General features: G+C 41.7%; 8 protein-coding genes across 16 annotated transcripts in view; 5 read left to right on the top strand and 3 right to left on the bottom strand.

The window, feature by feature from the left end:
• The window catches only part of LOC309383980 (nuclear receptor subfamily 1 group D member 2-like), a 40,273-nt gene extending 25,367 nt beyond the window's left edge, over positions 1 to 14,906 (bottom strand). Inside the window, exon 1 of the mRNA XM_081937089.1 lies at positions 14,080 to 14,906. Within this exon, the coding sequence (XP_081793215.1) occupies positions 14,080 to 14,095 (16 nt within the window). The 5' untranslated portion in view covers positions 14,096 to 14,906. The remainder of the gene's footprint in view (positions 1 to 14,079) is intronic.
• A 46,229-nt stretch (positions 14,907 to 61,135) lies between these two features.
• On the top strand, positions 61,136 to 65,340 carry MFSD5 (major facilitator superfamily domain containing 5). The gene is made up of 2 exons (XM_081940762.1): positions 61,136 to 61,287; positions 63,394 to 65,340. Exon 2 carries the CDS (start codon positions 63,443 to 63,445, stop codon positions 64,799 to 64,801), a length of 1,359 nt encoding a protein of 452 aa, XP_081796888.1. The 5' UTR covers positions 61,136 to 61,287; positions 63,394 to 63,442; the 3' UTR covers positions 64,802 to 65,340.
• A 6,950-nt stretch (positions 65,341 to 72,290) lies between these two features.
• On the top strand, positions 72,291 to 129,345 carry ESPL1 (extra spindle pole bodies like 1, separase). The gene is made up of 31 exons (XM_081935831.1): positions 72,291 to 72,419; positions 74,461 to 74,550; positions 75,348 to 76,460; positions 76,971 to 77,075; positions 79,503 to 79,623; positions 89,258 to 89,388; positions 91,115 to 91,308; positions 94,114 to 94,356; positions 94,987 to 95,131; positions 97,376 to 97,532; positions 101,686 to 101,825; positions 104,315 to 104,449; positions 106,333 to 106,452; positions 107,484 to 107,655; positions 109,165 to 109,293; positions 110,629 to 110,785; positions 111,203 to 111,312; positions 112,824 to 113,974; positions 115,925 to 116,327; positions 117,639 to 117,791; positions 119,097 to 119,310; positions 120,322 to 120,509; positions 121,245 to 121,372; positions 121,465 to 121,587; positions 123,189 to 123,344; positions 123,608 to 123,781; positions 124,029 to 124,133; positions 126,657 to 126,766; positions 127,462 to 127,545; positions 128,342 to 128,500; positions 128,784 to 129,345. Exons 2-31 carry the CDS (start codon positions 74,470 to 74,472, stop codon positions 128,983 to 128,985), a joined length of 6,603 nt encoding a protein of 2,200 aa, XP_081791957.1. The 5' UTR covers positions 72,291 to 72,419; positions 74,461 to 74,469; the 3' UTR covers positions 128,986 to 129,345.
• A 1,836-nt stretch (positions 129,346 to 131,181) lies between these two features.
• On the top strand, positions 131,182 to 147,236 carry PFDN5 (prefoldin subunit 5). Its single transcript, XM_081935316.1, has 6 exons — positions 131,182 to 131,342; positions 138,923 to 139,025; positions 140,570 to 140,601; positions 143,740 to 143,814; positions 146,417 to 146,522; positions 146,634 to 147,236. Exons 1-6 carry the CDS (start codon positions 131,271 to 131,273, stop codon positions 146,711 to 146,713), a joined length of 468 nt encoding a protein of 155 aa, XP_081791442.1. The 5' UTR covers positions 131,182 to 131,270; the 3' UTR covers positions 146,714 to 147,236.
• A 1,499-nt stretch (positions 147,237 to 148,735) lies between these two features.
• Positions 148,736 to 166,274, bottom strand: LOC309382716 (uncharacterized protein). 3 transcript variants are annotated; one of them, XM_081934493.1, is made up of 3 exons: positions 165,476 to 166,274; positions 151,280 to 151,387; positions 148,736 to 150,742 (listed from the first exon to the last, which is right to left on the bottom strand). In XM_081934493.1, exons 2-3 carry the CDS (start codon positions 151,353 to 151,355, stop codon positions 149,916 to 149,918), a joined length of 903 nt encoding a protein of 300 aa, XP_081790619.1. In that variant the 5' UTR covers positions 151,356 to 151,387; positions 165,476 to 166,274; the 3' UTR covers positions 148,736 to 149,915. The 3 variants fall into 3 exon arrangements, with proteins under 3 accessions (XP_081790619.1, XP_081790618.1, XP_081790617.1); XM_081934492.1 differs by lacking the exon at positions 165,476 to 166,274 and adding an exon at positions 158,940 to 158,997; XM_081934491.1 differs by lacking the exon at positions 165,476 to 166,274 and adding an exon at positions 154,087 to 154,433.
• On the top strand, positions 159,132 to 181,191 carry ASB8 (ankyrin repeat and SOCS box containing 8). Of its 2 annotated transcripts, none has more exons than XM_081934495.1 (4): positions 159,132 to 159,273; positions 166,350 to 166,510; positions 176,093 to 176,197; positions 177,511 to 181,191. In XM_081934495.1, the coding sequence occupies exons 2-4, from the start codon at positions 166,394 to 166,396 to the stop codon at positions 178,138 to 178,140; spliced, it is 852 nt and encodes a 283-aa protein (XP_081790621.1). In that variant the 5' UTR covers positions 159,132 to 159,273; positions 166,350 to 166,393; the 3' UTR covers positions 178,141 to 181,191. The 2 variants fall into 2 exon arrangements, with proteins under 2 accessions (XP_081790621.1, XP_081790620.1); XM_081934494.1 differs by having other exon boundaries at positions 159,133 to 159,367.
• A 1,634-nt stretch (positions 181,192 to 182,825) lies between these two features.
• On the bottom strand, positions 182,826 to 230,931 carry PFKM (phosphofructokinase, muscle). 4 transcript variants are annotated; one of them, XM_081934488.1, is made up of 23 exons: positions 230,822 to 230,931; positions 220,430 to 220,528; positions 213,373 to 213,446; positions 210,187 to 210,264; positions 205,516 to 205,705; positions 204,527 to 204,692; positions 203,975 to 204,019; positions 203,107 to 203,215; positions 202,391 to 202,486; positions 201,115 to 201,207; positions 198,720 to 198,845; positions 197,476 to 197,540; positions 196,836 to 196,899; positions 195,318 to 195,464; positions 193,999 to 194,069; positions 193,264 to 193,351; positions 192,510 to 192,662; positions 190,842 to 191,006; positions 188,879 to 188,940; positions 186,362 to 186,473; positions 186,025 to 186,124; positions 184,678 to 184,783; positions 182,826 to 183,549 (listed from the first exon to the last, which is right to left on the bottom strand). In XM_081934488.1, the coding sequence occupies exons 2-23, from the start codon at positions 220,518 to 220,520 to the stop codon at positions 183,402 to 183,404; spliced, it is 2,349 nt and encodes a 782-aa protein (XP_081790614.1). In that variant the 5' UTR covers positions 220,521 to 220,528; positions 230,822 to 230,931; the 3' UTR covers positions 182,826 to 183,401. The 4 variants fall into 4 exon arrangements, with proteins under 4 accessions (XP_081790614.1, XP_081790615.1, XP_081790613.1 ...); XM_081934489.1 differs by lacking the exon at positions 230,822 to 230,931 and adding an exon at positions 230,045 to 230,293; XM_081934487.1 differs by lacking the exon at positions 230,822 to 230,931 and adding an exon at positions 229,223 to 229,366.
• A 109-nt stretch (positions 230,932 to 231,040) lies between these two features.
• On the top strand, positions 231,041 to 266,229 carry SENP1 (SUMO specific peptidase 1). 3 transcript variants are annotated; one of them, XM_081934486.1, is made up of 18 exons: positions 231,041 to 231,449; positions 233,120 to 233,168; positions 234,250 to 234,380; positions 235,195 to 235,279; positions 237,207 to 237,366; positions 241,165 to 241,324; positions 242,051 to 242,154; positions 242,234 to 242,481; positions 242,726 to 242,780; positions 244,814 to 244,852; positions 245,897 to 245,981; positions 246,817 to 246,957; positions 253,046 to 253,177; positions 254,430 to 254,633; positions 254,892 to 254,971; positions 263,200 to 263,284; positions 264,647 to 264,742; positions 264,985 to 266,229. In XM_081934486.1, the coding sequence occupies exons 2-18, from the start codon at positions 233,162 to 233,164 to the stop codon at positions 265,045 to 265,047; spliced, it is 1,875 nt and encodes a 624-aa protein (XP_081790612.1). In that variant the 5' UTR covers positions 231,041 to 231,449; positions 233,120 to 233,161; the 3' UTR covers positions 265,048 to 266,229. The 3 variants fall into 3 exon arrangements, 2 of the variants coding, with proteins under 2 accessions (XP_081790612.1, XP_081790611.1); XM_081934485.1 differs by having other exon boundaries at positions 231,043 to 231,529; XR_014173704.1 differs by lacking the exons at positions 264,647 to 264,742; positions 264,985 to 266,229 and adding an exon at positions 260,412 to 260,479 and having other exon boundaries at positions 231,041 to 231,529; positions 263,200 to 263,269.
• Positions 266,230 to 288,358: the final 22,129 nt, after the last annotated feature.

The raw sequence follows: 288,358 nt of genomic DNA, 5'->3' as shown, positions 1-288,358 counted from the left end.
CATTTTTCCAACTCTTCAGGCTAGTTAAAAAAGGACTAACAGTGTTGTCACCCAAGTACCAAAGGCAAATGCATTCTTTTTTACTTTACCTTACTTGGAACTAGGATAACACACACACACACACACACACACACACACCTGAAGAGAATTTCATTTTTTCCCCTCCTACTATAGTCCTTATTTCTTCCTTTACAGCAAGAGCCTTTAATGCAGCTAGCTTTATTCTTGCCCATCCCTCTCCTCTCATATGTTCAACCCGGCGCCACAAGTTTTCTCGCTACAGAAGAAATGGCTTGCCATCCAAACCTTCACAAATCCTGCTTCTTTATTACCCGGTCATGAGAAGTCCCATGTAAAGCAATATGTCAAGAATAATGACTCTTCCGCACAATTTAAGAAAGTAAAAATGAGGTTTTGGGCCTTATGAGAGAAAATTCTCCCAAGGGTGCAGCCAAGGCTTTGACATATAGAAGGCAAAAACATCAGGGCAGAAATCAGCACATCAGGATTTGTTATCTGTCAGTTATAACCAACCACCTGGAACTAAGTCAGGCAAGAAAAATCGGTATTTAGCTGGCGCCGAGTTTTTCCCTTGCTCATCCCATTCCCTCTGTCCCTAATCTAATATAGAAAAATGTGACGATTAGGGAGGTGACAATGTTGTCCTTGTAAGATGGAACCAAGACTACATACAAATGGTGCATGAGCCGAGAAGAGTCTCAGCTGAAGTGTGTCAGGAGACATCAACTCATTCAGATGTTTAAAGTATGTCTATACCCTCCATCAGTGGAACAGGGATGGGTGGCATAAAAGAGAGCAGCAGCTCATCTTTTTTGGCTTTAAATAGGTTAAACGAATCAGCGAACATCCATGAGCTTGCCAGAACTGTAGTCGCACTCCTAGAGTGCCTAGGAAATAAATGCAACATTAAAGATAACTTGTTTTCCTAGTGGGGCCAGATAACCCTTCAGTAACATAGATTAAATGAATCTAGGTTTCCAAAGATCCATTGTTTGCAGTATTGTTTATGTATTTTACTCTAAAGGTCAGATTAAAGCTCCAAACAAGAGCTATCCTTGTATCCAACCTTATTCTATAAAGTGCTGAGAAGTTGGAACACTTTAGAAAGAAGAGTTTTGTGGGAATTTGTTCCATACTATGCTTGAACACCTAGCCTAGTTTGTACTGGCAGCCCTGATTAGTCATGGATCGCCAGAATTGGAAGTATAAGGCTTTCCCAGGCCCACCTACAGAAGTCCCTACGGTCTTATGGCATGTGTAATATGTATGAACTGCTGCTACTATAGGACATCGTGGGAAAATCCATTCTCTGGCTTAGACATATTTGAGCTTCTTTGAAATTCTGAAGACAGAAGAATCCAGCTTGCTCCCAGTGCGAGCAGAGAGGTTGTTCAAGTTCACGGGTAAAAATTAACTAGCGGAAATGATGTAGGCAACCGTTTACTGCAAGTATCTTTGAATCATTTTTATTTGTTTTATTACATCATAGAATGCAAATAATCAAGTTGACTTTTGGTGGTTGGCTTCCAAAAAAGTTCAAGGTAAGAAATGGGACCAGAGAGACTGTGGCCAAGAACTCATACTTGGGCAAGATTCCCAGCAGATTCTAATAGTAAACACTTTATTACCTATTATTATACATAAATTGATGTAAGAAAAAACCACTGGACAGATTATTCTAGTTCAAGAAGTAGGTTTTGTTGAGCTACAACACTCTTACTCATCCTTGCCTTTAAGAGAAAGATAGAAAGAATTGGTCAGCAATATCTGGAAAAGCATACTGGTTGTCCTCAACTTATGACTACAATTGACCCTGAAATTTCTGCTGCTAAGCGAGGGAGTTGATAAGTGGATTTTTGCCCCACGTTACGATCTTTTGGGCGCAGTTGTTAAGCAGATCATGCAATTGTTAAGTGAATCGTGAGGTGGTTAAGCGAATCTAGCTTCCCCCATTGACTTTGCTTGTTGGAAGCCAGCTGGGAAAGTTACAAATGTGATCCTGGGACCCCAGAACAGTGCAACTCTCATAAACATATGCCAGGTGCCAAGAGCCCGAATTTCGATCATGTGACTACGGGGGATGCTGCAACAGCCATAAGTGTTAAAAACAGCCATAAATCATCTTCTTTTTCATTTCTGTAGTAATTTCAAAAGGTTGCTAAACCTCGATTGTGGTAAGTCAGGAACAACCTGTACATTCCCCATTGCTGTTCTAACTGAAACAGTCTTGCACCCGTCAATTAAATGTAGCCTTGCATTTCTAGTCCTTGTTACTCCACACAACCTCACTGCTTCTAAATTAAGCTCCAAGGATATCGCCTTTTCATACGACGACGCAGCATCATACGACACAGCAAGCGCTGTTTACTGATGAGCCCACACCAGAAAGAACAAAAAAGAGGAACGGGGTCATCCTCTCCTTTCTTTCCCTTCAGCTTCCCTAACACTCCAGAAAAGCTTTCGTTGATGCTTAAATGCTACCAAAGCCCAAAACGTTTCCTGCAAAGGTAAGCCACAAGCTGCTTTGCTCAAAGAAACTCCACACAGGTGGAAGGCCTCTGCCCAATCAGGGCTGGGTTGCCATATCTTGCCTGCTGCAATGCATTATAGCTTTGATCTCAGTCTCTCTGGCACCTGTGTAAGTGTTGTTGACGCCTGCAGTCAGCAAACTAGGTCAAAGTTACCCACAATGGGGAGAAAGGGCAGGGTGAGGGGGCAGCTCTAAGTTGGGAAGGAAAAGAGTATTTTTGATACGCAAAACCAGCTCTCTGTAAGAATCCAATGGGAATAAGAAATTAAAACAACCTTACACACTGTTGTTCACTTGAGAGTAGTAAGCATCAAGCTCATTTATTTACTTATTTATTTATTTATTTATTTATTTATTTATTTAAACTTATTAGTCGCCCCCTCTCCCCACAGGGACTCGGGGCGACGTACACAAGCAACAGTCAAACAGTGTCATACAGAGGAGGTAAAAAATAAATAAATAATTACAATACTGAAAAAGGTTAAAACCTCAATAACATTAATAGTTTAAAAACTAAAATTAACAATTAAAAATGACCTAGGGGTGGATAAGTTGTCGAGTTATGCCAGGCCGGCTAGCCGAAAGAGGTGGGTCTTCAGTTTACTGCGGAAGGAGCGGAGATCGGAGATTTGAAAAGGCGGTACACCAAAGAGTATTGTCTAATAAAGAACAAGCAACTCTTTTCCAATGTATAAAACCTATTTGCTCTTCTATGCTTGTTTGTCCAGAACTGATGCTAACTCACTACAAGTGTACAGATACGGTAGTCCTCAACTTATGACCACAATCGAGCCCCAAATTTCTGTTGCTAAATGACACATTTGTTGAATTTAGTGCCATTTTATGACTTTTCTTGCCACAGTTACTAAGTGAATCACTGCACTTATTAAATTACTAACACGGTTGCTAAGTCAATCTGGCTTCCCCATTGACTTTGCTTATCAAAAGGTGATCACATCACCCCGGGACACTGCAACCGTCATAAACAGTGGTCAGTTGCCAAGCATCTGAATTATGATCATGTGACCATGTGAAAAGCAGTCATAAGTCACTTTTTTCAGTGATATTGTAACTTTGAATGGCCACTAAACGAACTGTTGTAAGTCAACTAATCACAAGTTTGGCTTGGATACATATTTATATATAAGGAGAGCTTCCTTTCTTTCCCTTGAAGTTTCTCTCCCTCCCTTTTAAGGCTGTCGTCATGCCTCGAATGCATAAAAACTTTGTGTAGGTGGAGTTTTTCAATTTATTTATAAATCTGAACCCTGCATGTTCCCCAAGTGATGCTATTGATCACAGGCAAGCTGTATTTGGGGGTTGCCATTTTTGTGTAAGCATTGAACCCCATTTTATATTTGGGGAAAATGTCAGGACTATCTTTAAAAAAAAAAATCTGCCCATAGTGCCTTAAAATCCTTCTCATTTGAATCCAGTGAAGCTGTCAGAGCAGGATTCTGGGTTAGAAGACCGGAGACCAATTTCACAGAATGACCCAAAGGATCATCAAATCCAGCTGTGTTGATTTCTTGCCTATAAAAATGGCCCAAATATACATTGCTATCTAAAGAGACATGGCAACGAGACAGCTGGGTGATCAATACGATAGCACAGAAGTGCAAAGCAAGCTGTTATAACATTAACATCACTTAACAAGTGCCAGAAAAATATACCTAAAACAAATAAATAAAGAAGTGAGCTCCAACTTTTTTCAGTAGAGAACAATTATGAAAGACGGCAATCTCTTAGTTTTGTGGTTGCCATATTGTTTTATGTATATTTTTTCTGGCATTTTTTAATCTTTCCCTTTTGTCCCCTTCCCTTTCTTCCATTTATGTTAGTTTGTATTTTATTGTTTTGTTGAATTTTAACAAAGCTCTGTGAAAAAACCCTTAATATCACCAACTAATTCCTGACCCATAAATGGAATGTCTGTTGACATGATTTCTTTCATTCCATCACTCAACTGCTTGTTATCTTGTGTCCACCCTCCATCAAATTGAGAGGACACTTTTTCACCCCTTCAAGAAAATGTGCTGTGGATTAATCCAAGTAACATACAGATATGTAATCAGTGCTGAGGTTTTCAAATTATTAGATAAATCCCATAAAAGATTAGCTTTCGCAGAGCATAAGCAATTCTATATTCTTTTATACAACCTAATTCTGTGGGTCTGTGCTCTGTCTTAAAGGCAGAAAAGGTTCCTTCTGATGCTGTTATCACAATAGCAACATTGGGTGAGCATGCAGACCCCAGTTTCATTCCCTTTTCAATGCCTCTACTGATATCCCTGTCCTGATTCCCACTCCTCAAGATCCTAAGGGCTGGGGCTAGCCTTGAAAAGCAAGAGAGATGCATGAGTCACACCCACTCTTCTCTTTCATTGGCATGAGAGCCATGGTGGTGCAGTGGTTAGAATGCTGTATTGTAGGCTAACTCACTGCTCACTGGCAGTTCAATTCTGTCCAGCTCAAGTTAGACTCAGCCTTCCATCCATTCGGTAAAATGAAGATTTGGATTATTGGGGGCAATATGCTGACTCTGTTAGCTGCTTAAGAAAGGGCTATCTAGCACTCTGAAGCAGTATATAAACTTAAGTGTTATTGCAGTGATGGGAAACCTTTTAGGCACAGAGTGCCCAAACTGGAAGGTGCGCATATGCCCGCACCAGAGCACCAGAAACTCAATGACCAGCTAGTGGGTGCACATGTGCGGCTTGGAAATCCGACAACCAGCTGGCATGCGTGCCTTGGAAACCCAACAACCAGCTGGCATGCGTGCCTTGGAAACCCAACAACCAGCTGGCATGCGTGCCTTGGAAACCCAACAATCACCTGGCTGAGCTGGGGCGACAGTGCATGTGCCCATAGAGAGGGCTCTGTGTGTCATGCCATTACGGTGTAAGTGCTACACTTCTGCTGTCTTCCTAGTATTTGGCTTAGTAGAGGCCACCGTAAACTAGGCACTGGCTTGCTTAAGGGAAGGCAAAAAGAAAAGGAGGAATTTTTCTTGGGATAGATCATTTTGTATAGATTATAGAAAATGTACAAATCCCTAATTGACTGACCTTATTTTCCAACAATCCCTTTTGAGTAACAATCCGTGTATATCTTTCTAACAATACGAAGTTGGAGCTGCAACCAACACTTTCCCTGGGAATAGTGTGTGTGTGTGTGTGTGTGTGTGTGTGTCTTTGTAGCAGGGATGAAGTGGCTTACAGGTATCAAGATTCTCTCTTCCACATAACCATGAAATATGCTGGGACTCCATCTATCACTCCCTACCAACTGCAGTATCAGCTTCAGCAGTAAAATTAATGGCTGAGCAAAAATATCAATGCTCTTGACTGCCCAAATTCTGTGATTTACACAGAAGTCTAACAGTACGTGCAAACATAAGAGAGGGGGAGCATTTGGTATTTGTAGATGTATGTACTGTGATGTGATTTGTAGAACCACGAACTGAACGCCCAGTGCATATACTTCATTGTACTAGCTGAGACTATAGAACTCTGAGAGAACGTGTTATTTTGAGCATGCAGAGAGGTCAAGGATCTGCGGGGAAAGGAAAAGCACTGGTTAATTTTCTCCTTAAGAAGAAAGCTGTCCATGAAAACCACTGATCATTAGAAAATGAATGGATTCTGGAAAAACAGGAGAAGATTCCTGGTTTGTATACCCAAAATAAAATAGCCTATGGAAGAAAACGTCAAACAATATCAAAAGCAGAAAACAATGTTTTGAACACATCTAGGCTCCACGGACAGTTTCTACTGAAAACACAGAGAATTCTTCGAAATGTATGGAGATATATGTATTGGCACAATAGGGTATTCTGTGCCAAAGTTTTGGTGCAAAAGACATTCAGGCCAGAAAGCTAGAAATATTTATTTGGCACCTGGAAACAGTAACACCAGCATATGAATAATGCAGTTTATATAACATTATTGGTCTAATTGATTACTCTTTTAAACATAACTTCCTTGTTGAAAGGAAAAGACTCTCAAGGCTACAGATAAGAGCCTGGCAGTAACGGTGTGTGGAAAGAATGGTTTAATGAAACACAGGTTTCCTTTAATAGTTGCAATGGCTTCTGGCTAGCAGAAGGCCACATTTCACCATTCTATGGCTGAAAATATGTGCAGCTACTATATTCTCCAGACTTGTAGCCTGGAACCAAAATAATATTTTGAAGCATAACTCAGATACCATCTCTCTCCAAATATTTACAGCCCAAGCTTCATCCACTGAGATCTAATATCGATGAAGGGATTAACATTGTTTTAAATACATATTTACAGAACATACCTTATTCAGGTAGTCCTCGACTTACAACCATTCGTTTAGCACTGAAAAAAGTGAGTTACGACTATTTTTCACACTTGCAATCATGCAGTATCTTATAGTCACATGATCAAAATTCAGATGCTGGGCAATTAGTTCACATTTATGAAGGTTGCTGTGTCCTGGGGTGTGTGTGTGTGTGTGTGTGTCATGTGATCCACCTTTGGTGACCTTCTGACAAACAAAGTCAATGGGGAAGCCAGATTCACTTAACAATTGTGTTACTAACTGAACAACTGAAGTGATTCACTTAAAAATTGTGGCAAGAAAAGTTGTAAAATGGGATAAAATTCACTTAACATATCTCATTTAGCAACAGAAATTTTGAACTCAACTGTGTTCGAGGACTACCTGTATAAGGCACTTATAGCTTAAATGTCTGTAACTACAAGTGCAGAGCCAGCATGAAGAACAGAAAAAATGCTTTTAATTCCAGAATTTACAGAATGGTTGGCAAATGCCAACCCAAAGGAACAATCTGATCCTAGATCCAGCCGTTATTATGTGTTCAGCCCAAACACACACATAGGGTGATTTACGAGAGAAGCAAAAATTCTAGAATACACAGGCTTATTCATTTCCATATTCTACTCCTGTTGTGCCTCCTTCCAAGAAAAGGAGAAGCAAGCTTTGAAACGTTCATCTTCTGCAAGAACCAAAGGGAAGAGAAAGATTTGATTCTTTGCCTTTGAAATCCAACTTAAATCTGTTTGCAAACTGGTCTATTTACCAACCACTGCCATTGCAGTGTTTCTGTGCCTCTCGCTTCTGAGTCTATTGTTGAATTCCTTAAGCGGGAATTAATTTTGAGTGCTTCTTCATAGGACAGGCCATTTTCCAGCAGTACTAATATACAGGATGCTACACTAAGCACAGCATCCTTTGGGCAGCTTTGAAAGCCAACAGCTTCCATCCACTCCTGTGGGAGAAAAGGCAGCAACAACCATTTCTTTTACAATCGTTTAAGTTTTTTTTTTTCACTTGATGTGTCAGACAGTTCTCTAGGTTTGCCATATACTGTAGGTGCAAAAAGCAGAGGCAAACAAAACATCATTTACACAACATTTCCAAAGACAACCCAGAGCACAGTCCTAAGACTCCTGCAATTTAGATGGGGGTGCTGAATTAAGCAAGAGTTGAAGCAGCAAAATATGACACTTGAAGCCAAACTATCTGTTAGTCCCACCTGAAAGCCACTTCTAGAACACTGGAAACAGCCTGCCTTTCCTACTTGTTCTCATCGCCAGCACCTTTTAAAAATTTATTATGTATATCTCATCTTTATTATTTTAATGTAAACAACTCAAGGCAGTGCATATATCTAATCCTCCTTCCTTCTCCTATCTTCCCAACAACAACAACAGGGATAGGCAAGATGGACTGAGGGTGAGTGACAGTCCCAAGGTCACCCAGCTGGCTTTCATGGCTCTGATAACACTAGAACTCATGATCTCCCAGTTCCTAGCCCGATGCCTTAACCACTAGAGTAGTGATGGCAAACGTGTTTCTGCTCGGGTGCCAAAAGGGTGTGTGCGCGTGCGATAATGTACAAGTGCGTGCCCATATCCATAATGCAATGCCTCCCCCAGGGCACATGCGCGCACAACAACAACACCCCCGGTACCCACCCACCCCCATGCATGCGCACAGGCCTCACTGAAGCCTGACTTCCGGTAGCCCTGTTGGGCCATTTTTTGCTTTCCCCGGGGTTTAGGAAAGCCTCCTGAAGCTTGGGAAGGGTATGAAACACCCCAATGGGCCTACCAGAAGTTCATTGCCTAACTTCCGGTAGGCCCGTTGGGCCCATTTTTCACCACCCACAGGCTCCAGAGACTTTCCTGAAGCCTGGGGAGGGTAAAAACGACCTCCCTGCCCTCTGTAAGTCCGAAAATCAGCAGGCCAGCACGCACAAGTGCACTGGAGCTAACATAGGGTAACACCTCGCATGCCCTCAGATATGGCTCCGTGTGCCATAGGTTCGCCATCAGGCAAGCTGACTCTCTTCAGAAGCTCAGCCCATAGCTAGTAAGGGTGAAGCCCAAAACTGGGGCAGGAAGCATGGAAGGTTCCCTGTTTCTCCAACGAGAAAACAAAGCAGAGGAGAAACCTGCTAGAATCCACATTCCAACAGAGGGGGAAGCACACGAGCGAGTGAAAAGAATTACTTCCCAAAGCTGAAGACAACCAAAGTTTTTGTTCTCCCAAAATATCAACAGCTGCTTTGCAGCCAGTACTATGTTTGATAACGAAGATGGAGGGAAAAAAACCTTGTACAGAAGACATACAGATTTGTCCTGCTTGAGTTTTGCTTGCTGTTTCCTATCCCTAATGTAGATTTTTAGAGAATTTCACTGTCAAAAATATAGTTGGATGCCTTATCCTAGACTTACGTCTATCAAGACACAAACTTGCAATGTTATCCAATCCAAAATGTGTACCTAGTTCCCAATTCTGTTCAACTCTTGACCTATAATATCAAACACTGCTATCTTTGACATGCTTGACATGTGCTAACCTCACATTACCATATCATACTGAATTATAAAATACCCACCTAGTGACTGCATTATTTAGAAGGCCAGCAAACAGTTGAGTAGTTCAGTGTTCTCTGCCAACACAGCCATCATAAATGCCACAGGAACTAGCATGTATAAAAGAATTTCAACTGCCTAAGCTGCCTGAGAAGGTTGGACTCATCAAAGGATCACCTGCTCCCAGCTGGAATCTTCATTGCAGATTCTTCTCTGTCAACAGAGTGGCTTTCTAGTTCCTATGGACTGCTTCCTCCATCCCATTAGCCAGGATGACTAAGGTTTTTAATTCCAACACAAGGTATCTGACTAAGGAATACTGCCATAGAGGTTGGGATCCTTTATTTTACAGTATACAGAATTAGTTACCATATCTCAATTCCGAATCTTTGCTAATCGGGGCCAAAAATATCTAACTCTGAGAAACATCCTCCTGAATAACCTACAGAAAGCTGCAACCCATCACCAAGGTATGAAAAACATATGAAGAATGGTTGCAGGAACTAGGTATGGCTAGTCTAGTGAAAAGGCCTAGCGACATGATAGCAATATTCCAATATCTGAAGAGAGGATCAACCTATTTTCCAAAGCAGCAGAAGGCAAGACAAGAAATAATGGTTGTAAACTAATCAAAGAGAAAAGCAACCAGGAATTAAGGAGAAACTTCCCAACAGTGAGAACGCTTAACCAGTGGAACAGCTTGCCTTCAGACGTTTTGGGTGCTCCAACACTGAAGGCTTTCAAGAAGAGACTGGAAAACCACTTTTCTGAAATGGTATAGAGCAGAGGTGTCAAACTCAAGGCCTGAGGGCCGGATTCAGCCAATGCAATCAAGTTTGACACCCCTGGCATAGGGTCTCCTACTTAAGCAAGGGGTTGGACTAGAAGGTCTCCAAGGTTCCTTCCAACTCTATTCTGATTGAAGGTATATGGCCTTGCCCTGAATAGGGGTCATTTCCCAGGACTGCCTGGAATGGTGGCAAAATGGGAGTTCAGTTGACTGTATCAGGGAACAACTTAATCCTTCCAAGTCCTCTCTGACCATAAATATCTCCTATGACTTTCTTTTTTGGCTCAGCAGAAGGCTGTCTCATACCTAAGCCAGCCAGGGAAGAAAGGAATCTGAAGAGTAAACTCTGAACTTCCCCTGAGCTGTAGATGGATGTATCTGCCTTGAATAACCTTAGTCCTTATAAATAGAATCCACCAAAGACTGTTTTGGTAGGGAAAACATTCCTGACCTGTTCTGCCAGCCTTCAAAAGATTGCTCCTGGGCCCTGAGGGCAGATGTAACTATGTTTGGCCTCCTCTTTTCTCAGTGAATCATTTTGTGATTAACTGGAGGAATTCTCGGGCACGTGCAGGTGCCAGGCTTGTGTTGTTAGAGGATTGCACTCAGGATTAGTTGGTATAGAAACATATTTTCAGCCTCCACCTATGCCCTGAAGAAAATCTTTCAAATACAAAAGCTGACCCAGCTCAAGAAAAGGGAAGCCTGGCACCCATTCAGTTTCTAGGGATATTGCTGCTCTTACAAAATTCCTATTTGAGAACAGGGCCATCCCCAAAAGAATCAATATTGAATGACAGCCATCCAACAAAAAGCACACTAACAATGTGATCTGACTGAGATGTCACTACAATGGTACCTCGGTGCTCATCGTGAATTGGTTCTGGAGGTGCGATAAGCACTGAAAAGATGTGTGTCAAACAAATTTTTCCCATAAGGAATAATGTAATGAGTCACAAGGCAGCCGACACCAGCAAGTTGTAGCTTGAGTACAAAACAAACAATGAGTACCGGGCAAAATTTTCATGTCACAATGTGTTGCACACCAAATGTATGAGTTTCAAACAGTTCATTACCAAGGTATCATTGTACCTGGCAAAGGTCCCACATCGATGTGAAACCAGAAATTATCATAAATGGACCCCCTGGAATATCAAAGAACTTAAAGAGGTTACATATAGTAGCAGGGCAGAACAAATAACAAATTTCTGAACATTAGGAGTAAAGGATTGTGTTCCATTATTAGACTGGGTTCATACATCATGCCAAACCATGGCTTCTTTAACTGTGCTACTTAATCACCAAGTGGCTGGGAAGTTCACACACTTAAGTCAAAACCAAACAAACCAAAGTATAGCTTAGCGCAGTGTGCAAACTGGGTCACTCAGTGAAATCTCTTGCTCAATATTGTCAGCTCAGCACGCAATTACTGTTGCAGGAAACTCCAAAACTTCTGAGAACAATTTTTTCCCCAACCTTCCTGGAGGTGGAAGAAATTGGCTGCTAAAGCTTCCTCCAGTAAAAGTGGTGCTCTACTAGCAAGCCATGAACACAAACAATTGTCCTTTGTAGTGGATCAACTAAGATACAAGACCAAACACTGAAGATATCAAATCTCCTCTGAGAAGCAGTCTAGAGTCCTCACATCTGTCCCTACCTCCTGTTTTGGGGCAGCAGCTTGGCAATTCCTATTGCCAGCATCTCTCTCTATAGGGACACCTTGAATTTGAGAGAGACAAGTACTCCAACCAATGTATACAATCAAGGTTGGAGAGATAGAAGATAGAATACTAGTAAGTCACTGCATTCTAATGCTTTAAAAATTTCCCATATGGAACTGCAAAAGCAGCTTTAAGATATATGAAGCAGCTTCCATTCAACTCCCAGAATTCCCCAGCAAAAGCATGCTTGATGGAGAATTCTGGGAAGTGAAGTCCATATATATTAAAGTTGCCAAGGTTGGGAAACACTGGTCCAAAGGATCATTTACAAGGAGAGAGAAATACAGATATGCATCATACTGTGAAAAGAGAGCAGAGCTGAGAATGGCTACCCCAGTTCTGCACATTTCAAAACTTTACAGCAAATTTAAGAAACCCAGCAAGGAAGACATCCTTACATGGAAGTTAATTCAATCTAGGTTGGCATGCAATCTACATTAAACCAACAGATACACATACAAGGAACTAAGTTAAGTGAAAATAGAATAATATTTTACTCTTTGGAATAATATGCCAAATCTCCAGCAGCAAAAGATAAACGTCATCTGCATGAAACACCATATATATATATATATATATATATATATATATATATATATATATATATATATGTATGTATGTATGTATGTATGTATGTATGTATGTATGTATGTATGTATATGTATATATATATAAAATCTGTGTCTACCAACATTTGTATCTACAGCGTTCTGCTTCTGAAAAGTTAGCACCCAAATTGCTTTGCAGATCAATGAAGCTATGGTGCCTTTTAAAATCTTGCTTAAATTACCCTTGCTGCAGAAATTTAATCAAAATCTTCAGTGCAGTAACGATGGAAGCCTGTTTTTTTTTTAAATCAACATAATATCTAATTCTGCCCAGGCATTCCTTTCTCCCTTTTCTTTCCTCCGAGCTGGCTGGGTAATTCTGGGAATTGAAGTCCACCCATCTTCAAGTTGCCACGATTGAGAAACACTCTTCTGGATGGTTTGGACTACAATTCTCATGATATCTGAACTCAGCTTATGGGAGTTAAAATCCACACCTGCTGTAGGACATCAGATCATTTACCTCAGACATATCAAAAAGTGGAGGCTTTTTTGGATTAGCCCAGGAACCTAGTTTATCTGAAAACAGCGGCTTTCCTTGCCTCAACGCTTTCCCGGTTTTGCTTTTGACTATTGACTGCAAACTCTTCTCCCACATTCCACAACAGTCAAATCGCACTGACCCCACCTAACCTCTCCCGCATCCATACAAAAGGCGGGCTGTAGGGAGCCTTCCCTCCCCCCCGCTTCACCTCCCATTCTTCCAGCCGAGGATAACGCAAAAACAAGAAGCCGCTTTCCAGAATCATCCATCAAACATCGCTCGGGTTTGTTTACCGAGCAGCACAAATTGCAGCGGCAACCCATCTGACCCCGTTTCATTGTACACAAATCAAAGCGATTTGGAACAGCGATTCTCGGGGGGATGGTCTCCCCACCCCTCAAAGTCCCTGTCCCTCACTCAGTCCCAGTAGTGAAAGATCCGCAGTCTCTTAGAATTGCACTGCACCAATAAGTCCCCTCTTTCTTTCTTTGTATTGCATACATCTCCAATCGGCTGTTTTGTAGCCCCTTTTCCTCTTCCATAACCATTTCAGTACCAACAAAAACTGTTTTTTACCACCACCACCCCGGACTCCTCTTCTCCTTTAGCTTTTGCTGTGGATTCCCCAACCCAACCCAATCCGTCTTTTTTTTTTTTTTGAACCCGTTTCCATAGACGACCCAAGAAAGGCTAACAATCTAAAGCAGAATGCCAAAGAAGGCATTTCCCGGTGGCTGTTTGTTTTTTTTAAAGGAAAATGAATTAAAAACCCCAGACTTAGTCGCTCCTTCCGGTGTAGTGAGCTACAGTATAGTGGGCAAGCTAAGGAGTGGAAAACGTTAAAAAAGAACCCCACCCGCCCGTGATGGCATGAAAATACAAAAAAAAACCATTCAACACCGTAGCGAGCTTCTCGGCTACTTCATTTCCTCTCTTTCTCGACCTCCCTCGGTTCGTGCCCATCAGCCCACTTGCAATCCGGAGGGGAAGTGGGGGGGCGAGAGAGAGAGAAAGGAGAAATAAAATTGCAGCAGAAAACAAGAGGCTTACCGGAATTGTTATCCATGCTGGGTCTCTCTCTCTTCCGCCGTCCTCCCGTTATTATTAGTGCAAACCTTGCTTCTCGGGTTGCCCAAATACAATAATAATAATAAAAATAATAATAAAAATAAAAAAGAGGGGAGGTAGGGAATTGCCTCGGGGAGGGCAATGAAGAGTTGCGCGTTGGGATTCAATTGCTCGCTTTCGTAGGAAGCGCTGGGCTCTCCCAAATCGAGCCAAAAAAGAATAATAACTAGAAAGGGGGCGATCGGTAGCAAAAGCCGGCTGTGCGCGACGAGGGAATCCTCCCCACCGTCCCCCCTCTTCTCCTGCCGGTGTGTGTGTGTGTGTGTGTGGTTGTGTGTGTGTGTGTGTGTGTGTGTGTGTGTGTGTGTGTGTGTGAGAGAGAGAGAGAGAGAGAGAGAGAGAGAGAGAGAGAGAGAGAGAGAGAGAGAGAAGAGCGCGCGCGCGTGCTTGCCTACTCCTGAGCCACCGCGCTCTGCAAAATGGTTTGTGCTTCCAGGAGGCAGCGGTCGTGTTCTCCACTGCGACTTCCACGTGCTTTTTGGAAGCAAGGCTCGGCAAGAGGCTGAAGCCGAGCCGTCCCCTCTCCCTCCCTCCCCAACCCAGTTCCCTGAATTCGAGGCTATGTGGGTGAGCTTTCCTGCTGGGGGTTGGGTTGCGGGTGTTTTTTTTTTTCTCTCTCTTCCCCTTTGCTTATTCAACTCCCAAGATGAATCGCTGGCTCTTGTTTTCCAGCCAAGGCGAAGAGCGGGGGAGTTAGGATCTGGCGTACCTCAAGCGGCTGGCTCATGTGTAGCCTGCATGTGACAGAATCAAAGGCTTGCCCCACTGACACACATTCGGGCAGCCCAAGCGATGACATCAGCTCCGCGGCTCTGCACATGGGCAGGAAGGCGGAGCGGGAGGAGGGACGCGGCGGAGCTCGGGATAGGGGAAGAAATTCGCACATAAGCACCGGCCCGACACTGGTCCCAGGTCGGACGTGGTCGAAGGGCAAGGCTCAGGCTTTTTGCCAGTGTCGAAAATGGAACCGGGTGAAGCGGGGGCTCCGAGCGAGCGAGAACAAGTAAAACGGGCAGAGGTGAGGTGCACCGCTTTGCGACTTCTGCTAAGTGTGTGTAAGGGGCGCTGCAAAAAAAAGCAGAGATGCGCCTCTGTTATTACAGAAATTGCCAAAGAGCCATCAGTAAACAGCCCAACCAAAGAATCCCTAAGACCACCACCCCCCCACCCTCACACAGACAGGCAAGACATCAGAATATAAACTGATAGCAAATTAGTAGTGGCGGATTAAGGCTCACTGGTGCCCTAAGCATTGACAAATCTTGGTGCCCCTCTCCTTTGTACATACCCTACAAATCTTCATTAGTTTTTTTTCTTTCTCAACTTTGTGGTGCCCCCTTGGGGTTGGTGCCCTAAGCAGGTGCTTAGTCTGCTTAATGGTTAATACACCACTGCTTACTAGCACTTGATGATGTTACCTAGTTAGGGTAATGAAACATCTGCAAGAAAACAAGCAAGCTCAGAGCAATGCTGCTTCACAGTGCTTTACAGCCCTCTCTAAGTGGTTTACAGAATCAGCACATTGCCCCTAACAATCTGGGTCCTCATTTTACCCACCTCAGAAGGATGGAAGGCTGAGTCAACCTTGAGCATGGTGGGATTCAAACTGCCAGATTGCAGGCAGTGGGCAGTCAGCAGAAGTAGCCTGCAGTACTGCATTATAACCATTATGCATTATAACTGCGGCTCTCAGAGCGCACCAAGGACCCTGAGCTACAAATATTCTCCTTTATTGGTCTTCAATTACTTCATAAGAGGTTTTGGGTTTGCTCGCTTCCTCAGCCCCTTCCCCACCCCGAGTCTTATGAGAGTTGGCAGGCATACAAGTTTAATAAATTGTTACTTTATTGTGGTTGGTTGCACAGCTGGCCAGATGTTAAGACTCGATTTGGCATTTTTATCAACTGATCAAATCCTTCCCAAGAATCTGGGATAGGTAGATGCTTTATTAATTTGGAAGAAAGATACACATATTGAATTTGTTATGGTACAGCTGTTTGGTGTCCCTTTCTGCATATGTTAGGAAAAGAGATAATATTCTTCTATAATCTGCAAGTTTTGCCCTATGGACATATTCAGCTAAATTATGGAAAAAGAGTTGCACCTTCTCTGCTAAGCATGATTTGTGGTTATTTTCCAGAGAGGGGTTTAATTAAGCTAAAATTGCACACGCTTACCTGAATGTATGCTTCACTGCAACTAATTAGAGTCACTTTTGAGAAGATGCATGAAGAATTAATGGGAATTCCAGGCTTAAGAAAATTCCTTAGTTCTCTTAATTTCCCTGGGACTAAGGATGAATACCAACAGCTAAATTATCACATCTATTAAAGATGAACTGATGCACAAGAAAAAATTAAGTCATTCTTATGCTTATTCATCATAACCTGAAATGCTATTGAAAGGTATCTGTATGCCCTAGCTTTGCTAACATAAGGATGGGAAGTGGGAAGCTCTCATCCTAATTTCTAAATCCTAGACCACAATCCCTGTAATCACAGATAAAATCTGCCTAATCTTTCCTTTCAGGTTTGGGAAAAGAAAAGAGATGCCAAAAAAGGTTTCTTTTTGTCTCTGATCTCACTGTTCCTTTACTTCTACCATTCAGCTGTAATACATTAAGGAAGGGACCTTTAGCAAAAAAATGTTTCCTGTTATAATAAAAGGCAGACTGAAGAGTGATCATTTTAATAGCCCATGGGGCCTATTCCAAAAGAATTTGGGCATATTTAAATGCTTTCATGTTTAAATGCTCAGAATGGCACTCGGGCGGCACCTAGGAGTAGAGCCTTCTCTGTGATGGGCCCAACCCTCTGGAATGACCTCCCCCCCCCCCCCCCGATATCAGAACCACCACCGACTTCCGCTCCTTTCGACAAAAACTGAAGACTCACCTGTTCCGTTTAGCTGGCCTGGCCCATTTATAGTTTTATTCTACCTCCTGGCAGATATTTTAATTGGTTATTTTTAGGGTATTTAAATATTGCTTTTAACTACTTTACTGCAGATATGTACAGTTTCTTATTGCCTCCTCTTTGTGTTTGTATTTTCTATTTATTGATGTGTTTTTATTTGACTACACCGCCCCGAGTCCCTTTGGGGAGAGGGGGCGGTATAAAAATCTAAATAAAAGTAAAGTAAAGTAAAGTTCTCCACATAATCATTAGGAATAGAATCTAATGTTTCCTGTTAGTGAAATAAACTTGCTTTACATAAAACCAGCCAGATATACTATGGGTATGTATACAGTGGGGCAAAAAAGTATTTAGTCAACCACCAATTGTGCAAGTTCTCCCACTTAAAAAGATGAGAGAGGCCTGTAATTGGCATCATAGGTAGACCTCAACTGTGAGAGACAAAATGTAAAAAAAAAGACCAAACAATCACATTGGCTGATTTGGAAATAATTTATTTGCAAATTATGCTGGAAAATAAGTATTTGGTCACCTACAAACAAGCAAGATTTCTGGCTCTCACAGACCTGTACCTTCTTCTTTAGGAGGCTCCTCTGTCCTGCACTCATTACCTGTATCAATGGCACCCGTTCGAACTTGTCATCAGTATAAAAGACACCTGTCCACAACCTCAAACAGTCACACTCCAAACTCCACTATGGTGAAGACCAAAGAGCTGTCAAAGGACACCAGAAACGAAATTGTAGACCTGCACCAGGCTGGGAAGACTGAACCTGCAATAGGCAAGCAGCTTGGTGTGAACAAATCAATTGTGGGAGCAATAATTAGAAAATGGAAGACATACAAGACCACTGATAATCTCCCTCGATCTGGGGCTCCACGCAAGATCTCACCCCGTGGGCTCAAAATGATCCCAAGAACGGTGAGCAAAAATCCCAGGATCACACGGGGGGACCTAGTGAATGACCTGCAGAGAGCTGGGACCAACGTAACAAAGGCTACCATCAGTAACACACTACGCCGCCAGGGACTCAGATCCTGCAGTGCCAGACGTGTCCCCCTGCTTAAGTCAGTCCATGTCCGGGCCCATCTGAAGTTTGCTAGAGAGCATTTGAATGATCCAGAAGAGGATTGGGAGAATGTCATATGGTCAGATGAAACCAAAATAGAACTGTTTGGTAGAAACACAACTCGTCGTGTTTGGAGGAGAGAGAATGCTGAGTTGCATCCAAAGAACACCATACCTACTGTGAAGCACGGGGGTGGCAACATCATGCTTTGGGGCTGTTTTTCTGCAAAGGGACTAGGACGACTGATCTGTGTACAGGACAGAATGAATGGGGCCATGTATTGTGAGATTTTGAGTGCAAACCTCCTTCCATCAGCAAGGGCATTGAAGATGAAACGTGGCTGGGTCTTTTAACATGACAATGATTCCAAACATACTGCCCGGGCAATGAAGGAGTGGCTTCGTAAGAAGGTCCTGGAGTGGCCTAGCCAGTCTCCAGATCTCAACCCCATAGAAAACCTTTGGAGGGAGTTGAAAGTCCGTGTTGCCCAGCGACAGCCCCAAAACATCACTGCTTTAGAGGAGATCTGCATGGAGGAATGGGCCAACATACCAGCAACAGTGTGTGCCAACCTTGTGAAGACTTACAGAAAATGTTTGACCTCTGTCATTGCCAACAAAGGATATATAACGAAATATTGAGATGAACTTTTGATACTGACCAAATACTTATTTTCCAGCATAATTTGCAAATAAATTATTTCCAAATCAGCCAATGTGATTGTTTGGTCTTTTTTTTTACATTTTGTCTCTCACAGTTGAGGTCTACCTATGATGCCAATTACAGGCCTCTCTCATCTTTTTAAGTGGGAGAACTTGCACAATTGGTGGTTGACTAAATACTTTTTTGCCCCACTGTATATGTGTGTGCATATATGGGTATGTGTGTATGTATCTGTGTATGTATATATAGTCCTCGACTTATGATAATTGGGACCAGAATTTTCATTGTTTAGGTGGTTGTTAAGAGAGTTGCACTCAATTTTATGGCCTTTTTTGCTTTGGTTGTTAAGCAAATCACTACAGTTATTAAGTGAATTGTGTGGTCATTAAACCTGGCTTTCCCCATTGATTCGGCTTGTTGGAAGTCAGCTGGGAAGGTCGTAAATGGTAATCACATGACCTTGGGATGCTGCATGCCAGTTGCCAAGTATCCAAATTCTGATCACATGACCATGAGGATGCAACATTCATACTTACATACGTTTAAGTCACTTTTTTCTGTGCAATTATAACTTCAAATGGTTGCTAAATGAATGGTTATAAGTCAAGGACCACTATTTATACATACGTACATACATATAATATGACAGGCTAAATGTGTTCCTCATGAACAGATAGACTACAGGAAATTGTCTAGTTCCTTTTTTTTAGTCCACAGCACTTCACAAGATCATGCGACTGAAATTCAGTGGCTGAATATTGATTTTGAGCAGTGCAATTTTTCTTTTAATTAAATAAGGATGTAAATAGGTTTATAAGGTCTCTGTGGTCTAACATACTTATTTGATCTTATTTCCATCCCAAAAGCTGAAAATGTCAATCTGTTCACTCCAAGGAGATTGTGCATCTTCCCGCATTCCTTGGGAGTGCTGACCTAGGGTGTTTTTTTTTAAATCATGGTCTTGCCCGCAAAAAGATTATATGTTCTCTGTAGTCCAATATGTTCTTCTGCCAGTAAGCATCCCCATACTTATGGGAGACCCCCAAATGTATACCAGTAGAATAGAAATTGAGCAACATAGGCTAACTTTCTCATCAGGTAGCAGGAGACGTTTGTTTGTCTCCAAATCTATATATTTTTACATACATTTTGTATGACTAACACTCTCGCAGGAATGAATCTGGGAGATAACAAAGGACTAAAACCAAGAAATCATGATTAATAAAATTAAGCTCAAAACTACTAACACATGTGCCCTTGAAAAGCACTCAGAAGCTGCAATTAATTCAGAATGTAGCAGCAGCATGGGCAGTTTGGGGCATTTAATGATATACTCATACAACTGACTGCCAGCAGTTCGGCAGTTCGATCCTGACCAGCTCAAACTTGACTCAGCCTTCCATCAGTAATGGATTCCTAGTGGTTCGGCCCGGTTTAGCCGAACCGGAAGTGGTTTGGCGGCCTGAGTCACTGAAACCGGCAGCGACCCAGGCCTGCCACACCCCCAAACCGGCGCCGACATCTTGTTTTTTGTTCCTGCGCATACGCAGAACAATTTTAATTGCACTGTGTGCGCACGCAGAGCGTGCATCAAGTATACACACACATGAGCAAGCCGGCATTAGTGCTTGTCGGAATCCACCCTTCCTTCTATCCTTTTGAGGTTGGTAAAATGAGGACCCAGATTGTTGTGGGCAATATGGTGACTATGTTAACTGCTTAGAGAGATCTGTAAAGCACTGTGAAGCGGTATATAAGTCTAAGTGCTATTGCTATTCCATAAACCACGACTTCTAATGATCTTCTGAGTGCAATTCAAGATACTGTTTATCATCTACAAAACAAGGCATGCCTGAGATTTTTTAAAAAATCATTCCATTCTATAACCAATAAAAAGACAATCTCCAAACAATGCAGCCAATAGTTTGTTTAGCATTCCAGCCCAGGTGCCTGAATGAACAACCAGATCTTTAACACTGTACAAAGGACAACGGGACAGGGTTGTCCAAAACTAACGGGGGTGCTGTTCCAACGGGACAGGTATTTTGACAGACATGACTCCTACATCCTGCTTAATTGAAGGAATGCAGAACATGCCCACTTGATTGGCTTGTGTAGGACAAGCAGAAACAGAGACTAGCAGTTTCACAAATAACCTGATCCTGAGCCTTGGATTTTGTAGATAATAATCAACATCTTGTATTGAACTCAGAAAATCACTAGAAGCAGGCTTGGCTTATGGAGTAGTGATGTTATATGAGTGTTGTGAAATGCCCAAACTGCCTACTAATTACAGCTTCTGAATGCTCTTCAACATCACCCTATATATACAGTACATTATGGTAATTCAAACAGGAGATGAGAAATGTGAATTACTGTGATTTAGACTAGAGGATCCTGATCTAGAAACGGACACAAGTGGTACACAACATGAACCTGGGCAACGGCTCTTGCAGCTACAGCTGCCATTTGCTGTAAAATGTAAATCCAAGGAACAACACTCCATCAGATCCTTCAACCACTGACCACTGCAGCGTATTAAAAGGCCACCAATTCCAATGCAACACAGGGCATCTACAATAAAATCATTAGTAAAAGCACAAATAAAACCATAGGCCCCAGGAGAAAGATGATTCATTCTGTACACAATGTAACCCCAGGATCCACCACCCAATTTAACCCAAGGACTGCGGGAACAGCCAGATGTAAGTGCTCTCTTAATCATGGTCAGAATGGGGTCAGAACAATCTCAGCAGGGATATTGTTCCAGAGACCGAGCCTGCCACATATAAGGCATACTTCTTAGATCTCAATAAGGGACTGTTTAATGGATGGAACTTGGAGCATGTTCACTCTCCCAAATCAGACAGGATGAGCAGAAACTATGGAAGGTACTTTCTTAGATTTTAACAGCCCAATACCATTATGGTCTTTTGGGGTTATAATTGGTACCTTAAATTACTCAAATGGGGAATGCTGTAGCCAGTGTTGGGATTCAAGTAATTTAACAACCGGTTCTCTGCCCTAATGACCAGCTGGGTAGGCATGGCTCGGGCGTGTGGGTGTGGCCAACTCAACATCACTCAGGTCGAGGGGTGCTTCTGCTTAGCTGTTACAATGTAATAAGGGTTAACCAGAGAGGCAGTTTCTGTCAGCAGGGCAATAAAGATTAGGCTAGAAGCAACACCAGAATGTTTCCTTCCTGCCTTCCCTACAGGATTAGCCCTGTAAAATGGAAAAAAACAAAATGAGATTTCTTCCAACAACCTGTTCTCCAAACTGCTTAGAAAGTTAACAACGGTTCTCCCGAATAGGTACGAACTGGCTGAATCCCACCCTGGCTGTAGCCTACTAGTAATCAGTGCAACTCGTAAAGCAAATACGTTACATGGGCATCATGTGGCATCCCTGTAATCAATGGTCCCAACCTTTATGGCTTGGCGGTCCGGCAGGGGGAGGGGGAGAGGAACCAGCCCGCTGCTCAGGAAAGTCAAGCTGTGCGTGCACGTGTGTGTGCACCAGCCTGCCACCTGCAGAAATTGAGCTGCGCATATGTGTGCATGTGCTGGCCAGCCGCTCGCATGGACGTTCTGAATGGGCCACAGCCGAGTAGGCCACTGCCCGGAGATTGGGGACCCCTATCTATAATTGTCTGTGTCAACGCAATCTGGATCAACTGTAGCTTCCAAGTGGTTTCAAAAGCAACGCTTAGTAGGACATATTTATTTTATTTTATTATCATATTTAAGAACCATCCATCTCCCTCTCAGAGGGATTCTGGGCAGTGTACAATATTGGAGTAGTCCAGGAATGAGATGGTCAAAACATGAGCAACTCTCTGAAGGGATTCAGAAAAGAACAAAATAGGCACACAAGATGGATTTGTGCAAAAACCCTTTTAGCTTCAGCTACTACTTTGCAGAAGAAGCAGTCAATTCAAAAAGACCTTCACACTGTGTACTTACCCTCAAGAGAAAAGTGCAAACCTATTCATGACTAATATGGAAAATCACCAGCCCTTTAAAAACCCACAACCACTTAATTATGTTAAGATTGAACCCGAGTCTGTTTTTCCTCCTGCAGGCTTCCACAGCCTCTGGATACTGAAGAAGATCATGACATCACCACCTAGTCAGCCTGGAGTTGAGATGTACAATTTGGTATCACCATCATCATCATAACTGACCACAAATTGATAGATGACCTCATCCAGTGGCTTCCTATAGAAGCTAAACAGAGTATACAGCCCTGAAACTTCTCACAAATTAGGGGCCTCAGTTAATGCTTGAGCAATGGGAAAACATGTGGATGAAAGGTTTAAATTTTACATTAAATTAAAAGAAACATTTTATGATATACCATTGGAATTTAACACTAATTGTCAAGAAAATATAAAGATACCTCAAATGAATGTTGGAAATGTAAATGTAGAAGGAACTATATATCATTTATGGTGGACATATGACAAAGCAAAGAAATATTGGAGTAGGATTCACATCTTAATACATTAGATTCTTAAAGAGAATATAAAGATAAAACCAGAAACTTATTTTAGGCTTAATGGTTAAAGAACTAAAAAAAAAATGGAACCTTGAATGTTCTATGCACAAAAATGGCAGGATACTTTGATTCCCACAATGGATGAATGGGATGGAGATAGCAGAGATGGCTAAATTGACCGTGTTGATTAAAGAAAAAAAATACAATTAATTTTGTTTCTACTTGGAAACCGCTTTTGGACTTTGTGCTTGTGGTAGGGAAAAAAAAGGAAACTTTGATTTTGGGTTTTGCCAATTAGATAGTTTTTTTGTGATAGAAATGCTAGTATGTACTATTTTATAAAAGTAAAAAATCAAGGTCTGATTTTATTACCTTATTTTATACTCCAAAGGGAATTGGAAATCAATGTTTTTCTTTTCCTTTTCTCCTTTCCCATCATTTTTTTCTTTACTTTTTCGTTCTCTATTTCCCCATTATCTTTATTTTTCTTTGCATTTCTACATTTTATTTTTTTGGTCAACTAATAAACATATTTAACCATAAAAAATATAGGAGTCTCAGATTTGATTGCTTCTTCTGTCAATACCATCTGGATCTAATGACAGAGAAAGGAGGAGAACCACTGCCACACCTCCTGATGTCCACACTCCTAATTCCCTCAAGCAGGCTAGAAGAACACCATGCTGGATGTTGTTGAAGGCCACTGAGAGATCAAGTAGAATCAGGATAGCAATAGCACTTCACTTTACACTGTAAACTCTTTACAGAGTCAGCATATTACCCCCAACAATTTGGGTTCTCGTTTTACCATCCTCGGAAGGATGGAATTAACCTTGAGCCTGGTGAGATTTGAACTGCCAAATTGCAGGCAGCCGGCAGGCAGTAGAAATAACCTGCAGTACTGAACTCTAACCACTGCGCCACCGAGGCTCATAGTTGGTAGATAGTTGCACTACTTCTTCCTGCTCAGCTAGAGATAATTAATAAGCTCAACCAATTTTCTGTCAATACCATGTCTTGGCCTAAAACCTGACTGAAAGGACTCTAGGTAATCAGTATCCCCCAACACCTATTTCTGCAGTCCAGCAACCTTCTCAACCACCTTCCATAAAATAGGAAGGTTGAAGACTTGAAAATTGTCCAATATAAATGAGTCTAGACAAGGCTCCTGGAAGAGGGATGTGGCACTACCTCCTTCAGTGACAAAGACAATGGGAACACCCTCTCCCTCAACAAAGCAGGCATTCCCTGTTACATGTCATCTCCCAGGCAACCTTCACCAACAAGGAAGGCCATAGACCTAATAAACAGGTGACTGAGTTAACAGACCTGAGGATCCTGTCAACTTTCTCAGGAGGGAGTTACTGCCACCATTGTCTCTAGGCTGTTCCTTCTGCATTCCCCAAGGGATCCCCTTATGTTCAAGAGACAAGCATTTGAATATCCTTCAGTTCTTTCTGAGGCCTCCGAAACAGAATCACTTTTGGGTGTTTTCAAGCAAGGTTAACAAACAATTTTTTTGTGAATTTTGCCAGGAATTCCAATCTCATTAAACAACTGACATTATGGAGAGAGAGAAAAATAGCTCCCTGATCTATTTTGACAGGGACAGTACTTTTTTTAATAGTCTAGGAGACCTCTTTGTTCTCTCCTGGCCGCTATTAATATTCTAGTACACCTAGAGGACCAGTTAGTTTTTCTAGGGGTGAAACGGTGTGAGCCAGAAGTAATACATATCTAGGGCACAGAGAAAGACCCTGCTGAATATGAAACTAGGACAACAGCTATTAATAGGACTCCTTTTCTACTTTGAAAAACTGGGACAGTGCAGTGCACTATTGACACATTGCCAGAACAAAAGATTACAGAGTAAGGCAATGTGCATATCCAATTTTAGTGACTTGGAAGGTGACTTCTTGTCCTCAGCTAGGTGGACAGACCTAGCTGACCTTAACTGATCTTAAAAAGCAAAATAGAGCCAGACCTGGATAGTGCTTGGATAGGAAAGCTAGAGCTGTCGACTAGGTTAGAAATATTTTGTTTTTTAAATCATAGAAGAAAGCAGTGAAAATCTACTTTCTTGGTGTTTTTGCAGGGGAAAAATACGGACATGTCCATGAAGTTGCTAAGATTCAAGCCTGAATTAGGAGAAGATTTTTGTTTTGCCATGGAAATATTTGGATCAAAAGCTGCATCATAGAAGCACCAATCATTTGCATGGCTGAACATGCTGTTGGAAATGTCTGTACTTTCCCTCAAAAGACACTATGCAGTCTGTCATAACAGCCACAGGAATAGCAACATAAGGCAAAATGTCTTAGCAAAAGTTTTTTTCCTGAGTACTCTTCAGATCCCTGAAAGTTTTTCTCCACAGGTTGTATTGAAATGAGTAAAAGCTATATGGTAAAGAAACTCCTGTTAATTTCAAAGATTGGCGGTCAAAAGCAGAGGTAAAGGAGTGAGTTTCGTGGCTCTTAAAGGATGTTTGGCAAAGCAACGAAGGATAGATCTTTCTCTGCCAACTTGTCGTGCAAACCATGCACCAAACATCCAAAGAAATATGCATCCTTACAGGAAACGACCATCACCTTCCTTCCCTGCACGCAGGTTTCCTCCTGTGGCATCTGTCTGCTCTCAGGGAAGATAAGTTGCTGAACAACTTGGACCTTTTCATCTTCTCTTATGTCCTAGCCTGTCTTTTATTGGATCTGATAGGAGCATGCAATTGCTTCTAATACAGTAATAGAAAAGACTTATTACTTATGCCTCTGCATAAGTCTCTCTTCTGGGCATACCTCCTTCCCATCAATAGGAATGGTTGTATCAAAGAGAAAACGGGCTTTAGCACACAAATTGGCAGCGACTAAGTCTCTATGAGCTCAAGGTAGTCAGTTCTAGAACAATGACTCAGAAACATGGTCTGATTGCAAGAACTCATCAGGTTCTAGTAAACACCTGAACATATGTCTGATTTTAATTCAGGATTGGAAAAAAATTATTTACACCAGCTGTTTCCAGTCTTTCTCTTAGGGGGTATCAAACTTGATTTCATTGAGGGATTGACCCGGGGGTGGGGGCTGGCATAAGGCATGGCTAGGAGGGGGGCATGGCTAGCTTGACATCACTTATGTTGGGAGCGCCTGTAGTGGCCCAAGCACTGTCAGCAAAAATGGGCCCCCGAGTTGCATTTTTGGCTGCGACAGTCTCCTGCGACAACTTCCTACAACCCACTGCCAGGGAAAATGGAGTTTGGGAGGGCTGCCGTAAGCTCCATTTTCCCTGGCAGAGGCACTACGGGCTGGTCCTTTGCTGTCTCTAAGGCAGCCCCGCGGACTGGATCTGAGCAACCCGCGGGCCAGATCCAGCCCACGGGCCTTGAGTTTAACACCCTTGTCTTATGTGAACTACTACATTATAATTAAAGCTTGAGAGACCATCTCATAAGCTTGGCCCAAGCAGTGGGGCTTTCTAGTATATAGAACACATCCAGATAATATCTGTAGGACATAGAAGAGAATTATTATATATATTTTTACAGAATTACAAGTAGTCCTCGACTTAAGGACCACAATTAAGCCCCAATTTTCTGTGGCTAAGCAAGGCAGTTGTTAACTGACTTTTGTCCCATTCTAAGACTTTTCTTGCCACAGCCACTAAGTGAATCACTGCACTTATTAAGCTATTAAGACTTCTGTTGTTTCTTCGGCTCCGTGCATGGCATCGTCACCACCTCCCCACATAGTTTTGTAACATTCCCTGCTGCAGCTAATATATTAATTCATTCAGGAAAGAATTTTGCTTTGTGGAAAGAAACTCAACCACTGCAAAGGACCTCAGAGGAAAGAGAAAGAGGAGGGCTTGAAATACGGATAACGGCAATCCCTGGGTGAGCCCAGCCTCTCTTGGATGTTTGTGGCAGATTGCAGAAACTGCACTCTGCACAACATGGTCCAGAAATCTTGCCTTCCGACCCTCTTCAGGTGACCCAGATTCCAGCAGTAAAACTCTTCGTTTTGTCCTAAATAAAAAGAAGGCAGAGTTTTTCAGATACAAACAAAAGAGACGGTTGGGCAGCAAGAAGAGACTCTTCCTTGATGTTTCAAGCGAACCTGTCATCGTGACAAAAGCCCACTTTGTCTCAAGAGATGCCAAGAACATAATGACAAGGGGAAAAGATCATTCAAGCCTTATTCCTCTCACAGAGAGAGGGCACAGCTTGCTTCCCCGGCCTTTCTACTAGGAACGCTCTGCTCCAATTCTTGCTTTCCTCACTCCCTTCCCTCATTTTTTTTCTTTTTGTATTCTATCCAGTTCTAAGCCTGCACATGCACTTTGTTTTAGGATTACTTAGAAATGCCCAGTATACACCTTCTTTCCTGGCAGCCTGGCAACAGAGAAAGCACTCCCTTCTCTCATTTTTTCCACACAACTCTGTGAGGGAGGTTGATCTAAAAGCGTAAACAGCCGAAAGACACTGAGGGATCTTCCATTGGCTATTTCCAGGTGCCGACATCTCTATATAGGTCAGTGATGGCTAACCTTTTTGTCATCACGTGCCGAAAGTGCGCGTGTGCACACCCACACCCATAATGCAATGCAGGCACAACACCCCTGTGCCCTGCCCCCCTGCGCTCCCTCTGTCCCTCATGCATATGCGCGCAACATCCTGTGTCCCATTTTGGGCCTAGTAGGCCTCCCTGCAGCCTCCAGGGACCAAAAACGGGCTGCGAGGGGGGTTCCCCCCACGCATGCACATACAACCCCCCTGCCTTCACACACATCCACGCACATCTCCCGCATGCACCCCACCTCCTGTGCATACATGGCAGACCCAGGTGGCCGGCAGGAGGCACGCACGCATGCATGGTAGAGCTGAGTTCGGGCAACAGCTCGTGTGCCATAGGTTCGCCATCATGGATATAGGTAGCCCTCGACTTACAACATTTATGACCATTTGAAGTCACAACAGCACTGAAGAAGGTGACTTAGGACCATTTTTCATGCTTACAACTGTTGCAGCATCCCCATGGTCACGCGATCAAAATTCAGATGCTTGGCAACTGATTCATATTTATGACAGTTGCAATGTCCCAAGGCTCCATGATCATTTTTTGAGACCTTCTGACCAGCAAAATTAATAGGGAAAGCCAGATTCAGTTAGCAATTGTACTGTTTACTTAACAAGTGCAGTGATTCACTTAACAACTGTGGCAAGAATGGCCGTAAATTGGGGCAAAACTCATTTAACAAATGTCTTACTTAGCGACAAAAAATATGCGCTCAATTGTGGTCATACAGTAAGACAAGGACTATCTCTTCAGCTTTCTAGTTATTAATTACTCCCCTCTGTTCTATTTCACATTATTTCTCCATGCCTGCAGTCCATCAGCTGTCCATCTTTGTGGACAGAGATTTAGCACTCTTTTAACAGAGTTGGAAGGGACCTTGTAGGTCATCTAGTCTAACCCCCCTACCCAAGCAGGAGACCCTACACCATTTCTGAAAGATGGTGGTCCAGTCTGTTCTCGAAAGCTCCTGCAACGTCTGAAGGCTAGACTCTTTCAGAAGACCATTAGATCCATGTACAGAATCAGCCTGACCAGAGAAGTCACAGATGCGGTGCATGTCCACATCCACAACTTGTTGGTTGGGCAATTTGGCAAGTGGTTAAACATGCTGCTCCAAGCATCTACCCACACTTGCCCAGCCCTTCCCCACCCCACATTAGGGAAAGTGATTGCTGGTGGTTTTCTTGTCACCAGGCAAACTTCATGGGAGGGGGAACAAATGTGAGAGTCCACCAATCATTTTGCCTAACTCGGTCCTGCGTTAAAACAGAAACACAGCCCCAAGCACCAGTCTCATTACTGTAGATAGATAGGGTACAGCAATCAGGACAGCAAAATGTTTTGCCGGTGTATTTTTCTTGCAACTCAAGGATCAGACATAGTATAATTCAGCCACTTTGTCTGCAAACTCCACCTCGGAATCCAGGACACCTGGCCTAATTTCTGGACTTCCCATAGCCTGTTTTGGGGAAGGCTGATGCACATTTGTGCAGACCTCAATATTGCACATCCTTCTGTAGTACAGGTAGTCCTCGACTTACAATGAAAATTGAGCCCAAAATTTATGTTGCTAAATGAGAAATTTGTTAAGTGAGTCTTGCCCCATTTTACGACATTTCTTGTCACATTTGTTAAGTGAATCCCTACAGTTGTTAAACTAGTAACACTGTTGTTAAGTGAATCTGGCTTTCCCCTTGCCTTTGCTTGTCAGGTCACAAAAGGGGAATCACATGACCCTGGGACACTGCAGCCATCATAAATGTGAATCAGTTGTCAAGCATCTGAATGTAAATTACTTGACCATGGGGATGCTGCAATGGTCATAAGTGTGAAAAATGGTCATGTCATTTTTTTCAGTGCTGCTGTAACTTCGGATGGTCACTAAGTGAACTGTTGTAAATCGAGGACACCTATAGTACAATGGGTCCTAATACAAATTTTGCTCGGTGGTCTATTGTGTATTTTCATTTCACTGGTTTTGTTTTTAATAAAAGTATACGTTAGATATGTTCAGATATAGTTTCTACTGGGGATAAAGTTAGTGAAAATTTAGTGATGCAAAGAATTGGCTGCAAAAACACAATAATTTCCCCAGTAGAGATGTATGGCACACGGAAAAGCATTGCATTGTAAAGTATGTGGTCTGTTTCCTAACTCATACTAAGTAGATTTATATGAGTGGTGAAAGAGAAACTGCCTCTGGGATCATCTAAAATGCAATAGGGCGGATCCTTAACAACAGCGCTGTTCTATAGGTATTCTTGGAAGTAGATGGGCCTCATGCAGTAACTGTGCCCAGCGCCAGGGATCTAACAGAATAACACATCCCTCTCTTTTTAACAAATTGTATATTTCCACCTTCCACCCATCTCTCCTTTGGAGAAGACTAGATTTAGTTAGACCCCAATCTTGCCAGCAAGGCTCCATCTTAAGACTCATTTTCAAGGACAGGCTGAAATTATAGAATCTGGTTCTCTGCATAGACTTCCCATCCAAATAGAGTTTTCCAAATGAGAATAGTAGTGCTGTGTTTTGCAGGGACTTGCGTTCGTGGGTGTTTGTTGCTCAGCTTTTGAACACAGGAAAGACTATAATAAGCACATATTTACCATGCTCTGTTATCAAGTCTGCGCATGTTGATTGCTTTAGTAAACAAGCCATTCATGGCATCTAGTCAAGTGGAAAGAATTTTCTAAACCACCAGGTACAGAGGGTCACCTGTATGTCTCCACTGCCTTAGCAACTTTCCTCATTCCTCAAAGCAGGTAGGACTCCACAGCTGATGTGCCGGTTAGCATATAACCAAAACTGCTTCTGAGTAAGTGGTGAGCAAATTCGCCTCATCACTGAGTCAAACTATGCTCAAACCTAATCCGTGCCCTGCACAGACATGTTATGATCAATACATCCATGGGAATAACAAAGTTATATTAATCGCCGCCCACTCCAAAAACACCTCTGGACAGCTTACAAAACCTAAAACAGGTTGAAACAATAAAAAAAAAAAGAATTGTACTGTAGTGTAGTAAATAAAGGGATGCAGGGTTTCTGAGCAAAACTAGGCTTGTGTCATTAAACTATAAAGTCCCTGCAGTATATGGACCAAAGCCAGGTTTAGGATTTTGAAGAAGGTGAGGGGGGTGGGGTCTAGTATTCAGCAGATCTGAAGCCCAGTATTTGTCTTCCTTGCTCCTTCCTTTTCCTCGGTTTCCCATAAACCTCCCAAGGGCAGAGCTGAAGCTAAAGGTACCGTACAGACTTTTGGCTGTTTGGAACTTCAGTTCGACATCCTCAAGGAAGGGAGCGATTAACTGGAGATATTTAATTACTCTCAGGGGGATCTTGCTCTCTCTTCCCCACCAGCCCTTCTTCATTTGATCCCTCCCAAAACGGGAGAGCGGCTGCGATCGCACTTGGAAGAGGGGGGCGCAAAGACCCTCTTTCTTGAAAGTCTGAGTCTATAGTTAGTTCTGCTCACCGGATTCAGGAAGGACGGGCCGGTTGGGCAGGCGTAACTGTTGCCGCCGTTCCGGCCTTCTGGTTCCAACTTCAGGCAAAGCGGGGCGATTATGCTAATTCCGCGAGAAGCTGTTGGGCCGGATCCGCCAGGGCGCCGCGGGATTAAGGAGGCGAAGCCACATGCCGAAAGGGAGGGTGCAGCGTGACTTCTTTTGCCGCACGTGGCTAAAGGACGGGGAAGCCCGCGAGTAGCACCCGGGGTTTCAATGGGATAAGCGTTAAAGTCTGGTGTGTTCGGAAGGTATGGTACCAGGGTAACCTAAAAGTGTGTGGTTGGTTTTTTTTTTTTTTTTGTCTTAGTGTGATATGCAAACTATCCTAGAGGCCACTTTGTTATTATGCACATTCAGGCACAGAAATATTTCATCTTTTCTGTCCCTTTCCCTAGCTGAATAACAGAGTTGGAAGGCACCTTGGAGGTTTTCTAGTCCAATCCCCTGCTCAAGCAGGAAACCCCATACCATTTCAGACAAATGGTTGTCCAATCTCTTCTTTAAAACCTCCTGAGTTTTATGGAAGCAAGTAGTTAAAAATTTTTTTTAAAGCATTGCAACAGCTCAAATGAGGAAGATGATCATAGGCCAGCTAGTCAGTATCAACTCCTAGCCACTACATAGACCCGTGATGGCGAACCTATGGAATGTGTGCCACAGATGGCACGAGCCAATCAGCTCCACTGCACATGCACGCATGCCTCCCACTAGCTGGTTTTCAGGTCTCTGCTGGGAGATGCGCTCAGGGGTGGGGTGGGGGTCACATGCTCTTGCGTGCGGGGGTTGTCACGTGCATGCATGGGGGGCGTTTTGGTGCTAGCAGGCCTCCCTGAAGCCTCCTAGGACCAAAAATGAGGTGTGGGCGGGGCGCTACACCACTCCTTTTTGGTTCCAGGAGGCTTCAGGGAGGCCTGCTAGCACCAAAACGGGGGGGCGCGTGTGCATGCGCAGAGGGCAGGGGAGTGTGGAGGGTTATACATGTGCATGGGGCTGATTGGTTCATGCCATCTGTGGGGGGGACATTAGATAATGGGTGTCGGCACACGCACACATGCTATCACATGTGTGCATGCGCTTTTGGCACCCAAGGAAAAAATGGTTTGCCATCACTGACGTAGACTGTCTCCAGGTGGATCTGTCCCCAGCCTGCTCCTTCAGATCTTTCAATCATTATGACTGAAATCATCCACCTTGCTGTTTGTTAGGGTGGATTTGATGTAAATCAAGTCGATTTAAATCTCTAGTAAAAAGGGTTGATTTAAATCATAATTTTTAAAGAGCAACTGTCATCTCTGTCTCGCAGCAGCTCCTTTGACCCACTGTTGACTCACCGACAGTCCCATTCACTTTAATGGGATGACTGGTGATGGGACAGTGACACAACAAAGTGAGAGGCATGGCAGGCAGCAGGTGATTGGATGCTTGCTAACAGGCGCTGCCATGATGGATCTGAAATGACACGTGCTCTTTAATATTATGTTTATAAGCTGCTTAGAAGGTTTCACTTTCATTTTTACTGCTTGCCCTTGGTCCTCACATTTAGAGCCTGGTGGTACAGATGCATTTCTCTTCAAACAATCATACAGTTTGTAGTGCACATGATTTGCAAAACAGTGAGATAAAGGAATATTCCTGAACTTTGTTTTATGATTTATCTCATGGTTATTGTGAAATTGTATTAATGCAGTGCATGTTATCTCAGCTTTCAGAGCTTGGATTCATTGAATGAGTTTTCCAAAAATGTAAATATTGCAGAATTTACAGCCTCATGCTACAAAACTAAGTTCCATTTCATGCTGAATAAACTAAATTATTAATGTATCTTAAATAGAAAACTATCTTTAGATAGATTTTTACTCCAAAAGCATTTGATTAAAATAAATTTGACTAAAAAAATCTGATTTAAAATTTAAAAATCCATGTATGTATGTATGTATGTATGTATGTATGTATGTATGTATGTATGTATTGTGTCACAACCCCTGGTATGCCCAAATATGGGAGGGAACACTCTGCTTCCCTTTTCTGTCCTTCGGCTCACTCCAGGAGACCATCCAGGCAGAATACCATATTTTTAATGTTGCCTTTGTTACATTTGTGTTGTGTTTTTGCTGATAAATAAATAAAGGTAGACTAGTATAGATCTATTTCAAGCTATTTAGCTCTCATCAGCTAGCCATACCCTAAGGTGTGTGTGTGTGTGTGTGTGTGTGTGTGTATATATATATATATATATATATATATATATATATATATATATATATATATATATATATATATATATATATATATATATATATATATATATATATATATATATATATATATATATATATATATATATATATATATATATATATATATATATATATTTGTTTTCGTAGATTTTCACGGGTGTAGGTATGCTGGTTTTGTTGTATTCGGGTCTTTTCCCGTGTAAGGTTGAGATTGTCTTTGCAACGTTTCGGCAGGATCACACCTGCCATCTTCAAGCTGTGGGCTTAAAATGGGAACGGAGCTGCCGTCTTTCTGTAAGTCTTGGTGGGAGGGGATGGGGTGGTGGCTTTGTTTCAGTAAGTGGAATGATTGGTTGTGTGGTTGTATCATGATTGGTAGATTGGTGCTGATTGGTGCAGGTTGTGTGTGCATTGTTGTTTTGTATTTTAACGGCTTGGGTGGTGGGTGGTGTTCGTTTGTTGGCTAGGGCTGGTTTCCAGATGTTTGGTAGGCGGGAGGTATCATCACGTTTGTTCATGCTGTGGGGGTGTTTCTCTATTTCGATGGCTTCCATGATTATTCTCTTGTGGAGGTGTTCTGTTTTGGAGATTAACCTGGCTCCTTCAAAGTTGATTTCGTGTCCTGTAGCTTTAAGGTGCTGGAAAAGGGAAGAAGTTTTTTCTTTTTTTCTTACTGCATTTTTGTGTTCTGTGATGCGTGCATTTATTCTCCTGTTTGTTTGTCCTATGTATATTGCTGGGCAGATTTTGCATGGTATTTCGTAGACTCCTTGGTTTTCTAGCTGGATTTTGTCTTTGGGGTTTCTTAAGATGTTGGCTATTTTTTGGTCAGTGGTGAAGGCTGTCCTGATATTGTGCTTGTGGAGAATTTTGCTGATTTTATCTGTGGTGCCTTTGATGTAAGGGAGGAGGGCGATGCCATTTTCCTGTTCTGTATCTTGGTTTTTTGGGGGAGTCTCCTTTTGGATTAGGTTGGTGATTGTTTTTCTTTGGAATCCATTGGAGATTAATACATTTGTGAGTTTGTGTAATTCAGTTTTCAGGTGGTCTTTGTCGGCTAGGCGTTTGGTTCTGGAGATGAGGGACAACTTCCTCACACATCTCAACAACCTACACCCCAAAATACAATTCACCATGGAAATAGAAGCAAACAACCAACTTCCCTTTCTGGATGTCCTAATCTACAAAAAACCCAATGGCTCCCTAGGACACACCATCTACCAGAAAAAAACACACACAAACCGCTACTTAAATGCACAATCCCATCACCACCCTGCACAGATCAACTCTGTAGCCAAGACCCTCATCTCCAGTATTTGTTTTCGTAGATTTTCACGGGTGTAGGTATGCTGGTTTTGTTGTATTCGGGTCTTTTCCCGTGTAAGGTTGAGATTGTCTTTGCAACGTTTCGGCAGGATCACACCTGCCATCTTCAAGCTCCCAGCTTGAAGATGGCAGGTGTGATCCTGCCGAAACGTTGCAAAGACAATCTCAACCTTACACGGGAAAAGACCCGAATACAATAAAACCAGCATATATATATATATATATATATATATATATATATATATATATATATATATATATATATATATATATATATATATATATATATATATATATATATATATATATATATATATATATATATATATATATATATATATATATATATATATATATATATATATATATATATATATATATATATATATATATATATATATATATATATATATACATGTATGTATGTATGTATGTATGTATGTATGTATGTATGTATGTATGTATGTTTTAAAGCATAGATTTTTATCTACCCTGCTGCTGGCCATCTGTTCTTTACTGCAGAGTTCCTTTTTCAGTTTTGTGGACCAGTGGAGGAGGGGGCAGGGAATAGTTCTGGGCGAGTGGTGGGTAAGCTCATGCGCACAGCTCCATTTGTACAAGTGGTGAACACACGCGCCTACTGCTCACAGAAATGGTGCACACGAGCATAGACTCGTCCACTGCTCATATAAGTGGGGATGTGCGAGCATGCATGCGGGCTCACTCGCCACTTTGGGCAGCCCAGTTGTGAACAGCTCACAGCCCGGTAATGGCCCGTGGCCCAGGGAGTTGGTGACCCCCATGCTTCAATGCATGGACATAATATACCTAGAAGTCATTCACAAAATCTTTTCTCCCAGGCCACTGGCTAAATTGATCAGCTGATTGCTTATCTGAGTTCACACATCACACTAAACCACATTTGCTTAACCATGGTTTATTGGATAAACCACATTTCAGTATGTACATGAAAACTTGGTTTTATAAACCACAGGGCTGTATTTGTACCATCACATGCTATTTCAACTCCAAACCAGTAAAGGTGCGATGTAAGAAGTGAGGAAAACTGCACAATGGGAAGCAGGCCTAGCCAGGATTCATCTGTTCTCAAGTGGGAGGGTGGGGGGTATAGCCCATCCCACTTGGCATTCTAGGTAACAAGTGGCAGCATTTTGCCTTGTGTTTAATTCCTGGACTTGTGGCTTCACTCTTCTAAATTCTATTGCCTGCCACATCCCAGAGAGGGGTCCTCTCCATGAAAGCCTGAAGGGAAAGGATTGGTTTCAGCTCACAGGCTACATGAGATGTTGGATTGCTGCTTCTTCTGCATAGGAAAAAGAAATAATAACTAGTTTGTAGCAACCAACCTGAATTGGCTATTTAAGACTCTTGGCTGCTGGATTTACATATCATGCTAAGCTACAATGAGGTTTATTTGATTTTGGATTAGCATGTGATATAAATCCAGCCATTGTCATGAAACACATCAACAAAATCATTGTAAAGTATGATGCATGAAAATAAGCTCTTATTAACTTCTATAACTATTTGTATTTAAGGTTGTTTAATAGAGCTTTTCTCAAAGGTCAATGATGGTTAACCTTTTTGCCATCGCGTGCCAAAAGCGGGGAGAGCGCAGGGTGATTGTGCATGCACATTCCCACACCCATGATTCTATGCGCCCGCCCATGCTTCCCCACTTTTGGCACATGATGGCACAGTGGACCCATTTTTCGCCCTCCCTAGGCTCCAGATTCTTTCTAGGAGCCTGTGGAGGGCGAAAAAGGCCTTCCCCACCCCCCTGGAGGCCCTCCAGAGGCGGAAAATGGCCCGTTTGTCAACTTCCGGTCAGACCAGAAAACCTATTTTTCGCCCTCCCCAGGCTCCAGAGGCTTTCTAGGAGCCTGGGGAGGGCGAAAATGATCTTCCCTGCCCCCCCGGGGGCCCTCTGGAGGCCGGAAACTGCCCGTTTTCTGACTTCCGAGTTGCCCGTTGGGCCGTTTTTCTCCCTCCGGAGGCTTTAGGAGGCTTCCCTGAAGCCTCTGGAGGGCGAAAAACAGCCGAAAATCAGCTGACCAGCGCACTGGAGCTGACAGGGCAATGCCTCGCGTACACTCAGAAATGACTCCGTGTGCCATCTGTGGCACGCATGCCATAGGTTCTCCATCACAGTCCTAGGTGGTGTGTATAACAGTCCTTCCTCTATTTTTCCCCCACAGCAGGATAAAGATTGTGACTGACCAAAAGTCAGCCTGTGGACTTCCACCATTGCCACTCTTCCAATATTTGTTCTGGTATAAGTACAGCAGAATAACATGGATGAGCTTCTTGCCATTCAGATATGTAGACTCTGACTCTCATCATGCCTCAGAAATAATCTAGAATCCCACTGAATTGAGGTAGTGTATGCATTTCATAAAGGTAGGAAGCCAGCTGGCTAGCTATGATGAGAATAAAAGCCCATCCGAAGGACACTAGAATGAGGAAAGGCTATAACAAAGAGACTACTTCCACAATAACTAAGCTTGTCAAGTTTCAAATGCTCTAAATATTTCATAAATAATCAGAGCAATTTATAATTATTAAAATGGTCTTCATGGTAGCCCAATGTTTTCATTTCCCTGAAATGCAAGACTAACAGAAATACAGCCTGCTTCCGGGCACTGAAAGAGAAAATTTGAAAGAAAGGATTTCCTGGCTTATATCTATTTCAAAAATATGCACATGGAGTACTAAACATTAGTTATACAATACAAATGTGTGCAGTCGATATGTGTATATTATCTCTATCTACTTCTCTCAATTTTTCTTTTAATTTGAAAAGCTGCTGTGAGATAAAGTACAGCACCACCCTCCAGTATCCTGTTTATTTGTAGCAATGCTCTTGGCTCCAAATGGACCACAAAAATTTTCTTAGAAAATAAAATACAGCCCAGTCCTTTGGGTGGAAGTATGCCAATCTGCCCAGAAATAGAAGAGACATAACCTGGCATTGTAAGAAGTGCTTTACCGGAGATCAAGGCTACAACAAATTGCAAGAAGCATTCCATTAAAAAAAGGGTTTTGTGAATGGCCCTAACGACAGCCATGTTATGAAAAAACAAGCTCCTTTCCCTCAGAATGCCAAAAAAGCATTTTCAATATTTGAAATGTGTTCGGCGGCTCCCCAAAGTTTTAAGGATCCCTGCTGTCCACAGAGCTTATTCTGCTGAAGCTCCCCCATCTACGACTGTGCAGTTGCCTGCCTCCCTACTGATTAAAATTGCCTAAGCCACAATTTTGTTGCCTACAACTCTGTTCTTCAGCTCCCTCCAACTCTGTGTCCTTTCTTCTTCCAAAACAATACATGAACTTGTGTGTGGGAGTCTCTGCTGGACACTCTGATTGGAAAGCTCACAGCCCTGTGCTCCAGATCTGTCAGTTAACAAGTACTCACACTGAGATGCAAAGGATTTGACAAATGGTGTTCTTTCTCCTCATTGTCTGGGAATTAACTGGGGGGGAATATTGTTTTATTTGATTATATGGAGGCCAGGGGGCCAGCAATGCTGGTTCTGCTCCTTGTCTCAGGGTCATTGGAGCAGGAGCCCTGGCCCTTTCAGCCCCTTTCTCCATAAACAACAAGCAATCTTTCCTCATCCGGTCTTTCATGGCTGCCCTTCCTGTTCAAAACACTGGAAAGTTAAAAGGAGTCCTCCTTGGAGGGAAATAAGTGGGGTTTAGTCAGGGTTCTCCCAAGGCAGAACAAAGTTGAAGTTGACCTTTGAGAAAGGCTACGATGGTGGTCTAATGCTGAGGACCCAGAAGGGGTGGATAGTGTGCGGTTTACTAAGTATTTCTCACAGACCATACTACAGATTCAACATTGCGATCTCCTACCCAGTAGTATCTCCAGTTCCGTAGAGATCCTAGGGGAGTATTGTTTGCTAGGATTATTTTAAGGGTGATCAGGCGGTCTTTCAGAAACACCACAATCAGACCTTTCTATCCTCCAAGATGATCCTTAGGCACTGGGGGCAACAACCCTGAATCCTCCAAAGTTGCTCCCTATTACTGTAGGAAGATTGTCTAAGGAGGCTACCTTACGTTGGCACCGCCTCCCCCCCCCCCCCAAAAAAAAAGCTGGGTGGTACCTTCCATGACTCTAAGCTGGGGTGGCAAGTGGGTGGGAATGATGGGAGGTGGAGCCCAAGAGTTGGATGGGGTGAGTAGGTCACTAGACAGAGATGAAGGGTACTTACTAGAGCCTGCGATGTGTGGTAACTGAGCTGCTTCTGTCATCAGGCCTGGGGGTTTCTTCCACATCAGAGGGAGAGAAGCATCAAAGGCAGCTGGGCAGCTCATCTGGAGCTGAAGCGGGTCCCTGACCTCCGACAAGCTGGGCAGGCAGGGACATAAGAGCGAGAGGGCAGACAGCAGCCTGGACAGGCTGGAGGAGGAGGAGGAGGACAACAGGCAGGGCAAGGATAGAAGCAAGAGGCAGGCAGGCAGTAAGTTTTGGGGTAACAATTGGAGTGGTAATAGGGAGACGGGCAGTAGCAGCAGCAAGGAAGACAGCAGCAGATGGAGTTGCAGGGACGAAGGGAACAAGTAGGACAGGAACTCCAGAAGCAGTTCGGGCAGCACCTGCTGCAGGAGGGGGGACAACAGCCAGTGCTACACATGAATCAGGCCGGTGTGGGAGGAGAGAGGTCCTCCAGATGCTACCTTAGCAGGGTGGAGAGTAATTTGCAGGATCTTTGCTACTGGAACATAACAGAGGCATCCAGTCAGGGAGCCTTTTGGCTCCTGAGAGCCTTCCTTCACTTCCAGAGCATTTGGGGCCATGCACAAGGCCAGCAAGTCCACAGGAGGCAGCTGCCCGAGTGTATTTTTAGCTCCCTAAGGTCAAGAGTACTAACTTCTAAAGCCGGCTCAGGCCAGCACATGGCCACAGCTCACCAGGCTGTTTTGCACCCAGCGATGGGAGGCACTCCTGTTTCTTGTTTTCTAAGGATGTTCCTTGCCACAAAGGGCAAGAAAGGAGGAGGAGGAGGACATACGTTCCACACCTCTGAGGCAAATGTTCCTAATTTTCACTTGCACTGGGATAGCAATTCCTGGAATTTTCAACCAGGATGACAAATCGGGAATCCTGTAACATCAAAACATTTTGAAGCATTTGTCAGATTAAGAAGTCTAATCAAAGAACCGCGTGAGATAGGAATCCATCAGTGGGCTTTTCCCAGTTCTGAGGTATAGGGAAAAGATTGGTGTACAGAGATCCCTCCAAAGTTGAGATCATGCCCTACCAAGGCTTTGTTTCTTGTGGCTCCTAAATGTTTGTGACAGTTAATCTCAGATATATTCTTCTTCACACCTGAGGTCTGAAGGCAGGCTTCAGATTTAAATGCTTTTGTGTGTGAGCAAGAAAAACCTGTTAAAAAAATAACAATTTCATATCGTTGCTAATTCACTTCTTTTCAGGATCCTTTTGGTGGCTGAGGTTTTAAAGAAACCTACAACCCAGTGGCCTACTTGTGAGCTTTGATGTCATATCCCTCTTCACTCAAGTGCCTATAAAAGAAGCCTTGACGGCTATCCAGAACAAATACAACCCCACTAAGCACATCCTGGACTTGACCAACCACTGCCTAACCAACACATACTTCATCCATAATGGACCAAGATACAAACAGATAGAAGGAGCACCCATGGGATCACCCCTCTCACCCGTCATCGCAAACTTATACATGGAACATTTTGAAACTAATGGCTTAGATAAATCTGAACACAAACACAAACTCTGGCTTAGATATGTAGATGACACTTTCGTAATCTGGCCACACGGGAAAGAAAAACTGGAAAACTTCCTTACACATTTCAACAGCCTACACCCCAAAATACAATTCACTATGGAAATAGAAGCAAACAATCAACTTCCTTTTCTGGACGTCCTAATCTACAAAAAACTCAATGGCTCCCTAGGACACACCATCTACCGGAAAAAAGCACACACCAACCGCTACTTAAACACACAATCCCATCACCACCCTGCACAGATCAACTCTGTAGCCAAGACCCTCATCTCCAGAACCAAATGCCTAGCCGACAAAGACCACCTGAAAACTGAATTACACACTCTCACAAACGTATTAATCTCCAATGGATTCCAAAGAAAAACAATTAATAACCTAATCCAAAAGGAGACACCCCCCCAAGAACCGAGACACAGAACAGGACAATGGAATCACCCTTCTCCCTTACATCAAAGGCACCACAGATAAAATCAGCACATTTCTCCACAAGCACAATATCAAGACAGCCTTCAGCACTGACCAAAAAATAACCAACATCTTAAGAAACCCCAAAGACAAGATCCAGCTAGAAAACCAAGAAGTCTACAAAATACCATGCAAATCTGCCCTGCCACATACATTGGACAAACTAATAGGAGAATAAATGCACACATCACAGAACACAAGAAGGCAGTCAGAAAAAACGAAAAAAACTTCCTCCCTTTTCCAACACCTTAACGCAACAGGACATGAAATTGATTTTGAAGGAACCAAATTAATCTTCAAAACTGAACACTTCAACAAGATAATAATTATGGAAGCCACCGAAATAGAAAAACACCCCCACAACATGAATAAACTTGACAATACCTCCCGCCTACCAGACAACTGGAAACCAGCCCTAGTCAACAAACGAGCTTCACCCACCACCCAGATCGTTACAACACAAAAGAACAACGGACACACAGCCAGCCCCTCAGCCACACAGGATGATACGAAACAGCCGACCAATCTACAAACATCAACTCCATCTACCAATCAGGATGCAACTACACAGCCAATCAACCCACTTACAGCAACAAAGCCAGTACTCCACACCCACCCATCAAGATTTATAGAAAGACGGCAGCTCCGACAACGCTTTACTCACACAAGCACGAAGCCGAAAACATCAGCCTGAAGATGGCGAGTGGGACCTCATTGAAACGTTGCCAATACAATCTCAATCTTACACGGGAAAAGACCCGAATACAACAAGACCAGCATATATATATATATATATATATATATATATATATATATATATATATATATATGCTATATATATATATATATATATATATGCTATATATATATAGCATATATATATAGACAATGGGGCCAGCCTGAGGCAGAGAAAGGAGAGGATCAATGGGGCAGCCTGACGGAGAGACGGGGATAAGATAGAAGAGGCCTCTGTGGGGCAAGCCTGAGGCAGAAAAGGGGATAGGAGAAGATCAATGGGGCAGCCTGAGGGAGAGAAAGGGGATAGGAGGGGAGAGGCTCCTGTGGGGCAAACCTGAGGGAGAGGAAAAGCCAATTGATCATAACTACTCATTAATTTTCAAACTGTAAGTGTCGATTTATCAAGCTCAATCACATAGTCTCGTAGCAGAGCATGGGTATCCACATCATTAAGGGCTTCAAGTTTTAAGAAATGCTTATGTTTCAAACAATCAGTAAAAGAATTTTTTTTAGATATTTTGCCCCCCTCGAAGGATATAATTAAAAGATTGTTAGTTTGAAGAAACATTAGGACATACGCTTTGGGCATATTCCCTGGTTGTTTCTTAGTCAGTAAGGATGATTACTGTAGTGAACCAAGTTGTAGGAAGGAAGCTAAAATAAAGATATAAATGAGCTCTTAAATTCTATTTCTCATTGTATGAATATGTTTACGCATGGACAGTTCCGAATATACAGTATCATGCCTGAATAGTAGCAAGAAAGGTCATTTTAGAATCTTGAAAAAATGTGTGCATTAATACCGTAGATGTTAAAAGTTTGTTCAATTAAATTGCCAGCTCTCAGTTTTTAAATAGGCTTTGTATTGACAGAGAGGCAAGGTTGGATAACATGTTTCTGTTTGGCCTACACTTAATGATTTGTTAAAAACTGAGTGGTATAACTGCATTGATAGAAAATCAGTTATTAGAAAAATATTTTTCTGCCTTTTTTCTTTTTAGTTTTCATTGCTTTGTTTATTAATTTTTATTTTATAGCTTTGTGATCCTAGTTTAAATGAAATTTCTCTACAATTGTTATTTTATCTAGTATCTTTATTATCATATGGATTGATTGACAAATCCATTAAATCATATTTAAAATGTTCCTTTTATTCAGCTCAGGGTGGTTTTGTTTGTGTTTTGTTGTTGTTGAATACGAAGAGCCGGTGTACGATGGGGAGAGCAGTTTTTTGTTTCCACACTGCTGTTCTGTTTTAAGATTAAAGTTCGCTTGGGATCTGTGAATGCACAGATAAGCATAGTGGGGGACAAAAAAAAACTACAAAATCAGCCTGGTTTTTTTTCTTTCCATTTTGGTCTCTGAGCATCACATATATGATTGAGCAACAAGGAATGCTTACTAAACGTCCAAGTAAGAAGGTCAATCAAGCGCTGGTCATAGCCTAGCCTGACCCCAAAAAACTAGCCTGTATATTTGTATGAGTGATGGATGAAAGCTGACACTGATACCAGAAAGCAATGTGCTAAACCCTGAGCAGCAGGATACCTTGGAGAGTTGCCACTGAAATGGTCGTTGTCCTCCTTGAGAGAGTGTGTCGTTCACAATGGAGGAAGCACACTTCAACAGCAGGTAAACAAATAGGGTGCTAGGTACCCAATATGCTGTTCTGTGAGGAAAGCATATTAGCAAATGCTACATTATTCAAGTGGCTGCATCTTGTTTAAAGAAAAAGTTACAACATGGTGGACATCCAAAATGTACCTAAAGCAGCCAGTGGTACTGTATAATTGGTATCTCCAATTTTAGCTCAAAGGAAAATACAGGCAGTCCTCGACTTACGACCACAACTGAGACCAGAATATATGTTACTAAGTGAGAAACTTGTTAAGTGGGTTTGGTCCCATTTTACGACTTCTTGCCACATTTATTAAGAATTATAAAATTAGTAACACGGTTGTTCAATGAATCTGGCTTCCCCATTGACTTTGCTTGTCAGAAGATAGCAAAATATGATGGCCCCGGGATACTGCAACTGTCGTAACTATTAACCAGTTGCCAAGCATCTAAATGCATCTTATGACCATGGAGATGCTGAAATGGTCATGTGTGAAAAATGGTCATAACTCACTTTTCAGTACCGTTGTAACTTTGAAAGGTCACTAAATGAACAGTTGTAAGTTGAGAGATACCTATAAAGCTTGTTATAAAGAAACTGATATTAGGACCAAAAAAAATCATCTTAGTGTAGAAAACTGTTTAGAATCCATTGGGTCATAGATCTGCCATTTTACCAGTTTGATGAGCTAAACATCACCATGACAAAAGAACATTTGTATAGCTGCTTACTGGATCATGTATAACCATGTTAATAAAATGACAAACTTTTAGGATATAAATATAAAACTTTTGGAATGTGAAGTAAAAAAATGAAAAATCAACCCAGTTAAAAACAAATGAAGTCAGTTTAAAGCAAGGACAGGAATACTGCACAACCACTGTTGCCACCGCCATGCAATCAAGCAGTCTCAGAACAAATGATGATTTAGTGTCAAGCTCTTTCATAGCAAACACAAACTTTCCAGAAACTTCTCAGAGATGCAGTACAATGCTAGATATCTAGGGCTTATTTTTATTGCAGCTTAAAGAGATGGGTGTTACTAGTTGTAGACCAGAGGAGTCAAACTGGTGGCCTGTGGGCCAGATGCATCACACACAGGCCATACCCACCCCGTCTCCACAAAGGCAAAAAAAATTGTGATACATCATGTGACATCATGTGACGTGATCAAGTTTGACACCCATGTTGTAGTCAGTCAATGCTTATTGTTATTTGTGTTGTGGCAAAGCTAGCAGCAGATTCCGACAGTGAGGAGGTTGGGGAGGAACATGGGCTAGTCTTAGAGTCTGGGGAAGGCTCTGATGAAGGCTCTGTCAGAGGCAGAGAGGGGGCCAGTGCCGTATGCCAGTTATCAGCTGCCTTCAGAGTCAGATAGCAGTGAGGCAGACAAGCAGCTGGAGTCTGTTTCCAGTGTGCACATGTGCATAGTTGCCAGACGAAGGGAACAGCTAAAGAACAGAGGTTGACTTGGAAGTAAGGCCACAGGTGGACGATGAATGGCCCCTCCCAGAGGAAATAAAAGAGGAGCGAAAGGGGAGTGGAGTTTGCAGGAGACAATTAGTTTGCTTAATTGATTTGTGACTCTCTGAAACTCCTTGCCAAGTTTTGCAGATATTGGCCTGTCAGCTGTCCAAGCCAGATAAGGTCTGTGACTGTAAATCCTCCCTTGAAAGACTTTGCTGGATGTGAATGAGCAGAATTCACAGTAAATTAAGAAAAGGGGTTTTTGTCGGGACAAGGAGTTTGCTTCATGCTCTTGGGAAGCCTAGGTCAGAACAATTTTAACCCAACAACAATTTTAGCGGACTGGATTTCTATAACTCGCTAGCAGGAAATTATCTTGGGGTTGCATAAGCGTTTGGTCAAAAATGCCCCCTGCCCTAGCCTATACATCTGCTATAATACAGCGAGGAATACAGTAGGAAGGCTCAGAAGGAAAACGGGAGAATATAAAATGAGGCTGATGCAGACATTGTATCTGTTACTGCTCTCTGCAGAACAGGATGCAAGAGCTGTCATTTTTGATGAAAAAGGAATCTTATCTCTAAGGCTGGAATTACAAATATTGTAGCCTGGCCATGACATACCAAGGTTGATGTGACGAGCTATATCCCATGGCTTGTGGATGTGATCCATAGCATCATCCGTCTTTAAACAGAGCAGCCATCACTCTGAAAAGCAGCTCATTTGGAACCAAGGCAGGCCCCTGACACCCAAATGATACTGAGTAGGCAGGTAACCAACGTCCCTTGTTAATCCTGAGGAATGAGGCAGGCAGGACAGCATAAGGCCACAAATCCTGCCCTGATCCAAGAAGCACACTGCATGATGTTGCAGAATGTTAATTTGCTGGCACCACTAAAAGGGCAGCCTCCTTCAGCTCCAGGATTGAAACAAAGGGATGGAAAGAACAAAATTTGCAGTCCCTTTTAATGGCTGTTTTTCACGACAGCTTTTTTTTTAAAAAAATTGTGTGGGTTCTTTTTTCCTCTCCCTCAAGTCCTTCAGATATTTTGATCCAACTGGTTAAGGGCATAACTTCCATCAACCCTAGCCGATCTCGGCATAGTCTATGCTGCTAAGAAGTGACGGGAATTGTAGTTCAACCTGTCAGCAAGGCATCTGTCAGGTTAGGAAATGTTGAGAGACTGGGAGCCCCTTGTGAGACAGAAATGTGAGTTTCACCAAAAGACAACACAACACTGAGTCTCCTTATCTTAAAAATGGAATTAAAAATAAGGGTCCTGGTGTACTAGCTAAGACCCTTGGATTCCTTAAGACAAGGGTGTCCAAACTCGGGAACTTTAAGACTTGTGGACTTCAACTCCCAGAATTCCCCAGCTGGCTTAAGGAATGACTCCCTACCCACCATTTTTAATCTGTATCCAAGCTATATAGGAATTTGTGACTGTTGCCCATTAGTTGAGGCATACAGTCAGCACACCTTGCTTTTCTGTTGCCTCTTTAGGACTCAGCAAGCTCTGGAATTCAAAACAATGCCTGGCTTTCATCAAATTTTGATTGGTAGGACTGCTATAGAAACTTAAAAAGCTGACGGGTAGTGAGACCACTGGTCTGTCCTAGCTGCCCCTCTCCAGCTTTCAGGGACAGAGATTTTCCTAGCCCTACCTGGAGATGTTAAAGTCAATCTGGTTAGGTAAAGCACGTGCCTTGCCCCACAGCCATGGATCTCTTATTATTCCTTAAGAGAATGACTGAGTTGGAAAGGACCTTGGAGGTCTTTTAGTCCAAACCCCTGCTCAAGCAGGAGACCCTACACCACCCCCAACAAACAGCCATACAACCTCTTCTTAAAAACCTCCAGTGTTGGAACAGATACAATCTCTGCAAACAAGCTGTTCCACTGACATGAGGTGTTGTGGGGTTTTTTTTCTAATTCTGAATGACAACTTTTGGAGCACAATGGAAAGCTGCTATAGTGACTGCATAGCCCTCCTTCATGGGTGAACCTGATGGTTCAAATGGGGATGGGGAAATCATGGCACACTGCAGAATCCGTGTTTGGGGCTTGCTTGTCTTCTTGCACTCCACAAAGGATGCTAAATATAACCAGCCAACAGTGAAAAAACTGGGTCAGACATCAACGCTAGAAGCTCTGCAGTACAACCTTATTTAACCCTTCCTCCCTTTGCTCTAGTGGCTTTTATGGAATCATATACACTTTGTGGTTAGGCTTTCTGCAGCTTTCTCAATTTTTCCAGTTGCTTCTTTATCATTTGTTCCTTTCCTATCAGCCACACAATATATAGGCTATATGGAATGGTGCGAGCAGATAGCCCTTACCCGTGAGAATCTACACATTAGAATGAAAGGAGACCTATGAACAGGGAGCAAAACCAGAGCTCTCAGGACAGAAGCACAGAAAATGAAGATAAAAAACCCTCCGCAAAAATTACTATTAAAGTTACTAGAACTAAAAAGACCCTCCTGGAACATTTTCTGCAGTCTGAAAGACACAAAGTGCTGCTGGGGGTGGGGGGAGGATTTTAATTCTGCATGGGTCAAAAACATCAGAAAGAGCTTGGTAGCACCTTTTCTGACTAACCAATGTTATTGAAAGGCATATATTTTTGTGAGCTGTGATTCCACTACATCGGTTGTGCAAAATAGCTACATTGATGTAGGATTTAAATTGGAATGATCCTGACTGATAGGAATAAGAATTGATTTGTTGGCCACAACCATGCAAGGTACATTTGAAGAATAGATGGTATTTCTAACCTTGCAATCGATACAAAAGCTATGAGTGACTTAAAGAGCCGTGGAAACATACATGCGCGGCATTATAAGAAAATATAGACCTGTGCATGGATTAGAGTAGAAATGAAAGTATACGATTCCATCAAGAGAGTAAAAGAACTGAAATGGAAATGGGCTGGTCACATACCAAGAAGAACTGATGGTTGGTGGACCAAGGATTTTATCCCACTTGATAAAAAGGGTCCACGAAAGAGACCTAAAACAAGATGGATTGACGACATCAGCAAGCATCGAGGGACCAGTTGGCAAAAGAAAAAAGAAAAAGGAAACAAAGGGCGGCATGGGTTGGAAACATGCAGAAGAGGCCGTCATCCTGAAGGGGATAGACAACTGCTAAAAGGATGACGAAGATGATGAAATGGTAAAGCATTTGGGAAAAAATAACCTGCAAAGTGTTAAGTGCAAGGATCTGTTTAATTAAACTTTCATGTTGTGTAACAGCCTGTGGCACAGGTCATATTCTGCAGGGGAAAGGAAGAATAGGTTCAAGTAAATGACCTTTTAAAAAGCTAATCTTTTTGTTGTCATGTGCCAAAAGTGTTTTTGCACGCTACAGCATGCGCACACATGCCCACAGCCATAATGCAATGCATGCGTAACATCCCCCTGCACCCCTGTCCCCCTGCACATGTGTGCTCAACACCCCCCCACACACACAGCCCATTTTAGGCCTAGCAGGCCTCCCTGCAGCCTCCTGGGACCAAGAATGGCCCTCACTCCCCCTGTGCATGCACATCCATCTCCCTCATACGCCCCACGCATGCATGACAGAGACCCAAAAATCAGCTGACAGGCAGGAGGCATGCACGCGTGCGCAGTGGAGCTGAGCTGGGACGACAGCTCACGTGCGCTCAGAGAGGGCTCTGCGTGCTATCTGTGGCACATGTGCCATAAGTTCGCCATCACAGGGTTAGGCAGTGAAGAAACTAAACCTGCATACCACAGCAAGACAACATCAATTGTTGGGTGTCCGACCCGGAGCCCAAAGGCTTAATGCAGCCTTGGACATCTAGTAGTGTAGCCCCACAAGATAATGAAAAATATTTTAAAACCCCAAAAGTTTGTTAGTTATGTATACTAATTATATATTTTATAATGATGTGGCATAGTTGTTAGAATGCAATATTGCAGGCTAACTAATTGCTCACTGTTCACTGTCAGGAGTGCAATCCTGATAGGGCTCTAATTTCAAGCAACCTTCCACCCTTCTGAGGTGGGTAAAATGAAGGACCCAGATTGTTGGGAGAAATATGGTGACTCTGTAAACCGCTTCGCGAGGGCTGTAAAAGCATTGTAAAGCGGTATATAAGTCTAATTGCTATTGCTGTAAGGCCCAAGACCCGCTTCATTCAGTGTGTTCCAGGCAAGCCAAAAGGTTAGACAACCATGGTCTACAACAGCGGCCCCCAACTTTTTTGGTTCCATGGACCAGTAGTGGCAGGCAGGGGATGGTTTTGCATGTGCAACATAATCATGTGCAGGCACAAATGAAGCTTTGCACCCTTGCCCGCCACTTGTGCGGCCGGTTCCCAATGCGCTGCAGACCAGTACCAGTCTGCGAACCAGGATCGGAGACCCTTACAACATGCCTTAAAATCAATCATGAATTAATTACAGGATAGAAAAATACAGTAAACGCTCTGGAATGGCCCTAGCCCCAAGACTTGAATATTATTGAACATCTGTGCAGAAAATTCAGATATACAGTGCAAAAAAGCAGCCCAATAAAATATTTCTGAGGAAGAAAAGTTCAGCAATGAAGAATGGGGTTCACTTCATTATCATGAATAGACTTTTAGCTGGCTACATTTTTAGAAAAGTCTGGAAACTTTTCTACTGATTGAAAGGGTCCACAAAATTCTACACCTGCCCTATTTGCAGTTTTTGTATTTTGAATCTCAGCTACATATAAATTGCATATAGTCAATATCCAGAAAGGGTCTGAAGCAGTGGTGGGTTTCTACCAGTTCGGACCGGTTCAGTGGTATAGCGGCCTGGGTTGCTGGAACCAGCAGTGACCCAGGCCTGCCATGCCTCTTCTGCCATCACTGACATGTTTTTGCGCATGCTTTCAGTCTCCTGTGCAGTTTTCAGTCAACTGCGCATGTGCAGCAATGCATGGCATGCGTGCATGTGAGCAAACCAAGCAGTGCGCATGCAAAATGCTCTCAGCAAACTGGTAGTAAACCAGTTAGGAACTCACCACTGGTCTAAAATGTAGACTGTGTCCACAATGGTATACCTCGAGCAACATTCGGTTATAACAGAGCAGCTAAAAGTCTACATCCACTGTAGACTTTTGGATCAAACTGGATACAGGTAGTCCTCGACTTACAACCGTTCACTTAGTGTCTGTTCAAAGTTGCAACAGCACTGAAAAAAGGGAGGGCCATTTTTCACACTACCGTTGCAGCAGCCCCGTGATCACATGATTAAAATTCGGCTGCTTGGGAACTGACTCACATTTATGATCATTGCAGAATCCCTGGATCCTGTGATCACCCTTTGCGACCTGACAAGCAAAGTCAATTGGAAAGCCAGATTCACTTAACAACCATGTTACTAATTTAACAACTGCAGTGATTCACTTAACAACTCTGCCGAGAAAAGTCATAAAAGGGGGCAAAATTCACTTCGCAAATATCTCAGCAACAAAACAATTAGGCCCAATTATGGTCATTAATCAAGGAGTACCTGTATTGCATCTCTCAGAATCACAAATTAGAGAGACAGCAATTAGAATATATGTCATACGCTAAATAAATAAGGTGTTCAGAAAAAAACATTGTGATCAACTTTGTACAATGTGGAAGCTATGCCAGTTTCCCCTTCAGTAAAGGATTTAGGGATGCCTAATGTTTTGCCTGCAATTGCATAGGATAGTCATTGGATAATCAAGATAATCAATTCATATGTTTTTTTTCTTACTATGGATTTTTTTGTACAATTAAAATGGTGGGGGAATCAGATCACAATTAATGCGAGTAATGAATTCCCAGATAGATTCATGAGACAGTACAAATTACGTATGTGCTGAAAGCACATCCAATCAGTATCAGTTCCCAAGTTTAGCATATATAATTATAGACAAGATAGCAAAAATAATTTTTATCTCATCAGATCATCAAAACACTTTGCAATCTCTTCAAAATCAACCTAATTTTGTTGATCGGGTGTTTCCTGCCACCTAGTGGGCAACAGTAAAATGTGAATTTTTGAAACCATGTTTAACTTAATTGGCATGAAACCCAGATTTGTAAATTATGTTAATAAACCAAGGTGGTCTATATGGAGTCACCAACTGAAGGACTGCGAACCAAGTCATTGCATTTAGGTACTATGGTTTGTGAAGTATTTGGTGAACCTAACATGTATGATTTATCCAGGGGTGGGTTTCAAATTTTTTTACTACCGGTTCAGTGGGCATGGCTAGATGGGGGGATGTGACTTAGCGGGCATGGCCAACCTGATGTCCCTCACACCCACACCCACTCAGTCACATGCCCCCAAACTTAGCCACTCTCACCAAACCAGCAAAAGTGTCTATTTTGCCAGCCCAGAGAAAAGGAAGAAAGGAAGGAAGGAAGGAAGGAAGCACCCCAATGAGCAAAGGAGGCCACAAACCCTTGCCCACGTTCAAACCAGCCCGCCTCCTCTCTCCCCACGCGGGCTCTCTGGAGGAGAAGGGAAGGTCTTTCCCAAGACTCGCTTTCCTTACTGCTCGCCGCCACCACCCATGCCAGACAGTTCCGGCCACTCGCCTGCCGCTTTCCCGGCCGCCGCCCAGCTGATCAGGTGCAAGCCAGCAGGGAGGTGCCCCGCCAGCAGAGGCTCCTCATGGATGGTGAGGGAAGGTTGCAGTGGCGGGGGAGGCTGGTCAGCCAGGGGCTCCCTTACCGCTTGCCACTGCCGCCCATGCCAGACAGAGCATTGGAGGCCAGGACGGTTCCGCCCACTCACCCGCCAATTTCCTGGCCTCCTACCCAGCTGACCAAGTGGGGCCTGGGTTACAGCCAGCGGGGAGGGGGCACATGGGCGGAATGGGAAGCATCCCGCTGGCAGAGGCTTTGCGTATACAGCGAGGGAAGGGCGCAGTGGCGGGAGAGGCTGGCCATCCCCCAAGCCGGTTCTCGGAGGAAGGAGGCAGGGATGCTAGCCCAGGGCTTGCTCCCTTACCACTAACCGGCTGGACGGTTCTGGCCACTCACCTGGCATTTTCCCAGCCGGCTGACCACGCAAAAGGTGAGCGAGGATCCCCCTCAGCATTTTTTCCCACCAGTGGAAAAGGTGCTGAGAGTTCACTATCACCATCTCACCCTTCGCTTGGAGCTCCAAGAGGAGGGGGGCTGCAACGCCGACGGCTTCGGGAGACGCTGGCTGGTGGGGAGGGGGACTAGGCTAACACGAATGCTGCTTGCCTGTGTGTAGGCTGGAGGAGACCATTCTGTGGATGCATGTGGCGAAGGCAAGGCAGGTGAGTTTCGGAGCAGGCCAGTTCGGGGACATGGCCAGCCAGCCATCACTACCACTTCAGCAATCCATGCCTAATTACTACTACTGGTTCTCCCGAACCGGTCCAAATCGGGAGCAACACACCCCTGGATTTATCCAATAAAACAAGCTCAAACCATATGAACTTAATCTAAATGTGTAGCATTCTATAGGTGATCTTGCATGATATGGCTGACCCTGAGAAAGGGCTGTCTGACTATATGACAAGCAGCCATCTTGAGCTGTCTCCCAGATATACTTTTAAAGACTGAGGTGGTCTTAAAGCTTTGCCTTCCCTATTTTTGTTTGTTTGGTGTGTGTGTGTGTGTGTGTGTGTGTGTGTGTGTGTGTGTGTGTGTAAAAATCTTGAAAACAAACAGGGCAGCCACATTTCCACAGTTACTCCAACTCTCCATTTTAGTGCAAGAAACTGGACCTTTGTTTCAGAGGCCAAATTACTGTTTTTGATGGTGGGGGTTGAGACATTTTAATGTGATGAAGCCTAATCTCTGCACAACATTAAGATCCTCTTTTGAATATTGGCTGCTCCTTTAAGAAAGAAAACCAAGATTTCACAGCTGAAAGAAATTCCTATGTGGTCACACACACACACAACTATGGACACCCACTGCAACTGGGAAGCTGAAAGCCAAAGTAGTGTTTAAAAAATCCACTATAGGTCAAGCTTGATTCCCTGTGACTTCATGGAGATGCTCATGTAATTTTCATAGTAACAAGAGTGTTTGGAACTGGTTTGCCATAGCCTTTTTCAAGATTTATTTTAACTTCTCAGACCGATGAGAACAGTAATCACGGGTCCTTTATTATAAAAGTCTGTCCTTTATTTCAGAAAGCTGCCCTTTCCATTTATCGGATTTAATACTTTATTTTCTTAGTTTTGCTGTTGAATTTCCCTTTGTAAAGTGAAGTTATAAACAAAATTTATTTATTTATAATTTTTATTCTTAGGAACCTCTTTTAGATTTGCTCTTTTCTGGGATTTTTTCTTCAATTCCCCCACCCATCCCCACCCAAGAAAATATTATCACTGTGCCTATGAGGCCTGACTCCATTTGGGGTTTTTGATACTGGCCAGGTTTGTCAGGTATAGACTAGGAGGCAGAACTTCTCAACACCATTTGAGAAACAGTGCTGTAGCATATGCTACTCAAGGAACAATTGGCTTTACTTTTATTATCAATCCAAAAAGATGGTTAACTAGTTAACTAATAGTAACCAACTAAAATGCATAAATTTCTATCATTTCAATATCCTCATTGTCATAAGATTAGTTCCTGTATCATTAGTTTGATATATATCTTACAACCTCCTTCACCTACGTATTTAATTATTTAACTGTTTTATGTATGTATTTTATAACGCATTTTAATGACTGTACACCGCCCCGAGTCCCTTTCGGGAGAGGGGGCGGTCTATAAATATGAATAATAAATAAATAATAATAAATAAATAAATATATATCAAATATATATCACTCCAGGAGACCATCCAGGCAGAAAACATATATGCTGGTTTTGTTGTATTCGGGTCTTTTCCCGTGTAAGGTTGTTGTCCTTACACGGGAAAAGACCCGAATACAACAAAACCAGCATACCTACACCCGTGAAAATCTACGAAAACAAATATATATATATATATATATATATATATATATATATATATATATATATATATGGGTGTGTGTGTGTGTGTGTGTGTGTGTGTGTGTGTGTATATGTATATGTATATGTATATGTATATGTATATGATGTATATGTACATGTATATGTATATGTATATGTATATGATGTATATGTATATGTATATGTATATGTATATGTATGTATGTGTGTTACAACCCCTGGTATGCCTAAATATGGGAGGAAGGTCACTACTCCCTCTTTCTGTCCTTCGGCTCATCACAGAAGACCATGCAGGCAGAAAACCATATTTTTATTTTTAATGTTGCCTTTTTTATATTTGTGTTGTATTTGTACTGATAAATAAATAAAGGGAGATTAGTATAGATCTATTTCGAGCTAATTAGCTCTCATCAGCTAGCCATACCCTTACTGGGATTTGAACCTGGGCTGTATTATATCTTAGGTAGGAGTCTTAGCCACTAAGCCACAGGCTCGCCTCCTTATCAGTTAAGCCAGGGAAATAGGTATGCATTTGTGTTACAACCCCTGGTATGCCTAAATATGGGAGGAAGGTCACTACTCCCTCTTTCTGTCCTTTGGCTCATTACAGAAGACCATGCAGGCAGAAAACCATATTTTTATTTATGGGTATGGCTAGCTGATGAGAGCTAATTAGCTCGAAATAGATCTATACTAGTCTCCCTTTATTTATTTATCAGTACAAATACAACACACACACACACACACACACACACACACACACACACACACACACACACATATATATATATATATATATATATATATATATAATCATAATCTCCCCAGTATATAGATTGAATAAATCAGGAGAGAGTATTCAGCCTTGTCTGACTCCTTTGCTAGCTTGGAGCCATTGTTTTGCCATTGTTTTGCCATGTTCCTTCTCTGGCTTCCCATTTCTTCATGAAGAAAATGAGAGTTTTTTCCCCATTTACCTAAGGAGATTCCACCAGTTGACATGCTCAACACAATCAAGGTTCTATGTATTTGGTCACCACAATGCAAAAAAGATATTGAGAGTCTAGAAAGAGTGCAGAGAATTAGGGGACTAGAGACTAAAACCAGGGGTGAAATTCAGCAGGTTCTGATAGGTTCTGGAGAACTGGTGGCGGAAATTTTGAATAGTTCGGAGAACTGGCAATACCACCTCTGATTGGCCCCAGAGTGGGGTGGGAATGGAGATTTTGCAGTATCCTACCCGCCACGCCCACCAAGCCATGCCCACAGAACCAGTAGTAAAAAAAAAAAGAATTTCACCACTGGCTAAAACATATAAAGAACGGCTGCAGGAACTGTGTATGCCTAGTTTAATGAAAAGGAGGACTAAGGGTGACATGATAGCAATGTTCTAGTATCTAAGGGGTTGCCACAAAGAAGAGGGGGGCAACATGTTCTCCAAAGCACCTGAAGGCAGGACAACAATAGATAGAAACTAATCAAGGAGAGAACCGACCTAGAATTGAGAAATTTCCTGACAGCTAGAATAATTAGCCAGTGGAACAACTTGCCTCCAGAAGTTGTGAATGCTCCAACACTGGAAGTTTTTAAGAAGAGATTAGACAGACATTTGACTGAAATGATACAGGGCAGTGATGGTGAACTTTTTTTGCCTCGGGTGCCAAAAGCACAAACGTGCATGCTATCACCCGATCTCGAGTGCCCACCCACATAACTTAATGACCACATTCACCTGTGTGGACCGCACATTTTTGCGCAAGGCTTCCTCGCCATTCTCTGCTCTGGCTGCTTCCCCTTGGCTAACACCCAGTGAGGGGAGAAGTTGCTCTGCCACAAACGGGCAGAGATTGGGGTGGGGGATGTTCAAGTGTGCTCCTGTGTCAAAAAACTTTCCCTTATCATTCTCCTGTGTAAAGATTTTTACTATGGCAGGTGTGAGTCCGGTTGCTAAATTCCCCCCTCTATTAAAGAGGATCCTGGGCACTACAGTCAATAGATAAATGAGGAAGGGAGCTATCTGCACAGGGGAAAGACAAGCAGCAAGGAAAGAAGAAAAAGCAGTTTTTTTCCCTCTTGCTGGCTGCTCTGTTTCCCCCCCCCCTCCCCCGTGCTAACACAGAGGATCCTGCCTGGTCGTTGCAATCCAAAGGGAAATGAGGAAGAGAGCTATCTGCATGAGGGAAAGACAAGCAGCAAGAAAATAAGAAAAAGCGGGGTTTTTCCCTCAAGGTGGCTGCTCTGTTGCCCTTTTCTCCATTTCAGCACCACTCCATGGATCCTGCCCCATCCACCATCGCCCAAGTCCTTGCTTCCCCCGAGCATTTCTTTGCCTACCTAATTTCCCCTCCGTAGCATTTTTCCATCATGTTTCTTGCCGTTTTGGACAGGAAAACAAAGTTTGTGGGACTAAAAAAAAAACCTTCAATCAATCAATTCAACTTTGCGAGATCTCTCCCCCCCCCCCAAGTTGTAATTGATTGATTGAAGTTTTTTAAAAAATCCCACAAACTTTGTTTCTCTGCACACGATGGTAAGAAATGCGATGGAGCTGGAAATCAGGTAGGCAAAGAAATGTTTGGGAGAAGCGAGGACCTGGGCGATGGTGGGTGGGGCAACCTCGATGGCGTGGCACTGAAATGGAGAAAAGGCCAACAGAGCAGCCACCTTGAGTGAAAGTAGCTTCTTTTCTTTTTTCCGTCCTTTCCTTATAGGGTTTCCTGCCTGAGCAGGAGGTTGGACTAGAAGACCTCCAAGGTCTCTTCCAACTCTGTTACTCTATATTCTAAATCTCTTTGGATACAAGAAAAGCCGCTATGGGGATGGAATTTTGTGTGTATCTAAAAATATCTGCACTTTATAAAGTCAAATGAAAGAACAGTTATGCAGATTAATTCTGATTTCATACCACATTCTTCAGATGTCAATCTCATACTTTTCAAAGGAATGTAGGCTGCTCTATATGCAATAGTGAACCATATTAAAGGTTATTGGTGGTGCCTCCGGTGCTGGAGGCAACAATTTTGCTGCTCTAAATAAATATTCAAGTTGCAAAAAGACTTGCATCAGTCTCTTGTGCAAGCAAAGGACTGCCCAACTGAAACATGTGAATTGCACTGCACGTCCAGTAAGAGGCAGTCCTTGACTTACGGGCACAATTAGAACCAGAATTTCTGTTGCTAAGCAAGATAGTTGGTAAGTGAGTCATGTCTCATTTTACCTTTTTTTGCCAGTTGTTAAGCAAATCATGGCAGTTATTAAGTGAATCGGGCTATTGTTAAGTATGGGGGAATAAAAATTCCCCCACTGACTTTGCTTGTTGGCTGGAAATGTCAGAAATGATGATCATATGAACCTGAGACACTGCAATCGTCATAAACAAATGGCTGATTGCCAAGCACCCAAATTTTGATCATGTAATCGTGAGGATGCTCCGACAGGCATAATAGCAATAGCACTTAAGAGTTATATACCACTTTACAGCCCTCTCTAGCAGTTTTATAGAGTCAGCATATTTCTCAGAACAATCTGGGTCCTCATTTTACCCACCTTGGAAGGATGGAAGGCTGAGTTAACCTTGAGCCTGGTGAGATTCAAACTGCCAAATTGCAGGCAGCTGGGAGTCAGCAGAAGTAGCCTGCAATACTGCACTCTTAACCACTTTGCCACCGGAACTCTTTTAATAGCAACAGCAAGAGGAGTAAGATGGAAAATTGAGTCAACCTTGAGCCGGTCAGGATCGAACTGTGAGCAGAATCAGCCTGCAATACTGCATTCTAACCACTATGCTATCAGGGCTCATAAGCTTGAGGACTGATTATAAATCACTTTTTTCAATACTATTGTAATTTCAAACTCTAAACAAATGCAGGATCCAATCTGGGTTGGTCATGGGGACCAGAGGTTTTGTCTTCCAAGCTTGATGACTTGTGCTGGAGCTCATCTTCAGGGAACTTTTCTGTAGTCTAGCAGAGTGTATCCTTTGGGTTGTTCTTTATATGGTGCCTGTTGTAGGTCCTTTTTTGATGTTGTAATTGGGGTGTTGCTGGCTGGCTATTAAGTCTTTGGCTATTGTCTTCTTGTGCTTCCAAGCCCTCGCCTCTTAAGTACTTGATAAGCTGGTGATAGATCAGCACTCCTGTTGAATGACGGGGCCTGTTTTCTAGGCTTCAATCACTTCCCTAGCTGTTTTTGAGCCTGCTCGCCAACAATCTTAGTAGCTGCAAAATTGAATGTATATCCTTGTCCTTTCCAGTGTGAGGCTACCCGATGAGTTCAGGTCTCCTCATCTGACCACTAGCTTGTGTTTTTCCAGTCTGGTGGATAGCTTCCTTCCCATTTGTCCTACATAATCACAGGGACAATTCATGAAGGGGATCCAGAAGATTACATTGGAAGTATCCCCCACCTGCAAGTGATTTTTACAATGAATAATTTGTCCTCAGAGGGTGGCCTTTGGGCAGTGTGCAATGCCCACTTGCAGACCTTGGAAGCTGCATTCCAAAATGTTTTTGATGTGTGCCAATAATTTGCTACAAGGTGCGCAACACAGTAAGGAGAAAAAGGAAAAAACAAAGTACAAGACCAACCACATAGCACATCCTGCCATACATCAAAAACATTTCAGAATTTTACAGCTACTAAGATTGTTGAACAAGGAAGTATAAAAGCAGCCAAGGAAGTGATTGAAGCCTGAGAAACAGGCCCCTCATCAATCAACAGGAGTGCTCGGCTTATCAAGCACTTAAGATGCAATGGCTGGTAGCACAAGCAGACAACAATCAACAATAGCGAACCATCAACACCCCAATCAACACTTAAAAAGCCACATATAATAGGCACCATATATTAAGAACAGCCCAAAGCACTCACTCTGCTAGAGACAAGTTCCCTGAAATGGGCTCCAGCAAGTCCGAAATCTCGGAAGACAAAACCTCTCATTCCGATGACCGACCTAGATTGGATCCTGCAACATTATCCTAGGACACGTATATACATTCATGCTAAACAATTGGTTATAAGTCAAGGTTACCTGTACTGTAAAATCTCAATTTTTCAAAATTATTGTATACTTTTTACTATAACCACAACAGAAGATTAAATTACAAATTGCTAAATCCCCATTGGGCTTGATATACATGAAATATGAATTGCAATAATGGATTTATAGATATCACATTACCTATAACTATTCTGAACATAATTCAATTTCATATTTACTTCTTGTATGGCTTTATTACTACGTTCATGCTTCTGATTCATTTTGAAATGCAGTACATTAATAACTCTGAAAATAGAAAGTTACTTCAAGTAGAGAAAGAGCAATTCTGAAAATGAGAGGTGATATCTTTATCCTGTGATAAAAGTCCATATTCAACCACTCCTTTCTTATACAAAGAAAAAAACAGCTACTTGTAGCTAAAATGTCTTGGTTTGTATACTTTGAACCACAAACTAGCTAACCACGTTCTGACCTAACATCATGTGAATCCACCGGCATTTTAGTTCATGGTTCAATGTTCAACTCTAGAATCATGGGTAAATTTCCTAAGCCACTATTGAGTTAACCATGGGTGAAGGTTATAGTCATTGGTATGAAAGGTTCAGAAACAAAAGTTCTGTATTTTTAAAGGTCCCCACTCTTTCTATACTGTATTGAAATCAGCTGTCCTGCATGATACACTTTTCTATCCTCAGTACCATTCACCTAGGACAGTGATGGCGATCCTTTTTTGGCTCGCGTGCCACAAGTGGGGGGAGCGCAGTGCAACTCGCGACCCCCAGTGCGCATGCGCGCACAACGCGTGACCCCCCCCATTTTTACATTTTTTTTGCCCTTCCCAGGCTCCAGGGGCTTTATAGGAGCCTGGGGAGGGCGAAAAGAGCCTCCCCCGACCCCCCGGAGGCATCAGGGAAGCCTCGGACGGTCCCTGAAGCCTTCGGAACGCTTAAAACTACCCTCCGAGCAAACCGGAAGTGACTTCCGGGTTGCTCGGAGGGTGGTTTTAAGTGCTCCGAAGGCATCAGGGAAGCCTTGGACGGTCCCTGAAGCCTTCGGAGCGCTTAAAACCACCCTCTGAGCAAACCGGAAGTGACTTCCGGTTTGCTCGGAGGGTGGTTTTAAGCGTTCCGAAGGCTTAGGGGGGCGGGAGAGGCTCTTTTCTCCCTCCCCAGGCTCCTATAAAGCCTCTGGAGCCTGGGGAAGGCGAAAAATAGCTTTTAAAAAGGTGAACTCAGCTGGCTAGTGCGCACATGCGCGCTGGCCGGCTAACAGGGCAGCGCCTCACGTGCCCTGACAAATGGCTCCGTGTGCCACTTGTGGCACGCGTGCCATAGGTTCACCATCATGGACCTAGGACATAAACAGTAAATGTGATGACAGAGGGAAGAAAGGAGGTAGGGAGGGGGAGGAGGGAGGGAGGGAGAAGAAAGTAACAAATATGGTTATGGAGAGCAGAAGAGCCAATAATTGTTTTTGGGAGTTGATGGTAAGATGAATTGATGTAAACATTTAATAATACAGTACGATGTTGGCTATGTAATAGTATACATGATTATGTTATGAAAATGAAAAAAAAACATATATATATATAATGTATGTACGTACGTATGCATGCATGTATATATGTGTACACACACACACACACACACACACATATATATATAAACTTTAAATGTGATCTTGGGCTATCAGAGTAGCACGTTTGAGGCATGTGCAGCAGAGCTCCCAGAATTCCCTAGCCAGCTTGCTGGGTGGGGAATTCTGGGAGTTGAAGTCCACCACATTTAAACTTGCCAAGCTTGAGAAACACTGTTCTAGAGAAACAAGTGAGCACAATAACTGCAGCAATTTCGGAACAAATGCAAAACGAAAGAAAGAAAACAAGGAAGGAAGAAAAAGAAAAAAAAACCCTTGCAAAACTGCAGTAATTGCAGAAAATATTTGCAATTCATTCCACTTCTACTGTCCCCTCAAAAGCGCTGAGGTTCCCCCCTCCTCAGCGTTGGAATAGCTGAAATCGCAACGAAACATTACTTGGAGGGGATTTCCCCTCAAATAATAAAAAAAGAGACATGAAGAAAGTGCACCAACTGGCGCCGCTCTTCTCACGCTGCAAACGGTACTTTCCCGCCCCCAAGGCTCGAGCATCGTTGACTGGCAGGCTTTTGTCACGTGACCAACCAGGATGGCAGCTCCTGGGGTAGGCCTGTTGCACGGCCAACCACTCCAGGCGGAACCGGAAGTAAAGAGTCCGCCGGCTGGGCTGGAAAGACGGTGCTGAGCTGTGCACGCGAGTCGGGCAGGTGGGTTTCAGGGGGAAGAAGATGCGTCCTTTTAAAGCACGCGTGTCAAATGCAGGGAGGCCTGCTGTGGAAGGGTCCTGGGTGATCTAAAGGACCAAGGGAAAGGGAAAGGGTGGCGGAAACTGAGTAGGGAGTGGAAGAGGCGCATTGGTTTGGGGCATGATTAACTTAATGCCCTCCAGATGCATAGGGCTGCGACTTTACTATATTCCTAACTGGTGGCAGTGCTACCTGGACCTTAAGAATGGTGTAGTAGTTCAAACGTACCTGGGAGATCTTTGATTTGGAGCGGGGTGGGTGAATGGGAAGGCTTACAGTAGGAGAAGTAAGACATAGAAATGGAAGGAACATGTTGATTTCTCACGATCTGTACTGGGTATTTGTTTAAATGGCGAGGGTATTTCTCTGGGGGATAGTTTTAATGACAATACAGTTGGGGAAGATCCTTTCCTTCGTTCCTAACTGTACGATACCTTTGCAGATTTTGTACTTGTAGAAAGTATAAGAAACTCGGGGCGTGGATGTATCAAATGCTGTATTTCTTTTTCACCAAGCAAACCTGTTATTTTGCTGAGTTGTCCTTGTTGGGCAGCACGTATTGAAACAACTCTTAATATCATATAAATCTATTTTAGATTGTGATGTTAGAATTGTATAGTGTTAAATAGTGTCATTCAACAGGGTGGGTTTCTGCAAGCAATAATGTTTTAATATTAGAATTTCCCCCCAGAAATTCATATAGTTTATAGTTAATAAAATTGTAACCAGCCCTTTTTAAAAACTCATTACAAAACCCAAGGATGCCCTCCTGGGTGTTATTTATGCCTAAATCTTGAGGTTTCTATTAATATCTGCAATTAATAGAAGTATTATTTGGAGTTTAGCATGGCAGCTAAAAATTAAATCCTGCATTGTAGTGAGTTTGATGCAGAAACTGTGTTTCAAGATTGCGGCAATTATGTTACGGTACTTGAGTAGTTTGATGTTTTAACATCTCTCTCTCTGCTATGGAGTTATTTGAGACATCCTAATCATAGCCTCAGTAAACTCTTCAGGAGACAGTATTGCAATCCAATGAATTACCTTACCAAACCGGTGGGGGAAGAGAGCTGTCTTGTCCAGCTGGTAGATCTTGTTTTCAACTGCTCATGTAGGAAGCACTGAAACAACATAAGGAGGGTTTAATTCTAATATCCGCTAGTAACCTCAGTGTCATACGGCCTTGTCTTTCCATTGCAATTCTTGGCAGATGTGTGGTGATTTCTTCATATTAGTTTTGACATTTTTCTTTCCAGTCTAACCTCCTTTTGGGGCTAATCTTTTTAATGTACAGTAGATCATTTAAAAAGCTAAGCAAGATGAGACTTGGTTAGTAAGAAATTGTAGATATGAAGCTATGCTTGGAAGTGGATTTATTATATGTAATCCATGTAGTCATCAAAGATTATTGTTCAATTTCAAGTAGCATTTACCTTTTATATAGCTGATCTGTTTCGCTCCCATGATTGGAGGTTATGAACAATACACCATAAAGATATATAACAGTGTGTTCTAAATGTGCAACTATTTGGAGGACAAACATTTCAAAACCAGGAGTGGACCACCAGTCTCTTTCAAGTCTTCAGAAAAGCTTCCTTTTCACCAAATTGTGAAAGATATAGAGAAAATGATGGGAGCAAAAGAAAAAACAAACTCTCTCAAAATACTGAAATGAGTCAGTAAAGCTGACCAGAAGGAGATTTAGAATAACATAAAGTGCTTAGAATTATTTATCGCATGATATGGTGAAGACCACTAACTTGGGTGTCTTTGAAAAGGATTGGATCACTTCGTGAAAGATGTGTCTCTTGAGGGCCATTAATCTTGAAGTCTAAATACTATCTAGATTAAAAGTAGCATGCTTATAAATACTAATCGCAGGAAGGAATGCCAGGAGAAGGGCAAGTCTCCCATCTCTACCTTGTGAGGTTTGCATAGGAACCTGTTTGGCCATTGGGAGAAATAAAATGCTGGATTAAAATGAACCTTGGCTTTATTTAGCAACATGTTTTTTTTTAATATTTACCTGTTTTAAATGTCCTTTGGATATCTCTTTTTCTCTTTCAGCTGTGCTGGGAATAGATCTTCAGAGATGCACAGGATGATTTGAAGCATCATGCTGATTGCTGCCTATGTCGCTTTTGCTTTGCTACTACTGATATGTTTGGGCTTGGAGTTCTCCGCCTGCCGCTCCAGGCTCACCAGCAGGTCTTGCTCCAACCCAGCCTTTTTGCGGTTCCAGCTAGATTATTATCAAGTCTATTTCTTGGCTCTCACAGCCGATTGGTTGCAAGGACCTTATCTTTACAAACTCTACCAGCATTATAACTTCTTGGAGGCCCAGATCACCATTATTTATGTTTGTGGCTTTGCATCAAGTGTGCTGTTTGGGCTGGTTTCCAATTCCTTGGTTGACCGCTTGGGCCGAAAAAAGTCTTGCATCCTCTTCTCCTTGACTTACTCTGTCTGCTGCCTCACAAAGCTCTCCTGGGATTATTTTGTTCTAATTGTAGGAAGAATATTAGGAGGACTGTCCACTGCTCTCCTGTTCTCTGCCTTTGAGGCATGGTACGTGCATGAGCATGTGGAGCGCCACGATTTCCCAGCCGAGTGGATTCCTGCCACCTTCTCCAAGGCTGCCTTCTGGAATAGTATAATTGCTATTGGAGCTGGTGTAGTAGCCAATATCTTTGCTGAATGGCTGCGATTTGGACCAGTAGCTCCCTTCATGGTCTCTATTCCCTTTCTTGTGTTGGCTGGTACCTTGGTTATGAAGAACTGGGATGAGAATTATGGAAAGAAGAGGGCGCTGTCCAGAACTTGCACTGATGGCTTGAAATGCCTTCTCTCCGACCGCCGTGTCCTGCTTTTAGGGACTATTCAGGCCTTATTTGAAAGTGTCATCTATATCTTCATCTTCCTCTGGACTCCAGTCCTGGATCCCTACAACCCACCTCTAGGTATTGTCTTCTCCAGTTTCATGGCTGCCAGCATGGTTGGATCCTCACTCTACCGTGTGGCCACGTCCAAGAAATACCACCTCCAGCCCATGCACATCCTCTCTCTTTCAGTCCTAATGGTGTTTTTTTCACTCTTCATGCTGACTTTCTCAACCAATCCTGGGCAAGAAAACCCATCGGAGTCCTTCTTGGCCTTCCTGCTCATTGAGCTCTCATGTGGGCTCTACTTCCCTTCCATGGGCTTTCTCAGGCAAAAAGTGATTCCTGAGAAGGATCAGGCAGGTGTGATGCATTGGTTCCGTGTTCCATTGAACCTACTGGCTTGCCTTGGGCTGCTTATCCTCCATGATAGTGACTATAAGACAGGCACCAGGAATATGTTCACCATCTGCTCTGTCATGATGGTAATGGCCCTCTTGGCTGTTGTAAGCCTCTTTACTGTTGTCCGAAACAATGCTGAACTCAGGCTGCCCAGTTCATCTAGTCAGGCTGAGATATCTTCTCCTGAGCTCTGATTGAGAGAATGCCAATTGTCCATAATGTGTTACAGAGCCATTACTGTATATACAGAAGGAGTCTGCAAGGAGAACACTGAGCATCTGCCAAGTCCTATGTGGACCTCTTCTACATAACCAGAGGAGTGAAGTGGATACGCATCTAATTTTCTTCTTTTCAACAATGATGGAGGACATTAAGAACTTGGTTACATGTATGTCAAGCATAGCTTTCCCCCCCCCCCTTCTCCTTTTCCCTCCACCTTGGAGTTTTGAATTCCAGTGGCTGCTTGGCTTCTGCTAGCCAAATGTGCAGGTTGCTGTCTACTACTTCATCCTGAATTGATGGTGACAGACAATGGCTTACAAGGACAAAGCAGGGTTTCTTTTCTTTTTCTTTTTTTTAAAGCAACAGTGAGGTTGATAGACATTGTCCAATATCAGTATTGAACTTGGTAGCCGGATCAGCTGTATTCTATAATCAGCAGTATCAGCCACATTCTATGATCTTCTGCTTTTTAAAAAAAATAACAATAAACTGAAATTAAACATAAAGCTTATCTCGAGTCAATTTTAATTTTGAGAGTATATAGCCAGGTTTGGTGAAATATTTCAAAATAAGGTGGAATATTTTGAAATTCTAAATTTAGACGTCACAAGGTTTTTATTGTATTTATATTGGTTTCACAATTTCCAGTACAGCAGTGATAAAGCATTGATCTTCCAATTTCCTATTTTCCCCATTGTCTTAGCTTCTGTTTATCTTAAAGAGTGTGTAAATTAAGCATCTGTTCAATATTTTAATCATAACTGAACAGTAGAATTTTAAAAAAATACCGAAACTCAAAAAGGAAGAACACTGATAGTCTTAAGATTTTTTTTTATAGTACATTTTGTTTTATTGTCTGTTCCAGCACTCAGCAACCAAAGTGTTTGCTCCTGTTGATCTCAGCATGATCCATGGCAAGGTATATGGCAAGGTATATGGAAACTGTAGTCAGATCTGGAGAATTTATCCAGAATTCATTTAACCAATAAATATGGTAGCAGCCATGAAACCTTGCACTTTATAATATTTAGATGATATTAACAATGTTACTGCATTAGTTCATCTAGCTTTTAGATTTGTATCATCTAGCTTGTAAATTTGTATCATTTAGCCAATAAGTTCCTTTGAATAATTATTATTTTTACCAAAAACTACAGGTAAGCAATACCTGCTACTTGAGAGAAAGCATTGTCCCTTCTCTGCATTTCATTAGAAAAAAATCCTCCGACAGTTGCATGCTGTATCTACATGGGAAGTAAATGTGTTTGCTTTTCTTAGTATCATTACTTCTGATAACACATATGCTAATATGGTAGCAGCTTTATTTAACAGACACTGTACGGTATATTTTAATGGGTAACACCTGAGCCATTTAATACAGTAATTAGCATTTTTTTTAACTAAACTGCTATTAAAGGAGCTATAGTTTTGCCTAAGGTGATAGATGATCTTTTCTGCTTTGGTTTTTGCCCTGCCCAGAATTAAAAGAATATTCAAGTGGCAAACAAAAGGCAAAACAATATGTTTTATTGTGTTTTTGCCCACTTTTTTTAGATCTCAGCTCTTACTTCTTTTTTCTTTTCTACCTGTCTCTTTTCTCCCAGTTCTTTTTAAAAACTTCATTTCAGGAGACAGTTTTTAAACCAACTGTTCCTTTTATAGCCAGGTGACAAGTGGTACATTTCTCAGTGATTTCCTGTAATTTTTAACCAAACAGCCTGTATTTCTTCAGTTTTTTGACAAGTTCTAACAATGTGAAACCGGAGTCCATTCAGGAAGAAGTTCATCAAATAGCTGTTAGGAACTGAACAGTTTTCAGCTGAAGTCTGGAAATTATAGAAATACCCAGAAATATCCAATCCAGTAAAGTTGCTATTAACATTTCTTTTGGGTCAAAATGGAAAAACAAATAGTCGGAAGAGACAATTGTCTTTATTCACGACAAGAGATAGAGATAAAGTTGGAGAAAGAAAGTAAAGATACCGCAGTTAGTGTTGCTCTGTTTGGTAGTTGTTTTAGGTTTTTGTCTCTGTCTAGAGACCAGAAGAGAATGTTAATCACAGATTAATTATCTACCTGGCCCAGACAACATGAACAGCTAAACTTAAGATGAGGTGGGGAATGCTTGACTTGTCTAAAGTGCTCCTCAACACTGTCAACCTAGGTCAGGGGTGTCCAAACTTGGCAACTTTAAGACTTTTGGACTTCAACTCCCACAAGTCCACAAGTCTTAAAGTTGCCAAGTTTGGACACCCCTGACCTAGGTTCTAGGTCCATTAGGCTTGTCAAAAAATTAGCTCCTGGAATTATGCCAAGATTATGAGTACCTATATAAGCAAATTACAATCCTACAGAAGAACATTTAGAAAGCTTTGGTTCTGTTATATAGATCCCAACAATAACAAGGTTTCAGAACATGTTTTTCAGCAAGTTATTACCAAATCTGGAGCCATTCGTCATATGCTTTAAGATTTAATGGATGGGGTAATTTTGTCAAGAACTAGGCTAAAGTCAATATGCTACTACTGTATACTCTTAGTTATCTGTAGCACATTCATAGCTAGAAAACAATGGTGACTACCTACTTGTCCAGTCGATAGTCTCCTATTCAGTTGCCTCGGGATAATTCTTAATCATAAGCAATCAATAGTAGTTTATAACCCTCAGAGTAATTATTATGTTCTTACCGTAGTGACACAAGAGTTACTGAATAAACTTTGCAAAATCACATAGAAGCTTTGTTTGCATGAAGTTTGAGTAATTGTAACCTAGGCTAGGCTTTTTGAGGCTTAGCGTATTCTTACAAAACAACATAGTTAATTTTTGGCTGAGTGTCATGGATAGATGATATGGGCAACTAAATCATAATTACATTAATCATGGATAAGATTGCACAAACACTCCAATAGAAAAGCTGCTTTGATAAGAATCAGTAAACATCCTGCACTTATTACCATACTGGTTTGACCCTTTGCTCCAGTTGTACCTTGGGAAAGTCCTACAATATATGGAGGTAATCTCAACAGAATCTTATATAGCTTACATTGCCCATCTTTATAATACACCCAATTAACTTATCTATATGACAATCAACATGAATATGTAGAGTTGGGAGAAAATAATACTTGATAAACTGGTCAGGCCACTTTCAGCCAAGAGTTATCACTTGTGGTATTTGTTTTGCATTTTGCATTAGTGTTAACACCCACAGATCATCCCATGTTAGTAGTGTTGGACTTGCTTGAGTGCTGGATATGAGCTCCACTTGTTAAGACATGATGACACAGTATTGCACATTTAGAGTATATATTAAAGGTATCTCTGCAGTGATGTCATTTTACCAGTATTCCAAGTGCTTTTACAAAGCAATAACTTCCTTTTATTCTGGAAGGGCTCCTTTTATTTATTATTGGTATTTCTATCCTGTTAAACTCCAAAATGGCTCTGAGACATGTTCATATCTATCTCCCTCCCTCCCTCTCTCTCGGGTTGTGTTCTTTCAAATACAAAATGTTTGAAGCCCACCATTATTCTTGCTAATTTCTTCATTCCTTGCCCTTTACAGAGGCACATGCTCTATTTAGCACTACTAAAGATGTTCTCAACAATTTTTGTTTCCTTGGCAAAAGTGAAAAATATTGCAGTCAAGATCTGTTCTGGCTCTCTTGTAGCAGGTAATTCCTTTGAAACCTTGTTTCCACTTGAAAATATTGAAATAATTGTTCTCTTTATAGTGAAAAAAATCAACTTAGAAGATCTACCTACATTATCACTGAATATATCTAGATTTCTCATACCATAAAACTGTAAGATTATCTGAATCTCAAAGAATCTCATCTTAAAGATATTTGACATTCAGGTATTCTTATGATAGTAATCTTTCATATATTCAAATATTGAAGAATGGAATTGTTCTTAGAATAAAGACATGAACAAGCTAGATTTTTTTTAAATGCCTTAATGCTTTGATGTTGTTAACTCCTATTTTATAAAATATCTAAATACTTTTTAGTGAAAGGGTAAATATTTACACATGCACTACAGCATAAAACAATTCGTAAATTAAAATACCTGCCTAAATTCTATACTTGTTATAGTTTTAAATCTTTTGCCTCTTTTTCTTTTAATGGATGTACATATACTATCTTTCTTTCTATCTTAATCATCTTCCTCTGCAGGTTGTCAATTAAAGTATGGACAATCTAATTCTGAAGTCTTCAAAGCAGTCCCCAATGAGCTATTGACATCTTCCTCCACTTCTGTTGGGGGAGCGTCTATGTCCAACCTTTGGGATTATGATGGAATAACTGATGGGCAGATCATGCATGAGACAAAGGACTGAACCATAAGTACTTAGGGGGATGACAATACAAATAAATATGCTAAGAAGAAAAACTGACCATTCTAGACAAAAAAATAACCTATTTATCACTTCCTATGCTTATATCTGCCTTTTTCATATATCCCCTTACTACTCCAACTACCTTGGACTTTCTCCCCTTCCCTCCCTGTAAAGATTTACTTAGTAGTGATTGTCAAAAAATGCAGATTTATAATTTGTGCTGCCTATCTTACCAGCTATTTTGTTAACAAAGATGACCTTTCAGTGGAGCCATTTTGGAATAGTGCCTATTTATTCCCCATCCCCAAAGTTTCACTAGTCCAAAACTATTGATCCCGAGTGCACTGATTCCTGTTACTTTTATTACAGAATATGGCATAGGATTCTGTGTAAATCCAAGCAATTGTGACTCATGCAATGTTGTAGTTAACAGACCAGAGGTGGGTTGCTACTGGTTTGGGTGAACAGGTAGTGGAAATTGGGACTAGGTCGCCAAACCAGTAGCAACAGCAGGCTGGCCACGCCCCCCGAACCAGTTCCCCAGTTGACGCTGCCGTTGCCGGCTTGGTTTTTTTAATGTTTTGTGATGTGCAGAACAATTTACAATCAACTGTGCACATGTGTGAAAAGTGTGCGCAACAAGCCGGCACTAACGCCGGTAGCAACCCACCCCTGTAACAGACCATGGTTAAACATATTGGAATCAAATTAACATGAACAGTAAGTGGATTGACTGCATCTTATTTTCGGAGGATAGGATATCAATTGGAGACAAGATTGCAGCATTCCCCAGCTAGGAATATTGCATGTTGTGATGAATCACAGGCAAAGACAAATGTTATTTTGTATGGAAAACTACTGAGTAAGTTACATACACTCCCATGCAAGGCTCCAGTCATGTGATCACCTTTTGTGACCTTATAAGCAAAGTCAATGGGAAAGCCAGATTCAATTAACAATTGTGTTTCTAATCTAACAACTGCAGTGATTTACTTAACAAATGTGGCAAGCAAAGTCGTAAAATGGGGCAAAACTCACTGAACAAATTTTTCACTTAACATAAATGTTTGCCTCAATTGTGGTCATAAGTCGAGGACCACCTGTATTGTGTTTTTTTTCAAAATGAAGGTCTCACTATATAGACTCATTTTATTAATTTAGGTTTTTATCCTGCATTTATTATTTATTACTTCATGAGTAATTCAAGGTGGCAAACATATATGATACTCCTCCCTCCTGTTTTCCTCACAGCAATCATTCTATGAGGGTGACTGGCCCAAAGTCATTCAATCAAGGCAGAACAAGAACTCAGTCTTCTGGTTTCTAGATCAATACCCTTGTCTTTACACCAAACTGGCTCACATATATGCACATATATACAGGTAGTTCTTGATTTAACAGTTTGTTTAGTGACAATGGTACTGAAAAAAGTGACTTATGTCCACTTTTTACAGTTACCACCTTTGCAGCATCCCCTTGATCATGTGATCAAAATTAAGATGCTTGGCAACTGGTTCATATTTATGACTGTTGCTGTGTCCTAGGATCAATGGGGAAGCCAGATTCACTTAACAACCAGGTTACTAACTTATCAACTGCAATGATTCACTTAACAAGTAAGGCAAGAAAGGTCTAAAATGGGGCTAAGCTCACTTAACAACTGTCTCACTTAAGAACAGAAACTTTGGGCTCAATTGTGGTCGTATGTTGGGGAGTACTGCAGTTACATTATAGATTTCCTTCTGCTGTGTAGGTTAGGCTTTTGGTAATTACATGGCTACATTTACCAGGGAGGATATCTCACTGAAAGTAGTGGTTTATCTGACATCATACAACTGCCTTAGAGTGAAGGCCGAGATCCATTAACCCCACCATGCACCCATATCTCCAGTTAAATGTATTTTGTGGGCATTGTAAACCCCAAAACCATATAGCTTGCTTGAAACTTCTTGTGACAAGATTCATGGAATGAGTCCCTGTTTTAGCATTCCAGCCTTATTACTCTAATTGAGAAAACAGCCTCCCTTTATCAGGCCAAACAACTATATGCTGCTCTAGTTCAAAGTGCCGTAGTAGTGGTATACCATACCACATACAGTCGTCACGTAACGGCCACAATTGAGCCCAAAATTTCTGATGTTAAGTGAGACATTTATTATGTGAGTTTTGCCCCATTATACGACCTTTCTTGCTTCAGTGGTTAAGTGAAACACTGCAGTTGATAAGGTAGTAACCTGGTTGTTAAGTGAATCTGACTTCCCCATTGACTTTGCTTGTCAGAAGGTTGCCAAAGGGGATCACATGATTCAAGGACCCAGCAACGTCATAAATATGAACCAGTTGCCAAACATCTTAATTTTGATCACATGATCTGCAAATGTGGATGCTGCAAAGGTCGTAAGTGTGAAAAATAGTCATGTCACTTTTTCCAGTGGTCACTATACAAACTCTTTAAAGTCGAGGACTACCTGTACTACATTTCACTTAATGGGATTTTGCATCAAGAAAGTGTGCACGCATATTTATAAATTAAATCAGTGCTTCTCAACCTTGGCAAGGTGTGTGGACATTAACACTCAGAATTCTGGGCTTATTTTAAAGTTGCCAAGGTTGAGAAGCAGTGTATAGTATTAAATGTTAAGGGAACCCCAATAACTTTAACCTTAAGACTGTCTGTTGATCTCACCCCATTCCTAAGAGGTCAGTAGGAGCATGCATAAGCGCACCACTGTGCCTAACGTCCCTGTCCTATTGTCCCCATTTATTTGTACCCATTTCCTGTGTTCTTATTTATGTTTATTCTTATCTCTGTTATCTTGTACATGAGTGACAAACTAAATAAATAAATAAGTTTGACTAACAGTTTGTAAAAAAGAATATTTAAAACAAAATTATTAGCATTTACTCAAGTCATACAGGGGTAAGGAAACCCAAATAAGTTAGACCGCAGGTGTATTGTAGCCCTATTTAAGAATAGCAATCGGGGGTAAGAATGGCTAACATTCAAACACTACGTGCCCTCCTGCCTACCGAAGTTAATCGAAGGCTTGTCGCGGCGACTCCCGTGCAAATTCCCGGAAGGCAATGGGCGAGGGGAAATGGGCGGAGCTACGCTGCCGCTTTTGTGATTGGTCGCCATTGTCAATTTGAACGGGGCGCGGGGCTGAGTCTGATCTTGTTTCAGCTGCCGGTCGTGGCTGTTTCAGAGAGCAAGAGGCCGGTTGCGAGGAAAGACTTTCTGGCGGCGGGTAGGCTGAGTTTGGGGGGGGGACGATGGGTAGCTGGGTGCACTTCTCACTGAGCGCTCGGGAGTTGTCAGAAATCGTGCGGGAGATCCCCGGAACAGCGACCGTGTACTGTATTTATCACTCATATTTTCCCAATAGTGGCCTTGGATCATAACTCCCATACAGTATTTCCCGTCCGGCATAATGCTAACGTTGAATTATGACCACTCTTCAGAAGGACACTGCAGACCAGTAATTCGAAATAGCAATATCTGCTATTTTTTTTGATAAAGTGGGAGGGAAGCTATAAACGCTTTTGGCCAGTCATGAGTTTGTTACACGCTCTAAATGCAAATTTTACAATGCGCTGAAATAAGGTACGATGACCTTTATTGTCATTTTTTTACTGTGAGCACTCTGGCACACATTAAAAATGAAATTCTGTTGCTCACTCTCAATACAAACACACACACACTCCATATATAACACACATGATATAGACATACACATACATGCTGTATGTTATATACAGACACAGACAAACACACATAATAGAATTCTTTATTGGCCATGTGTGATTGGACACACAAGTAATTTGTCTTTGATGTATATGCTCTCAGTGTACAGAGCATATACACCAAAGACAAATTCCTTGTGTGTGTATGTGTGTGTATACACACACACTCTACATTACATTACATTACAAATTGGTCAAGTCTATATTTAATCTAGTACACTAGAGGGTGTTTAAAGAAGCCAATAGATGCTTCTAAACTTCTTTAAGTTGAAATAGGTTCATTGGGCTTGGGACAAGTTTTGTATATGGAGAGAAAATGTCTTTAATTGAACTTTCTGAGACTATTCATAAAATAGATGTTCTATGAGTTAACTCCTTCACACTTTTTGTGGTATATTGGGCTCCTGTTATCAGGAGATAGGCAGAATAAGATAACCGCGACAGAGAGAGACTTTTTTGTGAAGACTAAGGGGTTGGAGCATCTACCACAAGATAATATTTGGAAGCCGAGGGAGAAGGCAACTCCCTGATTCAATGAATTAGGAGGAGGTTGTAATACAGCGTAATCAGACTTTCCATAACTTATTGTTATAGTCAATCTCAATAAAAGTTTTATCCTTCCGTCAATTGATTTCTGGACAGGTCTACCTTGTAGTGCTAATAAGAGATGGTGGCTTAAATTGTACATTTGCAATTAATTGATTGTATGATACTTTACTAAAATATCTCATGTAATTTGCAATTTAGGGGGGAGGGGAGTCCAGAGTGACAGTGAAAGAAAAAGCAATATTGATAGATTCCATATAAAGTGAGATGAGCCTGAATCACTTTGTGAAATCTAAATACGGCTTAATAGCAATATATTGAATGAAGTGGGACAAAACAAAATGCATCCAAAAGTGTGAGAGAAGCTTAAGTTGATACATTTGCAGCTTTTTAAAAAAGTATGGCACAATGAAATATGACAAGTATAGTTTTACTATATCTCCATAATCTAAAGTTTTTCCAAGTGTTCATATTGTATAATATTTGCACTTTAAACTGTCCCTCATTCCAGGTTGTCTCTTAGAGGCTCAGGTGGAAAAGTTATTTGTGCTGAGAATAGTAAGTGAGAATAAGTAGAAAATCTATAGGAAAGGGAACCAGATATAGGAGTGTGTCTGTCAGATTTTTATGCTTTTGACTTGCATACGTTTTTATGACTTATGAATTTACTACCATTCTACTTTGGGGAGGAAGATCACCTTTTGTTTTTATTCCTTCCTCACCCAGACATGTTGGGCTGAAAAAAATTGACTAGCCTAGGACACCTAGTGAATTCCATGGTAAAAAGCTTGACCAAACTTCTAATACAGTTATGGATATTAGAGTTGAATGTAAAGCTTGCTGCTATGGTCTGATAGGAAAACATATAATACAGAAAAATTATAGCTACTGAAAATTGTGGTAAGGTACAGGTGGGAGGTATAGCGAAGCACTAAGAGACCCAATGAGGCTTGGCAGGATCTATGGGCTAAATGTATATACATATTTTCTTTTTTTCAGGCATGCAAAATGAAGTTCCTCAAAAATGTGGATTTTGTGGCACAGACTAATACTCCACAAGAAACTCTGACTTTGTTATCACTGCTGAAGGTAAGAAATCTGCATGGAGTGTTGCTATCGAATGATTAAAAAAAAAAGATTAAATGCATCACATCCAAGGATGGCAGATCTGAAATGCCTGTTAATAATAACTAAATGTTATTGTATTGTATTTAATTCTGCTTAGAATAGACTGAAAACATTTTGAATCTTAACCATTCGCTGTGGACCCAGAAATCTTATGTTCTGGCTTCTGGAATGGACTGTTCCTTCAATTACATCTGTCGATTGCGTAAAAGTTTAGAAGGCCTTAAAACACTGCAAAGGACCTTTAGAAAATATTTGTGTGTCCTTTATATAGTATAGGTTTCTTTAATGTTATGTTTTATATTGATTGTATATTGTTGCTGTTATTAGCATTGTACTGCATTGCTTTCCTTGTAGTAAAAATGTACTCCCATCTGTGAGCATCAGTTACTAATTTTCTTGCAGGCTTTTTACAAACTGCTTGCTCAACACTGCTGGAAATAGACATCTAAGTAAATTCTGTAGGGCAGGAATAGAAAATTGGACTGCAGGATGTTAATCTTTCCTTCAACTGGGGTATATGGTTCTTGGCAATTCCCAGAGTTCTCAATCAACATAAGCATTGTATGGGAATGATGGTGGTTGTGGTATAATTGGAGGTCTCTGACCTTCTCATACCTGCCTTACAGGTTGTAAGTTTTGCCAAATAATAGGACATTTGGAAATCACCAAGGTAGAAAAATGTTCTGGATGATTGTTTGTTTGTTTGTTTGTTTTAAAAAGAAGGCTGCCTTATTAGATATAAGCTTTTCTAATTACAGGAATACCTCGTATGTGGGCCTAAAAATGCAGACTGTCCAAAAGAAGCTTCCATGCAAACATCAGCATGTGATCGGGTCCTTCGGGCTTGCATCTACAGGTTTGGAGAAGGCTTGGCCTGCCCTGGTCATTTAAAAAGCCTCCAAGCACTAGCTGACATGGCATATCATGGCTATGTATCTGCAAGACGTCAATATGTTCCTCTCTATTTGGAAAGGCTACTCTACCACATGCTACGGGGAGCAGCTGCTAACGGCCCATCTGATAGTTGCCTGAGATTTGCTGACCTTCTCTATGCTGATCTGTTGAAGCACCAGCCTCCCCAAGTGCCTGTTGATGACTACACCTCTATTGTCAAAAGTACATTTAGTGTGCTGTGGAAGACCACAGACGCCGTGGCCAAAATGGAAAAAATGCCTGCTGAGTTTAAGCTTGCACTCTCCAACCAGCTACAAGCGGTGCGGTTTTTAATGCTCTTGGAACATAACCTCCCTACCATTTTGCTCCATGAACCTCCATTCTTCACCTCCATGGTGGCCAGGCATGCTTCTGCTGCCGCTGTTTCTTTTGAGGCCTGGTGCAGCCCTCTGAAGAAGGAAGAAGCCTGTTTTCTCAATGAGCAGCTTTTCCATCACTTGGTGGCAGCCATTCTGGAAAAGAATGGTCTAAGTGAACCTTTGCCCTTCCAAGACTGCCTCTGTATCTTTGAGCTTATGGTGGTAAGAATACGTTACCTCTGCAAAACCGGCTGTTTCAGACAGAGCAAAGAAATTATTCAGCAGTCTAAAGTCTTCTTGAGAAAATCCAACGAGTCCCATTGCTTAAGACTCACTTTAGACATTCTCTTTGCTGGTGTTGAACTGAATAAAGCACTGTTAGTTCCCGAAAGTCCTGTAGGTCCTTTTTTTAACCAAGCTGCAGAAGCTCTGAACTATTCTGTGGGTGCTCAAGAACCCCTCCTTAAAGTGTTGGCTGAAAGTGGCCAGTTGCTTGTAACTCCTTTATATGAGCGTGCAAAAAAAGATAAACAGGCGACTTTTGAGTTGGATGATATCCTGAGGATTTCTACATTCATGGAAAGTTATTTCAGGCTGCTCTGCAAGTTGCTAGATATGGTAAGTAAAGCTGGTTTTTAATTCTTTTGGTTGAAATTCATGCTGCATCTCTGCAAATTTATGTGATTTAGATAAAAGCCAATTTTTCAAAATGGCTTTATTTTGGAATGGATGGATCTGGAATGTTACTAGGTTAAAGGAGTGATGATGGAGAGGAAAAAGTGTTGACGCTTTATTAATTTCCTGTCCTGAGGTCTAGAAAATTAGCTTTAAAAACAGAACCTTTTGCAGTTGGTGTATACATCTGAGATTCATTCATAACTGCAATCCTCATATTTAAGCTTTTTCCCCAGAAAGATGTAATTTGGCAAATGTCATATTGGGCAAAAAAAAAAGAAAAAAAAAAGAATGGGAGATAAAACTGTGACCTGTACTTTTTCTGGATTATAGGCTCAGGAAATCCAGTAATTAGAGTACCAGGTTTTTAAAAAATTGATATAATATTTCTGGATGGGGGATTATGTTGATTAAAATATGAATTGTCTTTTTCATTTCCTTTTACTTCCATAGGTTCCAAGAGACAGTGTGAATCAGCAACAAGTTCTGGTGAAGCTACTATATCATTACTTCCAATTATACACAACTGTGGTGTATGATTCTTTTCAGATGCTTCCGGTAAGGCAAATTCAGGAGTTGCCTTGGTCTAGTGAAATCTGGAGTAGCAAAGTTCCAGCCTAGCTGGGTTTTTCACAGAAAAAATAGATGCATGACACTATGAAGCAGGGGTGTCCAAACTTTTCTGGTTTTTGGTGGGCCAGATTTGGTGAGGTGAAAATGTGTGGGGCCGACCATTCAGCCTGACATTCTTTGAACTATTAACATTAAATGCAAATGAACTATTTTATGAAAGACTAAACAAATAACAAATAATAGTGGAGAGAAGAGGCTGCGGGCCGCTCAAAACTTGAAAACGGGCTGCAATTGGTCCACGGGCTGGACTTTGGACGTGCCTGCTATAAAGCCACCAAATGGGCTAATATAATGCAAAACACATGCTGTGTTTTCATGGTGGCTCAGAGCAGAGACAGTGCCTGCCTTGCCTCCTTTTATTCTTTACCTTCTCTGATGGGCAGCAAGGCTTTCTGTTGTGATCACAGCAGGTCCTGGTAAAACAGGATCTTTGATTGCAAATAGAATTTAAGTATATTCTAATTAACGTGTTGAACTATTCCTCAGATTTTTCTGCAAATTTACAGTTTTGGATTTGAAAGAAGTAATTTAGAGATAGTTTACTGGCAGGAACCTGCTGTCTGCCCATTTACTTAACGGTATGCGTTTTTGGTAACATCTAATGCTCCCATTTTGATGTGACAAATGTAGTTCTGTGATTCCAATTAAAAATTAATGACAATAGTATACCTATTGTTACTGCTGGCCTCCCCACTTTAAAGATGGTTTTCTTTTTCCCTGATATGCCTGATTCAGTTCTTTTCAAATGGCATTTGTTACATTATCTAGGTTCGGAAAACAACAGATTCTATATTTACCGTATTTTTCAGAGTATAAGACACACCTTTTTCCCTCAAAAAAGAGGCTGAAAATCTGGGTGCATCTTATACACTGAATGCAGCATTTTTTTTGCCTCCAGAAACCCCTCCCCCTTCACCAAAATGGTCGTGCATAGCCTCTAGGAAGCTTTTAGAGAGCTGCTGGAGGCTGGGGAGGGCAGAAATGAGCAAAAAATGGCCCGTTTTTTGCTCAATTTTGCCCAGCCCCCGGGAGCATTCTATAAGCTGCCTAAAGGCTATCCATGCCTTTTTTTTTTACGAAAAAATGGGCCCATTTTTGCAAAAAACTGCCCATTTTTTGCTCATCCCCCCCCCCCCCCCCGGGAGCACTCTGCAAGCTCCCTAAAGTCTATTCATGCCTTTTTTGACAAAAAAGCGGGGCCGTTTTTGGGAGGTTTGCAGAGTGCAAAAACTTTTTTTTTCCTCTTCAAAATCTTGATGGTCTTATACTCCGAAAAATACAGTAATTTTCTTATTGCCTTGTTCACATGCTCTTTGGCAAGAAACTAGCACTCATAATCGTTAGAGCATCCATGTTTATATCTGAGTAAATAGACCACCACAACATCCCGCTGCAGTTTTGTTTATGGTTCGTTTCGAATGAAAATAAATCATTTTTAAATAAGGCTTACCCAATCACAGAATAAAAACAGAATGGAATTGGCCTAAGAGTGAAAGGAGAAAAGTCTGGATCTATTACATACTTACTCAGTGTCCTTAATGATAACACATGCAAGAAGTTAGAGCAGCGATGGCAAACCTTTTTTGGCTCACGTGCCATAAGTGGGGGGAGTGCAGGGGGGTTGTGTGTGGGCGTGCCGCACCCATGATGCAATGCACGACACCCTCCAGTGCGCATACGCACACTAAAGGCGCTCCCCCCCATTTTTACATGCTTTTTTCACCCTCCCCAGGCTCCAGAGGCTTTATAAGAGCCTGGGGAGGGTGAAAACAGCCTCCCCCCCGGGACGCCCTCCAGTCACTTCCGGTTTGCTCGGAGGGTCGTTTTAAGCGTTCCGAAGGCTTCAGGGACTGTCCGGAGGCTTCCCTGACGCCTCCGGAGGGCGTCCGGGGGGGCGGGGAAGGCTGTTTTCGCTCTCCCCAGGCTCCTATAAAGCCTCTGGAGCCTTGGGAGGGCGAAAAATGGCTTTAAAAAAGGGGGAACTCAGCTGGCCAGTGCGCGCATGCGTGCTGGCCAGCTGACAGGGCAGCGCCTCGCGTGCCCTGACAAATGGCTCCGCGTGCCACCTGTGGCACGCATGCCATAGTTTCACCATCACTGAGTTAGAGTGTTCTAATGTGATTTTCTTCCCTTTTTCTCCTCCTCCTCCCTTTTTAATTTTCTAATGATAATAGTAAAATTCAGGTGAAAATTTACATTTGATTCCATGCTAACTGCCCTTAAATACTCAGTACTGATTGCAAAGATAATTGAGATGGCAGTCCACAATTAGTCATAAATGTTCTGCAGTCACTTTAGTTTTGGAAGTTTTACTCTTGTTTCTCATCCTAAAACTTACGTATTAACTCACAGGGATTGGATTTTTGTGGGCTGCCACAGTTATTAGCATCTTTTCAAAAGATTGTTACCCGAATGCTAGAAATGCTGGAAGGACTCCCTAAGACAGAACAGGCCGAATATCTGGATCTCTCAGGTTAGTGCTTGGAGTAAGTTGCTTATATTTCCGGTTGTCAGTAAATAGGAGGCAGATAGGGCTCTGTATTGCTTTTTTAGTACACACAAATAAAAAATAATAAAAGTGTTGTAAATAAAATGTTCTTCAATTATATTGTTGGAAGAAATATCCATCTGGTTCAGTTCCAAGTGGGAAGGAAGACACTGGAAACATGGAGGCTGATTGGAAAGATAGTTTATTGATGGACAGGATCACAAGGGTTTGAGGTCCTGGGCAGCTGGACACATGGAGTGGAGAATGAGGGTTATTTATACCCTCTCTTGGGCCTTGCCCTTGAGCGTCCTGTTCCTGTGGCAAGGGCATGTATTCTATTGGTTGCTGTCAGATTCCCATGGGACCATGTGGGGTCATGTTTGTCTTGAAGTCAAATTTGGTTGAAGTGTGCTGATGCAATGAAGGGTCTGAGGGCTAATCCTACCTTTCTTCAGACCTTGCTGCTGGGAGTAATGGGTTACCAAATCTGCATTTCTAAAGGCTGGCCTCAGTTTAGTATCTGCTTGTGGGCAGGGAACTAAAACTCTGAGTTGATGTTTTTAGAAACATGTTTTTCCTTTAGGGAAAATATAATATTCTGCCTTTTTAATATTTCCTAAAATATTTCATTCTTCTAAGGGGGGTGGGTGTTAACTTTCTACAATATGTTGCCCCAATTATTTCATAACTAGGAAAAATATATCTTGCTCTTAATTATTACAAGCATAACAAGCTAGATGTTATAACTAGAAACATATTTTATTCTCTCTTCCCCACTCTTACAATATTTCATCATAAAATGCAAGCCCCTAACTCCCTACTACCAGATTTATCTTGGCACCTCAGCTCTTAATTTCATGCCCTTGTCCCCTTGCAAGCAAATATAAGCAATCTAGATCCTTAGAGAACTGTGTAAATTACTGTTGAGGATGAGTAGCATCTTGAGTTGGTCAGTCAATGATTTAGTTCATGCACAGGCTACAATATAACTTAATAAATAATCATATTCATTATGCAAACTGTTTTCAGAGCCAGTTTCGCTAGTCACAAGTAACATTTTAATACCACTTTAGTTTATTACTTTAAAAAAAAACAGCTGAGAATTTTATTCTTCCCACCAAAAGAAAAAGGCTCCTAGCTTGGTTGTCCCAAAGTTGCTTTTTTCAAGAGGTAACTAAACTTTCTTGTTTTTCTTTGAAGACATTTTGCTTCCAAGAAGCTTCTTCAGCTCTGACTGGATGGCAGGGAAGGATTTATACTCCTTGCAGACAGCTGGTCATTTGCATTCTTTTAGAGAGTTGTTAAGGCCACCTGGAGGTTTATCTGTGTCCTCAGGGTCACCTGCGTAGTGCAAATGGAACTGCTGAAAGGGCTGTGTTGTAGACTAGCGATAGATGGTGTCGTATCCCTCCCCTCTATTGAGAGAGGGCTGTTCAAGTTTAACACAGATGGCCTTTTTAACCCTTCTTTCAAACCAGCAGTCCTCCCTGTCCAAAATGTGGACTTTGCTGTCTTTAAGACTGGCCTTTGTCTTTTAAATACAGATGGACTGCTGAATCTTGTTCTAATGGGCTTGTTCTCCTATGTTGTGCCATGTGTTTATGTTTTGTTTCCCCAATGTATCTGATTGCACATGGCTGACTGCATTGTACTGCATGTTAGCTTTCATTTCCTCTGCTGAAAGAGGAAAGGGTAGTGTTGTTTTCTTCTTCCCTTGTAAATTTTATTCCTTTGAAGATGTTGTTGATTGTTTCTTGTGTCTTCTCTAGTTGTTACATTTTTATTACTAAGAAGGTGTTGTTTACATACTGGATCCACTCTTTGGGTTGTATGTATGGGCGTGCTGTAGTTCTCCATAGTGAGGGGGGAGGAGTATCCAGGATGGGTTGACCTTATCCTCCAGCTGATTGGACTGAGTCAGATAAGCTCTTGGGACATGCCCCTGGCCCACTAGGCACCGCCCTGTTATTGACTCAGTCCTCAACTGGACGGTTTGCCATCCTGGATCTCCAAAAAAATTAAAATAAGTTTTGAAAAAGGAAAAGAAAAAGCCTCCCGAGCGCCAAAAGAATTTGCCAAAAGCCTCCTTGGGGGCGGTAAGCTGCCCAGGCATCTGAGTGAGACAAGGATCACTCAGAAAAGGAATCTGCCGGGCAAGCAACTACCAGAGGGCACAAGCCTTCCCAAGGCAAGCCCTGTTGCGGAGGAGCCAGAGGCACTGGGAGCACGAGCCACGGACCGCCAACAGGACGGCGCTGGATTCACGCGCAGGAGGTGAGCCTCTCTGCTAGGGTCTCTGCCAGGCGCCAGAGCGCTCCGCTGCCCCCCCACGGGGTTGAGCAGCGAACCACGGCTTCCCTAATGCCGCGGAGCACCCGCGCCATCGTCCACATGGCTCACGTCATTGGAGGGAGTCCACGGGCAGAGCCTAGTCCCACAACGCCAGAGAGAGGCAGAGGGGAGCGAGGAGACCGGCGTGGGAGGCGCGCGGCAGCTCCTAGGAGCACAAGCCGCTAGAGGAAAGGTTTTGAAAAACGCGCCTTTCGTCTCCTGGCACGGGCGCCATCTTGAAGCCGGCAGGGACCACGTGTCCAAGATGGCGGCGACCAGGAAGAGGCCGGCAGGAGTCCAGCACCTGCAACAATGGACAGCAGCCCCGCCAGGAACGCAGAGGACCAGCCAGGGTTAGTGACCACCCCAGGGGCTGCCCAGAGAGGGGAGGGGAGGAAAGGCTAAAGGGAAGAAAAAGCACCTCTCCCCCAGGGCAGAGCTGGCAGAGGGTGGTCACAACCCTGCCAAAGCCTCCAAATATGAAACATGAAGGCACAGGAGGCTGGAGCAGCTTACAAGAAGGCAAGTGGGCACAAATCCACCCCAGGCCTGGGGCAGAAGGGGAGGGCCCCTGGAGCCCCTACCTCAAGCGGAGCCACAGGGGAGAAACCTACATTGCAAGCAAGGATCCCAATTGACACCTCAGGTCTTTGGGGTCTTGCTCAGGGGTGGCATTCCCCACCCCACATATAGCCTCACTGAGTTCAGCCCTGCCCACGGGAATTCCACCTCTGGGTCTCCCTCCTGCACAGGTGGGTATGGCGCCCAGCCAACAACCCCCCTCAGTGGTCCCCAACTTCCAGGACCTAATGATGCGGGCCTTCCAACAATGTATGACAGCGGCCTTTCAGCAGCCACAAGTGCAACCCCAGGTGGCACTATCCCCCAGGGCACCAGAAGGCCTGGTAGACCAGGAGGAAGACATCTCCAGTTCCTCAACCTCATCGCAGGAGGACAGCGACCTGGATTGTGAGGAGGGGGAAGTCAGAGAAGATAAACTTTCCGAGGACGAAGGTATGCCCCCTCCTAAGCCGGCCTTCACCAGGTTGTTCCAACCTTAATTGTACAAGTCGCTTCTGTTCAAGGCAAAGGCAGCAGCCAAGCTCGGAAACAGAGCAGCAGAAGCACCACCTCAGCTTCAGGGGTTCTCTGCAGAAACCATATTTGACGAGAAGGCTATTGAGACCGTCACAGTGCCAACCCCCAAGGCCTTCCTGGAGTCGGTCAAGCGCCAGTGGGCAGCCCCCACAGCAGGTCCTACGCCCACATCCACAGACAAGATCTTCTTCAATGTGGATCAGGACATGGCGGGGGCGCTATCTCAGCCCTCCATCGATGATCCGGTACGGGCACTGCACACCCCAACTAACCTCCCAGGGGAACCAGAAGAGGCTCTGAAGTTGGAGGACAGGAAGGCGGATCTCACCCTCCAAAAGGGGCATCAAGCAGCGGCCTGGGCGGTGAAGGCGGCCACCACCGCCTCCTTCTTCAACCGGACTTCCTTACTCTGGCTGCAGAAGCTGCAGCAACGGATCCCCGTCACCGAGGTCAGAGCGCACCATGACATCAACAAACTGGTGGCAGCCATCCAATTTTGGGCGGACGCCACCTTGTCCGCAGCCAAGTTCACCTCCAGGGCGATTGCTTCTACCGTCGCATCCCGTAGACTGCTGTGGCTGAGGCAGTGGCAGGCCGATGTATGACACAAGTGGCGCCTGGCATCAGCTCCCTTCACAGGAGATACTCTTTTCGGGACAGCTCTGGACCCGTACCTCGAAGAGAACAAGGATAAGCGGAAGGTGCTTCCCATGGCTGCAAAGAAGGGTCAGTTCAGAGCGACACCAGACGGTCCTACTCCCGAGGACAGGACTTTGGGACTTCCTTCCGTGGTCAGGACTCTTTCAGGGAATCTGAGGCGGGGTACTCGGGCCAGGCAGTACCAGGGGGGTTTCGCTGCCAGGCAAAGATACCCAGATAAGCCACAGAAAGGCAAACAGCAGAAGCGGCCCTTTCGAGGTGGTGGAGGAGGCGGAGGTGGGTACTCCTTCCGCAAATACTAATGCCAGACCAGATTCACCTCCCATTGGTGCGTGCTTAGCGTATTTCGCGGATCGCTGGGACCGCTCCTCCTCTGATAGGTGGGTACAACACACCATCAGACATGGGTTGGCACTGGAGTTCCTTTCCAGCCCCCCAGGGTTCTTCCAGATCTGCCCGGTTTCCAATAACCCGGCCAGGAGGTTATTGATGCAGGAGGCCATACAGCACCTGCTGGATATCCGAGCCATCCAGCCAGTGCCTCTAGACCAGCAAGGTCAGGGGTATTACTCAATCCTCTTCATAATCCCCAAGGCTTCAGGGGGCTGGCGGGCTATTCTGGACCTGAAATGGTTAAACTGCTTCATCCGCTATAGGAGGTTCAAAATGCATTCACTCCACTCCATCTTGGAGGGGATTAGGCAGGGAGACCTCCTCACTTCCATAGACCTCACAGAGGCCTACCTACACATTCCAATCCTGCGGGATCACCGGAGGTATCTCAGGTTCTGTTACCTAGGGCAGCATTTCCAATACCGGGCTTTGCCCTTCGGGTTGTCATCCACCCCCCGAGTGTTCACCAAGGTAATGGCTGCCCTGGAAGCCCATCTGAGACAGGTCGCGGTCAGGATCCAATGTTACCTGGATGACCTGCTGATACAGTCATTCTCCTTTGAGGGGGCTCTAAGGGATCTAGATACCACCATGACAGCACTAAGGGACCATGGGTTCTCCGTAAACCTGGCCAAAAGCCATCTTCACCCCTCCACTAGGCTAATCCACGTAGGGGCTCTGATAGATTCAGAGGAAGGCAAGGTTTTTCTGTCAACAGATAGACAGAAAAGATAGACGGTTAGCTATACAGGTGGTCACAGGAGGTAGGGTTTCCTTAGCCACCTTGTCCAAACTGCTAGGCACTATGGTCTCCGCCATTGGCATTGTTCTGTGGACTCGCCTCCACACAAGAGGCCTACAATGGTTCCTTTTGCCTTTCCAGCGAAGGCGCAGGAGCTGTTCCCAGATCAAGGTCCTCCTCCCGGCAGGAGTCTCCCACTCACTGATCTGCTGGATGTCCCCCGCGATTACAAAGGGCGAAGTCTTCAGAACGCCAGACCGGGTGACGGTGATCACGGATGCCAGCCTGTTCGGGTGGGGTACCCACCTGCAGGATCAGATAGCGCAGGGACAATGGAGCCAGGCGGAACTGATGCACAGCATCAATTGGCTGGAGCTCAGGGCAGTCCGCCTTGCCCTGATACATTTCCACCGCTCGGTCAAGGGCAGGCACATTCTAGTCCTCACAGACAACATCGCCACCAAGGCCCATTTAAACAGACGGGGGGGGGGGGCAAATCAGGGGCCCTTATGCGAGAGGCCAAGAGGCTGGGGCAATGGGTCGAGAGGAATGTGCTATCCCTAACGGCAGAGCATATAGCGGGGGTGGACAACACCAGAGCCGACTGGCTCAGCAGGGCAGAAGTAGACCATTCAGAGTGGAGACTTCATCCAGCCATCTTCAGGGAGGTGATGGACCGTTTCGGCCACCTGGAGGTCGACTTATTCATCACGCCCCTCAACAACCAACTCCCAAGGTTCTACTCCAGGTACCGAATACACGGGGCAGAGGGGGCGGACGACCTCCGTTGCCCATGGCCCAGGGGGCTTCTATATGCATATCCACCCTTACCCCTGATTCCCAGGGTAATTCAGAAAATTCTTTGGGAGGGGACGGAGGTGGTATTGATTGCCCCTTACTGGCCCAGGAGGCCATGGTTGGCAGACCTCCAATCGCTCTCGGTGGGCAGAGTGTGGAGAATTCCCCAGGAAAGAATATCCCTCAGCCAGGGATCCCTGGAGCACCCGGAACCCCAATGGCTCCAGTTGACCGTGTGGCAGTTGAGCGGAGCATCCTGAGAGAGGAAAGCTTCTCCCCCAGGGTAATAAATACTATCCAGGCCGCCTGAAGACCCTCCACGGAGCGCATTTACGGTGCGACATGGCGGGCCTTTTCCACATGGTGTAACTCCCGTGGGCAGGACCCAGTGAGAGCCACTGTCCCTCTAGTGCTGGAGTTTCTCCAGGCAGGCCTGGACGGGATTAGCTCCCAACACTATTAGGAGACAAGTCTCGGCCATTTCTTCAGTGCTCCTGTGCGGCAGAGCCCAGACACTCACTCAACAACCGTTGGTCAGGCAATTACTGAAGGGGGCGTCCAACCTCAAACCACCCACAGTACATAGGTACCCCTCCTGGGACTTACACAAGGTGTTGGATGCTCTGATGGGGGAGCTGTTTGAGCCATTGCGAACAGAGTCACTAAAGTTTCTAACCCTTAAGGTGGCATTCCTGGTGGCCATCACGTCCGCCAGACGGATATCAGAACTGCAAGCCCTGTCTGTCAGGGAGGACCTCTGCATTTTTCACCAGGATAGAGTGGTGTTGCGGTTGGACCCCTCCTTCATACCTAAGGTATATTCGTGCTTTCACAGGGCGCAGGAGCTGATTTTGCCCAATTTTTGCCCGGACCCTTCTCATCCCCTAGAGAGGAATTGGAACACCTTACACGTAAGAAGGGCTCTGAGGATCTACCTCAGAATGACCTGGCAGAATAGAAGGTCTGAGGCCTTGTTTGTCTCATTCCAACCGGGGTCTCTGGGCAAGAAGGTGACCTCCACCGCCATAGGCAGGTGGTTGAGAACCTGCATAGCTATGGACTACCAGTCTCAGGGCATTCAGCCACTGAGTCCCATCACAGCACACTGCACATGAAGTGCGGCCGCCACTGCGGCCTGGGCTACCCAGGCATCATGGACAGAGATATGTAGGGCAGCCACGTGGTCTTCCCCCTCACCTTTCGTGAGGAACTACAAGTTAGACACCTTTGCCTCGGCGGAGGCTTCGTTTGGGTGCAGGGTTATACAGACGGTAAATAGGGCAAGGGACACCCCCCACCAGTTTTAGTTGGCCAGTGCCCTCAGTATGTGACCCTCCCTAGGGACGCGCTAGCTTTGGTACATCCCATCCTGGATACTCCTCCCCCCTCACTATGGAGAAAGGGCGTTGGTACTTACCTGATACGCCTTTTCTCCTAGTGGGGGGAGGAGTATCCAGACCCCCCCTGACATGGTGATGTAACATGTGTTATGAGGATTGTTGCACTGGTATGTTTAAGTTATACTTCAATAAAAGGTTTGAAACCAAACTAAGGTCTGGAGTGGATGGCATAACGAGTCGGATAGAGTTCCTCGCCGATAACTGGGCGGTGCCTGGTGGGCCAGGGGCGTGTCCCAAGAGCTTATCTGACTCAGTCCAATCAGCTGGAGGATAAGGTCAACCCATCCTGGATACTCTCCCCCCACTATGAGAAGAGGCATATCAGGTAAGTACCAACGCCCTTTTTTAGATGCTTCATTACAGTTCCTACCATGTGCCATGAGAGGCTTCCTCTGATTTAAATAATCACTTTTGGATGGCAGTTTAGATGGCCAAAATAGATCACTATTCTCAAGAGTGAATACAGGTAATCCTCGACATGACCACAATTGAGCTCAAAATTTCTGCTGTTAAATGAGACATTTGTTGAGTGAAATTTGCCCCAGTTTATGATCTACCTTGCCTCTTTTGCTAAGTGAATCACTGCAGTTGTCAGTAACCCAGCTGTTAAGTAAATCTGGCTTCCCCATTGGCTTTGCTGGTCAGAAGATCACAAAAGTGATCATATGATCTTGGGACACGGCAACAGTAATAAATATGAACCAGTTGTCAAGCATATGAATTTTGATGACATGATCATGAGGATGCTGGAACGGTTCTAAGTGAAAAATGGTCATAAGTCACTTTTTTCAGTGAAGTTGTAACTTTGGATGGTCACTAAACAAACTGTTAGTTGAGGACTGTACAGATTACTTGATTTATTCATTTAGAAACTTCTTGAAATCTGTCGCTTAGCATGATATATGAATCTTCTTAGAAAGAACAAATGTTGGTCATCTTGTCTTGGTTAAATCAATATATTGCTCTCATACAAATCTTATTTTCAGCCAGGGAACAGGAAATAATTAATTTTTTGTTTAATGAGGTTTATTACAACATACAGTTTTCTTGAGGAAATACTAGCCAAAGTAGATTTATTAGTCACAAGCAGAATACCCATGCTCCACTATGAAACTATGTGATCGGGCTTGATAAATTGATACTTACAGCTTGAAAATTAATGATTGCCTTCTCCTATCCCCTTCTCTCCCTCAGGCTTGCCCCACAAAAGCCTCCCGTATCCTATCCCTTTCTCTCCCTCAGGCTTGTCCATAGAAGCCTCCCCTATCCTACCCACTTCTCTCCCTCAGGCTCCTCTCCAAACTCCCAGGCTGCAGACTGGATGAGTCACATGTTGGCCACATTCACGTCCAAGTGGCCATTGGAAAGAGTTATTTTCAGGTTGGGAGGGGGAGTAGAATGTCTAACTCCTTAGCATCAGAGTGTGTTAATAATAATATAAGAAATACTAATGATCTGATGGTCGTTTCGAAAAATTCTTTCTAAGCGAGCACTTAGAAGCCAAAGGAACATACATTATATTGCCAAAAGTATTCGCTCACCTGCCTTTACTCACATATGAACTTACTGTAAGTGACATCCCATTCCTAATCCATTGGGGTTCAATATGACGTTGGTCCACCCTTTGCAGCTATAACAGCTTCAACTCTTCTGGGAAGGCTGTGCCCAAGGTTTAGGAGTGTGTTTATGGGAATTTTTGATCATTCTTCCAGAAGTGCATTTGTGAAGTCACACACTGATGTTGGATGAGTTTACGTGGCCTACCACTTCGTGACTGAGTTGCTGTCGTTCCCAAACACTTCCACGTTCTTATAATACAGCTGACAGTTGACTGGAATATTTAGGAGCGAGGAAATTTCATGACTGGATATGTTGCACAGGTGGCATCCTATCACAGTTCCACGCTGGAATTCACTGAGCTCTTGAGAGCGACCCATTCTTTCACAAATGTTTGTAAAAACACTCTGCATGCCTAGGTACTTGATTTTATACACCTGTGGCCATGGAAGTGATTGGAACACCTGATTCTGATTATTTGGATGGGTGAGCGAATACCTTTGGCAATATAGTGTATGTGCTACATTTCAAGTTTGTAGGCTTTACGGTTCTGAAGATTTTGTGATCGCGACATGAGTGGTTTTCACTTTTATATATAGAGACTACGGATGGCTTACAAATGTTTTTGTTCTTCTTACAGCATATTGTGTATACCGGCTGGCTTATAGATTCTATTCTCATAAGATGTATGCAGAATCTAACTCCACAATGGAGCAATTCTGTGGATGGCTTGTCAAAAAGGCCAAATGTATGGACTTGCCCACAGAAAAGGTAATTAAGTTTCCTTGTAGTCTGAATGAAGGCTATAGCATGAGATGAATGTGATGCATGGGGCACAGGAATTATGAAATAAGTGTTGATTTGTTGTTTTTGAGACATACCTTTTCATATAACAAAGGTCTTGAATCTACAATTTTACTAATGAAATGAAGCCCAGTTTTCAATTTAGCGAAGGCTTTTGGCAAATCACATTTTTCTAGACAGAACCTATAGATGTTTGCTTTAAAATGTAAAAAAAAAATCCCCCTACTCCCGTATTCCAAACAAATTCAAATTCATGTATTTAAAGAATTTTTAATTTTATCTTAAATATATAACTCTGGGTGGCTAACAAGCAAATGTTTTGCAACCATTCTTACTGAGGTTGCTAAGGGAATAATCACCGGTTGCTAAGCAAATCCAGCTTTCTCAATTGATTTCACTTGTTGGAAGCTGGCAGAGGAGGTTACAAATGGCAATCACAGGATCACAACTGCAGCCAGTATAAATATGAATCAGATTCCAAACAATGAAATTGTGATCATGTGATTGTGGAGGGTGGTGCAGCATTTGTAATTTTGAAGACCATTTATAAATCACTTTTTCTGATGCTGTTGTAAACTTGGACCATTGTTAAATGAATGGTCGTAAGTTGAGGACTACTGGTGCTGAGATAAAATGCTTTTAGGAGTCCTCTGATTATTTGCCAATCATCAATTTGGTGAACCATATGCCTCTTCAATACAGCTAGCCCTTAACTTACGTATCAGGGTTCCAAGTAACACCCTCCAATGAAGCCCAAAATTTCTGTTGCTAAGTGAGAAACTTTGTTCAGTGAGTTTTGCCCCATTTTATGATTTTTCTTGCTCTGTTTGTTAAGTGAATCACTGCAGTTAAGTTAGCATGGTTGCTAAGTGAATCTGGCTTCTCCATTGACTTTGCTTGTGAGAAGGTCGCAAAAAGGGATCACGTGACCCCAGGACCCTGGAACTGTCATAAATATGAACCACTTGCCAAGCATCCAAATGTAAATCATGTGACCATAGGGTCATAAGTGTGCAAAACAGTCCTGAGTCACTTTTTTCAATGCTGTTGTAACTTTGAATGGTCACTAAGTGAACGGTTGTAAGTTGAGGACTACCTGTACACCGTCCTTTACTTTCCTGAATAATTTCTTGATCTCATTTCCCTGGACCATGCAATTTTACAAAACTAATTTCATAGGTCTGCCATTACGTTATACATATAATCTAGTCATTCCCTTCACTCTTACCTTTCGATTCCTCTGCTTGCCTGGAATTCAGTGATTTAACTAATACGGTAGTTTCCAAAGATCTTTTGGACAAGGCAGGAACTCTCCAACATGGTTGCTTAAAATCTAATCACCACAAAGAGCCTGAAATTCCTTAAGGGCTTTTAAATTTTTTATTCTTTTCAGTATGGCAAAACAATTTTTGTCATGTTTTTAGTTATTTTGTTTTATTGGGTTTTTATATTAACTTTGTGCACTGCTCAGAATCATATGAGATGGTCAGTTATGTAAATTGACCAAATAAAAACATAAAAAGTGGGATAACTACTTCTGCCTGACACTCCATTTGTTTCATTGGACTTTGAATTCCTGGAATAGCAAAGACTTATAGTTTACAGTTGTTTGATATGGGAGGAGCTTCTAAACTTCTGGACAGTTGGAAGAGTCTCCCTTTGTCACCCTGAATGTTTATCTTTCTCTTTCCAGCTAAACAACTGCTTTAAGCTGCAAGTAGAAAACTACAGGAAGCTGGGTTTGCTAGAGGAGGGTCTCCAAACTGTAGCCCTCTGGTTGGCTTCTCATCACAGCCAGATCACAGAACAGATGGTGGAGCCTGTCTGCTCCTGGGTCAAAGTCAAGATGGACGCCAATAAAAATGGAGCTGATAATTTGAGATTGAAGTAAGAAATGAATTAAAAATTGGGTCTCTTGTTCAAAACTGTCAACATTGGAATTGTTTCTATTTTCTTTTTAATTAGGAATTGTTAATTTTTTTTGTTTTGTTTTCTTCCATCCTAGTAAAGTAGAAATAATGAGGCTGATGTTTCTCCTTGCCATTTAAAATTTTCTTCTGCAGAAAGAATCTGTGGTTTTCCTTTTTAAGAATTAAGCATTTACTTTATGTTACTTTGTTTGTTTATTTAATTTTTCACACTTCTCTGCCACCCATCTCCCTCAAAGAGAGGGAGACTTTTTTACCATTCAAATTGGCCATGAGATGTGTGCAAAATCGAAGATATGTTAAAATATGTTTTGTTTTCAAAACCAGAATAAATCACTCTGTTTTGAAAGTTCAGCATCTTTTTCAAGTCCTTCATATTTTCCTGAAATAAAACCAGGGAAGGTTTTGGTGGTTTTAGAGTCAAGTCTTAAGAAAACTTAGAGGGATCTTGGAGTGATTTTACAGGTCAAATAGGGCAAGGCTAATATGTGTTTCCCTTCCTCCTTTCAGCAGCTTCCAGTATAACATATTCCACTGATTTAGCTGCTTCCTAATTTTCCCAGCATCTTCCCTCCCTTGTCCCCCCTCAACTGCTGGCATTCCAACATGGCATATTAACTAGCTCCAAGTCTTCCCATATCTATTCTTCCTTCCTCCCCCTCCCCCTTATTAGCCCTTGCTGCCACTTTCAATGACTGGCCTGCAATGTTCCCTCTAATTTTTTTTTCAGTGTGAGCAGAAAAGTATAGTGTTTGAGCGGCACATTTTTATGCCTGAGCAGCACCTGAATTTTTTTCACAGGTGTCACCTAAGACAACAACAAAATCAGTATTATTTGAAACTCAAAGTTATGTTTATTCAAGGTACCCGCTTAATTAAAAGTGTTATATAGTATCACTTAACAACGCTCCTGCTTAGCAACCAAAATGTTGGGTCAGAAACTCTGGCATTTGAAGCACGCAAGTCTTAAAGCTGTCAAGTTACAAGATCCTTGCATCCCTAATCCTTTAGGGAAAAAAAACCCCAAGGGGTCTTCAAACTTGACAGCTTTAAGACTTGTGGACTTCAACTCCAAGAATTCCTCCTCCAGTCATGTTGGCTCAGGAACTCTGGCATTGAAGCATGCAAGTCTTAAAGCTGTCAAGTTGCAAGACCCTTGCACCCTTAACCCTTTAGAAAAAAAAAAACCTCAGGGTCTTCAAACCTGACAGCTTGAAGACTTGTGGACTTCAACTCCCAGAATTCCTCCTCCAGTCATGTTGCGGCAACGTCATCTGCGTGGATCTGCTCCATCTTCGGTTTTTTTCACAGGGGGCAGGGCTGCTGCTAAAGATGCCGACGAGCCCTTGCCGCCACCAGAATAACAGCTGCCTCCTCTTCCTCCTCCTCCTCCAACAGCACCACCACATTTGGAGTGAAGCCGCCAAAGCTCCCGCTGGCGCCCCCGCCCGTGGCGGCGGCGGCGGCGCGTCCCCCTCCACTTGGAGCACCTGAGCTGGGCACCGCGTTACCCCTGCTGCCCCCTCTTCCTCCGCTGTGCTTTTGAGAAGCCATGAGGCCTTTTCCCCCTGCTCCTGCCCCCCCCCGCCGCCTTCCTACTGGCTCCCGCGGCCTCATGGCTCCTCAAAAGCACAGCAGAGGAGGAGGGGGCAGGGGTAACGCGGGGCTCAGCTCAGGTGCTCCGAGCAGAGGGGGAGGCGCCACTGCCATGGGCGGGGGCGCCGGCGGGACCTTTGGTGGCTTCACTTCTCACTGTCAGGAAATCTGCCGCAGCGTCGGGCAGCAAATGTGGTGCTGTTAGAGGAGGAGGAGGCAGCAGCAGATATTCCGGTAGCGGCAGGGGCTTTGAGGGTTTATTTTAGCCGCAGCGCCAGGCACAAGCAGCTAGGATTGGCCGCCCACAAAGGACCTCCCCGGGCTTGCTTTGCTGAACTAGCGTCAGTCGCCCCGCGCTCACCAAAACAAGTCCGGGGAGGTCCTTTGCGGGCGGCCAGTTCTAGCCGTCTGCAAAGGACCTCCCCAACCTCCGGCTCCTGTGACAGTACAAAACACTGCGCGGCAGTTGGAAACATCCTTGTTTTGTTATATGTATGAACCCCATACATTCAAAATATATATGCCCACACCTCCTGAAACTAATGTTCCATGTTTGGGATGTTTTGCATGTTTACAAGGGGTCATCCTCCTATTCAGGGCCTATCCAGAATAAGAGGGCTTCTATTCATGGAAATGCCATAAGACTGAGGAACTTGTAGTACTTGAAGGATCCCAGATATCAGTGTCCTTCAGCACCGGCCATCAAATATGAGTTGTCAAGATAAATTTGGAAAGACTGCTGTTTGGTGCCTTAACCAGCCATATGTTTTCTATGATGGATTGCTGTTTAATAAGGCTGCTTGGCTTTTTCAAGGTCTGCCAAGATTGGTAGACGCTGCCATCTTCAGTAACTATAGGGTTTTTTTTTGGGGGGGGGGGGGAACGGCCCTAAAAAGCTGATACTGAAAAATATCAATTTTAAAGCACTCTCTTGAAGAAGATAACTTGCATCTTAAAAATGCTGTTATATAAAAAAAATCCTTTAAAAAATCCAAACGCAAAAAATATTTTACAGTGAAACAAGTATCTCTGCCCATTTACATGAAACAAGGCCCTCAAAATACAGTACAAAGCATGGTGTGACACTGTAGTTGGTAGAAGCTGCATGTCTTTGTCTTAGGTCTTAGGTCTAATTTCTATTCTTGTTTGCCTTCTATATTGATTACAGGACTCTGAAGGAAGGTCTTGAAGAGTATCACTTAGACGATGAGATCCTTGTGAAAGTGCTGTTGGAGGAACTGAAGGCATACAAAGCTGTGCGAGTTGACACTGGCCAAGAGCGCTTCAATGTGATCTGTGACCTCCTAGATATATGTTCAGAAGGCAGCCGATGGGTCCACGAAAGAGCTTTTATCCTGGTAGAATTGGCACAGGTGCTGTGCTATCATGATTATAGTGAGCAGACAGAATGGTGAGTATGTATTTAGTAAAATTTGATGATAGCTGTATGATTTACCTCAAGTCCTACTTTGGACACTGCTCCATTGAAGTGATGTTCAGTATTAAAAAAAGAACTTGGAGTGGAAACTGCCAGAGCTGCAGTGTTTCGTTTCTAGTATCCTGATTTCCTTCTCTTGGTTTTGTCTTTTCACTGGTTTGAGAGTAGACATTTCAGTGTAGAGCTGGAGATGAGTTGCGAGAGAGTCAACCTGGCTTGCTAACAAAGCTTGCTGGCTGATGCTACAAAACTGATGTATGTAAGGATACCAATTGCTACTTCAAAAATACTAATACTAATAATTAGGGTCCTTTGCATATTTTAGGTGCTGCTGTTGCCATACTTTCTGATTAAAGTACTTGTGTCTCTTATGAAAAAAAAGATAAGGATCTTATCAGCTATTTATACATGGATTGGATGCACTTAGATATAATAATCTAGAACTGGTGAGAATGCTGGCTGAACTAACTAGAAATGAATAAGCAATCTTCTGACCATATCATTTATGTTTTCTGAGCATATGAGAGCCCAATTACAAAAAGAATTCTCAGCAATTGTCTGTAATCATGACTGAACTGATTGTTTAGGTCTTCTCTCTTGCAGTTCTGCTCTGGACTCTATAAATGAAGCCCTGAGGTTGTTAGAATATGTGTCAAAGACTCCACAGAATGACGAACAGCTTCAGGATGATAAGGCCCAGGCTTTACTTTGGCTTTATATCTGCACAGTTGAGGACAAAATGCATGAGGTATGTGTCTTAAAGCAAAATAGCACAAAACTCAACCAGCTAAATTCTGGTTAGTGTGTATTCTATACTCCAGAGAGCAGAGGGACTAAAACGGGTAAGAAAGCCACTGGAAGGAACATAATCTTAGCTTATTTTAATTAAAAATGAGAAAAGTATGCAGAAATATTTATTTCACTATATTCCTAGTATTAAATGACATTATAATTTAAGGTTATCTGAAAATGTACCAATCCAGTATAGATTATATAACAGGAAGCAAGGAGAATCTTTTAGAAGTAACTACAATAACTTAGTAGCCGTTCAAAGTTTCCCAGTTACTTATGACCTGGCTTGATCTTTCTAGTTCTGATCACCACCATCCCAACAATAATATGATCATAGTTTGTGTGCATGGCAACTAGCCCGCATTCATCACCATTTGCAGTGTCCTGCGATCTTATGATCACAATTTGTATCAACCTTCCACCCCCACCCACCCCGAGATTGGCTTTTACTTCTGGTTTCTGGCAAAAAATGCCCATTGGCTAAAAAGGTTTGCTTAACAACTGCAGTGTTTGTTTACTTCAGATATGTACAGTTTCTTATTGTCTCCTCTTTGTGTTTGTATTTTCTATTTATTGATGTGTTTTTATTTGACTGTACACTGCCCCGAGTCCCTTTGGGGAGAGGGGGCGGTATAAAAATCTAAATAAAAGTAAAAAAAGTAAAAGTAATGACTGCAGCATTCACTGAATGGCCTCTGCAAAAAAGACTGTTAAAATTGGGCAATAACCTTCTTAATGTAAAGCTTGACTTATGAATGACTCTAATTCTGGGCTCAAGTACGGTCATAAGTCGGGGACTATCAGTATATGAAATCATAAAGCAAACAGTCCAGTGAGAATAAACTGAGACATTTAAAGGCCTGGCAACTTATGTTGATTGACTAGCTTTCAAACTAGCACTGTTCTCCAAGGATTCCAGCAAAGGTGTTTCACATAATTTCTTAGCCTTTTGTGACTGGAAATGTTGATTACAGTAATGTGCATGCTCCTTGCATGGGGTATACACTGTCCCAGAGGTGTTTTCCATCTTCTTTAAACATTGAATTGTTTCAATGGACTGGTCAATGTAAGATTTTGTTGCCATGATACAAAGTCATATATAATAATGATGTGGTTTAAAAGTTTGTTAAAGGATGAAAAGAAGCACTTGGGTGTAGTGGGTTCAGGTGCTGGCCTAGAAAGCAGAAGACTGGCATCCTATGACATCTGCCTATCCCAGGTTCTTTGGAAGGACTCAATAGGTATATAAAAATGCCAAATCCAAAGTAAACATCTGGCTGACTGTGTTACCTAGCATAACGATAACTACCATCATCAAAAGGAGAGCAATTGCCACATTGTTATTTTATATGAATTTATAGTATCAAATGATACACTATATTGCCAAACCTGCAATATATTCGCACACCTGCCTTTACTCGCATATGAACTTACTGTAAGTGACATCCCATTCCTAATCCATTGGGGTTCAATATGACTTCGGTCCACCCTTTGCAGCTATAACAGCTTCAACTCTTCTGGGAAGGCTGTGCCCAAGGTTCAGGAGTGTGTTTATGGGAATTTTTGACCATTCTTCCAGAAGCGCATTTGTGAGGTCACACACTGATATTGGATGGGTTTACGTGGCCTACCACTTCGTGGCTGAGTTGCTGTCGGTCCCAAACACTTCCACGTTCTTATAATACAGCTGAGAGTTGACTGTGGAATATTTAGGAGCGAGGAAATTTCACGACATGGATTTGTTGCACAGGTGGCATCCTATCACAGTTCCATGCTGGAATTCACACTCATTCTTTCACAAATGTTTGTAAAAACAGTCTGCATGCCTAGGTACTTGATTTTATACACCTGTGGCCATGGAAGTGATTGGAGCACCTGATTCTGATTATTTGGAGGGGGGAGCAAATACTTTTGGCAATATAGTATATATCTCAAGAATTCATTCGCAGATGGTTACTTGGATTTAAAACAAGATCCCCGCTAGCATATAATATAATGCATCTTGCAGGAGGGGCTCAATGAAATCTCTGGTAGCTTTGAAGTTCTCTTATCCAAAGTTGTGGCATCTGGGACATAGAGGAATGGGACAGAGAGAGCAAGAACACCTTATGGCTTACATACTTGTCTGATTTACTTACATACCAGGTATCCTGTTTGCAATACTTGGTGGGTTTAATGTCAGTTCTCCTCTCTCAAACAGAGTATCAAGCAGGAGCAGAGAACCAGAAATACTCAGGGACAAAAAGACGCAGAAGTTCTTCAGAGCTTTGAAACCAATGATCTCACTTATGAGGATAAATCCCACAATGACAAGTTCCTGTATCTTGGCATTGCCTTTAATCTATCTGCAGATTCTGGTGAGGAGATTTACATTGCTATTGGATGAAGGGAACTGTTAAATTCAAAGATGAATTAGATTAAATAAAAAGAGTAATAAATAATAAGACTGGTAAAGTTCTTGTAATCCTGTACCCTGCTGGGAATAAGCAACAGACATGGGTCTTATTTGTGGTATTATGCAGGGATAAGAGACAGGAGACATGTTTAGAAGTTGTGATAATGCTTGTAGAAATGAGAGGATATTCTTTTATTGCTAAGGCATTCTTTTTAATGTTTCAACATTCAACTTTCCTCTCCTTGGACTACTTTACCAAATATAATTTTCCATTTTAGTTTAAAAACAATGTCATAAAGCAGGGGGTCCCAACCCCTGGTTCACGGCTCGGTCCCAGTTCATGGCCCGTTGGGAACCAGGCCACACAAGTTGCGGGCAGGCACATGAAACCATCCTCTTACTGGTTTATCTGTTCAAAGTTAAAATAAGACATTATTTTGTAATAGTCTGGCAACCCTTTCTGGACTTTTTGCTGATACCAGGAATGAAAAGTTGATACTTTATGGATTTGTTTATAGATAAAGTATAAAATATTGAATCAAGAGATACCTGTTTAACTTTATAATAGCAATAGCACTTAGACTTATATACTGCTTCACAGTGCTTTATAGCCCTCTCTAAGTGGTTTACAGAGTCAGCATATTGCCCCCAACAATTTGGGTCCTCATTTTACCCACCTTGGAAGGATGGAAGGCTCAGTCAACCTTGAGCCGGTGAGATTTGAACTGCTGAACTGCAACTAGCAGTCAGCTGATGTAGCCTGCAGTGCTGCACTCTAACCACTGCACCACCTCAGCTCCTAAGGGATGAAGAGTTATTAAATTGGATATATTTGTTGTGATGAATATTAGAAGTCACTTCTTTATAAATTTCTTTTTTCTTTTGTTTTTTTCTCTTTAGTTCTTTTTTCTTTATCTCTTTCTTCTTCTTTTTCTTTAGTTCTTTTTTCCATTCTCTTATTTCTCTGGTTTGTATAATTTTTACTACTGTAATTAAAACTCTTAATAAAAAATATATTAGAAAAACAATTTTCCATATCCAAACAGAATTAAAATCAGTGATGCTTTTTAGATCATCTCAATCCAATATCATTCTGAACCTTTATAACTAAGCAAAATAGTTTTATCTTGCTTGGAAATTTTCTACTGAAAACACTCAAATAGAAAACAGGAGCTCTAAGTCTAGGCTTCATAACCAACTTCTACCAGTTTACATAATAAAACACATATTTCTTAATTTCAGTTTTTGTTCTTTATAGGAACTTTTTTAAAAAAGAAAAGAAAAGGTGTTCGATACTGCAGATTCAGGGGCTTTGCCAACATTCCATGTCATGATTAAGAAGTACATTGCTTCAATTGTTAACCCTTACCTTACACAAGGGTAGTAAAGGAGAGTTTCTTACTACCTCGATGTTTTTATCCATACGGGAGGCAACAGGCTGGAAAAAAATCAAAATAACTGAATTTCAAGCTGTGCATAGTGGGCATATGTATTGTTTGCCTGTGTCTTGCAGCTGTGGTTAGGGTTAGGGTTAGGGAATGATTTTACCTGTTCTTTTTCAGGTTTCTTAGCGGATGAGCGCCTGAGAAAGACAAAAGTTAGGATTGGGTCTGGCTATTTGTAGAAATGCACATACAGGCAATCCTTGACTTATGACCGCCATGCAGTCCAACATTTCTGCTGTGAGACATTTGTTAAGTGAATTTTGCCCCATTTTACGACCTTTCTTACCTCAGTTGTCAAATGAATCACTCAGTTGTTCAAATTTTTAAATTTTAAATTTTTATTGTATATTGGGTTTTTTATTATTGGGGTATGTTAATGGTTTTAATTGTCTAAATGTTGTAATCTATTACCTCCTCCGTGCATGTATGTCTTTGTATATATGTATGTTTATGTGTTTGTACACACGTGTTATGTTTTATATGTCCTAGTGTACGCCGCCCCGAGTCCTGCCTGGAAAGGGAGCGGCTAATAAATTCAAATTTATTATTATTATTATTAAATGAAACAATCACAAATATGAATCAGTTGCCAAGCATCTGAATTTTGATCACATGATCAAGAGGATGCTTTCATATCTCTGAAAAATGGCCATAAGTCACTTTTTTTCAGTGCTGTTGTAACTTTGAATGGTCACTAAGTGAACAGTTGTAAGTCGAGGACTACCTGTATCCAGTTTGATCCAAAAGTCTACAGTGGATCACTAAACATTATAAATCACTGACGATCTGTATTCTGGCAATTCACCAGTGGTGGGTTACGACCGGTACGCCCCAGTATGGGCATACCGGTGCCTGCTGGGAGCACCTGGTACTGTTCCGGTACGGTGCTCTGGAAGGCCTGCCCACACTCCCTACCCGTATTTGAGATTTTTGGGGCTTACGCAAATGGACCGTACACCACCTGCGCGATGCTCCGCCGAGCAGCTGGAGCGTCGCAGAACATCGCAGGCGCTAAGAACACATGCTCATGCATGTGCGTGCATGCGCACTGCGCACATTCATGTGTTGGACACCCAGCCCCGTTGCACCGTGCCTGTTGCAACGGGATCCGGAACCCACCACTGGACTTCACCCAACATTACTTGATTAGCAAAAGCAAATATAGTTTTGCAATTGTTTCATGCTTTCCTCTCCTTAGACGACTTTACCAAAATTTGATGATAGAATTGTAACAGATATCAGACATGACTCGGTCTCTTTCAAAACAAGTTCCCTTCTGTTCAGATGGCACAAATCTTAGTAATAATATACTCTATTTTATTTTACTTTATATATATACATAATTTTTTAATATGATAATTCCATCTTCAATTAAACACTGTGTCTTCCGGGTACAAATATCTTTGTAAAATGATCATCAAGATTTACAGCAATATTCATTAATATTAACATAGATTCTATAATATTAAAATGAAAATATTAAACATAATAATCATATTTACTTCCCTCTCTTAACGTATTTCTTTATTTCACTCATCTTTTTCTTTTGTTTCCATGTTTTTAACTTCCGTATTTGTTATGTAAGCATTGATACAACAAGTCCCATGTCATATAGCAGCGATGGTGAACCTTTTTTGGCTCGTGTGTCATGAGGGGGGGAGCGCAGGGGGGTCGTGCGTGGGCATGCCGCACCCATAATGCAATGCATGACCCACACACAATGCGCATGCGTGCATGAAAGGTGCTCCCCCCATTTTTCCATGCTTTTTTTACCCTCCTCAGGCTCCAGAGGGCGAAAACAGCCTCTCTCCCCCCGAGGCGTTCCGGAGGCTTCAGGGACCTTCAGGAGGCTCCGGAGGACTAAAAAGGACCCTATGAGCAAACAGGAAGTCACTTCTGCTTTGCTCGTAGGGTCAGTTTAAGCCCTCCGGAGGCTTCAGGGTTCTTGAAGCCTCCGGAGGGCTTAAACCGACCCTACGAGCAAACCAGAAGTCTGTTCCCAAACTTCCTGTTTGCCCTTAGGGCCGTTTTTTTTCGCTCCGGAAGCTTCGGAGGGTCTCCAGGGGCGGGGGGGCTATTTTTGCCCTCCCCAGGCTCCTATAAAGCCTCTGGAGCCTGGGGAGGGCGAAAAATGGCTTTAAAAAAAGCTGAACTCAGCTGGCCAGCACGCGCATGCGCGTTGGTGAGCTGACAGGGAAACGCCTCGCGTGCCCAGACAATTGGCTCCGCATGCCACAGGTTCACCATTCCAGTCATATAGTATTCAGTTTGTTCTTTCTCCTTAATTGCTATTCATTTCTGCACATTCTAATATTTTCCTGATCACATCGTCATCGGTGGGGATCTCTTCACTTTTCCAATTTTGTGCAAATACAATTCTAGCTGCAGTTAATATATGCATTTCCCTTACTATATTTTTCGGGTAAAATCCCCAACAAGAATATTTCTGGCTTTAAATCAATATGCTGCTTTATCACTTTTTATCATTTTTTCGAGCCATGTATATATTTTTGTCCAATGGTTGTTGTTGTTTTTTGCTTTTGAGCAGTAATAACATACTTTTGATGATGGACTGAGCCTATTCTGCCTATGTTGAAGGGTAGAATTGAGCTAAAATATTCCTATTAAATTTGTAATCTGTCTTTGTCTAAACCTTTGCTTTCTTTCTAGTGCAATCCAGATGTTTGGACGATGCCCTTGCCTTATGGAAGCAGCTCCTATCAAAAGGCAGGATCCCAGCTGTGCGGAGCATTGAGCAGACAGCAGCATCCCTGCATATCATGGCAGCTTTATACAGAATGATGGGAAAGGTATATTAAATGTTGGGTATTTTGTCTGGGAATTTTGTATAACCTGACTTTGCTCCTTCAGCTTTCTTGAGGTTCGCTCTTTTTTTTTCTCTTTCCTTTCTACTCCAACCCTCTCTTGCCTGTCTGGGATACAGGTAGATTACAACTGCAATTAAGCCCCAAATTTATGGTGTTGTGAGAAATTTGTTAATTGAGTTTTGACTCATTTTACAACTTTTGTCAGCACATTTGTTAAGTGAATCCCTGAAGTTCTTAAATTAGAAACATGGTAAATCTGGCTTTCCCATTGATTTTACTTGTCAGAAGGTCACAAAAACTGATCACATGGCCCCAAGACACTGCAACCATCATAAATATGAACCATTTGCCAGGCATCTGAATTTTGATCACATAACCATGGAGATGCCGCAACGATGATAAATGTGTAAAACGGTCACAAGTCACTTTTTTCAGTGCCGTTGTAAGTTCAAATGGTCACTAAGTGAACTGTTATAAATCTAGGTCTACCTGTACTTGGGTGCCTTGGGCCTCAGTAATTAGAGAAGATGAGAGGTGTCAACCTTTTATGCACCTCACAAGTGTGATGCATCTTTTCTGCTCTTCTGACTACAAACTCTCTAACTCTAACCCTAACTCTCTTCCCAATCGGATTATAGGAGAAAGAGTGGCCTTCAACTTGTTGCTGCTTATAGTAATAAACAACCTGCTGTTTTGATTTCAAGCATGCAGCGTTACCACATAGGTAGAAAATTTCCAAGCAAGAATAACTATTCCGCTTAGTTCTAATAACTTAGAATGATCTTAGATTGAGGTGCTCTAAAACAGAGTTCCCCAACGTTTCCGGCTTTGTGGACCAGTGGGAGGGGGGGAAGAAAATGGTTCTGCATCGAGCGGTTGGCAAGCAGCGGTTTGCGCAAGCAATGTGGACGTGCACCTGCTGCTCACTTAAATAGAGTGTGCAAGTAAGGATGTGCGTGCGCACTTGAAGGACCTTTTCTGTGGCTCAGTTGCAAACCCCTCACGGTCCACTAGTGGGCTATGGCCCACAGATTGGGGGCTCCCGCTCCAAAGAGCATCATTAATTTTATGAATCGCTAGTCTAGTGAAGGAAGGAGTGGAGCATCCCTCACCTTCCACCGTAGCCAGTGGAGAATACGAGAACAGTTGAAGCGCTGCAGGTTTCCCAAATGTATGCATGGTGGAATTGTTAATGCTAGTTGCAAGAACGAATTCAAAATGTACGAAGGAGTTTGGGGAAGTATATTAGCCATAGAATAAGCTTAAAGTACAGGTAGTCCTCATTTAAGCAACTCCAATTGGTTTTGGGGAAGTGGCTATTAAGCAACATGGTTGCAATGCCAGTGTTACTCTCCAGCATGTGTTGTCAGGCATCAAACTTTGGGTATTAATGCAGATATTGGTGAGAAAATTATTAATTTTTATTTTTATTACCACTGTATTTGCAAACAAGGAGGTTGCTAAACAAGGACTACTTATGGCTTTATTTGTAGCACCCACCTGTACTTTTTCACCCACTGACTGTCATAAAAGGATGCGAATTGGCAACGTGGCATCTCTAGATTGCTCCTCTTGATCCCCAAGCTTTTTAAAATAAAAATGTTTTGTATCTCTGTAGCATTTTATGATTTTTTTTTTGAGATTGTAGTCTGTCAGTATATTCATGTTTTTAAAAAACACAGTAGGAACATTAGTCATAAAGGTTTTTAAGTGAGTAGCAGATGCTTAGAATCCTGACTTTCTAGTTTCTTGCTGCTGTTCCTTTTTCTTGCAGTTCCGTAATTTTCAGTGCAGGAACAATAGAAAAAGTCGATGATGCAACTTTCCACCAAAACAAGCACTGTCCTATACTGTATACTTATTTTAAAATGGAACAGAAGTATACAATATAGGATAATTCTCTTTATTTCTGTTTCTATGTTTGAAAGTTTTTTTTCAAATCAGAAAGAAAGCAAAGGAGATGGCTAGCTGGCGACCAATAGCTATGGTAACTTTATTTGGAAGATAATGGCCATAAAATTATTAATAAAGTACTAACAGTTTCAGTTTTTGTTCAGTTTCAATGAAATGAGAATCTCCATCATTATACTTTTATGCTTTGCTTTTTTTTGTAAGTTTATGGACTGGCTGAATAGTAAAGCTTGCAACTTGAGTTTGTTTCCTGTTTAGAGAGAAATGGGAAGCATAGGTTATTTAAGTCCAGCAATAATTTCCAAACTGCATATTGATTTGGTTTGGTTTAGTTTAGTTTAGTTTAGTTTAGTTTAGTTTAGTTTCCTGTTTAGACAATGGCAACTTTTACTACAGTACCTCAGTTCTACAGGAACAGGTTTGGGCTATCAGATTTTTCCACAATGTTATAACTGGTCATCTCTATTCCACATATTATATTACTATCCTCTACATTTCCTGCTTTACTCATCCCCTCACAGTTACATATCTAAATGTTTTGTTCTGTTTTTATTTTGCAGCCGTTAGAGGCTATAGAGAGCTTCTTCCTCATAACAGTTCTTTCTGGTGCACTTAAAGATTTTGTTGGGAAAACCAGTGCCTTGTGCCAAATAGTTAAGCTCCTGCTCCAGCTGGAGTGTCCCAGTTATGCTGAGGTGAGTATGAAATGTGGTCACAACAGAAATATCCCAACAGACCGAGCATCACAATCCCGTATCTTTGTTTATAGCCCATTGTTAATGCTCTTAGTCCATTTAGGTCTGCCAATGCATATGGGTTAAAACATATAAAGAATTGGGTATGTCTAGTTTAATGAAAAGAAGGACTGAGGTGACATGATAGCAGTGTTCCAATATCTCCAAGGTTGCCACAAAGAAGAGGGAGTCAAATATTCTCCAAAGCACCTGAGGGTAGAAGAAGAAGCAATAGGTGGAAACTAATCAAGGAGAGAAGCAACCTAGAACAAAGAAGAAATTTCCTGAAAGAACAATTAATTAGTGGAACAACTTCCCTCCAGAAGTTGTAAATGCTCCAACACTGGAAGTGTTTAAGAAGAGATTGGACAACCATTTGTCTGAAATGGCATAGGGTTTTCTGCCTGAACAGGGGCTTGGACTAGGATACCTCCAAGGTCCCTTCCAACTCTGTTATTCTGTTCTATTCTGTACAACTAATTTTTTGCAACAGGAGATTTCTGGAATTGGACCTTGAAGTTTATGCACCCAAAGTAGGAAACATATATATGGGACTCCAGAGGATGGTAAAGGACAGGAAGGCCTAGAGGAACGTTGTCCATGGGGTCACAATGGGTCAGACATGACTTCACATCTAACAACAACAACAAAAAAAAAGAAAACATGAAGTTTAATGTCCTGATTATTATCACATGGATTACTGTTTTTATTTTTAAATACCGTAAAATAATATTGAAAGTGTAAATAATAATGATAATATAGCAAAAACCCAGATTCAGTGTCATAAAGGAATATTTCCTGTCTTTCATGAAGGGACGAATAAGAAGGGAAAAGTAAACTATATATAAATGCAGGATTTTCTTTGTTTACAGTAAATTAAGAAAAGCCATGAAAGCAGTAGATTGCCATATGTCTCCCAACAACTCTGAGCGGTTCACAACAATAAAGAAATTAAAGCATAATTGATAAGGTTTAAAAGATAAAAGACGGCAAGTGGAATTAAGAAAAAGGTTTCATTCTTTCTTGCCAAAGGCTTGGTGGAGAATTAGGTCTTGATTGCTCTTCTAAACAAAAGCAGAGTGTAGACCATCCAGATTTCACAGGGTGCATCATTCCAGAGGGTAGGAATGCTATTACAGAGAAAGTGCAGTTCCTGGTCCCGAGAGATGATGATGTTTAATTAAGGAACCCAGAGCACATCAACCCTGCCAGATTGGATTGCCTGGGCAAATGCTAAGGAAAGCCGGTGGTCTTAAGAAACAAGGTTTTATGCCATGTACGAATTTACAGGTAGCACTCTGAATCACACCTAGAAGCAAACAGACAACTAGTGAAGCTTACAAAGCATAGGTGGTACATGCACATACCAAGAGATGCCCATTACTGCTTCTGCCGCTGCATTCTGGACCAGTTGAAGCTTCGGGGGGGAGGTGTCTTCAAAGGCTGGACCATGTAGAGCACAGGTGTCAAACTTGTGGCGTCACGTTGCTGTCATGTGATGTATCGTAACATTTTTTTTGCGGAGCTGGGATGTGCGTGACCTGTGTGTGATGCAACTGCCCCATGGGCAACCAGTTTGACACCCCTGATGTAGAGCGTGTTGCAGCATCACCTTTGCTTCTATTATATAAAGCTTCTCGAGAGAAAAAGTCTACCTTACATTCTAGAGGGGAAGGTATATGGAGGAACAGTCTCCTCCTTAAAGGATTTTTCACAACTTGAGAGTCTTTAGGCTGTTGAGATGAATTGCTGGTAGTCAAACATTAGCTACATTCTCTTATTAAATGCTATTGGGCTACCTGTTCTAAAAATGTCCCGTTCCCCCCCACCCCATTTCTTTTTAGACACTCTTAAAGGAAGCTGAACTATGCCTGAAAAATGTGGATGGAAATAATAACTCCTACTCGCTGATGAATCAAACACTGGCTGTGCTCCATAGCAAGCTGTATTTAGCAAACTGCAAGGTATTTGTGGTGGATTGCCTTTTTTATGCATTGCTGATCTCCGGGATTAACAAGCTGTTGTTACAGGAACCTTGGCCTTCATCTATGTTACATCTGGCCAGGGGTGAAATCCTCCCGGTTCAGCCAAACCGGTAGGGACGATTGTCCCTGGTTCTATGAACTGGTAGTAAAAAAAAGCTTTCAACAATCGCGGCTGTGAGCGACGCGATTGTCGGACCCTCTTTATTTCACTTTTTAAAGCATTTTTACTACCTATTCACCTGAACCAGTAGTAAAAAAATGCTTTAAAAAGTGTGGGGGTGGGGGTGGTTCCAACAATTGCTTGGGTCAGCTGTGAGTCGCGTGATCGTAGGAACCATTATATAAAAACCTTTTAAACCATTTTTTTCCTGCCGGTTCAGGCAAATAGGGAGGAAAAATGTTTTAAAAAGTGGTGGTGGTGGTGGTGGTTCTGACGATTGCACGGATCAGCTGTGAGCCGCGCGATCATCGGAACCATTTTTTAAAACTTTTAAAAGTATTTTTTCCTGCCTCACAGCTGAGCTGCACGATCATTAGGCCCTCTATTTCACTTTTTAAAGCATTTTTTTCCTGCCTATTCGCCCAAACCGGCATGAAAAATTGCTTTAAAAAGTGGCCGGGGGAAAGCTTCCACCAATCGCAAAGCTCACAGCTGATCCGTGCAATCGTCGGAAGGTTTTTAAAAAACTTTTTAAAGCATTTAAATAAAAATAAGAAATCAATCTCTTTGACACTATGAGCTTGGCACTTCAAAGGCCTCAAGTGACCAACTTTCTGGGAAGCAAACTACTGTAGAAAGCAAGAAATTGACTCAGTCCCCTTTCTTAATTTATTCAATCTACTAACAAATATTGGATACAATTTGCAGTTTGTGATTCTCAAGAAATTTCTTTTGGCAAATCATTTGCCATCTGAAACATGAATGGCTGAAAACGGCTAGCTGATTTCCAGAATGGAGAACAGTTTTCTTAGCAATTGATGCTTCTTCCTCTTTTTCTATTTATGAACAGATTGAAGAAGGCCTCAGTCTGTTGGTAGAAATCCTTCAAAATCCAGCTTTGCAAAGATCTTCTAAGGTGTGGTATCTACTGCGAGCCAGTGCTCTCCAGCTAACTGCTGCTTATCTTATCCTACCTTCTTCCACTCTCCCACTGACACTCAGGCAGAAGCTCTCTGTTCAAGGTGAGTGTGGAAAAAAATCTGTGTTTCCCCTTTTTCTTTCACGTGCAATATGCTTCCTACCATGGGTAGAGAACTGGAAGGACACTATAAAATGGCAGCACAATCGGTTCATGCAGGAAGTTTGGTAATGGTTTTTAAGATCCTCCACTGGTCCAGAAACTGACTTTCTAACCTTAGAGCAGGGGTGTCCAAACTTGAGAACTTTAAGACTTGTGGATTTCAACTCCCAGAATTCCCCAGCCAGCATGGCTGGCTGGGGAATTCTGGGAGTTGAAGTCCACAAGTCTTAAAGTTCCCAAGTTTGGACACCCCTGCCTTAGAGCATAGGGAGCAAAAAAAAAAAAAGCAGAATTAAAAATAACTGTTTTACGTTCTTAGAGCAGGCACCTTGGTAGCATTTGTGGCCATTTGGAGAGTCCATCTTGCAGGAGAAGATGGGTGGTTAAAGAGTAAGAAATACTGTAGCTCTTGCCTCCTGGAAGCTTTCAGCCCCCATTGTCATCCATAAAATGGTGGAAATGGGGTATTTGAGAAGGGGATTATAAATCATTTCATTCTTCCCTTTAAAATCCCCTCCCCCCCCAAATATACCATGCTTATAAAATGCTTCACTGTTTCATTATATGGCCTTTTTTGATCCTCAGAAAGTTGGAAAACTATGTAATGGTAGATTTACCACTATGAAAACCAGCTCATTTCTTAAATGTGCAATCTTGAAAAATATTGTAGGTTGCATTCTTGTGACTAAGGTTTGGTGTGGATTTCATATGTGCCTGTAGACAGTTTTGTACAGACCATCATGTTATCTAAAGGCAGACACATTGCAGGAACTGGTTATGTCTAATTTAATAAAAAGAAGGACTGGGGTGACATGGTAGCAGTGTTACAATATCTCAGGGGTTGCCATAGAGAAGAGTCAAGCTATTCTCCAAAGCACCTGAGGGCAGGACAAGAAGCAATGGGTGGAAACTAACCAAGGAGAGAAGCAACTTAGAACTAAGGAGAAATTTCCTGACAGTTAGAACAATTAATCAGTGGAACAACTTGCCTCCAGAAGCTATGAATGCCCCAACACTGGAAGTTTTTTAAGAAGATGTGGGACAACCATTTGTCTGAAGTGGTGTAGGGTTTCCTGCCTAGGCCTGGCGTTGGACTAGAAGACCTCCAAGGTCCCTTCCAACTCTGTTATTCTTTTACTGTTCCCCAAAATAAAATATAAATTAAATAAGTTACTAAAAGGAAGGATAGTGTTGTGAGGTCTTGTTTAAGACAAGACACAATTTAAGTTGTGGTCTTAATTTTGGCATTTGCAGAAATTAAATGGTCCATGATCCCCCTGCCACTATGGTCCCAAGCCACTTGGGAAGGATGGTTTTCAATAATACCTGTAACACACTCCTCAGAAATAACAACAACACAGAGATCCCATTACATGGATTTCTTGAGGAAAGAGTTTCTCAAAGCCAAGGTGTTTAAAGAGTATAATATTTATTCTCTTCTACTGTGCAGGATGGAAGACGCCTGAAATTGCTCTAAGTGATGCACATAGACTGTACCGTAGCATCCTCTTGAACTTTTCGCTCATTACCAGCGATGCATCAACAAAAGAGTCTCTTGAGCATCCATTTATAGACCATGGTAAATTATTCTATGTGTACTAAGAACTCTCGCTGGGGCTAAAAGCCTGTGATCTTGAAACTATTAGCTGTCCATGGCCTTTTAATTAAATTTGCCTAGTTACACAGCGATGGTGAACCTTTTTTGGCTCGTGTGCCATAAGGGGGAAGGAGCGCAGGGGGGGGGTGTCGTCCACACCCATAATGCAACGTGCGACACCCCCCCCAGTGTGCATGCACGCATGAGAGGCGCTCCCCCCATTTTTCCATGCTTTTTCTGCCCTCCCCAGGCTCCAGAGACTTTATAGGAGCCTTGGGATGGTGAAAACAGCCTCCCCCGCCCCCTGGAGGCCCTCCGGAGGCTTCAGAGAAGCCTCCTGAAGGTACCCAAAGCCTCTGGAGGGCTTAAACCGACCCTATGAACAAACCAGAAGTCCATTCGTGAACTTCCTGTTTGCCCTTAGGGCTGGTGCTTTGCACTCTGGAGGCCTCAGGGAAGCTCCTGAAGCATCTGGAGGGCCTCTGGAGCCTGGGGAGGGCAAAAAATGGCTTTAAAAAAGGCTGGACTCAGCTGGCCAGGGCACGCATGCTCCTGGCCAGCTGACAGGGCAACGCCTCGCGTGCCCTGACAAATGGCTCAACGTGCCACCTGTTGCACACGTGCCATAGGTTCGCCATCCGAGGCCTAGAATAAAGACTGAAAAAAAATTTTTTTTTGTGTACTGTCTGAAAGTTAGGCAACTCCTTAGTGATGAAATTTACTTATCTAAGGATTTAAAGAAAGGGTCAACACAATCACATTGCTTGCTTCTTTGTTCTCTTGGTCTATGTGCTCTACTAAGTTTGCGTATTAGGCTTAAGAATATGTAGGTAATGCTCACATAATTTTAAGTAATCTGAAAAGTCATTGTGAAAAATCAAGGCACAACTATGTTCCAAAGGAGCCTGCCCTGTTTCACATTTAACTATGATTATTTTGTATGTAGTGATTGCCTTGTATGTCTATTTTGGTTAAACCAATAATTTTAACAATTATTGGGTACTTAAAATTTAGGGAAAAATAAATACCAGAGTAGGTTTGGAGACGAAGCAAAATGAGAAGGATTGCACATATCCAGGCAACTATTTCCTCTTTTTTTCCCCTAGCGTTGGGGAAAGGTTTGGTGGTCTTGGAGTTTCATTTAGTATGTTAACCTATTATGTGGCCCACCTGTGAGCCAAGTACGATTTTGCTCATGTCCCAGAAGGCTTTACATGTTTCACCAACCAAACCATTTAATATCTCAGCTTATGCTCATCTTTGCCACCTCGACATAAAGCTTTCCCTTTCCCTCTTTATTCCTCTCTTCCTTCTCAGGTGATAACCTGGTGCAGAAATGGCAGGTGCTGGCAGATATGTTTGTTTGTTCAGAGCGTTTTGTGTCTCTCCTTAGCAAGATTGAGATTGTAAGTGAAGCCAAAGCTTTTTGCCTAGAAACGCTCAAAATTTCCATGAAGGTGCAATCCATTCGATGGTAAGAAATAGGCAGGTAAAACAAAAGGGGCAGAATTATGGGGAATTACAGATTTTGAATTAAAATGAACTGCTAACCCTTTACTAAATCATAAGACGACTTCTGTGTTCCTGGTTTGCCTTGACATCAAACTAATCATTTGAAATACATTGGGATCCATAAAACATTATATATTGTTATTGTTGCTGTTGCTCTTATTACCTATTACAGCAGGAATAATGCTAACAATAGGACTATGAATAATTTCAAAGGAATTGTGTGTGGTGTATATAAGGTTGGGCACATCTGTTACTGAATGGCAGTTGCAAGTCAAAAATTTGAAATGTTGACTAACTGGACGGCTAAGCCCATGGAAACAACAAAGTAAACCATCTTGTTACAGAGGATAACGTGTTGGCTTTTTACTTTTCTTCTTAGGTGTGCTCGCTTTCTGGTTCTGAAGAGCGAGCTGGAGCTCCAGCGCAACAATCTGGATCTGTGTGGCTCAGATCTTGAGCAGGTCCTCTTTCTTCTTGAATCAGGCACAGGTGATAAATCTAAGCAGGGTTGAATTTATTTTATATTTTATTTTATTTTATTTACTTAAGACATTTACATAGCTGCTCATTTTCTAACCAACTCTGGGCAGCTTCCCATCAAAAGTGAAAACATATAAAAGCTATTAAACTAAGCACATTAAAGCATTAAAAACAACAAAAATCATGGAAGTGCTGAGGGCTTTTTGTTGCAAAGAGTATGTTGGTTTGAATGGGTCGATCAACCACTCTAGTAAAGAAACCAGTCTTACATGGAGCAATTGAGGTTCCAGGTTTGATAGATTGTATTTCATTTTAGGCAGCAATTTATTTAAGCTGTGTTTCAGGAATAATGTGAAGGCTTAAAAAAAAGAGCCAGTGCTGGTGGGGGAAGGACTTGTTGCTCTCCTGATGAGTGGTGCCATCTCCCACCAGTTTATTTTGTGCAAAACAAGCCAGAATTGGCAGGACAGGATTCATTGTCAAATTATAAAACAATAAATTGAGAGCTTGTTCTTAAGATTTGTTTTCAAATTCCAGTAATCTTCACAACAGAGGGAAATAACAGTAAGCAAGACATCAGAGGATGCTGTCCTGGGGACTTTCAACATAATGCCCCTGACAAAACCGAGCTTTTTGATCAAAAACATCATATATATTTTTCTATCATGCTTCCACTAGCATTTCATTACTTAAGTTATTTCTGGGGAAAAAAGTACATTGGTCAGTTTTTGAGGATCATATGCACGGTATTTCAGACTTTAGACCTAAATTTAATTTCTTTAGAACTTAAACTTAGTTTCTTGGTGAAATGATTTGTTTTTTATGACTAGCCAAAGAAGTTGAATGTGGTTGCGTTTTTTCCTCTCACTTCCTTCTCTCTTTCAGGACTAAGTTGGTGTTTATGTAACTGTTTTTTGTACTCCTTTACATCTGGAGCCCAAAAAATTGGGCTGGGTATTACTGGCAGTAGCTCTTGACAGAAACTTTGACAATGAGTTCTACTTAGAGTCAGTTTATAAAAAGGTCTTCCCTAGAACAGGAGAATCTTTTCAAACCTGTCAAAATTAGTGGGAGGAAATACATTAACCTGAGGATAAAGGTTCGTTCTCCGAGCTTGTGGGATGGTTTCTGAATGTTTCATTACCAGACGAGGTAACATCTTCAGTGGAGTTTAAGGGATATCAGTGTCCCGAAACCCCACCCCCTTCACCACTGCATAGCCTTTAGGAGCCTTGCAGAGTACTCCTGGGAGCTGGGGAGAGCAGAAATGAGCGGAAAACAGACCCTTTTTTGCCATCACCACCCCCCAGCCCCAAGGAGCACTCTATAAGCCTCCTAAAGGCTATACATGCCCATTTTTTGGTGGGGGGAAGGAGCTGTTTTCGCGAAAAACTGGCTGTTTTTAGGAGGTCTGCAAAGTGCAGATTTTTTTTTTAAAAAAAATTGCCTCTTCAAAACCTTGGTGCGTCTTATACTCCGAAAAATACGGTACTGAATGAATCTTTCTCTTTTGTTGCTAGTGTTTGAAACCAAAGGAGGAAAGGGAGAGGTGAGAATCAAGCCCAAGAAAGGAGGCCCTAAGGGCAAGAAGCCTGAAAGCCTGCACTTGAAGTCTACTGAGGAAGACCAGTCTTTCCTGAAAGAAGCCTGCCTTGAATTCATTGATACCGTCCCTGTGCAGAAGGCTCTAACTAGTTCACCCGTACTGAGGCCAAAGCTGAAGAAACAGCCCAGCTTCTTGAGCCATCCGGATAAGTGCTGCTGTTTGCTATGTTCTGATGTGATGCTCTCCACCATTTGCCTCCGTTGGCTGATCATCTCTGTGGATGGAGAGCTGACATTTGGGAACGGAAGGGAAGGATTGCATCTCCTTCAGGACATTCTGCAACGGTGCACCACTGTAGCTCAGCGCATCGCCCATGTGGTAGCATTTGTATGTCCGCAGGAAGGGAAGAAAGTTGTCGCTCCATGTCAGTCCGCCGTTGGGCTCCTTGATGGCCTAATGGCCCACATCTACGTGCTTTTGACAAAGCAAAGCATGAACAGCAGTAGACCAGGGAAGAAATTCTGGCAGTTTCTGGAGAAGGGTTTGACCTTCCTTTCCTCCAAGGGGCCTCAACTGCTTGAACTTGAATACTGCAGGACCCAGCTCCTGCTTGCCAGAGCTGTGGCTGCAATTTCTGTTCTCAACTCCAGACAAGCCAGTTATGCAGAAAATATACTGTCCAATACTTGGTCCTGGAAGTCCCCATTGCCTCTTACTGGAGGCCAAGAAATCAAGCCCGGAACAACAACAGAAGAGACTTTCAGTACAGTTTATGCAACGTCTCTGAAAAGCAGAACGAAGAAGCAGCCAGGACCTGTCTCAAAATCGAAGCCTAAAAGAATCCGAGGGACCAAAACCCGGCCTGTGATCAAGCTAAATGACCCATTTGCCCTGGCTGACTCTGATTCAGACACTCCTCCCATTGTTCTTAAGCCCCCTACCGAATCCTTCTGTACCCCTGCCCAAAAATCCCTTCCAGTCTCCAAGAAAAACCTGTCCTTAAGTGCCAGGTCCATCATTACCCACAAGGCTCCATTTGTGGTGTTTGAGGAATCCTCTCCAAAAGTGAAGGCTGAACTTCCAAAGACTCCCAAAGTAACCAGGAGAATGAAATCCCGAATTAAGGTAACTTAATTAACTTAAGGGGTGGGGTAACCATGTAATGAAAGGTGGTTTGATGTCATAAAACACAGAATATTTTGTTTATCTGGTGTGTGTGCGTGTGTGTGTGTGTATGGAGCTAAGGTACTGTAGCTGCAGTTCGGCAGTTCAAATCTCACCAGGCTCAAGATGGACTCAGCCTTCCATCCTTCTGAGGTTGGTAAAATGAGGACCCAGATTGTTGGGGGCAATAGGCTAACTCTGTAAACCATTTAGAGAGGGCTGTAAATCACTGTGAAGCAGTATATACGTCTGATTGCTATTAATATATGTTGCCTGCTGTTTTTTTTTAATGTACTGACCATGTAATACTTTAATAATAATAATAATTTTATTTGATTAGCCGCAACCCTCTCCCGAAGGACTCGGGGCGGCGTACAATCAAAACAGATAAAATACAGATAAAGACACACATACATACATAAAGAACAAAGACATATACATGTGCATGGAAGAGGTAGACTCATAAGTGAAAGACAATTAAAAAACACAATTTAAAATCCCATTAAATAAAATTACTGAATTAAAAACCCATCAGGAGCGTTATGTAGTTATGATTGAGCCAGGCCGGCTATTTGGAATAGGTGGGTCTTGAGCTTTACACGGAAGGAGCGGAGGTCAGTAGTGGTCCTAATATCTGGGGGGAGGTCATTCCACAGGGCTGGGCCCGCCACAGAGAAGGCTCTGCTCCTAGGCGCCGCCCCATGGCACTGTCTGGTGAACGGCACCTGGAGAAGTCCCTCTCTGTGTGAGCGGATGGGTCGTAGGGATGTATGGGGCAGAATACGATCCCGCATTGTCTTCCCATGTCTCTTTTTGGTGATTATTATTATTAGATTTTTATGCCAACATTTTAATGTATATTTTGGTCAACTCAAGGCACTTAACGTACCTCATATTCCTGCCTCCTATTTCCCCACACCAGCAGTCCAAAGAAATAGGTTGGGCTGAGAGAAAGAGTCTTTCTGCTGCCTTTCATGCCTAAGTGAGGCCAAGAACCCAGAATCTCCTGGTTTCTAGGCCAGCACCTTAACCACTATACTAAACTGGTGCTGTATTCCAACCCATCCACCACCACCATCCCCCCAAAAACTAGGTCCCCTTGCCCTGATTAGGGAACATGATTATTACAGTATATGGTTGATATAGCCTTTTGTTTATCTATCTATCTATCTATCTATCTATCTATCTATCTATCTATCTATCTATCTATATTCTTTACTTCTACATGTTAGAGTTGCAATTGGTTGCTTCGACCATTTGATACAATATATAGGTTTTTTTAATAATATCTAAATTTTTTTCCTCATACCATCACTCCTGAACTCCCAATTTCACAGTGCTGTTTTACGTCTAAGTATATTTACCTATGTTGTATGGCTATAGTATTTTTATTATCCTTCCCATGTTCTTTAATACCCCATCCTATTGGTAACATTATCATGATGATGATGATGATGATTCTGTTGCTTTGCATGTACATTGAGAGCTTTTACACTGGAGAGAAATTCTTTGTCTGTTGAATCACACCTGGCCAAACAAAGTCTATTCCTACTCTACTCTACTCGCATTGAAAAGCATACAACTCTTTTTGTTTCTAAATTTTTAAAACCCAGGCGCTTCTTGCTTAACAATCCTAATTGGGACCAGAACATCCACCACTAAGTGATGATGTCATTAGGCAAAACATCCCATGACTGCATTGCTTAGTGATGGCAGTTTTGACAGTCATTAGGTGAGGACCTCATGCTTCTCCTGCCTTGCAGTATTCACTTTCACTGCAAACCCACGCACCCACCTAACTCCCTCCATCTTTCCGACCCTTTTGGCCATCCTATACTCTACCATCCCTGCTGTTCCCTTTGCCTTCTTTTCCAAGAAAATAAGGAGAAATCCCATCCTTTTCACTCCCAGATTCCCTTCAGTGATGACAGTGATGCGGAAAGCCATTCAGAAGTAGGACCAGAATCCCAGGTCCGTGTTGAGATTGAACCAACGGCTGCTACTCGCAGGATGGGACGGAGGGTAGCATCAAACAGAAAACCAGCGAAGGCAAACTTTGCTAAAAAGGAGAGGTGCAGCGCTGGCTCTTCACAGGAACATTCCAAAATGGCAAACCCCCAGGTTGGGAGGCCGAGCACTAGGAGAGGCCCTAGACGAGGAAAGCAAGAAGACATCCAGAAAGGTTCTAAGAAGATAATTCTTCAGGCAGATCAAGGAGGAGGAGGAGAGAAAGAGATTCTAAAGGCAAACAAGGAGAGTTCAGAAGACAACATTGAAGTCTTGCAAGGTTCTGATGAGGAGAAAGCTATTAACGGTAAGCTTTATATTATGAAAATGGAAAGCAAAAATCAAGGGGTGAGCAACCTGCAGATTCATATTAATATCAGCAAAAATGCAAAACACTGACACAGAAATAGAAAATTGGAAATGGAACTGAGATTATATATATAAAAATGGTGGTGTGTGTATGTGTGTGTGTTCCAGTGTAACATTGAAACGCCTCGAGCAATTTCAACCAAACTTCGTACACAGATGACTTACTCTCTGGAAACAAATACTGTGGGGGTAAGACACCCCTAACACCTTTCAGTGTGTGTGTCTGTGTCTATGTGTTCCAGCATAACTCTGGAATGCCTGCGCTGCTAAAATGGAAAGGAATGAATTATATCTATAGTGTCAAATCAAAATACTCTTGACAGTGATAGTGTGCATTTTGTTTTCAAGTTCGTGTGTGTGTGTGTGTGTTCCAGCATTACTTTGACTCGACACTATAGATATAATTCATTCCTTTTCCTGTCTAATACAGGATTAGCATAAATAAATACCAGGGAAACACCAGGTTATCAGCTAGTAGGGATATAAATAAGTTCCATCTGAACTAGAACTGGAGGATACATGGTTTCTGTCAATCTCGTCTTCTCCCCATCTGTTTCCTTCCTTCCCTTCTTATGCTTTATGCTTTGAAGGATAGCACCCAAGGGGCTCCAGTGGGTGTGGAGATCTGTCAAACACAAATTCTTAAGGGATTTGGAAAAATGTAAAAGCAACAAGAAAGGAAAGAAATCAACAGAAAAAAAATCCGTTTTAACTTATATCTAAAATTTACCATTGGAAGTAGTATTAATTTCTGATCCCAACTTCCTGCTTACTTCAAATTCTTCTTTGCCTGCCTGGCCCAATAGTTGTGGTAGCCAAGTGAAAAAGGAAATGTCCAGGCCTTGTTTCTCTAAAACCTTGCATTTCTATTTGGGATTTTTTAAAATTGGTTTTTACGAGACTCAGCATGATCATTTCCGTCCACTGAGATCCCATCATCTATCATGTAGCTGAATATTTCAACTCACCTGACAGAAGTCTCCATATTACGGTGGATTTGCGGCAACAGGCCCACACAGATGATACACTGTAAATCCATAAATCAATCTTTTCTAGATGTTTGCTGTCCAGATTAACATATCTTCAACAACCCTGACTTAACCCCAGAAGGCATCAAATGTTGAGTTTCCAGCCTTTGTGGAATTACAACGAAGGCACGGATTATCATCATAGCCTCAAAGGCAATATTTGACATCTGATTTGGGCAAGATCAAAACATTTTGGTATTCTGTTTCTTTATCCTCTGCAGAAACTCGACAACAACCAAGCACAGAAGATCAGGAGGTCCTCCGGAGAGATTTTAGCACTGTCTTACAGGGAGGGTTTTCAGCCACAGAGAAGGCGGCTTTGGAAGATCCCTTCAACTTGCATATACTTGCCTCCTCACTAGATGCACCTGCAGGTAAAGAGCCATTAAAATCTTTTTTCTGTCAAATCTTCTTTTAAAAATTATAATATTGTTGGAAAGATTTACCTAAACGATGGCTTACACAATATACTGCGTGAAAACCCTTTCATCTTTTTTTAACAGAGAAGTTTGAATTCTGATATTTTTGTGGATCATTTATTTTTAAATTTCTATCCTAGTTTTCACTGCTAGGGTTGACCAAATTCAATCTATTGCCTATGTTTATTTTATAGACTAGTGTCCTTCAAAGTAGTTGCTGATGATTCCAGAAATCATTGGTTGTACTGGCTATGGCTGATGAGATGAGAAACCTAAGCATCATTGGAAGGCACTGGGCTGTGTATATATGGGTGTGTGTGTGTGTGTGTGTGTTCCAACATAATTCTGGAACGCCTCGAGTAATTTCAACCAAACCTGGTACATAGATGACTTACTTTCTGGAGAAAAATAGTGTGGGGGTAAGACACCCCTAATACCCCTCAGCGTGTGTGTTCTGTTAAGATACAGCCTGTTGTGCCATACTGCCATACTGGCTTCTACTGTACAGCGCAGTGGAGTTGTCATGGTAATGGCTTCACAGCAGTCCACAAGGGGACTCCCTCTGGTAAGGGGGAAGATCCAACATTAGAAATTACATTTGGTCTGGACATTCCCCCTTATAAATAAATACCCAGGCAATGCCAGCTTATCGGCTACTATTTAATAATTTGCTTGGTTAGTAAAGGGCATTAAGAACGTCCTAATGGCTCAACATGGTTAGGGAAGTTTCCATGATAGCCATAGACAAACTAGCTAAGGAGAGATGACTCAGTCAACATGGGCTTCATGCTGGCAGGAAAAAATATAAGATTTGTGACCCCATGAGAAACACAGGAATTGAGTTGGCTACGTGAGCAAAAGTATTTTAAATCTACTGAAATGCTAGTTGTCTGGATGCAGATGTATGTTACCTCTTTGTAAATGTTTAAAATGGGGAATGAAATTCATATCTATTCTGGCTTGAACTATGAGAAGGATGTGGAGTGCAGATATAAAAATGAAGCTTTATGAAATAAGAACTTGTTTCTGAACGTATTCTGACCATGCTGACATGGAATTATGACAGTTCAGTTTCAACACATTTGGAGGAGAGGGAACCATGACTAGAGAAATTGGGTAAATAGATTAATATTGTAAATTCGAAAGGAGAACTAACTACTTGAGTATGAAATAGACTGACTAATAATCTGAACATAATCACATTCAGGTTTTCACTGACTGGCGGGTTTTGTTTTTCTTCCCTAACTTGCATTGTTATAGACATCTTGTCCATGGACTCGGTCTATGACTCCCTGCAAGCTGCTTTTCAGTCGATTGCCCATTATCCACTGGGTGCCCTCTACAATCAGCTCTGTCAACTCATGGCGCTGTGTATTGGGAGCCGGGACCCCATTGCTACCGCCTATCTGGTTTCTGAGTCAGTCTCTATCACTCTTCGTCATCAGAAGATGACCATGATTCATAAGAAAGTCAAGTAAGTTCATAGTGATGGAAGCGGAAAGGGGGAACATGATATCTATCAATTTGACGAGTGTGGCAAGTGCAAGGATGTAAAAATGACCCCAAACTATCCTATCCTCATTCACCATGCTGGTGGATCTGAACAGGGCTCCTCATTGGCAGGAGATAGTCCCAGAACAGGAGTTCTTGACGGTGCTTATCACACAGACTCTTCCAGTGATTTTGTTGTAAATTTACACCAAATGGAAGTAAAGTTGCAAGAGATGCAGCCAGTAACAGATTAAGGTTCACTGGTGCCCTAAGCACTGACAAATCTTGGTCCCTCCTCCTTTGTACAGATGTTCAAATCATTGTTTTTTTTTTCCTTTCTCAACTTTATGGTGCCCCCTTGGGCCTGGTGCCCTAAGCACATGCTTAGTCTGCCTAATGGTTAATACACCACTGGATGCAGAACTGTCTATTACTATGAATCTTCTGGAAAGTAGATTAGTAAACCATGAAGAGATATAGTGGGTAGCCTTCCTATGGCAGTGTTTCTCAGCCTTGGCAACTTTAAGTCCTGTGGACTTCAACTCCCAGAATTCTGAGAGTTGAAGTCCACAGGACTTAAAGTCGCCACTACCCTATGGGCATATATTTGAAGCTCCCCTGATGCTTGAAGGCACTTGTTTCCCATCCCAGGTTTTAGCTGAACTTTTAATAAACTGGAATCTTGGCAAAACTTCATGGCCTAGAATTCAGAACAAGTGCAGTCCAAACTGTGGACGAAATATTAATACTTCATTAAATAAGCCCATGGAATATGGGAGGGTAATACATTTTTTTAAAAAAATTCCAAGCAGATGGAGTAGACCTCTGTGACTAACGTGAAATTTTTAGAACTACTTTTAACATTATTGTCTTTACCAGTAACAGTGTGTCATATTTACAGAAAGGAATACATCTGAAAGCATTATTTCCGCAATAAAGCAGAGATGCATTTTCAGGATGTCTTAAGAATCTTAGTGTTACATTTCCTCCTTAGCAAAATGAAAAAGACATCAGTGGCCGGTGTTTCCAAGCAACTGGAGGCACTTACCCTGCAAGAAGGAAAAACGGATTCTCAGTTTCAGCAGCTCTTAGAACTTCAGAACGTCTTTGAGTTCAGCTGCCCCAAGTCAACAGGGTTGGAAACTAAGAAATTCAGAGAAGGCCTGCAGGAAATCCCCCCTGGTATGTGATGGATGTGTAAGATGGAATCATATTTTGATTGTGGTTGGCAAGTAGCACCACTTTGAAAAGGAAGACTTCTCACACATACAGAGGCCTTCTCAGAGATGTGTGTTAATGTTGTGTGTATGTGTGCCTTCAGGCCAGTTTTGAATCTTCATGACTGGACTAGCCCCTCCAATTTTCTTGGCAAGGTTTTTTGGGGGCAAAGTACTTTGCCTTATTTGCTAAGAGAGAATGACTGGCCCAAGGTCCCCCAGCTGGTCTCATGCCTAAGGCTGGATTAGAACTCATGGTCTCCTGGTTTCAAGCCTGGTACCTTAACACTACACCAAACTGGTTCTTGTGCATTAATACAGATAGTCCTTGACTTACAAGAGTTTACTGACTGAAGTTACAACATTCACTGACTGTTTTTCACACTTAACAACCACTGTAGCATCCCCATGGTCATGTGATTTACATTCAGACTTCTGCCCTGCCCATCTTTTCTCAATCGTTATTTGGGGTTTTGTTTTTACTGCTCTAACCTTTTGGGGGCTAAAAAGTACAGGGTTTAAAGGAGGAGAACGATGAGCAGAGATGATGGCTTGAAGGCCTAGTCCAAGATATTGAAGTAGAATTTTCTTTGTGTTGTGCTTTGGCAAACAAAGGCTTGTTTTAATGTGATAGTATTACCTCATTAACATGTTCTCTTTTCAACTGACTTATTTACGAGTCTTGCTGTCTCCTCCTTAGGAGTCACAGTGTGCATAATGACACTGGTGAGCACCCAACCGCAGACCACTGGGGACATCCTCTTATTGACAAGATTAGAGAAAGGTGCTACCCCTGTGAACATCCAGATACAGACTCTGCATGCCAAGGTAAGAACAGTGAGAAGGAGAACTTTATATGGTAATTTTCTGGATTTAGGCCATGTTTTGCCTCATAATATTCCTTTTGGTGTTTTTTTCAGGTCTCCTTAAGTGCAGCTCTAAGTGAATTCGAAGCCATCCTGCAAAAACAAAAAGAGATCTCAAATTTCACCCAGAAAGAGGATTGGTGGACTGGTCGGATAGCATTGGACAAAAGAATGATGGTGAGTCTGCTTTCCTACTGCACATACCGTATTTTTTGGAGTATAAGACGCACCGGAGTATAAGACACACCAAGGATTTGAAGAGGCAATTTTTTAAAAAAAAAAGGTTTTTGCAAACCTCCCAAAAATGGCCCGTTTTTCGTGAAAACGGGCCCATTCCCCCCCCCCCCCAAAAGCCATGAATAGCCTTTAGGGGGCTTGCAGAGTGCTCCTGGGGGATGCCCCCCCCCCCAAATGAGCAAAAAAGGACTCATTTTTTGCGAAAACGGGCCCGTTTTTTGTCAAAGAAATTGCATGCATAGCCTTTAGGAGGCTTATAGAGTATTTCTGGGGGCTGGAGGGGGGCAAAATTGAGCAAAAACCGACCCGTTTTTCACTCATTTCTGCCCTCCCTAGCCCCCAGGAGCACTTCTACAGGCTCTGCATGACCATTTTGGTGAAGGGGGCGGGGCTTCAGGAGGCAAAAAATGCTGTATTCAGTATATAAGACACACCCAGATTTTCCGCCTCTTTTTTGAGGGAAAAAAGGTGCATCTTATACTCCGAAAAATACGATAGTTCTCTTTTAGATCAAGGGCAAAACCCCTTGATTTAGTAGATTAAATTAATCCAATTTAGCCCGTTTGTTCTGCTTATATTACAACTACTTTCTTCAGTCAAATTAAAATTTGCAGTTTAATTAGTTGGTTTACTTTATTGATTAGCACTTGTGCCATATTGAAGTGCAGAGTTCCAGACACAAATTATTACTTAAATCTGATTTTAAAAATTTAAAATGGAATTGGAATAAAATACAATTTAAAATAAAATGGAATAAAACACAATAATTTAATATATACATAAATAAAATATGATAAAATTACATTTCGGTATCAGCCCTACAATCTACCCCAATCTCAATCGAACCATTTTACTTAAGTACTGTGCTGTGTTAAATGTTATTTTCAGATTCTGGCCGCACATAAATTAAGTTTTTTATGGGGATCCCAATGGGTCATTCGTTTGATATATAGACCAAGGTACCTGTCTCTCCCCCCCTTATACAAGCAACAATCAAATAGGATGTGAGTCAGGTCTTCTACCTCTGCCATTCCGCAAATGCGGAGACATCCATTCTAGGGCATAGAATGGAATCTCCCAAATCTGACCAGTGTGTCAGTCCTGTTGGTGGCTTCACCTCTGCTCTATAGTTTTCAATCTAATGCCCATGATGTCCATGATCCTCTGGACATAAATTGGGTTGAATGGGGATAATGCGATTGGTAAGCTAACCACATGTAAAAGGCACTGCATTGGACAAAGTTGAGCTAGTGACAAGCTTGGAACTTTCTGAATTCAACAAAAACAATGGGAAGAGGAGATCAAGACTGCCAGGATGATGTGCTGTCTTGATTGTGCAATCAAATCTGATTCCTTCATGCTCCGTTCTTTCAAGTTGTTCTTCTCCTTCCCCAACACTGCCCATACACATCTAATGAACTTTGTGCCTTTGGTGGGAATCAGAATCAGGTCAAAGGTAGGATCCTCCAAACCACAATGCTGTTGTGCTGTTCTGCCCCTCCCCCCTTTTGTTAAAATGACTCTTCTGCTTGACTCCACAGGCGTTGATGGATTCTCTGGAGACACACGTGCTGAGCTGCTGGAAGGTTGCACTACTACCAGCCTGTGAGAATGACAGCTTGGTGGAAGAAGCCACCCATCTCCTAATAAATCTCAGAGAATGTGGTTGTGAAAAGGTTGATCTAGCTTTGCTTAAGGTGAGAAGTTGGGCAGGCTTTGATCATAGAAGGTGAGATTAGCCAGGTACACCTTGTCTTCAGTGGGGTGATCCCATGTATATATGGGATGGATGGATGGATGGATGGATGGATAGATAGCCTGCAACATTTTGTTTCAAATGATAAATCTGCCATGTTTTTAATTACAATTGCTTTTTTGTTTTCTACTGTTATGATCGGCTCAGGTTATTATTATCAGGCAGCTCCGGACATGGGAATTTATTTTGTTTTTGTTTCATAAGGTCGTACTGGCTGGATCCCATCTGTTAACTCCACAACTTGTAGAGCACTTGGTACGGGGCCTTCACCCAGCTCAACCTGAGAGAGCCCTGAGCCTTCTACAGGAGACAGTGGACAAACTGAAATCATACACTGGCCAGGCACCAAGTGGCCACTTGGTGCTTGTGCTGGATAAAGTGAGTAAGAGTGGAGCTATGCTATTTTACCACAGGGATGAGCAAATGGCAAGGGCAGCATTCTTGTTTTGTGCAAGATGTTGCTGCATGGGTTTTCTTCCCATGGAAACATGTAGAGAGAATCATCATGAAATATTTTAATCTTCTAAATGTTCCAAGAGTGGCCCAGCAATTTACCATATTATTGACTTGCTTCATCCAATAAATGTTTTATGGAGGGAACTGAACACTTGATCTTTCTTTGCAGCATCTCCAGAAGCTTCCTTGGGAAAACATACCATGCTTAAGAAGCCAGTCAATAACCCGGTTACCATCTCTACACTTTCTGCTTAGCTACTCACTTATGAAAAAGGTGAGGTATCTGTAACTTTCTGGAGGCTGGGAGCTTGACTCAGATATGTTCTTTTCCACCACCCTTTGCTGTTGCATTTAATAGCAATTTTAACGCTATCACTAAATAACGGTTCTTTTGCATCTTAAGAGTGCTTAAGTCTAGAGGGAAAATGTGTACTTAATACTGTATTTTTCAGAGTATAAGATACACTGGAGTATAAGATGCACCAAGGTTTCGAAGAGGCAAATTTTTAAAAAAGTAGGTAAGTAGATAAGAGGGATACAGAGAGAGAGGGAGAGAAATACAGTAGGTAGGTAGAGAGAGAGTAGGTAAGGTAGGTAGATAGAGAGAGAGAGAGAAATACAGTAGGTAGGGAGAGAGAGAGAGTAGGTAGGTAGTTAGGTAGGTAGATAAAGGGATAGAGAGAAATACAGTAGGTAGGTAGGTAGGGAGAGAGAGAGAGTAGGAGGTAGGTAGATAGATGGAGAGAGAGAGAGAGAGAGAAATACAGTAGGTAGGGAGAGAGAGAGAGTAGGTAATTCGAGATGTATTTATCCATGTGCTGGAGAAGGAAATCACTGACAACCTGTAGCACCTAAGTCTTTGTTTCTGCTGGCACAGCACTTGATCAATGTAATTCTCATCAACCACTCTAACTAAAGAGCTTTCCGAAAGGGGGGAAAAAAGTTTTTGCACTCTGCAAACCTCCCCAAAACGGCCTGTTTTTCATGAAACGGGCCCAGTTTTTTTTCAAATAAAAAGCATGAATAGCCTTGCGGGGGCTTGCAGTGCTCCTGGGGGCAGGGGGGGGGGGGGAGGAGCAAAAAAAAAAGGCCCGTTATTCACGAAAACGGGCTGTTTTTTTGTCAAAAAAATTGCATGCATAGCCTTATGGAGGCTTATAGAGTGCTGTTTGGGGGGGGGCATTTTTTGCTCATTTCTGCCCTCCCCAGCCCCCAGGAGCTGTCTGAAAGCCTCCATAAGGCTATGCACGGCCATTTTGGTGAAGGGGCGGGGCATTGGGAGGCAAAAAAATGCTGCATTCGATATATAAGACACACCTAGATTTTCAGCCTCTTTTTTGAGGAAAAAAGGTGTATCTTATATTCCGAAAAATACAGTAAATGCTAGGAAGCACTATTTTGCAAGAACCTGGGGAGATTTTTAGGAGATGGTATTCATTTCCTTGCTTCCTCTCTGGCAAGTGGCAAGCAAAATTGATTCACTTAAGCTGGCCAGTGCTATGAGCATCAAAGCCTCTGCCTCTGATTTGTATAGTTTAGGCACGTGATGGCGAAACTATGGCACATGTGTCGGAAGTGGTACACAGAACCACTTCTCCAGGCATGCGGGCCGTCGCCCTTTGCTCTTCTGAGTTCTGGCGTGCTGGTCAGCTGGTTTTCACACGCATGGGAGCACCGGAAACCAGAAGTGCAGCCACCCAGCATGCATGTACACGCCAGGAAGATGATGTTCGTTTCCGGCATGTGCTGGACGAACAAAAAATGAGTCACCTATTTCTGGTACTGGGTGAGATTACACCCAGTAAGTGAAATTATTATTATTAAATTTATTTACTGCCTATCCTGCTGTGGGCTACTCTAGGTGGCTCACAATCATAAAAAACAAAGCAATAAAAAGGAAATTTGAATAGTGAAAGTAAAATAATAGAACAATGAAATGAACAACAAAAAAGAAAACAAAAACAAATGCATCAATATGACTATAAAAAAGTTGGGAGCAGAAAGCAGGGAGGGGAGGTGGTTTGCTGTCAATCTAGCAGCCACCTGTAGAGTTGAATTCTCCCATTGGATCCATAGGCCAATTTGCAGAGCCAAGTCTTTAATCTTACCCTGGAGGGCACTGTGGCAGTCGCAGTTCTTCAACCAATGGGATCCTCATTGGGCCTTTTTTGCCAGCCTAAGTAGAGCTATAGAGCTCTTTTGAGCTAAGAAAGCTAGCACAATTTTTATAGCTCTAAAAACTCAGTTCCTTGACTTGAGAAAGCCAGCATGCAAACTAAAAAGGATTAATGTAGACTGTTCTTGGTCACAAGAAGGAACAATCAACCTGATTGAGAGGGAAATATTACTTACAAGGAGCAATTTTTAAAGAATTGTCTGCAATTCCCCCCCCCCCCCAATAGTTTTAAATAACCATTAAATGGTCTTTTAATATACTGAACCATATTAAGGGAAACCAAAGATGGATGGATACATAGTATAGAGAGAAAGAAACAGATACAGATAAAAATATGGCTGCATTAGAGCTTGATATACTGCAAGAGGTCATTTCAAAGCACAGTACAGTTTGTGGTAAACTTGTCTCAGAAGCAATGTGCTAGCCACAGCATGAAGCCCACAGTGGCCTTCCTTGATGTTCATTGGTGCTTTTAGAGCTGATAATACAGTAGAAGACAAACACACACACTTCTCACAGACTTAGGATAATCAAGTGAAAATCCTCACATCCTAAAATTAGTGCCTGATTTCATGGTGTTTTATCCCCATCTAATGAAGCAACTCTCTTGATCTCTATCAGGAAAAGACTATCCTTGACCACAGAGTCGACAGCAGCAGCACCTTCTATGTTCTGAACCCACACAAAAATCTTCCTGGCACAGAGAAGATGTTCAAAGAATGGTTTCAAGGGTAGGTATTTGCACTATGTATCTATGTATCTATGTATGAACGATTTTGGATCCTTCAGGGAAGCCATAGCATTACACAACCTGTCCATGGGTTTCCTTTTGAATCAAGGTTTCTTACCATGTTGACACAGCTAAACTCATTCACTCACCAATAATTGTTATGGCCTGCCAGCAGAGCTGGCAGCAGATTCAGACATGGGGAGGAACATGGGCCAGTCCTGAGTCTGGGAAAGGCTCTGATGAGGACTCTGTCTCAGAGGCAGGGAGGGGGCCGGAGACGTATGCCAGTTATCTGCTGCCTTCAGTGTCAGACATCAGTGAGGCAGATGAACAACTGGAGCCTGTTCCAATGTGCACATGCACAAACAAAGGGAACAGCTAAAGAACAGGGGTCGACTTGGGAGTAAGGCCACAGATGGACGATGAATAGCCCTCCCAGAGGAAATAAAAGAAGAACGAAAGGGGAGTGGAGTTTGCAGGAGACAATTAATTCACTTAATTGATATGTCAGCTCTCTAAGTCAGATAAGGTCTGTGATTGTAAATCCGCCCTTGAAAGACTTTGCTGGATGTGAATGAGCAGAATTCACAGTAAATTAATAAAAGGGGTTTTTGTTGGGGCAAGGAGTTTGCTTCATGCTCTTGGGAAGCCTAGGTCAGAACAATAGTCTTTTTTTTTCTGCTTATTACTCGATAGTGAACCTGGATGGACAGGAGTGGTGGGAGAAGTTCCCAGTACAGACCAAGTACCACAGGCCCTCGAAGAACGTGACCTCTACATGTGAGTACAAGGCAGAGCTGCATATCCCATTCTAGTGCCAGCAAAAAGTTTCAGTGAACTGCAGATAGAAAACTTCCGTCATAAAAGCTATTAAAACATAGAGGAAGTGGATCCTGTGTCTGACGTAGTTGCTCCGACAGAATAGCATTTTTCTTGGTTATACTTTTAGTTGCAAGTGTTCTTGCCTTTAAAAAAAGGTGTTGATACAGTAGATCTCAGCTACATAGGCTCATTGGAGAAATGCTATTCATTGTCTGAGAAGTATGTGAGCAGATGCCTAGAGGAAGGCTGTCAAACTCACCGGTTGGATGGATCCCATGCTAGCCCCGCCCATGCCTGGTTTAGTGAAAGGGGGGTCTCACAATATATCACGTGACGCTGCCATGATGACGCAAGTTTGACATCCCTGGCCTAGAGAATGCAGGAAAATGTGGGGGGAAAATTAAAAAGTTGCTCAGGAATACATTTTTCTTTGAATGTATTTAAACACTGTTTTCTGTTCCTTAAGTATTTATATATTTAAAGTCTCAGATAATAGTTATGCAAAACCAAAATATCACAGAGAAGTAAGAACTGGCTTCTGGGGAAAGGAAAGAGTTTCTATGCCTTAACTATATTTTGGGCTACTTACCAGGACAACAATGTTGGAAATTCCTTGATTTCCTCCCCACATATTATTATGTATATTATTTAACATTTAGATCTGCAAATTAATGGGAAAGAGAGACAATCAAGAAATTGCACAATGGGAATCTGCCAGATTTTTTGAGATGTCAATTTTTTCTTCTTCTTTTAGCTATGCTGGTCACGGGGCAGGCACACGCTTTGTGGATTCCATCTTAAAAATTGATTGCAGAGCTGTGGCTTTTCTTTTTGGCTGCAGCAGTGCTGCTCTAGCTGTACAGGGCAACCTGGAGGGAACTGGTGCTATCCTCAAGTTCATCATGGCAGGATGGTAAGTTGCTAAAACATAGTCAATCATCATGGTAATTGCCCAGAGTCATAGTTCCTAAATCCTGATATACTGACTTCCAAGCTGTGATACAAAGAAATCTTTGTTATCCTAAAGCTTCAGGAACAAAGTGACACCATCCAACATGAAATGCTTGTGCAAGCCTAAGTATTACTCAAGCAAACCAATTTTGCTCTGTTTTGCCTACCAATTGATGTGTTCAGGATTCTGTTATAAACATGACTTATAAACATGACATACTTCTTTCCCCTCCCTTGTTTTCCAGTCCCCTGGTGCTGGGTAATCTCTGGGATGTAACAGATCGAGATATTGACCGTTATATGCAGGCACTTCTGAACAACTGGCTCAAGGCAGGTTCTGGAACACCTTTGCTACAGTACATCATTGAATCCCGCCAGGCTCCCAAGCTCAGATACATGATTGGTGCTGCTCCAGTTGCATATGGCTTACCAGTGTTCCTGAAATAGAAAACTCAACAAAACATGAGATCTAACTTATGTTGGGGGGGAAAGTGAAGGGGTTGAATGAATTTATTATTACATGTTGAACTGCCTTAGGTATAAATTGTGCTTAACTGTGTTTTAAAAGAAAATATAAACATTTAACTTATGCTAGTATATTTGGTCACAGTCTGCCTTACCTTTTTACTGTAGCAGGCCTGCATTAGCTCTTATAAGAAGAGCCTATGTAATCTGCTACCTTTTGAAATACGTATCACATTTGTACAGAGTAAATGTTCAAAAATTATTGTAAGTTATTCTTAAATCTATTTGTATTTTAATGTTTCAAAACCTCAATAAAGGTTAAAAGCAAACAACTTCTGTGTATACATGCAGCCAATCCTGAACCTGGGGCAAGCGGATATGTTCTAGTCTTGACTGAAGATGTTTGAGATGACTTGTCTAGACTTAGGTGACTGGACTAATATGGGAAATAGGTAACAGTCCTGCCAGACTTTGTATTCCAACTTTCAGCAGCCCCAGTCAGTATAGATTCATTAGGGATGCTTGGGAAGGCATGCAATTTAAAATATTAGTATTCTACTAGATAACGTATACACCCTTCCTTGGAATTTTAGTTCTACCTTTATAAAAATTATAAATTAGATAAGAACTTGTTGGCTGCATACTTGAAAGTTGCTGTTAATAAATGGCTTGATAAAAAAGGTGCACAATTGTGTACAGCTACTATATTTTGTTTTGGCATTTCTTTTGGCTTGCCTTGGCACAAAACTTTCCTTTTTAATGCTGATTAAGCAAGGTCTTGAGTATATGAGCCAACAGCCCAGAGCTGGATAAATTATTTACCATAATATGGGAAATTAACTCTTTCCTGTTTGATCTCCAGATCCCTAACTCTGTGTCAGGGCCTCTGATTTATATTTCCAGAGGCTATGAAATGGAATGTGGGGAGCAACCTTGGTTGTTATGGAGTTCTGTTTTTGCACTGAGAAACTCTTGTTTTGACCTTAGGGAGCTTTCATTTCCAAGGATGTCAATAGATGTAATCTCTGTGCATAGGCAGTAGAAGGAGACAACCCTCTCAAATCCAAATAAGCTACATTTTTGAATCAGTTATTTCCTTTACAGCTCCCCAGATTCAAAGGAGATATTCAATAAGGATATTGGATAATTTTTATTCACTTTTAGTCAGTACTTCAAAGGCACAGGTTACTTTCTAAAGCAATCTTAAATCAATTTTACCCAGTTTGGTGTGCCCCAGTCAGCTACATTGCATCAGATGAGTTATTTGGTTGACCAGGAGAACAGTAGTCATAGTACATCTGGAGGGGGCTAAACAGGATGTACTTGTACCATAGCACAGGAAGAATTCTGGGAGTTGAAGTTCACACATCTTCAAGTTGTCAGGGTTAAGAAATACTAATCTAGTCAGTAAAGGAGTAAGCAGACACAGGCTGTGGTTAGACGCCGCGATGCAACAAAGACCTCAAATACCCTCTGGATGCATGGGACTGCTCTGTGTGTCATCCCCAACCAATGCGGATGGTACTTTGAGAACCTGTGGGTGGTGTTAGATAAATACCATAGCTTTGGGAGGGGGCAGCAGGGAATCAATCTGCCCAATAGAGAAGGTTCAAAGGCATAAGTGAACACGAATCATTTCAATCACTCATAATAGCTAGAAGGGACCTTGGAGGTCTTCTAGTCCAACCCCTTGCTCAAGCAGAAGACCCTATATCATTTCAGACAGAAGGCTGTCCAGATTTTTTTATAAAAGCCTTTGGTGTTGCAGCACCCAGAACTTCTGAAGGCAAGCTGTCCTCACTGCTAGGAAGTTTCTCTTCAATTCCAGATTGCTTCTCTCTTTGATCAATTTCCATCCATTGTTTCTTGTTTTGCCTTCTGGTGCTTTGGAGAATAAGTTGATCTCCTCCTCTTTTGTGGCAACCTCTCAAATGGCGGAGTACTCTTGTATTTGCAGTGCAAAGAAATCAAATGGAGTTCCGATTTTTATTTACATCCTCCAATACAGATCTCTGGCGAACGTAGTGCTCCTCCACCCCAACCCACTAATTGGTAAGGATGCTTCCGTCCTCTTAAGAAGAAGGGGGCGGGGCGTCCCGAGCCGTAAGCGTCTTTCTATTGGCTGGGCAGAGCGGCCCTTTCGGTTGGCCGTGAGTCACAAAGGGCGCCTTGATCATAGGCTCCAAACAGCTAGAGCGAACGTCCCTGCCCTCCCGAGGTGGCGTCCGCGGAGGGATTTCTCTCTCTGTGTGTCTCCGCCTCCTAAGATGGCGCAGCAGGTGAACATCGCGGAGCTCTCCCTGCCGCAACTGGAAGTGTTGAAAAGCCAGATGGATCAGGTGAGAAATAGGAGTAAGCGTAGGAGTAAGCGTAGGCTTGTAAGGCTCGCTCGTCGTCGCGGCTGCCGGTCGGGGGACGGGACGGGGGGGACGGGCGCTTGGTCAGCTCGGTGTGTGATTATGGAGGGGTCCTTTCGACACCCAGAGCGGGGTGGTGGTGGGTTTCCTCCACTTGGCCTTCGGAAGCCACGGGATGGAGGAAGGAGGTGACAGTTGGGAGCCGAACGTCCTGGAAGACACCCGGCTGGGGTGGATGCTCATGCTGAGGCCACCTAATAAAAGGAAGGGAAGGAGGGAGAAAGAGAGAGAGAGAGAGAGAAGGGAGGGAGAGATGGAAAGAAAGAAAGAGAAAAGGGAGGGAAAAAGAGAGAGAGGTGGAAAGAAAGAAAGAGAAAAGGGAGGAAGAGAAAGAAAGAGAAAAGGAAAAGGGAGGGAGAGAGGGAAAGAAAGAACGAACCAATTGAACTTGGTTTCACCTCCAGATAAGGGTGAGTAAGGCTGCAGCTACCCCGACTTTCTCTGAATCTCAAGTGAATAAAAAAAGGAGAAGCCGGGTAATTGCTGCCTGCAATTTTGCAGTTGGATCCTGACTAGTTCAAGGTTGACTCAGCCTTCCATTCTTCCGAGGTTGGTAAAATGAGGACCCAGATTGTTAGGGGCAATGTGCTGATTCTGTAAACTGCTCAGAGAGGACTGTAAAGCACCGTGAAATGGTACAGTGTATAAGTCTAAATGCTACTGCTAATAGGATTTTGCCTGTGGCCATCACGGACTATTGTTTGGCCCCAGTGGTCTTTATCTTCTAACCTCCACTGTTAAAGTTCTGCATGTTAAGACCTTAAGATGCAACCCCAAGACTCAGAAAGAGGTACCAGTTAAGTCCTCAACGTAGCACCATAATCATGGTCTAAAATGTTGGGCACTAAGGGACAAAAGTGAGTTTTGCCCCATTGTACAACTCTCCTTGCCACATTTCTTAAGGGTATCGCTGCATTTCTTAAAGAAAAAAAAGTGATGACCATTTTTCACACTTAATGACCATTGCAGCATCCCCGTGGTCATGTGCTTTACATTTGGATGCTTGAGAACAGATTTATTTATGACGGTTGCAATGTTTCAGGGTCCTGTGATTCCCCTTTTGCAACCTTCTGACAAGAAAAATCATTAGGGAAGTCAGATTCACTTAACAACTGTGTACTAATTTAAGAACTGCAGTGGTTCCCTTAATAAATGTGGCAAGAAGAGTTGTACAATGGGGCAAAACTCACTTAACAAATGTCTTATGTAGCAACAGAAATGCTGGCCTCAATTGTGGCCATAAGTTGAGGACTACCTGTGTACCTCTGAGTCGCCAGGTTGTATCTTCAAGTCTGAACCCCAGGAGTTGGGCAACTTGTAGATAGGTAGTTTTTAAATGGAAATGTGTATGAGTATATAGGAGTATGAAAGTGACTTACCTAGATGTTCTCCTGCTCTTAGTTTTATACAGCATGCTAGGCAACCCTTTACCCTATCAGTGCTTTAAAAACTCAGTATGTTCTCTTGGAAATACGTTGCAATTCAACTGTTTGGGGTCACTATGCTTTGCCTTCCTCTCTTTCCCCCAAAAATGTACATGAAATTGTTTGGTTTTTTTGGTAAATTTGTCACTTAATTTCAAATGCCATAGGAAGATGAGATAGAACTCATGCCTCTCCTCTTCTCAAAATGAGTATCCTAAATAATTTCCCCTCTCTACAAATAGTTTTATATAATACTTTAATATTTGGAGTGCTTTACCCTGAATATTTTCTCCATCATTTCTGTAATATTTCAATATAAAGGCCAAACACAGTTTCTCTTTCTGTTACTATATAAATTAAGAGAGGAGGGTCAGTGCTAGATCATTATAGAAATATGAAGTTGCTCTTTCTAGATGAAGTTAGGTCATGAATTCAAAAGGTATGGTTGCCCTTGCTTTAAGAGACTTGTAATTTACAATCTCCTGTTTGACAATCCACTCTTGTTAATGTAAAAAATGGATTTAAAAATACTTTTAACGGGGAACTTGAAGACACAGGGAGGGATGGTGTATTATTTGTGAATGTCACTGACTTAAATGACATTCACAAATATAGGACGGAAAACAGGAAATCTCAAGCCTTCTTTCTCAGCAGCCTTCTTGTTTTTTGAACGCTGGTTAACAGCTTGACAGTTGGTTTGGTTTCATTCTTTTCCAAGGGGGGAGGGGGAGAGGGGGCAGTTCACATAGTATCCTTCCACCAACCCTTTATGTGTGAGATAGGTCTCTTTGCTGTCTTTTTAGGTATTAAACGATTTTTAAATATTAAGGGGAATTAAGTTTCATAATCGGGGGCATGTAGCTTAGAGGCTTTTGACTAGAGCTGTCAGCACTACCTCCCATCCTTGTGATAAATCAACCTCATCAGGCAAGAAAGAAAGCACAAAGGGAATGGGAAAACTATCATGCATGTAGTCCTCAACTGAGGACCACAAATGAACCCAATGTTTCTGTTGCTAAGTGAGACATTTGTTAAGTGAATTTTGCCCCAGCATTTGTTAAGGGAATCACTGCAGTTCTTAAATTAGAAGTTAAGTGAATCTGATTTTCCCCATTGATTTTGCTTGTCAGAAGGCTGCAAAAAGGGGATCACTGGGACACTGCAACCGTCATAAATATGAGTCAATTGTCAAGCATCTGAATCTAAATCATGTGACCGTGGGGATGCTGCAATGGTGATAAGTGTGAAAAATGGTCATCAGTCACTTTTTTCAGTGCCATTCTAACTTTGAACGGTTACTAAATGAACTGTTGTAAATTGAGGACCACCTGTAATTCTTTTTAACTTGAGATATTAACATATAAAGCTTCCCTACTAAAGATGTAAGTATGGCGTTCCCTTGATCAAGATCAGTAACCAAATAAACAGACAACAAACCAAACAAAATGAATAAGTTTGAAATAATAGAAAATATTTGTAGCTGGGATTGTAGATTTTGGCAGTGGTTTGTTCTCCGAGCTTGCCATTTGGCTCTTGAGCATTTTATTACCAGACTAGGTAACAACTTCAGCAGGACTTTGGATGAAGTGCCTTGTTCTGTTTCTCTTTTTTATATATACAGGTGAAAGTCAAAAAATTAGAATATCATGAAAAAGTTCATTTATTTCAGTAATGCAACTTAAAAGGTGAAACTAATATATGAGATAGACTCATTACATGCAAAGCAACATAGTTCAAGCTGTGATTTGTCATAATTATGATGATTATGGCTTACAGCTCATGAAAACCCCAAATCCACAATCTCAGAAAATTAGAATATTGTGAAAAGGTGCAATATTCTAGGCTCAAAGTGCCCCGCTCTAATCAGCTAATTAAGCCATAATACCTGCAAAGGGTTCCTGAGCCTTTAAATGGTCTCTCAGTCTGGTTCAGTAGGAATCACAATCATGGGAAAGACTGCTGACCTGACAGTTGTGCAGAAAACCATCATTGACACCCTCCATAAGGAGGGAAAGCCTCAAAAGATAATTGCAAAAGAAGTTGTATGTTCCCAAAGTCCTGTATCAAAGCACATTAATAGAAAGTTGTGTGGAAGGGATAAGTGTGGAAGAAAAAGGTGCACAAGCAGCAGGGATTCCCGCAGCCTAGAGAGGATTGTCAGGAAAAGGCCATTCAAAAGTGTTGGGGACTTTCACAAGGAGTGGACTGAGGCTGGAGTCAGTGCATCAAGAATCACCACACACAGATGGATCCTAGACATGAGCTTCAAATGTTGTATTCCTCTTGTCAAGCCGCTCCTGAACAACAAACAACGTCAGAAGCATCTTACTGGGCTAAAGAAAAACAGACCTGGTCTGTTACTCAGTGGTCCAAAGTCCTCTTTTCTGATGAGAGCAACTTTTGCATCTCATTTGGAAACCAAGGACCCAGAGTATGGAGAAAGAATGGAGAGGCACACACTGCAAGATGCTTGAAGTCCAGTGTGAAGTTTCCACAGTCTGTGTTGATTTGGGGAGCCATGTCATCTGCTGGTGTTGGTCCACTGTGCTTCATTAAGTCCATGGTCAACGCAGCCGTCTACCAGGAGATTTTGGAGCACTTCATGCTTCCTTCTGCAGATGAGATTTATGGGGATGCTGACTTCATTTTCCAGCTGCCCACACTGCCAAAAGCACCAAAACCTGGTTCAATGACTGTGGGATTACTGTGCTTGATTGGCCAGCAAACTCCCCTGACTTGGACCCCATAGAGAATATACAGGGCATTGCCAAGATAAAGATGAGAGACATGAGACCGAACAATGCAGAAGAGCTGAAGGCCGCTATTGAAGCATCCTGGTCTTCCATAACACCTCAGCAGTGCCACAGGCTGGTAGGTTCCATGCCATGCCACATTGAGGCAGTAATTGCTGCAAAAGGGGCCCAAACCAAGTACTGAGTACCTATGCATGCTTATACTTTTCAGAGGTCCGATATTGTTCTATGTACAATCCTTGTTTTATTGATTGCATGTAATATTCTAATTTTCTGAGATTGTGGATTTGGGGTTTTCATGAGCTGTAAACCATAATCATCACAATTATGACAAATCACGGCTTGAACTACCGTGCTTTGCATTTAATGAGTCTTATCTCATATGTTAGTTTCAACTTTTAAGTTGCGTTACTGAAATAAATGAACTTTTGCATGATATTCTAATTTTTCGAGTTTCACCTGTAAGTCTTGTGTGGTGGTGCTGTCAGTTGGCCACATGATTGGCTGTTTGCATGGCATGAAAATCAACTGATGAGGTGGCCGGTTCCATTGTTCGATGGAACCGATCACCTCACCAGTTGATTTCCTTGCCACGCAAACAGCCAGTCACGTGACCAACTGACAGCACCATCACAGAAAGAGAAATGGAATAAGATACTTCATGCAAAGTCCTTCTGAAAATGTAACAAAACGTTTGGGAGCTAAGTGGCAAGCTCAGAGAACAAACCACTGCCAAAATGAATATGTTTTAAGCAGACCACAGGATGGTGCTGGTCTATTACAAATGCAGAAAAAAAAATCAAAGAAATTGGAAGGAGATTCAACATTACTTCAGACTGCAAGGTTCTCCTGTGCACTGCTTGGAGAGTCCAAGCAAGGGTTAACACAGCCTATCTGCTCTAGGACTGAGTAGATTTTTCTTTGGTCACACCTCCTTTGCCTCCTTGAGGTCAGTTTAAAAACTCAGCCCGCCCGTTAGGACTAGTTTTGGGGAGCTCTTCGGTCCTTTGACAGATAGACTGGAACTCTCCAGGCAAATCATAGTAGATTTCAGAATTCAGATTTTTTCTTTTGTTTTTTTCCTTAGTGTAGAGTATTCGGTGTAGAGATAAGTAAGCTATTACAAGGATTCTTTCCCTTTCGGATTGCTGAGGTGATTGTCGGGTTGTAACCTGCTGCTGGTCGCACGCAGTGGTCGGGGTTGCAGAGACCACTTGTCCGGCGGCTGCCGGCGAGTACGGGGACAGCCGCTTGTCAGGATTGTGAGCCTCAGAAGAACCTGGTTTCCATGGCAGCGTTTCTGACAGCTCGGCAAGCGCGGTGGCCATTTTGGAAGCGACGCTTTTGTGTGCTTTCTAACGGCTGCTAATTGAGGCGCCGGCAGGCATTGGAGGACTCTTTATTGGTAGTGCGAAGCTGTGACAGCCATTTTCGACGTCCAAATTGATCTTTAGTCGCCAGAGTCATCGAGAATATCAACACCCCGCGCATCACCACCTCAGTGAAGATTGCTGCCGGGGAGTGCCTGGTCCTGTCTGGGGTACCGGCAGGGCCTCCGTGCCCCCCCCCCAGAAGAATTCCTGTCTCAGGAAGGCGGCATTGGAGTTCCCTGGCAATCTAGCCAGCCTCCAGCTATTAAACGGATCTGCAGGTGCTTTGGAGCTGGCTGGCCAGTGTCTAGTACCCTTCATTGCTGCAGCTTCACCCTTCAAGCCGACAATCAGCTACCCAAGTTTGATCCCCATCGACAGAATGGCAGATGAAGGTTTAGAGCCACGAGAGGAGCTGGTAGGGCCCTCTGCGAAGCGCAGCAGGCCAGATCCTCCATAACAGGGGAGGAAGGGCACTGGTGGGAAATCATCCCATAGTTCCTCTGGGAGCAAGGGTTCCAAGAACCAGGGAGACAAGAGGCAGAAGGCCCCAAGGGAGAGATCTGGTAGGCCCCAGGCCCCAACTAGTGAGGTGCAACGGGGCCCGGCATCCTGCACATGAACGCGCGCAGCGCGTGCATGTGTTCTACCCTCCAGCGACGTCTCCGCGACGCTCCGGGTGCTTGGCGGAGTGTCGTGCAGGCGCTGTACGCGCCATGCTCGTGTATGGAAGAGCTGAAGAGTTTAAAGACAGGTATTGGAATGGTACCCAGTGTTCCGGACAGGCACCGATACGCCCGTACTGGGGTGTACTGCCTGCAACCCACCACTGGTATATATGGTAACCTGCTATGCATGTCAGCTGTTGCTTTTGTTCACAAGGGGCATCTTTCAGTATTAGGTATTTGGGGAGGCAGCAGTGGGGTGGGGAGTGAGAGATGGTATTGTTATTTCCTAATTTAATGCCTATGAAATATGAAGGAGGACAGGAAAGAGAAATTCATGCAAGATTAAAATGAGTGAGGCTAGTAGTGGGTGATTCTCTTGTTAGGCCACTTCAAGTGCCTTGTGTGTTAAGCTGGAAAGTATGTTTTAACTGGATATCTTGTGAATAAATTAAATTTAACTCTTGGGATTAAGACCCTATTCTAATTTTTCTAAGAATCCCAGAACTATAGTTTTGATTTTTAAAGTCTATGTTCTCCTACTTTAAGAGATAAAAAAAGATAACAGCTTTATATGATAATCTTATACAGTTTAATTGTCCACTAGACTGGTTATAGAAGACTATATGGCAAAAATGTATGCAGTTAAGATTTGAGCCAACTTTTGTCACTCATTCCCTATGCGTCCTGTTATCCTTTAAATTATACATTTCAATTCACTAATGAAGTCCTTAAGGAACCAATTGCTTTGATTTTCATTGCTCAATGTTAAGGCAAGTTTAGGATAAACATTAGATGTTCTTGTAATCCCTTTCAAATGTTGCTGAATTACAGCTCACAACATTGTTCAACATCAGCAATGTGGTTGGAAATTTTAACAACAGCCACAGATTCTCCACCCTAATTTGAACACTATGCTTCCACACAGGGAAAATGCTTGTAGTCCGGTTCTTCCCACATGGTGGGAAAAAAAGCCAAAATATTTTATTGGGGGCAAGAGGACATTGTGGTTAATGACCACACTTGTGAGCTATGTAGCCCTAACATCTCCATCATTTTCTTGCAATGTATCTGCTCGCTGGTGTCACTTTGTCATAAAAAGATGCTAAACCTTTTTGGTAAGAACAGAACAGACATGTTTAAATAAAATAATTGTCGCATCTCTCAGTGCACTAAATAGTACAGTGACAAAATTTTCTAAGACTGTTTTAGAATGTCTAACGTTAAACAATTGTTTGGAAGCTGAGTGTGTGGCCTTCATTGCTGAACTCTTGAGTTTTTTTTTTCCAGGAAGTTGAATTCCTTTCTTCATCCATTGCACAACTTAAGGTGGTACAAACAAAATATGTGGAAGCCAAAGACTGTCTGAATGTATTAAATAAGAGCAACGAAGGCAAGTAATAACTCCCTTTGTTTTGTAGCCTCAGCTGTGTCTTGAAAATGTGTTTGAATTTTTTTATGGGAAATCTCTGGTTTTGCTGAACTGCAACTCCTAACATTCCTCCTTATTGGCTGTACTGGCTAATGCTGGGATGAGTTTTACACCTGCCAGGCCAGAGGTTTCCCAACTGTCTTTATGACAGTTGGGAATCTAGTGAGATTCTTTATGACAGTTGGAATCTAGTGAGATTCTGTACCTAAAGGAGGATAGGCTTGCAGTGTAGTTCTACATATATCTTCTGAGAAGCCGTACTCACTTGAGTTTTAGATAAGTGGGTGAAAGATTACAGCCTTGTCAGTTTGGGAATAGAATTAGTGCTGGTCCTCAGCTCCTCTTATCTAGAAGATTCTTCTCTGTTTTGATTATAATTTTACAGTGAGTGGCTGAAGTTTCATTGGTACATTTTAGGGGTCATCTAGTTTGAGATTATTCAGCTATGATTTAAATAACCGAGAACTGGAAAAATATTATAAAATCTGCTAAATCTGATCCCTGCTAATGACCTACAGTGCATATCAACTTTAAACCAAACATTTTCACTCCCTATTTTTTCTTCGTGAAGTAAAGAAAAGCAAACACAAGAAATTAGAGACTGGTATGTTTGATACTCTAAAATTATGTTTGTTAAACTTTTTTTTTAAATCTCAGGAGCCCTTCCCACTTCCTTTACAAATTGTGAAGGGCCCCTAAAGAGCTTTATTGCTTCTCATGATTGTTTGGGATTTTAATGTAACATGGGCCAGGAAATAATTTCATGGAGCCAGGGATGGTTTAGGGGGGATTCCCCAGTGGTTCTAGTATCACACCTTAAACACTACTCAAAAGGAACTCGGCAATAGTTTCTGTGTCTCAGATTCATTAACAAAAAATTATTCTGAATTCAACTGTTTCTGAAATATTACTACATATCAGTTCTGCTGATTGGGAAAATATTTCTAAGCATTTCCCCCTTATTTTTTAATTCTATATAATAGCTTCATAGTGCAATTAGTAAAATAGTAGGGGCCATATAAAACAGACAACATGCTTTATGTGTTAACACGGCCCAAGTGTTTCCAAAATATTCAGATTTTAAGATGCTAATGAAATGACAGTAACATCAGTGTTAGCTACACCTGAGATGAGGGCATTAATTCTATTTATTGGGACATAGGTGAGATGGCATTCCTATCCATTTTCACATGACGGACAGTTTCTAATGGTCTCAGCAGTAGAAGCTGAGGAAAAAAAACCCTTAGCAGACCTTAATATCTATTAATAAATCCCGAAGGTGTCCTTCCTTGAGTGTTATGTTTCTAAACAATTTACGGCCTTTACACAACGATCACCAACAGTTTAGATCGTATTAGAAGTAGATGTTTCCAGCTAGCATGATTTGTTTAATATGGTATATGGGCTGTTCTAGCTGTTATATTCTACATTAGATATAGTTTGTCCTTTTATAGGGTAGCCTTATCTACAACACATTGCAAAACCTATTTTTCTCCTCTGCTTAGGTAAAGAGCTACTGGTTCCACTCTCCAGCTCTGTATCCTTTTTACAAAATAATAATATCCTGGAACAGCTTCAACTTTTTAACTTTTTCTTCCTCATAAATATAGTAATTTGTAGTAATTCTAATAATTTGGCAGTGGGATTAAACAATCAAAGAGTTTACAGTTTAGTGAGTTACTATTATTTCAGTGAGGCCAAATGTGTTTTGCCACTTCTAAAAGAGAAACACTGTTTGCACAGGTTGGCTATTCTGTCATCATTTCTGATGAGAACAAATCTAGAAGCAAACCTTGGAAACTGTAGACTTCTATATGTTGGACGCAGTTAGAGGTTTTGGGAGGGAGGGAGGGAAAGAAGGCCTAATCAAAGTTAATAAGAAATCAGAATCCCTTTGGGATAATGCCATACTTTTCAGCAGAAAGTGGTTGGCATGTTTGTATGACATATTGATTGCAGTTTATGATGAAGCATAATGTGTGAACCACTGCTCTGCCTAGCTCTCTAGTATACTTTCTGTTGAGACTTCCACTAGTTGCTCAACTGAGAACAAAAAAAAAATGCTTCCATGGCAACTGAAAGTTTAACCTGATGACACACTAATGGTACTTGCAGAAGTCTCAGAACCTTATACCATAGAACCATGAAGGCGAACCTATAGAACGTGTGCCACAGGTGGCACACGGAGCCATATTTGGTGGCACGCCAGCCGTCAGCTCCAATATGCATACGTGCACTCGCCACCTGATTTTTCACATTTCTGGAGGGCCAGGGGAGGCCATTTTCACCCCCAAAACCAGTCCCCTGGTCACCGCTTGCTTGCCCCGCCCAGTCTCTGCATTGCAGCTTGCCTGCCTCAAGCACTGCGCCCCTGATCTGTCAGCCAAGTAAGCCTGCGAGTCAAGGCTTAGCTAGCTGCTCTGCCTTCCATGCGGTCTTCCCGGCGTCCCTATGGCCAGCTTGCAAAGGCAGGCAACAGTAAGGCCACATGGAGGAAGGGAAGCATGTCAGGGCTGCGGGGAAGGGAGCAAGCAGCCTATTGCCTTCCCCCCGGCCTTGCCATGCTTCCCTGCGTTCCACGTGGCCTTAGAGGTGGTCCCCCATACCCGCTTGCCTTCTGAGGTCAGCGTCCAGCCTGGCCTGGCCAGTGGGTGGGCGGGCAGCCCTTGGTGGGAACGCACCACCACCATGTGCTGGGGTTGAGAGGGATGGTGGCGGTAGCGGCAATGCAGCGGGTGGGCAAGCAGACATCCCAGGGCTGCTGGAGACGCCCATGTGTGCCTGAGCTTGGGGCGGTGGTAGTTTCAAATTCTCAGGGCTCCTGGGCAGCCCATGTGCACAGGGCACTGGGCTGGCTCCAGTTGCGCCCGAGCTGGAGATGGTGGTTGCCTCGGGGCTCCCGGGCAGCCCATGTGTGCAACACTCAACTTGTGCTGCGGCAAGCAAGGTGGCTCTCAAAGAGAATGAAGCAGGCGCAGAGCTTCTTCCAACAGCCAAGGAAGGAAGAGGTGCTGGGATCTCGGCTGTTGGAAGAAGCGCCCCCGCCCACTTCATACTCTTTGCGAGCCCCTTGCAAAATGGGGAATTTTCTGACATTTTGCAACCAGAGCCAGCCCAGTGCCCTGCACACATGGGCCTCCCTGGAGCCCCAAGGCTCACAACCACCATCTCCTGAAGCTAAAATGGCCTCCTCTGGCCTCCCGGAGGCCCTCCGGAAGCCGGAAATGGCTTCAGGAAACCCTCTGGAAGCTGGAGGGGGCAGAAAATGCCCCCAACTGGCCAACCGGAAGTTCAGAAATGGATCACGTCCAGAGGGCCTCTAGGGGGGCAGAGGATGCTGTTTTCGCCCTCGCCAGGCTTCAGGAAAGCCCCCGGAGCCTGGGGAGGGGTTGCTTGCGCATGCACGGGGTGGTGGTGGTGTCACGTGCACATGTGCAGATGGGCGGAGAATTGAGTGGTCATGTGCAGGTGTGTAGTAGCATACACGTGCGCAATTTTGGCACGCCATAAAAAAAGGTTCGTCATCACTGCCATAGAGGTTTCGTTTTAAGTATTGATGAACTGTTTTTGTACACAAAATTGCAACACTTTGAAGCAATCATATACCAACACCCAAAACTGTACCAAGAGAAGAGGAAGTACCTCAGTTGTAATGCAACCTCTAATTCCTAAGAAAATGATAGAAAATAGCCAAGTACTGTCTTTTATTTCTGTGTTTCCAATTCAAGTTCTCCAAGAGAAAAATCTTTTTTTTAAGAGGGAGAGGCATCTTTTCATTCAGCTCATGATGTATTGGTATAAATAAATTTCCTCCTGCAGCCTTCTGTTAAATGATATTTTTTTGCAGATTAGTTCTGTACCTATGATTTGGATGGAACCTCTGTGACTTACCTTGATTAGAACATTTTGGATTTTTAAGACACTAGAGAAGCAAAAGAAACTTTTAATATGGAGCTACATAGGCAACACAAATATAAACCCTTAAGAATCTCCTGTTTTTTTAACATTTGGGAACACTAGAATTGTGTCCTTTACTTAGAGCATGGGTGACAATCCCACATCGTCACATGAACTTTTTCCCCTTTGCTAAAATGCCTAGCCAGCGTTTGACACATGCGGCCTGTGGGCTGCGAGTTTGACACCCCTGATTTAAGAGAGCTACAGAAATATGCCTTGTTTTAGGTTTTTTCAATGCATAGCACAGGTGGGTAGGTGTATTTTGTTGTGAGTATATTTTTGGATACAGATGGCAATTCTCTGGCTCAATTAAAAAATAACTGTGAGCTTAGATCTTCCCTACTAAAAGGGGAGACAACCAGGAAATACCAGGGTGGTATAAAGTGGTCTCATAGAACTATTAACATAAATCAGCCAAAACTAAAGCTCCAAAAAATTCCAAAAGTACTCAACTCTTATTGTTTTGCAATATTTATTTTACTTAGTGAAGAAAAACTGATACCATGCTTTATAATATTATTTCAGCTATTATAACAATTCAGTCTAATATTGTTTCTTCATCAGCATACATGAGGGTTATGACCTAGCAATGCTTGTGAGTTTTTTATTTTCTCCAATGGGAGATTTTCTCTTTGGACTAGAAATTTAATTCTTTTTTCCTCTTGATTGTGCTTGATTCTGCCAAGCTCTTGTGCTTTTCCTTAACCTTTCTTTACAGATGTATGTTCCTGGGAAGCTTTCCGATGGGAGCCATGTATTGTTAGATGTAGGGACAGGCTACTATATAGAAAAGGTAAGACAATTATCATTTCTCTAAGGCTGGGGTTGAAGGGGCGGCACAATTCCAAGGAGGCAACAATCCATAATTTAATAGCGCAGGAAATGCTGAGAACTGGTCTTCCATCATACAGGCACAGTTGTAAAGGAAGTGCTTGGCTTACAACTGTAATTGAGCATTGGATTACTGTTACAAATCGGACGTCAACCAAACGTCATTAAGCAACCACTGCAGTTGTTAAGCAAATCCATTTTCACAATGGGCATTTATTGCCAGAAACTGAAAGTGTTGGAAACCAGCAAAAATTGTCATAAAGTTTAGTCACATCATTAGAGGGTGCTGCAAACAGCCATAAAGCTAAGCTGGTTGCCAAGCACCCAAAATTGACCATGTGACCAGGAGCTGTGGCTGTTGCACCTTCAAAAACACATTGCAAATACCTCTGGGAAGGTCTGTCATAACTTTAAACTGTTATTAAACAGCCGGTCATAAGTTAAAGACTATCTTAACTTAAGCAGGAATAGCCAACACTCCAGAAGATAGGCTTAAGATACAGAGGGATCTTGACAAACATGAACATTGGGCACTATCTAACAAAATGAAATTCACTGGTGAAAAAAGTAAGGTTCTACATTTAGGCAAGAAAAATGAAATGCACAAGTACAGTATAGGTGGTACCTTGCTCAACAGTAGTAAGTGTGAGAGGGATCTTGGAGTCCTAATGGACAACCATTTAAATATGAGCCAGCCGTGTGCAGCAGCTGCCAAAAAAGCCAACACAGTTCTAGGCGGCATAAACAGAGGGATAGAATCAAGATCACGTGAAGTGTTAATACCACTTTATAATGCCTTGGTAAGGCCACACTTGGAATACTGCATTCAGTTTTGGTTGCCACGATGTAGAAAAGATGTGGAGACTCTAGAAAGAGTGCAGAGAAGAGCAACAAAGATGATTAGGGGACTGGAGATTAAAACATATGAAGAACAGTTGCAGGAACTGGGTATGTCTAGTTTAATGAAAAGAAGGACTAGGAGAGACATGATAGCAGTGTTCCAATATCTCAGGGGTTGCCACAAAGAAGAGGGAGTCAAATTATTCTCCAAAGCACCTGAGGGCAGAACAAGAAGCAATGGGTGGAAACTAATTAAGGAGAGAAGCAACTTAGAACTGAGAGAAATTTCCTGACAGTTAGAACAATTAATCAGTGGAACAGCTTGCCTCCAGAAGTTGTGAATGCCCCAACACTGGAAGTCTTTAAGATGTTGGATAGCCATTTGTCTGAAATGGTATAAGGTTTCCTGCCTAGGCAGGGGTTGGACTAGAAGACCTCCAAGGTTCCTTCCAACTCTGCTATTGTATTGTATTATCTTTATTTGTGAAGATTTTCAGCCTGGAGACAGCTCTTGTTGGCATTTTTGTAGCTTTTTTAATCTGCCAAATTGAGCAGAGTTTAGTATTTATCATCCTACAAGTCTACTCTCCTTCATGCACAAATGTAATTGTCCTTGTTTTTTCGTATGTATGTGTGTCCTATGTGTATTTTATCCTTTTGATTGTACGCCGCCCCGAGTCCTTTGGGAGAGGGTTGCGGCTAATCAAATAAAATTTTTTATTATTATTATTATTATTATTATTATTATTATTATTATTATTATTATCCTGGTAAAATGAGATTAGGATTCAAGCTTTCCTAACCTGATGTCTGATAAGGCAAATAAACAAGCCCACTACCACATTAACTGAATCTACTTATGCCAGTCTTCCATAGCTTGAACTCACGTTGTGCCTGAATTGTTTTGTAGTTGAATCTATCTCTTCCCTTTTTGTAAATTGTACTCTATTGATTATACATTATCTCATGAATCTCTGAGCTGCTTTTATGTGCAATGAGTCCCCTCCCGGCTTGCCTTTCAGCCAGAAGCTTTAAAAGCATGGGTCCCTATTTGTGTGGACCCATGAATAAGAGGCTCTTAGGAAGCAGGGGCCGTGGTGCCTCCCACAGTAAGATGCTGAGCTTGTACTCTGCTGAGGTCTGCAGCTCAGTTCGATTCCCGTGAGCGAATAAACTGTATAGGGACAGGAATGGAGCTTCGGTGATCTCTGGCTAACATGTGCCATGCACTAAATAAATCTTAGGAAGCCTCTTTGATCTGATTTTTACACAGGTTGTGAAAAAAGGCACGTTTCTTGAGAATGTATAAGGTGCAACAAAAGCCATCTTCAAAAGAATTAACAGAGAATTCTAATCTTGGCAGAGATAATCAAATTTAAATAGTCTTTTCATCTCATTCATTTTTATATGTCTATATGCCACCAAAGTATCTTGCTGCTGACCCCAACTGATCCCATCCCATTTCCATTATATACAGGGGAAGGTGGCAAAAGGTATTGAAGATGGGCCATTTGGTGTTCTCTGAACTTTCCAGAAAACAACCAGTTCCGCCCGCTGTTGACTGAAAAAATACAAGCCAAAATCTGATTGGGAAAATCATCCAAATTAATCAATGAATTTGGGTTTGTCACAGTAACAGTTGCAAGGTGCTAGCTGGGCATTCTCAGTTGACAAAGCCATTTTGATTGTAAACAGTGGAGTAACAACACCTTTGATCTTGGCAGACAGTGGATGAGGCTAAAGACTTCTTCAGGAGGAAGATTGATTTCCTGACAAAGCAAATAGAGAAAATCCAGCCAGCATTTCAGGAGAAGCATGGAATGAAACAAGGTAGGCCTTGGCAGCAGGCAAAAACTGTAAATGTAACTCCATCTGATTCTGATTATCGCCATTATTGCTCAAATGCTTTCCTGACTGAGTTTGGTTTCTTTTCTTTCACAGCTGTAATAGAAACAATGAACCAAAAGATTCAGCAACTGACAGCAGCAGGTGCATCACAAATGATGCCAACAAAGGCCTAGCAAAGAAGACTCCCTCGCACACCTATTATTTTATGATGGTCAAAACATCTGGAGGGAAGCAGCATTCCTGCTGCATGCAGCTGTAAGGGGAGGGTGGGAGGGTAAGGGGATGTTAAGTTTCTGTTTTGTTAAAGTGAATATGGGAGTGCTTCAGTTTTTGGGAATGATAACATCTTGAGGACCACATCTGCTCAACTTGTTGACTTTTCAGATGTTATGTTACATTTTGCTAGTTATGGCACCTGGAGGCCATCTTTTATAAGAGGCCCAGTGAAATGCAATGCTTGTAAATGGAATTGTACAAAATAAATAGAACAAAGCAAGCAATAATTGCATGTTGACTAATGCATTGCTGCCCAGAAAGCTCTATGGCCCACCTGGTTTGGTTTTGTTAAGGTTCTTTTGATTTAAAAAAACAGGGTGTAATCAATTTGAGTTACAACTTTAGTTTGAAGAATACTTCTGGATTTGGTTTGTGTCCTGAAGGTACTGTTGGAAAATAAAAGTTAAGAGAGACCTGCAAGATCTCTGCATTGTTTAGAAGTATTCCACATGTCAAGAAAAACGGAGAAAGTATGCTTCCATGATAGAGGACAAGAGAGAGGAATGAGGCAGTGTTTATCAATTTGTGGTCTGTGGACCCCTGGGGTGTGTGTGATGTCATCACAGGGAGGTCCACAGAGGTTTGAAGAAATATTATGATTTAAATCTTAAGTCTTAGTGCTGTCATTGGGTTATTAACAAACACACTACTGTTTCTGGCTGAGATATGTCACAGACACTGGTAATCCAAGTTATCTTGGTTCTGTTTTTAGAATTATAATCCATACTCAAAAGATGGAATACCTCAACTAGCAGATGCTTGTCAAAAATGGAACGCCACGCCACACTTACAAGCTTTCCTGGAATCTCGATTGGCCACTGTTAAAACGGGAATAAAGATACAGTTTTGATTCCTGAGGTCAATGCAGGCCAGTATTATATTCCAGAGAGGTCTGATGGATGTTTATTAAAAACTCTACAAGCAGAAAATAAGTTCGTCAACAACTCCATAAGCTGACTGTAGAAACTGCTGTCATTTATCCATCTCGCAATTGCTTTTTTAATACTCCCCAGTCCTTTTTGGATTAATATTTCTTTGTCTCATTTTATTTATTAGTATTTTTTCCTATTGGTTCTTTATTACTTTATAAATAATTCAAGGCAGAGAACATACATAATGCTCTTTCCTCCTATTTTTTGTAGAACAATCCCATGAGGTAGGATGGGCTAAGAGAGTGAGTGGCCCAACATCATTCATCTGGTTTTAATACCTAAGGCAGGACTAGAACTTACAGGACAAATGGGCTATAGTGCCCTCCTCACTTACTTAGCCAAACCTGTATTAGTAGGAATGAGCCAATCTGAAAGTATTTCTTTCCTCAGAATTAAACTGTAGCTCATTTCCTGGTTATCTGCTACTTTACTACCAGACTATTTCATCCTGCCTTTTTTTAAAAAAAGCATTCCACTTTTGTCCAGAACTCTACTATCTGGGGCACTGTACTGCCTCTCAGATCCTGACATGAGGTTTCACTGCAGGTACACAAAATATTTTGAATACAAACAGTTTGAGCTCAAGATGGGTTATCTTCACTTTGGTGGATGCTTTCCAAGTGGGATCCTGTGGTTTGAACACCAGGTTTTGGACCCTGGTTTTTAAGGACACCAGTTTTGATATTTCCTCATTTCAAAAGGGAAATCATAGCTCTGTTTTGCAATTTTCCTCTGAATTTGAGCAATACAGGTTCTCAAGTCTGCAAAAAAAGGGCAATAAGCAGGGGAAATGGTTGCTGTTTTCTTAGAACATCCATTCTAAAAATAGCAATAGCACTTAAGACTTATATCCCGCTTCACAGTGCTTTACAGCCTTCTCTAAGTGGTTTACAGAGTCAACACATTGCCCCTGACAATCTGGGTCCTCATTTTACCCACCTCAGAAGGGTGGAAGGCTGAGTGAACCTTGAGCCAGTAAGAGTCAAACTGCTGAATTGTTGGCAATTGGCAGTCAGCAGAATTAGGCTGCAATATTGCATTCTGACTACTGCGCCACCACGGGCTTTCTCTTAACTTTATAAATTCACAGCTACAGGTAAGAACCTTTCATTTAATATCTTAATGCTGACAATTTCCATCAAAGCTTAAACATATATTCTAGTATTGCAAGTCAAAACATTTGAAATTATCAGCAATTTATCTCATAGTTTCCTGTCACTAATTTTTGATATTTAGACTGGATCTTTTGCTCAATATCGAACTGCCAAGCTCTGGAGACATGATCTCCTGAGGAAAACAAAAACACAAAGACGTATTAAGCTTTAGGTTGGTTTAAGTCACTTGAAACTTGGAATGTATTGGGAACCATTCCTGCTCTCAAGAAAAGTTATTTTAAAAAGCCCAAATATTTTGTAGTCCTTATCTGTTTAATATTTCTACTTAATACAGTAGCCCCCACAATCATAATTTAGGTTCTTCTGCTGTGTGCCTCCACCTTTTCAGCAATGTAGATCTATTGTCTATTCAATGTTTGGTCCATCTTCCATTTCGGACACACTCTGCCTGGTTTTCTACTGAAAAGATCATCATAAGGAAACTAAGAGTGAAAGCAACTGAGATTAGGGGATATACTGTAAAACACTTTATTGCACAAAATGGGTTTCAATCCTCTGATTCCTCCACTCTTCATTGCCCTCATCCCCCCCCACTTCACATATCTTTCCAAACAAAAATAACTCAAAGGTATTTCCTTGTTCATTTTTACTCTTTGAAGTCTCAATAAATCTTAGATTGACTGAAGATCAGGTTTCTTCTCCCGCCTTCTCAAAAATTCTTATGGCTTCAAACTAAAAACTTTATTTACAGTAACAGCCTACTAGTTCTCAGATGTGAGAACTATTTTTTCATCCTGCCTCAGAAGGCAGATTAAGATCTGGACACAGTTTGTCTTCCAACAAATGACCAGAGTCTAAGCTCCAAGGTGAATTTCCTACCTCCTCCCCTTCTTGCTACTCCCTAGTTGGATAGACTGGCTCACACAGGGCCTTTGATCTAAGCAAGCGAGATCCAGGATACGGAGTCACGCTGGACCCCAAACTATCCTCAGTCTCCAGGCTACTAACTTGGACATCACTCAGAATTCACATCCCACCAGAGGGAGAAACCCTCAACGCACAAATATCGGTTTGTGCACTCGCTTGTGACGGATAAGGGTAGTGCTTTTGGTGAAACATTCCCCACATTCCACACAGATGAAGGGCTCTGATGGGGTGGCCCCGTGATGGGCAACGCGATGGCGTTCCACTTCTGAAGGAGCCCGGAAGCGTTGTCCACATTCTGGGCATGGATGGCCAATGGGGGAGTCCGTGTCATGGCGCAAACGCTGGTGCTTGATCAGGCCAGCACTGTGTGCAAAGCCTCGGCCACATTCGGGGCAACGGAACGGTCGGGCCCCCGTATGTGTTCGGCGGTGCTTGGCCAGGTTCTTGCTTTGCGTAAAACTGCGACCACAATCCGCACAGGTGTAAGGACGCTCTCCTGTGTGGATGCGCTGGTGCTGGATCAGGTTGGAACTCCAACTGAAGCTCTTGCCACAGTCACGGCAGACGTAAGGCTTCTCGCCGGTGTGTGTGCGCCGGTGCTGCACAAGGTGCGAGTTCTGTGAGAAGCTCTTCCCGCAGTCAGTGCAAGTGCTGGGACGCTCACCAGTGTGTGTGCGCTGATGCCGCAGCAGTTTTGACCAATGGCTGAAACTCTTGCCACACTCGTTGCAAATAAAGGGGCGCTGCTTGCTGGATCGGGAGACAACACTGGTTGCTACAGCCATATCGCCCTCACCGTAGTTGCCGGAGACTAACAGATTCCCCTGCCGTTCTAAAGGAGAGGCTTCCTGTTGTGAACTTATCCTCCAGGTGGGTGGTCTGTTCTGTATTGTGGACTGGATGGCCTCATGCTTCAAGTCATCTTCACTCTTGCGCACCTTGCCTCTGTCAGCTTTTGGGAGGGAGAAGCATTTTGTTCAGAAAGAGACCCAGGTTTTACCAAAAAAAGAACTCCCCGCCTCTTCTGCCCAGAGGCTAGGAGTGGGGAATCTGGTCCTTCAGATACTACTGGATAATCACTTCCATCTCATCTACCCACGGTCCACACTTCCTGGAGTTGACTGAAAGAGCAACAAGACCTGGACAACTAAAGGTTCCCTATATCTGCTATATACACCACTTTAAAAGTATTTTGAAAATCACCTTTAAAAGATCAGGACAAAAACATATGGAATTTTGATTCCATTGAATTTGACTTCACAGAAAGACTAAAATTATTTGGCTGGAATAACAGAAACTAGCAAGACTAATAGGGCTGTCCTTCCTTTTCCTCCTCACAGTTCAGTGAATTTAGGGGGCATCTCCTTAAGCTGCTTCTGAAAGTTATCTGGATGTTATGGACTTAAAAAACACGTTTCAGCCCCCCTACTGCCTTGGCAATAGTTTGTTTATATCAGATCATGTCTCTTACTCTGCCCCAGTTTCTCACCTATGTAGACTCTCCTTATGGTCCCACCGTTATCTGAGCCATGGATCTCTGCACTGCGAGGATCTTCATGTGCCATCTCAAAATAAGGATTTTCAAGTCAGAATGTATCTGAGAAAGAGAGGATGAGAGGGGGAGGGGGAGGGGGAGGGGCAGGGGGGAGAGAATTAGTCACAATCACTTCCTTCCTCTCCTATTGGGTAAAAGCTAGTCACTATTGATCAAATCCATTATATATATTTTGTGATGCCTCATTTCTGGGGTTCAAATCCAGTCTGGCAATGTACTTGTCCAAGCCAAAATACATCCTTGTATTTTGTCCAAGCCAAAATACATCCAATGTAGTTGTCCAAGCCAAAATATCTCCTTGACACGCTGTATAAAGAATAGCTATTCTAGCATTTTAAATTTGATCTCCTTGATAACAAAGGAGATTTACACCATAGATGGACTATTCACCACTAAGCTCCTGAATTATTGGGATGCGATATAGGCACCCTGTCATTGATTTGAAAATCCCGGACTAAAATGTTCAAAACAAATGCATGCTCTCATCAGCATCCTGCCATTACCTTGGCATCCCAAGGACTAGGGATATCACAAGTACAATACAATACAGTAGTAGAGTTGGAAGGGACCTTGGAGGCCTTCTAGTCCAACCCCCTGCCTAGGCAGGAAACCCTATACCGTTTCAGGCAAATGGCTATCCAACATCTTCTTAAAGATTTCCAGTGTTGGGGCATTCACAACCTCTGGAGGCAAGCTGTTCCACTGGTTAATTATTCTAACTGTCAGGAAATTTCTCCTCAGTTCTAAGTTGCTTCTTTCCTTGATTAGTTTCCACCCATTGCTTCTTGTTCTACCCTCAGGTACCTTGGAGAATAGTTTGACTCCCTCTTCTTTGTGGCAACCCCTGAGATATTGGAACACTGCTATCATGTCTCCCCTAGTCCTTCTTTCTATTAAACTAGACATACCCAGTTCCTGCAACCTGTTTGTATTAGCTATCACTTCTCCAATTATAAGTATAATCTTTATTGTCATTGTACTTAAATACAATGAAATTGGTTATTTCAATTCAGGGATATTTGATCATATGAAGCCACCAACCTTTTCCCACTACCCAGAGCAATCAATAACAACTCTGTTATTCTGTTTGTTATTCTGTCTCTTTTTATGACCTAACCCACAGCGGCTGTGGCTTTCAAAATAATTAATTCAGCAAGACTGAGGAGTGTTCTCATTTTAACTCCCATGTATGCATAGTTTGAGTTTTTGTTGTAAAACTATCTCAGCTTCTCTACACACAACTGGTTACATGCAAACACCGCCAGTTTTAAGAGCTTCTTTCAGCATGCTAACAAGCGAGAAAAAATATATTTATTTCCAAAAGATTGTGATTTCCCCAATGTTTACATGATTAATAATAACAAGACAAACATTGACCTGGTATAGTAAGCAATCTGGCTTCCACCTCTGAAGAAGTGCTTCTAAACCTCAGCCACTTGAAGACTTCTAGGAAATTCTGGAAGTTGAAGTCCACTTGTCTTAAAATTGCTGAGATGGAGAAACACTGCTCCACAGTATCTCTGAACTGAGAAAACATTTATTTCTCATTTATTTTTATACATGGTAAAAGGCACAGTAGCTGTGCTAAAAAAGGATGAGATGAGAGACAATGAACACAATCTGGGTTCTCCTGGAAATCTTTTTATTTTTAAGCTGTCAAAGAACACTCCATCAAGTTCGCTGTTGCAATAAACTTTGGTTTGCTTAATTAAAATTGATAACCAAGCCAAAGTTAGCTGGATTTACGCAAGTGTTTATTATTTTTATTTATTTATTTATTTGATTTGTTAGCCGCTCCCTCTCCACAAGGGACTCGGGGCGGCGTACAATAAATAAACACACACACACACACACACACACACACACACACACACACACACACACATATATATATATATATATATATATATATATATATATATATATTACATTGCACGGAGGAGGTAACAACCATTACAATAAATAAGATAATAATAATGAAATTAGAAATTAAAATACCCCAGTTTAAAATACCCCAGTTTATACCATAAAATATAATTTTGTAATCACAATGGCTGTGTTTGCACAGGACTTAAAAACTAAATTTCATTATAGCTCAGGATACTATCCCTTTTCTGTGTCGGTTTCCTATCTTTCAATCTCCATCCCTACTCCCAGACTTCCTTCTCCTGGTACACTGCTCAAAGATTGCCCTGGAGACTAAGGATTCATTCTCGCCTTCCTTACTCTAACCTAGCAACCCCTAACTTGGTGGAAGATGGGCTCTGGGGCTGCGCTCCTCAATCGCAACTTTTAAATGACAGCTTTCTCTGTTAACTCGGGGTGGCCATCTTGCGAGCAAAGCCTCGTCGTTTGGGGCAGCGAAGCTACAAGCCCGCCGGGTAGTACAGGGGTTGAAACGTCAGAGCGTTGCCTAAACCGAGTGTCAAGCGTGGGCTTCATCGTTGGGAAAGCCATCACAGTTTTCACCCAGGTCGAGGGGAGAAAAGGAGAGGGGTGGGTGGGTGGAATAAGGAAACTCTTCGTTCCAAGCTTGGCAGCAAGAAACGATCTGATCCCAACAAATAAGGCTGTCTTTTGCTACGCGACAGAGGTCCTGCCCTCCATCGGGCACTTACCGGGGAGCAAAGGAGGAGATCATTGCAAAATATGCAACGTTGCTCCAAATGTTTTCCTACATTTGGATGCATCCAACCCCCTCATTTATCCCACCCGCGCGGATTCCCCCAATCAAAACTCACTTTTGCCCGGGATGAAGTCACGTCTCCGGGGCGCCTAAGCACCGCGGAAAGAATCAAAGCCACCGCAAGCGACTCCAGTAAAGCCCAACTCTCGGCTCTTGGGGGCTGCTGGGAACAGGAAGGTTCCCCGATTAATTTAACCCCCTATTCCTCCTCCTCCTCCTCCTCCTCCTCCTCCTCTCCGTTGTATTTCCTGGTGATCGCTAGGAGCAGAGAGGAACTAGGAGCTCTATGGTTGAAAGGGTGAGCGTGTGGCTTCTACACTCTTTAAAGACGGGGGTGTAAACGAGGAGGTGGTCCAGCTCCCGGAGCTCCAGTTAATGTTTTTTTTTTTTTTTTAGGGAGGAGGTCAAGAAAGGGTTGGGTGACTTTCCGCTCTTCTCAGGCTGGATGCACATTGCAAGGCTGCCTGTGTGCATCCAAATTAGATTTGGAAGAGGATTATCTCGAGATTCCCGGATTGCAAATACGTAGCAAGGTTTGGGAGCGTTGGTAGCAAAATCGTTACCGGGAAAACGAGGGGTGCAGGCTGCACGAATCGTTCGTTCGTTCGGCAGAGAATCCGTGCGGATGAAACTTTTTATGGGTGCATCGCTGGGGCTGAACGGCGGGGAATGCAAGGAACGGCAATCCGCTAGAAATAAATATAGCTCTTTCTATCACCCACCTCCTCCCACTTATGACTGCAGGACTGTAACTTTGTTGCTTGTATCCTTACGATTTATATTGATATTGATTGTTTCCTGATTGCTTATTTGTACCCTATGACTAACATTAAGTGTTGTACCTTAGAATTCTTGACGAATGTATCTTTATGTACACTGAGAGCATATGCACCAAAGACAAATTCCTTGTGTGTCCAATCACACTTGGCCAATAAAGAATTCTATGTCTGTGCCTTCTCTGAATGCAACGGTGTTGTAAATAGAAAGCAAAAAAGAAAGGCCAAAGATAAACTAGCTTGTTGCACTTGCGTTTTTGTCTCTTGTTATTCCGGCCTGGCTAACTCGATTTACCGTTTCATATCCTTCCAGATAAACCCTGGATTAAGCATTAACCTAAATAAAGCATCTGCTTAGGGAACCAATGGAAATGAGGCATTATTGTGCTCCGCTTTTTCCCCTAACTATCATGCTCTTAACTCTTGACTTTAGTTTTCAGTCTTTTTTTAGGTTTGCATTTTCTCCTATACTGTAACAATCTTAACTAGCAATGTTTTAAAAGTATTGAAATTTTGCAGTTTTTATTCTAGTTGTTAAATAATTTGCTTGTATTGCTTATTGCTATTTAATGTTATTTTTTTTAAAAAAAGTATATTTAATAAACTCTAATTCTGGAGTTCAGCCTGGAAGAAAACTGAGTTTTTAATCTCTTTATTTCACCTTTGGCATTTACTTAAACTTCATGTTTTGTCATTTAGCATTGGAAGGGCCAAGGGCTCTGTTGTTGTACTGTGCTTAGGGCATCAACTGACCTTAATCTGGCTGTGTTCCAGAATTGTAGAATTCCATTCCTGCACTTGCCCAGCTAGTCTGAGCACTGGAGTAGAAATGTGACCGTTTCCCAAACCAGTGGAAAATTTGGACCTTCAATGTTTTGCATACATTACAGGTGCAGTAGTCCTTCACCTACGACCACAGTTGAGCTCAACATTTCCTTGCTAAGCGAGACAGTTGTTAAGTGAATTTTGCTCTTTTTATGACATTTATTGCCATAGTTGTTACTGCAGTTAACTTAGTAACATACAGGTAGCCCTTGACTTTCAACAGTTAATGACCATTCGAAGTTACAACCACACTGAAAAAACTGACTTATGACCATTTTTCACATTTATGACCTTTGCATCATCCCCATGGGTCACATGATTTACATTTGCAAGCTTAACAACTGACTCACATTTATGACGGTTGCCGTGTCCCCGGGGTCATGCAATCACCTTTTGCAACCTTCTGACAAGCAAAGTCAATGGGGAAACTAGGTTCCATTAACAACCGGGTTACTAATTTAACAACTGTAGTGATTCACTTAGCAACTGTGGCAAGAAAAGTCGTAAAATGGGGCAAAACTCACTTTATAAATTTCTCACTCAGCAATATAATTTTTGGGTTCAATTGTAGTCATAAGTTGAGGACAACCTGTGTTTACTAAATAAATGTGGTTTCCCCATTGACTTTGCTTGTCAGAAGTTTGCAAAAGGTGATCACATGACCCCAGGACATGGCAAACATTATAAATACATAGATTCCCTCTCTGATCTTTTTATACTACTTTAATTAAGGGTTGACAGATTTCTAGTTTATTTTGTTTTTTACAGGAATTCTGTAAACAACAAACATCTACTTTCTGTCTCCCCATGTTCTAAATAATGTAACTGACCAATTAGATTTGGCCTTTGATTTTCCAGTAGTTACTTTCCCTACTGAACAGGTAGTTCTTGACTTACAATTCATTTAGTGACTGAAAAATGACTTATGACCATTTTTCACATTTACAACCATTGCAGCATCCTCATGGTCACATGAGTGAAATTCAGAAGCTTGGCAACCGAGACATAGTTATGACGGTTGCAGTGTCCTGGGGTCATCGGATCCCCTTTTGCAACCTTCTGACAAGGTCAATGGGGAAGCCAGATCCATTTAACAATCGTGTGACTAGCAACTACGATTCACTTAACAACTGTGGCAAACAAGGTTGTAAAATGGGGCAAAATTCACTTAAGTGTCTCACTTAGCAACAGAAATATTGGGCTCAATTGTGATTGCAAAGTCCAGCACTACCTGTATTGTATTTCATGGACAGAACATCTGTAACCCTTCTGCTGTTTTTAATCTTCGTGGATCATACCAATTTTGATGACTATGGCCTAAATTTGCCTCCCACTAGTATCCTGTCTAAATTAAATTCACAATCAGAGCCATGTCCCAGTTAATATCAACTGCTGGGAAATAAATGATGTGAGTGAGCTAATATATTTCAGGGTGATTATATGTTTCATGAAAAGTATCCAGCCAGTCATTGGAATTAATGTTAGGTGGGACAAAATGGATCTTTTGTCTGATCTAGCAGGACTGTTCTGATGTCCTAAACATTGTTGTTACTGCAGTTCTATTTTCAATTGTGTTGATCTTAAGAGATGCCCAGTAGGGATGATGGATATCTAACACCTGAAGTACCTATATTTTCACTAGATCGGGACAGCCTGCTTCGGTCAGATATAAATCATTTGTAAACTGCTGTTCTGACTTGCAGGTTTGCAGGATGTAATCTTTCTGTCTCATAGTGATGTATTCAGTTTGAGCTGCTCTGCCTATTTGGCATCCTATTCATTTGTTTTAATTAATTCTCATGAAATCTAAGCTGCTTCTTATGACATAAACATTGCTTGCAGGTTAGAGTTCTAATGCCATGATGTTACCTAATTGGATAATTGTTTGCAAACAACCAAGCTTGGAGAGCACCAAGGATTTCACAGTGCTGTTAATTGCTGACTGTCAGAAGAGGAATAAAAAGATGGACTTCTTGCCACTTAATGGTTGGTTACCTGAATGAGAATGAATTGCAAAAGAAGTTAAAAAGAAAAAAAACCCTGAGGCAATTTTCTTTTAATCCATTATAGATTTCTAATCTACAGGATCTAACCTACAATTTTTTATGGCGTGTCAATAAATCTTGTCACTTTCTGATCTTTTTCTGTTCCTTGTTCCAACAAAGAACAGTTCCCTCTCTCTGCATGCAATGAAATGGGCTGAAATGTATGAAATCTTACGGTATTATAAATTGGCCAGTTTTTAAGATACCTCAGGACTTTTTCTACCTAAGGAGACAGGCAAATTTACTACTTACAAGTAAAAATAAAAAAAACGGATAACACTATTCCTTCCCCCATTCATCTTATATCCGTTTTTAAGATTTTTCATCATTTTTTAAAATTTGCAGCAAATTCTATATTAGACATGAACTGAAAGAAGTGGCGGAAAAAGTATCAGAGGTCATTAACAATTGTCTAGAAGTTGCAACTTAGCTAAACCATAATCTAGTTGACAAACCAAATATTTGGGTTGTTGTAAGATGGGCTTCTGCCAACCTAGCAGTTTGAAAACATGTAAAAATGCAAGTAGAAAAACAGGAACCACCTTTGGTGGGAAGGTAACAGCGTTCCATTGACCTTTGGCATTTAGTCATGCCGGCCACATGACCACGGAGACCTTCGGACAGTGCTGGCTCTTGGGCTTTGAAACCAAGATGAGCACTGCCCCCTAGAGTCGGGAACAACTAGCACATATGTGCAAGGGGAACCTTTACCTTTAAGATGGGCAGCTAATAAATTTTATAAAATATAGATGGGAGGGGGGAGGGAAGCAGGCAGACAGATAGAACCAAATGACTGGGTTAAACCAAAATATTGAACTGGTTTAATGTTAACACGCTTGGTGAATTAGGTCTTAATTTGCTTGCTCAGCCTGAATCTAAAAAAACTAAGTCAGAAGGATGTTCCACTGAATCCAATGCCACTTCCAAACCAGTGTTTCCTAAAATGTGGTCCTAAAATCCCTCGGGGGTTCTACATCAACATTATTTGCCAGCATAAGTTGAAAAACAATGCAATATTAAATTCCGATGAAACCATTGTGAGAAGCAGCAGTGGCACCAAAAGCATCTATTTTAAATTTTATTACAGTAAATATCAACATAAAACATTGGAATTTTTCCACATAACGCATGCAAACGAAAAACAATTTTTTTGGGGGGGAGTCCTCCATAATTTCCCCAAAAGGGAGGAAAAAAGTATTAAGAACTCTGTTCTAGGCAGACCCATCTTGAAGCATGATTGCCGCCACAATAGCGAAACCCACCTCGAACTTCCCCCGCGAATCAAGAAACTTGACTGAAGCACTCTCAAAGGAGGATTGGGAGAAGGAGCGGCGGGGGCGGGACTTGCGTACCATTCGCTGGAAATGATTGGAAGATATTTGAGAAAAGGGCCGGCTTTTGCTAGATGGAAGAGTTGAGTAGGGAAGGGGTGGGTGGGGAAAGAGGAAGGGATGGATCGGTGCGACAACTTGTTGGCTCGTGTCGCGGGTTTTCGGGAAGTCGGTCGCTCTAGCTGTTTATTGTCCGTGATTTCCGGTCGCGGAAGATCCAACTTCCGAGCATCCGAGGGCGCGCGGTCACGTCGGCGCCAAGTCGGTGAGTGCGGTGGAGAGTGACGTGGTGGCCGGGCTGCTGTTGCGCTCTCCCGGGGAGTCCTTTACTCGACGGAAGGAAGCCTCCCGGGCGATAGGTGAGGCCGACCGTGTGGAGGGGCGAAGGGAGAGAGCGGGGCTCCGTCCCTTTGGGGGAGGGGGCAACTCCCGGCGGCGCTTCCGAGACAGCCTGCCTCCCCCCCAAGCCCCTGACCAAGCTCCCTCCACGCGTGCTGGATTACTGTTTTGTTTTGTTTTTATCTTCAGCCAGTCTGGCAGGGGGTAATCTATCATGTCTTCCTCGGGTTGGGAGGATGGATCCCTTTGGATCACGATTTTCCCCCCTAACACGTAATCTTGTTTCTTGTCTCCTTTGATCCAAACGGTGGCATTAAAAATAAACGTTCCTACATTGAGTTGTAACTTGGATGCCTGTCCTCTGTGTCAGTAAGGTAGGGGTGTGTGTGTGTCTGTCTGTGTGTGTGTACTGATGCAGAGGAAAGGCACCCTCTGTTTTATTTGTGTGTGTGTGTGTGTGTGTTCGTAGATTTTCACGGGTACAGGTATGCAGGTCTTGGCGTATTTGTGTCTTTTCCCCTGTAAGATTGAGAGTATCTTGGCGACGTTTCAACAAGGTCCCATCTTCAGGCTGGTGCCTTCGGCTTTGTGCTTGTGCAAGCAAAGCGTGCTGCTGTCTTTCTATAAATATTGGTGGATGGGATTGGTAGATGGTGGATCCATCTATGGGATGGGTTTGGGTTTGATTCCTGTGTTGTTCTGGGTCCGGTGTTGGTTTTCATGGCTGGGACTCGTTTGTTGACCAGGGCTAGTTTCCAGATGTCTGGTAGGCGGGAAGTATCGTCACATATTTTTCACCTGAAAACTGAATTACACACTCTCACAAACGTATTAATTTCCAACGGATTCCAAAGAAACACAATTACCAACCTAATCCAAAAGGAGACCCCCCCAAGAACCGAGACACAGAACAGGACAACGGCATCGCCCTTACGTCAAAGGAACCACAGATAAAATCAGCAAAATTCTCCACAAACACAATATCAAGACAGCCTTCGGCACTGACCAAAAAATAGCCAACATCTTAAGAAACCACAAAGACAAGATCTAGCTAGAAAACCAAGGAGTCTACGAAATATCATGCAAAATCTGCCCAGCCACATACATTGGACAAACTACTAGGAGAATAAATGCACACATCACAGAACACAAGAACGCAGTCAGAAAAGAAGAAAAAACTTCCTCCCTCTTCCAGGACCTTAAAGCAACAGGTCATGAAATTGATTTTGAAGAAATTAAATTAATCTCCAAAACTGAACACTTTCAACAAGAGAATAATTATGGGAGCCATCGAAATAGAGAAACACCCCCACAACATGAATAAACGTGACGATCTCTCCCACCTACCAGACATCTGGAAACTAGCCCTAGTCAACAAACGAGTCCTAACCACGAAAACCGACACCAGACCCAGAACAACACAGGACGCCGCCACCAATCACCCTCACCAGACTCAAACCCAAACCCATCCCATAGATGAAATGCAACCACCATCCAGAAGCCTAACTACGGGCGGCATCACCAACTGCTGCACCCCCCTCCGACCACCACACAAAGCAAACTGACACATGCCATGAACACATGGCCGGACCGCAAACTCTGAGCCAAACCAAAGCCTGGGATGTTATATCACAGCCATCTGCTCAGGACATTACATCACAGAACTCAGGAGGTTACAACACAAAGGCTCAGGATGTTACAACGCAGCCAACCTCCCAGGAGGTTGCAGCACAGGACTCAGGATATCACTACACTAGAGCTCAGGATGTCATCACACAGCACATTACCCAGGTTGTTACAACACAAAAGACTAATGGGCACACAGCTAGTACCTCAGCCACACAGGATGTTATGAAACAGCCGACTAATCTGCATACATCAACTCCATCAACTAATCAAGATGTAACAACACAGCCAACCAACCCGCTTACAGCAACAAAGCCAGCACTCCACACACACACACTAATATTTATAGAAGGAAGGCAGCTCCGATCACGCTTTGCTCACACAAGCACGAAGGCACCAGCCTGAAGATGGCGAGTGGGACCTCGTTGAAACGTCACCAAGATACTCTCAATCTTACACGGGAAAAGACCACACACACAAACACACACACACACACACACACACACACACACACACACAGAAAAATTAGGTTACTGGTAGCTGTTTGAAAAGCAAGAAAGACTCCTGTCCTTGGGCAGAATGACCGCTGTTCCCTATTTGTATTGTGTGCACAAGGGAGGAGTTCATTCCCTCTGTAAAATGTAAAAGGCTGTGCTCTGTTGTCTTTGGCAATAACACTGTAGGTGGAGAAGTCTGTTAATCTGTGGTAACCAGACCAGGTAACCAGAAATCAGGAGTCTGATAAAGTACCCTTTCAGACTAATGCATTTTAAGATAACCTTTAATATCATATTTTAAGTACAGTGGCCCACATTAAAAATGAAATTATATTGCTCGCTCTCAAAAAAAAGTATATATCTACCAATACCCATACTTATACACATATACACATGTTAATGAATTTTGCTAGTCTGAAGAGATGCTGAGGTGTTACAAGAGACCTGTTTCTTGATTACCGTAGTAGACTAATACCAATATCCTGTGACTCTTGTGTTTAGCAATTTTGGATGAAGTGGAAATCCATAAAATTTAGGAGCTAACATAGATACAAACGGACATCCTTTTTCTAACCAAGTGCCAACAATGTGACATTTTGAAAAGACTGAAAGAACCCTCTGTTGTACAGCCTACATATTGCAGAGACTGCAGCCAAAAATTATGCTGTTTTTTCCCCAAGAAAATTCCTAGACTATCTTATCAGCTTTTTTAGAGCAAGCAAAAGCTAATCTCCACTATCTTAAAATTGTTAGTCTGAAAAGCTGCTCCCAGAATTTTGATTAGTTTGTTATGACTGCTTTCTGGGATGGGTTCCCCCCCCCCCCACTTTTTAATCTAGCCTATAGCCCTGGGATTTCCTTGTGGTCTCCCATCCAAATAATAGACAAGTGTGATGCTGGTAAGTGTATTTGCTAGGTGCTGCTAGCTTGTTTCAGAACTGGACTTAGTGGAAAAAACTACTATCCCAACTCTTTTCTCGCCAATTTGTTTTGTCTGTCAAAGAAGGCTACTAAGGTACTTCTTAAATTAGAATTGCCTGTGTTATTTCACAAAATGATAAGTGTTAAAGCAAACTGCACCTGAAAAGTTAACACTTGGAGGTAAGACACAACATGTTCGGAAAAGCTTCCTCAAGTTAGAAGTTAACTGAATTTTTTGCGTACTTTCCACGTGGCTGGGAATGACAGAAGTTGTATTCAAAACATAGAAAGCTATCTTTTAAAAAAAAGAAAGTTCTACTTGGCTTTTAAAAATTGTTCTTTTATTTTTGGAGGTGGGCTGATTCTGATAGACCAGCAGAACTCACAAATAATCTTGTCTTAAGGTTACTCAGCTAAAATGCAAAAGTACAGTGATTTTAGTAGAGATGCAGGTTGTTATGTAACAACTTGTGATTGGCATGGCTGTGTGGCAGAAAAGGGCAGCCTTGTATATATTGAGACAGAAGAAATATTTTTCTTTAAGAGTACCTTGCAGCCATTTTGTTGATGCATGTAGGAACACTCAGCCATCCTGGAGACCGTCCAGATGTCTTGTTTATTAATTTCTCGTGAGCTTGCTAATGGTTGTCTTGCAAGTTCTGTTTCAGCTCATTCCTAATTAGAGGCAATGACAATCTCCTGATTCTGCTTACCAGGCATTTGCATTAATATTCTTTCCCTCCCCCTATCTTGTTTATCATATTGTATTATCTTTGTTATTCCGTTCTTTGTATGGTTTGTTGCAGCATAAAACGAAATGTTCTTTTCTGACATTATTGCAATGACCTGGGTGGCAGCATCAGACTGAATTTAAAAATGGTCTGGTGCTACCAAATGTTTCACCTTCCTTGCAGCATAAAAAAGAAAAAAACAATGTGGTGTGATGGTTGCATTACAATGATTATAATTACATAGCTTCAAGGATTGTTTACATACAAACTGTCAATTTGTGAACATCATTTGTTGCTCAAGTCTCCAAATAGAAGAATTAAATTGTTCATTTGCATGCTTTATTATAAGGGGTTTTCTTTAATATATGTGGGTATATGCATAATTTTGTATTTATTTATTCTGTCATGGTTATGTAGTACATATTAGAGGTGGTGACCCTTTGAGAGCTGTATGCAATGAAAATTCATTTTAATGTATGCTGATTGGTGTACATTCAAAGTGACAATAAAGTTATTCTAAATTATTCTAAGTCTTTAAAATTTGGAATTTAAAAACAAGAATGGAATCAGAAGTACAATATGTTTTAAAATGTGGTCAAAGTAGAAACTCTGCAACTGAGGGAACACTTGCATTTTAAGTGATGTGCTTGAGTCCAGATTCCAAAAATTATGAATAGAAACAAGAAGTTTGAAATAATAATAATAATAATAAATTTGGATTTATTAGCCGCTCCCTTTCCAAGTAGGACTCGGGGCGGCGTACAATGGAGCATATAACATAAAATACATAACAACACCAAACGTACATACATACACAACACATATACATATACACGGAGGAGGAAACAAATTACAACAATAGACAGTTAAAAATCTACTTTAAAATACCCCAATTGTAAAAACCCAATAAAATTAATATTTAAGAACAATTTAAAAAACAGTTTGGAGGAATGGGAAAATTACGATTGCGATTGAGCCAGGCCGGATAATTGAAAGAGGTGGGTCTTCAGCTGTACACGGAAGGAGCGGAGATCGGAAGTAATCCTGATGTCACGGGGGAGGTCATTCCATAGGGCTGGGCCCATCACAGAGAAGGCTCTGCTCCTGGGTGTCGCCCCCCGACACTGTTTGGCGGACGGCACCCGGAGAAGTCCCTCTCTGTGTGAGCGAATTGGTCGTAGGGATGTGTGGGGCAGGATGCGATCCTGCATATAACTAGGCCCTGTGCCATGGAGCGCTTTAAAGATCATAATCAAAACCTTGAAACGCACTCGGTAGACCACAGGCAGCCAGTGCAGCTCGCGCAGGAGAGGTGTTACAGGGGAGTATCTGGTCCTCCCCATAATCACCCGCGCGGCCGCGTTCTGGACCAACTGTAGTCTCCGAGTGCATCTCAAGGGAAGCCCCATGTAGAGAGCATTGCAGTAATCCAGGCGAGACGTCACTAGCGCATGGGTGACTGTGCGTAGGGCATCCCGGTCCAATAAGGGGCGCAATTGGCGCATCAGGCGAACCTGATGGAACGCCCCCCTTGCCACGGCTGTTACATGGTTATCCATGGACAGCCGGGTATCCAGGAGGACGCCCAAATTGCGCACCTGTTCCATGGGGGCTAGTTGGACGCCCCCGATGGCCAGAGATGGAAGCACCTGGTTGAACCGGGAGGCCGGAAGCCACAGCCACTCCGTCTTGGAAGGGTTGAGTTTTAGTCGGTTGCCATCCATCCAGACCCGTACGGCCTCCAGGCACCGGGACATCATTTCGACGGCCTCAAATGTCAATCAGAGAATATAAATAGTCTCCAGTGAAGGATCATTGTTTTTAAGAGGAACAAATCATCCAAATGTCCCCTTTCCAACCTTTTCCAGGTCTGTTGATCATGCTGGCTAAAAATTCTAGAATTTTTAATCCAATACATTTATTGTAGCATTTTGTTTTAAAAAGCTTAAAATACCAATTGATTCCTGGTGATTATATGAATAAAAAACATGTGGTATTTTGGTAGAGAATAGTTATGGTTTGTCAGCGCCTTTTTTTTGGGATGTTTTGCAACCTTGTTGCCTAGTTTACAAACTTGATATTCCATAATGATGTCCTGTCCTACTAGCCTTCAAAGCAGAGTTTTTCCATAGAGATTTACAACAGTAAAAAATACACATTTTAGTCTATAGTAGTAATTAAAATGCAATATATTAACAATGAAAACACAGACAGTAAACATCCATTTAAAATATTGTAGTGTATGGTAAATATATTATAAGTCTTGGGGAAGTAAAGTAATTTTGCTTGGTGCTAGAAAGTTTCTAAAGTTAGAACCAGGTATGCTTCACTGTGATGCAGAAGATATTCTTACCATTGAGAAGATCCACTGCCAGGCAACCAGTTGTCAAATTTTAGCCTGAGAAAGCAACTACCGTAGGACTTTCAAAACTGCACTCTTAAATTGCTGATAGGAATATATATATGAAAAGATTCAGACTGTGATCCCAAACTTGGGAAGACTTTTAAAGGTTAGTTTGAGGACCTTGAATTGAGACTGGAAATGAGTTGGCAGCCTGTGAAGGTCATGCCAAAGGGTGTAACACAAACAGTTATGCTTCTGTGATTGTATTTTGTACTAATTGATGTTTCAGAATGGTCTCTTAAGGATAGTCCCAATTCAGTAATCTAACCAAGTCTCTGTTGAGTTGAGTTCATCTCCTGGTGACCTTATAGAGCTTTCTTAGCAACAGTTTTGAAGTAGTTTTCCAATGTCATCTACTGGGATTTATTTATTTTCTCAAATCTATACCTGAGGTTTCTTGTCAATCTTCTATGGAATCTGTCTGCTTGCCTGCTTACCTATCTACCTATGCAGCTGTGAGATTAGTAATAACCAAATCTGATCCTACATAGCTTTCACTAATTCAGTTAGGTAGGTTATGAAGTGTAGAACATCTTTATCATCTCTTAATAATTCTCTAATGTCTGTCAATATCATCTGATTATCTGAATGGATTAATTTGGAAGATACTATGCTTTAATTGTACATCTACCAGGTAAGTTTGAGCCACCTTCTAAATTTCAGGTTGTTCTTGATTAATTTTCCCTCACCATCAAAGGTTAATGAATGCAACTATCTGATGATACTTTTAATGTTATTACTATGTATCTTGCTGGGATTTCTACATAGGTTTTTTTTTTTAATGTATTTTTAAAAAGTTCTTCTTTTGTGTGTGCTTCTTCAGGCAACTTGGAGCATGTAAAGTAACCAAGGAAACTGAACTTCAGTATGTGGTATATTATGCAGAGCATCCAGAGTAAATATTCTTTGTCAGAGCGCTTGATCCGGACTATAGCAGCCATCCGATCTTTCCCGCATGACAATGTTGATGACCTGATAAGAAGGGTAGGTGAAAAAAACCTAAGACAAACTTTTAGTTGCTTTTTAAAAAGTTTCTGGGAATGTTTACAAGGTCTAGGAGACCTAATCTAACTTTACTTGTGTTGGTTGCAGTTTTAAGTAATGATATCTTTGGAGTTACTTAAAATCCCCCGTTGCTTCCTCCTAAATTAAATGTATCAGGTTTGATAGAGAATGTAGACCCATCCTTTTCAAATGCAGTCACTACAGGTGGTGCTTCACTTAGTCATTTCTTTAATGATCGTTTAAAGTTACAACAGCACTGAAAAAATAATAATAAGAGAAAAAGAAAAACACAAAAGGAACAAAACACAAAAATACATGCATTATAAAAAATATAACAAATGCTTAAAAAGTGAAAAAAATCAATAAAAAATACATAGTATGTCATTGCAACAGTAAGAGTTACAATTCTATGTATAATTATCTAATAAAACATGCAAGTAAATACACATGCACACATATAGTTATAGTAAATACATAGGTGTATGTGTTTATATAAAATTCCTGTTTCACCCTTTTGGGTGATCTATGCCATCCTACGCATATTTCTATAGTTACATAAGTGTATTCTGTTTCTAATACACATATAACTATAAATGCTTTAACCTAATGTATTTTGTATAAGCCAGTCCCATATTTCATTGTATCTATCCATACAAAGTGTACTGTATGTCTACAGGGAATCCTTAAGTAGCAAGCGTAATGAGGACTTTGTTCCTTCAGTAAATGGGGCCATAAATTTATCATTCCATTATTGTAGAATCAGTCTGGATATAGAGAATCCATTTATTATGGCCTGTTGTCAAATTGCATGAACTAGATTTATAATTCAAGAGAATATTATCCTCTGAAAACTTGAGCTTCTCTCATCAGGCTTATTTATTGCCAAATATTAAGTACTGGAAGTCAATGATTAGTGTTAACTTTCCAAGTTTGGCAGCTTGGAATATACATATATCTGCAGCTTTGGTTCGATGGATAGTATTAGGATCTAAATACAGTAGACCTCAAGTATCTCTGGAAACAATTATAGTTAGAAAGCTATGGAATGGAATGGAATGTCTACAAGCAAAAATATTTGATCCTTTTTCCCACTGGCTTTTTGTGGAAAGCAACATTAAAAATTGAGAAAAAGATGGTGATATGGAAAAATTGGACGAAAATAGAGATTTGACTTTAGACCAGTTGATACCACGATAAGGATGAATGTGCTAAGAAATAAATATCTATCAAATGTAATTCAAAGGCAATATTTACAACTATTATACAACTTTGTTAACGTTGTTTGGCCCAGATGTTTTTTCAGATATAAGTATTTACTAGAACAACTAGTTAAAATATTTTAACATTAAAAAGACTACTATTAGTTTCTATAGATTTGGTTATCAATAAATCAATTTAATATACAGATATTAAAAGATGAGTGAAATAAACACTTATATTGTAGATTCCATATTACCTTAGATAATTAAGGAGTGTATTCTATATAGCAAGAGTGGTGGCAGACATTAAACTACAATTTATACAACAAAGAATGATATTTAGAATTTATTAGAAGACATTAAGTTGAGATAACAGTAGTTTTTAAACCGCAGTTGATTTCGGTGCAATGTGGGAAGAAGACTTTAAATAGCCGCCTTTAACCTGGTTGCATCAGATAGTCATGCTGATAGGAATTTCTGGGGATTGTGGTCTCAATCCTGGAAGACATTGTGGTGGAAGCTCAAGTTAGCTCTCTTGCAAGAGGAAGATGTAACCTTGGGTTGTGAAGTATGTCACTCTAGGCAAGAAGTGTGAATAAACTGAGAACTGAGTGAGAGACACAGCAGCAGATAAGACAATGTATAGCTGTAACATTTAATACCATATCTTAAATTTGGTAGATCTTGAAGGAGTTGCTGGATTTCTAGCATAATCATGTGCATCACAGTTCAGGAAATGGTGGGAAAACACTCTAAAAATAATACCACTTCGTTTTCTGAATCAATTTGTGTAATGCCTAATATTGTAAAGTTTACTTTTTAATTTTCTCCTGGGAGAAAGATTTTGTCATGGAATTAGCAGCTCCAGAATTGTCATGGAAACCGCTTCCCTCTGTACCATGGTCCAAACTCTGTTCTTATATCCAACTGTTGTCACTGCAGTATAATGCCACTCAGAGTAGGAAACAATCATCACGACCCTTCCTTCCACTTCTGTGTAAGAGAAAAGGGAATATAGGAGATGTTGCCTCCAAAAAGGCAGCAGTTATGTAACTGAGACATTATATGATCTTTCTCAAGCGGGTACAAATGTCCTTGTCTGAATATGTAAAGATTTTTGAAAAGAAGATACTTCTTAGAAGTTTATAGTAATACTATGATCTGTGCAACTATATTTTTAATTTTTTTGTAAAATTATGTATGTATTGACAAAGTTCCAAGAATTGTTCCAATTGCGGAGATCAAATTGGCTGGTCACCGTCTATTACTTTTTCGTCACAAATTCAGCTGCAATAGTATTTCTAAGCTACTTTTCAATCTACCAAGGCCCCCAAAAGAAACTACAATTCAGTAATGCAAAGTACACTTTAAAATGATCCAGATTGAAATTAAAATCTGTCAGAAGCCTGGCAAAACACTGTATTTCTAGTTACTTGCCTAAAACTCACTGGAGATGAACTCGCTCCCTCAAAAATATTACATTTGAAGAGCTAGTATAGAAAAGGTATAGTCTTGTATACTCATGAATGTTCCCCAGTTGAGTGACTTCCAGGACAGTAACTTCTCATTTGATGTCTTCCATATACACTAGAACTGTTTCCTGTCTGCATTGCCTTTCTCTGCAGCCTCAGATCTTGGAGATTATCTTGTTGGGGAAAAAATTGCATTGAAGAATGCTTGGGGAGGATTTTTAAATAATGTCCATAATGCTTGTCATACATGCATGGCTCTATAAAACAGGGAGTTAAAGGAACATCACTTATTCCAGTTAGAAGGGAGACAGTTTATAGTATTTTTATGCATGTTTTTCAAGCTTCTGCAAGCCTGATATTTTTTTTTTCTTCAAAAGTTTTGAATACTTCTCAGTGTCAAATTGCAATAGTCAAGCAGTTTCCAATTGCACAGCTCTTGGTGGGGCTGAGATGCTTGATTGAGCTTGATTGATACTGTCAGCTGCTTTGCTACATAAGCTGTTTTGTAGCTAGTCTGCAGTCAGGGAGCTATGATGAGTCAAGATTGACTCAAAGGTACCAAAAAAGAAAAGACCTTTCCTCTCCTCTCTGTATACTAAATTTAGTATACGATTATAATCCATAGAAAATGTGCTGGTATAGCTCAGAATTTCTGCCATTGCGCAGTTCATCCAGAGCAAGGGTGTCAAACTCAAGGCCTGTGGCCCTCCTGAACTCCATTTTCACTGGCAGAGGGTTGCAGGAGGCTGTCACAGCCAGAAATGGCTCTCAGGAGTCTGTTTTTGCTGGCAGAGTGCTCGGGCCACCACAGGCGCCCCTGACACGAGTGATATCGAGCTGGCCACCCACACCCCTGAGGTGAAACACAACCCTGATGTGCACCCCTGATCTAAAGCAAAGTTGAAGAAGGCTGGTTTAGTATATTGGAGTATCCCCCCCCCTTTTGTATGTCTTCCAAATGCATGGATGCTTAGAATTCTTAGCAAAAGCAAAGGGATTCTGGAAGTTAGAAGTCTGTACATCTCGAAAATTCAGAGATTTGAATATCAGAAAATCATGATCTTGTCCTAAGAACTTCTACATTTCTTGTACTTCTCTACTAATTCCTGTTTGTCTTTTACAAGTAGAAAAAAAAGATTTAGTTTTACAATTCCTGTAGATCTTCATGCAAAACTTTCTGCTGATTTCCTGAAAAGTGTAATGTTCTTGAAAGATCTATCCCTGATACTGTCCCGCCTAGTACTATACAGTATTCTTCCAATTGAATGGAAGATGACACTAGCAGCAGTAATCTGAATTTCTTTTGCTTCTCTTACTCTAGTTGGTATTTTCCTTCCTCGTTCCCTTTGTCCATTTCTGTGGAGTCCTTCCTCTGCTTTTAAATTCACAGTCTGGCTCCTCTCACATTAGAAAGAGAAGACTAGTATTTTCCAGTAGACTCGAAGGAGGGGTGACTCCTGGGATATTCTCACAGCCTGATTGGTCTAGAAGACTGAGGGAAATCTCTTTTAACCTCCTCCTTTCCCTGTGGTTCCCAGTTCCTCTCAGTCTTTGGTCCAAGCACTGTATGGGTTCCCAGAGTGAGTAAAAATGTAAATTAATTAGATATATATTGGCTATTCTAAATTCCAAATTGTCTGAGCTGCCACTTGCAGGGACAGGGTCCTCCATCTCGCAGCAAGCCGGGAGGAGAGCAAATTGGCTCCGCTCGCCTCCTGTGGTCTTCTGGAGCTCTGACCGATCCCTGGAACTGCGGGGGTGTCAGGCTCTCCTTTTCACAGCTCCACAGTAAGAGCTGCTGGCCAGAGGCTACGATCAGGCTACAGGCTATTAATTCAGCTCTACAAGCCGCGCCTGGTCGCAACGAGCTGCGGCTGAAGAAAAAAAGCCGTTTGCAGCATGTAGAGTCCTCCGATTGCCATTTTGGCTGCGTGCACCTCCACTGTGTGGGGGTGGCAATTTTGGAGGCACGCATGTGGAAGAGGCCATTTGTAAGCCTCGAAAATTACCACTTGCATCATGGCCAGTGTCGGGCAGCCTAATCCTTCCTCCTGCAAGGCCCTTGCACCGGCTGGTCACTTTGGGCAGCAGCACCCTCAGGAGACGTGAGTGGCTCCAATGGCGGAGAGCAGGCAGACCACTTCGATGGCCATGGGGGGTGCCCAGAACGTGCCTGAGGAGAGGGAAGGGCCCAGAACCAGGGCAGCAGCGGTCAAACCTCCAGCGGCCCTCCAGAGCAATCCAAAGGGATGAGACAAGGCGCCAAAAGGCTCTGGAAAAAGTAATTGCTAGGGCAGAACACCAGGCCCAAGCCAACAAGCCCTCTTCTTTCAGATCTAGGTCTCCGTTAAGGCCGGTATCTGCTCATTCAGCTTCTTCCCCTGGGGGATTCAGTCCTTCTTCCCCTTCTATCTCTCCTGTTGGGGCACGCAGGCAATCAGGCCTGGAAATTTCTCCCTCCCCTCCTGTCTCACCTCATGGCTCAAGGGAGGTGGTTGAGGATCCATTGGAGGGTTCATCTAGGGGATTCCTTCCTCCCTGTACCCTAGCTCCACAGGGCCCCGATCCGGGACACTCTGAGGATGAGTTTGAGGATCTGGAATTGCTCCCTTAGAGCATTAAGAGGCTTATTTCCTCTGCCATTTCAAAAGGGGTTGCCTCTGCAGTTTCCTTGAGGGATCAGCAATCCTATAGGGAGCCTAGGCCCCAGGGCCCTCCTCATGCCAGAAACTCCTCTGATCTCTGCGAGGCCTCCTTCTCCCTCAGTAGTTAGTGAGGGTTCAGTGCTAGGGGAGGATCTGCGCCAGGACATAGGGTTCTCGGAGGATGAGGAGACTGTTCTCCTGGATCCTCCGGCCTTTTCCAATCTCTTTGCTTCCCCCATGTTTAAACCTTTATTGCACAAAGCAAAGAAGACCACTAAGGTCAGGGATCCTGCCATTCCCCTTCCCAGAGCCCTAATTTAGTCATGTTCTCTAATAAAGTGGCCAATAAGGAGGAGGTGCCTGCTCCCCCCCTTTTTCTAGAGGTGGTAAAGAATCAGTGGGCTCGCCCCTCTACCTTTCCCAATCCCGGGAGCAACGACTGCCGCTTCTACAATATGGAAAAAAGCCACCTCTCGCCCACAACGAGGATCCTACATCTGGGGGCGGTGATAGATTCCATAGAGGGCACGGTTCGTCTATCCTCAGACCGGCTGGTCAACCTCCAGGCCCTGGCAAGACAGGTTCACGCAAGGCGGTCAGTTTCCATCCTGACCTTGTCCTGCCTTTTGGGCAAGATGGTGTCATGAATAGGGATTATACCCTGGGCATGGCTTCATTCATGGACTCTGCAGTCGGCCCTCATCCCGTTCCAGCAAAAATGCCTGAGCAACTCCCCGCGACTCATCCAGCTGCCAGCAGATGTGCGGCTATCTCTGCAGTGGTGGCTGTCCCCGGCCCTTCAACGCGGATCGGAGTTCTGGGAGCTGGATCGAGTGACCATCACTACAGATGTAAGCCTGTTCGGTTGGGGAGCACTCATGACTCTGAGATGGTGAGGACTGTTGGACCTGGTTGGACCTTCGCCACAATATAAACTGGCTGGAGCTGAAGGCCACCAGACTGGCTCTCCACCATTTCAGAGACACGATAGAGGGCCGTCACGTTCTTCTGTTGACAGACAATGTGGCCACAAAGGCCCACATAAACCGCCAAGGTGGGACTCACTCCAGAACCCTTTGGCTGGAGGCACTGAAACTGGGTTCTTGGGCGGAGAGACATCTTGTGTCAGTGATGTCGGAGCACATTTCGGGCACGGCCTATCACCAGGCCCATTGGTTGAGCCGCGCGACTGTCGACCACAGGGAGTGGCAGCTTCTACCAGACTTCTTCCAGAAGATTTGCCAGAGGTTCGGCGATCTGTTGGTGGACTTGTTCGTGACCCTGTCGAACGCCCTGCTCCCGAGATTCTTCACCCGTTTTCCAGCCCAGGCTGCAGAAGGGACAGACGCTCTCCGGAGCAGATGGCCTCCAGGCCTATTGTATGCCTTCCCCCCTCTCCCTCTGATCCCGGGGACCCTGAGGAAGGTAGTGGTAGAGGGGGCAGACATCATTCTGATTGCCCCTTACTGGCCTAGATGGCCTTGGTTTGCGGACCTCGTCCAGCTCTCCAGCTCTCCCCCATGGAGGATTCCCCGGGAGGAGCTTTCCCTATGCCAGGGGGTCTTAATCCATCCAGAGCCCAGTGGCTCCACTTGACCGCCTGGCACTTGAACGGGGTCTCCTGAGAAATGCCAACTTGTCCTCCCAAGTTATAGCAACTATCGAGGCATCAAGATGCCCCTCCACCTTTCGGATATACAACTCCACATGGGCTATGTTTATTAAGTGGTGCGGCCCATTCAGCATTTGTCCGATGGAGGCCTCAGTCGCTCAAATTCTGGATTTCCTACAAAAAAGCCTGAATGGGGGGCTCTCCCATAACACCCTACGGCGGCAGGTAGCAGCCCTGGCCTCGATCCTGCCAGGGGGTCGCTCGTCTTTGCCTCAACACCCCTTTGTCAAGAGGTTTCTAGGGGGGGGGCGCTAATTTACAGCTTCCCCCTGTTCATAGATTCCCAACCTGGGACCCACCTCTTGTACTTAGGGCCCTGACGGGGGCTCCCTTTGAGCCCTTGCTCACAGTTCACCTTAGGTTTCATCTCTCAAGGTGGTGTTCCTGATCGCCGTGACCTTGGCCAGGCGCATCTCCAAGTTAGGGGCCCTGTCATCTAAGGACGACCTCTGCCAGTTCCACCAGGATAGAGTAGTTCTAAGGTTGGATCCTACATCTCTCCCTAAGGTCAATTTGCCCTTCCATCGAGCGCAGGTGTTCATCCTACCCAATTTTTGCCCAACTCCCTCCCATGAGAGGGAGCGACTTCAGCACAGACTGGACGTGCGTTGTGCCTTGCGCATTTATCTCTGACGCACATCCTCCTTCCGTAGACCTGAAGCTCTCTTCATTCCAACTGGGCTCCTTGGGAGCCAGGGTTTCCTCGGCCACCATTGGCAGGTGGTTACGGCAGGCCATCTCCACGGCCTACAAGTCCTCCCCCCTCGGGGATCACGGCCCACTCCACATGGAGTGCCGCTACTACAGCAGCGTGGTCCATGAGGGCTCCGTTCGAAGACATTTGCCGGGCGCCCACTTGGGCCTCCCCGACTCTGTTTATCCGCCACTACCGGCTGGATGCCTTTGCATTGGCTGAGGCGTCCTTCGGACGTAGGGTCCTACAGCAGGTAGCGGCAGCCCCTCCCCCCAAGTCTTAGTTTCTTTCCCAGGGACTGAGCTTGGGTACATCCCAGGAGTCGCCCCTCCCTCGAGTCTACCGGAAAAAGAACATTGGTCCTTACCTGAACGTTTCTTTTCGGTAGACGAGAGGGAGGGGCAACATCCCACCCCAATTAAGACGTAGTTGGTAGTCAGTCGGGGTGAGAGGCTGGGGAGAGGTTGCCCCCCATCTGTTGTCTGTTTGTTTGACAGTATGCGGCTTCAAGGAACTGGGAACCACAGGGAAAGAAGGAGGTTAAAAGAAATTTCCCTCATTCTTCTGGACCAATCAGGCTGTGAAAATATCCCAGGAGTCGCCCCTCTCTCTCGTCTACTGAAAAGAAACGTTCAGGTAAGGACCAACGTTCTTTCTATGAACATCCTTCTTCTCCAGTGTGCTGAGCAGAGAATTCAAAGAATGGGTTAACTCTGCCTTTCTGCTCAGAGACTGTCCTTTTAAGCTTTGCAGCCACCCCTCTCTTCAGTTTTTGACTCAGTCTTAGCCCAAGAGAGACATTTTAAGGAGAGTTCTTCTGAGCAAAAGGGCAAAGAGTTAACTTCTTTTTCCCAGGGACTGATCTAAGACTGTCAGAGAACTGCTTTAGAAAGGCAACATGTGGAATTTCATCAGGAGGAAAAATGTTCTGGTCATGCTTGCAGTTTTTTTATGAATAGAAAGTCTTTTTAAAGCAAACCGAGAGAAAGAAGAATATTTACCTTCCGGGATGTCCTGGTTTAGGATTAGAAAAAGTAGAATTGGATTGGTAGGAGAGGGAATGGATGGTCTCTAATTCTCTAGACATGTGCAGTCTCCTTTTTCTAGGGAATGAAGTATAGGTATTGTTTTAATTGGAGGTGGGGGAAATCATACAGCAATTTGTGATGGAAGAGCTAGACTGAAGTTCATTAATTTTTTTTTCTAAATTATAGTCTAAATAAGAAAGAAATAAGAAATAAGTTGAGAGCTGGTTTGGCCTAGTGATTAAAGCATCAGACTAGAAACAAAGAACTGAATTTTAGTTCTGCTTTAAACATGAAGCCAGCTGGGTCACCTTGGGCCAGTCACTTTCTCATGTCCTTAGGAAGGAGGAAGCAAGGGCAGCCCACTTCTGAAAACCCTTACCAAGAAAACTGCCAGCTCTTGTCCAGGCAAACTCTGAGAACAGAACATGATTGAATGGAAGGGTTAGAAACAGAAAAGAAACAAGTTATAATTAACCCAAGCTAAGTTGTAAATCTATTGACAGTGTATCCTGTAAAAATTTAAAGACAATCCTGTTTTTTTTATTTTCCTAGCTGTCTTAAAAAGAAGAACCAGGCCTCATTGAATATGACATAGTTGAATATTTGTCATAGTCACCACTATGACACTATTATTTTGAAATGTTGAGACAATAGAAAATTAGCAATAAATACAAGGAGCCTGATGATAAACTAGCTTTTTAATTTCAGTCTGTGTATTTCAGTTCATAAATTAAATCACTCCTGCTTTTAAACGGCAAGTTGATCGTGTAAAGATGTTGTAATGATTACAGCTATGTGGATTAGAAGTATATGATAAGTATCCTTCATTTGTTTCTCCTCTGTTCATCCAGGGAGCAGATGTCAACTGTATGCATGGTACGCTGAAACCATTGCACTGTGCTTGCATGGTGGCTGATGCAGATTGCATTGAGCTGCTGTTGGAAAAAGGAGCTCAGGTAAGAAGTAGCATAAGCCTTTTTAAAAACAAATTCAGGAAACCAATTAATCCAGTGGTTATAATTAGATTTATAAAATACTTTAATGGGATTTATCAAATACTTAATAGTGTAAGATTGGAGGGTATTTGATAGTGCTATGGCCGGTTCTGAGGTTGAAAAATATTATATATTCTCAAAGGCAAAAACTGGGAAGTAAAGTGTTCCAATGTGAAAAATCCTTCTGAATAACAATACTTTGCCCTGTTGTATCTAAGGAGGATGTATATTTCAGAATCTCATATTCTCTTGAGATTTGTATCCCACCAATTGTTTTCAAATAGTGCTTTCATTTTTTTGTCACTTAATTCTGTTGCCAGAGAATTTTGTGTTTTAGTTTTCTAATCTGTTGTATTATGAATTACAGTGAATTGGCTTCCATAGTAAAGGAGAAAGCTTAATTCAACATCAGTTATTAGATCTAGAAAATTTCTTTATAGTGAGAGAAAACAGAGACATACACCAATTTGAATGTGCAAAAAAATAATAATCATTGACTTCAAAATACTCTAAAAATCTTCTACTGGGACATCTCAGCCTCTTAAGAGGCCAATTGTATCACACAAATCACATCCCTTTGTGGAGCCAGAGACAGGGAATTTAAGAACCACCTATGCTAGATTAAGGCAAGGATTAATCCCTCCTGGCGTTAATAGCTAGTCAGGTGCCCCTACATAGAGCAATAATGAGATAAATCATTGAGAACATTGAGACCTATCGGAAAGATCCTATTTCTAAACGTATAGACAGGATACCACAGTAATTTCTTTGCAGATTTTTGAGGTTTGATCCAGATTAAGTAGTCAAGAAAGAAGATCTGTATTTTGAGAGAGACTGCTATACTGTACAAAGTGCTTTGCCTGATGGAGAACTCAGTCCAAATGGAAGCTTGAACTGAATGAAGGATTCCTCTATCCCTGTCATGGCGAGCCTATAGCACGCGTGCAGGAAGTGGCACACAGAGCCATCTCTCCGGGCACGCCAGCCGTCACCCATTGCTCTTCCGGATTCTGGCGCTGGTCTTTGTGCACACATGCATGCCAGAAACCGGAAGACCAGGTGACCGCCACGTATGCACATGCTGAAAACCAGAAGCTCAGCTTCCCGGCACGCACATGCATGCCAGGGAACTGCTGTTCCGATTTCCAGTGGCCCACGTGCACTCCCAAGGTTCGCCAACACTTCTCTATCCCATTTTTGAGCTTATTGGTCATTTTTTTATAGCTCTTGATCACACTGAAAGCATCTTCCCCCTCCTCCTCCTGTTTTTTCAGGTCAACGCCCTTGATGGCTACAATCGAACAGCCCTTCATTATGCAGCTGAGAAAGACGAGACCTGTGTGGAGATCCTTTTGGAATACGGGGCAAATCCCAATGCACTGGATGGCAATAAGGACACCCCACTGCACTGGGCTGCCTTTAAAAACAATGCCGAATGTGTCCGAACACTTTTGGAAAGCGGGGCCTTTGTCAATGCTCTGGATTATAATAACGACACCCCTCTGAGCTGGGCAGCAATGAAGGGCAACCTGGAGAGTGTCAGCATCCTCCTGGAGTACGGAGCTGAGGTCCGGATAGTCAATATGAAGGGGCAGACCCCAATTTCAAGGTTAGTTTCCCTGCTGGTCAGAGGACTAGGCACCGAGAGGGAAGATTCCTGCTTCGATCTCCTTCACAGAGCCGTTGGACACTTCGAATTGAGGAAAAACGGTGCGATGCCACGTGAGGTTATGCGAGATCAGCAGCTTTGTGAAAAGCTGACCATGCTATGCTCTGTCCCAGGCACATTAAAGACGCTCTCGCGCTATGCTGTGCGCCACAGCCTGGGTATGCAGTTCCTACCAGACGCAGTGAAGGAACTGCCTCTGCCAGAATCTTTGAAAGAATATGTCTTGCTTAAATGATGGCTTCCTCTTTTTTTCATAGGATTGTATTAACCAGCACATTGGTGAGCCACGGTGGACCTGGCCTTTCATCTTTGCGGTGGTAGCATCAGCACAAAATAGATTTTACAGATGTAGCTCCAGGAGTCAGCTGGTGTGACATCTCTGGTTTTGTCCAGTGTTTTCCCTTAGCTTCTCCATTTGCTATAGTATTCTTCTGACCTTTCTTTAGTGAAGGAGGCTAGGAAAGGACTGCTGGCTTCTTATGGCCAGAAGGCCAAAGTGAAACAAACCTGTGCTCCATCTCCTGAAGACGACCACTTCCTAAATTCAGGATTTGACTTCTGTTCTCTGTGAAACATTCACAGAGCCAGTTGTCTCCTAGCACCACAAAACTGAGGTGGCTGAAGAATGAAAACATTTCTTCCTTTAAACTCATTACATGCATCAAAGCATTTGAATAATCCAGTCTTCCTCTTAGTTTTAGCCTTCCCTAAGACAGGCTGTCCATGAATTTCTCATATATATATATATATATATATTTGTTTATTGGTAAATGATTCCCTTTCAGGAATGTAATGGCTTAATGAATCTGAATAAAGAAATCCTAGTGATCTGATCAGCTCCTGTAGAGGTTAAGGGCTGTTCTCTTTTACATTAGCTCCTTTGAGATTCTCGCATCCAGCTGCAGAGATGCTCAGAAGGGCAAAAGCTCTTTTGGAAAAGCAAGAACATAGCATCCCAGCACTTTGGGGAACCGAAGCCAAAAAGGTTCTTCAGAGTGGGTGTGGATATGCATTTGGCCATTCTACTTCTTAAAACAGCCACATGGTTCCAGAGAGTACTGATTTGCATTAAGGAAATGCAAACTGGACTGGATTTAAGCGCACAATTGATGCGTCTTTAACGCAAATGCATAATTCTTCAGGTTTGCTTGGCTAGGGTGAGCCCAGGAAAAGACCCTGGTTTGTTAAGGAGAGGCACTGCCAAGAGTCATGTGCATGCCAACGTGTGTGCATGCACCCTTTCCAGGGCATCATTTGGTTTTAGGATCTTGAGTGCTGCACATTGTTAATTTGGATCATCTGTTCTTGTTGCTTTAGACCATCTATATCACAGAAAAAAGTAATAGAAATCTGAGGAGGAGATGATGAAGTGTGTTACTTCGTCCTGGGTGAGGAATTTGTGACAAGATAAGGAGATGGGCCGGGTGAGGAAGGATCAAAAGTCCTACAATGAAAAAAGATGCGGTGTTTTTTTAAACTCGTTTGTTTACACTACTGATTTGTATGTGTGATCATAAAAAGTAATGTTCAGGATCAGGCTGACAGAAACCTGTAGCTGGATTAGCTCTCCATACTCTCACCTCATCACGACCATCGGTAGAAACTGTTGTCCTAGCAGAGGAAATTGAAAAAAGTAACTCAGTGATGCTGGCTCTGGAGGTATACTAATCATGGCAGTTTTGTATCTTGCATAGTGATGAGGAAATCTTTTCTGCTGATGATGTATGAACTTACATATTTTATTCACTGTTTTAAAGCTTTCCAGAATGTTCTTTCACTTCCTGTACTTTGCAGCTCCAGACAAAGCAGCTAGGCTCATATTGAGCCTAGCAACAATGGAATGGTCTAATATAAGTCAGCTTCTGGTTTGCCAGCACATTCTTTATTATTGTACAATTCTAGTGTGCCCAAGCGAAGAAATGCCAAAGAAAGTATTCATTTTTGAAAAAGTTAAGGCATCTTTTAAATGTTTCAAAGCGTTTCCCCATTGGACACAAGTTAAAATACACTATTCTTGCCATGCAATTATGATTGTAATTCCCTTATTTTGTGGCAGGCTTCTGTTGCTTCCATTGCCTTGATCTGTTTTAATCAAAATTAAAAATGGGGGGGGGGGTGACAAGTCAAATTTATTAAGGTCTATATCTGCCATTTCTTAAAAGGTTGATCACTGTAAAGTTGCAGACATGTAAAATTGCACATGTGTTTCTTTCACAAATAATTCTCTTGGTTCGGACAAATAAAGCAGCATCCTTATGAATGCAGGGGAGCTGAGAATACCCCCCCCCCCAATTCCCCCTTTAGACATTTGGAACTTTAAGTGCCAAGACCCTCACTGAGCAAGTGCAGTGGCCTGGGTGGGTGGGCATTGTAATTACAACCACTGTTTTATCTGCTATTCAGTTTCAGAAAGGGAATTGTAATTTCTGACAATAAGCCTTTTTTCTTTTTTTGGCTATTCTCCCAAGATTGGAGTGTTGGCTCTCACATTGATTCCTGGAGCGTCTCCTATCTGCTAAGGATAATATCCTGGCTTCCATTTTGAAGAAAGGGAGATGGGAATTAGAATCCTAAACAGCCATCTTGAAAATTAGGCAATGTGGGAATAACTATATTAATTGTCAAAATATATTCTATGATTCTGGACTGTGGAATCTTCTTGATATGAACAGAGCCATCATTCTCTTCTAGATGTGTTTCCTTTCTTATTGCTCAAGCAAATTAAAATATTAGAATGCCGCAGCTTACACCTTTCATACAGAAATAGGGAAGTGAAAAAATATTCTCTACATAGAACATCTTCAGTTGAATAGTCGGAAATTTAGGTCCATATATACTGAACAAAATAGGTCTTGTTTTATTCAATATAAGAGTTGGGACAGAACCACTTGTAGAAGGAGAGGAGAAAGGAAGCAAAGTGTAACCATCTTGCTTCTTTGCCTCAGGAAACACTCTTAGGATTCAGATTTTGGTTTAACCAAAACCCAGAAGCACCACTTTTCAGATTTTCTGCTGAACTGCAGCTGGACTAAGACGATTTGGGAAACATTTCAAAATAATTTTGTTCTTTGTTTCATTCATAGACCTTTCCCCCAAATTCCAAAGGAATAATTCAGTATAAGATGGTTCTGTTCCCCCCTGCTATGTCTTCTCCTCTATATAGATCTGGACCTGCTTACAAGAAAAATCATGTTGTAAGCTCAAAGTACTCTTTGAAGTGCTTGGTTGTGGAGGAACGCTTGTTCAGTATGCAGATGACTTGGATATTAAAAGCTTCTTGATTAAATTTACATTGTACTGGAGAGTTTTTATTCTGTTGTTTATGTCTTCATAAGAATGCTTCATATGGTTCTTCTTGACTATCTGCAAGTTGACTGATTTCTTCCTGCTTAAATCCTTATTTTTATATTCATAAGGTAAGCCAGCTCACATTCAACAGATGGGTGGTACACTGATTTCTCAATAGTGATAATTCTGATTATGGAATTTTGAGAATTGAAATCTAAACTTGGGGATAGATGAACTAGATCAACTGGTTCAATGATGATAATTAGGTAGATTTCACCAAAGCAAAAACAATATGAATGGGTCACATTGTGAGTGGGATAGCTTTAGTGAAAGGGGCTAAATACATCCAAATAATAGAAAAAGTACCAATCAACAACTGGATTTTGTTTCTAAAGTTGTTATTAAGGTATTTTGTAGACCTGCATTCAATATTAACAAAAGTATGTGTGGTAGATAATTCTGCTGGAGAAACCCACAAGGACTTTTAATTTAGGCATAAGGGCAAATGCTAAATTCCCTTCTTGTAGCTGTTCTTTTTCATTCATCTGGATTACACACTAAAGCCTGTATAATATTGATGGCTCTCCTTTATTTTCATTCACTGTTCAAATGTTGGGTTGTTTTTTTTGTCCTGCTTGCTTTCTTCAGCTTGCTTTTAGGGTTACCCAGCATAGGTTCCTGCTCTGCTGTAGGTTTTCCGGAGTATTCAGGAAAGTTCCACAGTGGCAGTTCCATAAACACTAATGGAAGAAAGTTGTGAGCATAGAACTTAGCCACGCTAAAATGGTCTGGCCCTTCCTAAATTTAACAGTAGATATTAGGGTGTCAGAAAACATCACACATGGGCTGGTTTTCTGCAACTGTGAATGGCCCAGGAAAACTAATGGATTACATGAGAGAAGAATATCCATCCACTGCAACATAACTGCCCAAGGAAATTATTCTCTTTTGGTAAAAAGTTTAAGCTTGGTGTTCTGCCTGCCCATTCTTCCACTTTAAAAAATCAAGATTTCTGAAAGGGCTTTTCCATGTTGTATCTTTGGAACTTTTTAACTCCGCCTTCATTTTTAAATGCACTTATTTTTAGATCATGATGGGAACCATTCTGTTCACACTTTAATCATATGGTAGTTACTTTGTTGGAGAACAGTGAAAATTATCTAAACTGGCCAATTTACTTACTAGTCCATAGAGATTTTAGTCCTACTTCCATGTACAAAAATGACCAAATGTGCCATTCTGCCAGTCTTCTGAAAGCCGCTTCTAAAAGTAAGTACATGTTTACCCAGTCATCGCTTCACAAAAGCTGCCCTAATACATAGATTTCACCAATTTAATGTCCACATAAGCATTTACCCAAGGAGCAAAACTCTTATCCTTATAGACACACACAGTGTCTGATACTTCTTTGTGGGTTTGCTTTCCTGTCATATGTAAAAACAACAACAACAGAGAATTATTATATACTGCCTATGCAGTGTTCCCTTTAAATCAATCTGGAGCTTGCTATGGATAAAGAAGGAAAAATGTGATTGGGAATGGAAGAGACAGCAATGACTAGATAGACTGGGTCTGTCACTTGCAATAAAGAGAGTGGTAACAAAATGAAATAGGGAGCAGACATAGTACAACTTCTAGTCAAATAGTTCCTTTTTTTATTTTGAGCACTTGGATGAGTTGGCTATTTTGGATTGGCATTCAGATGACAAAAGTTTTAATAACAATAATTCTGTCTGGTTTGAATGATGACCAAATGAAGAAAATTCTATTGGAAGTACATTCCTGGAGCAGCAAATCGCCTTGGCTAACCTTTCCGAAATTGGCTAGGAAACTCTTGCAGCAATAGTCCATTCCACTCTGGAGAAAGAGGGCCTACAAACATAGGATTATATAATATTGATAAACCTAAGAGTGACCCTAGCTATTATCCAGATGGAAAGGCCAGCAGGGAGCCTACTGTATTTAAGCAGCCTTGAACTTTCCAAGAAAGTAAACAACAGTAGAAAGTTTTGCCAAGTATCAGCTATGGTGTGATGTAATGATATGCCATTTATAATAGGCACGTGGCTCCAATTACTCTACATAACACTAGATAGAAAGCTGCATGCTAACCTGGGGAAGGAACTGAAGATTTGTAATTTATTTAGATGTCTCCTTATATGCCATGATTGAAAGAGGAGGAACAGCTACACCTGCTTTGCTAGCTCTTCACAGGGCACCTTCCCCAGATACTCTCTTTCGAGTGATGTGCTCCAAGTGGGCTTTCTCTGAGGTGTCCAGCTCGATCTTGTACTTGGCTAGAATCTTCAAGATGGGACGAAGCTTCAGCCACCACTGCATTTTGGGGATGCGATGACTGTCGAAGAAGGATAAAGGTAAGGTCAGTATCTTCATGGCAGAGTCACCCATTCCAATGCAACATATTTGATGGCTGCAGCTACTATTTCTTTGAGAGATATTTACCTGAGGTTGGGAAATTTGTAGGAACCTATGACAATGGGAATGTTCACAAAGTTAAACCATAGTGGTCTAGCGGTTAAGGCACCAGGCTAGAAACCTGGGGACCATGAGTTCAAATCCCACCTGGGCTATGAAAGCCAGCTGGGTGACCTTGGGCCAGACACACACACTGTCCAACCCACCTGTTATTGAGGGGAAAACAGGAGGAAGGAGCATTAGGTACCGTATGTCCCAAATATGTTTTTTCAAGAAGCAACTATACTTTCTGGTTTTCTTTGAAGATGTTTCACTTTTCATCCAAGAAGTTTCTTTAGTGCTTAAGTGCAGAACCCACGCGGAGGGTTGGGGAGGGGGGGAACCGGCCTACCGGACATTCTGGAAGTCCAGAAATGGGCCTGTTTCGGGCCTCCAGAGCCGGGGGAAGCGGTTTTCGCCCTCGCAAAGGCTCAAGGAAAGCCTCCGGAGCCTGGGGAGGGAGGGTGATAAACGGGCCTACTGGAAGTCCGGAAACAGGCCTCTTTCCGGCCTCTGGAGCCCGGGGGAAGCAGCTTTCACCCTCCCGGAGGCTCAAGAAAAGCCTCCGGAGCCTGGGGTGGGCGAACCCCCCCCCATGGTGCAGGACGCTGACTAGGGCATGCCCACCATGGCATGCCCACCCAGCAACAGGGCAGTGAACCTGTTGCTGCAAGTTTTGAAGCCCACCCCTGCTCCTTATCCTCTACAGTGCCTCACTGCAGATTAAGCCTGAAACATTTGTTCCATTGTCAGAAATATTTCCAACTTTAGCCTTTCCTTTCCTCTGCCACCTTTTAGATTTCTGAACCTATGTTCACCACAAAAAGAGCAGAAGAATAGGTGACACGGTAAATGTCTACGGCAGTTGCATGCAAGTCATATTATATTTTATTCTAGCAATGAGGGCTAGAAACTACTTTTAAAAGATTCTTCAGTTCCCAACTAATATTGTGGATTTACTAAACTTTCCATGGTACACTTTCTGATTTTTCCTACAGAGAAGACTTACTCAAAATCTGTTTCTTCTTTGAGTTCCATAATGGGCTGAAATACCAGGGCGCGTCTGCGCATACCCAGCAGGCAAGCTGAATCAGCAGTGTTGGCAAAGATACGACCTGCAAAAGGAGCACATAAAATGTTAACATTTTTATGGAAACTTGAGTTTTTATCCTTCTATTGGAAAGCATTTATTTTGAAACATTGGGTATAAAGCGATACACTGGAATTTAGCAGAAACGTCTTCCATTAAAAGACAACAACCTGGATGTCAGGCCTGTAGTTATGTTCTTTTCAGGATCTTTGGCCTGCCACACTTTCTTATAATTTTCTATGCTATTTCAATAGTGTAGTAGTTGGGAGGGGGGAATAGAAAGGAGTAGGATTGTGGAATGTATGTTGACATTCTTTTATAGAAGCCAAGGTCATCTTTTGTCTCCGCACCTCGACACCTGACCGGAACCAGAGGGGTGTAGATGCCAGCGTGGAAGATGATGATTGGAACATGTGATGGATTTGTGGGTGTGGGGATAGATCATGAACTTTCAACTGGGTGGAATTACAGGATGTACATCAGAGTTGGAATTTTTCCATAGAGGTGCTAACTTGCCTGTAGAATAAATTGGACCTTTTAAGGATGTTTTGCCTTGGACAATGATTTATTTCTGCATGGTATTTAGAACCCTAACACTGGAATTAAGTACTGCATCGGGCTTTGAATATATGTGAAAAGGTCTTAAGCACTGACTTTGATCAATAGACCCCAAGATTCAAGACCAATAGATAGTATCAAACCTCTGGTGTAGATACTCCTTTGCCTACTGTAATTGATTTCTCCCTCAGGGGTGGGATTCAGCCTGTTTGGACCAGTTTTGGTGAACCGAATGCTAATATTACATCTGGTTCACCGAACCGGTAGTTGCAAGGACTGGCTGGTCCCACCCACCCCTCCTCTCCCAGGAGTCCCCACGCGGCTCGTTTTGAATGCCAGGTAAGCGCAGGGCCCATGCGGAGGCTCTGGGAGGGCAAAAAACGGACCTCCCAGAAGTTCTGGATGTCTGGAAACGGGCTCGTTTCTGGCCTCCGGAGGGCCTCCAGAGTCCAAGGGAGGCCATTTTTGTCCTCCCAGAGGCTTGAGGAAAGCCTCTGGAGCCTGGGGAAGGTGAACCCCCCCCCCACGCCGTGGTGCAGGAGGCCAGGTCGGCCACGCCCACCGTGGCCATGCCCACCCAGCAACCAGGCAGAGAACTGGTCGCTAAAATTTTTGAATCCCACCCCTGTTCTCCCCTACTCTGTTTATTACCAACACAAGTGCGGCTGCCCACCAATCTAAGAGGCAATTCAATGGAAAGCTACATACCATGTCTGGAGCATTCTTTGATCTTGCCAGACATCCATGCCACAGCTTTGGCACCCATTTTTGTTCCAAAGTTTCGGTCAAATGGAGTCGGTGACCCACCCTGTGAAGGTAGAAGGAGAGTCATGTTGTATTAGGAGTTAAACCTTAAGAGTTATGGAAGTGTGATGAGGACAGTAGCTTGAAGCTTGAAAATCTTTGGGTAGAAAGTACTGCAGGGATGGTGTTGAGACAGGTAAGGAAATAGGGTTCAGTGGGCTACTGGGGCTTTTCTGCCCAAAGATACTGATGACAGTAGGTGAGTTCACAGAGAGTGTCAAGTCTGATCTTTCTGATGTACCTGCTGCATATGTCCCAAAACGTTCTTTCTGGTATCAAAGACACCTTTTCCTTCCTCTGAATACAAATTATATATGAAGTCTGTGGTATAATTTTCATTGCATTTTTCATTCCTGGAAGTGAAGAAAAGAGGCATTCATGTGGCAGGAAAACATAGATTTGACTAAATAAATAGCCCATAAAATGGAAAGTGTTTTGGTATAATGCCATCAAAAGGACATTTTATTTCAGAAGGTTATTGACAACTTTTGCATGTGCTTCTATCTGTCTATTTTGTTCACACGGTCTTCCTGCTTCACTGATTAAAATCTCATTTTTATTTTACAGCCTAAAATTTGAAGTTATTGATGCTGTAAATTGTGAGTACCAACATTCAATCCACCTGGAAAGCACTTTGTTGAAGAAGGCAGATCTCAAAGAACGGCCTATGACAGTTCTTCAACCTTTGAGAAAAATATGGCTCTTTTGAGCATCCCGTACTTATTTTCATCAAACGTAAACTTGGGTTCTAATCTTGTAGAAATCAGGTGAGCTGAAGAGCTGCTGCACTTGTTTTGGTATATGCCTCAGCATGAGGAAAAAGCATGCATATATTATATACCGTATTTTTCAGAGTATAAGATGCACCTTTTTCCCTCAAAAAAGAGGGTGAAAATCTGGGTGCGTCTTATACACTGAATACAGCATTTTTTACCTCCCCAAACCTTGCCCCCTTCACCAAAATGGCCGTGCATAGCTTTTAGGAGGCTTTCAGAGAACTCCTGGGGGCTGGGGAGGGCAGAAATGAGCAAAAAACAGGCATTTTTAAATTCATGTCCCTTTTTCTTTTGACAAAAACAGGCCCATTTTCGTGAAAAACCATTTTTGGGAGGTTTGCAGAGTGCAAAAACTTTTTTTTTTAAATTTGCCTCTTCAAAACCTTGGTGCGTCTTATACCCCGGTGCGTCTTATACTCCAAAAATATGGTAGGTATTAAAATAAAGGAGAATATCTGTAGCTCAGGTTGAAATGAGGGGTCCTTGATGCTCTCTGAGCTTGCTTGTTTTCTTGCAGATCGTTCATTACTCAAACCAGGTAACACCATCACTGCTAATTTGAGTAATGAATGTCTGCAGGAAAACAAGCAAACTCAGAGAGCACCAAGGACCCCTCAGGTATCAAAAAGCTTGTACTCTTTTCCACAATACCTCCATGAATGGGAAACTTATGACCTTCCTGAGCTACAGTACAGATAGTTGTAGAAAGATGCTAAGAGCTGTCTATTTATAATATCTAAATCAGTATTTCTCAACTTTGGCAACTTTAAGACATAGGGACTTCCAACGCCCAAAAGCATGGCTGAGGGGGGAGTTAGGAGTAGAAGTCCATACTTCTTAAAGTTTCCAAAGTTCCGAAGTATTATCTAGAGAAATCTACCCAGGAGATCCAATACTTTTTTCTGTTTCATTTCTCATGGCACTTATTGGCCCAAAAAAAGTAAAAAAGCAAGCTAACATGTAAAATGCCTGTTTTTCATCTGGAACGCTGGATTATGGTAAGAAAAGGGTTTTGTTTCTCTACAGAATGGTAGGCTGGGCTGCCTGAAATGCCTTGCAGCTCATCTTGCTGTTATTGTTAGCTGGACATGGGCACAATATTCATTCTGTATTTAGCAACATATAAACGTCTGTAGTTAATGGGCACTTCTGGCTATATGCTGGTTTGAAAGCAGTTATAAGTTTCCCTAATCCTACAGTATAGTGTCAGTAATGTTGGAGAACTAAGCAAGGTTTTTTAGGCCATATTTAAACGTGGCAAAGCTAACATTTTCAAGGATGTTGCACACTTTAAAAACAATTCATACAGGTATAGCATCTTTCTACAAGTCATTAAACTAGTTCGTTTTTTTTTTCAGGTTCCATACAAGTCTGAGATATATGTTCAATTTTTTTCTGATTCCATAAAACTTGGGGGGGAAAATGCAGCTGTGATAATTAGATTTCTCAAGGGAACACTGCACTTGCATACAATCTGAAGTATTTCTGAAATACTTTCAGAATTACTTTCAAAGCGTGCACAATCCTACTAATTTCTATATTTTGTGAAGAACTTCTGAGCCCGGTTTATTTTGGGAGAATGTTGATAAACATGCACACTACAATTACAACAACATATGCATAAAAATACACTTGCTTCTTTTTCTCTTGCAGTGTCAGTCCTTTCCAGACCAGGAAATCAAAATCAAAATACTATTTTTTTATTGTAAGGTTACACTGACAAAATCTTGCAAGTCTGAACATGCTTCTCTCCTTCCTGTCTAGTAAGAGTACTAGGAAGAGTCCCTACTGAGACATTTTCTCAAATTATACTCCTGCTTTGGACTAAGATTTATTTTGTCAAATAGTTGTCTAGGCTGCAGCTCTTCCTCCTCCAAGTTATTTTCATATCCCATTCCAAAAAGGAGTATTTTTCAGCAGACTTACAGAGAACTCAATGACTTCTAAACTTTTAATCCCCTCTAGTATGTTTAGTCAGGTACCTCAATATTAGGCCTCTTTTCACTGTGGTTTTCATTTTCTCAGTCAGATGTTCCACATTCATCTGTAAACCAAAGAAAAAATGGCAACATATGTTTTTATCCTTCAAATTGTACATTGACACATTTCAAATACAACACTGTAGATTTTATTACACTAGTGAAGCCACTAACTTTTCCACATCCTTATTACAAAATCAAAATGTAGGACCCCCATGGAAAGACCTTTCCATGTCAAGTTTATTAGGTAGTATGTTGTATGTATTAAAGCCAATACTAGTGTTTGAATTTGTCACACTAAATAATTCTGTCTCAAAATGTCAAATTGCATTATGTCTGTATCTATTTGTATTAGTGAAGGCAGAGCCAGCATCCACAGTGACAAATATCTTAAAGTTGTGAATTGGTTTGCTCTCTCTTCTCAAATATCTGGCTGCTTCTGAGTGAAGACAAAACCCGGGGAAAATGTAATGAGAAATGTAATAGGCATTCTCCTCTGGAGGGAGAACGGAAATTATATTGCATCTCTCTAAATAAAAGGTAAGTGCAACAACAGTTCTAACTTCTTTTAGGAACAACTAATAACCACAATTATACCTAGTGCAGAAATCAAGCAATATTATCAGATTGGCTGGAAAGGCAAATCACACAGTGAAACAGCCAATGTGTTCTGTTCCATTTGTTTCTCTTAATAAGTGGTGTTGCAAGTACAACTACAGTTACATTAGAGGCTTAATATCCACAGCAAAATATGTTGATGAGTATATGTGTGTGTTGTGGGGGGAGGGGATTGAGAAAGTGGAAGAGCATCTTATAGCACATCAAAACTGAAGATGGGGTCGAGAGTCTATTTTAATACCTTGGAGGTTGTGAAGGATGGGATATGAAAGAACAATCTTAGGCCAGTCCCAACATGACTAAGTGGCTTTGGATGCAAAAGCCCACAAAATATTCTATTTTGACTTCAGACAGAGTTGTGCTTTCCCTTGGTAAACTATTTTATTATCTGGGGGTTTTCATGGACTGAAGATCAGTGATGGCTAGAACCGAGAGGAGTTTTATATAGATCCGTTTGATGTACCCAGCCTGGATCAGGCACTTATACGATTATGCCTTCTTGTCTGGATTACTGAAATGTGCTCTACAAAAGGTCTACAGGGGGCTGCTGTTGATGATCACTCAGAAACTGCAACAGGATGCAAACAATTATAGGGGCAAAGTGACTTGTTCTTCCACTCCAAGAAGAGCCCTGGTTTCCAGTTGGTTTCCAGGAACAGGTTAAGGTATTGGCTGCACATTTAAAGTCCTTCATGATACCAGACTTGAGTATCTGTTGACTACCTTCTCCTTTTAATCTCTGCCCATCTTTAAGATTTGGAACAGAAGAGTCCCTTTTAGTCTTACTTGAAGTATCTTCAGAGACTCTTAGGTCCCACTTTCTCAATCATTGCCCCCACCCCTCTGCAACAGCCAGGTGGGCTCCAGCCCTGTTATATTTTGACAAAACTATTAAGATTTGGCTGTTTGGGCAAGCCTTAAGGATTTGAAGGGTCGTTCATGCATTTCCTGGAGTGGGGTGTGTGATTAAATTTATGAACTATGCTTGTTCCTTTGCAGTGGGAAATTATTGCTGTGTTCTAATTTTTATTACTGTTCTGGAAATGTGTCAGCCACTTAGAGTCATATGGATCGAGTGTCATATTACCTTAGTAAAATAATCATAGAAGCAACAAAAAATACATTAATCAATCCTTCTCGTGCAGCAGTATGTTTCTGATAACATGCATTCCCTCTAGTATTTTTCCCCTGCTCTACCAAGAAGTTCAGGGCTCTTCTAAGATGCAATAGAGCTCACTTATCCAAATACTCAGTCCAGCTCTTCCCCTAGATTATCAACACATGAAGTCCTCCTAGGGCCAGGTATGCAGTTATAGAGCGAACTTTTGCCTCTCCAAAAGATGTTCACCTCCAAGTCATGGATGGTGAAAGGATCTTCATAAATGTAGGCAGCATCTGCTCCAGCTGCTAAGCCTGCCATAGTAGCCAGGTAGCCACAATAGCCTCCCATGGTTTCAATGATGAAGACCCGTCGCTTGGTGCCAGCTGCAGACTGTTTGATGCGGTCGCAAGTCTAGGAGTGAAACAAACCAGGCAGAAAAAAGAAAAGCTTTGAATGGGAGCTGGAAAATATTTTGGGGGGAACCATCTGAAGAGAGTTAGCTTAGCTATTATAAAAAGGGAGCAAACTCCACTGCCTTCTAGCACTGATGATGTTACCTAGTTGGGTGATGAAACATTTGCAAGCAAACAACCAACCTCCACTACGGATTCCACAATCTTGTTTTTATTTCTTAAGACTTCATTTAAACATACAATGATCATGTTGAAGGAAGGGGATATAAAAGAGAGAATTTGGGGGGGGGGGGGGTTTGTATCAGTGCAAGGTAGAAATAAAGGTAGTCCTCAACCAACTATGACCACAATGGAGCCCAAAATTTGTGTTGCTAAATAAGACATTTGTTAGGTAAATTTGTCCCATTTTGTGACCTTTTTTGCCACAATTGTTAAGTGAATCACTGCAGTTGCTAAATTAATAACCCAGTTGTTAAGTGAATCTGGCTTCCCCATTGACTTTGCTTGCTAGAAGGTCGCAAAAGGTTATCACATGACCCCAGGACACAGCAACGGTCATAAGTATGAGTCTGAATGTTGATCACATGACCATGGGCACATTGCCCATGGGGTTGTAAGTGTGAAAAGACATGTCACTTTTTCCAGTGCTGTTGTAACTACATATAGTCACTAAATGAACTGTTGTAAGTCGAGAACTACCTGTATATAACATACAAAAACTTTCATATATATATATATATGACAGATATATATATATATCGAGACAGGTACCAATGCCTGCGCTCTCTTGTCTATCTAGGAGCAACTTCCCAAGTGCCCCAAGTGCGGCTCCGTATGCAAAGTGCAAACTCTGCCACTGAGCAATACCACCTCATTAATTTTAATTGCATGAAATTGCCTAAAAGTTTGTTCATTGTTTATTGATCATTTAGTTTGACCTAGGATTACTAGGATTAGTACTCTCCAGATTTAGGAACAGCTTTCTTTCAAAAGAATTAAGAGCCATGGTGGCGCAATGATTAGAATGCAGAATTGCAGGCTAATTCTGCCAATTGCCAGCAGTTCAATCCTGACCAGCTCAAGGTTGACTCAGCCTTCCATCCTTCCAAGGTCAGTAAAATGCGGACCCGGATTGTTGGGGGCAATATTGCTGACTCTGTAAAACTGCTCAGAGAGGATTGTAAAGCAGTGTGAAGTGGTATATAAGTCTAAATGCTGTTGCTATTACTATTTTCAGATTCCTACAGCCTATTTAAAACTTGCAGATGGTAAACTCTAAACCTGTATCCTCTATGACTAGAAACTCAAAATAAACAAAACAATATTAATGCTTTTTGAACATCAGGCCTTTTTCTTCCTTCAGGATCTGTTTTGGTTCCTGTACACAGGACATACTACTATTCCTCAATTCAAAAATGCAAATTTAAGCACTGGTAAGATTCTGCCCTTGGTGACTCCCCTCCCCCCCGAATTGGAGGTGGGATGCTAACAAAGCACTTACTGCTGTTATGGTGTTGAGGGCTGTGTCTGCACCAATGCTGAAGTCGGAACCAGGAACATTGTTAGAAACAGTCGCAGGTATCACACAGATCGGTATGCAAAGTTCTTCATATTTGCACCGCCCTTCAATTATTTCCAGGCTGCCAGTAAAAGCCTACCAAACAGAAGAAAAATGAGGGGGCATTCACTTCTGTAGTCCAACTGGGAATCCAACTTCCTAAACTTGTTCAAATGCTGCACTCAAAAACCCCAAGATTGTAAGCATCATCCTCTTGAAGCTTCCGGCTCCTCCCTTTTGCTTTCTACTGATAACAAAGGAACTTCATTCCCATGATCATTCGTCCCCGGAATCAGATTTGCATCAAAATAAGCTATGAACATATTTTCCCTTGTTCAGCTGGCTTAAGATGCAGATGTCAGACAGATGGGTTTTTTTCTCAACCATCAGTGAAATACATTTTGCCTGAAGAAAGAGATCTATGGAATATGATCTCATTTACCATGTTTCCCCAAAAATATTTTCTTTTGACCCCTGAAATAAGCACTTGGCCTTATTTTCAGGGAGGTCTTATTATTTTTGAGGTTCAGGAGGCAGCGTGGTCAACTCATGGCTGCTGTTGGGTTGCAATATTTGCAGGGAGGGCTTATTATCTGGGAAGGTCTTATTTTCAGGGAAATGGGGTAGCTATATCTTCCTATTGATCCTATGTAAGATCAGTGAGTTGATCTAATAGCTGAACTCTGCACAGGCCTACCTCAAAACCACCAATGATAATCAGCCCATGGATGTTAAAATTGGCAATGGTGTTGCTGATATCCTCAAAGTATTTCTTGGGCAGAGTCCTATGATTAAACATAAAAAAATCAATAAAATCTACCAATGATCCTCCTACACACAGTCCCTTTAATTCATTCATAGAAAGCACCAGAAAGTTCTCCATTAACCCAGAAGCTTCTTAGTCACCCTCATCGGAGAACTGACCAATCTGACTCAGCATAAGATGTGTTTGGAGGATTTCAGTTATTCCCAGTGTTAATAGTCCTTGAGTTACGGTCACAATTAAGGCTGGAATCTTGGTTGTTAAACAAAGTGGTCAATAAATGAGACATCATCTGACTGCTTTGCTCAATGACCACAATCCTGGCACTCCTGGGTATGGTTGTTAAGGGGTCTCATAGGTCATTAGGTGCCTTAAAATAGGGGAAGCCTTGGGAGGTTCCACTTAGGAGCTGAAAATCCACCCAAATTCAAGCAGGTTTTTCAGTCTCTGAGAGGAGAGATACTTGTATGAAGTCTGTGCCGGGCTTTCCTCTCCCACCTGAGACACTCCACACTCCTTATTTTACCATATTATCTCTCTTTAGACTCTTTTAAATTTGGGGCTTTTAGTAATACATGCTTCAATTTATATCAGAAGAAAATATTTCAACATATTGATTTATTTTTAAGTATGTTTAGTTATTCTGAAGCCTCTGTCCCCTCATAATACCTTTTTGTTCCAAGGTTTGATCCGCCTTTTCCAGTCCAACCACCAACTCCTGCCCATCCTATTTCTTCAATCTGAAAAAAAGAAAGCAGGGCAGGCAAGAATTTCATAGCTCAGCAACACAATTATTACAATCTTCTGCTCAACAGCCACACAATGGTGTACAGAGGAAGGAATGTTATCAGACGCATGATGGACTTGTGAAAAAGCAAAAAGATATGGGACATAAATACAGTTCATATGGCGATGCAGAGTATTTAAAAATTAGTATTTAGGTGAAACTGGAATTTTTCTTAGTAGGACTTGCAGATAGTCAATTAGAAAAGGCTCAGGGATGATTAGTTTTATACATGGTAACTGCAGTGAGGCTATTATATGCACAAATATGAAAGATCCATAATGGAGGAATGGATTGTGAAGATGGCAAACTTTGCAGAAATGGCTGAAGTGACTTTTCTGATTGGGGAACAGTAATTTATAAACAATTTATAAAAGACTGGAAATCCTTTGTGGACTTTTTGCTGAAAATGAGAAATATGAATTGGTGATTTGGGAATTTATTGATTAAAGAGATCATTTTATGGGAAGAGTTATGATTTGTTATTCGGGAGGATGAAACGATAATTACTGTAGTTCAATTGCTGCAACAAGATTGGTAGGTGTTTCTTTGGTGATATCTCAGGGGTTGCCACAAAGAAGATGGAGACAGGCTATTCTCCAAAGCACTTAAGGTCAGGACAAGAAGCAATGGAGGGAAACTAACCAAGGAGAGAAGCAACCTATAGGGTTTCCTGTCTGAGCTGAAATTGGACTAGAAGATCTCCATGGTCCATTCCAACTCTGTTAGTCTATTCTATGTTTCCTCTTTTTTTTGTTATTTAGAATTTTTTTATTCTTTCATGTTACTTTCTTTTTTCTACTTTTCTTTTTATGTTTCCTTAATTATTTTAAAATCTTATGGACATTTTTCTTCTAACAAAAATATATTTTAAAAAAGAATGCTTTAAAAAAGGAACAAACTTCCTTGGCTTTTTGATGGAAACTGATTTTTAGCTTATTTGATCCTAAGGCAAAATGTCCCGTTTTTGTCCCTTGGAACAGGTTGGGATGTTTTAAGACTATAAATATGTGTTCTCTACTCTTATTTTTGGGGGAAACATAATAAAAAAATGGTGATGCTGATAATTGGCCATTCTGCTACAGAATTAAGAAACCCATTAGGGGATGTTTTGGGGTTGCAAAGCAAATCTGAGAATCACAAGTGGCTTAAAGGTTGTCCACACCATTCTAAGAGAAATGGATGGGCAGGTTAAATAAATTACCTTTCCTTCAGCAAGGCCCTCAAACCCATCATGCACAGCCAGCATCTTATGTCCATGGATCAAGCCAATTCTGACGGTGGATCTCACAGCTGCATTCATGCCTGCGGCTGGTGCACCTACATTCATCACTGCCAAATTGTAGCCACTCTGGAAGGGGAAAAAAGGATCAGGATAAAAAAAGAAATGGCTTCCAATATATGCACACATTCCCTCCCTCCTTCAAAGTACTATTGGTCTCAGATTCCTTTGGAGGAACCAACTTGGCGGCCACAAAGACCCAGCCAGACTGCTCCGTTTAGAATCAAACGTTAATATCAATTGGGAATGGTTGCAGTTGTCCAAGGTCCCAGAGGGGAATGTTCTGACCAAGGCTTCCCAAAAGCATGAAACAAACTTTTTGTCCTGGTAAAAACCGCTTTTATTAATTTACTGTGAATTCTGCTCATTTACAGCTGGAAAAATCTTTCAAAGGAGGATTTACGGTCACAGACCTTATCTGGCTTGGAGAGCTGACAGGCTGGTATCTGCAGAAGTTGGCAAGGAGTCTCGGAGAGTCACGAACCAATTAGCAAACTAATTTTCTCCTGCAAACTCCACTCCCCTTTCGCTCCTCTTTTATTTCCTCTGGGAGGGGCCATTCATTGTCTGGCCTTACTCCCAAGTTGACTCCTGTTCTTTAGTTGTTCCCTGCGTCTGGCAACTCTGTGCATGCACACACTGGGAACAGGCTCCAGCTGTTTGTCTGCCTCACTGATGTCTTACTCAAGGCAGCTGATAGCTGGCATACAGCTCTGGCCCCCTCTCTGCCTCTGACACAGAGCCCTCATCAGAGACTTCCCCAGACTCCTCACTGTCCGAATCTGCTGCCAAATCCGCTGGCTGCTGGCAGGCCAGAACAGGGAGCAGCAGATACCTATATTTCCTCATAGCATAATATATCACTCTGTCAAACCGAAAGTGGAGAGAGTGGAGGTATTTTTCCATTTCTATCTTCCATCCAAATACCAAGTAAATGGGCGCATATTTAGCCATTCTAAACAGGGCATTTCATACTCAAAAGGAAATACGAAAACCAGTTTTCTAGAACCCCAGCTTTATTCTAGATCATATATGTGAGCCATAGTGGTGCAGTGGTTAGAAGTCAGTATTGCAGGCTAATTCTGCCAACTGCCAGCAGTTTGATGCTGCCTGGCTCAAGGTTGACTCAGCCTTCCCTCTTTCTGAAGTTGGTAAAATGAGAAGCCAGGTGGGGTCAATAGGCTGACTCTGTAGAGAGGGCTGTAAAGCACTGTGAAGCGGTATATAAGTCTAAGCGCTAAGGCTATTGTTATTTGTTTTCTCTCACTAGCAGCAGTTTTCCAGATTTTTCAGGCAGAGAAAGGACTTACACGTCATCTGGTATCAAATCTTTCTAACTGCTACCTCTAACATGCCAATGTTTGGTTCTGCCATTGAGCAGTAGGGTGTTGTTGTTGTTTTTTTGTCTGCTATGCATTCTCCTCCCATCCCAATCATTACCTTGGCTGAGGGTGGACGCACGTGGGCCAAAACCTTGTACACATTCCAGTTATTCATAAAACTCCTGTGGGCAACAAGAAAATTATGATGTATATTTTATCAGCCATGAGCTTTGCAGCTGAAAGAACATTTGAAAGAATGATAAAAATGCTCATTGTTGTTTCCCCATTTACACACACACACAGCGCATTGGGAATGGCATGTAGCCAAACTTAACTGATCTCAAAAAGCAAACAGTGTGGTCCTGGATCAGTCTTGGTCAGGAGACCAACAAGGCTACACTGAAAGGTTGAAAAATATCCCTGAAAAGGCAACAGTAAATCCTGGTGGCTGCATGGACTCCACATGAAACTACAGAGATGTGTCCATGCAGCCACCGGAAAATCACGAAGAGGGGTTTGAAACTTTACTCTTCAAAGTTAATCTGAAATATAAATACAGCTCTGTGCATAAAGAAAGTGCTTCAGATATTTTGTGACTTAGGGTCAGTCTTTCTGACATCACATGTTGGAGAAGGGCAGGACGAAATCTAAAATAAATTGAGCCACCCCTCCTGTTTCTTCCTCCTTGTTGACCCCTTTCTCTTTACAATTGTTTGTTTTTTCCTCCTTCCTTCCTTTCTGTTCAAACTAAGCCTCACCTTCCTCTGAGTTTGAGAGCGTCATCGAACCGTCCTTCAGTCATCGCTGTTGTGACATCTTTGGTCTGTTGAAAGAAGGGGAAACGGTTACCTGATTCTCACCCTCAGAACTTGCCCGCTGTCTGTAAAATGTTCCGTCATTTACTCAAACAAGAAATTTGGAAGAGGAGACTATTTGGTATTTTTAGAGATACAGTAGATGGGCCTCTCTTGACTTGGTGGCACAACTGCAGACAGCCCTCGCTTAATGATTTTAACTGGGACCAGAATTTTCATCACTAAGCAATGTGGTTGTAAAAAGCTATATCACGTGACCATACCACAACACTTAGAGACAGCAATCCCAGCACTCCTATTGTTGTTAGTGAGGTTCACGGGTCATTAAACGAAGACTTCCTTTCAACTTCCTGCCAGCTTCTCACAAGCAAAGTCAATAGCCCAAAGTCACAAATGCCAGGTGGTTGATAAACAGGCCAGGCAGGGAAAGCTGCAGGTACATTCGAAGGGAAGGATGGCCAGTGAGGCGGTACAGCTGGGCAGGGAGTGGCTTCTGCAGAGTGAGGGACGACGAGAGCACCTTACTAGAATGACTTGCGACCTCCCCTACCAACTTCCCCATTGATTTTGCTTGTGGGAAGCTGGCAAGGAAGGTTGCAAATGGTGATTATGTGACCATGGGACACTGCGACCATTCTAAGTGGAAGCTAGTTGCCAAATGCTGGAATCGCGGTCATGTGATTGCAGGGATGCAACTTCAGTGATTGGTCATTAAGTGCTACTAGTTCAGCACCTCCATCAATGGTCACTGAATGAGTGGTCGTGAATCAAGGACTACCTATATTTGAAAATTAGGCATGGTCAAAGTGCAAAACACTATTAAATCTATGCAAAGAAGTAAAGCTTCAGGTTTTATTGAATGTTATAACAGATATATTGTTTTGTTGCTCTTCCACTACTAGATAATGATGATGATGCTTTTCTGCAAGCAATTTTTTTAAATTGCTTTCTTTAATCTGGCTTTTTGAAGGCCAGTAAAGATTGTGCTGATTATGCAAATTATTCAGCAGTTTTACAATATAATAGCCTAGGCCCTTCTTCCAAGTACATTAGAAGGTACCGTTTTTGGAGAAACTGCAATTGTTCAGAAAGAAGAAGGATTTGTTAAAAACAATAGAACACACCTATATATGAAGGAAGGTAAAATAACCTCCCACAGATTAGTGAGATAGGAGAGAAATGCTTACCACTTGAACACACTCCATAAGAGGAAGGCGGATGGCCTGATTACCAGACAGACTGACAACACAGGCTGGGGTATCTGGAGTTCCTTCCATCAAAGCCATAACAGCTTCCACACCCATCCTGCTTCCCTGTGAGATTAAAAAGAAAGAAAGAAAGAAAGAAAGAAAGAAAGAAAGAAAGAAAGAAAGAAAGAAAGAAAGAAAGAGGGGAGGGGTTTCCTTTAAATTGGGTCTTTCCCCAGATTTTCATCCCAGGTTATCTCATAATTGTTCGCAGCCACCTCTAGATGACAGATCGGCCTCAGGAGAGGCCCTCCATGCTTACTCCAGTACTTTTCACAGCTTTATGAAGGCACTGTGGTTCCTCAAGCAGACAACTCAGGCTGTCACACCAAAGCCTGTATTTGTTTAAGGTGTAGGATTGTGGTTGTGTTTTGTACAACTCCATGCGCTCCCCCCTCCTTGAACCTGCAGCTCAAGGTATGAAAGGTAGTATGGAAAATAAGATTACTTAAATATTATACTGTATATATCCGATAGCCCTGCACTTTCCAAACTGATATTTTTTCATACACCAAAAAGGAGGAAAGAAAAAGGAAACCAACCCCACAGCTCTTTGCCCCAGGAAGTGTTTTTGTTGTTGTTGTTGTTGTTGTTGTTTAATTCATTACATTTTAGGAAGATACAGCTGAACTCATGTTTGGTGCCAAATTCAAGCATGAAATATAAGGTTATAAATAAGACTGACCCTCTGAGTAAGGTTTTTCAATAACTATGAAGAACTGCTGCCTATACCAAATGATCAAGAATTAGTAAGAACATAGGGATTCTCTTAATTGTGACAACTTTTTTAAAAGGGGGAGGTAGCAAAGCATGCCTACACCTCCTTGTCTCTTCTCTAAGTAGCTGTATTTTTTACTTCAGGCCTGTTGAAGAAAAACTTCTGTTTGTTATTAGAAGGCAGTTTGGTGATTAGAACAACTAATCAAGTCGGGAAAGTCTTAACAATTACTGGGGGGTGGGGGGGAAGCAATACACATTTAACTTTTCCTACAATGGCAAACTTATGACATGGGTATTAAAGGTGACATGCCGCATCACTGTGAGTGACAGCTAGCATTCAGCAACATCCAACAACTATCCAAGAAAGCATGCCCCATTCTTGCATGATTTTCAGAGACTCAGGAGGCTGTGCAAGAACAGAGTGTGCTCTTACAGGGACTCTGGACCCTCTGGATGTTGTGGGAGAGAAGCCATGATCTTGTATAGTCTCCTGAGCTTCTGAAAATTGCCTTACAACTGGGCCCCCATTCATGTGGGTTGTGGAAGCTGAAGGAGGTCATGGACGAGCTCATTCTCCAAAGCTGCGTCAAGAACGAAGGCCTCATGAGACCCAGAACAGCCTCAGGTAAGGCTGCAGCGGCTTAACAACAGAAAGAGGGCACACATGGCAGGTTCGGGGAAGTGCTGGGCAATGGGGGCAATTGCGCCATTCCCGAAGGTGCGCCTGCCTTAGGAAATGGCATGAGGTGGCCTGTTTGAGTGGCAGCAGTGGGGCTAGGGCTGCAGTCGAGGCCTGGGTCTGAACCTCAAGCCCAACCTTTGGCATTGCTACTGAGTGCTGCTATTCAGGGTAGTCTAGGTGGGCAGATGGGATGGGGGCAGATAGCGAATTGTTTCCTTTTTCTTCAGGGTGATGGTGACACACCAACAAAGGTGGGCTTTTTCTGAAATTTTGATATGCGGAATCCAAAAGGTTTGCCATCACTGTCCTAGAAAGATCACAGGTCCTTCCTCTTTTTGTCCCCACTGTTTTACAGTCTGAATGATCTTTTCTATTTTTGGAAAGGCTCATTTTGTCATGCCTGGAAGCCACCTTTTACATTGGCCTTCCGGCCTGCCACATTGAATGCTGTGGGAAAATGGGAGGGAGGATTATATGCAGTATGGGAGACAAATAGTCAAAATAACATTCCTTTCTCAGAGAGTCAAGGACATCTTGCCTAAACCTGGAAAGGCATGACTAGGAGGCATCTCCAGTTGGGACAGTGCCTGATTTGACCATGTGATGGACGTGGGTACTGGGCAGGGACTTTGACTTTCATTTGGGTGGTGAAAACCTGGAAACTTTCAGATCCGGGTTTTCCCAGATGTGCCAATATGACATCTCTAATAAAATGGAACTTTGAGGAACTTCAAGCCTCGGAGTCTCCTTTCGTTGGAGGTGTTACTTGGAACCCCATTTTCTCATCTGAAAACTTTGGCAGCCTATGAGTACAGGAATCAAAAGGACTAAGAAGCTTAAATGCCTGCTTTGTGTTCCAAAACTTAATAAATACAGCATCGGGAAAACACATTTAGAACAGATGATGATGATGATGATGATTATTATTATTACCAGAACACGATCAAAGGCAGAGGGGGTCCCACCACGCTGCACATGTCCTAGGATGGTGACTCTTGTATCAAAACCCAGGTGTTTCACAACCAGCTGGAGAAGGAAGGAAGAAAAATACAATAATTGGACAAAATTCCACAATTAATGCATCAAAACTGGAATGCAGTCCCAGGAATCATGCGAATCGCAACATTCTTCCCCCAAATCAAGTTTCTAGCTCTCAAGATTTTAAACTCTTTTGGACAAGCTGCTTGCAGTTGCATGTGTTCAAGAGAGTTGGGTTATGGGGAGCATCTGCATTGAGAGGAAGAAGTAGAAAGGGATACTGGGATGCATATACAGCTGTGGCAAGGTTGGGAAGCTACCTGGAAGCTGTGTGTTTGTCTGCTTATATTTTTTCCTTCTGCAAATTCTATTTTAGGCCCGGACTTCTTTTTAATTTGGGGAGGGGGAGGTAACTGACTTGTCTTCAGTGACTAGTACTTCCATTGGAGCCATTTTGTAGCAGCTACCATGAAATGTGTCCACAGGCCCTTAACATTTGGAAATCCCAATGACTTAGTCAACTATATTTCACCTGCAATGAATTCCCCAGCTGGGAAACATGGAGGAAAGGGAGAGAAAAACAAGAATGAAACCATTCCTGGTTTGCTAAGAGCTTTGGAATTGAGGGGAAAGCATTCAAATACTAGATCTTACTTACACTCTCTAAACGCATCTTATAATAGCAGAAACTAGTTAAAATTTCACTTAATTTGCCTGTTGGTCTGAACTGGGTCTTTTAATTGCCCCAAAGCATAAGATTTCACACAGTTGATGTCAGTGGTGGGATTCAGCCAGTTCGCACCTATTCAGGAGAACCGGTTGTGAACTTTCTAAGCACTTTGGAGAACTGGTTGTTGGAAGAAATCTCCTTTTGTTTTTTTTCCACTTTACAGGGCTAATCCTATAAGGAAGGCAGGAAGGAAACATTCTGGTGTTGTTTCTAGCCTAATCTTTATTGCCCTGTTTACAGAAACTGCCTCTCTGGTTAATTTATTACATTGTAACAGCTAAGGCGAAGAGCCCATCAACATGAGTGAGTTGAGTTGGCCACGCCCACAGGGTCACATGACCACCGACCCACACCTACCCAGCTGGTCATGAGGGCAGAGAACCGGTTGTTAAATTATTTGAATCCCACCACTGGTTGACATCCCACATAGTTTAATTTTTGCCTCCCACTGCAGTGTTAGGCAAGGAATGAGTCAATCACAACCAGCCCTGAGTCACTCACACTCTTAATGTCTTCAGAAGTGATGGATTTTCCATGTCTATCAATTGCTCCTTCAGCCACAATAATTATGTTCAGCCTTGAGCCTCGAGTTCTTGTCTGCAAGAAAAGGAAGGAAAACAGATCAATTTTAAAATGGGATTCAGTCTTGGGTTTGGAGAAATGGGATCTATCAGCCTGTAGAAGACCCTTGTGGAGACAAAGACAGGGAAGAGCTATCTTTGGAATTCCCTTCGATACCCAGTGACTTTGATATAACTCATTGTTACATCCTCCTGACTAGTAGGGGCACAGATTACGTTTACGCTCAGAATTAAACCAGCACTGTTTTTGTTTTTTAAATCATAGCTTGAAAGAAGTCATAGTAGCTTATTTTGAAGGGAATCTTTAAAGAAGGTCAAATGAAATTTGTGAAAAATATGTTTCTTTCCTCTTTTTATTCTCTCATTTTGTTAGAGTTTTAAAAATGTAATGAGGTTAAATTTAAGATGAGATTTTGATTGTGAGACCCCGTGTACATTCTGTATAGCTTCGGGAAAACCAAAAAATGTTTTACTTGCTTTGTTGCAATATTTGCTGTATTGCAGTAATCTGAAACCGAATCCACAATATCTCCGAGGTATGCCTCTACTTACTAAGAAGGAAATTCCACTGATATTTCCATTGCTTTGGTGATGAGTCACCAGTTTTCAAATTTGGATGTTTCGTATTTTGATTACCTCGGTTAGCCTTCTGCACAAGTGATCCTCCCAGCCATCTTCTGGTGGGGATTCTGGAATGAAAACCCAGTCTGCACCACTTGCCAACGCCGTAATAAGGGCTAGATAACTAGGAGAGGAGTGAAAAAAATGGAATATGAGCAGTTACCATCATTGTGCAAGACTTTAACTAGCAACTTAAACTGCAAGATAGGAAGGTGTTATCTCAAAAAACAGCAGGATTAGAAGCTGTGGTCTCCCAGAGATTGCTGGGGTGCTGTTCTTAGCAGCTTTGGTTAGAAAGACCAATGTTGAAAGATGCTCAGGTTTATTTAATAATATTTGGGAAACAATAGGTTATCAACTCTTGAACTGCACATTAAAGCAAGACTTGGGAAAAAATATAGTAAATCTTATCTTCTCCAGAGAAAACCTGCAGCTTTCTGCTTTCAACACCCAAGTGTTGGGCTGACCTATTCCTCTTTCAATGTTCTTCACAAGCAACAAACTTTCAAATCTATTTTTGATAAAGTGACGTTTTCATGTCTGCTTGAATCCAGAAAAATTGTGACTACTCTTAACTATAATCAGTGGAAATCACCTGGCCTCGAAATCATAATTTACAAAACTGTCTTGATTGTAATAATTGTAGTCAAGCTTAACCACATTTACACTTTGGTGACCCCCTAATCTAAAACTGAAGAAAGATATTCCAATTATCTTCTCATGCCAAACTGGAGGAATTAATCGTAAAACCTAGGGGGGTAGAAGCAAGAAGACTGGACCATTCACACAACCATTATTCATGTATTAGTAATCATGATCTAATAGTTTTAGGGCAATCTTTTCCACATTAAACCAATCTGTGTGTAACAAAACAATTTCCTACCCACAGTGACGTCCCATCACTTCCAGCACAAATGTCCTCTGATGGCTGTAAAATAAAACCAAAGTAAAAATACTGACAGTGACCATAAAACACATTTATTTGCAGTATTCCTATATTCATAATGCTCAAAGCAGGAATAGAAGTAGGTACTGTAGTTTCTGCAGAAAATTAAAAAGAAAAATTCTACTTCTGTGATTTGTACATTTTGACTGATTCTTGATCCAATGTGCTGTTTCTTATTTTGAAAGTTTTATTTACTTTTTTTATGACTGCTTGCTATTCTATAATAAACTATTTGTCAATCAAGTTGGCAAGTGCATCTTCAGCCTATAATAGAACAGTTAGATATTAATATTATTTTCTGCCTATTTTTTCTTTCTGGCCTTGTTTATTTTCTGTTGCATAGCAAAGCGAAAAAAGTTTCTGTTTCCCATAGTGGATTTGATTCCCCCCCCCCCACTTTTCATACTTGAATTCCTGCCCAAATACCATATTGCCAAGTTTCTTGAGGAATATTACAAAATGGTGGAATGCAGTCTCTACGGGCTTTACCTTTGAGCAGTGGTGGTGATGGCATCCACTATCTCCATTATCCTGTGGAGAGCAGAATCTGTACCAATGGTCATGTCAGTCCCGCAAAAATCATTGTCAATAGAACCAACCATGCCAACAATGTTCAGGAAGCTGGACTTTTTGGCTTCGTCTACTGTGATGCCCCCTTAAAGAGAATGGAGACCCAATTAATATCAGCAGAAATTATAAAAATGTCACTGTTGCCATTCATTCTTCATTTGAGGGCGGGAGATGAAAAACCTCTCTCTATAGGCCAGGTGTTAGAAAACAGCATTTTACCCTTAGTTTTACACTAAGAATTGCCACAAAGGAGAAAAATTTGGCTCAGAAACTGAATTACAGAGGAACATGCACAGATATAAAGATATGGGAAGACACTGTTGGCTTTCTCAGAATTACAATAAAGCACATAGTTTGGAATATAACACAGCACACAAACTGTGGCTCTAGTCTAATGGGAACCCTTCAGAGATGCAGAAATGTCCAGAAATGTGAATTTGTAGAGCAAAATGTGATTCAGAGTCCATAGGGATGCCCGCAAAATGTGTTGGAAACATTGTAAGGCAACTGCATTTTTTCCTGCGGCTCACTGCGCAACACTTGGAATGGAGCTATTCGGCTTAAATTATACCCAACAGATTGCTATGTGAACTCTTGTATTTTGAATCTGCATCTCTGCTAAAATAATATTCCCAATCAGGGCAGGGAAATTTGGAGAATATTCCTAATCTGCCTTACTGAGACACTGATTCTAGCCACTGCCTATCCCTTGACCCACCACATCAGATTGGGTGAGTAAAACTTTTATCTTCTCATCAGAGAGCGGAAGTGTTCAAATCTGCAACTAAGTGGATCAAGTAAGGTAAAAAAAAATTGATCCAATTGCAGCAGGGAGGTCACATTTTTGAATCTGATCTGTATTTACTTTTGACCGCAGTTCTTAACTTGCCTTTGCATAACTGTGGTACCTGTCTTAACCAGCTCCTGTAGCAAATTGCTCCATTCTGCTCGGAAAGTGTCTGCTCCAGTCAAACTTCCATCACCACCAATCACACATAGGTTGGTTATTCCTCTCTTTACCAGGTTGCAAGCAGCTTTCAGGCGTCCTTCCCGCTTGCGGAAGTCCATGCACCTAGCACTTCCGATTACTGTGCCCCCCTGAAAGGAGACAAAATGGAGTGTGAACTGGGAGACAATGTGGTTGCTGCTATGATCAAAAGGAAGCCGCTCATATTCACTGAAAAATATTCCACGTATATATTTTAATTTATTTTCTTGAGATCTTTGATTCGGAGTCATATGAACATTATTGGATGTGTCTCCAGAAAGCTAACAGATACTCAATTCAAGGAACTCATTTGTGATCTCCATTGTGCTAGGAAAGGCCAGGTATATCTGCAGGTTCCACTATCTAGTCCTAGGCCAATGAAGAAATAGTAAAACTATTTTTATTGAGATTGACTATATTAACAGAATCTTGCAAGTCTGATTGTGCTGTACCTCTTCCTCCTTCTTGTTCAATGAATTAAGAAGATGTCTGCCTAAAACGCTTTCAAATGATATTTTATTATTTTGGCTTAAAACCGTTTCAGCTCCTGATGTCTAGGCAATGGTTCCTGGTATCTCAACTAAAGCCATTTTCCTTACTCTCTACAATATCACTCAGCTTTCTCTTGGTAAAAGTCCTGTCTCATCCTATCAAAAATAGAATCCCAGGATTCTCCAAGAATAGGGAGATTTTTTTTTTGTATAGTTCACACATATACAGGTTTTTTCTTCCAACAATAGTTCATTAAATAATCCGTAATGGTCTGATACAAATATATTGCTAATACCTAAGACCTCACTAAAGCAGAAATAAAAATTATATAATATGCCTTGGTGTTAAGCATAAACCAAGCCAACATCTTGCAAATTCTATAATACAATGATATAATTAAAAAAAATTTAAAACCCAATAATAATACCAATAGAAGAGAGTATCTGTAGCTCAGGGTTGAACTGTGGAGACCTTACTGCTCTCTGAGCTTGGTTACTTTCTTGCAGATGTTCATCATCCAATAGGTAACATCAGCATCATTGCTACAAGGGAGCACTGATAGTGCAAGCTATTTGCATATAAGTAGAGAACAAACCCCACTACCTTCTAGCACTGATAATGTTACTTAGTTGGGTAATGAAATGCCTGCAAGGAAACAACCAAGCTCAGAGAACACCAAGGACCCCACAATAATAATAATATTGTAATAGTGGTAATGATAACGAAGATGATAATGATGGCTTGGTGTTAAGTGTCAACAAACCAATATTTTACAGAATTCATCACAACATTACCTTAATTTGCAATTCATACTTTAGGAAAATGAAAAAATAAGGCTTATCTTCACTCTGTATAAGATGCTACACTTCTCTTGTTTGCAAGTCCATTACATTGACCTGTAATGTAAAGCATCTTCATGATCACTGAAATCTTCATTGCAAATGGTGGAGCAGTATCCAAGAGTGCATAAGAATGCTTGTAAATATCATTGGCTAAATGATCTGTGGACAAATTTATCCTCTGCGTCTCCAGCCACAGTACAGGGTGTGGATAGCAACCAAGAGATTTAACTGGAACAGAATCCTCTGCAATTCTTGTTTATTAAATCCAAACAGCCTTTCCTCCCCACCAATGCAAGTATGGTTGCAGGCAAAGGTTATCTCAAATTTCAAGTTATTTTAGGCCTCAAGACATTCATTGTGACCTCGGCTGAGATGGTATCATTACATTTAAGACGCTCGACCTTGCCAGCGATCCCAACCAAAGCAAAGGTCACGACGTTCTAATGATCTCAAGGCACCGATCCCTTTAGAAGAGATACTGTAGATCTAATTATCTTCTGTTTGATTAAGTTTATTGAATGTGAGTGGAATGATCAGATTTAAAGTTCATACATTTATGAAGGTAATGCAGAAATGCATAACTTGATTTCTTAAAAATCACACAGATATAATTGCTCCAATTATATTGGGTATTCCTTTCTCTTTATTACTGTAAGGGGTAGAAGGTTAAAACAAACTGGGAGAAAGCTCTACAGGGATTTAATTGTGTAAGGTCAAACAGGTATTTGTCTGGGTGATCAGCTTTCTACTAATCCTCAACATGGAGTCTGGCAAAGGCTTCCTTACTTACATATAGAGCGTATTTTTTATTTCAACTCTATCAAGCCTCATTGTTAGCAACAACTGGGTTGGAAAACTACACTGCTATATTTTCTTTAGGAGCTGGATTTTCCAGTCCATGTTGAAATTCTTATAAAGAATTATAGCAACTAATAATCCTAATAAAATAGTTTAAGCCACTAAGTAATTTGACAAACATAGGCCCCCACCATCATGTAGTCACACATATTCAAATCTTGCAGACAAATTAGAGATTCAAAAAAAGTTAGGGACTTGAAATATTGGTTTTTGGCAGATGCATAACTGCAAAACATATAGGATCTGGGAGCTTATTTATATTTTGAATATCTTAATAGTTGCTGGTCTCTGCGATTCCTTTTATAATTAACTAGCTGATTACCCGGCATTGCCCAGGTATTTATTTATAGGGGTAAAATGTCCAGACCAAACGTAATTTCTAATATTGAATTTTCCCCCTTACCAAAGGGAGTTCCCTTGTTAAGCCATTACCATGGCAACTCCACTGCGCTGCACAGTAGAAGCCATTTTATGGCAGTACAGTAGAAGCCATTTTAAGGCACAACAGGCTGTATCTCAACACACACTCCAAGGAGTTTTAGGGGTGTCTTACCCCCACAATATTTTTCTCCAGAGGATAAGTCATCTGTGTACCAGGTTTGGTTGAAATTGATCGAGGCATTCCAGAGTTATGCTGGAACGCGCGCGCACACAGACACGTACGTTTTGTGTGTGTGTGTGTGTGTGTGTGTGTGTTCGTAGATTTTCACGGGTTCAGGTATGCAGGTCTTGGCATATTTGGGTCTTTTCCCATGTAAGATTGAGAGTATCTTGGCAACGTTTCGACGAGGTCCCACTCGCCATGCAGTAGTTTATTCTGACAATCAAATTATTTAGCTATATACTAAAATCTCCATAGCTTCCAAGCTTATAGTCAGGCTGGTTGGGATTATCAGAGTTGAAGCAGTACATATAAAGAACCCTCTCAGGAAAATCTGGACTGTTGCATTTATTTGAAAGTTCACCATCTGGCTTTCCTGTTGAAGTTTAGTCCAACAGGCCAAATGCCTCCCTCCATGCCTAGAGGAAGTTGGTCTTACAGTACTTCTGTATTAATTATTGCAAGAATGGAAAGTCTGTAGAGATTGTCAGTCATCCAGGTCATGGTTGTCCCAAAGGTGCTTTTTCAGGAGGCAACTGGACTTTCTTGTTTTTTTTCTTTTGAAGACGCTTTTCTTCTCAACCAAGAAGCTTCTTCAGCTCTGACAGGATTCCATTCCCCACTATCCTGTCAGAGCTGAAGAAGCTTCTTGGATGAGAAGCGAAACGTCTTCAATAGAAAAAACGAGAAAGTCCAGTTGCCTCCTGAAAAAGCACCTTTGGGGCAAAAATTGAGAATTTATGAACATAATTTCATGTGCAATATTCTGCTCCTCGTCTTATCTGACCTCTGAGTCTAGGATGCCCTATCAGAAACTTTAATTCCCATTAAAGGGGTGCCACTTTTCCCATAACATTCCTTGCAGCTTTTTTGATAGGCACTGTAATAAACATTTAGCTTCAAATAATATCCCACTGAAACCTGGGTTTCAAATTCACTTGGAAATAGACTGTACCATACAAGAAGTAAGTAAGTCCATTAGCATTGGTGTCTCTTGCCACTCCTTGTTCCTCCTGAAGTTGATAACTTACTAAAATAGCACAAACACTAAGAAGCAGAAATAGAAATTACAAAAACAGATTAAAAATAAAATTAGGAAACATAATGGAGTAGAAGCAAAGGAATACAGGTAGTCCTAAAACTTACAACAGTTCATTTAGTGACTGTTCAAAGTTACAATGGCACTGAAAAAAGTGACTTAGGACCATTTTTCACACTTATGAACTATTGCAGCATCCCTGTGGTCATGTGATCAAAATTCAGATGCTTGGCAACTGGTTCACATTTATGACAGTTGTAGTGTCCTCGGGCCATGTGATCGCCATTGCGACCTTCTAACAAGCAAAGTAAATGGAGAAGCCAAATTCACTTAACAACCGAGTCACTAATTTAACAACCGCAATGATTCACTTAACAGCTGTCAAAAGAAAGGTTGTTAAATGGGGCAAAATTCACTTAATAAATGCCTCATTTAGCAAGAGAAATTTTGGGTTCAATTGTGGCCATAAATTGAGGACTACCTGCATACTTTTTACTCTGGTGCTGTCAGAAACTATGCCCTTGGATCTCCTGGGATTACAACTCCCCAATATCCCAGTGAACATAGTCAATGGGTATTTTGGGAGTTATAGTTCTAAATATCATGAAGACATCAAAACTGTTTTATATCTTCATTCCACTTGAGCTTCAAAGGCCTTTCGGATATCTTAGCTTGAGCATCACTTCTGGTGGGGATGACAGCTCTTTGTCACTTCAAACATGAGTCTGGAAGAATGAAAATCAAGCCAAACTGACTCACCAGCTGCAGCATCATAGATACACTTTCCCATGTTGCTTCTTTAATGTTATCACCGCCATCCACAAGCCCTTGGTAACCCTGGAACAGAAGGCAGAATAGATTATGGAAAATTAGCTAGATAAGGTGAGATACTGAAAAGGAAGGTATAACTAATCTTGGGAAGGAATGAGGGAGCCATTAAGGAGGACCCTATTAAAGAGATTACTCAGAAGAAAGCATGAAAAAGAAACTGAAAATAAAACTGTCTTGATGCTGTTTAGTAGAAGATGGCAGGAGAGAAATGTAAAGATTTTGTTATTACAATTTAACAGAATAAAGAATGTTTCTGATACCCCAGCCAAGCCTTTTCCTAGACCTTGCCTACGTCAAAGGATTGAAAAATACATCTAATTTAATTGCATAAGAGAGAATGCTCAAGGTAAAATGTCTTTTAAATACAGTACAAGGCAGGGCCAGATTTGGCAAAGGTGTGGAATTCCTGTGACATTCTTTAGCAACTGAAAACATTGAACAGGAAGCAATGGAAGAAGAGGCATTCTGAATCAGAGTTCTTGGCATGATTGTAGCGAGTTTGGCATAACCAACACTACACCGCGCTATTCATGCTGTCCCTTTCAATTCTGTTTTCCAGAAACCATTGGTGCGGGAATTAGGACAACATAAGCCAAAAGCATCGTGTCAGCAATATGGACATGGCAATTTGACATGGTCTCCAAATATGCTCAGTGCTAAGCCAAAGACAAGAAGGGTACAAATTCAACAGTGTCCCTAAAAGACACCAAGGGGGTGGAGACACACACAAACACACACACACACCACGTTTTCCAGAATAAAACACAAATAAGTCATCTGTAGACCATAACCCTGGCCTCCAAAATCCCCCTGGACTACATTACCAAAATGTCACTGCAATCCATTAAATAAAAGCAATATAATTTTTGGGGAGGGAGTTTGGGGGTAAAGCATAAGATGTAAATAACTTCTCATCATTCTAAAACATTTTTTTTAAGTCTAACCATTTCACCCATGCTCCAGCAGGGGTCCACAGCAAACACAGTGAAGCAAAAATTACATACATACATACATACATACATACATGCATACATACATGCATGCATGCATGCATGCACAGTGACGTGCAGTCAGGTGAGGCAGGTGAGGCAGGTGAGGCACAGCCTCACCACTCTCATCATGAAAAAACAAGTAAAAGGAAAAAGCTGAGCTAGTTGCTGCCTCACCGTGGATGACTCTGCTTAACCTCACTGGTGCTCTCCCTCCCCAAGTGTAGTGACTTCCTCCCCAGGCCCCCATTCATTTCTCTCTCACACACACACAGCTGGATAAAACTATATAAAAATCTAGCCCAGCTTCACTGATTACAAGTTTGAAAAGGCAACGTGGCTCCACCTGCAATCAAACTACACTTGGGGAGGGAGAGCACAAGCGAGCACTGAGGAGACCACAGGAGGAGGCAGGAAGCCAGGCAAAGAGCCATGCTGTAGTACACACACTTCCCCCCAGCCTCTTTCTTTTGGAAGGCTGAGCTCGGCTCCCCTCCGGCTTCTCTGCCTCTCCTCTCACCCCAGCCTGCCAGCAGGAGGTGGTGGGTGGGCTTTATTGTGTTCCAGGCATTTCCCACCCAGACAGCAGGCTGCATTTGCAATGGTGGAGGTGTTTGGGAAAGGCAGCAGGGGAATGGGGGGGATGGCAGAGGAGCTGCTTTCAAGCCACTGGAAAAGATATCCAATCCAACTTTTGTGTGTGGGGGGGTTTGTTTGAGAGTGAGTGAGAGAGGGAAGGGGTAGGAGAGATAGTCCAATCCAACTTCTGTGTGTGTGTGTGTGTGTGTGTGTGTGTGTGTGTGTGTTTGAGTTTGAGAGAGGGGGAGGAAGGGAGAGAGGGAGGAAGGAGGGGAAGGAGAAGAAAAAGAAAAAGAAAGAAGGACCAAAGGAGAAAAACAAATGCTGTCGCTTTAAATTGGAACTGAGCATGCCTGGCTGTGGAATTCTGGGAGTTGAAGTCCACAAGTCTAAAAATATTTGAAACCCAGCACTGTGTCAGTGCCTCACCAGTCATAAACCTCACCGCACGTCACTGTGCATGCACTAATGTCATGTTAATGCTGCAAATATGCGTCCCAATGCAATTATGCAAACCGAAGAATTTGCCCGATATGCATCTTGCCCGTTTCATCATCTGCCAAGCTCTCCATCTATGTCCCATTCTTTCTGGTGATATGGCCCCACCAAGCTACATTCCTGTGGCCCTCGGTTCTGAAAACAAAAACTAAAGCGTAAAAAAAAAAAAGTCAGTGCTCCCTTTTTTGAGCCTAAGAGCTTCTAAGGTCACAGAGCAAAATATAGTGACATTTTCCCATCTTTCCTTGGACCTTTCCCAGCAAAAAAGAGAGTAAGGACCAGAAAACAAAAGATGGAACATTGACTGCTCCCCCCATGAAAATGCAAAGGTTACAATTACATTCTCATTTGGACCATTCCCATGTCAAAATGCTGAAATGATTCAATAACCAATGTACAAACAGAAATAAGGAGATTATTTTCAACAGTTTGGATTTAGAAGTATACGGCTTGGCCTATTTGGTATGAAGAAGAAAGGTAGAGGGCCCCTCTACAACCAAATGAAGATCATATATGAGACCTCCAGTGGTGGGTTCCTAACAGTTTGGCCCAGTTCAGCTGAACCGGTAATGGTATGATGGCTTGGGTCGCTGGAACCAGCAGCAACTGAAGGCTGCCCTGCCCCTGAACCGGTTCCCCGGTCATCGCTGTCGCCATCTTGTTTTGAGTTCTGTGCATGCACAGAACAATTTTAACTGAACTGTGCGTGCACAACCGAACCAGCAGTAAAGCCAGCCAGAACCCACCCCTGAAGACTTCCATATAGGCACAGAAAATTACATATCAAAAAAATGGGAGAAGTGGTTTGACACATTTGAAAGTGGTATTCCTATCTCTCTTGGCAGATTAAAATGGGGTTGCATCACTATCCGCTATTGTTTGAGTAGATTAGGATTAATTCAGATATTGATACCATACTCACTTATGCAGGTCAGGCTAGCAGGAGTGTTAAATGCCAAGATGTCAAAGCCAGCAATTCCCTTTCTTAGCTAGAGCTGCAAAGCTAACAAAGACATCACCCAGTGAGGGAACCATCCCATCTACTCACCTCATGAACAAAATATACTTTGGCACCAGTGTATATCCCCACTCGGACCACTGCTCGCACAGCAGCATTCATACCTATTTAGAAAGGGGAAAAAAGGAACAGAGGTGGCATTTATACCTGCAAATCACACGTGGAGTATGATTTTGCATAAACTTTGAGCCAGTCGCTCTCTCTCGCAGTCCCATCCACCTCACAGGGTTGTTGTCGTGGGGAAAATAGAAGGAGGAAGGTGTGTGGGATACATTTGCTGCCTGGAGCTATTTGTAAAAATAATAGAAGCAGGATACAAACAAATAAACACCAATACATTATCACTCTGGGATCTGCAAGGCTTCCCCATATCTCTTCCAAAACTGAGCTGCAGAAGCAAAAGATTCCTGAAGGCATTGCTTTTTTTTTTTAAAGGTTATGCTTTCCTTCCAACAAGATCTTCATTTCCTATTAAATCACAGAAGAAGCCCATAGCAAAATTAACCAGATTCCTGGACAGCATTGATTTATAGAATCTCTGGGAGAACTGGCATGGTGTAGTGCAAACTCAACCTTTAATAAAATCAGGCTGGTGTGAGTATTTGGACTACCAAGGTTTGGAGAAGTTTTCCATTGTAGCACTGAATAGGATTACACTTCCATCTTTGGCACGGGTGCATAATTTAGGGATCTTCTTGGACTTACATTTCCTGCTCAAAATATCATAGCAGATGGGAACTGTGGGCAGGAAAGCCTTCACACACAGACAAATCATATAATGCGTCATCTGCCTGCATACTTCTACATACTCTGCATTGATCACGTTGCATGTAGACTGTGGCAATGTGTTGTATATGGGGCTGTTATTGAAAATCACTTAGAAGCTGGAGCGTATTCACACAAAGCAGTATAGGCAGGGCGTCCATATAACATTTTTGCTCTGTGAGCTGCACTGGTTCCCAGCAGGTTTCCAGAACAATTCAAGAGGCTCGTGATCATTTAAGGCAGTGATGGCAAACCTTTTCGGCACTGAGTGCTGAAAAGTTTGTGCAGAAACATCACGCACACTTACATGCTTGTCGGAGCTGCACTCCAGAAAAGCCGAACTTCCAGGTTCTAGCCTGCATGAGCGCCTGACAATCAGCTGACCGGCGTGCATGCGCAGGTCATTTTTTAGCACTGCCATGTGCGCAAAGAGATCATGTTGTGAAAAACATGAACTTCCGGTTTCTGGCATGCATGCGCACCTGACAATCACCTGGCCAGCACGCATGCGCACACTGGTTTTCAGCACTGCTGCGCATGCAAAGGACAGCTGATCGTTCTGCATGCATGCACGCCAGAAACCCAGAAGACAAACAGGCAAGGCCGTGCGTGCTGGGTGACATGGCTTCATGTGCCACATTGGGCACGCGTGCCATAGGTTCGCCATCATGGATTTAAGGTATAGTGCCTTGTTATCTGAGGGGCATCTATGTTATGCAGTTTTAAGATATCCTACCCAACTGGACAGAATTGGCAGGCTTTGATCCCCTCAATTATATAGTACAGTTAGTCCTTGACTTACAACACTTCATTTAGTGACCATTCAACGTTACAGTGGCACTGAAAAAAATGACTGATGGCCATTTTCACACTTATGACTGTTGCAGCATCCCATGGTCATGTAATTAAAATTCAGATGCTTGGCAATTGACTCATATTTATGACGGTTGCAGTGTCGCAGGTTCAACTTTTGCGATCTTCTGATAAGCAAAGTCAATGGGGAAGTCAAATTCACTTAACAATGGGGTTACTAAATTAACAACTGCAATGGTTCACTAAATAACTGTGGCATGAAAAATCTTAAAATGAGGCAAAACTCACTTAATAGATGTCTCACTTAGCAACATACATTTTGGGCTGATAATTGTGGTCATACATCGAGGAGTACCTGTGTCACCTGAGGGGACCCAGCAAGTGGCATTTATCAACCCTGAAGATTCTTAGAGGAATCTATCTACCTTGGAGTTCTGCTTCAAATGGGTGCATAACTTGGAATCAGAGGTGGGATTCAACAGGTTCTGACCAGTTCTGGAGAACCGATAGTGGAAATTTTGAGTAGTTCAGAGAACTGGTAAAAACCAGCTCTGACGGACCCCGCTCCCATCTATTCTCTGCCTCCCGAGTCCCAGCTGATCGGGAGGGAATGGGGATTTTACAGTATCCTTCTCCTGCCATGCCCACCAAGCCGGTAGTAAAATTTGTTGAATCCTACTACTGCTTGGAATGCTGACAACAATCTGTTGCCGCACTGCTTTAGAAAAGTTTCCCATGCAGCTTCATATGGCCCCCATCCCAAACTTATTTAAACAAACCTTAAAATCTGACTAGTCATTCAGGCTTTGGATTAAAGGAGTTATAGACTCCTTCTGGAATGATTGGTCTGGTAGAGTTTGCATTATATTTCCAGATGTGTACCTTTTCTTATTGTTGGTTTTGTATTAGGTATTTTATATATTATATTACGTTGTTTTATATTTAAAATGTCCGGAGTTATGATGTAACTGAATACTTTTAGTTATTTAAAAGAGTACTCCCCCCCCCCCCAAAAAAAAATCAGTACAAAACTTGTGCAATCTGAATACTTTACTTCCAAGAAGATTATCTGAAATTGTCTACTGGAACTGACTAAACTCAGGGAAAACGGAAACGAAGCAAAGTAAGCAAAATTAGCACAGAGAAATGATGGTTTGAGCATGTAGTTCAGATCTGGACGCCCTGAAAATGTACAACAAATTATTCAAGAGTAAGTAAGATTAAGGAGTAGAAAGATGGAACAATGCTCTTCTCCTTGGGGGTTGGATTAGAACAGGGGTCACCAGCCTTTCAGAATTCAGGCACCACTAAATTCACAATTTTAAATCCTGCGGACCACTGTATGATTTTTTTTTAAAGATACTATATTTTTTGGAGTATAAGGCATACCTTTTTCCCCCAAAAAAGAAGGTGAAAATCTGGGGGTGTCTTATACACTGAATACAGCATTTTTGGTCTCCCATAACCCCACCCCCATGCATCCTGTTTTTCACAAAAATGGACGTGCAGAGGGTTTGGGAGGCCTGCAAGGTGCTCTTGGGGGCCTGGGGAGGGTAAAAATGAGCAAAAATGGGGCGCTTTTTGCCCATTTTTGCTCCCCCCCAGCCCCCAGGAGCACTCTATAAGCCTCCCAAAGCCTATGCATGCCTTATTTTATATGAAAAACAGGCCCATTTTCACGAAAAACAGGCTGTTTTTTGCTCCTTTCTGCCCCCCCAACCCCCAGGAGCACTTTGCAGACCTCTCAAACTCTCTGCATGCCCAATTTTTCACAAAAAATGAGGCATATAGATGGTTTGGGTGGCCTGCAGAGTGCAAAACCTTTTTAAAAAAATTACCTCTTCAAAATCTTGGTGTGTCTTATACTCCAGTGCGTCAGTTGGAAATATAGAATTATTTCTGGATATAACTACTGCAGACAAAAATATTAGAGTATAGATAAAATCCGATCCGGGGGGGGGGGAGGGGAGAGGTAAAATGGATGGCATATAAATTTTATAAATTAGTAAATAAAAGGTGTTTTCTTAAACTTGCTTTTAAAAAATCTTACGGAAAGCAACATCACGCTATTACAATCTGGAAATTCTGATGTTCTAAAAAAAACCCACGAAGACGAGGAATATTCTAACAATAGTTTCGAAGAAACGCTATAGATGTATCTGAAAATCTGCCCCCCCCTTTTTTTGGCCCACATTTCCTTTGGAAAATGATATATATTTTCCATTTTCAATAATTTCCAATGATAGATACACTATTTCATTCCAGCCAGGTTATTGGCTGGACTACCTTTCTCTAAGAAATAGCACAGGTTCCAACTTTGTCCCAGACACAATTCCATTTTAATGTACCAAATTAACATATAAGGAATGCTTTGGATACTAAGTACAAATACTAATTGTTACAGTCTGAATTTCCTAATGACTTCTTAATAAGGACCCATGACACTCAAGATCAATGTAACAAATGGGAGCTCTGTGGAGTGCATTTGTATTCTTAGATCAGAGTCTCATTCTTAAAACTTCTCTGCTATCTCTCCTTCATTCTGGAGCGATTGAAATTTCTTGCTACTTACAAGTTACTCATATGCCTCGATCATCCCTAGGAAGGATTGCACATTTTATTTTTGAAATGCTGACATTTAAAGTCAAGTGACTGTAGAGCAGTCTACCATGCCAACTTTTTGCTGGCTCCAAATATACTACACCAGGAGAAGGGATGTAATCCAATGCCAGCCATTATATACCCCCAAACTGTCTCCAGTGGTTGATTGAAACAAGGGGAAAACTCTGCATATTCAAAGCAATAGGTGGCGGTTAGCTACCACTTTAAAAAAGTCTGCTTTGGAGGTAGGAAGATGCAAATGCCCTAGGCACTCAATCAGTCTTACAGAATTGATAAGAAGACACAAACTCAACATTATTAAGGAATATTTCCCCAGCAAAGAAGGAAAATGAAGCCCAGAACCTATTGATCATTTCCAATAATTATTACTTTCCACTGCAACTTAAGAGCATGGAAATGGCTGGCCAAAGGCTTGCCCCAAAATCATTAAATACTTCCTCTCAGAATCAACTCAAAAAAAATGCAGACAATTTGCCATGTGTGAAAAAAGTCTATCTGTTTTTTCTGGTTTTGTAATAATCCCAATTAAACAAAGGGCACAGGAGCTTGGGAATTTCAGGAGCAATAGTGCCAAAAACCCCGGTTAGTGTAGTATATCTATCCTGGATATCCTCCACATCAGCAGTCACCAACTGGTGGCTCGGGGACCACTGGTGGTGTGCAACAAAATGTTGGTGGTCTGCAGAAAAAATATTTTCATTTTTTATATTGCACTAAATCAGGGGTCCTCAAAGTACGGCCCCTGGTGATTGATACGTGCAATGAACATTTGGATTGCTGCAGAGAGTCTCCCCCTTCTTCTGTTTTTTTTTGTAGGGGTTGGAGGGGGGGAAGAAATTCTGACTGGGGTCTGCTTCAGCCCCCTGGTGCGGGGCTTTGGGCGAAGGTGGAGGGAAGCGCTGCTGGTAGCAAAGAGCTGGAGGGCCTTGTTCCAGTGGGACTGCATCATAGCTTGGAACTAGCTGACCATCTCAGCCCGCTGAGCCTCCAGGCACCGGTACCTGGCCTTGCACTCCTGCAGGACTTCCCTCTGTTTAGAAAGCTTATGCTCGTAGTCCTCAGTGAGGTGCTTCTGCTGAGCCTCCTTCTCGGTCAGATCCAATTTGAACTGAGCCAGCTATTTTGCCAATTCTTTCTCATGGTGGCTGCTTAGCTCCAACAACTGCTTCTTGTTGGGGCTCTAAAGAGCCTGGCAGGCAGGCGAGGAGTGGCTGGGAGGGGAGGGGGGGAGTAGAGGCAGGCCATAAGACCTCTGACATGCCATATGAAGTCCAAAAGAATTTCCAGTCTGAAAACATTTGCAGAACTCTATTTTAGTCTCTATCAAATCATCAGTAAGATTTGACCCAGATAGGATGGATCTGCCTCCATGAGTTGCCATGGTTTCCCCAGTCTATTATTTGGGTTTTCTATCCATCAATTAGGGATGTCCTAACCACATAATGAATGAGCCATTTGTAACAGCTAAAAAGTTTTGTCCTTGTACTGCTCACAACCTTATAGCAATTTTTGTCCGGGTATTTCTTCCCTAAAAAGATTTTTTTTCCCCCAAAATGCACTGCATTTGTTATTTTGTATCTGTCCAAAAGAATAATTGGGATGAACACAGTAACTATGAAAAATTTTGCAAGCCAAACTGGTAGCACAATTGTGTGTCCATGAGTGATATTTCTGCTAAGGAACCAATAGGCTGGATTTTACACAATATTTGATATCAAGACAGAGACCTCACTGAATCATGATGCAAGCTTCTGAAATAATTATACAAAGAGTTTTCATGTTGGAGGAAAAACAAGCCACTAAAGTTCTATTAGATCAGAAACAGAAAGGGAGTTAGAGATCATCTAGTCCAATTTCTAGACTGTGAAAAACGTCAGCGTGTTGACAAATGGTCACCTACCCTTTTTCTATTCATAAATCTCTGCAAACAAATAGTATATATTAATGGTGCAACAAGAATTCGGAGAAAAAAACATACATTTTCAAAAAGGCTTTTGAAACTGAAACAATGTAAACATTAATTTATTTCAATATAAGAATGTGTGAGTTTTAGATTATGTGGTTACGTTACACACCCACACATACATATCAAGTATATACTGTATATATTGTTTTTTTCTGTCTTGTGCTATTCACAGTATATTATGCTGGTCTATTCAATTGCTTTCTAATCCACTTAAACAACAACTAAAACAGGAGATGGACTAAAGTCTAAGATTTGAAAGGTGAAAGCTAAGGGGGGGGGAAGGGGGGGATTAATTAATAAAAGACTGGAAACAATATAGGCAGGAGGCAGTAAAAAATTGATCCTGCAAGCCATTGACTTGAGAGGGAAAATGAATAACAAAAGAACCAACCAAACTGCTTTTAAAACACTTTTTAAGCAGTAGAAAGATTAGGGAGGGGGTGCTGCAGCTGAGGAAAAGATTCCCCTATAAGAAAGCTGGTGGGGGGGATTGTTGTGAAGAAAGAAAGAATGCCTTGATAAATAGGATCAATCCCAGCATACATCCCCCTTTGAAATTCACAATGGAGGGTGATGGAGGAAAAGTTTTCCCTGTTGGAAAAACTCTCAGGGGGTTGGGAGAACAACTGTAGTGACAGGGGTGGGGGGAGGAACCTATGAGTCAAATCAGTGCCTCCCACAAACTTTTTACTTTGAATAAATCTGTAGCACACCTACTTGCAACAATTTGCAAATTAGCCTGGGGAAATTCCGATAGACAGAATGAAAAATAAATTAATAAAATAAAACATGGAGTATTCAGCCTTTGATCCTGATTCCACTGGGAATCCATTGCAGTTTTTGCCACTTGTTTTTCAGGCTATTTAACAAAGGTAATCTGAAAGCCACAAAAATTCAGAGAAGAGCAGACAATCCACTTACCTTGGGCATCGCCTCCGGATGTCAACACAGCAATGGCCTTGCCAATCCCCATCGTGTTACTTTGCTCATGTTTTAACGTTGTATGTGCCATTCTCCGAGCTGGAAGATCAACAAAAAGTTCTTAAAGTGGCTGATGGAGAAAAAGCCCGTCGTCTTCCCAGACTCCCTGTTCCTCTCCCGCTAGGAACGGACACGCTGCCTCTGAGGTCCAGAGTGCCCTTCATAGACCTCTGTTGTTGCTTTTCAAAGTCTTTGTCCCGCCTCCTCTCTGGTCAATGATAAGTGAGACTGTCACATGTAAGTGATCCTTAAAGCTGCGTCAGTCACACCTAATCCTAAAGGGTACATGGCCAGCTGTCCTGAGTACCAATGAACAGGAACTCTGAAATGATGTTACGTTATTAGCTGTGTTTTGCTTAAGTACTTGTAGGGACTTGGGAGAGAACTGGAATTGGAATATTAGAGTCTATAAGAATATAGGAAAGAAAAAGGCAAAGGCAGCAGTCCTATATCCCTTTTCTTTTCAAGTGCCATTAAATTCAACAGGACATACTCCCGAGACATGTGAGAAAGCAACGTTAAAATTACAAATATTTTGTTTTAAGGACTGCAGAACAAGGTGTATTGGAAATGCCACTCTAAAAACCAAAGTTGGATCATGGAGTGTGAGCAGAAGGATGAATCCTTAAATATATTCCATCTTAATCTTAAAACATAATCTTTATATTGCCTCACGGCATACAGTCAGTCAAGTTAGGATAGAACAACAAAAAACAGAAATTAGAGTACAGCAGGGGTGAGCAACCTGAAGATTCTCAACTCCAATTCGGGGGCTCTCAGAGCAGACCCCTCCCCAATTGTGGGATTAAATGTAGCAACAGATGGTTCGTTTTGGGCACATGTACTTCTCTGTTCTACAAAGCATGACTGTATGCTGTGATATATAATATACGATGATATGATATATTATTATATTATTTGCTGGATTTAAAGCCTACCTTTCCTCTATTAGCTCAAAATAGCATTAAAACCTTTAACCTCCAATGTTAAATAGAACGTTAAATAGAACGTAGGGACGTTCTATTTCTTTCTCTGTGGTGACACAAACATTTTTGTGGCCTTTGGAGGCTAGTAAGAAAACATTTGCTCCCCCCTGACATACAGATTTACAGATTCCAAATCACAATGGCCGATTTCATATATGCTAAGTCAAAGACAAACAGCCTGGCAGGTGTCTCAGCCTCCCTCTTCTTTATTTGACACTAAATGTGATAGCCATCACTTGTAGCCTTTATTCTTTAAGAAGTTATCCTATTTCCTTTTAAAGTCATTAGAATTATGAACATTATAATCATGTGGAATAATATTGTAATGTGAAAACATATTTCTTTTTCTCCAGCCAGAATTTCTCCCCATTTAGTTTCATTACAAGAGAGAAGAAAATATTTCTCCATTCTATGTGTAACTGTATGTATAAAACATTAGCACATGCACGTTTCCATTATCAAAAAAAAAATCAATTTCTAATAGTTCCAAAATGAAGTGAATCCTTTTGACAGCCACTGTCTGGTGAATTATAATCATCAGCCCTTTTCCTTGAGAAGTTTTCACTAGCCTATTAGCATATATTATAAGGTAAGGGTTTCTTTTCTCAATATGCCTCCATTTGTTGTTGCTTTTTAATGTCATTTGTCCAATCTGGAGAAATATTTATGAAACTCCACATAGTTCCTTTCAGTCCAGATGTTATAAACTGTTATGCATCACAAAATCCATGCTTTGTGCATGTATAGAAGGGAAATAAAATATGTATATGAAGGTATGCATTATTGCAACGGGCTGGCAAGATGTGCTTCAAATATTTTAATTTACAATTTATACAGTTCTTATATTTTACCGTATACCTTGGTAGTTGGGGTGATGAGAAAATCCAAAAGTACCCTTCCTATATATAATACAGTCCAAGCCCTACTTGCTTTGATAGTTCAAACTTGCAAGTGTTAAAAACTGCCAAGTGATATAGAGGTTTGGCATAAGCTACTGTATTCATGGCACAGCTGATATTTTTTCTCTAGTTATACAGTTATCTGTAACCTGACAGGAGTTGTCATTCAGAGGCAGCTGTCTGCATGCAACAAGATCAAGAACTCAGTCAATGCAAAAAAAAAAAAAAAAGCCAGGCATAAATGTATTAAGCTTATTAGTGGTTTCAAACCTGTCACTTTCTGGATGTATTAGGTCAATAATCCATATTCACTAGGAATTCTGGGAGCTGTAGTCAAACCCCATCCAGAACGTCATCGCTCTTTACTTCTGGTGCTGCTTTTGTTCTGTTTTCATTTATTACCTAGCATAGTCCATCTTGCCTCCCACATGCCTGGCTGAACTTCATTCACATAACAGAAATTTGTCTTAGAAGCCAAATCCATGATGCAGCAAATACCTCCTCTGCCTCTCTTAACTTTACAGGTACCTGGTGTGAGCATGCAGTATGATGTTGCTAGGAAACCAAGGCAGCTTATTCCCATTTCCTAGGTCACAACCATTTGCTGAGGAGTCTCAGTGACAGCATTATAGATTCAGGAACTGAAAATATCTCTCAGCTCTTCAGCTTGAGATGCAGCAGGTTACACCAGACAGGTAGCACCTCATTTTGAAAGGCCTTTAATATGAAGATGCTGGCACAGCGTGCTGTTTTTGTTATTCCCTCTGCTAATTTTGTAAGATTTGGGCTTCTGGCGCATGAGGCAAACTCCTACTTTTCATGTTTCCAAAGCTAAATTTGGAGCAGGCTTCTAACAGTCACATTTGCGGTGTGGGGAAAAAAGGGAGAATGCTAAAGATCTGGATATCTTTTTTAAAAAGAAATCTTATTTTTTCTACTTCCTACTTCAAATTAACAGTTCCTCTTTTATCTGATGACATGAAAGCCCATTCTTCTTTTCTTGCTATGTTTTTAATAACTCAATGTAAAATTGTTTACGAAACGTAAGCCGTCCAGAGTTGCTTTGCAAAGTGAGATAGGCCGCATTAAAATTTAATAAATAAGGAAAGGTACAAGGGGCATTTTACATAAAACTTCTGTTCCATAAAGATGGTTTCTAACAAATACAATTGACTTGTGAGATCAAGTAGCAATAGCACTTAAAATTATATACCACCCCATGATGTTTTGGGCAGAGTTGGTCATGGTGAGTTGGCTACGGCAAATTATCATAGACCCAGCTAGAAGCAATTACCATATCTTGCATATAATTATAACTTTGAATAATGCAACTTTGAATAATGGGACCACTTTATAGTAGTACTGGAGACCTTAGGTGTATTATGCAAACATTATTTTGAGCCCTGGCAATGCAGTGGTTAGAATGCACTATTACAGACTAATTCTGCCCACAGTCTAGGAGTCTATGACAATTCGCCAACAAAACTGCATTCTAACCACTGGGCCATCAGGACCAAAATAATGTTTGCATAATACAGCCAGGTCTCAAGTAATATCATGAAATGGTCCCATTATTCAAATTTGCACTATTCAAAGTTATAATTATATACAAAATATGATAATTGCTTCCAATCTGATGGAATTAGGCAATGAAAAAATGTTAATAATGAGCCTCTTTTTTGCACTTGTAACATTTTCATCTGAAGTAATCTCCCTTTGGTCCATGTTGTTAAGGGCTTTTCTTAAAACTATTAAAGCAAATTGTCAGGCAGCAGCATATGCACAAAGATAAACAAGTGCAGACTGAAGAAGCAGTGCCTTAAACTCTTAACTCTTAAGTGATCTCAACTGAGCATGGAGTACCCTGATATTAACTGAATTTTGGTTTGCATTAAATGTGACTCTATTGTTGTAATAATTTGTATTAAATCAAATATTGCATTATTCAGTTGCACTCATCACAACAGCTTCATGCCCCATTTCTAGGACATGATAGGGAGGTATGATTTCCTAGGTTACAAAGGTATGACGACTAGCTGCTTTTTTTCAATGTAAAATCTGGATGAGATGGGCAGCACACACATCTAATAAACAAACATATAAAAGTTTCTCCTATTTTCTGGCTAGAATTTAACCTGGATTTTGTGATTTAAGCTATAGGCTGAACATACCAAGCCCTTCAACCCTCTCCTACTGCTATGATTGGCACCTCACTAGAAGTTTATATATTGAGTCTCCACCTATCACTATAATTCTGCATACAGCCTTCTTCCATCTGACACCTGTGAGGTGGATTGGATAATGAAGGACACAATGGGAGTCCTAGTCCAAATTTCTAGATCCCCCAAACAGTCTGAGAAATAGGTACAAAGCAGACATAAACTGGGGGTGGGGGTGGGTGGGAGTCATTAGAAATACAAGAAAAAATACTTCTTCAGAGAAATGTTAATCCATGGAGGACAAATGTTGCTGCAATCTTCTGGATGCCGTACAAAAAACAGATTTCAAATATTTGAGCAGGCAAAAACTATAACACCAGATTATATAACTATAACCACCAGACTAACAAGGTTCTTCTACAAATTTCAGCAGTTTGGCTGCTACACCAAACTCTTTCAATTCTTGTTCAGGACGTCTATATAGTCCAATGGTTCCAAAATCATTTTTCACTATATACTAAGGACCTACTTCTCAGATCATGCTAAACTATGGTCTGTGTATATACAATAGCTTACTGAATAAAAAAGTGGGTACAGACAATAACACTAAGCTATGAATATGGGACAGGCAGCTTGTATGGTATATACAGATTATTAACTCCATTTTTGTGGCCATTGTTCCCATAGTACTGCTGAAATAGAATGTTGAAATCACACTTTGAGAGTTTGTTTAGGTAAAAAACAAGTACTATACAAAAATCTAAACTAGGACAATTAAGCTGCAAATAGGTTTAATGTATCCATTAATTACAAAACAGTGAACATTGGAGTCTTGGCCTATCTTTTCTGTTGATGTAAGACGACCATTGTGTGTCCTGTCACCAAAACATTAAAAGTATTAAAGTGTAGCCCATGATATTACAAATATTATCCATTTTTACATGTCATTTTTTTTACAAACCAGAATGACTGGATCCATACAACAATTCTACTCACAAATGGATGAATTTTATCTTATGTGAGATAAAATATGCCTAAAGAGCTGTATTAATATAGTCCTGGTTCACATAGGTTGAGTGATATGATTAACTTTTTTATCGTTATTACCATCTTGTTAATTTTTTCTGCTTTTGCTTACATAACTCAAGGTGACAAACACAGCACTCCATTTCCCCCCAAACAAGCTTAAGAGACAGATTGGGTTCAAAGAAACAATTGATGAAATGTTACTGAGTAAGCCCAGAATGGACATGAACCAAAAAGTTGAACCGCAGCGACTTTTCAGCTAGGAATAAGTGAAACTGAATACTATGGCTGGAAATACATCATCATTAATAATCCTAACTTAGCATTATATCTAAAGAAACCCTATGCCAAAACATAAAATGATCTGTCCATAACTCTGCCAACATGTGGACAGTGTCATTGTATGGAGGGAGGGAATACAGAATCCTTGATATTCCATGATGCAGCTACAAGTGATTTAAGATAGGGAAATTCCACAGGATCATAACGACCAACTTTTAATTTTTAAATTGTTACTTACTCGTGCCTAACGCAAATGAAATTCCTTGGAAAGTGACATACTTCTGTAAAGCAGGTGACAATTTCCGTCTCTGTTCATCCCTAAACATTCTGTGTCACAAATAATTAGTAATAACTCACAGATAGACCCTAAAGCTTTGTGGCATCTTCTTATTCTCTCTCAAAAGTTACAGGCAAATTGTATTTTTTATATAACAAGGAAAAAAAGTACATAGAGAATTATGTTAACTAAACTGCATTTTATTTAATGTTTAAAATTCAAGATCCCTGAGCTTTGCCAAATTTTCCATGCTGTTGCCATCTATTTTATTGAGTGTGGCTGCTGGCACACCAATTCAAAAACTACTAGAGCCCTCATCATTAAAAAAAAGGGCTATATTAAATTATATCCATCCATTTTCCTTACAAAGATACCATTTTCTACAGTATGGGGGGGAGCTAACCCAATTTACCAGTTTAGCTAATGTTGACAGGACTTAATACATTTAAAATGCAAAATTGATCTAGAAATCAGTACTAGCACTAATATACTGCTTCACAGTACTTTACAACCCTCTCTAAGCAGTTTACGGAATCAGCATATTGCCCTCAACAATCCTCATTTGAGGATTGAGTCCTCATTTTACCCACCTTGAAAGGATGGAAGGCTGAGTCAACCTTGAGCCTGGTAAGATTCAAACTGCCAATCTGCTGACAGCTGATGATCAGCAGTAGCAGCCTGCAGTACTGCACTCTAACCACTGTGCCACCGTGTACTGTTATATATTTTATGATGTAGATTGTAGAACATTGCCAAAAGCTCTTTCCTGCCCACTCTTTTCCCAGTAATGAGGATTTCTGGGGGACAGCAGAAGATAGTGGAGATAAGAATGGGTAACACAAGAAGTAGTGGAGAAGCTAAAAGCAAACTGGATTAGGTTTTTTTATTATTATTTTCTATGAATTCTTCATTTTGGACCTCTTCAAACAGGGAAGTTTCATCTTGTCATATCTGCTAGTTTCCCTTTATCCTGTTTATTCAACATTGTTTTAATAATCCGTCCTGAAGAAATACAAGGATTCTGCTCTTGGTCAGTGCTTTGGAGTTCATCCCTTTAAAAATACATTTTTTTTGTTGGCAGACATAATGGAAAGTCAGTTGGGGAAGCAGGATTCGTTTAGTGACTTCATGGTTCACTTAACAACCAATGTAAAGTGGTTATAAAATCGGGTCTGGTGATATGATGACTTGCTTAACAACTGCATCACCTAGTGACTGAAATTCTACTTCCAACTGGGATTGTAGGGCTACCTGACATAGACAGAGATATACAGGTGCTGCTTGCTGCCTAGGTAACAGGGGGTTAAAGCATTTTTTAAAGTCCAGAAATCTTTTGGAAGCAGATCAGATACCTCCTTAATTCACCGAATATGTTCATCAGGGCTTCACCTATTTTGAAGTTTTCTTCTGAAGGAGGAGGAGAAAGGATAATGCAATTAGACTTGCAACATTCCATTAATATAGCCAATTCTAATAAAAATAGTTTCAGCCATCTTGTAGAGCTGATTTCATGATCTGGTCTACCTGGTGGGGCTGACACCTTGGGAGATTCTTTTCTTTGCTGTTTAGAACCACTGCCAGAGTAGCAATAGCAGTAGCACTTAGACTTATATACTGCTTCACAGCCCTCTCTAAGTGGTTTACAGAATCAGCATATTGCCCCCAACAATCTGGGTCCTCATTTTACCAACCTCGGAAGGATAGGTTGAGTCAATCTTGAACCGATCAGAATTGAACTGCTGGCAGTCAGCAGAATTAGCCTGCAATACTGCCTTCTAACCACTGGGCCACAAGGAACCTTGGGTGAGAATGATAGGCAAAGCAATTTCACTTAATTAGTCTTGCGTTTTCAAGATTTGCGGCTCTGGGAGCTGGAATCCAAACATATATAGTAGGCACAAAGTAAAGGATATGTCCTAAGGCAGACAAGATAATGGATCTGCCTATATAGTACTTAAATAAAAAAACCACAGAAGGCAATGTACATAGAAATAAGGAATGTAATTTAAACAGGTTTCTCAATGAATGAAGGGGGACTGAATTCTGTGGTGCACCACTTCCAAGCAGAGCTCACATAACTTAGCAAGTAACAGTCGAGCTGGACTTTATCTCTTCACATTCTCTTACAAAGACTAGAAAAAACTACCTTTGCCATGTTTTAGGAAGCGAGAAAGGATTGCAGATGTAGACTAAGGAACAAGATGAAAACACGCATTTAAACAAGTCACAGTATTAAGACTTATATCACTTTGCTAACTAAATATAAAATTGTATCAATTGAAAATGTTCATCAGCATTTCAACTATTTTGAAGTTTCCTTCTAAAGGAAGTCTAGCATCGACTTAGTATTATACACCAGCCTTAATCAATTCATATACAGCTACATCATATTCACTGATTCAGCCTAGAGACCCATATGTGAACTCCGCAGACACATAAGTATTAAGCAGAATCGCCAAAACTTTTGGGTACAGATGCCAGATATTGTAATTGTTAATGTAACAGAAGGGAAAACTTAGTGTAGAGAAATGAACTATTTATTTTAAGTCATTTGATTCAATTTAACAAATTTAGTTTTATGATGTGATGCCACCCACTGTTAAGATTGGCGAGCAGTATATATTCAAGGATTAAATAGAGCTCTCAATCTTATACAAAATGCACATACATGTGGTAAAATAATGAGAAAATATTCTGCCATTTTACCTTCTACCTCAACATATTTGCAGCACAATGTTCTCCTATAAAGTACCAACTTGGAGTCAGTTTTCTTTCAAAATATTAATTAAGTTGCACACTATGGTATATTTATCCACTTTGGAAAGATCATTATCTTTGGTCAAAGTAAACATGACTTCATTTTTTAAAAATCCTGTATCATTTCCCCCCCCCCCCCCCCCTGGCCTGCTAGAGCAGACAAAACACCCTGGGTTAGTTGCAAAGCTGAGGGAGAATTGTCCTTATCTCCTGTGGAAACACTTCCAGACATGAATCAAAGTGACTTCTTACCTATGAACAGACCAAATGCTATCCAGTGTCCCCCAATACCCTATGATGCTTCAGCAGGAAAATCCAGCACATTTAAAACAGGCATCCTTACTAACCTGATTGTTCTTCTTTTTCTTCAGAGAACAAATACGTTAAAAAGATAACAGCTGCAAATGTGAGAGAGACTGAAATGAAAAGGCTGGACCCTGCTACTGAGAGGCCCAGTGAAAACCACATAACCAGGACATGAGTGCTGTCCTGTATGATATTTATAGATACTATATTAGGCTCCAGACAGCAGCTTCTGTTACCCGTCTTTCTTATTGGTGGATATAATAGTCATGTCCTTACACTGAAATTGTGATGCTGGTCTACATTCAAAAGTAGATCTCTTTTCCAAAAGCAAGATCTATTTTACGGGGCTACATCAAAACAAGATAACCCTGATCTATGAATTCTATTAGAGAAAGAAAGAAAAAAAATAACAAGTGTACTATAATCCAGGTAGCTCAGCACTCTCCATATGTGCAGACTAGGGTTATTAGATTTTTCTACGCTGACAAAGAATCTGGAATCTCTTGAATTCTTTTGAAATCTGGAAGTCTGGATGAGTCATGGCATACACATTTATTTATTTATTTTTCCAATCCATCTAGATGATGATAGATTCAGGATGGTGGCTGTTAAGCATTTCTTCAAGCATGCAGAAATAAAATCAGGCTGTAACCATCTTGCAGCAACATGAATTGTGTTTGGAGTTAGAGTTGTTTCATTATAAACAGCAAACCAAGTTATATCAGAGTCACATCACGAAACACCAGGCACCTATGAGCTAAGTGTAATTTTAAAAAAAGATCAAATGTAGATATTAAAAGATTACAATGCGTCCCTCAACTAGTGTACACGGTCACTTGTGCTATAAAAATGCATTTACTTACCATTCTCAGCTTTTCACTCCGCAAATGCCCCAGAAAAGACACAGTATTACTAATTTATTGCTCACCACGATGAATACACCCACGGGCAATTCAAACCTGTACTGTACATGCTTACTCAGAAGTAAGTCTCATTATGGTCACGCCTTGTTTCAGAATATAACTGCGGACGGCTTTCACAGAAGTTCATCCTTTTTAAAAATTAATTTAAAGCATCTCTAAGACAAAGCACCCGATGGTAAAATAGCTTTAATCCCAATCATGATAAAACCCTTATCTCAAATGTTCCGCTCTGTGCCCAAGGACAGCAATTCTTTGCCTTATTTCCAGATGCTTTTGAGCTGCAATTTCCGAAATCTCGCACCGCTGCTGGCCACATCGGCTAAGACTGGGCGCCGATCACATACTCGGGTGCCTACAAACTTTGCCGAGCTTGGTGAACCCCACTCCCGCCCGACATGAGTTGCGGTAGCGCCATAGATTTCCATGCACATCTCTAAAAAAAATAATAGGTGCTGCCCAATTGGACTCCAGAATCCGTTTTCTAACGAGCCAGGAACAGCCCATTAATATTCAACGATTCACTCCATGCATATAATCCCCCACCCCTACCCCTTTCGCAATCTCAGGAAACCCTCCGTTATTACGGAACAAGGACCAGGTATCACCAATCTAACACACACACACACACACACAAAACCACACGTGGGCTGAGAAAACGCGCACGCGCTTAAAAAAAAAAGCGAGAGAGACTCGCGCGTGCGCAGCCCCTCCGCCTACCAATTCAGTTCAAGACTTCGGCTACGAGCTTTTTTTTTTTCCTCCTCCTGTTTGTTCCCCCGCCCCTTTAGAAGTCCCCACCGTCTCCGCCGCCAGTCTTCTAAGCGGGCTGCTTCCGTTCCCCGGAAGAGGGGGGGGGGAGGGAAATGAAGGGCGGGGCAAAGAAAACCGGAAAGGTAGTTTCGCTTCCGGCTGCGTCTGGGGGCTTCCCGCCTCTTCGAATCCGGTTGGAAAGAAAGAAAAGAAAGAAAGGACCGCGGGTGGCGTTTTCGAGAGGGGAGAAAGAGCGAACGGGAAGGGGGGAAAGGGAAAAAAAGGGCGGGGGAAGGGAAGCGGTCGATTTTGCCCTCTTCTCCGTCATGGTGGTCGGTTTAGCTTCCGGCGTGAGGATGGGGGTCTGGAAGTGTCCCTATGGCAACAGCGCGCCTTTCCAGTAATCTCTCAGGCCCCGCACGCCTCCCTCGAGAGCCCCTTTCTCTGCGCTCCCGCTCTGCTTTCCTCCCGTCCCCTTTGAAGGCCTGAAAGTGACTGGAAGAGAGAAAAGAGAGGTCGAGTGAACGGCGAGCGCGGGAGTTTCCTCAGTTCTAACCTCTCCTGCTTTGGGAGACGGGCCTGACGGAACTTGACGGTTGGTCGCGTTTCCTTGCGAATGTTTTCATATTTCTCGTGTGTGTGTGGTGTATTTTTGATTCCAGCCCTGTTCCAAAGGTAGGTAACCTGCGTGTTTTTTGAATTAAGTTCCCGCGAACTCTTATCGTTGTTTGGTGCTGCCTGGGGGTGAGGAAAGTTATAACCAAAAACACCTAGCAAACACGAGGTTTTGGACACCTGGGGCATGGAATATCCCCATATAGCTCTTAACAGCGCTGATAGGGGAAGGATGGGTGTGAATAGTCCAAAACAAATGTTAGCCTCTCATGCTATCCCCTAGTGTCAGCGCTCAGACTAGGCTTTGTTACTAAATAAGCCTGATTACTGTTCAGTATTTAGTATACTATCTATCTAATCTATCGTATATAAATTTAGTATAGTATACTATATTTAGTATACATAGGCAATGATATTTCATTTGAATGTATGCTGATTAGCATACATTCAACGTGACAATAAAGTTACCAATCTGGAATTAACAGTTGATATATATATCTCTCGTATATGTGAAAATGGTAACATTTGTCATAGAGTTGTATGGGATTGCAGAGTTCATCTAGTACAGCTGGTTTAAAACCTCTAGTTTAGTGAATGACACCACAGCTTGTCCTGCTTTACATTTGTTTGCCTTTGTGAAAACAGAATGGGGAAATCTGAATGTGGGAGAAAAAGAACACACCCAGAATTGTGACTCTTACAGTTTGCCTTCAGTTCTTCACAAATTTATCATCATGAATAGCAGACTAATTTAAAAGGATAATCACACCCTGAATAACTAGTTCCACTCTTAATTTTTAGTTACATCAAGAAACACATCAAGAGTATGAGTTAGATACGGATCTTCTTTTTTAAAGTCAACATCAGTATAAACAGATTGTCTTTTGGAGAGATTGTTTCAAAAAATGTTTTGACATTGATTTATTATTTAGACTGACACGCATTGGAAAAAATATGGACAGGCTGGGATGCTGGGCCTTATTTTTTAGAAAGGAGGAAAGGAAACAAAACAGCCTAAAATTTGTTTGGAGCCAATAATCAGGTTCTGAAAACATCTGCCCAAGACTTGCAACATCGATATATAAAATGACATTTTTTAAGAGATAAATTTTCTTTTTTCTGGAAAAAAAAATTATTTTTTTTTAAACTCTATTGGTTAAGTTACAAATCTATCATAGCTTTTTTCCCAGCACACCATAAGAGGGAATGTAGAACTTGGGTGAACAGGTGAAAGATGTACATTTTTTATAAGAGCTGTTTTTGTTGTTATTAATATGGCTTATTGATATTATATTTTAATATGATTTCATAAGGGAGTATCAACTGGCCCTCCCCAACCTGGCATGCCCCAAATGTTTTTGGTAGTCTGAAATGGCTCTTGTCAGCGTTTGAGAAAATTACCAAATTTGATTCCCGCTTTCAGAGGACAGAAATATTGTTTGTAGTGTCATCCCAAGTCGAGTTAGAGAAATGCAAAATGGCAGATCAACAACCGCTTTCAAATACTACCGACTATATCAGGAAATATTGTGGCATGAGAAATACTTTTTTTTCCTTTCCACTAAGACTTTTTTTTAAAAAAAATGTGATATCTGGTTCATCTGTTTATTTAATGTTAAACATTTGCTTTATCTTCTGCTCTTTTCTCAGATTCTTGAAGATTTATCTTGAGTCAGTTATGTAAGGAGCATAATGATGGGTGAGCATGCTATACTAATCCACTTAATTGTCAATTTTGAGTTACTGTTTTAGAATATTAAAGCAATTGCCATTCATTTTTAGATATGATCAGATTTATTATTTTACATTTAAGAATTAATGCATTTCTGAACAATTTCTATAACTAATGGTTTCCCTAATGCTGCAAAGTATTTGCTATCCAGGAGAGCAAATATACTACTTTTATTCACACCAAAGGACCCACTTGTTCCTGATTTGTGGTTTCTTTAATGATCATACAGCATATGCCTCAGTTAGTAATTGTAGATTTGTGAGAACTACCACACAACTATTCATCTCTTGATAAACTCATTAGTGGAATTTAGTTTTAATGTACACAATGGTTCTGTATATATTGCTGGATCTACTTAAAATAACCAGATTGTGAGGGGAGAACACATCCCCTTCTTTTTCCATCTCTTGGGTTCACATATTCTGTTAGGCTATAATGTGATTTGCTGGAGTACAGGCAAAGGCTTGTTTTATGTGAACATAGCCATTATGCTGTGTAAACTGCAGTTCAGCTAAATGTTATGAGTGAAACCATTTGGTTCATTCAGCAAAATATGATTAAATACATCATGCCTTAATGGAATGTGAACAAGTTATATTCAAAGGGTCCTTATCTACTCTCTTATATTTACCTTTTAAAAGTAATATTTTAAAATATAATTCCTTTTTAGAAGCAGCAAGTACTCACTGAAAGCATATTCTGTTGCTTTTACAAGTTGTTCACATTAGTGTTGCTTGATTTATGTTTTCCACGTATGTGTATAATTTTTCTACTTCATTTTGTCTTCTGTTTATTTTTTTTCATAAGTCCAAAATTGCAGACATTTAATCTTTTGCTCTCGTTATTATAGTTACCTTTCACTGTGTTAAAATTGTGGAGCAATACTAACACATTGCCTGTATTTTGGTGTAGTTTTTAATCTTTTCTCTATTGAAGTCTCACATGTATTCTTTAGTATTTTCTCTTTTATTATGTAGAATCTGCAACAGCAAGAAAACAAATTGCTTATTTTCCCCCCTCAAATAATATACTTTTTTTTAAATTAAAGATGAAACTGCTGACTGTATGAAGATGGATGCTGGGGACTATATGCAAACTAATCATACTTCTGTGTTCAAGACTTTTCCTGAGCAACAGAATGTTATTTCAGGCAACCAGCATCCATTGTCTGACAACAAGGTTTGGGAATTGGCTACTTCCGCTTTCTAATCTATATAACGATTTTTATAAACCAATATATGTCTGATCAGAAATTAATGTTGAAATTGCATTTAATAAAGAAGCTGGAAACTTATCTGTGTCATTCTGGCTACTTAGATCAAGATTTATAAGATTTTAATCCTCTGCTTCTATATATTCAAGCGTCTGTGATTAGTAAAAATGCTGAAACATTTATTACAGAATATTTGGCACATGTGGTCCTTGCTGAACACCAATTGAGACTGGGATTTTCATCACAAAGTGATATGGTCATTGGGTGAAATATTGTGTAACAGCACCATTTAGTATCAATGGCGGGGACATTCCAACAGTTATAACTTGGAAGATGGTCATAAATACCATCCTTCAGCCCCATTGTAACTCAACAGTGGTTGAATAAATGGTCATTATGCAAGGAGTACCTGTACTTATTAATTTGATCCAATTTTTTTTGCCTTACAATCACAAACAGTAATAACATTTTGTTTATCAATTTCTTCTGTTTCCATTTAATAGCTTTCTCTGATTGACTTTTGCTTTTCCAACTTTGTTGATAATTATTTAGTACTGAAGTTCTATATATTGTAAAATAATAGCCATATCTAGCTTGTTTTATACTATTTTTTGTATCTTTTGTAATCAATTTTCATTATATTTTGTAACTGCAGAATTTTAGAGGGACTAGGGGTTGCAGTTTTTTTAATTATGTAATTGTAACTAATGAACTTACTGAAAACATTTTAAATACAGTTCTCTTCTTGACATTTTCTTTATTTTTTGTTTCTCTGTTTAGTTTTTATCAAACAAGTTTAACAGCTTGGCGGGACCTTCCACTTGTTTAACGGGAAATACTTCTTGTAGTTTTAATTACTATCCAGGTAAGTCTGGCTGCAATGGTTTTGAAACAGATGAAGATCCATTAGAAGATTCTAACATTTAGGTAGTAAGTCACATGTGATATAGAAATAAGACCTCATGTTAAATGAAGACCATCCCTCTATTTAGTGGATGCTTTAGATTCAATTTTAATACCGTACAAATTATAATTAAATCTAAAGCATCCACTAAATAGAAGGATGGTCTTCATTTAACATGAAGCCATATTCCCATAGGGAGCTAATAAAATTGTAATGTTCTTCATAGTTTATGGGGGCAACTTTGCTGGTTGGATGACTTGGTACCGTATTTCCCCGAAAATAAGACAGGATCTTATTTTTTTTTACCCACAAAATATGGCTTGGGCATTATTATGAGGGGAGGGTTTATTATTTTGGGGTTGCTGGGTGGCTGCTCTCTTCGGAGCGGGGTGCCAAAGAGCCGGGCACAGCCTCATGGGCGAATGGCTGTGTTGCACTGTCGCAGCAGCGCAATACAACAGCCATGAAGCGACCACGCTCATGAACAGCCACCCGGCAAACCCCCTTTCCAGCTGGGCACAGTCACTGACCTAGGGGTATCGCCAAGCCGCGTGAGCACCTGTTCGCTGCCACCCGGCTCCTGCTGCTTGGCGCCTTCGAAATGCCAGTGAATGGCGCTCTGCACAGCTGGAGAGGGGGGTTGCGCAAGCAGCTGTTCCGCTCTCACTCATGCACCTCCCAGCCTCACGATACCCTGGCCCAGCTTTCCCTGCAGAGCCAGGACACCTCTGCTGCTGCCGACGCCACCACCATCCCAGCATGGCTTTTTCGGCAGCTTCCAAACTGAGTCTTCCGGCAGTGGCCGCTCTGGGCGTACGCTCTATGGTTGTATGCTCTGCCGGCAGCTGGCCCACAACCATAGAGCGTACGCCCAGAGTGGCCAGTGCCGGAAGACTTGGTGTATGTTGGGCGCATTGCAATAGTCAAGACAGAAAGTGAGTAGGGCACAACAGACTGTGAGTATGGATTTGTTAGTCCAGGAAAGGGAGTAACTGGCACACAACCCGCAGTTGCGCAAAGGTCTTCTTGTCCCCCACCACCATCTGCTCCTCAAGCAGGAGTTGTGACTCCAGGAGAACCCGCAGATTACACACAGGGTCTGTTTGTGGTAGTGCCACCCCATCCAAGACCAGAGGTGGCAATTCTCCCTGAGCTAACGAACCACATGGTCTTGCCAGGATTTGGACTTGTCAGGATTTAGACACTTTGTCACAGGTGTCAAACTTGATCGCGTCACACGACGTATTGCAACATTTTTTGCCTTTGCAGAGCTGGGGTGGACATGGCCTGCTTTGTGACGCAATAGCCGACCAGCCACCAGTTTGATAACCCTGTTCTATAGTTTGGTCTGAATTCAGGTTCTTTAAGAAAGGCATTGCTAATTTAGCAAGCATAGACTTAAACTTGTAAAATATATGTATTTTGATTGAATATTCTGATATGTTCATTTGCATACTCTTTGCATATTGAACTTTTTTTGTTTGCATCTTTACAATATTGAATATCTGTTTATGAAAAAGTAGATAGAACCAAGTAAAATTTTAGTTTAGCTCAAAGTTTGGTAGGAAAATTTGGTAGTAATTTATTATGGACAGCCAAGTGACTATCCTCATGTCATTGTGATTTTCTTAAAAGTATTTTTGTAAACTGGGATTGAATTGTAGCAATTTACAAATAAAAATACCCAGTTAATTATTAACACAAAGCAGTTTATTTAACCATAAAGCCAGTTGACTTTTCCCTTCAAAATATATTTTGGAAAATCTATTTAAAATCTTTGTAATTTCTTCTAAATATTGGGGAACGTAGAAAACACATTTTTAATGTGGTAGGTAATATAAGAGATTATGGGCATATCACTAACCATTCCTTGCTTCTTCTCTGGCAGAATCCCCAAGCTTTGAGAGCTGCCCAGCAGCTGGAGTAAAAAGAACATTGGGAACAAGTGCCAATGGTCAGTGGAAGAGTTGCAGCTTCCCTCTTGGCTCTGTTTCACAGAAGCCCAGAGTAAGTCGCAGTGTATATTTTGAAACACGCAAAAATCCAAGGTACATAAAATTTTCTCAATTTTTTTTTGTCATTAACACCTTAACACTTTGTTGCAGGTTTCGTACAATATGAAACATTTTGAAATATAAGAAAGCTTAAATGTGATTGTTTAGGATATAAATGCTGGCAGTCCTCACCCATGGTAATTGGGACCAGGAGCTCTGCGTTAAGCGATACAATTATAAGGTGCATGACCACACCAACTTACAATACAATGGGCCGCACCCAGGCCTCCATCTATTTATTTACCATCCATCTTCCAACCGATCACCTGGCCAACATAAGATCTTCCCACCTAGTTGTGATCGTGGACATTTCTTTCCTCCCATTAGATCCTGGCTTACTGATTTTAACATCAACAGCACCCTGACTTTGTCATAGCTTTTTACCATTACGTATTCGAGGTCGGACTTGCTCCAGCTGCGGGAGTCCCCCCTCTCGCAGGCATGGCCCTTTGCCCCCTCCGGGGCCCACCTTGATGACGGGTTTGTGAACCCAGAAAGGTGGAGGAAGCGCAAACTTAGGGGGTTTTTAATGAAATGTTTTTTATCCTTTTTAGGGGGCTCCAGGGTGGGGGGGCGGGGGCGGGTGGGTCAGATCAGGAGCGATGTGAGAGCTGGGCCTCCAGGTGTGGTCGCGAGCAGAAGGAGCGGAAGGGAGGAGGAGGGGGAGGATATCATTCCTATACAGGGCTCTTTAATTCCAACGGTCGCAGGGAGGGGCAGATACGAGGACAGATTAAGAACTTACAGTCGGTTGGGAGACCGTGGTTGCTGGTTACACCCGGTCGCTTGTACCAACCCCTGCGGTCTAGGTGGTCAAGAGTTACAGACCCAGGGCCTGAGGCTGTTGTTATGCAATGCGAGGTCCGTTGTTAACAAGGCCCCCCTCATTCACGATCTAATTTTAGAGGGGGAGCCGGACCTCGCGGGAATAACGGAGACCTGGTTGGGCCACGAGGGAGGTCTTCCCCTCGTGGAATTGTGCCCACCAGGCTACCGAGCATTTCACCAGCCCCGGGCCCAGGGAAGGGGCGGTGGGGTGGCAGCAATTATTCGGGAGGACTTAGAGCCGAGGGAGTCTACTGTGCCACAGACGTCCGGATGTGAATCCCTTGTTGTGAAATGGGGCCCTGGGAGACAGTTGGGCCTGCTGATAGTATACCTGGCTCCTCGCTATACATCAGCGGCCCTGCCTGAACTCCTCGAGCTGATCGCATCGGTAGCGGTCGAGACCCCCAAACTTTTAGTGATGGGGGATTTTAACCTGCCATCGATGGGAGAAGCATCAGAGGGGGTTCGGGAGTTCATGGCTTCCATGACAGCCATGGACCTGACTCAAATGATTCAGGACCCGACACACGAGGGAGGACACACTCTGAACCTCGTTTTTGTCTCTGGCCAGTGGTTGAGTGATCTGGGAGGAGGGGACTTAACCATCACTCCCCTGTCATGGTCAGATCACTCACTCCTTCGTCTTGACTTCCCTGGTGCTACCTCCCGCTGCGGGGAGGCGGAACCGGAAAGCACTAGATGGTTCCGCCCCAGGCGCCTGATGGAACCAGATAGGTTCCAGATGGAGCTTGGGCCACCTCCTGTAACCTTGACCCGCCCCCGGGTAGAGGACCTGGTGGTCGCGTGGAATAATGCGACTACCGGGGCCTTGAACCGGGTGGCGCCTTTGCGGCCTCTCCGGTGGCAACGATCCACCCTGGCCCCTTGGTTTACCGAGGAGCTGAGGGTGATGAAATGCCGCAAGAGACGTCTAGAGAGTCGTTGGAGATCCTCTCGTTCCGAACTTGATCGAACACAGGCACAAGCCCATTTAAGGACGTACCTTGTGGCATTGAGAGTGGCCAAACGCCAATATTGTGCCACTCTCATTGCATCCGCAGAGAACCGCCCTGCCGCCCTGTTTCAGGTGTCCCGCTCCCTCTTGTTTCAGAGGCCGCGGGAGGCCCCTCTACAGGGCAGATCAGAGGAATTTGGGAAATATCTGCAGGATAAAATCGCTCAAATCCGGAAGGATTGGGTCCCTGTTAGTGGTCCAATGGAGACGTCCGTGGCGAGTCTTGAGGAATCGACCTGGGAGGAGTTTGACTTGGTTGCCATCGAGGATTTGGACAGAATGCGTGGACGACTGCGACCCACCACATGTTTATTGGACCCGTGCCCCTCCTGGCTTGTACTGGCATCCTGGGAGGTTACACGAGACTGGCTCCTGGGCCTAGTGAATTCTTCGCTGAGCGAGGGGTCTCTCCCGGCCGCCTTGAAAGAGGCGGTGGTGAGACCCTTGCTCAAGAAGCCTTCCCTGGACCCTTTGGAGCTGGCCAATTATCGTCCTGTCTCCAACCTTCCCTTTTTGGCGAAGGTTGTAGAGAGTGTGGTGGCCTACCAGTTTCCACGGCATCTGGAGGAAAATGATTATCTAGACCCGCGCCAGTCCGGCTTCCACCCCGGTCACAGCACGGAGACGGCCTTGGTCGCGTTGGTGGATGATCTCTGGAGGGCCAGAGATAGAGGTTGTTCCTCTATCCTGGTCCTATTAGACCTTTCGGCGGCTTTTGATACCATCGACCATGGTATCCTGCTGCGCCGGCTGGAGGGGTTGGGGGTCCGGGGCACCGTTTTGCGGTGGTTCGGCTCCTACCTTTCTGGCCGGACGCAGCGTGTGTTGGCAAGGGAGGAGAGGTCGACCCTACGCCCCCTTACTTGTGGGGTACCACAGGGGTCGGTCCTCTCGCCACTCCTGTTCAACACATATATGAAGCCGCTGGGTGAGATCATCCGTGGTTTCAGGGTGGGATACCATCTGTACGCTGATGATACTCAGCTGTACTTTTCCACCCCGAACCACCCCAACGAGGCCATCGAAGTGATGTCCCGGTGTGTGGAAGCCGTACGGATCTGGATGGATGACAACCGACTCAAACTCAACCCCTCCAAGACGGAGTGGCTGTGGGTACCGGCTCCCCGGTTCAGCCAATTAATTCCATCGAAAGGAGCGGAGGTCAGAGGTATTCCTAATATCCGGAGGGAGGTCATTCCACAGGGCTGGGCCCGCCACAGAGAAGGCTCTAGTCCTAGGCGCCGCCCCTCGACACTGTCTGGTGGACGGCACCTGGAGGAGGCCCTCTCTGTGCGAGTGGATTGGTCGCAGGGATGTATGGGGCAGAATACGATCCCGCAAGTAACTAGGTCCTGAGCCATGGAGCGCTTTAAAGATTGTTATCAAAACCTTGAAACGCACCCGATAGACCACAGGAAGCCAGTGCAGCTCGCGCAGGAACGGGGTACTTGCAGGAACTCCCACAATACCAAGCAGGAGATTGGGCCAGGGATTGAAGACTAGGAGAGCTTCTGGGAAAGGAGGCTTGAGGCTTACAGCCTATATAGACTTAACAATGTCCGTTATACAAATGGTAATAGACTAGATGAAGAACATTAAATTCATAGTTTAAAGTGTGGAATATCAAGTCAGAGTTCAGAGATAAACATCATATAAACATTGTGGAAGGACTTTAAATAAGCAAGACATGAAATCTATATCAGTGTTAACCTTAAGAAGCACTATTAAACTGTGAAAGACAGTATCACATCATTTCTTGTTACTGCACATAAGTCTGAATTCATTATGAATTTTTTTCACCTTACTGTATGCTTATGTTGTCTTTTTTAAAAGAGACTAATCATGGTTTGCTAGGGTTTCTATATGAGTTTTTCTAGATTGCATAGAAGCAGTCTTAAAACTTGAATGTCTATAAGGCTAGCTAAAAAAACTTCTTTTTTTCTTTTCAGTATGACTGCAAATTCCTTTGTAGGAAAATCAAACCACCATAGTCAGATTTCTGCCTATGAAAAATCCTTTCCAATTAAGTCCGTTGCTAATCCATCATGTCGTCGAAGCTTACTAAGTCCCAAGAAATCTCAAAGAAGATTCATCAGCACTGCAGAAGAGGTAGGTGAAAAAGGAAAACAGAAATAAATTGAAGCTGCTTTGGTGGAGGAAGACAGTTAAATTTTGTTGGACTGGAAATTTATATATTTTCCCAATCTATCTTGTGTTATAGATTTTTTCCCAAGGTAATGTTGAAATATCTCACAATGATTGATTCAGTTATCTTAATTTTATAGAAGAGCAGCATTGACATAAATGTCTGGTTGCTTTCAGTTCAACTCTTGGATTTTAGGCTGAGAGAGGAAGTAGTACCTAGAAGAACAGAGCAATAAAAAGTGAATAAACCTAAGGGATTATTTTGGTGAGAAGATCTTAAAGAAAGAAAAAGATGAATAAGAAAAGAAGACATTGTTAAGAGATGCCCGTAAATAAGTGCTGCAGATGTGTTAAATATAAGTGTTCATAGACTAACCAACTATCCGTAAGCCAAATTCTTATTTTCTGTGGAATGCTATATGCTAAATAAATAAATACATTTCTGTGGAATCGTTATTTATTCAAATGACCATTGCTCACACACTGAGATTATTTTTGTCCCTGATGATGAGGCTTATGGATATTTGTCTTAGGATCTTAATTTATTCTGCATATTATATAAACTTACTTTGTCAATGATAAATTAGTTTAAACCACTTTTGCATCCTATAAAATATTCTGTTTCTATGTAGATACTCTATTGTACTGTGTATTTTCTGGTAATGCATTGGATTTTTTTCCCCTCCCCAGACAGTTCGGGAAGAAGAGAAAGAAATATACAGGCAGCTGATTCAAATGGTTACAGGGAAAAATCTGTCAGCATCCAAAGCCTCTTCATTATTGTCTCTTCACCTGTGAGTCTCTGAAATATATTGAATAATCTGATTGTCTACAAGTTTGTTTCCAAAATTGCTGGCCTTTTTTTTTTTTCAGGACCAGGTGTGGAGGTTCCAATAAAAAAACTACGAAAGAAACCGAAAACAAATGTATGAAACCTTTTGATGTTTGTGGCCCCTCTCTGGGCAACCAGTCATCCAGTCTTCTTAGGATGCAGGAGCACCATTCTCACAAACCACTGCCCCAACCAGTTTGTAGTTTTAGTACCCATGTTAACTTTGATCCCAAGACCAGTACACCCATACAACAAGCAAATCTACCAGCATTGGATGTGCCAACTGAAGGTAAAAGCAACTGATATACTTTGAAATACTGTGGGTTTAATTTCCTGACCCCAAACTCTTGACTTACTATTTTCTCAAGGCCATCTACATTGTTCATTCTCAGATGCAGGTTTGTTACTTCTTCCAGCCTGGTACCTAAATTAACTGAATAAATCTGAATTCAGTCATTGTATGGATTCTGTTTTGGAGAAAATTATTGGTATAGAGTAACGTTAAGTCTTGCACCCTGTTTTGTTTGATCTAGGATGTGATTCAGTCATAATGCTAAATGGCAAAGACTTCAGATCTCCAGCTCCAAGGCAAGTGGGCTTTCTGATTTGTAGAAACTACAATTTATTGTTTTGAGGGGAATAGAATTAAAAAAGAAATGGGTGAAATTAATTTGTTGAGCTTAGACTGCCAGAATAACGATAGCAAATTCATTGACACACCATTAATTTCAGAGGGACGTTAGCATTATTTATTTCTGATGTTGGGATTGTCCATTTGGCCTTAGTTTACTTTGAATAAAACCTTTTAATGCATCAGTAATTCGGGCAAATTTTGTGGTTTTATGTAATAAACCTCAAATTTTAGATTTTTTTTTTGTTTCCCTCCCTAGACTATGAATGTTAAAAAGTGTCTCAGACTTTTCTCCAGATTTTCACTGCTTTTCAATTTTGCTGTTGTTTCAGAGTTCTGTAGTACATTTGCAGTACCATTTACTGAAGCATTCTGTTTCCCATGGCTTTTAAATATACAGTATCATTTAAGTAAAATGTGTAACCTTTTCCCAATAGTTGGCTCTGATAATGTTCTGAAATTGCTAGTACCGTATTTTTCGGAGTATAAGATGCACCGGAGTATAAGACGCACCATGGTTTTGAAGAGGCTTTTTTTTTTTAAAAAAAGTAGATAGGTAGGTAGAGGCATAGAGAGGGAGAGAAAGAAAGAGAAATATGGTAGGTAGGTAGATAAAGGGATAGAGAGAGGGAGAAATAGAGAGAGAGAAATACAGTTGATAAGTAGGGAGAGAGAGTAGGTAAGTAGGTAGATAGAAGGATAGAGAGAGATACAGTAGATAGGTAGGGAGAGTGTGTGTAGGTAGGTAGGGAGAGGGATAGAGAAAGAGAAATTGAAAGAGAAATACAGTAGTTAGGTAGGGAGAGAGAGAAGGTAGGTAGGTAGATAGAGGGATAGAAAGAGAGAAATACAGTGGATAAGTAGGGAGAGAGAGAGTAGGTAGGTAGGTAGAGGGATAGAGAGAGAGAAATATAGTAGGTAGGAAAGGAGAGAGTGTGGGTAGGTAGGTAGGTAGGGAGAGGGATAGAGAAAGAGAAATACAGTAGTTAGGGAGAGAGAAGGTAGGTAGGTAGATAGAGGGATAGAAAGAGAGAAATACAGTAGATAAGTAGGGAGAGAGAGTAGGTAGGTAGGTAGAGGGATAGAGAGAGAAATATAGTAGGTAGGAAAGGAGAGAGTGTGGGTAGGTAGGTAGGTAGAGGGATAGAAAGAGGGAAATACAGTAGATAGGGAGAGAGAGAGTGTGTAGGTAGGTAGGTAGGTAGAGTAGGTAGATAGAGGGATAGAGAGAGAGAAATACAGTAGGTAGGTAGGGAGAGAGAGAATAGGTAGGTAGGTAGATGTTTCCAGGTGTACTTATTCATGTGCTGGAAAAGGAAATCTCTGAGAAACCTTAAGACTTTATTTCTGCTGGCACAGCACTTGATCAATGTAATTCTCATCAGTTAAAGAGCTTTCCAAAAGGAAAAAAAAAGTTTTTGCACTCTGCAAACCCCCGAAAATCGGCCTGTTTCGTGAAAATGAGCCCGTTTTTTTTCAAATAAAAAGCATGAATAGCCTTGGGGGGGGCTTGCAGAGTGCTCCTGGGGGGGGGGGCAAAAAAACAGTCCATTTTTTGTGAAAACGGGCCTGTTTTTTGTCAAAAAAAATTGCATGCATAGCCTTATGGAGGCTTATAGAATGCTGCTGGAGGCTGGGTGGGGGTGCGGCCCATTTTTTGCTCATTTCTGCCCTCCCCACCCCGAGGAGCTCTCTGAAAGCCTTCATAAGGCTTTGTACAGCTGTTTTGGTGAAGGGTGGCAAAAAATACTGTACTTGATGTATGACGCACCCAGATTTTCAGCCTCTTTTGAGGAAACTAGATACGTCTTATACTCCGAAAAATACGGTAAATTTTTTGTTCGTTTGCCAAGTGCACAATTGGACTTAATGTACTGCTCTTGATATTTTCTTCTGTCTTAGCACTACAACTGAACTTAGCTTTAATACTTCTTGTTTCCTTTTTTCCTGGAAGAAACATTAATCCTTTTACTTTCTGCTTTCCTTTCAGTGCACCTTTCTTTGAGGCTGAATTGTGGATAAAAGAATTGTAAGTACATTCCATTTCTAAAGGCTTATTATAGTTGTTCTTCATAAACTCATTATATAATCAGCTATTTAGCTCTTGTGTCTCTAGATTAGCCTTTCTTAAAGCTAAATTTATCTTCTTGATTTGACTAGCAAAAAAAAATGCTTTTGGTTTCCTTTTCCATTACTGTAAAGAAGCTAGGCGGTCTGAATTCCTATTTTTAATGAGGGGAGAAAACTATATGTTAGGTTCACATATCTTTGTTGTATATTACATAGGGTCACAGGATAGAATATACCAAAGGTTACGGGACTTTATCAATCTGTGGTCTCAAGACTGAAAATATTTTATAAAAATCACTGAAAAATCTGTAAGGAAGATGGGTAGTTAAGAAGCGTGATAAATAAATAAATAAATAAATAACCTGTGAAATCACTTTTCTACTTACATACCAATATTGAAGAGCTTTCACAGGTAAATACAAATCTTTTCTGTTTTAAAACAGAAAAATGAGCATTCAAATCCCAGTACCAAATCTTAGTCTGTATTATTAGATCCATTCTTGTAGAACTTGCAGTTAAATTTGGGAAGTATTTAGAAGATTGTTGCTACAATTTACCCTTCTGACTTTCTGAAGAAATGGAGTGCTGCTGTGATATTACTAGAGGGAGTGTATTCATTTTTTCCTCCTGTTTACTTTTCAGGGGGCTAGGAGAATACCTTAAAACTGCCTCCACGTGGCCTCAATCTGACTATTTGCTACAGAATGCTACCAGTTTGAACTAGGAATTACCAATGAAATACAAATGAAGTCCCAGTGTGCAGTATGCAAGTTGCCTACCTTGAATTAAAGATGCGTGTGGGTGTCCAATAGGACTAGCAATTAGGTTAGCAGACATGATACACTCACCCAGCATTCCCCATCCTATATCTCAAATATCTCCCATAAGGAAGGAGCAGAAGCTGAAAGAAATAATAAGACAAGCATAACTAAAAGTGCAAAAATCAATTTTCATGGCTGGTAATTCTGAATATTTAGCTTATTGTGTTCAAACCCCTCTCTAGAACCAGTGTATATGACTCCCGAGCCCGTGAGAGATTGCGACATATAGAGGAGCAGAAAGCCTTGGCATTGCAGCTTCAGAATCAGGTGAGAAAACTCAACATGGTTATAGTTTTTAAAACCTGATCACTGAAATTATATCAGAGCTGAGAAAGTTGTCTGATTTTCCAGGTGCCTTTTGTCTTTGCTATGAATAATAATTGATGCAATTGGACACATAGTTTCCCTTAAAATAGCCATCTGAATCCTTTGCTTTACCTTTAGTGCATTCTAGTTTATCCATGTCCTGTTTGGTCATCGTTTCATAGGTATTTACTTCCCTAAATAGAGTAAGAGAATGATCATAGGTAACAAAAAAAGCAGTGGGAGTGGAAGTTGACTTTGCTTGTGGGAAGCAGGCAGGGAGTGTCAAAAATCATAATCACATCACCATGGTGGCACTGCAGAGCAGCACATCAGTGTTGCTGCAGTTGCCACAAGTTTCTCAATACATCTGGTCTGAACATCCTTGAAATTTCAATCCCACAGGAGTAATGGGTCCTAGATATTGGACGCATTCTTAAAATTGGCCTGTATGAGGTATCTTGATTCAAACATTGTTGCCCTATAGTGCAACATTTCACCCAGTTGAAGGTTATTTACGAAGAAGTTTATAGATTAAATTGGAAACTGAGAAGCTAGATATCGGCAAGCTTGACCACATTTATGAACAGTCACTAGATTTCCCTGTTGTTGATATGGGCTTTAACATCATAAACCGTAGTTCCAGATAGATTTGATGACTGCATCCTTCTGTACATCAACTAATGTAAGAAATCCTGACAATAGAGGTGGGCAATTTGATGGCAATTCCTGTCCACAGACATCTGAGATTGCCCACTTGATGTAATGCTAAGTGTCACTATTTTAATGATTTTTTTAGAGACTGCAGAAAGAGACCCCAGTACCAGAGTCAATAAACTTACATCTTCGAGTTCCTCTTGAAAAGGAAATTCCTGTCACCATTGTTCCAGAAGATAATAAGAGAGTCGATAGCGATGATGAATTTCCTGAAATTACAGAGGTTAGTTTTTAAAGTAATGGTTAAAAATCTTGATGCCTTGGTGAAATAAGTACCTGAACAGTAGTTTATAAACAATTGTTGTGATAAAAGTTATTTTTAAGCTGTGTCTTTTCCTAACGCATCTCTGTGATAGCATGCTCTGTCCTGTTTTGAAATTCTCTATTTCACCAAAAGCTAGATTTTGGGGGATGGTATTTTAGCCTAATTTGATATTGCTGATAGTTTTGTTTCCTGTGATATCAGCTTTTTCCGGTGGGGGGGGACGACCACACCTTAATTTCAAATTCTTTTTTAAGTGCAACATTAAAATATATAGGAGGTAATCAAAACATTCTCCTGTGCGCTGCTTGAGGAATCCAAGCATGGGTTAACTTTGTCCATTAGCCTAGAGACTGATTTATGTAAATTGATGGGTATGCCTTCTCTGACTGGACTAGCTCAGTTTTTTAACTCAGTCCAGCCTAAAGAGATGCAAAAACCTTTCTCTCTAGGTTATTAGACAAAATTAATCATTATTATTATTCAGCTTGGATTCCCCTTGAAACTCCGTTTGTATGACAGCTTCTGGGTTTCTTCCATGGAAGTATTGACCTTTCCTCCATATAGGTTCGTTCCATTTCACTTATGGTTGCAAATTGGATTGTTGACGTTCCTAAAGCCTTTGAGGCCAGGGCACATTTTGTTTGACAGCGTTACCGCTTACGGTGATATTTACTGGGAAGGTCGGTTCGCCGCCTTCGTTTACCTTGCTGTGGTTGGGGGTCGGTTCGCCACCCTGCGCCAGCCACTCTACCTGCTATCTGCCTTCTCCCTGTTCTCTCTTTTGCGACTCGCGGAGCCTGGACGCCCCGTTGTCATATAACTGGAATTGCTGCCTTTACCTTGGTCATCACGCACCGCCAAGAGCTGCAGCTGCGGTCGCTAGCTGCTTATGAGGCTGGTTTTCTCCATACTATCGGTGGCCATTTTCTTCACCAATTTGAATTTCCCGCTGCCGCTGCGAGTCGCGGTGGCCATTTTGGAGTCACTTTCACGCCGAAATCTAACGGTCGGCGCAGTTTTTGCTTCCCGCCCACAGTGGCATAAAATCGCCAGCTATTTTGCTCCACAGAGGTCGGTTTGCCAACATTCTACCGGAGCACGTGCTTGATCTCTTGCAGCTTCTGCTTCGATTGCGATCAGCATTTGGCCTATCTTTGAACGTGAGATTGAGCCTTTTCAATCCTAGCTTTACCATGGCAGATCATTCTACTATCGGGGGCAGCGCTGGGACCTCCACCTCCCCTCAGCTGTCCTCCGATGCCATTGGGGCCTCTTCCAGGGTGGGTAGGACCACCACCAGGGCCGCTAGCCACAGGCCCCGCACTCCTTCAGTGACTCCTGATAGGGCCACTAAGCACGTTGATAAGGCTAAGACTGGATCTAAAAACCCCACAATCTCCTGGCCACCTCCGATCTTATTGCCTGAGGGGCCTTCTACCTCCAGTTTAACTGGGATCTAGGGTTGGTCCCCAGACCTCCCTATCCCTCAAGATTTAACCACTGAAAGGCCTGAATCAGGCCTTCGGGGATCATCTGACCCTTCTGAAACCAGCCCAGGCCCAGTTCCTTCCCGTTCAGGGGCCTTGGCTACCTTTACTCCCGCTGCTGCTGGCATTAGACCGGAGGACACTTCTGAATTTGACCTCTCCCCTGGGCTCAGGGACATGATTGCTGCTGCCATTTCTAGGGGAGTAGACGCAGAATTGCAGCATAGGAGTCAACGATCCAGAAACTTGATTCCTTCTAGAGATTTATCCACCTCTCAGGCTGATCCCGCTTCTCCCTTGCCTTCTATTTACAGCGAGGGCTCTGCTCTGGGGGAGGAAGGGAAAATTTTGGAACTAGAATTATCGGATGATGAAGGCCTGGTCCAGGATAAAGTTCCCATCTCGGGCCTCTTCAGGCCAGCCTTATTTAAATCCTTACTCTATAAGGCCAAGGCCACCACCAATTTGGGGAGAGCAACCACCCAAGCCAGCACCGAAGTGGGACTTGATCCCACGGAATGATTGTTCGCCGAATAGGTGCAGGAGCAGGAGGCTATTCCATCCCCCAAATTGTTTTTGGACATGATCCAAAAACAGTGGTCCCAACCCACTGCAGTTACACCTCCTAGCAATGGTGACAGGAAGCTTTACGCTTCCACACTGGAATTAGACACCATCCTAAAGTTTCCTACCGTCGATCCTCTGATAGTGGCCTTGGCTTCCCCAGCATTCATTCCTTCCGAGATTTCAGAGGGCTTGAAGGCTGAGGATCGCAAGGCCAAGCTACTTATACACAAAAAGCACCAGGCGGCCGCCTGGGCATTGCGTGCCACTACGGCGGCCTCATTTTTCAATAGAACTTCTGTAGTCTGGTTAAGACAGCTACAGGAGAGATTAGTTCCAGAGGATTTGCGTCTTCATCAGGATATCATCAAACTGGTGGCGGCATTAGAATTTTCCTCTGATGCCACGCTCAGTGTGGCCAAGTTTGACACCTTACAAGATCCTGGCTTTGTACTGAACTTCCCAAAGAGCCATCTGCACCCGATCACGTCCCTTCTACTTCTCGGGACCGTCATCGAGTCAGAAACATGTGTTGTGTCCCTCTCTCAGGAGAGGCAACGAAGTCTGCAGTCCCTGGTGAGTCAAGTGTTCAATCAGAGGTCACCTTCCCTTGCAGTACTGTCCCAACTTCTAGGGAAGATGATATCTTGCATAGACATTGTTCCTTGGGCGAGGTTCCACGTGCGACCATTCCAGTGGTTTCTCCTCCCCTTCCAGAGAACTCAGACCAGTCATTCTCAGACCAGGACTCACTTACCGACCAAGGTGTCCCTATCACTCCGTTGGTGGATGTCGTCCCGAATCCTCAAGGTATCCCTCTTCAAGGAACCAGAGCGGATCATAGTTACAACAGGTGCAAGCCCATTCAGGTGGGGACCCCACTCCATGGATCAAGTGGCACAAAGTCGTAGGAACGCCTGGGAGCTGCGGAACAGCATCAATTGGCTGGAGCTACGAGCTATCCGTCTAGCCCTCTGCGAGTTTCGAAACCTGGTGACGTCCAACCATATGTTGATACTCACCGGCAATGTGGCTTCCAAGGCGCATGTCAACCGCCAAGGGGGCTTGCGCTCCAAATCTGATGATGGAAGCAGAACGTCTACACCACTGGGCAGAGGACCATCTGTTGTCAATCCGAGCGGAATATATATCGGGCACCGCAAATGTTCAGGTGGATTGGTTGAGCAGGGCCACGGACCAGGCGGAGTGTTGATTACACCCAGCCCTGTTCCAAGAGCTCCCACGCCGCTTCGGACAGCCGCAGGTGGATCTGTTTGCTCAACCCGACAACACACACTTGCCACGATTCTACATCAGGTTTCAGGTATCGGGGGGCGGAAGGCACCGACGCCCTTCGCAGTCCTTGGCCAGAGGTCCTCCTTTATGCCTTCCCGCCCCTACCAATTGTACCGCTGGTCATCCAGAAAGTCCTAGCGGGATGGGCGGAAGTACTCCTGGTCGCACCGATGTGGCCGAGATGTCCCTGGTATGCTGATCTTGTCCATCTGTCAATCTTACGCCCAGGGAGAATTCCAGACGATCGGATATTCCTTTCGCAGGGAGCCCTCATCCATCCGAACCCACAGCTGCTACAATTAGCCATGTGGCATGTGAGCGAGCGATCCTGAATCGACAGCCTTTTTCTGACAGGGTCATTTCCACGATCCAGGCAGCTCGCCGCCCGTCAACGACCCATATTTACGAGGCCACCTGGCGCACCTTCTCAGATGGTGTTGAACTACAGATGCAGACGCAACCAACGCAACCATCCCACAGGTATTAGACTTCCTACAGATGGGCATGGACAAAGGGCTAACACCTAACACTCTCCGCCGCCAAATTGCGGCTTTATCTACTGTGGTTGGTGGTGGGCAGGGCCACTCCCTGTCACAATACCCAGGGGTGTGGGCCTTCCTAAAAGGTGCATTGAACCTTCACCCACCCATGGTCCATCGTTACCGTACTTGGGACCTTTCCCTGCTGCCCATTCGGACCATCTCTCTCAGATTACTGACTCTTAAGACTGTCTTTTTAGTAGCCATCACATCAGCTAGACGTGTCCGAGCTGGCAGCGCTCTCCATCCGGGATGACCTTTGCATATTCCACCCAAACAGAACCATCTTACGTTTGGGCCTAACGTTCCTTCCAAAAGTCAACTCGTGGTTCCATAGGTCACAGGAGCTCATCCTCCCAGATTTCTGCCCACATCCATCTCATCCCCAGGAACAGCGTTGGCATCACCTCAACGTCCGTCGCTCACTTTGCAGCTATGTGCAGCGCACTGCGTCTTTCAGAAGGACGGAGGCCCTTTTCGTGTCCTTCCAGCCAGCCACCATGGGGCAAAAGGCATCTTCTCACACTATTGGCCTCTGGTTGAAGGCGTGTATTGCCCTCACCTACGACTGTCAATCCCAACCAGTTCCTAGTCGCATCACTCCCCATTCCACCAGGAGTGCTGCCATGACAGCGGCCTGGGCAACACAGGCCTCGGTAGAGGACATATGCAGGGCAGCGACTTGGCCATCACTGTCGCCCTTTTTTAAAAAAATTTATTATTATTTTAAATAAACAAAAACACAAAAAAGAATCATCCTTCATTACATCCAGTCGAAAGCGTGTCGATTGGTTACAAACAGTTTTCGTACGTTTCTATAATTGTTACATATATTTCCTTCCCATTGAATAGTACATTTTACATCAAAAATCTTCATGTATTTTACTGTCAGTACGCCATCATTCTCATTTAGCTAAAATTATTTAAATGTGCTTTTATCTGATATCATTTGCATGCAAAAACACAACCCACAAAACATCGTTAACAGGGGAAAAAAGAAATAAAAACTTTCCAAGGCAGTCCAATAAAGATAAACTCCGCCGCTTTATTCTTTGCTTAAAGGACTAATTTATCTTTTTTTTTTAAATCCCTTTGGGCAATCATTCTCAAAAAAAAAAAAAAGCCTCACCAGATGGACTCACTTTCAGCTGCCTTCTTTCCAGAGCTGTCTCCGACTTTGTCAGCACGGGGCTGTCTGTTTATCACCAGCTCGGAGCGCTTTCCTTGGGTCAATCAGGGACTTTGCGATGTACCTGAGACCAGCAAGGCTTTGTCTCCCTGTTCGCCGTTTCTTCGGGACGGCTTAGGTCCGTTTGGACCATGTGGCGATAAAAGTATCAATAGCGGTCTCGGGCAGTCAAGACCACACGTCACGCCGCGACGTTGGCTCTTGCACTCCATCACCGTTGCCCTTTATCCGCCATTACAAAGTGGACGTTTATGCCTCGGCGGAGGTGTCCTTTGGACGAAGTGTGCTGCAAAGGGTGGTTTCTTCGGCTACGACCCCAGACCAGCCTCGCTCCTGCCCCTAATGTTTATTTCTTTGGCATGTCCCATGCTTGGATTCCCCAAGCAGTGCACAGGAGAACGACCGTTGACTTACCTGAACGGTCCTTTTATGTGTGCTGCGAGGGGAATCCAAACCCGCCCTTGGCTTTGGCTGTTCTGGGCCTTGGACTTACCTTCTCCGATTTACTTACCTGACATACCTCTTGACTTCTGTACCAATTTTTGCATCTCTCAAATCAGCTGAACCTTCGTGCAAAAGTGAGCTAGTCCAGTCAGAGGAGACGTGGCCATCAATTTACATAACTCAGTCTCTAGGCTAATGGACAAAGTTAACCCATGCTTGGATTCCCCTCGCAGCGCATATAGAAGGGCAGTTCAGGTAAGTCAACGGTCGTTTCCAGACTTTTCCAAGAAAAAATGATTTGTAGAACATAATTATGTGAAATCTTTTTCAATATATAATAATCTTCCTGATCCATAGCCTCCCCCTCCCAAACTTTGAGTATGTCCAACCCGTATTTCTCCTCTGTGTTCTCACTCAGCATTTTGGCACTATCCTTCATAATGAAGTTTTTCATTAGGAGTCTGATTTTCAGGTTGAATTTAAAATGTCAGTGAAACCCAGTTCTCTTTCCTCTTAATGATTTATAGGAAATGGAGAAAGAAATAAAAAATGTATTACGAAGTGGAAACCAGGATGAAGTGTTGAGTGAAGCCTTCCGATTAACCATCACTCGGAAAGACATTCAGACTCTTAAGCATCTCAACTGGCTCAATGATGAGGTAAATCTTCAGTCTCCCTTTCAAACATAATTTTTAAACTCATGAATTGTGAATTGTAAAGGCTTTTTGAGTCCATCCTCTACAGGTACCCAGAAGGGCAGCTGTCTAGCCATCATTCAAATACATTCACCACTGCTCCAGATAATTGTCTCTACTGTTTAACTGCTCTATTCTTACTGTTAGGAATTTTTCCATTAATGTTCAGTTGAAATCTGCTTTTTAAAAATAACTTACATCCATTTTTCTCTGTTATGTAGTCTAGTGAGGTTTATTATACAGGTAGTACTCGTGCTCATTTGTTCAGTGACTATTTGAAATTACAAAGGCACTGAATGAATGATACTTAAACCAATCTGCAAAGGTATGAAAATTGCAGTGCCTCAATCACATGACAAAATATGGGTGCTTGGAAGTCCACCCATATTTAAAACTGCAGAGATCCTTCAACTTTTCCCATCCCTTGACTCACTCCTCCATCTCTGCCCTTTGGCCCGCTGTACTCTGCAGCTACTGCCCTCCTGTGTTCCATCATCCCCAGATGACCTTTGTCATCTTCTTGCTCCCACTGCTAATCAAGCAATCCTGGCCTGACCCCTTGAGAATCTTTCTTGAAATGATACATATTTTCTTCATGAGACCTTAGGAAGAAGGGTTTGTGTGGCAGTAACTGCCTTGCAAAGGGCCAGGCTGGGTACACCTCATCAGCAGTAAGGTATTTCCTAAAAAGAGGAACACAATAACCAAGGGCAGGCAAAAAAAAAGTGCATTGGAGAAGAAGCAGTTTCTGATTTCCTTCTGGTTTCCCCATTGAATTTCCTTATGTTAATATGGCAGGGAGCATTGGAATCTTCCTTCTTTCCTTTCTTCCCCTTCCCTGTAGGCAAGTAAATGGTTGCTGCTGGATGAGGGAGAGAGTGAGGGATTGTGAGACTGGCTGGGAAACTCATGACATAGATGAAAATGAAGATCACATGACACAGCTACAGCACAGCAGCAGTCGGTAGCACTAAAGCACCTATAACTTTCCCAAATTTAATTACTTTCGGAGTCATGGGTCCTGGACTTTGGACACATTCTGTAAATTAGCCCATTAAAGGTTGGCTCAAAAATTGTTGCCCTATGATGTGACTGTTTCACCCATGGTCATGACAGACAATTTTTAATGGTATATACCTGTAGATAGATGCTTTTTAGGAATAGAGAAGAGCTGTTTGAAAAAAATACCAAATACATGTATTTCTCTCACACACAGATTATTAATTTCTACATGAATTTGCTGATGGAGAGGAGTAAACAGAAAGGCTTTCCAACCGTTCATGCATTTAACACATTTTTCTTCACCAAATTAAAAACTGCTGGGTATTCAGCTGTAAAACGTTGGACTAAAAAAGTAGATATATTTTCTGTGGACATTCTGTTGGTTCCTATTCACCTTGGTGTCCATTGGTGCCTAGCAGTGAGTATATTATGCATATTTGTGTAAATGTTCAAGTGAATTCACATCAGCTCTTTCAAATGTTCCTTGTCTGTTCTAAATGCATTCTAAATTCATTCTTTATGATGTCTTTTCATTTTTGCATTTTTGCTTTCCCAAATGCATGCTTCTGAAACACTTTTCCATTCTGTTTGCTGCATTATCCCAAATGTGTCAAAAGTACATAGTTCTGTGTAAGATTATGCCAATGTCTTAATACAGAATTTTTGCCTTATTTAGGTTACTGACTTCAGGAAAAAAATCATCACCTACTACGATTCAATGGGTGGATCCAACAGTGAAGCTTGTAAGATACTCTTGTGAGTATCTCTTTTACATTAAATATGTTCATGTTTTCCTCATTATCTTAGGATCGATAGAAACAATCTTCATACCAAATGGTTTTTGCTGTTATAACACTTGGGAATACTGAACTTTCAGGGTATTTTCCAAAGAGACAGCTAAAAGCCTGTGGGCTTCTGTAACATGAAAGATAGATGGTACCCTCTGTAAAATCAATTCAAATAAATCTGATAAATTGCAGTCTTAAGTGTACTGTATTTTCATTTAAAAGTTCAGAAAGTTATATGAGAATAGAAAAATAAAAGGAATGTAACATACAAAGCAGGTATAAAAAGAGAGTAATCATATTTGGTAATAAGGCCCTTAAGAATACAGAATAACAGACTTGGAAGGGACCTTGAAGGTTTTCTAGACCAACCCCCTGCTTAAGCAGGAGACCCTATACAATTCTGAACAAATGGCTGTCTCAAGATGATGGTCTCTTAAAAATCTCTAGTGTTGGAGCACCCACAACTTCTGCAGGCAAACTGTTTCACTGGTTAATAGTTCCACTGTCAAGAAATTTCTTTTTAGTTCTAGATTGGATCACTCCTTGATAAGTTTCCATCCATTACATCTTGTCCTGATTTGAGAGGCAGGTTCTTGAATCCAAACATAATGGCAGATTTGAATTTTGAGAGCAACGTTCAGATTAATCCACACTTAAATGGCTTTTCCATCTGGAAAGTGTATTGATCATTTTATAGATTTGGGCAGAAATGTTGTAATACAGAATTAAAAGATATACACATCAAAGAATGTTGCTTGAGCATGAAGCTTTGAGTCAAGAAAACTGCATCAAACCTGATCTGTTGTCTCTTCATTGGTATTAGCCAGTTCGTAACAGGTTTTGACTTTAAAGACAAAAACTTATTGATTTATTGTATTTTTGTTTGGTTTTTCAGTTTTTGTAAATTTTCTGAAAATTATATTAGTAAGAGAAATTTATTAATAGCTCAAAGAATTTATTGTTTAAGTTATTTATTAGAATGTAGAACATAGAATAATATAGTTGTAAGGGACCTTGGAGGTGTTCTAGTCCAAACCTCTACTTGAGCAGGGAACCCTACAGTATTTCAGATAAATGATTATGCCTCCAGTGATGCAGCACCCACAACTTCTGGAGGCAAAATTTTATTTTGTCTTCAGAAGTTCAAAATATTGCTTCAGTAAAGCATTTCAAGGTCCTCTGTGTCGGGATAAGCTCAGTTAGAATTTATTTCCCTAGGTGTGGTTCATCCTTCTTTGATGTTAGATAGGTGAAACTCGAAAAATTAGAATATTATGCAAAAGTTCATTTATTTCAGTAATGCAACTTAAAAGGTGAAACTAATATATGAGATAGACTCATTACATGCAAAGCAAGATAGTTCAAGCTGTGATTTGTCATAATTGTGATGATTATGGCTTACAGCTCATGAAAACCCCAAATCCACAATCTCAGAAAATTAGAATATTGTGAAAAGGTGCAAAATTCTAGGCTCAAAAGTGTCCCACTCTAATCAGCTAATTAAGCCATAACACCTGCAAAGGGTTCCTGAGCCTTTAAATGGTCTCTCAGTCTGGTTCAATAGGAATCACAATCATGGGAAAGACTGCTGACCTGACAGTTGTGCAGAAAACCATCATTGACACCCTCCATAAGGAGGGAAAGCCTCAAAAGGTAATTGCAAAAGAAGTTGGATGTTCCCAAAGTCCTGTATCAAAGCACATTAATAGAAAGTTATGTGGAAGGGAAAAGTGTGGAAGAAAAAGGTGCACAAGCAGCAGGGATGACCGCAGCCTAGAGAGGATTGTCAGGAAAAGGCCATTCAAAAGTGTTGGGGACTTTCACAAGGAGTGGACTGAGGCTGGAGTCAGTGCATCAAGAGCCACCACACACAGACTGACATGGGCTTCAGATGTCGTATTCCTCTTGTCAAGCCGCTCCTGAACAACAAACAACGTCAGAAGCATCTTACTTGGCTAAAGAAAAACAGACCTGGTCTGTTGCTCAGTGGTCCAAAGTCCTCTTTTCTGATGAGAGCAATTTTTGCATCTCATTTGGAAATCAAGGATCCAGAATATGGAGGAAGAATGGAGAGGCACACACTGCAAGATGCTTGAAGTCCAGTGTGAAGTTTCCAGTCTGTGTTGATTTGGGGAGCCATGTCATCTGCTGGTGTTGGTCCACTGTGCTTCATTAAGTCCATGGTCAACGCAGCCGTCTACCAGGAGATTTTGGAGCACTTCATGCTTCCTTCTGCAGATGAGATTTATGGGGATGCTGACTTCATTTTCCAGCAGGACTTGGCACCTGCCCACACTGCCAAAAGCACCAAAACCTGGTTCAATGACTGTGGGATTACTGTGCTTGATTGGCCAGCAAACTCGCCTGACCTGAACCCCATAGAGAATCTATGGGGCATTGCCAAGAGAAAGATGAGAGACATGAGACTGAACAATGCAGAAGAGCTGAAGGCCGCTATTGAAGCATCCTGGTCTTCCATAACACCTCAGCAGTGCCCCAGGCTGATAGCTTCCATGCCACGCCACATTGAGGCAGTAATTGCTGCAAAAGGGGCCCAAACCAAGTACTGAGTACATATGCATGCTTATACTTTTCAGAGATCCGATATTGTTTTATGTACAATCCTTGTTTTATTGATTGCATGTAATATTCTAATTTTCTGAGATGGTGGATTTGGGGTTTTCATGAGCTATAACTCATAATCATCACAATTATGACAAATCATGGCTTGAACTATCTTGCTTTGCATTTAATGAGTCTATCTCATATATTAATTTCACCTTTTAAGTTGCATTACTGAAATAAATGAACTTTTGCACAATATTCTAATTTTTCGAGTTTCACCTGTACTTAGTTTAATACATTATGTGGCCATTTAAAAACAACAACACCTAGCTAAATATAAGAGAGTGTATGTGTGCGGATATTGGTATTAAACATTTTAACATTAACATAACATTACATAAATGGTCAAAGGTGCCAAAAATCTATCAGGGACATTGTAAATGGGGGGAGCGCAGAGGGGTAGTGTGCAAGCGTGCCGCACCCATAATGCAATGTGCGACACCCCCCCCAGTGTGCATGCACGCACTACAGGTGTTTCTCCCCCCCCCCCCCAATTTTTTGCCTGCTTTTTTTGCCCTCCCCAGGCTCCAGAGGCTTTATAGGAGCCTGAGGAGGGCAAAAACAGCCTCCCCTGCCCACCTGGAAGCTCTCCGGAGGCTTGAGGGACCTTCAGGATGCTTCCCTGAAACATCTGGAGCAGTCAAAGCGAACCTCCGAGCAAACCAGAAGTGACTTCCGGTTTGCTTGGAGGGTCCTTTTGAGCGTGCCGAAGGCTTGAGGGACCTTCAGGATGCTTCCCTGAAGCCTCCGGAGCAGTCAGAACGACCCTCCGAGCAAACCGGAAGTGACTTCCAGTTTGCTCGGAGGGTCGTTTTGAGCGCTCCGAAGGCTTCAGGGACCTTCAGGACGCTTCCCTGAAGCCTCTGGAGCAGTCAAAATGAACCTCCGAGCAAACCGAAAGTCCGTTCCTGAACTTCTGGTTTGCCCGTAGAGCTGGTTTTTTGCGCTCCAGAGGCTTCAGGGAAGCTCATGAAGCCTCCAGAGGGCCTCCAGGGGGGCGGGGGAGGTTCTTTTCGCCCTCAACAGGCTCCTATAAAGGCTCTGGAGCCTGGGGAGGGCAAAAAATGGCTTTAAAAAAGGTCACATGCGCGCTGGCCAGCTGACAGGGCAGCGCTTTGCGTGCCCTGACAAATGGCTCCGCGTACCACCTGTGTCACGGTTCGCCATAGGTTCGCCATCACTGATATAGTCTGAATGACTTTTTACCATTTCTGCAATCATTGTACTTAAAAACACGAGTATACATTTTAAAATGCTGCAGGAATACTGTAAAATAAAATTAGTTAAGAAAATAAACATAGCAATTAACATAAGTTTGCAGATTGCATAAATCAAAATGACATAAAAGCTTTGCTAGGGTTAGCGCCATGGGGAATTTACCTTGCTGGAATTTAACCAAATATTTTTCGACTTTCTTAGTATATTGAATGTAATGGAAATTAATGACTCCACTTGTATACCAGTGCATTCTTAGAAATCTACTTATCTGCATTTAATATTCAGGGAAAAGTGTTTTCTCAACCTTGGATAAATCTACAGTATAGAAAATTTGGAGACCATCTACCCTTATTCCTTTAAAGCATTTCTACTCTTCCAGCTGTAGAAAGGAGCTTAAAAAAGCAAGCATAAACATATAAATATGTCCTACCAGCTTCACAATGCAGGCACATATTTTTACAGTTGACCAGGGTAGACTGGAGATGGAGCTTCTTGTTCCAGTAGTTAGTAGCAAATTCTACCACAGTTGCTGTGCCTCTGGAACCAATATGGGTATGTCAGCATTGTTTCAGGGCAGGCAGTGGGATCTGCAAGCTACTAGGGCAGGACTGTCAAACTCCTGGCCCATGGGCCGGATGTGTCACATGCTGGCCACGTACATACCCAGTTTAGCAAAGTGGGGGGAAGTCCCAATATGTTACGTGACGATGTTGTGACGAGGTGAGTTTGGCATCCCTATACTAGCCCTGTCTATTGTTATTACCAAAATTAAAGTCCAGAAACTACTCATGAAGCTTAGTGAAATTCTCATTGTGGTTGGTGGTTAAAAAAAATACTCCGTAGGGAGTTTTTTGAAAAAAGAAAAAACTTCAGAATTTGTAATTCCTCTCTCTTACACTTTGTCAGTAGGTCGGTACGTAGTCTTTGTTTTCCTAAAAAATACATTTTTCACTTAGGAGATAGTTGAGCATCTTTCAACTGAGAGCTCATTGGAAAGCAGTGTTAGTCAGTCTTGGCAACTTCTGGATGTGTGGGCTTCATCTTACAGATTTCTTAGCAGTGCTGATAAGTTTGTGGTGTGCACCTTTCCAATTGGAAAGATGGCAGTAGTTGATTTGTGTATTGTTTTGGAACGGTGGCTTTGTATAAATAATATATACATTGAGGATTTTTCCTATGTTTTACAGCATATTTATCACAGTAAACTCAATAGAAGAAATTACCAATATAAGTATTGCCATGGCAAACTACATTGCTAGTTCTTGTCTGGAATTAGAAGCAGGCAATAGTAAAAAGTTAAGGTTAAGTGAAAGGTAATTGGCTCAATAGTGTATTTAGAAATATATATTGGATTAAGCTTTTTGGTTGTTAAATAATTTGATGTTGTCCTGAGAATGTTGTGGTTACAGCTTTTCTGCTAGTTTAATCTTACTGGTAGTAAGAATGGGAACATTTCAGTTTTTTCTAGATGACTAGTGGGCATCTAGAATAATGCAATGGGAACTCAGCTTTTAGCTGATCGTTACCCTTTCCATAACTGTTTTTCCCTTTCTATTTCCTTTCAGGAGGCTTTAATTGGTTGAATGCAGTGGGAGGATCACACCGGGAGAAGGGGACAGAGGTCCTATTCATGGTTAGTGACCCTTTCATGCTTTCAATCTTTAGAGCTTCCTGATTTTTGGTGAGTTTTGAATGATTTGTCTGCCCCTTTTTAGAAAGGGAAGAGATTTGTGGTGTTATAGATCTGTGGTTTAATTCTATAAGTTGTATATCCTGTTTGAAAAACCAGTTAAGGAAAACATATTAATCTAATTTAGCCTAAGTGTCATACTACAATTAAGGGTTTTAGAAAGCAGGATAGCTTAGCTTTCTTCTTGCTCTACAAAGTTGATGATGAATAGCTGATGAGGTGATGGAAGGATTTTTAGTTGATTTCATATATTTCCATCCTTGCTAGTTGTGTCACTTGGGTCTTAGATGGGCTGTCTTCCAAATATCTTTTAGATTGTGAGAATGGGGGGTGGAAATTCTCATGAAGAGAGTGGTTTGCCTTAAAGTACCAGTACTTATTGCTTCAGAAGTAGTGAAAAATGAAGCCTTCAAAAGATACTAAGGTGTGTGAGAGAGTTTAAAATGTAAGGTTGAAGAAAATACATGAAATGCTTTGGCACATACACAATACCTTCTTGAACACCTGTATAGTGCTCATGTCCTTTGCATTCATCAGAACATGCCCTCTTTTTTGTAAGTGGTTCCAATGTATGTTTTGATCATATTTCAAGACAAATTAGATATTGTTACGTAGTCATTGTTTATTGGCAGAAAACAGCATCCTGATCCATCTTATTTGAGTTTGGAAGCTAGGCAGGTTTAAACTTCCTTAATATTTGAATAGAAGATTACTAACAAATTCCTGGATTGTATGTTATGATTAGTAAATGAAAAAAAAAAAATCTCAGAAGAATGCAGTGTCAAACTTTTGCATTTTTACTAAGAAAACTACTGTGAAGCCAAGAGTAGCTGAGCTCAGATTGAGTTCTTACGTATACCATTATTTGTTGTTAGCAACCAATTGGAGAACTAGGTGCTGGAATGTAATATCGGTTAAAACCCAATAATATCACAAACATTTGTTTAAATCCACCCCCACCCCCAAATTATTTATTTGAATATAGTCATTTAATTGAAAAAATGCCTTTCACTTTTATTACCCCTGACTATTTAGAAATGTAAGAATTAAGGAGTTTCACTTTTTATCTTTTTAAAATCTTTCCGTCCTGCAGGAAGTAGTGATGTTAGTGAGTGCTGGCAATTTTTTTTCAATTTTCTTTTCAATATTTTTGGGTGGAGTCGGAGTACTTGAATGTTTTTTGGACCTGGCATTTAAAAACTGACATAGTAGCATGAAGTTGTTTTGAGACCTGCAAACATGAGTTTGAGGGCCTTAGATACTCCATCTCTGTTTAAGAGATTAAGCTATCACAATGACTAGGTAACATATCTTTGAAAAAAACAGGTCTGTCAACTAACATAAGAAACCATAATAAAATTGAACTTAACGAGCCAACAAGAGATACTTGGGTGAAGAAAATGTATTGTAGTATTACTTTTAACTTAATTCTTCATAGCTAACTGAGTAACCAGAATGTTGCCATATGCTGGGAAGTTAGACATTTCTTTCTATGGTGGTCAGTAAGGAATCATTAACATGGTAGGAACTCATAGCAATCTCCCTGGAAAGTTCAAGTATGTTTTGTTTTAACATTTAGGATATCTGTCTGCTATGCTGTGATATTTATCTCATTAGTTGCAGTTTAATCCAAATCTATGTCAGACAGAGAATGAAACTGAACCTTATAAATCATTGCTTGAAGTAAAAAAAATGCAGTTACCTCAAACCAGGTGCAATAGATAGTACTTGCAGCAAAGATAAAATAGAACTTTTGTGAAAAAGCCCAAGAGTACTAGAAATTTCCAAAGTGATTGAAATAAATAGTAAATCCTTCGCCAAGACAAGAAAATCCTGAACTGTGTTTATAGTAATACAAGTTATAGTAGTAGTACAAATTATAGTAGTACAAGTACATTAGGACTCTCATTGTTTAGCAATGACTCAAACAATATATGTCAGACTGTGCTTGAGTAAGAACATTAACATTTTTGCTGTTCATTAAAGCTAGTTTCAAAATGGGTGTTGTATCTAGGAATTGCATTAACTTTGGGAATTAATGTTGTTTGATGCAGTGTGAGGATTTCTTTAAACAGTGAAGCTGTAGTGTGGGGACTATTTATTGAATAATAGATAAGGGACTTGCAGAAAGCATTTCTTCTGAGTCACAGAGTATGTGTGGTTTTAAAATATATTTATTGGGTAAAAAACAAGCCATGAAGCTGTTTTGGGTGTTTGGAAAAGGAATCTCACTTCATGCTTTTTTGCATTTTCCTCATTAAATTTTTTAATTTTATCTTGAAACTTTGCCACATGTATAGTAACAGTTCTCTTGACTTGAGATTCAGAGTTAGAGCAGGGAGATAAAATTATTTGGGAACCACAGTATGCATAAAGTTATCGGACAAAGGCTAACTTTCCTGGTGACACTCAATTGGCAAAGGCTTTTCTGTCTAGGAATGGAAGAACAGGGTAACACTCTCTGCTGAGGGAAGCAAGAGGTCAAACACTCATCTAGTTTACCATTTTGGTAAAAGGGATTTGTTGACCTGTTAACAGCTTTGACCATCCTGATATAACTGAATATTTTTGCTAAGTAAAATTCTTAAAATGCAACCTTCATTAAAAGCCTCTCATATGTTTTGTGTGCTAAAATGTTTGTGTTTTTTCCCCACTCTCTGCAGGCAATACTTAAAACAGGAAAGCCTAGATAAAAAACGCAAGGAATTTGATACCAATGGCTGGATGCTCCTGTGTAAAAGAAGCCAGGTACGTATGGCGGATTGTATAAGACTGAGTTGTTTGATTTATTAATCATAGCTTGTATATATTTCCCTGGTTTAAAAAGTCAGCGGTGGAAAACAGTCCCCCTTCAGTCCTGACTGTAGCAGATTCAGATATTTAATAATACATGCATCTGAAAATAATAATAATATTAATAGGAATATAGATACTATCAGCACTTTCAGGAAGGCCAAGTCAGGGGAAAAAAACTCCACAAGTCTGATTGGAAATACAATTTATTGTTACAGATTATAGTAAAAGAATCTTGAAAGTCTCACTGAGTTTTCTCTCTCTCCCTTTTAATATTCTAATAAATTAGGGAGTTAATCTGAGCTTCTTTCTCCTGCCTTTACTGTTTCTTAGCCTTGAAGTATGCTTTGGTTTATCTTATTGTCTCTGCTTAGGTTCCCCAAGCTGAGGTAGGAAATCTGAACGATCATATCCCCAGCGGCAGCCATTTTGTGAGAGCATCATTTCGTATTCAAATTCCAGATTTGGAGCCAATTTTGAAGGCTTCTGATCAACTGGAATCTGAATGCTTGTAGTAACTCTTCTTCAACACTTAACCACTGCAATATACAGCCGACTATTACAAAAACTCTTAACGTTCTACTTTCTCTGCTATTAAAAAAAAATCATTTAATATTTTCATTTGCTTTCCAGCTGCACTTTACTTCTCATGGGGCTTCTTTTTTTCCATTTCGGGCCCTTGTTGCTCTCCCCTGTTAACTGAAAAAGCCAGACAAAGTAGCAAGAAGTTAAACAAAGAAGGGGCATTGGAATGAAAAATATATGACAGGTGGGAGTAGGACACAGCCATAGATATCTCTAGTATCTTCTACAGCCAACTAATTATTTGAACTGGAGCTCGGTTGTGATTGGAGCTAATTATGCAACCTATTGTAAAAGAGCCATGTTGGTGCAGTATTGCAGGCTAAGTTTGTTCACAGCCAGGAGTTTGATCCTGCCTGGCTTAAGGTTGACTTAGCCTTCCATCCTTCCAAGATTAGTAAAATGAGGATCCAGATTGTTGGGGGCAATATACTGACTCTGTAAACTGCTTAGAGAGAGCTGTAAAGCACTGTGAAGCGGTATATTAGTCTGCTATTGCTATTGCTATTGCTATCTATTTTGCCTTATTTACCAAGTTGAAGCTTTGCTTTTGGTGCCCTGGTCTCTGTCTGGATTAAAATAGTCCTTTAATAGCAGTATTTTGAACTATACTCTTTCATTGAGAGCTTGAAACTTCACCTGTTGTGTGCACTTTATAACAATAGTATTGGATGAAGCCACTATAAAGTTCTCATCAAGAAAATAAAGGGAGATTGGTTTATTTGTCTTTTAAAGGAGATCCCACAACAAATGAACGGCAGTGATTGTGGGATGTTTGCCTGTAAATATGCTGACTGCATTACCAAAGACAAACCAATCAACTTTACTCAAGTAAGTTGGTCCTGTATGGGCACCTCTTTGTTTTTATGGGGAACATTGGTTGTGGGAATTTGAGGCTACAGTTTGCAAATACAAATTCAAAAATGATTTTTTTTAACGAAATAGTGCTGGTTGGATTAATTTTGGTTTTGTGTTTAAACAAGGAAGGAGCAGAAATATGTCAGTATGCATTAAAATGAATGCCCTGGTAATGTCACAAATATATTGATATTGCTGATTTCTTATTGTTAAAGCAACACATGCCTTACTTCCGGAAACGAATGGTCTGGGAGATCCTCCATCGTAAGCTGCTGTGATTTCAAGCCAAGTAAGACTCTTCAGAGACTGAAAACCACAGGTTTCCTCTTCTTGGCCACCTCCAAGTGGACTGCATGGGTTTCTCCACTGACAAGACTCTGCATTACACTTGGTGTTTTTAAAAAGAAAACCACATCTATTTCTTGGACCAGTGTGCCCATGCAGCCTTTTTAAAGCACACACTTTATTTTGTATTTTGAAACCCTATTTTTTACAAGGGACATTTGAAACTTGGAGAAATGCAGTTTTTTATTTTCAAGGAGATTTCTGCCTCTCTTTTTATAAAAAAATGACCAGATTCTGCAAAGGACTTAAGACCTGCCAGTGATCAGCTCTAAGGCCTTGGTGCAGGGAAGCACTTGCAATCTTTTCTTTGATCTGTCACGATCTGGAGAAGACTCTATGTGCATAGTACTAAGTAATTGTGGATTCTCCACATTGCTCTTGCTGCAGCTAATTATCAGATGTAAAACATGCAGGGATGTGTGTCGGGGAATCTATTTGGCCCAGGTTTTCCAGATGTGTGTGCATGTTTATGTGTTTTCTGCTTCTTATAATCTGCTGTTAATAACATGGGTGTTTCCCACAGCAGTTGTAGCAACTTAGATTCCCTTTTATTCTTAAACTATTAAAGAGAAATTGAATTCTTAGAACATGGAAGGCGAATAGACACCAGCACATGAAAAGTGACCACTTGCTCTGTTATCCACCATGGCAGGTAACCTTTTTAATTCTACAGTAGGGCTGCCCAGTAGAAAATTAACAATCCTTTATTTTGACATTCAGTGTTTATCTTGCAACAGAAAATTAGTCATCCTCTGATTATTGAGTGATTATGAGGATTATGAGTTATCCTCTGATATTCAGGAATAGCCATTTATCCTAAAGCCGGGCAAGGATTTGTGGGCAGAGGCATTCTGTACCGAAAGTCCTTATTCTTCACTGCCCCCTCCCCAAGCCTGCTGTGGTGGGTTTTAACCTGAGAAAGAAAAATCAGACACCTTTGTGGCCTACATCACTGCATTCAGATGACTGAGATTAACCCCCCTTGAAAGCCAGCATTTTTTTTTTCTTAGCCACATTCTTGCAATGCAATCTGGAGCTTAGTTTCACAAAGAACTAAAATTTTGAAGAGTTGGTACATTACATTCTCAATAAAAATAGGATTTATAACAAACTAAGCAGCTGTAATGTCAGTGGATGTTCATTTGACAGAGGATTAAATAGATGTTCGTCTTTCAGTTCTTTGTAGAATTAAGATACAATATAACTTGCTTTAAAACTTTAATTATTGGTAAACAGTTTTATACTATAAATATATATATATTTATATGCCTTTCCCAGTGACTGCCAATGAACAAGTATATATATGTGTGTGTGTGTGTGTGTGTGTGTATATATATATATATATATATATATATATATATATATATATATATATATATATATATATATATACTATATATATATATACATACATACATACATACATACATACATACATACATACATATATATATGAGGTTTGCAGCTTTTTTCTGTTTTTAAAAAGCTAAATTGAAAAGTTGCTTTTTTTACTCATATGCTCCTCCCTCCTGTTTTTATTGTTAACAGAAATTAATGATGAGTTGAAGAATGTCCTAAAGAGAGTTCCTCCCCCCCACCAAATCCTATTTTTGCTTTGTATTGCAACTTCCATCAGCCCCTCTGATCCAGTTAGTGGAAGTTGAGACAAGTATGTTGTACATGGACACTAGATAGGGGACAACTGATACTGAATCTGTCCAGCTTTTGTATGAAACCAGTAAGAGATTCTGCTAGCATTGGCTTTATCTCTCAAGAGACAGGTTTTTCACAGGGCCAATGACACCCTGTTTATCATTGACAGAATCATTGTCTTTTGTCCAATACAAGAGAATACTGCCATTTCAGGTCATACCGAAGACTATCTTCAATCCACCACCAACAATTTATTGTACAGCCAATCTTGCATTTGTTTCAGTGTGGAATCCATGTTCAGGCCGGTCTTTACCTCTTTACCTACCCATACATATAAATGTTATATAGCAGCTGGATTGGTCTCTGTTTCTGCCATTAACCAACTGAAGTGGAATGCAGAAAGAGAGGATTCAGGCCAGGAGCTTGGATTTAAGTTCGCATGTCACACATACCTCTTGGTGTATCTTTTAAAAAAGAAATCTAAAGTAAGTATCCTCTTGTGTTTCTGCCATCAAACAGGGAACATTTTATATATTCTATATGTGGAAACAAGTTTTGTACAAATTTCCCATTACCCTTCGCCAATTTGTGCTCTTCCTAGACACGTTTGTACCTTTTTTGATGTCTCTCTGTGTTTTTTATACCAGTCTCCTGTCCCTCTTTTTTATGTTTTTTCTGCATAATCTAATTTTATTTTGTAATGTGTTATTCTTAAATAAACTCAGCCATTTAAAAATGTAAAGAATCAAAGTCTGTTCTTCTATTACCTGCAATGCAAATTAGATTGTATTCTTATTTCATAGGATATATTATATTTAATGGAATATAGTCATAGTCCTGGCATATATGCTTCACTGATTGGAAAGGAGCTTCTTTTTACAGAATTATATTAAGCTTTTATTCTACAGTATAAATAGAATTAAACTTACAATAAATCTTACAGTTACCTATTAACATTAATTAGCTATTCAGCTTTTACAAATGTGGTGACACCCCCCCCCCAAAAAAAAAGAGCCAAATCCTTGATTAGACTGTGCTTAAAACTCTTAATCCAACAAAGTGGCTGGAAATTTGTTTCATATGATTCACTGAATACGTTTTTGTCTCCGCTCCAAATATTTTTTTGTAGATTAAGGAGTGGTAAGACTTGATGTTCAGGTAATCCTTGATTTACAATAATTTGTTTAGTGACTGTTCGAAGTGACAATGGCGGTGAAAAAAACGACATATGAATGGTTCTCACATTTATGATGGGTCCTCACACTTATAGCATCCCAACAGTTGTGATCAAAATTCAGGCACTTGACAGCTGGCACATATTTATGATGGTTGCAGTGTCCCAAGGTCATGTGGTTACTATTTACGATCTTCCCAACTGGCTTTTGACAAAGTCAGTGAGGAAAGCTGGATCTGCTAAATGGCTGCATGATTCATCAAACAACTAATGAAAAAAGGACATAAAATGAGGTGACTCAAATCACCTTGCTTAGCCCCCAAAATCCTGTTCTCAATTGTAACTCGAGGTCCACCTTACATTCTTGACACTAGGAGGTGTAAGAGCCTTTCAGTGATTACTAGTTTCTTGCCATGGTGTGGCAGGTTAAAACTCAACCATATAGGTATTCTGGGTGGTGACATCGGGACAAGTGTGGGGAAGAAATCAGGGCTCTGACTTCTTACTTCAATCTATACGTTTGGAGGACCCCTGCGGTGGTACGCTGATCTTGGAGAGAGACACGGAGGAATAGGGAAACCCTAGGACTAACAAGGTGGAGGGCGACTGCCCGCTACAACGTGGGGATGCCCTTTTAATCCGGCGTGCAAGCGTCTGCCTTGTTTCAGTGGCGGACTTGAAGTCTCAACAAACTATCTAAAAGGGGAAGGAAGAATTTAATCAACCTGTTGGGTCATCGAGTGGATTAGTGGATTGGCTTGCGAGTGGAAGCAGAGGTGAGTGTTGGCAGAAAAGGAAGATCGCAGAGAAGAACGTGCAAAGCAGTGAGTCTCTAGAGATTGGGTGAGAGCCCTATAACTGAACGGCCACTTGCAGGGATGAGAGCGGCAGATTTTTAGAGGTAAAGACCGGCCTGAAAGAACTAATTGGCGTAAGTGAGTGATCGGAGGGGAGACAACAAGAAAGAGCACGAACTGACTAAGGCATACAGACTCAAGTGGTGGAAAAGAAACCGAGAAAGGAGGACTTGGAGAATGGTAGTATGCTTGAGGGCAGCGGCTGACAGCAGTTAGGAAAAAGAAGAGGACAACGAAACGGAAGGGGAAGGCTAATGCAACAGCTGTGCTGAAATTATCTAGAACTATTTAGAACAGAAGAGCGTGGACAATTTTGCAAAGACTGAAAAGAAAAGTAATTCAACCCAGAACTTAAAAAAAAAAGTAAAAGAAAAGGTGTCGAACGAATTGACTGCATTAATAGTTTATAAATTGCAATTATATATAATATTTATATATAATATTTATAATACCTATAAACAAGTACTCAAATCTATCTTTATATTTATAAACAAGTGAGTGGAAAGCTTGTGGATATCCTTATATATATGTCTATGGTTATAAATATCTATTTGAATTAAGTGCAGTAATGAAGGATATAATGAAAATTGCATTCTTAAGATATAGCACTGTTGGTATAAATGAGTGCTGAGTACTGAGGCTTCCTCTCTTCTCTCTCCTCTCTCTCTGCTTTTTCCTTATTATTACCGGTTGTTATTGAATAATTTAGAAATATATATATAGACATTACAAGTTGCTTATATTGCTTTAGGACTACTGTCTGTGGATTATTATAGATAGAACAAGCTAAGTTAAGGAATTATTTTTTTAAAAAAACTTAATAGCAAGGCATATATATTATATTATCAGTAATATCTAATGTAACAGCCTGCCCCATACATCCCTTCGGCCGATTCGCTCTCACAGAGAGGGACTCCTCCGGGTGCCGTCCACTAGGCAATGCCAGCGGGTGACGCCCAGGAGTAGGGCCTTCTCTGTGATGGGCCCGACCCTTTGGAATGACCTCCCCCCCGGATATCAGGACTACCACCGACCTCCGCTCCTTCCGTAAGAAACTAAAGACCCACCTGTTCAATTTAGCCGGCCTGGCCTAATTCCTAATTCCCAATTTTAGTTCCTCAAGCCTGCATTTTTTAAATTTTCTAGGGGTATGCTTTTAGTTGTTTTTAATTTTTACTTTTTGTACAGTTGTATGAGGTTTAATTCGTTTTTAAGGGTATAGGATATTCGTCTTTTGTATTTGTTTTAATGAGACACCTGTACACCGCCCCGAGTCCCTTCGGGGAGAGGGGGCGGTCTATAAATCCTGAAAAATATAAATAAATAAATAAATAAATAAACAAACAGTGTATAGCCTATTAGTAGCGAATTTAGGATTGTGATTAAAAGAGGGGGGGAGAATATTGATAGAAAAAAAAAGATAAGTTGAAATAAAAAAAGCAGTCAAGATATCGGATGCTAATTTGGGACAACATATATAATGTACTAAAAGAACAAGATAAAATTTTAAAAGAGATGGCGAGTATCACAACAACATCACTGAAAGCCGGGAAAAAGACAACTATAAATCCAGCAACAAAGGTATTGACTGCTTCTCCAGCATCCCAAAGGTCAACAGAAGGAATGGCTACAATGGAAAAATCAGATTCCGGATCAAATATCGAAAATGTGCAGGCAGCATTGCTAACCATCCAAGACCTATGACCAAGCTTCAAGAAGCAGTAGCTAAAAACCACAGTGAATTGAAAATGGATATGAATGAAATGAAAATAGAGATGAGTGAAATGAAAAATGAAGTTAAAAATGGCATACAGAAATTAGATGATAAAATGGGAATAATACAACAAACACTGGAAAAAAATGAACAGTTAATAAAAGCAGTAGAAAAAAGAACAGAACAAACAGAGAAGAAACTAGACTTAGTTGAACAGCAGATTAAAACATCAACCAAAAACTTAGAAGACTCCCTCATCCATCTGGAAATGGATCATGCAGCATTTTATCTCCGATTCCAGAATGTAACAAAGACAAAAGATGAAGATTTACAAATGATAATGTTGGAATTAATAGCAGAGATGTTACAAAGAGACAAGCATGAGATCCTAAATGCATTGGACAATATGTACAGGGTAAGCACTAATTATGCCAGAAGACACCAATTGCCTAGAGAAGTACACATTAGATTTGCGAGGAAAAAAGTGAGAGATATAATTTATAGAATAAAAAGAGATGAGCTGATGGTGTACAAAGGGAAAGAGATACAAACCCTGAAACAAATCCCACGAAGAGTGAGGGAGCAATGGAGAGACTTATTGATTTCTGGCGACACAGCTGATTAAACGAGATATACTATTTAGGTAGTTGGTACCTGAAGGGATGCTGGTAACTTGGCAGGAGAAAAGGATTAAAGTTGTCAATCTGGAGAAGGCACAAGATTTATATGAGCAACTAGTAGACCCGGAAGAGGAACGGAGCTTACTGCTTACTGGAGGAGTTGGAATATAGAAGTCAGGAAGAACAACAACAGAGAACAACGGAAGGAGAACAAGGAGAAAGTAGGAGGGAGGAGAAAGCAACAGAGAGAGGAGGAAGTGAGACCAAAAACAAGGAGCTGAAAAAGAAACTAGAGTTAATAAAAAATAAAGACAGGCAGAGAATTAGGAGGATGGAAGAAGAAATTCAATTATTGTCAGTAAATATTAACGGTTTAAATTCGCCAACAAAAAGAAAGCGTATCTGGGCAAAATTAACAAAACAAAAGGCAGATATAATATGCTTACAGGAAACACACATTAAAAAACAAGATATAAAATACCTGGAATGTCCTAAATTAGGAAAATTATATGCCGCATCAGCAGAAGAAAAGAGAAAAGGGATAGCAATATATGTTAAAGATGGGATAAAGACAAATCTAATTTATGCAGACCCAAAGGGAAGAATATTAAGGATAGAGATAGGGATAAACCAAAAATCAGTACTACTGGTAGCAATATATGCCCCAAACGAAAATCAGGACTTTTATAAAAAACTACAGGAAAAAATTAGAGAAATTGGATTGAGGAATATTTGTATAATAGAAGATTATAATGCCATAGGGGACAGTAAAAAAGATTACGTAAGTGACAAAAAACTAAAAATAAAAAAGAGTATTACCAACAACTTGCTTTGAGATGATGGAGGAACTAAATTTAATAGATATTTGGAGAAAAATGGAACCAGAAAAAAAAATTACCTTTTACTCCAATCCACATCAATCCTGGTCACGGATTGATATGGCATGGATGAATGGAGAAATTGGGGCAGAAATACATACAATTGAAATATTACCAAATACGTGGGCAGATCACAACCCCATTAAAATAATTTGGGAAGGGGAAAAAAACTAGATGAAGATGGATGTTAAATTTGCAAATATTAAAAGAAAAATAATTTATTCAAAAATGTAGAAATGAATTAGAGTTATTCCTTAAGGAAAACACAAAAGAACAGGCATCTATACAAAATCTATGGGACACCATGAAAGCTTATTCCCGTGGAATTATTATAGCGTATTCAGCAAAAAGAAACAGAGAAATGGGCACAACAGAAGATATAAGAGGAGGAAATTAAAAATTTAGAAAAAGAATTACAAAATTAGTCACAGAATGACAAAATTAGAAAGGATTGGATGTTAGCAAAACATAAATTAAATATATTAGACCAGGAAGAAATGGTAAAGGGCCTAAAACTAACAACAAAACTTTCTTGAGCAAGCAAATAAACCGGGGAGGTGGTTGTCATACAGATTGAGAAAAGAGAGAGAAAAAAGATTAATATATCAACTTCAAGTGGAAACTGGTGAATTACAACATGCAATGGAAGGGAAGAAAAAGATTGCATACAAGTATTTTGAGAATCTGTATAAAGGGGAACAAGTAGATAAAAAACAAAAACATGAAGAAATAATAGAAATGTCAAAAAAAATAACGAAACTAGAATTGAAGCAGGCAATCCAAAAACAGAAAAATAAAACGCCAGGCCCAGATGGATTTCTAGCAGAATGGTATAAAATAATAGATGAATTGAACGAATTGATAGAACCCTTGATGTTGGAGATGTATAATGAGGCACTGATGAAAGCAAAAATACCGGATTCATGGAGGGAAGCACATATTAAATAAATATTTAAAGAAGGTGCAGATAAAAAACATTCAAAATTATAGGCCAATCTCATTGTTAAATGCCGACTATAAAATATTCACAACAATAATGGAGGAGAGATTGAAAAAACTATTAAATGACTATATACATCCAGACCAAAATGGATTTCTCCCAACCAGAATAGTAGCAAATATCTTAGAGTACTATGAGGCGCATCCAGAGAAACAAGTGGCACTTGTTTTTCTGGATGCAGAGAAGGCATTTGACAATTTAAATTGGGAATCCATGATGCCACAAATTAAGAATATGAAATTAGGGAACCAATATGAAAGATTAATAGAAACGATATACTCTACCCAAAAGGCAAATATATTATTAAATGGGGAAAGTACAGAGACTTTTAAAATAATGAAAGGAGTAAGGCAGGGTTGCCTACTATCACCTCTGCTCTTTATCCTGACGCTTAAAGTCTGCTAATAAGAATTAGACAAAATTCAGAGATAAGAGAAACTAAAATTAAAAGAGGAGTATAAAATTCAGGCTTTTGCAGATGATTTGGTATTCATTATAGAAGATCTGCTAGAAACAGGAAATAGTTTAATGCGAGAATTAGAAAAATATGGAGATGTAGCAGGGTTAAAGATTAATAGAGAAAAGACTAAAATGATAACTCAAAATTTGAAGGAAGAACAAAATAAAGAATTAGAAAGAATAATATGACTGCAAGTGACAAAGAAAGTTAAATATCTTGGAATATGGCTAACTGCAAAGTGCTCAACTATAAAAGAAAATAATTATACAAAATTAGTGCAACAAATAAAAAGAGACCTAGAATTATGGGGGAAACTACAACTATCATTAGGAAAAATAGCAGCAATAAAAATGAATGTATTACCGAGACTATTTATACTTATTTCAAACAATCCCCATAAAATTAGGAAAAAAATTTTTTTTATTGAATTGAACAAGATTATATTAAAATTTATATGGCAAGGGAAGAAAGCCAGGATAAAGTTGAAAGCTCTACAGGATGACAGAAGAAGAGGTGGTATGGGACTCCTTGACTGGGAGCTTTACTACAAAGCAGCAGCATTAACATGGATTAGGGATTGAATAAATTTAAAAAATAAAAGAATACTAACATTAGAGGGCCACGATTTGCAAACGGGATGGCACTTTTTTCTTTGGGAAGAGGGTAAAAAGAAACAAAAATAATTTAATAGACACTATATTAGAGATGCACTCTACAGGTCTGGAATAAAATTAGAGAAAAATACTACATGAAAATACCGACATGGCTTTCCACTATGGAAGCCATGACACATCCCAATACACTAGATCTATCAAAAATTGTTAGATATAGTGAAATTTTAGACATCCAAGGAAATTTGAAAACAAATCAGGAATTAAAGGAGCAAAATATAAATATAGACTGGTGGCCATACCTTCAACTACAATCAAGATACAAAAAAGATGTAAAAGAATATGGAATATACACAGAATTACAATAAATAGATAAAATTTTAATTGCCTGGAAAATAATTTCATAACGAAAATTTACAAATATTTATTAGAAGTAACGTTAGAAGAAGAAAAAGTTAAAGTTTGCATGATAGCGTGGGCCAAAAACTTTGGACACAATATAGATCTAGTGAATTGGGAAAGAATTTGGAACACAAATTATAAACTAACACGATCAGTAGCACTCAAAGAAAATATGTATAAAATGTTTTATCGTTGGCATTTAACACCAATGAGATTGGCTAAAATGTACCCAAACATGAATCCGACCTGCTGGAAGTGTAAAAAAATACAAGGGACTTTCTATCACATATGGTGGACCTGCCCGGAAACTCAAAAAGATTGGACAAAAATTTGGAAATGCCTGCAAGAAATTACAGGAGAACAAATAAAATACAAACCTGAATTCTTTCTGCTGGGAATAATCAAAGGGAAATATACAAAGAAAATTAAGTACGTATTAACACATCTGCTGACCACAGCTAGAATAGCGTTTGCCCAATGCTGGAAACAAAATAATATCCCCTCGGACAAATTAGTGATACAAAATTTTTTGGATTGTGCAGAGATGGACAAATTAACTCTAAAATTAAAAGACAAAGAAGAATCGGAATATTATAAAATTTGGAACAATTGGTACAAATGGCTGCAAAACAAGAATAAAATTAATTAAGCCAAAAAACAATCTATATAAATAAAAATGTAATGTTTGTTTGTTCAAAATCTCAAATCTCCGAAGGTTCTTCACTGATTGCTTTGAAATGTTGACGCAACATTGCATTTGAATACATGTATGCTTTTATATATGTATATTATATAGATGTCACACCTGTGACAGGTAAAAACATGCTTTTCTCCCCTCTCTTCTCGCCAGGCCTTTGCTGTCTGAGGTGGGGTGGCGCCTGCGCCATCCCTCGGCCGCCTCCCCCCGCCCTTAAGCCAGCCTCCTCCCGCCCAGCCCAGCAGAGCTCCAGAGGAGGAGGAGGCGGAGCATCTCCTCAGCCCAGCCAGCCACTCATGCTCTCCACCACCCCCTCACAGCGAGCCAGCTACGGCCTCACCAAGGCAGCTCTGACGGGGACGGTGGCGGCAGTGTCAGCCTGAGGCGCAGTGGGGCTGGGGCGCCCGCTGGGTGCCCCATGAGGCGGCAGCTGCAGCGGCGGCGGCATCTCTGGATGAGGCGGGGGCTGGCGGGGGTTGCCTCATGTCCTTCCTCCTGCTCCTTAGGGGACGCCGGACGCCTCCTCGCCGCTGCCACTGAGGGAAGCTGGGTTGGAGGCGGCGGCCACCTTCTCTCCTCCTCAGCCCGGCTGTGCCGGCGCCTAAGGGAGGTGTCGTCAGGCCTTCCGCCGGTCCCAATGCAGCAGCAGCCACAGCAGCCTGACTCAGCGGCGGAGGCACAGGAGAGGAAGAATATGGCGCAGCCCGCGATGCTTCCTCGGCTGGCCGGCAGCAGCAGCAGCAGCACCGGCTTAGAGGACTTCCCGCCCGACCTGCTGGCCCAGCCAACGCCGCCTCCCCCGGCCTCCAATGCCGCCTCCATCTCAGTCTTCTCCTGCCCTCCTGGGGCATCTCCGCCGCAGAGCCTGGCGCTGCTCTCGCAGGGAGGAGGAGGCTTCGGGGGTATGGCAGGCACCCAGTTGAAGAAGAGCGGCTTCCAGATCACCAGCGTGACCCCAGCGCAGATCTCGGCCATCCTCAGCTCCAACAACAGCATCGCTGAAGACACGGAGAACTACGACGACCTGGACAAGTCGCACACCAAGGACTTCTCCTCCTTCGAGATCCTGGATGTCTCGCTCTCCCAGGCCACCGACTTGGGGAGCCCGAGCGCAGCTCCTCTGAGGAGACGCTCAACAACTTCCATGAGGCCGATAGCCCCGACGCCGTCTCTCCCAACCAGCCTCGCCCGGCCCAGCTGCCCCAAGGCCTGACCAAGAGCAGCACCCACGCTGGGGTCTGGAGGGGCCCCATCCAGCCCGTCCTTCCGGAGGCTGCCCATCGCGGGGAGCTTGGAGGGCGCCAGCCTGAGGCCTGCGGGAGTGTACTCTGTGGCGGCTCTTGCAGGGGCCACCGTGGCTCACTTCCATGCCTCTGCCGGGGGAGCCGTGGCCGGTGCAGCGAGTGGCAGGGCCTGCCAGGTGGGCAAGACCCTCACGAACCTTGCCGCTGCTGGTAACGGCATGGCCCTGCCCAGAGGGAACCACCCTGGGAATGTTTCTTTTTTTCCATGCTTTTGGTAAATGTGCCCGGTCCAACGTCTTTCCAGCAGTTAAAAATTGTTTCTCACATGGACAATTATATGTTGCATGTTCTAGAGTCGGCAAACCAGACAATCTCTATATCTGCACAGACAATGGAACAACAAAAAATATTGTATACCCACAAGCATTGTGAAATTAAACATATTAGAACTTGCGCTTATTCTTTTCTTTCTTTTCCATTTAACCAGACTGGGCCACAGCAACGTGTGGCCGGGTACAGCTAGTATATATATAGAGAGAACTGTGTATAAAGGTTTATAAACATAAAAGCAAAATAATATTTACATGTACAGGTGTGATGACATAATAATGTTGATATAATGACTGTAAGATGTTGTAGAAAGACATAATAATAATAAAAAAAAATTAAAAAAACAAAACTGAACCATAAAGGAGCTAAGTAACAACCTTACGCAAAGCTTGCTAAACCAAACCTTGATTATCAAGTATGCCTACAGTAAAAATTGAAAGTAGATATCTGCTTATTGAGAATGTAACCCCCCTACCCTTTATGTTGTTAATTAGAGTTATCTCTCGGCTCTAGTCAGGTGAAGAAAAAAAACACGATCCATCCCATTTTAGTAGTGCTGTGTTACAGAATGCCTTTTTGTACACAAAAGTAGCATCTAAAACTTTTGAAATTATTTTTATTTTACATTTAAGTAGATAGAATTAACTTAATTTGCTATCATATAATCAAACTTCCTAATATTTAAATCTAGTCATAAATCATAGCACAGAATCATACAATGCTTTGTGGTCATTTTTAAATTAATGTCTGATCATAGACTGCTACAGATATTAGGGGTATATAAATTGGTATCACTTTGTACAGACTCAATAAAGCTACACTGAGCTGCTCATTTAAATAATTTCTGCCCATCAGTCATACTAAGCCTTTCCCTTTTTTACTTATCAATCTCTTTTTTAAGACGGTTTGACTACATTGTTAAATATAGATTGACCAGAAAAATTACACCAGTCCTTATCTTCCAAATCTGATTTATAAATTGTGTATCCCAAAGGTGCTTTTTTCTGGAGGCAACCCGGCTTTCTTTTTTCTTTTTTTTTAGTTTCACTTCTCATCCAAGAAGCTTCTTCAGCTCTGACTGGATGGTAGGGAATAGAAGGATTTATATTCCTTGCAGACAGCTGAAGAAGCTTCTTGGATGAGAAGTGAAACACCTTCAAAGAAAAAGAAAAAAGAAGAAAGTCCATTTGCCTCTGGAAAAAAACACATTTGGGACAACCATGACCTGGATGACTGAGAATCTCCACAGACTTTTATAGATTGTGTAACATCCGTTTACAAAATTCAGAATTTGGCAAAAAGTTTTCATTATAGTAGTGAAAATAACTAAGCAACATTTGCACTAGACCAGGGTTTCACAACCTTGACAACTTTAAAGCATGTGAACATCAACTCCCAGATTTCCTTAGCCAACATCCATGAATTCCAGCCAGCATGCTGGCTGGGGAATTTTGTGAATTAAAGTCTTCACATCTTAAAGTTGCTGAGATTCCAAAATACTGCACCAGACCCTAGATTAGTCGTACTGTTAGAATTTGCGAGATTCTGAATGAAAAATTGCTGCAAAAATGGTAATCACTAACATTTGACTACCAATATCACTTAGACTTACATACCGCTTCATAGTGCTTCTTACAGAGTCAGCACATTGTGCCCGTCCTCATTTTACCGACCTCGGAAGGATGGAAGGCTGAATCAACCATGAGCCTCTCAGAATTGAACTGGTGAAGTGAGCTGTGCCTGCAGCACTCCATTCTAACCATTGCGCCACCATGGCACCAAATTACATTAAAAGGTAGTAGGTGTGGTACTATTGCTTTTTTAAAAAAAGTATTAATGGATGTGATGGCTTACCCCACATTCAATAAACTTGAAGCTATTAAATGTTGCTGAAAAGACGAAGAAGTCTGATTTCTGTTGAAAGTCAGCAGCAGAATTGTATAAACATCCTATAGTTCTATCTTGAAACTTATGGTTAAAAGAGGAAAGTAAATAAAACTGATTTATCAGTTTACAAAGGGATATATCTGTTGTTACAGAGAGGGGGCAGTAGCCCACCAAATTCAAACCAAAAATTCTGATTTGTCATTTGCACTTCATAGTGTTCATATACAAATATATACAGATTATTAAAAGTATCAGTTCACACCTCTTATTTCTCTGGCTAGTATTTGAAACTCTCAATTCTGGATTTTGTGAAACAGATGGCAGCGAAGTGTACCAGTTAAAAAGCAGTGGAGCAAATCTGATATTTACTAGTTTTATGGGGGTCAAGAGTTTTCCTCCACTGGGTGCAAAAAGCTTGATTTTTAGAAACAGCAAGACATACCATTTTTAAGCATGAAATTCCACCCCGAGTCAAGTCCCCTGAAGGATTTTTCAATTTGGGCACAAAAATTTTTTTTTGCCTCCCAAGCACACTTTTTTCTGACCGCAGGGTCAGGAGTTTTCCTCCTCTGGGTGCAAAAAGCTTGATTTTTAGAAACAGCAATACCATTTTTAAGCATGAAATTCCACCCTGAATCAAGTCCCCTCAAGGATTTTTCAAAAATAATTTGGCCTCCCAAAAAACCTTTTTCCTGACCGCGGGGTCAAAAGTTTTCCTCCTCTGGGTGCAAATTTGGGAAACAGATTTGGGAAACAGAAATTCGACCCAGAGTCAAGTCCCCTGAAGGATTTTTCAATTTGGGCACAAAAAAAATTTGGCCTCCCAAGGACATTTTTTTCTGACCACGGGGTCAGGAGTTTTCCTCCTCTGGGTGCAAAAAGCTTGATTTTTAGAAACAGCAAGAAATACCATTTTTAAGCATGAAATTCCACCCCGAGTGAAGTCCCCTGAAGGATTTTTCAATTTGGGCACAAAAAAAATTGGGCCTCCCAAGCACACTCTTTTCTGACCGCGGGGTCAGGAGTTTTCCTCCTCTGGGTGCAAAAAGCTTGATTTTTAGAAACAGCAAGAAATACCATTTTTAAGCATGAAATTCCACCCCGAGTCAAGTCCCCTGAAGGATTTTTAAATTTGGGCACAAAAAAAATTTGGCCTCCCAAGCACAATTTTTCTGACCGCGGGGTCAGGAGTTTTCCTCCTCTGGGTGCAAAAAGCTTGATTTTTAGAAACAGCAAGAAATACCATTTTTAAGCATGAAATTCCACCCCGAGTCAAGTCCCCTGAAGGATTTTTCAATTTGGGCACAAAAAAAAGTTGGCCTCCCAAGCACACATTTTTCTGACCGCGGGGTCAGGAGTTTTCCTCCTCTGGGTGCAAAAAGCTTGATTTTTAGAAACAGCAAGAAATACCATTTTTAAGCATGAAATTCCACCCCGAGTCAAGTCCCCTGAAGGATTTTTCAATTTGGGCACAAAAAAAATTTCGCCTCCCAAGCACACTTTTTTCTGACCGCGGGGTCAGGAGTTTTCCTCCTCTGGGTGCAAAAAGCTTGATTTTTAGAAACAGCAAGAAATACCATTTTTAAGCATGAAATTCCACCCCGAGTCAAGTCCCCTGAAGGATTTTTCAATTTGGGCACAAAAAAAATTTCGCCTCCCAAGCACACTTTTTTCTGACCGCGGGGTCAGGAGTTTTCCTCCTCTGGGTGCAAAAAGCTCGATTTTTAGAAACAGCAAGAAATACCATTTTTAAGCATGAAATTGCACCCCGAGTCAAGTCCCCTGAAGGATTTTTCAATTTGGGCACAAAAAAAAGTTGGCCTCCCAAGCACACATTTTTCTGACCGCGGGGTCAGGAGTTTTCCTCCTCTGGGTGCAAAAAGCTTGATTTTTAGAAACAGCAAGAAACACCATTTTTAACCATGAAATTCCACCCCGAGTCAAGTCCCCTGAAGGATTTTTCAATTTGAACAGAAAAAAAATTTGGCCACCCAAGCACACTTTTTTCTGACTGCGGGGTCAGGAGTTTTCCTCCTCTGGGTGCAAAAAGCTTGATTTTTAAAAACAGCAAGAAATACCATTTTTAAGCATGAAATTCCACCCCGAGTCAAGTCCCCTGAAGGATTTTTAAATTTGGGCACAAAAAAAATTTGGCCTCCCAAACACATTTTTTCTGACCGCGGGGTCAGGAGTTTTCCTCCTCTGGGTGCAAAAAGCTTGATTTTTAGAAACAGCAAGAAATACCATTTTTAAGCATGAAATTGCACCCCGAGTCAAGTCCCCTGAATGATTTTTCAATTTGGGCACAAAAAAAAGTTGGCCTCCCAAGCACACATTTTTCTGACCGCGGGGTCAGGAGTTTTCCTCCTCTGGGTGCAAAAAGCTTGATTTTTAGAAACAGCAAGAAATACCATTTTTAAGCATGAAATTCCACCCCGAGTCAAGTCCCCTGAAGGATTTTTAAATTTGGGCACAAAAAAAATTTGGCCTCCGAAGCACAATTTTTTCTGACCGCGGGGTCAGGAGTTTTCCTCCTCTGGGTGCAAAAAGCTTGATTTTTAGAAACAGCAAGAAATACCATTTTTAAGCATGAAATTCCACCCCGAGTCAAGTCCCCTGAAGGATTTTTCAATTTGGGCACAAAAAAAATTTCGCCTCCCAAGCACACTTTTTTCTGACCGCGGGGTCAGGAGTTTTCCTCCTCTGGGTGCAAAAAGCTCGATTTTTAGAAACAGCAAGAAATACCATTTTTAAGCATGAAATTCCACCCCGAGTGAAGTCCCCTGAAGGATTTTTCAATTTGGGCACAAAAAAAATTTGGCCTCCCAAGCACACTTTTTTCTGACCGCGGGGTCAGGAGTTTTCCTCCTCTGGGTGCAAAAAGCTTGATTTTTAGAAACAGCAAGAAATACCATTTTTAAGCATGAAATTCCACCCCGAGTGAAGTCCCCTGAAGGATTTTTCAATTTGGGCACAAAAAAAATTTCGCCTCCCAAGCACACTTTTTTCTGACCGCGGGGTCAGGAGTTTTCCTCCTCTGGGTGCAAAAAGCTCGATTTTTAGAAACAGCAAGAAATACCATTTTTAAGCATGAAATTCCACCCCGAGTGAAGTCCCCTGAAGGATTTTTCAATTTGGGCACAAAAAAAATTTGGCCTCCCAAGCACACTTTTTTCTGACCGCGGGGTCAGGAGTTTTCCTCCTCTGGGTGCAAAAAGCTTGATTTTTAGAAACAGCAAGAAATACCATTTTTAAGCATGAAATTCCACCCCGAGTGAAGTCCCCTGAAGGATTTTTCAATTTGGGCACAAAAAAAATTTCGCCTCCCAAGCACACTTTTTTCTGACCGCGGGGTCAGGAGTTTTCCTCCTCTGGGTGCAAAAAGCTCGATTTTTAGAAACAGCAAGAAATACCATTTTTAAGCATGAAATTCCACCCCGAGTGAAGTCCCCTGAAGGATTTTTCAATTTGGGCACAAAAAAAATTTGGCCTCCCAAGCACAATTTTTCTTCTGGGTCAGGAGTTTTCCTCCTCTGGGTGCAAAAAGCTTGATTTTTAGAAACAGCAAGAAATACCATTTTTAAGCATAAAATTGCACCCCGAGTCAAGTCCCCTGAAGGATTTTTCAATTTGGGCACAAAAAAAAGTTGGCCTCCCAAGCACACTTTTTTCTGACCGCGGGGTCAGGAGTTTTCCTCCTCTGGGTGCAAAAAGCTTGATTTTTAGAAACAGCAAGAAATACCATTTTAAGCATGAAATTGCACCCCGAGTCAAGTCCCCTGAAGGATTTTTCAATTTGGGCACAAAAAAAAGTTGGCCTCCGAAGCACACTTTTTTCTGACCGCGGGGTCAGGAGTTTTCCTCCTCTGGGTGCAAAAAGCTTGATTTTTAGAAACAGCAAGAAATACCATTTTTAAGCATGAAATTCCACCCCGAGTCAAGTCCCCTGAAGGATTTTTCAATTTGGGCACAAAAAAAATTTCGCCTCCCAAGCACACTTTTTTCTGACCGCGGGGTCAGGAGTTTTCCTCCTCTGGGTGCAAAAAGCTTGATTTTTAGAAACAGCAAGAAATACCATTTTTAAGCATGAAATTCCACCCTGAGTCAAGTCCCCTGAAGGATTTTTCAATTTGGGCACAAAAAAAATTTGGCCTCCCAAGCACAATTTTTCTGACCGCGGGGTCAGGAGTTTTCCTCCTCTGGGTGCAAAAAGCTTGATTTTTAGAAACAGCAAGAAATACCATTTTTAAGCATGAAATTCCACCCCGAGTGAAGTCCCCTGAAGGATTTTTCAATTTGGGCACAAAAAAAATTTGGCCTCCCAAGCACACTTTTTTCTGACCGCGGGGTCAGGAGTTTTACTCCTCTGGGTGCAAAAAGCTTGATTTTTAGAAACAGCAAGAAATACCATTTTTAAGCATAAAATTGCACCCCGAGTCAAGTCCCCTGAAGGATTTTTCAATTTGGGCACAAAAACTTTTTGCCTCCCAAGCACACTTTTTCTGACCGCGGGGTCAGGAGTTTTCCTCCTCTGGGTGCAAAAAGCTTGATTTTTAGAAACAGCAAGAAATACCATTTTTAAGCATGAAATTCCACCCCGAGTCAAGTCCCCTGAAGGATTTTTCAATTTGGGCACAAAAAAAATTTCGCCTCCCAAGCACACTTTTTTCTGACCGCGGGGTCAGCAGTTTTCCTCCTCTGGGTGCAAAAAGCTTGATTTTTAGAAACAGCAAGAAATACCATTTTTAAGCATGAAATTCCACCCTGAGTCAAGTCCCCTGAAGGATTTTTCAATTTGGGCACAAAAAAAATTTGGCCTCCCAAGCACAATTTTTCTGACCGCGGGGTCAGGAGTTTTCCTCCTCTGGGTGCAAAAAGCTTGATTTTTAGAAACAGCAAGAAATACCATTTTTAAGCATGAAATTCCACCCCGAGTGAAGTCCCCTGAAGGATTTTTCAATTTGGGCACAAAAAAAATTTGGCCTCCCAAGCACACTTTTTTCTGACCGCGGGGTCAGGAGTTTTCCTCCTCTGGGTGCAAAAAGCTTGATTTTTAGAAACAGCAAGAAATACCATTTTTAAGCATAAAATTGCACCCCGAGTCAAGTCCCCTGAAGGATTTTTCAATTTGGGCACAAAAAAAAGTTGGCCTCCCAAGCACACTTTTTTCTGACCGCGGGGTCAGGAGTTTTCCTCCTCTGGGTGCAAAAAGCTTGATTTTTAGAAACAGCAAGAAATACCATTTTTAAGCATGAAATTGCACCCCGAGTCAAGTCCCCTGAAGGATTTTTCAATTTGGGCACAAAAAAAAGTTGGCCTCCGAAGCACACTTTTTTCTGACCGCGGGGTCAGGAGATTTCCTCCTCTGGGTGCAAAAAGCTTGATTTTTAGAAACAGCAAGAAATACCATTTTTAAGCATGAAATTCCTCCCCGAGTCAAGTCCCCTGAAGGATTTTTCAATTTGGGCACAAAAAAAATTTCGCCTCCCAAGCACACTTTTTTCTGACCGCGGGGTCAGGAGTTTTCCTCCTCTGGGTGCAAAAAGCTTGATTTTTAGAAACAGCAAGAAATACCATTTTTAAGCATGAAATTCCACCCGGAGTCAAGTCCCCTGAAGGATTTTTCAATTTGGGCACAAAAAAAATTTGGCCTCCCAAGCACAATTTTTCTGACCGCGGGGTCAGGAGTTTTCCTCCTCTGGGTGCAAAAAGCTTGATTTTTAGAAACAGCAAGAAATACCATTTTTAAGCATGAAATTCCACCCCGAGTGAAGTCCCCTGAAGGATTTTTCAATTTGGGCACAAAAAAAATTTGGCCTCCCAAGCACACTTTTTTCTGACCGCGGGGTCAGGAGTTTTCCTCCTCTGGGTGCAAAAAGCTTGATTTTTAGAAACAGCAAGAAATACCATTTTTAAGCATAAAATTGCACCCCGAGTCAAGTCCCCTGAAGGATTTTTCAATTTGGGCACAAAAAAAAGTTGGCCTCCCAAGCACACTTTTTTCTGACCGCGGGGTCAGGAGTTTCCCTCCTCTGGGTGCAAAAAGCTTGATTTTTAGAAACAGCAAGAAATACCATTTTTAAGCATGAAATTGCACCCCGAGTCAAGTCCCCTGAAGGATTTTTCAATTTGGGCACAAAAAAAAGTTGGCCTCCAAAGCACACATTTTTCTGACCGCGGGGTCAGGAGTTTTCCTCCTCTGGGTGCAAAAAGCTTGATTTTTAGAAACAGCAAGAAATACAATTTTTAAGCATGAAATTCCACCCCGAGTTAAGTCCCCTGAAGGATTTTTCAATTTGGGCACAAAAAAAATTTCGCCTCCCAAGCACAGTTTTTTCTGACCGCGGGGTCAGGAGTTTTCCTCCTCTGGGTGCAAAAAGCTTGATTTTTAGAAACAGCAAGAAATACCATTTTTAAGCATGAAATTCCACCCCGAGGCAAGTCCCCTGAAGGATTTTTCAATTTGGCCACAAAAAAAATTTCGCCTCCCAAGCACACTTTTTCTGACCGCGGGGTCAGGAGTTTTCCTCCTCTGGGTGCAAAAAGCTTGATTTTTAGAAACAGCAAGATATACCATTTGTAAGCATGAAATTCCACCCTGAGTCAAGTCCCCTGAAGGATTTTTCAATTTGGGCACAAAAAAAAGTTGGCCTCCCAAGCACACTTTTTTCTGACCGCGGGGTCAGCAGTTTTCCTCCTCTGGGTGAAAAAAGCTTGATTTTTAGAAACAGCAAGAAATAGCATTTTTAAGCATGAAATTCCACCCCGAGTCAAGTCCCCTGAAGGATTTTTCAATTTGGGCACAAAAAAAATTTGGCCTCCCAAGCACAATTTTTCTGACCGCGGGGTCAGGAGTTTTCCTCCTCTGGGTGCAAAAAGCTTGATTTTTAGAAACAGCAAGAAATACCATTTTTAAGCATGAAATTCCACCCTGAGTCAAGTCCCCTGAAGGATTTTTCAATTTGGGCACAAAAAAAATTTGGCCTCCCAAGCACAATTTTTCTGACCGCGGGGTCAGGAGTTTTCCTCCTCTGGGTGCAAAAAGCTTGATTTTTAGAAACAGCAAGAAATACCATTTTTAAGCATGAAATTCCACCCCGAGTGAAGTCCCCTGAAGGATTTTTCAATTTGGGCACAAAAAAAATTTGGCCTCCCAAGCACACTTTTTTCTGACCGCGGGGTCAGGAGTTTTCCTCCTCTGGGTGCAAAAAGCTTGATTTTTAGAAACAGCAAGAAATACCATTTTTAAGCATAAAATTGCACCCCGAGTCAAGTCCCCTGAAGGATTTTTCAATTTGGGCACAAAAAAAAGTTGGCCTCCCAAGCACACTTTTTTCTGACCGCGGGGTCAGGAGTTTTCCTCCTCTGGGTGCAAAAAGCTTGATTTTTAGAAACAGCAAGAAATACCATCTTTAAGCATGAAATTGCACCCCGAGTCAAGTCCCCTGAAGGATTTTTCAATTTGGGCACAAAAAAAAGTTGGCCTCCGAAGCACACTTTTTTCTGACCGCGGGGTCAGGAGATTTCCTCCTCTGGGTGCAAAAAGCTTGATTTTTAGAAACAGCAAGAAATACCATTTTTAAGCATGAAATTCCTCCCCGAGTCAAGTCCCCTGAAGGATTTTTCAATTTGGGCACAAAAAAAATTTCGCCTCCCAAGCACACTTTTTTCTGACCGCGGGGTCAGGAGTTTTCCTCCTCTGGGTGCAAAAAGCTTGATTTTTAGAAACAGCAAGAAATACCGTTTTTAAGCATGAAATTCCACCCTGAGTCAAGTCCCCTGAAGGATTTTTCAATTTGGGCACAAAAAAAATTTGGCCTCCCAAGCACAATTTTTCTGACCGCGGGGTCAGGAGTTTTCCTCCTCTGGGTGCAAAAAGCTTGATTTTTAGAAACAGCAAGAAATACCATTTTTAAGCATGAAATTCCACCCCGAGTGAAGTCCCCTGAAGGATTTTTCAATTTGGGCACAAAAAAAATTTGGCCTCCCAAGCACACTTTTTTCTGACCGCGGGGTCAGGAGTTTTCCTCCTCTGGGTGCAAAAAGCTTGATTTTTAGAAACAGCAAGAAATACCATTTTTAAGCATAAAATTGCACCCCGAGTCAAGTCCCCTGAAGGATTTTTCAATTTGGGCACAAAAAAAAGTTGGCCTCCCAAGCACACTTTTTTCTGACCGCGGGGTCAGGAGTTTTCCTCCTCTGGGTGCAAAAAGCTTGATTTTTAGAAACAGCAAGAAATACCATTTTTAAGCATGAAATTGCACCCCGAGTCAAGTCCCCTGAAGGATTTTTCAATTTGGGCACAAAAAAAAGTTGGCCTCCCAAGCACACTTTTTTCTGACCGCGGGGTCAGCAGTTTTCCTCCTCTGGGTGAAAAAAGCTTGATTTTTAGAAACAGCAAGAAATACCATTTTTAAGCATGAAATTCCACCCCGAGTGAAGTCCCCTGAAGGATTTTTCAATTTGGGCACAAAAAAAAGTTGGCCTCCCAAGCACACTTTTTTCTGACCGCGGGGTCAGCAGTTTTCCTCCTCTGGGTGAAAAAAGCTTGATTTTTAGAAACAGCAAGAAATAGCATTTTTAAGCATAAAATTGCACCCCGAGTCAAGTCCCCTGAAGGATTTTTCAATTTGGGCACAAAAAAAAGTTGGCCTCCCAAGCACACTTTTTTCTGACCGCGGGGTCAGGAGTTTTCCTCCTCTGGGTGCAAAAAGCTTGATTTTTAGAAACAGCAAGAAATAGCATTTTTAAGCATGAAATTCCACCCCGAGTCAAGTCCCCTGAAGGATTTTTCAATTTGGGCACAAAAAAAATTTCGCCTACAAAGCACACTTTTTTCTGACCGCGGGGTCAGGAGTTTTCCTCCTCTGGGTGCAAAAAGCTTGATTTTTAGGAACAGCAAGAAATACCATTTTTAAGAATGAAATTCCACCCCGAGTCAAGTCCCCTGAAGGATTTTTCAATTTGGGCACAAAAACTTTTTGCCTCCCAAGCACACTTTTTCTGACCGCGGGGTCAGGAGTTTTCCTCCTCTGGGTGCAAAAAGCTTGATTTTTAGAAACAGCAAGATATACCATTTGTAAGCATGAAATTCCACCCTGAGTCAAGTCCCCTGAAGGATTTTTCAATTTGGGCACAAAAAAAAGTTGGCCTCCCAAGCACACTTTTTTCTGACCGCGGGGTCATGAGTTTTCCTCCTCTGGGTGCAAAAAGCTTGATTTTTAGAAACAGCAAGAAATAGCATTTTTAAGCATGAAATTCCACCCCGAGTCAAGTCCCCTGAAGGATTTTTCAATTTGGGCACAAAAAAAATTTGGCCTCCCAAGCACAATTTTTCTGACCGCGGGGTTAGGAGTTTTCCTCCTCTGGGTGCAAAAAGCTTGATTTTTAGAAACAGCAAGATATACCATTTGTAAGCATGAAATTCCACCCCGAGTCAAGTCCCCTGAAGGATTTTTCAATTTGGGCACAAAAAAAATTTCGCCTACCAAGCACACTTTTTTCTGACCGCGGGGTCAGGAGTTTTCCTCCTCTGGGTGCAAAAAGCTTGATTTTTAGGAACAGCAAGAAATACCATTTTTAAGAATGAAATTCCACCCCGAGTCAAGTCCCCTGAAGGATTTTTCAATTTGGGCACAAAAACTTTTTGCCTCCCAAGCACACTTTTTCTGACCGCGGGGTCAGGAGTTTTCCTCCTCTGGGTGCAAAAAGCTTGAT

Source organism: Natrix helvetica, assembly GCF_964273705.1.
Source record: "Natrix helvetica genome assembly, chromosome: 1".
Classification (NCBI taxonomy): domain Eukaryota; kingdom Metazoa; phylum Chordata; class Lepidosauria; order Squamata; family Natricidae; genus Natrix; species Natrix helvetica.
This window is presented reverse-complemented; position numbering and strand designations above follow the sequence as displayed.

Bases quoted from the DNA above. Each gene is read 5' to 3' on its own strand.
- MFSD5 (XM_081940762.1), top strand. From the start codon at position 63,443: ATGCTGATTGCTGCCTATGTCGCTTTTGCTTTGCTACTACTGATATGT.
- ESPL1 (XM_081935831.1), top strand. From the start codon at position 74,470: ATGAAGTTCCTCAAAAATGTGGATTTTGTGGCACAGACTAATACTCCA. The intron at 95,132-97,375 runs GTATGTGTCTTA...TCTCTCAAACAG, and splicing joins TTGAGGACAAAATGCATGAG to AGTATCAAGCAGGAGCAGAG. The intron at 106,453-107,483 runs GTATTTGTGGTG...ATTTATGAACAG, and splicing joins TGTATTTAGCAAACTGCAAG to ATTGAAGAAGGCCTCAGTCT.
- PFDN5 (XM_081935316.1), top strand. From the start codon at position 131,271: ATGGCGCAGCAGGTGAACATCGCGGAGCTCTCCCTGCCGCAACTGGAA. The intron at 139,026-140,569 runs GCAAGTAATAAC...TCCTCTGCTTAG, and splicing joins ATTAAATAAGAGCAACGAAG to GTAAAGAGCTACTGGTTCCA. The intron at 143,815-146,416 runs GTAAGACAATTA...TGATCTTGGCAG, and splicing joins CAGGCTACTATATAGAAAAG to ACAGTGGATGAGGCTAAAGA.
- LOC309382716 (XM_081934493.1), bottom strand. From the start codon at position 151,355: ATGGCACATGAAGATCCTCGCAGTGCAGAGATCCATGGCTCAGATAAC. The intron at 150,743-151,279 runs GTGAGAAACTGG...CCCTCCCAAAAG, and splicing joins CATAAGGAGAGTCTACATAG to CTGACAGAGGCAAGGTGCGC.
- ASB8 (XM_081934495.1), top strand. From the start codon at position 166,394: ATGTGGTATATTATGCAGAGCATCCAGAGTAAATATTCTTTGTCAGAG. The intron at 166,511-176,092 runs GTAGGTGAAAAA...CTGTTCATCCAG, and splicing joins TTGATGACCTGATAAGAAGG to GGAGCAGATGTCAACTGTAT. The intron at 176,198-177,510 runs GTAAGAAGTAGC...CTGTTTTTTCAG, and splicing joins TGTTGGAAAAAGGAGCTCAG to GTCAACGCCCTTGATGGCTA.
- PFKM (XM_081934487.1), bottom strand. From the start codon at position 229,343: ATGTGGTTTTCACTGGGCCTCTCAGTAGCAGGGTCCAGCCTTTTCATT. The intron at 220,529-229,222 runs GTTAGTAAGGAT...TTGATCTTCCAG, and splicing joins AGAAAAAGAAGAACAATCAG to CTCGGAGAATGGCACATACA. The intron at 184,784-186,024 runs GTATGTAGCTTT...CTCCTTTTGCAG, and splicing joins CAAAGAATGCTCCAGACATG to GTCGTATCTTTGCCAACACT.
- SENP1 (XM_081934486.1), top strand. The intron at 242,155-242,233 runs GTGAGTCTCTGA...TTTTTTTTTCAG, and splicing joins TCATTATTGTCTCTTCACCT to GACCAGGTGTGGAGGTTCCA. The intron at 263,285-264,646 runs GTACGTATGGCG...TGTCTTTTAAAG, and splicing joins TCCTGTGTAAAAGAAGCCAG to GAGATCCCACAACAAATGAA.